The sequence below is a fragment of the Helicoverpa zea genome, chromosome 20 (genome assembly GCF_022581195.2).
Source record: "Helicoverpa zea isolate HzStark_Cry1AcR chromosome 20, ilHelZeax1.1, whole genome shotgun sequence".
Lineage (NCBI taxonomy): Eukaryota > Metazoa > Arthropoda > Insecta > Lepidoptera > Noctuidae > Helicoverpa > Helicoverpa zea.
In genome coordinates, this window is record NC_061471.1 from 3,644,862 (window position 1) to 3,888,654 (window position 243,793).

General features: G+C 36.4%; 1 protein-coding gene across 5 annotated transcripts; it reads right to left on the bottom strand.

Moving 5' to 3' along the window:
* Positions 1–89,066: 89,066 nt before the first annotated feature.
* LOC124640017 lies at positions 89,067–243,470 on the bottom strand. Of its 5 annotated transcripts, none has more exons than XM_047177593.1 (26): positions 243,322–243,470; positions 151,726–152,086; positions 98,710–98,909; positions 97,949–98,050; positions 96,903–96,985; positions 96,398–96,475; positions 96,212–96,285; positions 96,071–96,135; positions 95,649–95,826; positions 94,897–95,033; positions 94,286–94,490; positions 94,040–94,204; positions 93,742–93,935; positions 93,287–93,632; positions 92,924–93,201; positions 92,670–92,818; positions 92,429–92,583; positions 92,152–92,352; positions 91,930–92,071; positions 91,702–91,856; positions 91,419–91,601; positions 91,219–91,345; positions 91,034–91,139; positions 90,833–90,948; positions 90,504–90,631; positions 89,067–90,422 (listed from the first exon to the last, which is right to left on the bottom strand). In XM_047177593.1, coding segments are annotated over exons 1-26 (4,257 nt in total). In that variant the 5' UTR covers positions 243,324–243,470; the 3' UTR covers positions 89,067–90,095. The 5 variants fall into 5 exon arrangements, 4 of the variants coding, with proteins under 4 accessions (XP_047033549.1, XP_047033548.1, XP_047033547.1 ...); XM_047177592.1 differs by lacking the exon at positions 243,322–243,470 and adding an exon at positions 193,738–193,798 and having other exon boundaries at positions 92,670–92,803; XM_047177591.1 differs by lacking the exon at positions 243,322–243,470 and adding an exon at positions 193,738–193,798 and having other exon boundaries at positions 92,670–92,815.
* Positions 243,471–243,793: the final 323 nt, after the last annotated feature.

Below are 243,793 nucleotides of genomic sequence, written 5' to 3' on the forward strand. Positions count from 1 at the left end.
CAGCCTGACTACCAGGTTACCAACTGCCGCAACCTATACTTTACTACGACATAAGTAGGGCTATGATTTTGGTGTCCGTCTATGTATGTTTTTACATAGGTAGGTACACACTTCTTTGGCCTCTCAGCATTTTTAACAATTAATGTTTTATATAAAGCATCTGCACACATTTAAACTGTTACTAAGTTAAGAACTCGCAGAAACTTTACCAATCCTTACTAACTACCTAATTAATGGATGTCTACAATCTAGTTATGAGTCGGAAGCAAATTAAATACTCCTTCCACCGAGCATTTTCTACAATTAATTGTTATTCTGTCGTTTACAATCAATCAAGTTACTTTAAAAAGTATTTCAATATAACTGAAACTTTCACATATTCCTTGGGGTGGTGTTTAGAAACACTTTTCTAAAAATCTTTTCACATTCAACAATAGGTATATAGCTCGTATTTTATGAAGGTAAAATATCCATTCTTCGCGACAACATGGGACCTTTGATAAATATACGTGACAGTTTATCACACGAAGTCATTTACAACTACTGAACATTATTTACAAGCAGCTGTTATTGGATAACAGTAACAGAACTGCTTCCATGGACAGGGGGACCTTTTTGTGAGCTTGTAAGCTGATCCCTGGAGTTCACGAACATTACAGCCCGCACTTGCATAAATAACCTGTCTTTTCTTTTCTGTCTTTAGAATTTCGAAATTAACAGACTGAGATTGACAACTAGGTATACTGTGATTCCTAAGATGTGTACAATTGCTCTGGATGACATCACCTACATACTGCTGGTATTGAGTATCGTCTCCGCAACATTGGCGTCTTGCCAAACACGGAAACTAGTCATTAAGAGTACCTACTGTTATTTTTTTACTACATCCTCTGTAAAACTAATCGTTTGAAAGGTTCTATGATACGATATAATCTCAGACGATGGTACTGCAATTTAATTTGTAAATGGACGATCGAGTTCATCAAAAGAGAAGAATATAATTGTAAAAACGAGCAACAAAAGACATGATACGGATTAAAAAGAATATACCTAAACGTAATTCGACAAAAACGAAGGCAAAATATTTTGCACGAAATCTTCATTTCATAGATTTAATGGGTTTATTATGCAATCCAACGGTCGTGGAAAGTCTGTTGCATATTTTGTTTTAAGATAAAGAATCCAAATTGTTTCTCAGTGTTTATGTGGGTCGGATGGACCCTCGCAGAACACATAAAGTTTACGAGTGTTGTAGTGAGTGCACGAGACTGCGTCTGTTGCCAAAGCAATGTTTTGCTCCTCATCAAACTGTCCGAGTCATGCAAAGATACACTGGGGCACAGAGCAAGTTTTTACTTGCACAAAAATACACTTTTGAGGTTTTTATTAGATTAAATAAAATTATGTTTAAATGTGTTAGGAACAGTACCTAAGGGCACAAACAACAAAAACGTCAGTTTTCTTAAAACAACTGTTTATCAATACCTAAACGATCATTTTTAGAATTTTATAAATAAATAAAAAGGAAACATCCCTTCAAGTGGCTTTAAAAAATTACGTGATGTCCTCATAATGTGAGTTAGAGTCCCATTAAGCCTCGTATACACGGAGAATGCGATAGAAAAACTTTTTGCAAAAGATGTAATAACATCGCACTCAACAGTACTTTACCTTTATTACAAGTACGTTAATATTGGATTTATGTAAACTTTTAGTTCAGACACAGTGATAAAAAGGTGTTGATAAAAATATTTAGTTGATATACAATCAAAAAGTGAAACCTGTAGACATACTCGAGCGCAGCACGCGTAGCAATGACGTCACTGCGTAGCCGCTACGCCGCTGGGGAGAGCTACATAACGCATACAAACAAAGACAGGAGATTTTTATTAATTGCAACTAAGACACAGGGCCCTCCAAAAACCACGTGATCGAAAATAATGAGATGTTCGCGGTGTTCCGGGAAATCTGTCGCAGTCGGAGCCTGTCTCCTGTCTGATATTAATGTACCGCAGAGACGTCGACAACCACGAGATAATAAAAAGAGCTTCGTGAATGACTACGTTAAACATTGTTTCGCTCAATTTTGCTTAATTTTTTGTTACATTTTGTGCTTTTATTATTAGTTGTGCTTTACATTGAAAATTGAGAAATCAAAAAGCTAAACAAATAGACAGCTATCAAATTAAGGAAACAGTTTCCCCTTCAAAAGAAATTGAAAGAAAAAGAAACCATTTCAGAAAATTTGCCATTTCCTCACACAGACTGCTATCAATTTGGATTTCCCATGGATTTATTCCCAGTTGGCGAAATAGCGAGAGCGTCCGATGTTAAAGAGGTCCTTTTTCAAAGTCGCCATGACATGACAGACGACAGTAACAACACATACTCTGGGCTTAACCAACTATTCAATTGTCTGTGTTTGTAACAAACGAGAAAATGTAGACGTGTTTTGATTCAAACTAATTACCTATATTAGGTAGGTTTTATGGAACAGAGAATGATGTCAAATATTCAAAGTTTGTATATAATTTGATAAGTCAATCTTATTGAAATAAAGAGCACAGCTGTGAGGAACTGAATACGTGATGTCTGGTATCTGTTCACTCGGCTGAGTAGGTACTCAAGTGTTACGGAGGCCTCACGTGAACGTGCTGTGTTTAGCAAGTCAATGAAACGCGAACTATAATATTTCAAGCCTAAAATAACACGTGAAGTAGGTTAATTTAACAACCCATAGGTTAAGGTTGAAAGGCTAACCAAGTATGGAATATAACATTTCAAAGTTCTTCATATCTTTCAGCTCGCAAAATTGATGCTAAGCGACGGTTATTAATGAAACGTCAACTGCGGTCATAAGTACAAAGAATGCAAATGGTTCTGGTTAGTTGTGTGTCGGCAGCCGCGCGCCGCCATGTTGAGGGAAATGGCGGGAAATTGGAAACTCGCGCCAACACTCAGCTCTAATTCTCCATGTACATTGAATGAGGACAGTTCCTGAGGTCGCATTCAACTTGATTTCAATATTAAGCAGTATTTGATTTAAAATCTGTTAAAGCATACTGCTGGGGTATATTTTGTTTTTCTGTTACATACATGTATGCGCAATATCAACTTTAATAGCACTTGATTATAACTGGAAGCTGCATCTCGGTGCATATGTTTACTGATAGTATTCCTAACGTGGCGGGAACATTATATTGTGACGACATATTGGAGCCTCAACCCGTCAAACAAGATGGTAACCCATCTACGGAGAGACCACGCCGAGCACATAACTTTATGATGGATCCGCACGGCTAAAATAAATAATTTTGGAGTTAAAAATACTTTTTTTTATTTCAGAAATATATGACAAAAAATAAATTAAAATAGTAAAAACAAAAATTTCTTACAATTTAATAACAATATCACACCTCGTCACAATAAACTATTATTGTTAAATTTGTTAGTAAAAAATTAAGCTAAATATTTAAAATTTATTATTTTTTATGCCAAAAATATTTCTTTAAATAAAAATTAAAATTAAAATTATTTTTTGTAAATATAATTCTTCAAAAAATATTTATTTCAAATAACACTTAAAATACAGAAACATTTTATGGAAAATATATTTTGTATTTGGGATTCAAAATAGATTTGCACTTTTATTAATGTAGATTCGAGATATCAACTGTTTGTAAGTTGCCGACTGCTTCAATATTTTTTATTTTCAAAAAGTGTTTCAATAAATAGCAAATGACTTTGTAAGAACAAACACTGTGTTTGTTGTTTTGAATAACTTTGAACTTCAGAACGGATTTATATGCGATTTTCTACAATAGATATACTGATTTGTAAAGAAAGGTTTATATTATTTCTACATCGGCGTCAAAATCAGTTTAGCTAAACGCAAGATATTTTGTGGTGTTAATTTTAATTCGTACCTAGTACCTAGTGTTATAACAGCCTTATTAAAATTATCTACTATTTTGTAGTGGAACAGACCGCACTAGCGGACGTCATTAATTGAAACAGTTCACGTAACTGCACTACGGCAGCGCGCGTCATTAGGTGACCTCTTCATTTCGCTATACGAGTTTCCTGTCTGCCGAACTATAACACTCTTATAATCATTTAAATATGTATATTAGAAACAATAAATCAAGACAATAAATTAGAACGCAGGTAAATGAACAAAAAATTTAACCCTTAGGAACTAGTATAAAATTCATTGATAAACTTCACCCACACTTCACAATTTATATGATTGTGCTCTTGGTAGGTACTTAAACTTTTCAATTACGCGTTGTTTACTATAACTCAAAACTAAAACATATAAAAATATTGATATAAGTACTAAGATAAGATGCACTGTTCTGTTCACTCAACGATTGAAATGTTGCGCTGAAAATACAATAAAAAACAATAATGAAAGGTCAATGTATATAGACTAGACTGGTCAAGTCATATAGGTACATACAAGCTGTTGATTTGCATCCGTGCCATATTCAAGGAGGTAATTATGCTAATGATTCTCGACCCAAATCAATAAAAAAATTGGTACGTATTTTTTTTTTCATTAATTTTTTTTCGGAATTCCGTAAATGTCATCTAGCCTTATTTAAACTTGGCGCGAACGTTACTGGCGTTAAAACCGTGCTGCACCCTCACACAAACGCAAACACAAAGCATACGCAACGATCACTCATAAATTTCATTCATAAAATTGGATTACTTTGGAAATACCACGACATTACAATGACAAAAAACGCAGTGCATATTAGTTATTTCGCATCTTCTGTAATTCCAATCGATTATTTACGTATTGTATTTTCTCCTCCTGAACTATGGCACAAATGCAAATCAACACCTTGTATAAGTTTGAACAGGATAATATTAACGATTATAAAGGATGATAACATTTTAGATAGGCACTGTGAATTCTGTACAAAAGAAAAAGCAAACAAGATAATGTACATACATTTCATAAATTGGACGTAGTTATGCAGAAACGTTCCAACCCACAAGTCACCCGAAATCGAGTTATTGTGATTGAACAGCCTAAAATTTAGCATATGGTTATCTAAACTCAATATACTCGTACTCTGTACTCGTACTTGTGACCTACTTAGATTATTTTATGCAGAAAACCCGTGTCAAGGTTTTGTATATTTGTATTATTTTGAAATTGTAAAAAAGCATTTTGAGAATTCCTAATCATGAAACGTAATCACAATACATTATATTCAACCAAAAATAACTCCAACGATAGGCAGGCATGTAGGTGTAGGCCGGGGTAGTTGTTACGTCCGGACCTTTATACCACAGGGTTTATAAATGACTTTCCAAAAAACTTTTCCATTTAACTTTTACCGAAAATGGCATTTTGGATACTGAATATTCCAAACCACTGCAACCGCTAAGTACCGCACATTGTCCGCAGCTCTGCACAAAGAATGAGGGTGTTGTCGAACAATTGTTTTAAATTCCTTTTTAATAAAGAGAATATGAAATTATCTCCGTTTCCACATGTGTCGCGTATCGCGCACAATTGCTAAATTTAATAGAGCAGGATCGACTCATATTTGAATAATTTCTATTAGCTAAGGTTCAGTTTAATGTCCACGTGATTTACATAATATACAGTTCTGTGTGTTTACTGACATAGTGCGTACACATTAGACCAAAACCACATGTTTATCTTGAATAAAAAGTATACTAAATGAAACACGGACACATCTACAATAACTGTGCTTTGCTTTGTTTACTTTTCACTGTAACACTACACAGGATTTAACTAATTAAGTGTACACAGTGTCGTAATGAGGTTTAGTTACATAATATATTAATACCAAATTTCTGTTGTGGTGAACAAACAGTTCGCTACAACTAGTGTAGTCGCGACAACTGAACCCAGCTGACACAGCTGTACAGACAGAACTACGTAGAAACAGAACAAAACATGTTGTACCTAGACTAACTATAGAACCGATACATAAATGATGTACGGTTTAGGTTTTCTTAGAAGTGAGGATCTATGTTGATGATATAAATGTGGGGATCAGGGTTCGTGGAATACTTGCGTAATTCAATAATAACCGTTGAATTTCAATCTAAACTATTTATTTCTAAAAATCGTTAGGTACATCATCTAAGCTCTTAACTCCTCCATCTTTAAATACAATTTTTCAAACCAATCTCTCACTCTCATTCATTCATTCCCTCTTACTCCCACTCATTCGTTTAGAAACGTCCATCATCTTACACACATCTCAATTGTTCAGAAACATTCAATCCCACATTCGGTCATCCTGACGGAGTGTCTGTCCTCAGACACTTCACCAAATAAACATCATTGAGTTTACATCGTAAGGCTTAAATTAAACAAAAAATCTTTTTAAAACTAAACAAAGGATCTTCTTAGAATTTAACAAAATATCTTAGGTATTAAACATGACTAACAACTTTTTTGACAAACAGTTAAACTTATTTTTAAACAATACTTAAACTAAATAAAATCAACTGGCATACATCTCTTTTTCACTAGAAAATAAAATGAAGTTTGTTACATCAGAAATAGAATAGAATATTACCTTTATTCTCCTATAATCGGCCATTTCTTCATATTGTCTACAGAGGTAGAAGTTCTGTTAGGTCCGTCTCCTTCTCCATTGTATACCTTTTCTACATCATAACAGTCTTTCATTTTAACTTTCCTAAATTTGTAGGGACCTCGGACCTTTGGCTTCAATTTCCTATGATAAACACATTTTCTCACAGATCTATCCTTTTTCCAAACGAGTACTAAGGGACTAGCATATTCAGATTCAGAGTGACTTACCCGAACGATGCCTTTATCTAACCATTCTTTAACTTGTGTTTCTACCTCTTGTTGTTCTTTCAATGAAATCCTTCGGGGACGTTGTGCTACAGGGACATCATCCTTGACAATAATCTTCATTTGTATGGGAGATTCTTTACCTTGCTGAGGTTTGTAACTTTTAACTAACTGTTGAACTTTGTTTCGCACCTTGTTATCTTTAATATGATCTGTGGAAGGAAAATCAGAGCACACATAAGCCTCACTCAACATGCAGCTCAACCACTCGTCATCTTTACTACCAAACCACACAGAATTACCACTCATACACATTGTCACTCTTTGTAAAAAATCATTGCCTAATATGATACAAAAAGGCATTTCACGTTTCGAGATAACATAAAACTTAACGTTTTCGTATTTCTTATTGTCTATAACAATGTCCACTGTGCACGAACCACTCGTTTTTATCACTGATAAACCTAAACCACTGACCGAAACACTATCACCGTTAACACTCATTCCTAGTTGACGACGACACTCATCCGTAATAAGATTGATATCGCTGCCCGAATCCACCAGCGCATCTGTTGTTTTACCGCATATTTCCACCGTTTTCAGCGGTTTCTGGCGCGATTTCGATGTAAACAGTGCTATGTTGTTGTTATTATTGACATCTTGATCTTGATCGATAACGTCACTTGATGAGCTGTCACTGTCATACGTTGCGTTTCGTTCATCATGAATCGTGGCGCACTTCATACCCGTGTTGACAACATGAACATCGTGCACGACGTCGTCGATCTCATCGCGATCGCTCTCGTTCTCAATCTCACTCGTGAAGTAGGTCTGTTTCGGCGGAAGTCGCGTAGCTGCGTCCGGTGTCGGACGACTCCGTGGATATTCGTGCCGTTCAGTTGTTCGGGTTGTTCGTTCACCGCCGCCGCCATCTTTTCTTGATTGCATGAATGTTTTTGAAGGCGTTGCATGCTTCTTATTCGGACATTCTACCGAAATATGCCCAAAATCGTTACAATGGAAACATTTCTTGCCTTTACTGCTATTCGGGCACTGGTCTGACATGTGGCTTCGATCGCCGCAGCTGTAACATCTTGGTTGAAATGGCTTATGATAATCATTGTGACTCACCGCTTGAGGCTTACTGCGCACACTCAATGTTCTCGCCTTCATTTTTTCTTTCACCATCTCATAAATTTTAAACTTATCTTTTAGGTCTGGATATGTTGTAACACCGTAAAGCATGATCTTGTTACTCTCTAGGTCAGGTATCCCGTCTACAATGTAGCGGATAGCGATATAGTCCGGCATTTTACCACGTTTTCCTAATTCCTTCATTGTGTATAGGTACTCTAATAGGGACTCACTGGGTTTTTTTCTACGCGCACTCATTAATTCATGCACTGTTTTTTGATCCAACGTGTCAGGAAATTCCTTTGAGATGGCCGTTTTCAACTCGTCCCATGTCTTGAAGGTTTTTTCGGCTCGGAACCAGAGCGCGGCCGTACCAGTAAGCGAGCGCCTGGCGACGATGAGCTGTTGTATTGGTGACCACTGGAATATGTCTTTATTATCCTCGATATCTTGAATCCATTTTGAGACGGGGTACGTCTTGTCCTGCCCGCTGAACGATGGAACGGCGTCCTTGGTGTACCAGAGCTGCTCGTGGTCTGGTGAACCACCGGCATCAGTATCCTTCGACATCCTCTTGAAATCGTCGTAGTCGTAGCGTCGTAGTTTTCGTTAGTCGTCGTCGTCGTCGTAATAATTTTCGAAGGAAACCGGTGCGGCGTGCAGAGGCGTAATGGCGTTCCACGTGGCGTCTTTGTTCGTCGGTACGAATCGTATCCACAGCACTGATCCCGGACGAGCCCCCAAAACTGTGGGGATCAGGGTTCGTGGAATACTTGCGTAATTCAATAATAACCGTTGAATTTCAATCTAAACTATTTATTTCTAAAAATCGTTAGGTACATCATCTAAGCTCTTAACTCCTCCATCTTTAAATACAATTTTTCAAACCAATCTCTCACTCTCATTCATTCATTCCCTCTTACTCCCACTCATTCGTTTAGAAACGTCCATCATCTTACACACATCTCAATTGTTCAGAAACATTCAATCCCACATAAAAATAAACGACTATAATTAGCCAAGATTGTATCATTCATAAAGCTTTTTTTTACCTAATAATATCAACAGTATATACCTACAGGTATCTTCTTAGTAATCTCCTCAAATGGTCAGTTAGGAAAGGTCTAATTCATTAAAGATTCATCGGTCAGTATGTCTATGTACAGACATCCGCAGTAGGTATTCATAAAGGTACGCGCGGTCAAGCTTGTGTGTAATCTCCGGTTCGGCTAATTGTCTACAAGTTGCGGGAACTCGTCAAATACGGGAGTGATTCATGGAGCGTCACATTTTGGGGTAGTTTCAGTTTAATCTCAGACATGTTGACTAGGTAGTTTTTATTGATTAAATCCGGAAGTTTAGTATCGTAAAAGCCAATTCCTGAGCTTAGATGACGAAATTATGTATATCACACTGTTTCCTTTGTTCCCGATGATTGTGATGAAATCAATGCCATCAATTCAGCTGGTCGGTATATCTCGCTTCACATGTAAAGCCGAATTGATCGCCGTTTTACCAATATTTTGAGCTCGCTGTTGATTTATTTTAGGCCCGCGTTGACTGCCCCCATGAAAATAAGGTAAGTATACTGAAAATACGAATTTATTAATTTTCCAAAAGTTAAAAGTAAGAGACTACCTACTGCGATCTTTTAAAGCACCTAGTTATACACATACATAGGTAGGTAACGCAATATTATTTACTTTGGTGGATCAATTACCTAGTTTTGAAAATTGTAATAGATATATGTATATGTACCTAAATCGTGGTTCTGAGTTATGAATGGGATCATAATTCACAGTCACAATTTGAACATAACAACATACATACCTATAGTAAATGTAATTGGAAAACGTAGAATCAATTTAATGGGTTTGAGAAATGTTTCAATTACCTTCTCCAAGACGTCTTGTCATGATTAGGTACCTATATCAAACTCTTAGTATACAAGAAATAATATTCCAACATAAACCACTGCAAGCATAATTTCCTTTAGCGAATGTGACTCATTTCCATACTTTACATAAACCTCTTTGTCTCAGAAGCAACATTATCTCAAGTCACAATACAAACAGAGGTCTGTATGTCGCAACTCGTGAGAGCTGATGCTACCTCCTCTAGTCTCCTCACAGTGTGTGAGACACGGGGCGTGTGACGTCACACAGCAATATTCCACATTGCTGTAGTCACGCGTGGCAATAACAACTCTGTGCAGTCGGTTAGTGCGGGGGAAAGTTTCAGTACACGAGAGCTACGTACACTGGAGATGTGTTGATAACTTGCTAAAACGTTGAAGTTTAATATGTTTAGTAATGAATTCTATTACAACCATTTTGTACTTAGCTCTTGTTGCGAGTGTTACAGTATAGGTAAAAATTTTGTACGTCATTATTACAAGGTGCTTTGTTAAAAAAAGTGTAAAGCTTTTCACCTTTTAAAACTATCTGAACAACACAAGGCCTACCTACTTAATGTTCAAAATACCAAATATTCTTAGCTCTAATAATATTACAAAATTTGTAGGACCTAATATCGGTTCGTATCTAAAAGTCGGGATCTTGTTATCCCGGCGGGAAATCAGTGTAACCGATAACATCAGACAACGTTTAAGTCTTTCCCAAGATAATCAAATTGCTAAGATTCTGAAGAAGAGTGGAACTGAATCAATTGAGAAAGTCTTACATGTAGGCAATTGCTGAAAGATTAGGACAGATTAGGAGCTAACTTTTTACGAGCATATTGGGACAAGTGGTAGGTAGGCGTTTGTCCTATTTGCCCGATGCGGGAACTGTTGTTGAGATTACACAAGTGACTCAACCATACAATACTCAGCTACCTAAGTATATCTTAAGCTACTGCTTTAAACAATGTCCTGTAAAATTCGCATAAAAAGAACCTTACAATTCTGAAGTTAGCCATTAAGCCATTTGGTGCCTTGCGCAATTGTTTTTAAAGATATGTGTTGGCAAGAAGTTCTACTTGAGCAAAGTTAGCAATCAAGTGGAATCAAGATAGAAGTACTTAACTTGCAGCGCATTGCTTATTGTTTGCTGAGGCGCTTCAAGCGATGTTATGTTAACTTAATGCTTTGTGGCGTTGCATGCATGATTTCATTAGTGCATACAAAGCTAACATCTGCATTGTGCATACAATAGTAATAAATAGTACTTTGTATAACAGACATTTGCCACAATTACCTACTTACCTACTGCAAACTGTAGGTACACAAATAAGTAACCTGTAAATAGTGATAAGCTGTAGGTAATGCATTCATTAAATCGCCGTAACAATAGTAGCCGCACTGTCATAATTGAATATTAAATATGATCAGAGTGCACTCCATTGTACCTAGCTATAATGTTTCAAATCGCCATTGTCATTACGAGCTACACATACACCTTTGCCCATGGAAATTTCTTCCGACACCTAAATAAAAAGTTGCCCTCGCTCATGTCCATTCTCAGGCTTTAGATAAGATCATAAATTCATGAGTAGGTAAGCTAACCACTATTTGATGCTTTCCGTGTAGACTGTTAGTATAATGGCAGATTCATTGTATCGGAATTCGTGTTAAGATATATAAAAATAATTAAGGGACACTTCTAGTGATAATTAGGTATAAACTAAATAAATAAACTTAAATGAAAATCTTGCACAATAGCAAATTAGTGTTTACTGCCAATTTCATTGAAGCCATGGGACTCAACAACGTCGGTTCAGCAATTTTAAAGGTACATTTTGGAAGTGACCTGATAAATGCAAGTGCCGACCGCACGTGCAGGTACAGCATTCAATCGGTCGATATGTGAGGGAGCAAGAGAGACTGCAAGTTCTGCTGCTGCTTCGATCTCAAACGATCCCATGTTTATTGTGTTTCGAAAATAAATAAAAACCAGTATACGCGCTACTTCGGTAAGCGAGGTCCACAGTTGCAGTCAGTAGCTCGCTTCGAAAACGTACCTTTAGAAAACTCAAACGAACATTCGAAATTCAAATTCTGCAAAAAATAGCAAGACACCACGCTGCCTATTCTTCATAATTTGAATAAATAATTTTAAAATTCAAAACAAATGACACGTCAATGACGTCACGCACGAAATGAAGGAGATAGATATATGTTACTGTGACAGCCTTTTTATCGTCCCACTGCACAGTGATTCACGCTCCATACAAAGGCGGCCATAAATACGAAACTCACAAATACTTTTAATTAATTTATTTTACACGTTGAAATATGTTAAGAGAAGTGTAAATTATTAAAATTATAACATATCCACATTCATTAAAAAATATATCATTACTATTTAGGTGTAAAAATGTCTCGCAGTAATTTTGTTTTAGACGATAAACCTAGAACATGTCATACTGCGACTTTTAATGAAAAATCTATATAAATAATGGTTATTTATATTAAAAACAACCATAAAGGAATAAAATAAAACAACAAAAATACACGAACAACCTTTTTTGCAAATACACACAAAACACAAAATATACCAGAATACATTCAAGCTCAAAAGTATTTACTACAAACAGATAACAAATCTAGTACAATTTTTGATAGTACACCTTTTGTTTTTGACAGGGAACTTTCGTAAACCTGTTAGGAAGGGATCTGAATGAAGAAGTTGATGGTTCAACTTTGTCAGACTTCTGAGATACATGTAACTCAATTCGCTCTACATCAATATTTTCAACTACATTCAGCCAATCTGAATATTTCTCTATAAACTTAGACCTACTACGATTTGATATTGCTCAATAATGAGAAATTCGTTTACATACATTCATAATTTTATTACTTAAAGTCTCTAGTTTGATATTTTCGATGTCATCCGAAAGGCACGATGTTTCTGTAAAAGTATTCAGGACATGTTGCATTTTTCATTTGGACTACCCTCTTTAGAGTGCCAAATGTCAAAAATAGTCGTCCTCGAAACAGAACATTTGAAAACTTTACCTAAAACAACATGAAAGCTGAACTTAAAATATAAAGTTTTTTTCTTTACTATGGACATGCATACTTTGACACTCCTTTAACCCAAGAAGGGGCAGAAAGATGCAGATGAAACTTATATGGTTTTATAAGAACATCCTCTTTATTCGAAAAACATTTGCCTCAAGTGCAGCACTGAGCAGCAAAAAGTTATAGGTCCAAATGAAATCAAAGTATACCAAACAAATCTACAAAAACGCTACCTTCAATAAAAAAATAAAATAAAATATTAAACGCATTAAAAAAAATAAAAAAGTAGTTGATAATAGAAGTACATACCTTGGTCTTGGACCTCCATACTATCAACATACGTAAACACTTGATTTGGAATAGTGACACTCAAAAACAAAGTGTTAAGTTTTGATGACTCACACGTTGCGATAATTAGACTCGAGATGCGCTAACTTCCGATGCACAAAAGTGAATAATAAGTTGACCTTATGACACTGGTATTTAGAGTTTTCGGAAGCTTCTTAACTTGTTAATCACTTAGTAAGTAGATCTAATGGGGATAAGCCGATGACATTTTTCGATTTATGGCCTTAGAGTGAATCACTGTGCACTGCTGGGCTGCGGCCTCCTCTCACACGGAGAAGGATTGAGCGTTAATCACCACGCTTGCTCAATGCGGGTTGCTGATTTCAGACCATATAGTCCAGGTTTCCTCAAGATGTTTTCCTTCACCTTTGTATCAGATATATGTTAAGAATAAAGAAAGAGAAAAGTATGAAGCACATTTTAGGCATGACATAAGTCCAGCTGCTTGGGGTACAAAATGTACTTAAAAAACAAAATGTACTTGTAAACTGTAAATCTAAGCACATAAGGTTGATATTTCTTTGAAAGTTTTAAAAATGTGCAAGAGGCGGCACTAGTTTGGGCACCTACTATAAACTTGTGCTGCCTCTGCTATAGTATGACAAGTAATTGCTTAGGGTGCTTACATAAAGAAACAGGTTTCCGGTACAGACAAACCTGTACGGGTAGGTACCGATCAGTGCTGGTATAATATTTCAATACAATCCTATTCCCTCACTTATAAAGAAAAAGGTTAGTTGAAACAGGTAAACAACCTGTTTCTTTATGTAAGCACCCTTAGAAAAGAAAACTTGAATCGCGCGCTCGGTGCGCAGACATTGTAGTATTCTCGAAACTAATCAGTTTTTCAGAAGACTGAGACATTACCTACCTAATTACAAGCTTTCTGCATAAATGTAGTTAATTAATTTCTAAATCATAACTTTATCCAGACGCCAAGGTAACTCAGTTTTTATTATAGACAACTGTGTCGCTTTTACTACAAGTCATTCACTCTTGTTGTTCGTCTGAAATTATTATAAACTATTAACTAAGTAGATTTCACCAGTGCGGTTCCACTCGAGTCCCGTGAGACTGAGAACAAGTCCGCGTATCCGGATAAAAGCTTTTCAGCTTTAGGTATCTACAATATTTGTATTTGTATAGATTTAAATACCTATGTGTTATATGGACTGCAATCAAAACTTGAATCTGATGGGAACAGTTTTCACGGGGCGCTGGCGAAACCTACGCTAATAAGTAAGCTACGTAAATATATTTATAATTACTCAACAGTATCTATGGGTGAAATCTTCGTGTTGTCTGCCGAACAGTACCTACCTACATAGGAACCATACGTGCGCAGTAGAAATATTTTTTTTTCTTTTTTAACTTTTCTGAAAACAATAGTGGCCACGTCACACGCAAGATACTCGACAATATCTGCACGAAAGAAATGAAAGGAAAAACAGATATGCAAAGTTATTTGTGCGATCTATAGATAAACTTCATTTGAAAGTAAAGTCTTTGTATTTCTCCGTAAAGACTTTTATTCAAAAAAAATCGGTAAAAAAACTTTTAAGTTAAACGGTTTTATCTTATGTGCACTGAAAACTAGAAAATAAAAAAATAGTTACTTACCTGTCAACCTACGTAGGTGGTCCCGGTCATATTAAACTAAAATAAAAACGTGGGGCCCATTAACTATTGCTGTAGTACTTTCTTCTAGAGGTATAATAGGTGTGGATTGCATCGACTTACTATAATCGTAACTGGAGATTTTGACAATCAATAATCAGCCGTAGCGGCTTCACCAGCGAACGCCGAGCTCATGATCTACCAAAGTATAAAGATATGCTTTGCCATAGGTAGGATTTCACAGGGGCCCCACGTTTTTATTTTAGTTTAATATGACCGGGACCACCTACGTAGGTTGACAGGTAAGTAACTATTTTTTTATTTTCTAGTTTTCAGTACACATAAGATAAAACCGTTTAACTTAAAAGTTTTTTTACCGATTTTTTATTTTCTAGTTTTTAGTATTTAATGAAAATGCGTACCGAATATTCCTCATTCTATCTAATTCATTTAGTGTATCATTATTACACGGTCTCTTACCTGACAATTTATTACAATCTAATTCCTCAATACATAGCCCTTCCAGATACTTTTTTTTTTAACAACCCCAAAAATCATCACATGACCTCTCCTGCTGTGGGTCAGCAGCGGTGAGGGAGTGTCAGACTCTTGACTAGAAACCGTTTTGTTCCGTCGTAGGCCTTTTATGTACCAGGGCCGCGGTAACTCTTTCGAACAATCTCGCAGCCCAGGCAGGCCTTGGCCCTGTTGGGCCCCGCTGGAGTTACTGACAGTTTTCTACTTGTGAAGCCCTTTCATTTGATACCCGTATTGGTGGGATTGATAAAAAAATTGTTATCAGCCATTTGGTAGCGGCGGCCATCTTAGATTTCAATTTTGCATAGTAAATTGTATTCTACTTGTTGAGACCTTTCATTTGATACCCATGTTGATGAGATTGATAAAACCTACGTTATCCGCCATTTTATAGCGGCCGCCATCTTGGATTTAATTTTTTATAGTATATTGTATTCTGTTTGTTGAGCCCTTTCATTTGATACCCATATTGATGGGATTGATAAAACCTACGTTATCCGCCATCTTAGATTTCAATTTTGCATAGTAAATTGTATTCTACTTGTTGAGACCTTTCATTTGATACCCATGTTGATGGGATTTATAAAACTTAAGTTATCCGCCATTTTGTAGAGGCCGCCATCTTGGATTTTAATTTTATATAGTACATTGTATTCTACTGGTTGAGAACTTTCATTTGATACCCATATTGATGGGATTGATAAAACCTACGTTATCCGCCATTTTGTAGCGGCCGCCATCTTGGATTTCATTTTTTATAGTAAATTGTATTCTACTTGTTGAGTCCTTTCATTTGATACCCATGTTGATGGGATTTATAAAACCTAAGTTATCCGCCATTTTGTAGAGGCCGCCATCTTGGATTTTAATTTTATATAGTACATTGTATTCTACTGGTTGAGAACTTTCATTTGATACCATATTGATGGGATTGATAAAACCTACGTTATCCGCCATTTTGTAGCGGCCGCCATCTTGGATTTCAATTTTTTATAGTATATTGTATTCTGCTTGTTGAGCCCTTTCATTTGATACCCATATTGATGGGATTGATAAAATCTACGTTATCCGCCATTTTGTGCCGGCGGCCATATTGGATTTACAATGTTATTGATATTACTATATTGTATTGTCATCGGAATTAAAGGTGTATACAAAATTTCAGATTAATCGGTTGACAGGAAGAGGGTGAAATTTGAATTACTAAATTTGACCCAAGAATGAATAAATAAAACAAACGGGGTAAGCTAAATAAAACCGTTTAAAAACTAAGAAAGCTGAGAGTACTTTGAACACATCATGCGTTTGAGATAAAAAGAGGGCCTAAATCACAGTTTGGAAATCAATTTAGTTTACATAGTAGCCAGCAAAGTTGAAAGTTTGATGAGACGCCCGAGGGAAAGCACTCACCTAGCGATAACATCTAAGATTCATGAACTCTTTGTAACTCTAGAAATCAGAGTTCAGGACCGAGGTTTTATTGTCTGTTGACCTTTTCGTGGTCAGACGTTGATTCGGCTTATGTGAAAGTTGATGATCTCCTGCCGTATCAGCTGTCTGTCAACATTTAGCGCAAATTACATGTTTAATATACGAGTAGGCATTGTCATATTAATTCACTTGATTTACATAATCATCGGGTAACTGATGCTCAACCAGTGGCGGCCCTAGGGGTGTGCGAAATGTGCCTTCGCACAGGGCCTCGCGCTTGGTGGGGCCTCGCGCTACAACCCACACTAATATAAAAAAAATATAATTAAAAAAATACATATATATCTGGTCCAAGAAAAAAAATATTTTTCATTATTTATTTCTTATTCATGCTGCGTTTACTTTTTGAGTTCTCAATTTAACAAAAAAATTGGAACACCAACGTAACAAAAACAACTGGCTCTCGATCCAGTCACGGATTCTTTTTATTTGTGCTTAATTCCGAGTTTAATTTGAGAGTCCTTAAACAAACAATTTAAAAAAAAAATCCCAAAACTCAAAAATTTTCGCGCTCGCTACGCTCGCGGCTGTTCGCTTGTCACTACCGTTCATTCTAACATGATTAGAGTACTTTTATGTCCCAAAACTTAAAAATTTTCGCGCTCGCTGCGCTTGCGACTTCACCTTGCACCGTTCTTTAATATACAAGTTTAGGTGCTTTAGTGACCCAAAGCTCAAAAATTTTTGCGCTCGCTACGCTCGCGGGTGCTTTATTTTCCACTTCTTTTATTTTTTTCATCCTTTTTTAGGCGAATCTAGAAGGTAGTGCCGCTTGTAAGTCCTTTTATTAACAAGAAAATAACTCCTAGCTCACAGCAGACTTTTCACGTAGGACAAAGTTTAAGGGCCTTGCATAGACCTGCCGCACGTAGCCTCGCAATGGCTAGGGCCGCCGCTGTGCTCAACTGTTGATTGTCATTAACCATGATGTAATGTATCATTGTATTACATTAGCGTAAGTACCATTAAAATCAATTCAACTTTATTTGTTAACTAGCTGTTTCTCTCGGTTTCACACACGCCCCTAAAGGACTACTGCCCTTCCTGGACTAGATATACCTAGCGTTTGTAATTCGGGGACAGTTCAACTTCCCATAAAAGAAAGAATATTTTAAATCTGTCCACTAGTTTCAAAGCTTTATAGGTGCAAACATACAAACAAAAAAAGGCCCTTTATTAGGTGTATTATATAGTAGATATAGAAATATGTACCTGGGTATGTTTTTACAGAATTAGAGAATAATGCCATTACAAGTTTTTAGTCTACCTACTCTGCTCCTTGCATTCCCCGAATATTCTAACTTACCTACTATTTGCAATATTCACGTAAATCCTTCAGCTGACAGAGTATTAAAACTTAAGAAACTTCATTTGAATCCCAACATTACTCAGCAGGTTGAACAAATGAACGTCTGGCGTGGCGCTTAAGTTTCTGATACATACTTACTGGCTTTACATCTTAGATAACTGTTTAATTATTTACTCATATCCTTAATTTAAATTGTTTTATATTCTAACTAGATATATTTCTAAAAATGTTAATTATCATAATTATTCTTTCTAAAGTGCAACAGTGCTTTCACACTAGGTAGGCTTTCCGCTCGGTTTTCCAGTACAGGCGACAGCAAAAATATTACAACGAACGGTTCAAACGATGACATGTAAAACCGCGTGACAAGTTTTTGTTGCTCAGACTGTTACACGCGTAAACCGACTACTATAAACCAACAACACGATTTGACAAGTAATTTATGAAGGTTCTCTCTCTACCTGAATATCGTCAGTATCTAGATATAAATTCCGTGTACATATTACTGCACATTACTAGCGGGCGTCCTCGTGTACAATATATTCAGTGTTCGTCGAGATAGCCGACACAACGCTAAGAGAGCGCGTGTGGTGAGCGCCGACCACTATGTAAGTACATTATATTATGTACAGTATACGTTATCATAAGGAATACTAAGTACAAGGGAACTAGTATTCATGCAGCGTAGTTATCAAATTTAGCCACACTGTTGAGAATTTCGAGATAAACGTTTCAGAAATTGAGGGAAGTTACTTTGGCTGGCTTAGCTAGTTTTAGATGTCAGCCTGGAAAGCATCATTATAGTAGTTAACATTGGTATCTCACAATTTGAGAAACTTGCTATGGGAAATTATAATTTAATTAGTTGGTTATAGAAACTATTTTATAAGTAATCACATCTAAGAGACATATCATAGAGAGGCGTCGCGTGTGACGGATATCGCACTTCCCCGCACACATACCTACGTTACACTAATTACTGCTTATTGCATTCAAGTTAGACTGCAGCGTGACTGTGGCGTCTTGTCATTTACCTTATTGCCAATAGCAACTTCAAGAATTGGACGTTGTTGTACATATATTGTTGTCTCTATTTAAACCTTTCTCACAATACAATTCACTGAAGTTATAAAGTCAAATGATGAATAGGCTGAGTCCGTCAAGCTTCTTACTACAGCTCTTTATGAAAAAGTAGGTAACAATATTTTGAAGCGGTTTTTCTTCATTATGAAGGAAAACCGCCGCTGCGCAGATTTTTCTTCTGTGTGACGCAGAAAGGATCGACGCAGTCACCTGCAGGCGGATGCTCATTGTGACGCATCCTGTAGAGAATATTCTTAGTTTAAATCGAAAAACTATTGAACAATAAAATTTTTCTTGATTTATTTTCTACAAATAGGAAAACCGTAGGAATGTAAGTGAGAATTTCATCGTATCTTAGAATTCAGTTAGCTGGTAACAAAGGCTACCGTTGTGGACGAGTTAAATCAATCCGACGCGCGCCCTGCAATGTTATATTGAAATTCTCTTCGGGGTTGTACAACAAGGTTACTCATAATATCTTACAATTTTGATTTGCATTGAAAATGTTTTACATAAAATAAGTACCTACCTAATCAATTGAGTGACACATTTCAACAAGCTGAAGTTTTTGATTTTTTTGCAATAAATAGCGGAGTATGTTGTTTAATTTGCATGTATATAAAAGTGTTGCAGTAGGTACCTACAAATATTTCTGATGAAATTCTCTAGAGAAGTAAGTCGAGCGGATTATTTTATAGGTCAGAGGTAACGCGAGACGTCAACACAGAGCTAAGCTGATTGTGTTATTGTAACTGCTTCAACAATAGACTACTGCTAGAGTTATGTAGTAAGCGTGTTACTGCTTACAACTGATCTTTAATACTTTCAGCGATTCCTTTGTATCCTTCTTCGCACTTCTCACTAAGTATGTATCTAATAGAGTAGGTACCGTCCACACGTTTTGTGTTCACAAACAAATGTTCACGTTCGGTAACTGATGACGGATTGTTGGAGCTCACAAACGTTCGTCAGTCCCTCGAGACTGGCCTTTAGCAGTCCTTTGTTGACACGCGATGAGGGAACAAAGCTCTCGAAATCAAACATTACAATAAAATTGAATTTTCTGTATTTTCATGGCCTTTTTACCGAATTATGAAAGTAGGGTCATAAAAATTTGCATACTAAATTATTCCTTCCATGATAATAAAAAATCCAGAGAGAAATGATTTATTCTATTGATCGTTCATTTGTTTCATTTACTTTTCATTTGCATTTATTGGAATCATAAAAAAATCTCTGGTTTTCGATACAATGACGTCGTGAAAATGGGCAGAGTATGTATTTGTACTTTGTATTATCTTTACAAAATAACAATTCAGTTTCAAAAATAAAAAGTTTCTAATAAGTAATGGTTTGTTTTTAGAAGGAAACTTATACTGTAGGACTACCTACAGTCAATGAAAATGAATTAACCACAGTTGTATCGCTGAATGAACTTCACGCTGGATTAAAATGATTACTCACAAAAACCATATGAATCAATTGAATCATCCTGTTGATAGATAACGCTTTTATAAATTCAATGTTATCAAGTTCCTTTTAAAACAGTAGAATACCTTACTCGTTTCCCGCTGTTTCGTCACGTCTTATTGAACAGCTGAGCGACGCGCGTCACTCACGGGTGACATGGTGATATCATAGCGATATTTACCTACATGATATTGAGAAGGCTTCCACGGTACGAATACTAATATTAGGTTTCTTGTGCCGCTGTGCCAGGTAGGTACTCGAATTTTATGCTCGTTGTTACCATACATTTTAATATAATAAGACACCCACTTCATATTGGTAGATACTAGATAACTTAGAGACAATTAAATTTTAAAACGATAGCAATGTACCTAATTTACTTTCCATACGTATGAACATCCAGCGGGTCCCCCATCCATCCGTTTTCTCACATTTGTTTGCAAGTTTCATGAAGACACGTTATTTATTGCGCGCCGTCACGACATTCTGCGGCAAACCTTTATCTTCTCACTTCAGCCACAATTTAGGAGGATTTGAATCCACCAAGTCCTAGTTATTCATACTCGACTATTTATAGTAAGGTAAGTACTGTTAAATATGATTTATACAATTTGCTTAAAATTTTTCTGTGTGTACCTAGGTAACACTTGTATCAGTCCAACAGAATAATAATAGGTAGGTAATCAACCAAGAATCAACAGATGTGATAATAAGGTTTAAAATGTAATTTATCAGAGTTTTATACCTTTGTACCTATATTGTGTGAATCAGAAAAAGGTTAACTTAATGTAAGCACACTATTAATAGTACGGAAACTATAAATAAGTGGAGATAAAGCACAAGATTTGTTTTTCGGATTGCCAATGAGCTCAGAATATCAATGAAATCAAACTTCAACAGTGGTTCCTAGGCGAGGCAGTGGAATACATAACATATCTACTTTCCTACTGAGTATGTTCGTCACGCATTGAATAACACTGGAATTCCTGTTGCACTGCATTGCTTCGTAGATACTAGAAACTGATACAAATTCCTTCCAACTGTCATACTAGTTGAGAATATTTGAGGCAGCGCCGGAGTCAACGCAGCGCTGCTATATATCACAGACGTGTTTCAGCCGCGTTTTTATACCTCTTCCGCACATACGTACTCGGTTTCATTCGTACGTATTGTTCAGAAATAGGACACTGGAAACTGTAGCTAAGTGGATTTTGTTGCGCTTTTGGCAAAGACAAATTGGGTTTTGATATGTCTTTTATACGTACTTGTAATATTGTTTCAAAAATGTAACATGAAGAAACAATAGAATGTCAACAATTTACGAAATGGAACCAAATCTTCCAAATACTTGAAGCATAAAACTTATGAAACTTTCAGACAATCTAATATCCCGCCGTAAACTTCGTCACGTTATCAAATTAATATTATCTTAATTTTTTACATTGGTGTCTCACAAGTGTAGAAGGTATATAGTGTAGATACATAGTTTCTGAAACGTAATCTTAGATTTATGTTGAGATAAACTTTGTGTTGAGATAAAATCTTGTCAAGAAATCAAGAGAGCGGTAAGGAAAATACTGTTTTGTAAATAGGAACGAAATAATAGAAAAATACAATAGGATTTTTTTAGAAAAATGTAGGGGTAGGGAACGATAGAAGTATAAATTGTACATATTATAGAAGTGCCTACATACCTGGGTACTCAGGAATGATAAATAGAAAATATGTAAGTTAATCAACAATGTTAGTTGTTCCAATGTTTGCTGGATCTGACGTTACATTAATATTTGTTCAGCAGGTTGTTACGTTGCGGAAACAAGTTTTCATAAAAGCTTTCGTTTACTTGGAATCGAATAACGTTATGCGAATGTTATATATGTTTTTCTAGCTACGGGCTATGAAAACATGTTTCATGTTACAATTTTGCTAAAACAAGCCTTTAGCACTTGTTACGTAAAAGTGCACTATTGGAAACATTATATGAATAAAAAACGATGTTGTTATAAATAAAAACTTTATTTATTAGTAATATTGTACGTGTATACTAGGTATACATAGGTATATAAGAATAGTAAGTAAGTAATTCTTTTTTCCGAGTGCGTGAATAGAAGCTCGCTCAGGGGAAAGAGAGCGCTGGCCAAAGCTGGTTAATTTGTATTTATCCCTCTCGTAACAATACGCCAGTCACTGCTAGTTTGCAACAAAGCCGGAGTTATGGGTTAGTTTATCACAAGTTTCTCAGCAATATTATCGTTATAAGTGATACGAACAATAGCCGCGTTACGGATCAGTTCCTTCTTTTATGTAACTACGAATATGTAGGCAGGACTTTCTTTTACTTAAGTTGAGGAAATCCAGTCTTTGTGTGACAAAGTCCATTATTATTTTATTCATATATACTGCTGTAATACTATATGACATCTTTGTTACCTACTTGACTTAATGGTATATAAAAAAATAATATTAAATGGAAGGAAGCACAAGTAATACAAGTTTGCTTGCAATAGGATTTTGTTATTTGAAATAAAAATTTCGTTAGTGAAAACATATTTTATATTAATAAAGAATATCCATATTAAAATACAAAAGGTGCTCAATGAAACACCAAAGTAAAGCAGAAGTACATCGGTGCAGCTGATGTCGAGCGCGCGACTAATTGCTTGCGCGAGTTTGTTGTGACTTCACCTACTGTTGTCACTACTTGTCATACAACTTACTCTGTGCTCTACAGCGATAAATTAACCTCATTGTATTCACAAAGCTAATAGTTTCGTCAGTTCAGTTTAGGTAATGTTTAGTTTTTAGTAGTTGCCAAATTATTCTGACATAGGTACTTAGATTTTTAAGTGCGAATTGGCCCCTACATTCACCGCGTTGGGCATGCGTTTTGCTGAGTATGAGCAAAATGGGTATTCATTTGTTTTAAATGAACACAGAGATAACACGTATCCGGGTTCAGTAAGAATCAGAGTTCCCTTCTCTATAAAGAACTAATGGAGCGAGAAAATGGCTCATTGTACCCAGCACATACGCTCTTTTGAAATTGCTTAGAGCACTTTCAATCTAGTGGATTATCCGCTTGGTTTTTTAGATTCAGATTAAACAATTGACTACTACCGGTTCGAAAGGTAAAAATGTAAAATATGTACGCGCGACAGATTTTCATGGAGCGCGTTGGTCAAACCTAACAAATCCGCTAACGTGAAAGCGCTCTCACCAATTTCGAAAAATCATACTACTCGTTTTATTACAGTGTTGCAGTTTGCCTCTAAATGATTAATTTACAGGGAAAATACTGCAAATTGCAATAAAAGTGGTGGTAGTCTATTTTGGTTACTGATGTGTTCATATACCTAGGTACATGCAGTGAGTCCCTACGTCACTACACATCAGTTCGGAGTGCAGCGCTGAGCACTCACAACTTTGGCCGCGCAACTCCACAAACAAGAAAAGTTGTTATTGGTTGTGTTTGTGCTGAACTAAATGGGTGCTTTATTGGTGCCTAATATTGGCTTGAAACTAAGTACCTACATACTTTGCAAAACATTGTTGGTATTAAATTATCATGAAAATCCAGGAATCATGGAAATTAATGTAGTAAAAAGTATAGTAGGTACCTACCTATGTAAATAATTTTAATTTTTTCAATTGAAATAAACAACCATAAAAGACTAAAGAGGTCGTCTATGTTAGATTAATTTTATGCAATCGATCAGGTTGAGCTATTTTTTGTCATGGTATTTGACGGCTTTGATATCGGTTCGGGTTCTCGTCGCATTTGATCTTACTGCTTTGTTTAAGCAGATAACAACTGAATATTTTATTTATCACTTTTGAAGGATTTTGTGATCATATATTTTATTTTCTTTCAGTTATGAATTATATTGAGAGTGCTTTCAAACTATTATTTCGATTTAATCTACTCGGCTGTTTCACTTACGTAAACACCAGCTATCTATTACAGATTTGAAGCACAACAAACTTCTTTTAAAATAGATGTGGCCTTTTTTCTTATTTTTGGAAAATATTAAAAGCTTAATCCGTGAGGCAGCGAGCGCTTATTATTTTAACAGAAATGTTTGCAGCTCAAAAAGTTTTTTCGGAAAGTTTATAATTTTTTAGTTTATGTTTGGGAGAATATTTTTTTGATGAGGTGTTGTGAGCTTGTTAGTTTTGCATCAGTTTGTTTGTAGGGATCTTCATTAGTTTGGCTTTGGAATATTATCCTTCTAATTCTCAAGTGAATGTTTGTGGAAATGTATAAGCGTGAATGTTTGTGGGATTGGAACAATTTAATGCATGCAAAATGTGTCCTACATTTTTAAAGTAGTTAGTAGGAGTAGGTAGTTTTTCTGGGGTGAGGGTGAAAACAGGAGCGCCGAGACCAGTTACAAATACCTAAATTTTTTAACTCTATCGTTTTTCTGGGGCCTAAGTGATTTTCCAGGTCCCAAAGTTCATGTATTTGAAATCTAAAAGCAATATAAATCATCGTTTGCACTTTATTCAATCGTTCCATTTAGCTGTGTCGGACGTTACAGGACGAAATGGACAATTTGTGCGCACATAACATTTTACAGCCACACGCGTCGACTAGTTTATTAGAATATTCTGTAGCAATTCAACGGAAATGGAGTTTATTTCCACTGAAAAAAGATATGCAAGAATGAATAGACTTAAAGTTTATTTTCAAAATGGGAAGAGCTAAACTCTTTGCGGATATGAAACGTGTTTTCAAAAATATAGGTTCGGCTACATGCAGCGGCGGCCCTAGCCATTGCGAGGCTACGTGCGGCAGGTCTATGCGAGGCCCTTTGTCCTACGTGAAAAGTCTGTGTTGCGAGAGTAAGCTGGTGTTTTGATTTAGCTAAACGTCATGTTAATATAAACTGTAGTTTATATTTAAAGAATCACAAAATTAACACATATTAAAATGATCTGATGCTTGCGACTTTTCTTAAGACTAAAATCTTTAATTAAAGCAGAATAATCGAATGAATGAACAACGTCATTTTCGATCGAAAGAAAAGCAAGGGCTTAAAGTCGATCTTGTGTCATCGAATTCCCTAAGCATGTTTTAATAATATTAAGCCTCGAAAAACTGCTTTTTCGATATTATTATTTTATTATTCGAATTCTCAAGACTTCGGTATTGGGATAGAGAGATTTCGGTAGTGGGATAAATTTCAGTTAAATTATTTTCTAATATATATTTCAGCACCGAGATAATATTCAGCTCTTCGTATAACTGATTCAGGGCCGTCTCTAGCTCATGTAGCGCCCGGGTGCAATCATGACCCAAGCGCCCCTATGTATTGAAAGATTGTGACTTGATTTCTTTGGTATACCTATTCTGATTGAAATTATCAATAGTAAAAACCATTGTTTTATTATTTGCATGCCCATTGCCGGCAAAACATGGAGAACTTGTTTGCAAAATAAATTATTTGATTTGATTTGAGTAGTTCGAACGTCGTAAATAAGAAAGTTTATATGGAAACAAGGAGTTATTTTCTTGTTAATAAAAGGACTTAAAAGCGGCGCTACCTCCTACATAGGTTCGGCAAAAAAGGATGAAGAAAATAAAAGAAGCGGAAAGTAAAGCACCCGCGAGTGTAGCGAGCGCAAAAAAATTTGAGCTTTGGGTCTCAAAAGCACCTAAACTTGTATAATAAACAACAGTGCATGATGAAGTCGCGAGAGTAGCGAGCGCGAAAATTTTTGAGTTTTGGGACATAAAAGTACTCTAATCAAGTTAGAAGCTAAGTAGTGAACAGTCGCGAGCGCAGCGAGCGCGAATTTTTTAAAATTGTTTGTTTAAGGACTCTCAAATTAAACTCGGAATTAAGCACAAATGAAAAGAATCCGTGACTGAATCGAGAGCCAGTTGTTTTTGTTACTTTGGTGTTCCAACTTTTTTATATTAGTGTGGGTTGTAGTGCGAGGCCCCCCCAAGTGCGAGGCCCTGTGCGATGGCACAGTTCGCACACCCCTAGGGCCGCCACTGGCTACATGAAACGCATTGCATGGTTCACGCAGAACATTTTTTAGTGGAACTGAATACCTACAGTGTTGGAATAGTGAGCAACAAAAGTCTACTACACATGTACGAAAAAAAAACTTAGGAAATCTAACAAATCATGTTCTGGGTTTCTGTAGTATTTTTTTTCAAAATTTTGCAATTGTGTATTATATAGTATTAGGTATGTATGTACCTAGTTAACATTGACTGAGCTAACGGACCGTGACGGCGGTACATAGCTGTTGTTGATAATACAGGTGTCGTGATGGATAGTGAGAATATATTCATTGGACCGAGCGACGACGCGACGGCGAATGATGCATCACCGCTTGTGTGCTAAGTATCTTATAAAAAAATAAATATTAAGAAATATAAGGCACATCATAATGATTTAGAAAGTTAACAAGTAGTTCGTTTCACAAATTAATGTATCGCCACATACACCCAAGGTCAATTCGCAACCTCTTCTGAACTCAACAGATAAAATATTTTTCTATTAAATATTTCAAACATAAGTCGGTTAAGGTGGTATAGTTAAAAAAAAGTTGGAAATTTTGTAACCGACCTGCTATGTACACACGGCGCCCGGTGTACGAGAGAATTTGGTAACTTTATTTCCCAGTATGCGCAAATGTCTGTCTGTTTGCACTGACAACTGTTATTGTTCATTAAGTTTACCTTGAGCATCTTAATATGAAAAGTAGGTCTTATGTGTCGTTTTAATTTGGGTGATTAATTGATTAAGTGTGATTTGTTTACATTTGCTTTTTATATGTCGAAGCACAGTTGAGTTGCATACTTGATTTTGCACTATTACCGATGTACCTAGGTAATTTGGTAATTGAACACCTAGTAACGTTGAATAACATTTAATATAGGTGTACAATACCCCAATCTAAAATGTACAGACCGTCATTGACCTGATGTATGAACACTGTCAGCTCATCAATCAGTTGAATGCTCTATTCAGCTGATAGATCGCGACGTCTCGCTAGTTTGTCTAATACTCTAATTGAACAGCAAACGACTATTGACCACATTTGTATGTGTCAGTATTGAGTTTCAGTGTTCTGATATGTATAATATGTCAATTTCGATTGAGTCATGGTACTGCCCTTTAATGAATCACTTCACTTAAGTACACAGACGTGAACATTTTTAATTAGGTACCATTTATTTTTTCAAATAACATGTACTCAGGCTGGCTCATATTGACACAGTGCTCCAAATTTTCAATTGGTTTTATTATATTCGTCAAGTCCTCGATCGCTTCGGTTTCATTTCCGACGTCCCTCTGGGTGTGTTTTTATGAATTCAATTCTAATGTGCCGTTAGATCGTTAGCTTTTATTTCATTACGTTTCTCTTCATTTTCAACAACAATTTTCTTTTAGATATTATTGTGAACGGACTTAATTTTTAGTGATATTCAATGAAATTTAAGTCGAATATAATATAATAGTTATTAATTTTCAATGAAATTATGCCATTCGTTTAATAATTATATTCAGCAATGTTTAATAACTGATGAACATTGCTATTGTGGTACGAAGGTTTTACAATTATACCCCGTTTTAGAAGACTTTCACAAAGCAGCCCAGAGTCTGGAAGTTGGTGATAGATACACCCGTGCATCGGAGAGCACGTAAATGTCGGTCCTGCGCCTGATCTCTTTCCGGTCGTGTCGGATTGCCGTCCCATCAGGCTATGAGAGTGAAGGAATAGTGAGTGCACCTGTGTCTGCGCAAATGCTTGTGCACTATTATATGTCGTGTACAGTTGGCTAATCTCCTTACATGAGACCAGCCGCCGTAGCCGATAATCGGCTAGGAGGACATTATTATACTTACAATTATAAACTCAAAAATACTGAACCTGCTGAGATCAAACTACACATTACCAACTTCAAAGTAGGTAGGTACTTGAGTACATGATTCAATACCTCACAATAGCAAAGTAATCAGCTGTCGAGACAACAGACAAACAGTCCGCGGCTCGCGATCTCTAATCTGAATGTCAAAACAGAAAACAGTAATATCGAGTGATTATCTCGTTACTGCGAGAATGAACTGTAAATCGAGATGAAAGAAAATTGCGGTAAATGGTATGACAATTCGAGAATGGACAGAATTAGAACCTAAAGGTATCACTTAACCAACCGAGGTCCCAATTACTTATATTCCTTAATTTAGATTCGTTCCAAAATTAATTTATCTGGTAATAGGCGCAGACGCTATTTGAATAAAAGGGCTTTTTGCTAAATTGAAACTTGGCCAACGTTAAATACGCTTGGTTACCTCAATCTTATTTATAACAGAATTCTAACGAAAAACTCATAAAGGTATTGAAGTTAGTTATTCTTGTATCCTGTGAATTTCAAAATCGCTTGTCCTGAGTTTTATTTTGCCTTCAAACTAGAAAATTCAAGAGCAATCGCATCATTCTTATATTAGATTTGTGTGTTGTTATGTTATACATTTTATACTGGTTAAGGTAGCTTATTGTACCATATAATCGGTATCTTCTGTCGGCTCTATATCGCAGTAAACTAGTCTAGCAGCTCACATAACCTACATATCTGTGAATGACACTAGCCAACATGTTATGCGGTTTGGTCAGATTTGGCAAACGATATTTCCAAAACATTCGCTCTGCGTGATAGTTCAAATGCATGAAAAACATAATGAATTTTAGGAATAGGTTCATTAAGTAGGGATCTTTTCCTTGTACACGGTTATATTAGCTGTTTTGTTAAGTAAATATCCTCTGGAATTTTTGAGCCATTCCTCACGCCATACATGTTTTATCAGCTAACTAAGCATCTACATAGAACTGGGATTTACAAAAAGGGCTTAAAAAGTATAAGAACTTAGTCGAAGGTTTTATTTAACGAAAGTTTTGAGATGCAAATCCCCTAAATAACTTAAATGCTTTTTATTACCTGATACTAAGTACCTACATGATTCTTCCTACAAAATATTTTTCAAAACAGTGCACTGCAGTGTTAGTAAGTAACTTAACAAAACACGCAATAGCATAAACTCGTGAACAAAACAGAGATATACACCACAGCCGCGAGTTGAATAAGAATAGTTGCGTGGGAGGATACCCGCCCGGGGACTGAGATGATACCTAACTGTTTATATTCTTGTGAACGATAAAACACTTAATTTGTTCAAAGAATAGGACAAGCAACTAAGCAAAAATTAAAGCCCATAAACTTATACCATTCACGTGTTACAATTAAATATTTGGTTAACAGACACGTGTATTACTATTATACTATTTACTTACCTTGAAATTATCACATAGGGGAGACCTGTCCAAAACCGTATACCCGGGCAAAACCGTATAGCGTATGTATTTCTGTTAATAATTCAAATTTCCCGCGCCACTGCAGCTCAGCGGTGTCAACCAATCACAGCTATTTGTCAACAAACACTTGTCGCGACAGACCCGCGCGTTTTTTAAATATTTTATTTTATTGATTTTTAGTGGTTTTTATGTAATTTATGTGCAATAAGAAGTGCCAATCGTCAAATTTACGTGTACAATAGGTAAGTAACTAATAGTCATGTTAAAAGTGTGTATATTTTTATGTAATTCAGTACATTTGTACCGGTGAAATCAATTACGAATGTAGTAGTGAGTAACGTATTTATACATACAATGGTATGGGTCAAAATCGTATGGGGTAAAACCGTACATGTACGATTTTGACCCGGATGTACTTAAGTGTATTAACCTTTTATTTTTCAAGACAGATGCCACGATGCCTCGTGATTATAAAAGGACAACTAATAGACAATCGTGGGACACGGAAAACATGAAAAAAGCTGTTCAAGCCGTGTTTGATGGGACTATGGGGTACTTCAAGGCTGCTCAAATATATCAGGTGCCGAAATCCATACGGTATACGGTTTTGTCCATGCCCTGGGGCAAAACCGTAAAACGTAGAACAATTATTTTTGCTATTTTTTTTCAATTTACGCTTTAATTATCTAAGTTAAAATATTGTGATTACGTACCTTATGAGACTGGTTAAAAATAAATGTTGATTTAGTACATCTGTGTTTTAAAATTATTGATCAGCATCCACAAACCCTTAGCTATACGGCTTTGCCCCGGTCTCCCCTACCTAATTAAAATAAAAAAATATAGATATAATTATAAAATACGAGATAGGCGAGACTATGGTAAGTTCTCTTGTTGAGATAGCTTTTCAGTGGTCAGAGTGTGACCTTTCAGTACTGACACATGACGCTCTTGTGAACTACTTCACTTCACTGCGCGCCTAGTAGTCTGCGGTCTGCTCTCTGCGGTCTGTGGAGATATTCCTAAAAGCTCAGAGGTTAAGCTTGATTTATTGGATACACTTTCGTAATTAGATGCGTGGGTTTATTTATTGTTCAGAACAGCAATTTTCATTATTTGTCTAAGTGTCTTACCTACATTATTGTTCAATACTTTGGCTACTGTTCAATACTATGTAGTATGATAATGGCCAGAACTCTGGCAGTCTTATAGGGTAGTCAGGAAGCATGACAACTTGTCTTACCAAGGGGTATCGGGTGTCCCGGTAACTGGGTTGAGGTGGTCGCTCCATGTAAAACACTGCATTTAGTTAGCTGATCCCAAATTGATTAGGATGAGGCTAGTCACACATCATGTCATGTGGTAGGTATGCCAGAAAAGTAGCTAGCCACTAATATTTTATGCTTCATCACGCAATATGTGGAAAAAAATCAGGATTATTTTTGCTCGTTGACCCAAGTTAAACCACTTTGGATCTATTACCCAATTACTATGTATTGTATGTGTCTCGCGGCGTGAGTCGTGTACCCTCGTCATGGCACCACAGCCCACACTTATGTATGGTATAATTGAGTCGGACAGCTCGCCATTATATGATTACCTGATTGAATAGTGGAAATTAATGTGATTTTTTTCAATTGGCATGTAATGTGGTTGGACTTCTTTGTATTATGAAAGCAAATAAGGTCAAAGTTAGTCAACTATTTAATTTTGGAAATCATTACTTATGACCGTGTAATAGAAAGGTATTTTTCTCAAAAGAAATATGTAGGTATAAGAAGAAGTTAATTGGAAAAAATCTCTATCGTCGAATTTATTTCTCATGCCCGCCACGAGTCACGAAAATGTGTTTCATTACCTACTCTAATTAAATGATACTGTTTAAGATTTTAATATATTTTCATACAGACCGGTCTCAATAACATCACAGTAAGTATATCACATCACTAAGGCTCTAGACAGACGGACTGCATTTCAACTGCAAAATTGCAGTTCAACGGCAGTTCGAATGCAGTTGATACGACTGCAATAGAATTGCAAATCAACTTCAGAACACGACTGCACGCCGACTGCAATTGAACTGCAATTGGACTGTGCGTTTGATTTGCAGTTCTATTGCAGTCGTGTCAACTGCATTCAAACTGCCGTTGAACTGCAAATTTGCAGTTGGATTGCAGTTGAAATGCAGTCCGTCTGTCTAGAGCCTAAACTTCAGCTGTAATTAATATTAATTAAGTCACCAATATCTCTCAGTAAGTAACTTATCAAGTTGACGATAGACGTCTAAACTTTTGACATTTCAATGGTAGGTACTTCATTGTAAAGAGATGGCGACGGCTGAACAATTTTAAACAAAAATATGTTTTCAACAAAATGATTTTTGAGCAAATTATGAAACTACTTAAATGACATCGTAATTAATAAATAAACGCTGCTTTGAGAAGAAAATTCTCAGAAGTTATTGAATATTAATCAAATAAATAGCAGCGTGGGGCAGAAAAAATCCTATATTGTTTTCAATACAATTTTTTTTTTTTACAATTTACGTAGGTTGGGTGAGCGGTGAACTCGCTGTGATTTTATTGTTTTAATCTTCCTCTGCGGAGCTGTATCTCATTATGAATGCGACGTCTGATGTAGTGTGTAATTAGATTGTTCATACATACTTATCTACTTACAAAGCAGGTACGTTACTTAATAAGTCTAACCTATTATACACTTACTAGGTACTATACATTAATACGAACACACGTTACTACGAAATAAGGCTGTTATTTCATACATCAAATACTTAGTGGAAGCTAAACTACTCATGTTAAATAAATACTTTGGAAATACCTTGTTTCACACACTCGAAAACACCCATAAACAAAGTAACTTTGTTTTAGTAACCATTTCCTATGGATTGATTTTGTACTTAATGCTAAAAAAAAAAAAACAAAAAACAAAAAATGACGCATCCATATCACCGTAACTTGATGTGAAACATAATAGGCATGATGACAGTAATCAAAAATCATTAAAATAATATATTTATTAAATTAAACTTGAAGCTTGGAATATAAAACGCGCATTGTTTTCTTTATTAATAATGTGATTAATATGTATTTTTATAAAATAAAATTACGAAATAAGGCAATCCGCCATGATATCTTAAACACCAATCAGAGCTCGTGACGTCATTTCTCAAAACAACTCGCGCGAAAGCGAAATTTCGTTATTGTGAACTTCCACTGCGATCTTTGTTTTTAATTAATTAATTATTTATAACACGAGTTATGGAGCCCGGATTTATCAAGGCAAACAGCGCTAATTTGTCTAGAATTGATATCATAATGCTGGGAAAGTTTTTGGCATCAAAAAAAGATTTTTGTTCAGCTGAATTTAGAAATGTTAAAACTTCCATGTAAGTATACTAGTTTAATTAAAAAACAATGAGAGATGAAACCTAACCTCGAAATAGTTATTTACATTATAAACTATGCTAGAATCTAGAGAACTATGTAATAACTTACATCAAAGTGATCTTCACAAAAATAAAGTTGTACCCTGGGCAATATTGCTTTTGAATCTCGCCTTGCAAGTTTAAGCCACTTGTTTCGTATTTTTTTATTGTGAGGAACGTACACAAATAACTTATCAGGAGTTGTTTTGGATGTGTTCTTACACTGGGGGACCCCACAACACCTATGCCCTTTCGAATTCATATTTAATAACACAAAAAACTTAATTATTGCACGAGCGTTGTTTACTTGCGTCTTGTAATTTCAGTCGTGACGTCACAAGTGACGACATGACACTGACAAGCGTTTTCGCGCCGGATTCAAAGTGGACAGAGAAAAATGCAATTATTTGATAAAAAAACTTCGCATTTTCTTAAAATTAATAATTTTTCATATAAAATAGACGTATACCTACATCATACAAAGGAATTTAAAAATTTGTCATCATGCCTATTGAGATAAGAGCACTCCCTCTATGTAATGCCTTCTCCATTATACTCTGTATATTCGTAGTTCACATATACAGCAGAGAACAGAACATGAAAAAGAGGTGGCTTTAAGTAGCTATTAATTATACAAACTTGTTTTTTTTTTCAGGTATGTTAATCTTGTACCAGCCAGTAATAATTTTGTCGATATCGGATTTCTTCACGAGGCGAAAGTCGGGTAAGGTTGTGACCACAATAATGACTCTTGATATTATGCCTACTTATCTAAACATCGAGGCACCGTTAATTTTATAAAATAACTATAATAAGGTATTCAAAGAAACTTCTTGAAATTAAAATGTTTATTTTAAGTAAGATGTTAATTAAACCATTAATTTCAAGTAAGTTAATTGATTTTAGAAAATATTTATGATATTCTTATTATGAATATAATTTATTAGTAGGTATTCTTGAACATTGAAGCTAAATTATATAGAGAATTTATAAGTAATTTTATCAAATGAAAAAAAATTTGGTAGGTAGGTACCTACTTAGGTACCTACTCAGGTACCTACAGCTTTTGGTAGGACAATGAAAAGCCGATCATCGAGAGGTTGTGAGTTCGATCCCCACCAATTGCAATTATTTTTAAAAACATAATAAAGTGTCAGTTTTGATAAAATAATTACCATATAAATATTTCGTTACATACCGTATTTAATTTTTTCATACAATTTCTTTAAATTTTATTCAACGCTAAGAAATCGCGGCATGTAAACTAGGTTAGAACGGGAGTCACCCCCCACGCCTCACCGCGCCGCGCCGTCGCCCGCGCGGACCAGCTCGCTAGATTGTAAATAAATCTAAATTCTCAAACATGATCATACCAGAGGCAGCATTAGCTTAGACTTACACTATCCAAATTAGTGCCGCCTTTGAAGCCTTTCTAGGAAATATCGACCTTATGCACTTCAAAATTAGAATTCGTTTCGTATCAAATGGAACCGGTCTTATGTCATTCCTGAAAATGGCATTAAATATCTATTTATCTCTGTCTTATTTATCTATCTATACCGTTCATTTCGTGCATGACGTCATTGACGTGTCATTTGTTTCTTTAAACATTTGTTTACTCTTTCTTTTATAATCAAGCTATCTCTTTCATTTCGTGCGTGACGTCATTGGCGTGTGTTTTGTTTCGAATTTAAAAGTATTCGGAAAATAGCAGCAAATTATTATTTCTCCCTTCTTTCTCAGTATAGGATGTCACATTTTAAAATTGGAATGCGTCCTCGAATGTTCTAATATTCTAAATGTTCACCATGAGATCAATGACATGTTGCGAGTTTTGCATTTTTTCCCATCACAAAAAGTTTTAACTTCAAAAATACTATTTATTACTGAGACGTTATATAGTATAAAAGCACATAAACAGTAGTAGGTAATCAGTAGACATCCACCGCACTTATCCAACATGTGATGAGCGCGGGCACATCGAACGCTCACAAGCAAATACATTGTTCAACTTTGCTCTCCCAGCCCACATTCATTTTATTTAAGTTTCCTCATTTACCTACTACTTTTGAAAGGAAGGAAGTTGTAAATACTTCGAACGGTCCATGGCAGATACCTTTGTAAGTAAGTAGGTACACTTACATTGCTTTCTTTATAATTTTCTCGGGATTCCGGCACACAAAAAAAAAAAAGATTTTCGGAGCTTTTCTTAATGTGTGTACTTATTTAGTATATTTTATCAATGTGCGGCCCTATAATTTACACAGAAACTATAAAGAAAAACTCACTTGTTTTAGCAATTAGCAGAATAAAACATTCTCACGTATTAATACTTAAATAATACGTGAGCTTTCAGCGTTCACGTGGACGTTCACCGGTGGTTGTGCACAATTACCGGCTAGTCACCGGCCATATACCGACCCACCCCCGCCCGGTCACCACGAGATAAACTAAACATTTTCAGTAGAGAATTCAAACAACTAGAGACGCCATTGTGTACGTCAAGTTTATTCGTGTGTTTGATAATTTTGTAATGAGTTGAATGAGAATGTGTGAATTATATCACTATTTGTAACGTTGCTTGCCTGCTGGCTTTACATAACTTAATTGAAGGACTAAGTAGATACTGAGTTTTTATTTAAGTTCAGATACACCTTCTTCACAACCAGACTTAAACAATGTCAAAACCGCACTAATGGCAGGTGTAAAGTGTCGGATACATTGAGCGTTCAGAACGCTTTATATGTGAATCTAGTAGATTTTTTAAATCCTGATGCTCTAAACTCTAAACAAAATCCTCAGACAGCCTTGTGAAACAGCTAGTACAAAAGTAACGAACTATGTACCTAATGGAGTAGCTAGGATCTAACAAAAACATTTTCAGTCTTTATTTGGTTCCCTCATGTAATTTGTGAACGTGTATATTTGACTGCACTACAGAATATTAGGTACTGTGTGAATAAAATACAAATATAAACCACCGCGTCACCCCGGACTTGCAGCCACTCAAAGTAATAAACTACCAATGTTGCTTGTATCCAATTTTGTAGCTAGAGTTTACAGAACTTCTGTTTCGTTCAATTTGGTGTTTCACCTGTTTATGTTAATGTTATTTTAGAGCTGTACGTCGATTCTATAAAATCTCACAACTCACTTCGACATCACTCTCACTTCGCATTCGTTCTAAAGGTAGAATTCCGTGGACGCGACAATAGTCAACCTATGAAAATGTATGGCACCGTTGACGAGGCCCGTGACAGTCGCGCGCGGCCGACGAATTTCGTAAGCTGCTCGCGGCATTGTCAACTATTTAATTCTGGTTTTACTAAAATTCTATAGATGTTATTAAGCGCTAGACCATGTTGAGAAGCGTACGGCCGCGAGCGGCTCACGAAATTCGTCGGCCGCGCGCGACTGTCGCGGCCCTCGGCTGCGGTGCCATACATTTTCATAGGTTGACTATTGTCGCGCGCGGCTGCGACAATCGCGACCCACGGAATTCTACCTTAAAGTTTCGTGATTGACATTGTCAAACTACACTAGCGCGAGCGTTGACAAGTTGAACTAAATTAAATTCGAGATTTTGACAGATCTGTCAAAATCTGTCTATCTATAGGGGAGGTAGGGGAGAGATGGGCAGTTGGGAGACATGATCAAATCAGAATAAAAGGGGGGTCCTTTTATTCTGATTTGATCATAGTTTTGTTTTTTTTTTATTGGGTAGTTTACGTTACCGACTGGTAACGGTGTTCATCCATAGACTATCTGTCATTTCTGTGAGTTGTCAAGAACAAACACTCGTAAAAGTACTTAAATATTTTGTTGCGGTTTCGGATCGTTATAAAGAGAAAACTAATGAAAGGTATGTGTATTTTCTATTATTAATGATTGATTGTCAAAATCTCCAGTTACGATTATAGTAAGTCGATGCAATCCACACCTATTATACCTCTAGAAGAGGTACTACAGCAATAGTTTATGGGCCCCACGTTTTTATTAACCCCCGACGCAAAAACGACGGGGTGTTATAAGTTTGACGTGTCTGTGTGTGTGTGTGTGTGTGTGTGTGAGTGTGTGTGTATGTGGCATCGTAGCTCCCAAACGGATGATCCGATTGTAATGCGGTTTTTTTTGTTTAAAAGGTATGTCAGTCGGGAGTGTTCTTAGCTATGTTTGGTGGAAATCGGTTCAGGTCTTCAAGGTCATCAGCTCGTTTGCTAGATGTGATAGGAATGTTACACGCTCAGTTTACTTGCAAGTATATGTGGGATCTGAAATTTGAAACACTAATGTCTTTTGGAACCACTGAGCTGGTCTGCTGTTAGGGCACGAAGGTAGGAGACGTAACCCTGAACTGCCTTTTAGTAAATCCATCGAGTTTGGGCTCGTTGAATTTGTCTTGACGAGTTCTCTTCATGTTTCTGATTGACGAGAACCTGCACCATGCTGGAAATGGGATGTGACGGATGAAACCCTGAAATGCCGGAATGAAACGGATAAACCGATTTATATTTTTGCTGAAAATCTAGAATGTCCAAAGGTTAATCTTTATTGTTTCTCAATCTGTGCAATTCTCCTAGAGCCAATTTGTCATGAGGATTGTTAAGCAGGTTCCTTTGGCCGAGATCGCATATAGCGACCCATCTTAAGATAAAATAAATTAAATGAAAGAAGGAAAAATGAAGGAGCTCCTTTAAAAAGCATGAAATAAAATTAAATTATAAATTGAAAAAAACCCCCGACCCAAAAAAAGTACGCAATAATTATGACAAAAGGTTAAACACGCCAAACCCTATAAAAAGCAAAAAATAACTTTTAACACTACGTAAACTAAATTTTGACGTGTCGGGGGACCGCGCTTTTTACCTTCATAAATACTTACATAAATCAAATGATACCTACCTAATTACAACATTCGTTTAAAAAAAAAACACGTATCTAAAGTAATGAATTAGAGCGGTCCCCAGACACGACAAAATTTAGTTTACGTAGTGTTAAAAGTTATTTTTTGCTTTTTATAGGGTTTGGCGTGTTTAACCTTTTGTCATAATTATTGCGTACTTTTTTTGGGTCGGGGGTTTTTTTAGTCTAATATGACCGGGACCACCTACGTAGGTTGACAGGTAAGTAACTATTTTTTATTTTCTAGTTTTCAGTGCACATAAGATAAAACCGTTTTACTTAAAAGTTTTTTTTACCGATTTTTTTTTATAAACTAAGTCAAAAGTGTCCAATGCTCCCTATGGTAGGGAGGCTTGGACATACCATGTAATGTATAATTTGTAAATTTTTGTTCTTCTTCGTCAGTGAAAATTTGTGAGGTTATAAATCTGCGCTAAATATCCAATATAGAATCTTGTTTCAGGTACCGTTGCCAACTTGATCTAGGGACTCCATATTTATCAGCTGTTAATTTTATTTTTTAACCTTTTGATACCTCTTGTATTGCTCGTTATATTAAATCTTTAGGAATTTCCCGTCGCAAACCATTCTTTTTAACCCCCGACGCAAAAACGACGGGGTGTTATAAGTTTGACGTGTCTGTGTGTGTGTGTGTGTATGTGGCATCGTAGCTCCCAAACGGATGATCCGATTGTAATGCGGTTTTTTTTGTTTAAAAGGAATGTCATTCGGGAGTGTTCTTAGCTATGTTTGGTGGAAATCGGTTCAGGTCTTCAAGGTCATCAGCTCGTTTGTTAGGTGTGATAGGAATGTTACACGCTCAGTTTACTTGCAAGCATATGTGGGATCTAAAATTTGAAATACTAATGTCTTCTGGAACCACTGAGCTGGTCTGCTGTTAGGACACGAAGATAGGAGACGTAACCCTGAACTGCTTTTAGTAAACCCATCGAGTTTGGGCTCGTTTAATTTGTCTTGACTACTTTTCTTCATGTTTCTAATTGACGAGAACCTAATGCTGGAAATGGGATGTGGCGGATGAAACCCTAGAATGGTATATAACCCTGGATCAACAAAGGTCAATCTTTATTGTTTCTCAATCTGTGCAATTCTCCCAGAGCCAGTTTGTCATGAGGATTGTTAAACAGCTTCCTTTGGCTGAGATCGCATATAGCGAACCCATCATAAAAAGAAGGAAAAATTAAGGAGCTCCTTTAAAAAAACCATGAAATAGAATAAAATTATAAATTAAAAAAAACCCCCGACCCAAAAAAGTACGCAATTATTATGACAAAATGTTATAAACGATAAACCCTATAAAAAGCAAAAAGTAACTTTAAACACTACGTAAGTACCAACTAAAGCATGTCAGACTAAACAAAATTTTGACGTGTCGACGGTTTTATTTAAACCGTTTAAATATCTCGTAATGTTGAAACTGATTGTAATTTTTAGGATAGCTCTTTGATTTTATCTAGCCAAACATAAGAAATGGCAATAAAAGTTGATTATCTGTAAAATCTGATTTTTTATGCAATAAATGTGAAAAAGTGCCCATCCCTCCCCGAATCGAAGTGAAATGCGAGTTGTTGTTCGAATTTTATAGAATCGCAGGACTGTACTATGCCACTATTAAACACTCTTCATATTTACCTACGCACTTAACACTGAATGAATTATTCAAATCCGATTTCCTTGTACCTACCTCATCCAATTAAATGAACAAACTTTCAGTCTTGTAATAGATATAAGTTTAGAGAGGTAAACAAGAATTGTTTCTTCGTCAAACAAAAACACATCAAACGGATTTTATTCCGAAGATACAGCAAGCATTTATCATTGAGCATCGTGCGCAATAAAGGCATACCTGAGCTCATCAGCTGACACTCAGCTGTCGCATGCATCATGCCGCAGACAGGACGCGCCGATATTGCCTCATCCACTACTAGCCAGTTGTTATCATCATCTATTCTCGTTACCATTGTTTGCTTTCTGTTCTTAACAAACACATGAAAACAAACCGTACCTACTTACCTATACCTACTACATTCATCTAGTCAAATCAAATCACATCAAATCGATTAAATCATTATTAAGCAGGAGGTTTTTGTTCAATATGGATTTCTGTAAAAAGTTCAAGATACTTACCTATTTATTTGTTACCTTTAGTTTGGTGCCTACTTTAATGGAATAGCTACTGCCGAAGGTCATGAAAAATGAAATGTACGTATGTGCAAACAGAAATGTGGTATAAAGCTCTCCACATGGGCCATTAATTTCAATGATTATCTGTGTGTAACGCATGGCCGAGCTCTCCGCTTAGTCGGCGTCATTCACTCCGCGCTTATATGGTGGAAAACGAGAATAATACCAGTAAAATTAAATATGGTTTAACCATTTCATTACTATTTTACTTACCTTCAATATCCAATCAAGTTTAATTTTATGAAACTTCATAAATAGAATCACGGAAAATTAGCCAATATGTGTAGAAGTTTCGTTAAGAATATAACATTTTTTTGAACGTCATTAAGTATCCTTAGGTAGGTACTAACGTTATACTACTTCAGAAAGATTGGAACGACTATAGTTGTTGAGATAGTTTCCATCGGTTTAGTGACAGTGCTGAAGTAATTTTATTGTTTTATCAGGCGCCACTCGACATTACAGGCGTGAGTTCGTTAAGCTAAACTAAGCCACTGATGCGTTTAAGCGAACTTTAACTTGTTAAGGCCCGGTTGTTCGTACGTTACGGTAAAGTTAAAGTTAAAATTTGACCGATGTCAATTTTGACCACGGTTAATCTGACATTTTTACTATGAAATTTTAACGTTCAACAACGCTTTTTAAATTTAACCCCGGTTAATTTTACTTTAACTAGAATTTAACCCTAACCTTGACGTAACCGAGCTTCGAACAACCGGGCCTAAGTCAACAAAGTTAACGTGGATCTAATAAACTGCGGCTTCCATGGGAACTGGTAATTAAAGTCAATATGTGGTGAGTTGTATGTTCGTTCAGTTCAAACTTATCTAAGTAATTACCTACCTACTAGTTATAATGCAAAAGCGACTAGGTAGATACTTAGTTGAACTTTGTTTTGCTTTCTTATGAAACATAAGTAATGCTCCTGCACACTATTTCAGTCACTCAAGGATCCGTGATGGTAGGTAACAAAATCCAATTGGACCGATACTCACCTGATTACACATGACTGGGCAAAGTCAATTTCTGCCTCCACATAAATCAACGTTTGCGTTGACCCATAATAATGAATTCCGGGATACCGCACTTCCTATACTTGAAGTGGAATGATGTAGGTATATCCTTCTCCTACACGTGTACGAGTGTCACGTGTCGAGCTCTCAGACACTAGCAGCTGATTTCACGAAACTGAAGAATTCGTGATACCTATTGCTATAGGCACGTGTGGTGTGTTCTGATATCGACGATCACTTGCATCACGACATCTCGCTCGAGCCTCCTTCGGGCTCTTCGGGGAAATGGCCCATTTGTGATACCGGAGACGTACTTGATCGTGTATCTACTTCAAAGGTAGGTAGGTACAAATATTATACTGTAGATGTTACCTGGAATGATTCAATATCAGAAATCTTAATCTCAACGTCTTAATCTGATTACGTTTTGTTTTAAAGTCTTTTGATCTTTTGTGAACTGCTATTTGTCAAGAAGGATAACAATGATCAAGGTTTAGGTACTGCATAATGACGCAGCTTTGAGAGTGGTGACACTTCATACAACTTTGCGAAAGTTCTTGATGTCATGAATATCTTGAATCTTGTGCTCACTTGCCTGTGAACCGCCATTCTGGAATAAATTACGGTCTCATTATTTATCTCTGGAAGCAACTTTTCAAAGATCCACCCAAGAAATTACGACGGAATTTTGTTAGAAGAAAATGTTACGTTATAAATTATTTCGTCTGATTTTTCTTTATCTAAGTTTTTTTTGGTAAAAAGAAATAGAACAAAAATATTGAAATACGATGACATACTTAACTAAACTAGCAAGTAAGATATTATCTAGGTATAGCAACCTTTCCGAGACGTCGATACACACACACACAAAGGAAACTTTGGCTTCATGATTTTTGGAATCAAATCAACATTTTGGTGGTTTCGGTTCAAAGTACCAGTCACCTTATTCACACTTCATTCTTATGAAGTAAATGAAATAACGACATTAACGACAATCTATTTCTGCGAGACGTCGAAATGAATAATGTATTTTCGAATTGCCGCCTCGACGTCTCGTTTCGTTACTTCGGCTCCAACGTTTTCGTTCCGTTTCACTTTTGAGAATAATGTCACCATACAGGTATAATTTTTGCAGATTCAAATCAGATTTTTATTTATTTAACGAGTGTTTTGTTTTGAAAACTAACTTCGTAGAGTACTTCACATTAATAAGGTAGACAAATAAACTTTGTGCCGTATGTAGATACCATTACAAGCAAGCAGTCTTCCAGAAAGCAACTTCATCAGTACTTCTGCGGGATCTTAGGTTCTTCAACACTCACTAATAAAAATAAAGGCTTTCCTGTTTATCATAAAACAAACATGAAACACCGTAATTTGCTCACATCTGTGTTTTCACATTCATCATTCTTTTGTTTATGTTATGACCGTATAACGTCAGCACATTAGTAAAAATGTCATACAATATACAGGAGCATGTGGCTAAGTCTCAAACGCACGGTCGAGCGATCAAGAATTAAATCAATGCTTGGTCGATCTGCGGATGGGCCATTTTTAACATTGTCTTTATGATTTACACCTGTAACGCAAGCAGAATAACTCCATTCGCTTCACAAACTTACCTACTATAAAAAATCTCATAAATCAGCATATAAAATGCACTCCCGAAAGTAGTTCAAAGTTTAAAAGATGCAGTTATGAAAGCAATTTGGTGGCGAGCGCTGTCGCTTTGATCTCCGGCCGCCTCGAGCGACGCACTCCCGGCCTCGCTAGACATACACTACTAACTACTTAACAGATCCCCTTAAGCATGCAACACAGATTTGTTTGTTGAAATGGTACTTTGAATAACTTGTTTGCGTAATTTCTGAAATTATAGAGGAATGTGGGACAAGAAAACATGCTGCGCTGATCCCTCATGATAATTCAAAATCAAAGGTTTATATTTCAAACACTATCGACTCCAGGATTTTATGAACTTCGGAGCTGCTGCACAGTTCCAAGAGTTAATGGCGGCGACTTACTTAAAAATAATGCGATCAGAGCAGGACCATGTTGATGATGAACACGTTTCTATTTTCTCTTAGGTATAGGTACCTACCTATCGCTAGCAACATAAAAAAACATACATTGGCGAAAAATTTTTCGGCAAAACCAAAAGAATTAGGTCACAGTCAATATCTCAATTTTGTCAAATCACCGCGAAGTAATTCCCTTCGGACATTCTCTCACAACAAAAGGTTAGCTAACATGACCTTATGTAACTCTCTGTGTGGGTAATTACTGAACCTTGTCTACGGTTATTCTAAACTTATCAATATAGCAAAGGCTTTTACTCCAGTAAACCGGATGGATAGGAGTGAAGAGAAGTTTTTAAACAAACACGAATTCCCCCGGCACACTCAACAGCATCCCAGAGCGAAAAATTCTATTGGTTGTTTACTTGTCCGCTCTTCTCCGCTTTGGTGGTCTGAAATCCACATCTCGTATTTTTCATGTAATGTAATTGGTCGATCCCCACACGTCTCCTCTCCGCTCCGCTCGACTCCGCCTCAGTGGAGCCGCAGCCTAATGCTTAAAGTTCTCAAAACAAACGAATTTCCATTTCAGACTCTCACACTCTAATCACAAAATATAAATGAACTAACCCCTTTAACAATATCATTTAGCAGCTTAACTTCTCTCTTAATCTAATTTTAAACAAAGGATATTCGCCTTTGTGTACAATCAAATAGAAGTGAGATTGGTTCTCACCTTTGTAATACCAATTTTGTTGAATAACACAACGATTAGACAGAGTGTAATGAGTGTGAAGTTGCAGCGGTAACGGATACCACTTCAGTACAAGCTCTGACGCGGAGCACGTTACTGCGCAGGTACTCAACGTATTCTGTTCTGAAATTAAATGTAATTGTGTCGATATTGTGCTCCTAATGACTACGTTTAGAATATTGGTTCTGGTTGGTAATGAGCTTAACAATTTCTCATTTAACAACTCATATTTTATCCGGGTACTTGAAAAAGTTGCCATGACGTGGGTAAAACTGCAGGAAATCAGCGTGTCTATCGTAATATGATAGAAATCAGCTTATAGACTTATGCTTATACACCGCATATTATTTTATACACACCGTGCTATTATTACTAGACCAGATTAATGTTAGCAATGGTAGCAGGTTATTATTGTGAATTAATGTTACAAGTTATGTCGTTAGTTTCACACATTTGCGGCTAGTTCAAATAATAACTGTGTAGTTAGCAGATTTATACGCATTATTACAGTATTGTGAATAGCTATTGAACCACCTTTATGATACTAATGAGAGTCAGCAATGCTGGTTATTACGTTCACCAGCTGTATAATTATGATAATATAATTACTGTTACAAATTAATTAAACTTTTAACGGCCAGTTTCTTCATCAAAAGTTAAAGTTAAAGTAATGTCTAAAGTAAAAGTAACGGTCAAATTCGTTTTTTCAAGGCTAAACTGACAGCAAAATTCATAGAAAAATTGAATTTAACCGTTACTTTTACTTTAGACATTACTTTAGCCATAACTTTAACTTTTAGTTTTGATGAAGAAACTGGCCGTAAGTTGTATATATAATACGACATCGATACACGTAGTTACTGTATGCATATTGAGATTGCAAATAGTTCGTCAACTCAAGACAGTGCGGCACTCTGGCCGCCCGCCCTCAGGCGACTGAATACATTATGTATCGAGCATCAAGTACTGGTCTGTTCTCAACACTTGCAAATACTTCATGCATTCAGAGTATCTAGTGATATTTACTTATCATTATTTAAATATATTTTTATTTAGTTTCCTTAAAATGAAAGTAAACAACGCGTAATTGAAAAGTTAAAGTAAAGCACGATCATGTAAATTGTGAAGAGAAGTTACTTACTCAATGAATTTTAATTAGTTTGTAAGAGTTAAAATGTTTGTCTCGTAATTGATTGTCATTTTTTACCACGAGTCAGAGCATATGGCAAAGTACTATGTACTTACCTACCTACATAATTATAGGTGTGAGTGCTAGTCAAAATTATTATGACAACCTACTTAAATAATACCTACTTATCAGAAAATTTACCATAATAAAAAAGAAGTCGGATTTATATAGTAGATGGTAGGTCATCATCCTCCGAGCCTTTTTCCCAATCACGTTGGGGTCGGCTTCCGGTCTAACCGGATTCAGCTGAGTACCAGTGTTTTACAAGAAGCGACTGCCTATCTGACCTCCTCAACCCAGTTACCCGGGCAACCCGATACCCGTTGGTTAGACTGGTGTCAGACTTACTGGCTTCTGACTAACCGTAACGACTGCCAAGGATGTTGAATGACAGCCGGGACCTACAGTTTATCGTGCCATCCGAAACACAGTCAATACAAACTTAGAAAAGTTGCATTGGTACTTGCCTGACCTGGGATCGAACCTGCGCCCTCATACTTGAGAGGTTGGTCCTTTACCCACTAGGCCACCACGACTTCTACTATCATCTATATAGTAGATGGTAGGTAGTCAACTGAAAATTGTAAAAATATTACTTAGGTTTTATGTCTTAGGTTATTTAATTAATTTCGTATTTTTCAAGCTTAACAGTAAAATTGAAATGCAGTCCAGAGCTACATTTTAACTTCCCTTCAGCTTTTCCTTAATGAAAGATAAACTTGCTGCATTGTGCTCATTCACTTCAGCTTCAGTAACCCGGTTTCATTACAACACTAAACGTTGTTACTGAACCCTGTTTGTACAAACTCTCTGGGTTCCGACAAACAGGGATCATTAAGCTGCTAGTACTATCGCTCCGACACCATTCCAGTATTTTGCTCTTTTTTTATTTCTCTTCTTTGAAAACTTTATGCAAATCTGAGCCGAGGTGGCGGCCATTGCCAAATATTTTGGAGTTATATCGACAAAGTTTTGTATGAACAAACTTTTAATTATTGGCTTTCGAAATGTTTGTGCCAGTTTTGTAAAATGGACTTCAGAAACGTAAAATAAAGTCATTGTTTACTATTAAAGTTTGCCTTTTAGTAGAAAGGTTTTCAATAGTTTTGAAAACTGTAGTTGCTCCAATAGTTTCTGAGGGATTTTATTTGTTCGACTAAGGGTCAATCCCCACTGAAAGAGCAGCGGCCGGCAGCGGCCGGCAGCGGCCGTAAATGCAAGTGATTGAGCGCGAGCGCGGCGGGCCGCGCGGCACCGCGCCGCGCTCTTACATTGTCCGTGCTCTTACGGCCGCTGCCGGCCGCTGCTCTTTCAGTGGGAATTGACCCTAAGCGGAAATAGTTATTTTTATTGACACAACACAATTTACATTTGCTTGCATAAAATACAATTTCAATTAATGGGTAGGTACTATATACCGTCCACATTAGACCGATCAAAGGCTAAAGTTTGATTTTTAGATTTTTTCCAAACAATCATCAACAAACAGTACCTACCTATCATCAAAATTTAAATGTATGTAATAACGATATGCAAATTGATGGTCATTTGTGACAATAAATGCTCTCGCCGAGCACAGAGTGAGCAGACTGTTCGCCATTACACATAATGCCTATAAACCACCTGAGTTGTTATTTTTTCACGCCAACGAAGGTGCCAACTTCACAACACATGCGCGTTTATTTCATTGAAATACGATCTGGATATTGTCCTTTATATATTTCAATGTTTGTAATGTTATGTTTTTGGATATATAGTCAGGTATTTGCGCGGCTGGAGGCTCGTAACAGCTGAAATTAAGAGGTCACTTAATGACGCGCGCGCAAATTGCAGTAGTGCCGTTACCTGAACTGTTTCAGTTAATGACGTCCGCTAGTGCGGTTTGTACAATTTATTATGTTGGGAAAATTTCAAAGGTATTTGTTACCATACAATTTTATCTGTTAAAAAAAAATGCCCATCGTCATATTTAAAAATATCAAGTTCGGTGAATAAACAAATATCAGAAAAGCATTTAAATGGGCTACATTCTATGCCATGCATTAAAGATTGACTTAGATAGACCTTTCCGTAAAAGCCTAGTTATGGAGAAAATTAATTCATTCGGATATTTAAACGAGTAACAATCCTCCGGGAGGCGTCACTATGCTAGCTTCCGACTACATTAGTGAAGGTGTGGTGTTCACGTTGCTCTGTACAACTGTTGTACAGCTCATTATGTACTGCACGAGTTCCGTACGACGCCGGATTAGTTTAACACGCTTTGTGCTGTTTATTATACTTACTAGTAATTGACTAATTGCGTACCTACTTAGATGTCGAATTGGATAAAAATACGGGAAAACAATTAAGTATTTATTGTCCTGAATTAAACGTATTATATTACCTACTTACGGCCAGTTTCTTCATCAAAAGTTAAAGTAATGTCTAAAGTAAAAGTAACGGTCAAATACGTTTTTTCAAGGCTAAAGTGACGGCAAAACTAATAGAAAAATTGAATTTGACCGTTACTTTTACTTTAGACATTACTTTGACTTTTACTTTGGCTTTAACTTTTGATGAAGAAACTGGCTGTTACTAATGCAAAAATAACTTTGTTTCTCTGTCTGTGTCAGTCCGACTTTAACGAAAACATTACGAATACGATATACCTAAATGATATTTGGAATAAAGATAGTCTAAAGTCTGAAAAAGGACATAGGTATAGTATATCTATATACAGGACTTTTCATCCGGGTACGGGGAGTAGATCCCTTGGGCGGAACCAGAAATTAATTCTAGTACCTACGATAACAAGCTTTATGATAGCTTAAATAATTTTCTTATAACAATATTGAGACAATTTCGTAGTAAAGCCACTAAATCTTAGACCCTGTCTCTCTAGTTAATAAACGTCAAACTGAAACGTTGTCATCTTCACGTGTCAGTATTTACGTCGACTGATCTCAATAGCAAGTTAATTAATGTTCGTGACAAATTGCTTCACTAATTAATTAAGCTCGGAGACGCGACTGGTTCAAATATGTTCGTGAGATATGCTGGTGTAGTAAGCGAATTTACTAGTTATATTTATTTCATATGACTTTCAAATACTGCGAATAAATAATGCGGAAAGACAGCCAGATATAATAATATTAAGGATTTATTTTTATTTTTAAACAATAGATTGTCATTACTCCAACCAACATTTCATTTTGCAAATCATTGAACGATCGCTGTTAGTATTCAACAGTCGTAGTTGCAGCTGTTTCACGTTAATAGATACCGCCGAGCGGTTTATCGAAACCAGTTTACATTGCACTTCATTCAGTATACAAATGTACTCGTGATTGTAAATCACGTTTAAATTGATATATTATTTCCCGCAAAGCGAAATTCAACATTATTTCATGACAATTACGCGTCGACTTGCAGAATAACTTCAATATTTTTACTAGTCAAATATTCCAGTAACAAAAAAACCGGAGACATTTTCTTTTGATGACAACGAAAGCCGTTTACCGGAACAGTTGCTACAGATAAGAGCACCTCTCCCGACACTCTCGCATTTGAAGGTCGCGGGAAATATTCTCAGCCTCACAAATGTTGGCTCAGGTTTTCAATTTAAATCCCAATCTTTTGACTGGCTGCCAAATGGTAAGGACAAAACTTCGATCTTGTAGCACTTTCTCATGGGCGGATTTTTCGCTCGGTGTATTACGCGCGACTGCGAGCGACAAAATATCTGCTGCGGCCGCGTGGTAACCATGTCTGTGACATCGTCTGTGCCAGTAGTTGTTAGTGAATGATTACGATCGACGTTATTGATGTTATTACGAGGAAACCCCACGAGGAAAATCCGGTCTCAGTATGAAGGTGGGTGGAAAAAGAAGGTAAGACAAGTGAGGTTGCGCTTCTCCACATCAGTAATTTTGCATTGTTGAGTTGCGCACTCTAGAAAATTGTCTGTCCGTTTTATTTTGCATATCTCACTCATTCTTTCTGAGATGCAACAAATAAAGAAAATGTGAAGAATTTCATTTCTCTTAAGTTTAAATTCTATTCAGAGTTCTACTAAGAGTTAAATCATATAATAATATTTTTTGTCATTTACGTAATAGATCTGGTAGTGATACGGAAATCAACACGACTTCCTAAAAAACATTGGTGACAGATAATCTGTCAGTTATTTCACACATAATTATCTGTGAAACAAACGACATGATTTCTTGCCGGAACTAATGAGCAGACCTTCAAAAAATAAACTGTCAGACTGTATTTTCGTAGGTTTATTTTTACATTTTAAATAATGAATGCAGTCGATACGTAAAATTTTATCCAAATTTAATTGTTATAAAAAAACTCAAATGAATAATGCTAGTGACCCAAATTACTACGTTCTAATTATTTTCACAGGTGCACTCACCACAACAAACTGCTGCTAAGATCAATGAATCATTTGTTTATTTGGAAATAACGTCATCAACTTCTGTAGAGAACATTTCATGAGCATTTTAATTAATGTACCTAAGTATCTGCAGAGAGAATAAGATAATGCATCCCTTTTCTGTCCTCATTTCCTCGTCTCATTCACCGCATCTCTCACGATATATTCGCAGACCGCGGAAGAGGCCTCGTGAACAAATGCTTCACTAATTAAAATACTGCCAGTAAGAATGTGCACCGAGATGAGTGAGCTCCGAGTTAGAACCCAGTGCGTTACGTTATACAAAGCTATTGTAAGAGCTCAGCCATTTTATGCTTTGATTTTTAAAGATATCACGAGGCATTTTCTGAAGAATATTAGGTATATTGTACTAACCCATAACTAGTTCTGATAAATAGTGTTTGAGTTTGTGCAACCACAACTATGTAACAGAATATCAAAATATAGCCCAGCAATATGCTTTAACAGATTTCAAATCAAATACTGCTTAATATTGAAATCAATTTGAATGCGACCTCAGGAGCTGTCCTCATTCAATGTACATGGAGAATTAGAGCTGAGTGTTGGCGCGAGTTTCCAATTTCCCGCCATTTCCCTCAACATGGCGGCGCGCGGCTGCCGACACACAACTAATCAGAACCATTTGCATTCTTTGTACTTATGGATACTGTTTACGTTGCATTCTATTCCATCAATCGGCATCAATTTTGAACTTTGATTAGTTTTTGACGGTTTTACTTACAGTTAGGTACTTTTCTACACACTTTGTACCTACTTTAACGAAAGCGAGTGAGCCATACTTGTGTAGAAAAGAGCAAACCTTCATTCTGGAACATATTAATTTGCGAAACCTTGACTCGTAAACACGGGATGCCTCGTAAAAGCCTCCACATTTACGTACCGTCACGCGTTCTAGGCTCAGCCAAGTGGATAGACAGGATGAAATCACGTAAAAACGCTGAGTTTTGTACTTCATTTAAATTTTACTTAGATACTGATTTTGAGCTTCTGTCAGCGGTTTCATCTGTGTCTCATGGTACTTTTTACGCCAAGGTACTTAGTACGTTTAAGTAAACAAATTCTTCAATTATATTCAATAAAATAAATATTATAATAGCAGCTCCTGTTTTTGCTTTTTCCGAACAGAGAACGATTGTATAGTTAGTAAACCTAGTATGTGTAACCGTAATATTGTTAACGGCGTATGTGTTGTTACTGTCGTCTGTCATGTCATGGGGACTTTGAAAAAGGACCTCTTTAACATCGGACACTCTCGCTATTTCGCCAACTGGGAATAAATCCATGGGAAATCCAAATTGATGGCAGTCTGTGTGAGGAAATAGCCAATTTTCTGAAGTCGCTTTTTTCTCTTTCAATTTCTATTAAAGGGAAAACGGTTTCTCTAATGTAATAGCTTTCCGTTTGTCTCAGTTTACTTTTATTTATTTACCTTAGTTTCTAAAACTGCAGATTCGAAAGATGGTAAGGTGTATAAAAGCATTAGAAAACGTATTCCTGTCGTCTCTGCAAATGTCAGCTGTTTTTCAATATTAAACCCTTATCAAATTATGTAAGTGAGTTACCGCGTTGTCGTATGTTAATGTCGGTCACACACGTGTTCACGCACATTACCGTAGTGCACGTCTGGCATCGCTCCAGGTGACGCGACGCTGTACACAACATTACTGACCAAACTATAACAATATTCAGCCTATTCGTAATTAAAATATTGTTATATTATACTTAAGAGATGATAACCGAATGTTATTTACCAATATAGGACAGTGCTTCATTTTTTGGAAAATTGACCTTCAAAAAGTCAGCACTTTTCAGCAATTTTCAGCCTATTTTGAATACATGTCTTTTATCTTATCTTTCATTGGATCGACTGATGATTTTTAAGCCATTTTATAATTTATTAGGTTGATTTTTAAAGCTTTATTTCATAGTGTGAAAATGATTTATACTCGTGGTTTAAGCCTTTTTAGACTTTCCGCGTTCTTTTTTGTGTTGCTTTGATTCCAACTAAATTTGAGTTCTTGTTATAGCACGGAGCCACCTGTCAAAGTGTGTCAGTAAATACGAGGTTCAGTCAGTAATGAAGATAGATTTTTTTAGAAACTTTTTAAAAAGCATTCGTATCAGTTCAAATTTGTACCATCATGGATCGTTTCAAAATGGAAATGAGAGTATAGTCACAAATACTAACAATATGAAAAGATACACATCTTGCGGTGGATTACGAAAAGCGTCGCCTATCCGTGGTTTTGTTATAAGATATTGAAGTTTGACACAATTTTATGGAGCTCATGTCAACATTCAATCTCTAATCGCAAATCAACGAATAAACCGGTAATCCAACGCTAACTAAAAATCTGGTCCCTATCAACCACAGACACAGTTCGTAGTCAATCTGTAAGAGTCAGTCACGATGCTCTTTTTATTATCTAGAGTTTGTCGACGTCTCTCCGGTACATTAATTTCAGACAAAAGACAGGCTGTGACTGCGACAAATTTCCCGGAACACGGTGAACATCTCATTATTTTCGATAAAGAGACTTCATGTATTGTAATTTTTGTATACTTCAGTGGTTTGTAGAGGAGAAATTGACTGAATTTATGTTAATAACTTTGTATAGTTTTGATACATATACGTAGGTACTTTGGTACAGTCTTATTGAAAAGACTACGGCGTAGTAGCTACGCAGTGACGTCATCCGCTACGCGGGCTACGTTCTAGGCAGTGTGAAACTGTCTGATCTCTGAAATTATTTTTAAATGGATAGAGATATATGGCCTTACTGCAAAAACTTTAAACCCTATTTTACACTTGTCTAATAAAATTTTGGCTGCAAAATGAACCATATGTCAACGTCATAATTTGACATTTTTTTAGACAAGGCATAAACTGACGTTTTAAAAGTTTTTGTGGTAAGACGGTTATGGCCTTACTACAAAAACTTTTACGCCTGTTTTACACCTGTCTAAAAAAATAGTGGCTCCAAAATGAACCATATGTCAACGTCATAATTTGTCATTTTTTTAGACAAGGCTTAAACTGACGTTAAAAAGTTTTTGTGGTAAGACGGTTAACGTTTATTTGTTAACCTACTTTCACAACAGCTCAATAATAATAGATACGAACAACAATCTACCGAGTCGCAGAACTAAAAGTTAACGCAAATCCAATATTAACGTACTTGTAATAAAGGTAAAGTGCTTTGAGCGCGATGTTATTAGATCCTCAGCAAAAGTTTTTCTATCGCATCCCCCGTGTGTACGAGGCCTAATGGGACTCTAACTCACATTATGAGGACATCGCGCATTTTGTTTATAACCACTTGAAGGGATATATACGAATATTTCCTTCTTATTTTTCTCATAAAGTGCGACTTATTTTGTCATTTTCAGAAAATGTTGTTATGAAATTCATATGTTAGTTTTTTAAAACATAAATTAAATAGGACCTTAACATTTTAGTTATGGCATATCATTCAATGTAATGTTATCATTATTTACACCTTTCAACGAACGCCGAAGAACCGATAACCGTTGGGGTAAACGAGTTCTAGATTGGAGACCGCGCCTCGGCAAACGTAGTGTAGGACGTCCTCAGGCACGGTGGAGTGATGACTTGCGCAAGACGGCTGGCAGGAGCTGGATGCGAGAAGCCGAAAATCGATCTCAGTGGCGTGCACTTGGAGAGGCCTATGTCCAGCAGTGGACTGCGATAGGCTGATGATGATGATGATGACGCCTTCCAACTATTTGGTTCATTAGTGTTTGGTTAAACTGTGGAAACGTAACTGCATTAAATTAAGACCAGCATTCATTAGCAATATTGGCCTATTGCAAAATGAAATACGGCGTTTCTAAAAGTCGACAAGGCTTTTCAGATCTTTTTATCACTTAACGTTTAACCGCAGCGGGTAAAGTGCATTTTTACTGCCTTCGTTTAACGCGAAATGTAGATGAAAGCTTTTGGCAGCAACCGCAAGCTTCGTGGTTTTATTCGTGAGCGGTTTTTTAATATTTTATGCACGTGTACGGAGCACGGTTCCCTTTGACGAAGGTGTAGGTACACGTGCCACATCTATTTTTTGAGCAGAAAAAGCTTCAATCTTAAGAATACTTTATGATTTTAATCGACAATAAGGCTCATTAATTGATTCGTGATTTGAGTAGGAAGGTATTAGGAGTTCGTATTTTGTATTCCGAAAGAAGACGGTTTTAATGAAGAAATTAACTGTTTTTTCTGAGCAAAGTATTTTACCTTATCTTCGACAATCAAAACTTGGATGCATAATAGATAAATCCTCACAAGGTAAAATTTCCTCCACTGTAATGTAATTCACCAAAACAATTACTTCACTGAGCAAATCTAAGATTACACACAAAAAAATGAACACAAACAACTTTTCTCACTCAAACAAATAAAAATGAAGTTAGTTGCACTCGGATGTCAAAAACTTAACCAGAGTTGACAAGCTCACGACTCGCGCCAACGTCACACGCATGCACGGCTTTAATCTGCTATACTGAGCGACTTGTAGACTCGCGCAGCCGCGAAATCGTATACGGCACATCGCTATAAGTGCGAAGGAGACGGAGATAGTATTTGAAAGCCCGGTAAAAGCCGGTGCGAGTAAGCGAGATAGCTATATGTAGATTGATACAAATGCGCGTGTGTTTGTTGTGTCACTGTGTGGGTGGCGTGGAATAGGTAGGTACTTTGTGTTGTTTTGATGAGAATGAAGCGCGCGAACTTTTAAATTGTTCGCGTTTGATATTGATTCTTTATTGAGCATTTTAGCAAGGCATGGCCGGGCTTTTGGGCTTGTATGGTAGTACCGCCACTGTTTACAAACTCATTTTTCACTTTGTATACTTACTAAGTATGCATGTAGTATTTGCTATTTATTCTCGGGAAGTTTTGAGAAGAGCGACCATGGCTTTTGCATCAGATGCATGTCTCGTCAACCCACTCCATCACTCGTAAACTTCTCTGACCAACATAAATAATAGGTAAGGTATGATTATTTGTTTTTTTTTTTAATGTTAAAACAAAAAAGTTGGGAATTCGGATAAAACTAAACCTCTTCAATCTATGCTATGAGATTAATATTTCGTCGGAAATAAATATATTATGCCATCGTGTTTGAGGAATTACGTTAATCTTTTTTAATCCGCATCACGGCCATTGTTGCTTCGAAGTTTTCCATTATTTTTCTAATGTTTTTTTCTATTTTGCTTAGCTCGATATTCCATTTTCTGATTGAATTATAATCGGTACGTCTGAGATTATATCGTATCATAGGACCTTTCAAACGATTAGTTTTATAGAGGATGTAGTAAAAATTGTAATAGTACTCTTAGTGACTGGTTTCCGTGTTTGGCAAGTCGCCAATGTTGCGGAGACGATACTCAATACCAGCAGTATGTAGGTGACGTCATCCAGGGCAATTGTCTCGAGTGGTTGATGCTGTGACTTCAAATCCATCGTTGGTAGGTAATATACCGAAGTCACTTCGGTGGCACTTCGGTTCAGTGGCGAGGCGTCCTTATAAGCCGATTCCCATCGGCTTCCCTTTCGAATTTCAAGAAAGAAGCATAGGTATAAGTTATAATATAGGTATAATTAATATAATCATTTTAACCACACAATTTAAATATGTAGGTATAACAAAACGCCTACCACCGTAAAAAAAATTGTCTATAAATTACTTGAAACATTTTGCTCCTACTAAATAAGCCGCGGCTTCCTCCTCCATACAAAAATACGCTTGCGTGACGTCATCCACGCCGCGCCGCGCGATGTTCGCAAAATAAGGGCGAGCGGTAAGCCGGCTCACGGAGCGGCTTCCACCAATCAAAACTCGCGAGTGAACGAGAAAGAACGCGTCAAGAATAGAGTAGCTATATCTGTCTACGCGCGAGTGACAGCGCTTTCTCAAATATGTAAACAAACAAATCAGACAAATTCACTCTCATTGTTCTTATTTTGTTTTAGATAATACCATTAACAATTTGTTCTTTGTATTACTTAATTGAATTTATTAGTGTGTGTATCATTTGGAAATAACATAGTTCGTGTGTGTGTTTTAGTTACATTATGTCAACATAGATGGCGTTGTGCATTTTTATGCAAATCCTGAATCGCGGTGTTAAGATTCTCCGCGATTTAATGACCCTAGTTGGGAATTTATTTAATTTTATGAATTCACCAAGTATATAATTTTGATTAAATAGTTGGCAGTATCATTACTCCCTACTAATTCCCGCGATCGCACTGTGTGACCTGGTACTCAGTACAAGTACAGTACTACAGTGTGTGTACCCAGTGAAAATAGAGATATCTACGTTGAAATGATGTATTTTGATACGTAGACAGTTGGCATCAGGTTTCTTTTTAATGTACCTATAGCATTTATCGCATTAGACTGTTTTCCGATCCGACAGATTGTTTACTTTAGGAAGGAACTTATTTTTCAAGGTTAAGTTTTGAGAATAAAAACGTGTTATAAAACTCGGGCACGCCGCTCGGGTGAATTACCTACCAATATTACGTCTATATTAAACGTCCTGACGGATAAATACCTACGATAAATATCAATGGCTAACAGGCCGTTGTAAATTAAATACTTAAAATGTATTGTTTCTAGTGCCAAGTTTTCTCAGATTCTAGTACCTAGTTAATATACCTAACTAAAGATAATAAAGTTTTATAGATATTAATAATCTGCCGAATTCCTCGAGAAAACATGTTCAAACTATCAGTCTCTCAGTCAGTGCTAAAAGGTGGACTGAGAAATTACCTCCATTACCTCTCCCCCCCATCCCTGAGTACTCCCCCCCCCCCAGTTTTTTTTTTGCTGCGGCTTCCCTATTTCATTAAACCACCCTTCGCCACTGCCGAAGTGTAAGAAATCAATCGCTGGCTGCTAACCTCATCAATTTTCGAAATGGTAAAACTTTTTCACGTGAGTAACATAAAATGAAGAATACCGGTAGGTTTTACGTTTTTCAATGTGTATCCTCCATAGGTGAAGCTAAGAAGGTAATCATTTTGACGAATTTACTTTTATACGTTAGGTACTGTAGGTGCATAATAATGCAGATTCTTATGTTCATATATTTTTTTTTAATAAATAAAGAAGTGATTGACTAAATTCACAAAAGCCTAAGTACGTTTGTCTTCCGTTGTAAAATCGAGAAAAGTTTCATCTTATTTATGTAGGTAAGTACCTATCTGCGTAACAATTAATGCCACTTTTCGTTGATTTTTATATCTCAAGAACGGGCTCACCTAACCAAACCAAATATTTAGGCTTTTTAAAACTATTTAGTACTTAGATGGTAACTATGCGAAGTTTGTACAAAATTGGTCGAGCGGTTCTCCATTTATGACAGTTTTTGTAGCAAAATGGTGGACTGTAGGTATACGATACGGACTGGCACGTAGCGAAGCGGATACCGCTGGTCACTAGTTTTACATGTATGTACATAGACATTGACCGTCTTACCACAAAAACTTTTTAACGTCAGTTTAAGACTTGTCTAAAAAATGACAAATTATGACGTTGACATATGGTTCATTTTGGAGCCACATTTTTTTTAGACAAGTGTAAAACAGTGTTTAAAGTTTTTGTAGTAAGGTCATGAAAGTCTTCAGTTCAATATTTTTCGAAAATATTATTCTGCTTCTGCTGTAATTTGATGCCCTGTAAAAGTATGGGACTAAAGAAATGTAACGAACACATAAAAAGTTATGTTTTTTACCATCGAAATATTGAGCATTAAAATGAATTGAATTCCCTCTGTGACTTTTATATCACACAATAACAAGGACCCGTTGAATAATTTAACGGTTTGTTTGATTCGCGGCGGATTTATCAATTCTGATATTCATGGGCGTAGCCACACTGGGGCAAGCTGGGGCACTTGCCCCACCCTGGGCCCTGGCTCTGAACTATAAGGTGTCTGATCAAACAATGTTTTTTTTTACTAACTCTAACTAACAACATCAACAATCATACTATCCGTAAGTTATTGCACAAAAAAAATTGACGACTTCGAAAAGAGCGCGATCAAAATAAAATGCACGCTCGAGTTCCCGAACGTGCGCGGTGCGCGCGTCATTTGAAAGCGAGCCGTATTCCCTAAAATAATAGGTGCTATGTGGAGTAGCGAGCCGAGCCGTCCATCTAATCCAAAAAATAATGCATTGAAGGAGATGGAACTGGTAGATGTGATCAAAATTTCGGAAATGTTTTATCCAAGTGTAAAAACCGCGCTCGCTATTTTGCTTGTCCAGCCATGTACGACCTGTACAATAGAACGATCGTTTAGCACAGTGGTTCTTAACAGTTGGTCCGCGGACCACTGGTGGTCCCTAGAGGCATTCCAAGTGGTCCGCGAAGCTTAGCTGCGCGACGTTGCTATACGTTATCTAACTTTATTTTTATCGACTTATCTATGGAAGCAAGGGGGTTTTCGTATGGACCTATATGGCGTGTCGTACCTAGTCCCCCCATTCATGAAAATGTATATTTGGACGACATTTTACGTAGTTTTTGGTTTTGGGTCTTAAAAAATAATTAAAATATCGCGCTCGCTTCGCTCGCGTATTCAGAAACTGTATGCCCTTATTTTTGCATTCGTCAACAAACAAAAAGTTAAGTACGTTTGGGCTAAATTTTACGTAATATTTGGTTTAAGTCCGATAAAAATTTCGCGCTCGCTTCGCTCGCGTGTTTGGAAGCTACATAGGCAAGTTTTTCTTTCTTTGCATTTGCTTATCTAAACAACTGCTGACATGCGTTTAGCTTTGAGTAGTACTGTAACAAAAATTCAGAAATTAGTAAAGAGAATGCTGTCACAAAAATCTCATTAAATTAAAATCTGTAGCAGTTTTTTGCTAAATAATAAAAAAATGAGTGCTAATTATAAAGTATGCTTGTATTCTTTATCAAAGTACTCTCAATTTAGGTAAACCGATGAGGTGGTCCCCGGCAAGACAAACTTTTGGTAAATCTAACATGACTAAAAGGTTAAGAACCACTGGTTTAGCACATAACAGCGGGTCAAAACGTGGCTTCGCTCAACCATGAGCGAAAATCGTTTAAGCGGCCTGTGTAGGTATGCTAAGTGTGCACAGAACAAGGGTCTCAGAATCGAAAAATATTTTTTTAGAAGAAGTGCTTGACAGGTTCTGCCAGAACCCACGCCGTCTTCTCTTGAAGTAATATTACTCATACATAGGTATACTTAGATAAAACTTTAATTTATACCTATTTAATATATACCTAAAATCTGTCCTGTGTGTGTGATTGTTTATTTTCTGTACCTGAAAATATAAACCTCTCAAATTAAGAGATTAACAAGTTTGAGATTAACGGCTTAAGATACAAAAAATCGGAGGGCCCCCGCCCTCCCCCGGGGGATAGGTTGACTGCTGCCCCACCCTGAGCCCAAAGCTGGCTACGCCCATGCTGATATTTATTTCAGACAATACACGATTGTTATTCGAATGAAAAGGCTTCTGAATCGCGTCGACCGCGCAAACGCTTCTACCGATAAAATGACAAATTAGAGATGAAATCTTTTATTTTCTGACATTTCAATGATTGACTTGTGTGCATGGACGTGCCTTCTGATTATTAAAAAAATAATGAAATGTCATAAAAGGAGTTTTACTTTTAGTACGCATAATTAACGATACCGTTATTAGTAAAGTAAAGATCAAATAACGTCGATTCTACTGGAATAAGTACTTACTCAAATATGTAGTTTTAACAGATTTTGTTCAAAACCGCTCTATCTATTAGCTAAAGCTACTAAAGCAAATGTAAACTTTGAAACCATAGAACGCAGCAACAAATAAAATCGCAATTAAGGAAGGTGTTGATTTCACACTTCGCTGCAATCTGGAGCATCAGGGCTGGCAGCAATAATATGTTAGAAATAGTTATATTATAAATACCTATATAGTTCTGTATGCTTTATTGTAGAGAAATCGCCAATCTAGGACTCAGCTGCATTCACTGAGACTGGAATCTGACCCCGAAATAGTTGTTAAAAGTCTGAGCAGATGATGTGGAGCAATTAAAATAAGTATAATTTTTCATTAAAACAATATGAAATTAGTTGATAGTTACCAAACTTTCGTTTAAATCGCAAGCATTCTACCATCGTGAAGGAGCAAATACTTACCATTTCATCAACAGATATAAGAAATACCCACAACTTACGATAAAAATTATGAGTATAGGGTCCATTAGCCAACCCTAGTATGTGTGCTCTCGGTGGACTGACGTAAACGCTGTGGTGACGAGGATCGCGCTTGTCATCGCTAGTGACCCGCACACACCGTCTCAATGTTCATCAGCACTCGACATGTTGCGATGTGACTCATTACCTCAACTACTCACTAATCAACTAATGATTGGCTCTGGTTAACCCCGGCTGAATGATGTCTACAAAGAGAATATTCTTTTATTTGATCTTATGTTTTTCTTTTTTCATAAACATTTTATCGAATCGATACTTTACCTCGCACCTGGTGCCACAATATTTCTCTGTCACTTTCAAACTCACAAAAAGGTCTCCTAGTCCATCGAAGCAGTTCTGTTACTGTTATCCAATAACAGCTGCTCGTAAATAGGGCTGCCATCCGTCCGGGTTTCCCCGGATTTGTCCTCGTTTGGAGGCCGTCCGGGGGCCGTCCGGGCGGGGTTTCAAGAAGTGTCCGGGGAAAACCTGGACACTTTTCATGTAAGGAAGCACCTCATTGAATTTAAGTATATGTTAATAGTAAAGGGATTACAAATTAGGTTCGGGGGAAAAATGCGATTTACGCCAAATGTCCGGGTTTTTTAAATGTTTGTCCGGGTTTGGCGAAATTCGAGATGGCAGCCCTACTCGTAAATAATGTTCGGTAGTAGTAAATGACTTCGTGTGATAAACTGTCACGTACATTTATCAAAAGACCCATGTTGTCGCGAAAAATTGATATTTTACGTTCATAAAAATACGAGCATATGTATTGTTGAATGGTGTGTTTCTAAACCACGCCAAGGAAGAAAACATTGCTTCAAGTATGTGTAGGTAAGAGTAAGTAACTTGATTAATTGTAAAAGACTGAATAACAATTAATTGAAGAAAATGCTCGGTATAGTATTTAATTTGTTTCCGAGTCAGAACGAAACTCTAAATATCCATTAATAAGTTAGTGAGGATTGGTAAAGTCTAAGCTAGTTCTTAACCTAGTAACAGTTTAAATGTGTTCAGATGCCTTATATAAAAAAATGCCAACAGAAACGTAAAACATTAATCAATGTACGTAATTGTTAACAATGCTGATATTCCAGAGAAGTCTGTATGCAAAAACATACCTACATAGACGGACACCAATAACATAGCCCTGTCGCCCATGTCGCAGTAAGGTATACTTAACTTTTATCAGTCCTCTTTGTCTGTAATGAATCTACCTACCAAACTACCAAACTCATGTGCAGATAAACGCTGCGGGTATTGCGGGTTCCTTATCCCGGCATGTGTCCCGGGGGCGCCGTACACTAACACAAGTTGTGCCGAATACCACAACAAATAACATAAATTATTAAAAGCTCAAGATATGTATATTTGTATTTACGCAGCCATGCAGATAGTTCCCATAAAAATTAAAGAATTTTATTTCAGTTATGTCGAAAAAGGCAAACGATCGAGTTAATATTGCAAACTGTAAGGCGAACGGACCAAGTGTAAAGCGAAGTTATTAATGTATCAAAATAAAGATTGATCTTAATGTTAAAACACAAAATTATTCAGAAAACTAAGGAATCACATTATGAATTAATTTACAATTCACTAAAACTAGTGAAATTTTCGGAGTTTTGTTTTATTTTGTAACTTTATATAATTTTGAAGCTTATTATTGCTTTGACTTAGTACTTTCCAATTTGTCTAATTATACTTTTCAATGTAGGTAAGTACTGTATAGGTAAATTAAATTATTCATGATTTCTTGGAACTTGGTTTTAATACTTAATCAAATAACATTCAAAGTCAGCTTTAACGTGTGGTTTCAATAAAATTATGTAGGCTACCAAAATAGTTTGGACCTTTTATTTGAACGTTTGCTAATGAAAAAGTTTTCCAATAAAAGGTCCATTTAATTCATTATTATCGCATGGAAAGATCGCAAAGAGTGTGTTTGGTTGTTACTGCGTCTAGCACAAACGTAGCTTATGGATTACTTTTTATCCGGGAACGTTAAGTAGTCCCCTCGAGACGAGAATGATGGTTTACCTTTAAAGTAATATAATGTGCTACATCACTGGCTCACTTTGCTCGTACTTGCTTCTATGCGAAGATAAAATGAAAAGCCACTTTTCACACATCATAAAGTTTATGACCACGATGCTTACAAATGTCATGTGAGTATGCAACGTGCATGCATAAATTCAATTTAAAATAACTGAAGGAGATGGTAATCGCTGCTCAGCCGTGCTCATTAGATTACACTTTGTAAGGCGTTGCGAAGCGATGTCGCATCTGCAAATTCTTTATTCACAGGATTTTTATTGAATTGTAAAAAATACTTGCCATTCTCAAGAGTAAAACGTTCACAAATGCCACAATAAATAGAAGCAGCGTTGTTACAATATTACATTTTGTTAACAGTGAAAGCAATTACAATGACGGAGAGAGAAATTTAAAAACTGGTTGGTGGCCCCCTTGTTGATTAACGAGCTCAAAAGTATTACCAATACATGAGAGTACCTGCAGAAGATGTTCAGCTCAGTACAAACACGAGCCTCGTAAAGCAAGACGAAACGAACTTTCAAACATTCACATTTATAAATTTGTTCGATTCTGTTTAGAATCTTATAGGCTGATCTTAATGATGATTTTATATTATACTCTATATTTAACTCTAGTTTTAAGTAACACAAGTAAAGTAAATTTAAGTATTAAGTATCTATAGGTACCTACCTACTTAATTTTCTTACACCTTATAAAATTTTCTCAAGGCAGCGTGTACGCTGTAATTACCTTCGCTCGTATTTTATATTATTATAAAGATTTCCCGAACAAGGTTTTCATTTCAACAAAGCTATAAAAACTTCGTTATCCAACTCATTACGGTATACAGCGGCTGTCATAATTTTGGCAAGCAGCTCCGCGTCTCCATCATAATCAGTAGATTGTGTTCACCGACTGCTGACGACACCTCACTAGTGGGAGGGCTCGCAATACCCCTAAATAACTGAACAACACTTTAATGGCTATTTCTAGCATTTAGGCCTTCTCAATATGTATGTCGGAGACTGTCATTAGTATGGACACTAAACGTCACGCAAGCGCGCCCTCTGGTGGCGTTTCCGGTGAAACAACATTTTGGCGCGCTTGGCAGAGTAGTGGCGGTCAGCGTGGCGTCCGCATAGCTCAGTCTTGATCGAGTCTTGGTCGAGGCTTCGTCGAGTCTTCGTGGAGTTGTCGCGTTACTGCCTTTCGTTACGTATAGTGTACCTAGTGTTATTGCCTAGCGTTGTAGTACCGTTGTAGATCCATATTGTAAAGGTTATTGTAATGGTTCTTCTAACCTAACAGACAGACATGTGTTGCTGGGGAGTTTGTTCCGCCACTTCTTCTCCCCAGCCAAAACACATAGGAAGTGGCGAAGGGCGGGCGTTTTGGGGGATGTCTTTTGTTCTGACTAATTTGAATAAACGTTTGAGTTTTTGAGTTTGTTTGAGTTTTGAGTTTCTTTGAGTTATCTCTTTGCTTGATTACCCTAACTGATGTCGGACGATAGTGCCATCCTGATGACGCCTCCGACATGTATATGTTTTTGATATTACATAGGACGATTATCAGTTATCGGTTTGTGGGACCTGAAATGTGCCTTAATACTTAAGCAGTACCACGGACAAAGAAACTGGTCGAACACGTGACAACTGTTTCTACGTACCTACATTGAATTATTTTAGAAACTACTAAAAATAGCGTCCTACTCATTGTAACCAGCTCCTATCTCTCTGCCCACGATTTAAGACCATTTTCTGAAAATCACTTCAGGCACAAAGGGCTATTCAAAACATTTGATGTCAGATGCTTATCGTCGTGGAACGGAACGATGCCTTCAACTGACCCTTTTCTCAGTAATGTGAGCTAAGTAGTTCAATGGTTTCACACAAAAGCTTCCGAAAATATTGTAGGAATATAATTAAAACGAATAAACACTTTAGTGTTATCGTTGAGTTAATTTTGGTCTTTTGAATTTTCGTTGGATAATCACAGCGTGCGACAATAAAAAGACTCATTTTAGTTGACGCATAAGTTTTCAGCAATAGTTTTACATTTTTCCATCGTTCATTTGGATTACTTAATTAATTCGTTGACGTTAGTTGTTCTACCTCGTACAATGTCTCCTAGGAAGTGGCGCTAGTGTAGCGGCGCTAGTGTGTGTGGTAGTAAACAGCTTGTCTCGAAATATTACTCAGTAGCTGCTGTGATCATGATATTTGTATAGTTTTTTGTTTTCGGAACACACACATGTCATACCTAATAACATGCTTTTGGAAAATCAACAGTTTTGACATGGCGGAGTATTTGTGTTCTGTTACTAATTTAAATTTCAATGATTACATTGTCAATATAGATAACAGACTGCTGACTGATATTTATAGATAGTTGAAGCTTGCATTTGATTATTTTACAAACAAAACATCACCAATTTTTACCTTCAGTAGGTACCTACCTACTTCAAAATATTAAAATTAAACACAATTTGTTTTTTTTTTTTATTTTTAACACTATACTGCTTGAAATTAGATTGCTTGTTTAGAGGTGATTTTCTTGAAATTTTCAAATGTAGGTAATGGTAATAGGTAATGAGGTACTTTGGTTTGTAATAGACTCTTTCTTTTTCGATTAAGACTGTTATTATGCACTAGCTTCTGCCAGCGGTTTCACCCGCATCCCGTGGGAACTACTTCCCGTACTGAGATAAAAAGTAGCCTATAGCCTTCCTCGATAAATGGGCTATCTAACACTGAAATAAATTTTCAAATCGGACCAGTAGTTCCTGAGATTAGCGCGTTCAAACAAACAAACAAACTCTTCAGCTTTATAATATTAGTATAGATTTAACTTGACTAGATGCTTTAAAGTAAAGAAGTGATTTTAAGTTGTTATATTTTAACCGGTTTCCCAAAAGGAGGTTCTCAATTCGTTGGAATCTTTTGTTTTTATACCATTTACACATACCTACCTACTAATACGAGGCTCGTCACAACATATTATTAACGAGTAATTGGTTTCTTTCTGTCTGTGTCGCGTCGCGTGTGATGTCACGGCGTCGAGTGTTGCCAGTAATTAACTGCACAGCTGTAGGTAGGTACTACATGGCGCCGCTCGACACACGTCCACTCCACAGCCGCTCCACGTCAACTGCTATCCGTTGGAAAAAACGGATTTACGCTTCCAAACATTTGCAGATGGGTGATTAGATTAGATGGATTAAATTAAAATCCCGACATAAAATGAATTATTCTTAACAATGTTTGGGGAGATAAAAAATCGTTTATGTGATGATACATAAACAGCCTTTACTACATTCTACCTAAATAAGTACAAAGTTTGTATAAACTGAAGTTTGTATGAAAGTTACGAGCTTATTGCATTGACCGGTTTACGTCGCTCACTCGCCTGCACCGATATTGAGTTATCACTTCACTTGATGGTCGCTACTTGCGCACAACTTGATCTACTTCACTGTAGTAACAATATTTACATACATAGTACCTAGCTAGCCCGAGCTGCGTCTACTAATAACAAAGTTATCAAAGTCAACAGTATAGGTTTTGGTTTGGCAACGTTAAATGTTGCGGTGACTATATAAACGTACGTATAGTACAACGTGTGTGTCACAGCTCAGCGCCTGCCAACTACTGACCACCGACTAGTTTCGCAAGCTGTACCTACCTAACTCCCTCCACACTAACATCAGGTTTAGCTTGAATTTTTCAAACGTTTAGTAACACAGTGTCAGTCACTCGGGACATTGATGAACATTCCTCCTTCTATCATACAGACTCGAATCCCGCTCGTGCCGTCAGTATTATATAAAACAAGCTCCTACTTTGTCTAAGTAACATGATTCTTGAATTTTTCATGACATTTCCTTTTCCTTGGAAAGTAAATACCCAAGCTTATTTACTTCAGAGCTTCCTCAAGCAGAGTTGCTTGGACATGACTGATAGAAATTATATCATGAATACTGACTTGTTCTCCTTACACAAGATACAAAGCAGAAGTGAAAATACATAGGTACTTTCATTACATTCGAATGCAAACAAATCAGCGACCTAAATATACATCAAAATAGTTATCTACGTCAGTGGACTAGATAACAGTGTGCCATATATTGCGGTAGTTTTGTGGTAAAAAGCTAATTTACATAACTGTCAGCTTTGCAACAAATATCTATGTAATTATTGTTCAAATTTTATGTAAAAGACAATTTTACTCGTATTTTCACAGTATTTACGTTTGTTCACAAAATTAACTCAAATCGTGATGGAAATATACAAACTTTCAATATTTCTACTGAATTTGAAAACCTTTCAGTTCACAAGTACCTAAATTCGTTTACAAAACCATGTCGAAAACCATCCATTTGAAATAACGAAAAAAAAAGCGACGATTTTCCTCCGAATGATTTTCGACGTTTCGCTCGGAAAATGATGATGATGATGATTTTCGACGTTTATCTCGGTAAAACTTTGATCACTTCACATTAACTTAAAACACAACTCCATTTACAGATGATGTCGCGCTATACATCAACTTTCATTTGTTCAAGTATTTTAAAAGCCTCTGTTCCTGAAAAATTGCGCCTGAAAACAGTTTTATCTTTGTTCCGAAGTTGTGTCGTTCTCATAAATCAAGTTTGTTGAAAAAAGTATTAAGTTTTCGTTTCGGTCTAATTAGATGACAGCATTATTAGAGTCCGGTATAAAAGTTCTTGAAATGGGGACTGTAACATTCTCTTACTTTACAATATTTTCATTTTCGTTTTGCTCATGAAGAAATCTTTGATGGAAAAATCCTCTTAACTGTAGTGTTAAAAGTCATTGTCCGTGTTCGCCCAATGTTATATTTTCGGTGTGTATTTTCGGTACTCAGCAATAAAAAGAGTACGAACAAGTTAATTTCTGAGGGTTCAAAAAAGAGTGTTGTAAAAAATACTCCAACTTTAATTAAAATATTTTGCTTGAGTTAGTTTCGCACGTGCCGCAAACAAACTTATCTTTCCAAACTATACAAACAAAACAATATGAGCAAAACTAACTAAGTACCTACGCTGTGACTGTAATATCTAGTATCTAGATATTAGGTATTTTTGTTTGTGAATATATTTCGCTACATCATTACAACTTTTTTTTTTTTTTTAACGACCTCAAAAATCATCAAATGACCCCTCCCGCTGTGGGTTAGCAGCGGTGAGGGAGTGTCAGACTCTTACTGACTAAAAACCGTCGTGTTCCGTCATAGGCCTTTTGTGTACCAGGGCCGCGGTATCTCTTTCGAACAACCCGCAGCCCCGGCAGGCCTTGGCCCTGCTGGGCCCCGCTGACATCATTATAACTTCAGTTTCAAATAAATAAAGTTATATAACGTTGGTAAACTGCCAGTAGATGTAATGATGCTGACGTTAATGTTGTAAAGTTGAGATCATTATAACATTAGAGTTGGTATACTCGTAACATTGTAACACAAGTGAGGAGCTCGTCATTTGTTACAATCACTCACTGACGCACGAAGAACGTTCTAAAGGAACTCTGTGTTTAGATAAACAAATGAATTAAATTAATTTAAGAAAACTCAACGAATTTGACATAATTTAATATCAACTGTCATAAAAACCACCCTAAACAAAAATGTGAAAGGCTGCCAAGTTCGATAATATGGAAATCCTTCGCCTATAAAAGAAGTGAGATCTGAATAAGTACCAAGTTCCATACACATACCTCAGTTAAAAATAGTTACTTTTTAATGATGTTACTTGGCAAGTTTTCACACACCTTCTTATAAACCTACTAAACGCAATGAATCAAGTATTTAATTTTCTATTAAAACTTGCCAAGTAACATTATTAAAAAGTAACTATTTTTAACTGAGGTATGTGTATGGAACTTGGTACTTATTCAGATCTCACTTCTTTTATAGGCGAAGGATTTCCATATTATCGAACTTGGCAGCCTTTCACATTTTTGTTTTGGGTGGGATTTCATTTATTTTTGTAAGGTTGTTTATTTTATTTTTTTCTTATGATTAAGTTAGTTAAGGAAATGTCTCATTTATACTATCTTTCAGATTTTTGAATATGCACTATGCTTCTTACAAAGAAATGAACTAGATTAACTAAATGGACTAGATTTACCAACTGACTGACATGACATGTTATCATATATTATGTTCGTGGATCAAAGTTACACATTCGTTATTTTCGAAAGTAACTCACACTTGGCCGTTTTCAGATCTTTACTTTGACTAAATACAAACCTTTGTAACGAATTTCAGATCGGTACGACCATTGGAAGTGGTCTAGAAGATATATTATATAAATATAGATAAATTTAGTTCGTTTTAGTTCCTTAGGGGTATAAATTTACACTGGGTATTTTACACCTTCATTATTTTGAAACCGACTCACACTTGGCCATTTTCAGATTTTTCCCTTTACCTTGACATAAAGACCTACCTCCATGCCAAATTTCAAGTCAATACGACCATTGGAAGTGGTCTAGGTTTTTGATGAGTGAGTCAGTGAATCAGTGAATCAGTGAGTCAGTCAGTGAGTGTATAGTAAAAATAGCGATTTTCTGACGTCAATATCTCAAGACCTACAATAGGTATATTAATGAAATTTTGTATTTTAGATAAGTGAGGGGGTCTCAACAGATACTAGAAATTTGAAATGTGTAAATAAAATAGATTTTGAGTTATAGGGGGGTCGAATTTGGCCCGAAATGGTTCGTGTAATATAACCCACGGCCGGTGTGTCGCTTTTTTTGCTCGAACTTGGCGGACACACTGCCGTGTGTCTAGATATTGTCTCAGAACTTTAGATATTCCAGTTTGTGTTCACTGTGCCGTGTTAGACATTCGTTAAGATCGAGAAAGCAAACCCTAACTTTGAAGAACTTTTGTTATCCAAACTCCTATTGCAAAGTTCAAGCCAATTCCAGCCAATCAAAAGAATCGAGAGCTTTCGGCAGATAAAGAAGCATCCGATCCAGACCTTCTGAATAAATTTAAACTGAATTGAAGAAACTCCTATTTTCAAACAGATACAAAACACTGCTTTCAATAAACTCTCAAACTTTCACTAAAGTCTACTTACAAGAAGACGTTTTAAATAGAATGTAATCAACTGAACCCCGGAACTGTACTTAGATATACTATCTAATTACACAGTTCAGTATTAAGTTTCTTTCAACATTCTAAAAAACACTTGCCTTACAAAACAGATGCTTACTAAATAGAATCAATCGATTTTTGCGGCGAGAGTAGTTTGAAAACTATTCCGAAACGTAAAGTTAGAATTTCAATAAATTCAGTCGTGTTTGGGTTGGTCGTACGCTTTGACCTGACCGAACTAGACTGAATAGCTGAATAATGAACATAGATTAGTTCAATAATGGATCCTAAACAAATAGGATGCCTGCCGTAATCACATACTGTTGGTATTTGCGGTTCGTGCTTTGTACTATTTGACAATACTTCGATCCTATTGGACATTTCGACGAGTTTCACAAGTTCAGCTTTCAATCACATATATTGAAATATCTTGTATGGAGAGTTAGGTTCACACAATATTGTGTTTTTTCCCCTTATTTATACCTACCTATGCAATAACATTCCGACTGTAGGCACCTATGTTCGTCAAAATGTTTGTCAAAACAACGTGTAATAAGAAAAAAAAACGTCGTGTAAGAAATCAATACAATAACGTTATACAATGGATATAAAAATAGTCTGCTCACGGGGTACCTATTCCATGTGAATTTTGGCGATAGGTACATCATAACAAAACAAAACAACTTAGATGACTGATGATTGCACAACTTCTTTGAAATTGTTCCATTACGTCCTGGAAGAAAATTAAAAAAAAAAACCTTGAAAAAATCCCACACACAAGCACCTTTTTATTTACTACGCAGTACTTCTTTTAATCAGGAAAGCGAAAAATTAAACATCCTGAAAGAGTTTCGTTGGAAATGCGGGCGTAAGATTCCATTGAAATCTACCAACCTAATTAAAACGAAATATTTTATTAAAATTCCAACGACTATGAAGAGGGGAATTCTTAGAAAGAATGTAGTTTAAAATGGAATATATTACTAAAATTCATTTTGCTTCTATTCTAGAACAGTGGGGAATGCACGAATGCACGCAACTGTGTTGCATGATAAAGTGCATCTCGGATATAAACTGTGTGTGGGCGCTGACTAACGGTAACGACAGTGCTAATAAACTTTATTCACAACTCAACGTAAATAACATGACGCATAACACTTACATAAACAGATTGTTATGGCACATGAAAAGAGCATTACCCTGCTAAGTATGCGGAGTTCCAAATAATAAATAGTTGTGATGAAAAACTATACGCAACTTCATAAAACAGTCATAGGACTAATTCACACTAGTGGATTTTACCGCGAGTAGGTAAATGCTCTGTTTGACATACGTGCTTTGTTCCACGTATAAAAATGTATCGCACGAATGCGTATTCGGGTGAAATCGCTCGAACCAAATCGCTCATTCCAGCGTTTTCACACTAGTAAGCGGATTTTCGTCCCGCGCAGCAAAACCTCTATCTACTAACTAATCTGAAAGCGCTTTTACAAAAACAACTGTAAAATCCTTTTTGAAATAAACACATACTTACCTATTTGAAATTCAATACCATCTATAAATAAATATAAGGACTTACCTGTCGATAAAAACATAACACTTCATTATTATACGCTGTTATATAAAAAACATGATATTCATTTTGTAAACACAAGTTTAGGTACCAGATGACTTGTAAATAATAGTTTTTCAGATAAAAGATATTCAAGGGCTGTGGGAGGCAGGGAAAGGTTCGTTTTTAATCTAACAACGAAAGGGTGTAATGGAGTACACTCTTGGGATCTGAAACCGTGATAAATATGTATTTGCTTGTACTACGCCCAAGGTTACGAATATCGTGAAGTATTGTGTTTTCCAGGAAAACTTTTCACTATTAAGACTAACACGAAAACAAAATGGATATCTAATGGAATAAAAATATGTAGTAATAAACAAAGGCAGTTGCTTTGGGCTTATAGACTAAATTCTGACTTAAAAAATAAAACAGTCTTAAAAAATTATACAAAACTTTATAGAAAAATTATTAAGCTGACACAAAAATCACAGAACAATCATTTCATAAATACTGCAAAAAATAAGTCTAAAGCCACATGGCACATAATAAATAAATCAAAATTATGTCTACCACAAGAGCCTGTCATGTGCATAAATAGAGATAATTCATCATTTACGCATCCTCTGGATATCGCTAACCAATTTAATAATTATTTTATTGATGAGATTGAAAAAAATATTAAAACAGACATCAATTTGAACAAAATTAATATAAATTATCAGATGCCAAATTCAATGTTCATGCAACCAGTAACAACTGACGACGTAATAAAAATAATAACTAATCTAAAAAATACGAATACTGTTGGATATGACGGCATTTCTACAAAAGCAATAAAATTCACCAAAGAAACAATAGCAGGACCATTGGCTCATATAATTAACTTATGTATTGCAAATGGCACATTCCCGGAAAATCTCAAGAAAGTAATAATAAAGCCTTTACATAAAAAAGATGACAAATCGGATTTAAAAAACTACAGACCTATAGCAAAAATTCCAATATTTTTCAAAATTATTGAGAAAGTTATCTATAACTCTTTATATATTTTTTTTTGTAAATTTGATTTATTCTGCAAGGAACAAAAAGGTTTCCGCAAAAATACAACAATTAACATGGCTCTTTTTGACTTATTGGCTAATGTAATGTCACCTGTAGACAACAAAAATCCAGTCTGCGCAATCTACACCGACATGACCAAAGCGTTTGATTATGTGGACAATAACATTTTGCTACAGAAATTACAAAATTATGGTATAAAAGGTAATATATTAAAATTAATAGAATCATACTTAAGTAATAGGCTTCAATGCACAGAAATTTCAAGAATTTGCCCAAAAGACAAATCTGAAACCGTTTATGTATCAGAAGCTAGGTATATAAGATACGGCGTCCCGCAAGGTAGCGTACTAGGACCGCTACTTTTCCTAGTATACATCAACGATCTTCCAAAAATAACAAAAAACAAAATGATTCTCTTTGCAGACGACAGTACGGCTGTAGTAAAGTGTACAAACAAAATTATTTATGAGCATGACATAAATACTTGTCTGCATGAAATTATAAATTGGTTACATAATAATAATTTAGTAATTAACCTAAATAAGATCAAAGTTATGCACTTTCATCAGCGCAACAAACACCCAGACGTAAACATTGCCAGTGGCGGATTAAGAGTATCCGAGGCCCTAAGCACAGAGCCTGTGTAGACCCCCTATTACTTAAATGGAAATAGAAGGTTGAAGAAATTGACCGAGCAAAGCGAGAGTGATGCACATGTAGTTTCAAATGCGCGAGCGAAGCGAGCGCGAAATTTTTTTCGGACTCGTACGGAGGTAAAATTTATCCCAAACGTACTTAATTTTTTGTTTGTTGACAAATGCAAAAACGAAGGCACATAGTTTCTGAATACGCGAGCGACGCGAGCGCGAAATTTTAATTATTTTTATTATAAACTCAGAACCAAAATTACGTACAATGTAGCCCAAACGTACTTAACTTTTAATTTGTTGACAAATGTAAAAACGAGGACATATAGTTTTTGAAAACGCGAGCGAAGCGAGCGGGAAATCTTGATTATGTTTTAAGACTCAGAACTAAAATTTCGTAAAAGGGCTACATTTCAAACCTTCATTTCTTTCTGTTGGACAAGTAAGATGGATAACGTAAGATCGATAACAACGTCCGCGGACTTAACCGGTGGTCCGCGGACCACTTGGAATGCCTCCAGGCACCACCAGCCCACCACCACCAGGACCACTGATCTAAAGCATCCAAAATTTTCGGATATGTTTGTTATATTGCACTCGTAGTTACAGCGTGAGCTTCCCAACGACTGTACGATAGCGACTTCGGAACGCTATCGTTGCCTATTAATTCTTTGCCCAACGATGAGTAGAAGCCGAAAAAAAATTGTATAACAACTGCACAATTGAAAAAAAAAATCACTGCGATCGTACAACAATCTACAGCACTGCGACCAATCAAGTTTAGAGGCGGGGGTGTATGAAGGGTCACTCCCGAACTGCTCGCGCCTTGTGATTTCGGATATATTGTGGATGAATCTCGATAAAATGTAGGTATAAAATGAAACGCCAGCAGAGGATGGAGGCCCCTGGAGAACAGGGGCCCCAAGCACGTGCTTGTTGTGCTTATAGGGTTAATCCGCCACTGAACATTGCCCACCAAGGTTCCTCTATTGAAGAGGCTAATACAGCTAAGTTCTTGGGTATATTAATTGATAATAAACTCTCATGGAAACCTCACATTGAAGAACTATGTAAGAGACTTAGTAAGTCCGCATATGCACTTTTTCAACTATCCAAAAAAGTGAACAGGCAGGCTTTATTAACGGCGTACTATGGTTTGGTTGACTCTGTTTTACGGTATGGTATTATTTTCTGGGGGCAGTCTACTGATAGGGAGCTGGTATTTAGAATGCAAAAAAGGTGTATAAGGTCGATGTGTGGTATTAAGACAACAGATAGCTGTCTTCCCTATTTTAAATCATTACAAATTTTAACATTTCCATCTTTGTATATTTTAGAAACAGCTTTATTTGTTAAAAATAATCCAAACTTATTTCAGAAATTGTCAGAAACTAGAAAAAATCCAACACGATCTCAGTATGTCGATAAATTATGTCAACCGAAATGTAAAACTGCACTAATGAAAAAAAGCTTTTTTGGAATTGCCCCACGCATTTATAATAAAATACCTAATGCTATAAAACAATTACCTGTATTAAAATTTAAAAAGATGTTAAAAAATATTCTGCTTGAAAAATGTTACTATATACACAATTGACTTCCTGAATGATAAATCATTGACTAATTAACGTTACCTATATATTGACATTTAATTCCATTTGACATTATAATTTGTAATTATTTCTCTTTTTATTATTATTTCTGCATTATGTTGTCAATTATTTATCACTAGGTATATTAATTTTTATTATTACTTTATTTGAATGATATGTTTCTATTTTTTTTTTCCTATTAATTCTGAAACTGTTTTATATAATTTGCATGCCCATGTGACGGTAGATAGAATATGGAGAACTTTAAAAAACCTAACACCTGTACCTGTACCCATGTTTGCAAATAATAAATGACTTTGACTTTGTATTTCCGTTCCTTAGAATGTATTTAGTTTGGCTCCAGAATCACCAGAAAACCGACTGCAAATAGATGACTAATTTACAATGTTTACATCTGAAGCCGAAAATAGATCTCAGTGGCGTGCACTTGGAGAGGCCTATGTCCAGCAGTGGACTGCGATAGGCTGATGATGATGATGATGATGACATCTGAAATGTTTATTAAATAAACTTTACCATAAACAAGCAACCAATTTACTATCTTGCGTCATATGAACTATTACTTGCGCCATGAATAAATCTAATGCAAGCAAATACATGCTCATCAACCCTAAGTACACATTCGGTGAACATGGGTGTCTAAAATCACGTCATATTCTTAAATCGATACTTATCACAGGAGCGAAAAGCTAAAAATATCTTCAAAATACCTTTGAGTATTAAGTAATTCGATCTTATTTAACAACGCCAATTGCGACGTAAATACTTTTACAAGCAAAATAAAGTTATCTGATAAAATGATTCCAAAAAAATACGACATTTACTTTCTACTTGACAAAATAAACGCCACGACAACTTCGTGAAGCAAAATAATAAATTGGATTTGCAAATTAGTGCGTGAGCTCCGTGCCACCCTTCTTGAAGATATTTTTAACATCGAGAAATTTACCTTGAAAATGTTATTTCACAAGTATTTTACGGTTCTGTATTTATTTTCAGACACTTATTTGATAATCTATCCTGTTTTTCAATATATATTACCAAGTTTCCTTTAACGAGCTGCCTTGACCATTTCTTATGTAGGAAAACATAAAATGACCTCTCCCATTGTACTCCCGTTACATAGTTGTGTCTCTATTTAGTCTAACGAGTCGCATTTATATCCATACGACAGTTAACGACTGCATATCATCTTTTATAGTAATCAGCATGACTGAAGCAATGTAAAACAGTTACTTTTGTGTGAGGATCATGGCATTACGCTGTAGCACGATCGCTATGTTCAGAACACTAGTTTCTATTAGCTAATGAAACACGCAATGTACGCGTGCCAACTCCGAAGGTCGGTCATATAAAGTGTTGCTAATACATTGTTGCTACTCTATAGAGGTTATTAGGTGACAAATGAATGTTCTACGGTATGGTAACTATGCCACCAAACTAATTGTCCGTAATAGGTTTGTTAGTGTCTGTTTATGCTAAGATCTGTATCAGGTATATAGGTTAAGGTGATAAGAGATACCGATAAGGCAAAAAATAAAAATGCAAATTAAGCTTTGAAAATATTTAATTAGATTGTCCATACAGAAAAGCAACCGCGTAAGTAACAATATAAAAGTAATTGTAGGTACATATGTTACAATATTTTTTCAGTTACAGGTAAGAAAAAGTTATTTATAGCCTGCCTCCATTCCATTTTTCTACAATTTGAAACGCATAACATTTTATATGCAGTTTCGTAAACTATTGATAAGAAAAGTCCTACAGGTAGGTAACCTTTCACTCACTGTTCACACATTCACTTACGCAACACGCTACGTATTCACGTTCCCGACACGACAACAAGCGACATAGCCCCGCGTCCATTCACTGCGGCTGACGCCGGGGCACTGACGCGACCAGTCTTTGAGCCTGTGAACTGGAAATCAGGGTTAGTTTTCACACCCCTACACGAACAACTTCACCTACAGAAAGTTAAGATGATCATTATCTCGCACTGTTAATAACACACTTTAATAAGACGCTCTTTCAGTTAGCGTCTACAATTCAGTTATGAGTAAGTACTGAATTGATTGCGATAAATCGCTATCAAATTATTTAAAATCAAAGTTGATGGTTAAGAATACACTTGTATATTACTTATGCAGGCATTTTATAGAAGACTAATTAAGGTAGTTAGCATACAATGAAACAATTTTTTACAGTTTTATAACCGTCAGTTCGTGTATGAGTGGTCTTCGATGTCACGTATATACGAGGTATATCTAGGTGTCATTTATACACCCTTTACAGTAATATTGTCTGATAGGTAAGGGTATCGGCCCAGGTAACTGGTAACATAATTTTGACCGAAACTTCCCTGCATAAGGAATAACTTATCAAATTCTATTGAGAATAATTGATGTCAAAGTTATCTGAGTAACAATTACTAAAATTGAATTTCATGACCGCGTCGCGTCGCTTCAATGTTTACAAAATTATTTAACAACAAAAAAAATATTTAAAAAAGCGTGGGGTGCTTTTTAAGGTCATATCGAAATGAAAATCACTCTACTCATATCTGTCAATAAAATATTTATAACTATTGACACCATGCACCCCACGCTTTTTTAAATATTTTTTTTGTATTCACACTATTATTAATTCATATTCATTGAAATTTTGAACACTATTTTCTTAATTTAAATTCATTAAAATTTATTTGCTATTTTTTAGTTCGGTTTTCTATAAAAAGCGTGTTTTTTAGTTTTTTTTTAAACTATTATTTATTTTCTACTTTTTAGTTTGGATTATTTATAATAGCTTTTTAATTTTAAACTATTGCACGACTCGTGATGCGAAGCATCAGAGAGTGCTTTACGATCGAAAAAAATTTTTCGCCTTATTTTGGCAACTATTTTTAGTATTATAGCCTTGTTAGTTAAAGGAATCAAGATATTTTGCATTTTCTGTTTTTTAGTTTGTTTTTTTTTTTAAGTAGATTTAGTTTTTTTTTAAACTATTATTTGTTTTGTAGAATTAAAATTCTCTTTAGTATACAAAAATTTGACAATATTAGAGAAAACGGCTAAAGATAATTATTGGAAATAAAAATTAACAACGAGTCCTGCCTTATCGACTGTTGTTTCCTAGCTAAGCTACTAGGTGATCTGCTGACCTACTAGTACACAAGATGGGGTGATGATAAATAAAACCTCTGTGCACTGTTCTAAGCTGGTATATTAAAGTCTTACATTTTTTTTTTTTTGAATGGCATCTCGCAGTTCAGCCTAGGAGGCTGTTTACTGCTTAACCGGTCAAATCCCTGTGGATGCCTAGAGCTTAAGGCCTCCAGCCAGGGGCAAAAAAGCTTACAATCTAAGCGACTGCGCTAAGGGCACCCCCTGTGGGGTACGAGCCTCGGCTTAGGGCGTCGCTGACTACAGCAAAGGGACAGGCTGGATCATGGTTTAAGGGGCGTTTTAACTTTAACGCTCAGCTACGCGGGCTGGCTAAGCAAGGGTCGGGGGGGGGAGTTTGACTTCCTACGCGTACGCGTACCTCGGCGGCGAGGTTTCGGAAGTTTTCGGATGTGTTTGTGTTTCCTGAGAGTGCTAGTGTCCCTACGGCTCTCTTGGAGCACTGTGATGGGGTCGTCAGGAAGGGTCAGGGTGTGTCTTGGCCGGCGGAGTTTACTCATCCGCGAAGGTTCGTATCGGACGGCCGATACGATCAATGGGTTGCGGTGCTTGACTGCACCGTCGAAGTGACGCTTGGTAAGGCGTTTGAGAAATTGCGCCACGGTAGGCACTTTAAGATCGACGTGTAACATTTCGTTACGAACGTAGAAGGGCGCACCGGTTATTCTACGGAAATACTTGTTCTGCAGGGTCTGCATTCTGTGAATGAAGCGGGGCTTTGCGTGGGCAAAGATGGCTCCCGCATACGTCATGATGGGACGAATCACACCAGTCTTACAAAAAAAACATTTTGTCTTAGAGTATCGCTTGTAACGAAACCATAGCGCGCATTTAAACGCGACAACGCCATCTATCGAGCGAGTAGGAAGCATTCAAATGTTAGTCGCAAACATACCGCTGAATGAACTATACTTAAAAACATTTGAACTACATAATTTGCACTTGTACTGTATACATTAAATTCGAACAAAATTTACACATTATGACTCATATACAATGAATATATATGTTATGGACCAAGTGATAAATTGAGCAGTATACATAATGCCCGGTCATTATGAAAAATGCCCAATATGAGAGTGCAATTTGATAATAATTATTCAAATAATCAAATTGACCGGGCACTATACATATTGCCCATGACCTTTTGGGCAAAGTAATACAAGCAACGTAATAACATATTTATATTCAATTTTTTATTGTTATTGCCATTTAATTTAAAATTAACTAAATATTAAACCACTTAAATAATCAGCCTCATGATTTGGATTAATTATGAAGGACTTCTGCCTTAAAAATCCACTAGTTTTTGCATTTAAAAGTTAAGGAAAGTCATATTTAAAGGGTGCTTATTAAACAGGCTCCTTTTTAATATAATTATTCGCCCCGAATAATGTATGTTGCCTTCTTAATTACTAAGTCAGCCACAATTAACGAGCATCTAAATAATACTATCTCAGCCACTCGTTATCTTCTAAGTAAACCACTCTAAATACAACTCCGCATGATGGTTATTTTTTAGCATCTAAATTTGTAGCATGCATTCTAACAGTAAACTTCTAAAATACTATTAAATGACATCATAAAATTTATTTATTTAGCTTCTAATTTTTTAACTCAGTACGTTTAAAATGTAAGCAAGCAACATGCAGCAAGCATGGCTTCTGTCACGGCTCCGGTGCTGCGGGGCTCCGGCGGTCCCATGCGAGCTTATCGTCGCAGATGGTTTTCACGCTCACCGCCGCAGCTTCGGCTTGCTGGCCGGCTCAGCCGGCCAGCCTCAGCCGCGTCGGCGAGCGTTAAAACTACCTGCGCCTCAGCTCGCAGGCCGCCTCGCCCCTCCACACTTACGCGGTTTTGAATTGCACTCTAGGGGTAGGACAGACAAGACTACGTGGAGTCTGTTTTGCAGCGATACGTTTTCGTCACATCATCCTCCGAGCCTTTTTCCCAAACTATGTTGGGGTCGGCTTCCAGTCTAACCGGATGTAGCTGAGTACCAGTGCTTTACAAGGAGCGACTGCCCTATCTGACCTCCTCAACCCAGTTACCCGGGCAACCGTTACGTGGGATACGTTTTCGTCACTAACTTCAATTTTTTGCTTTATTATCAAATTGCCCAACTGTCATGTAGCAATATAATAATGCCCGTGCAATGTGATAAATAATGAAGTTAAGATAGTTATTAATCACTTGGCCCGATAAAGCTAGACATTATTCATAATGCTCGGGCATTATTTATAATGCCCGAATTAATCACATGGTCCATAACATATACATAATAAATATAACAATTTGACCTTATACTAACAAAGTTTAAATATGAATAACAATATTATCTTAAAATAATTAACATAGATATGGAAAGACAATTTAACAATATTGTGATTTTGTACATTTGATCTAAAAGTAAAGTAGTAAATATTTGTTGTATACTTACTTGATTTTAAACATATGTAAAGTGTAAATTTCTTCTAAAATAACATGCGTAAAACATAAAGCTTATTCAACTACGGGTAAAATACATATTTTGGATGTTGGTCTCTTGATGGTTGAGGATTTGGTGCGTAACGTGACGACACGGGTGATATTACGAATAGTTGTCACTATCCATACAAGTGGGAAGTTCTCATCAATACAAAGAATATAAGTCCAAACGAGGTATTTTACATATTCAGTTTATTTGTTTATTTACTCAGTTGTCGAGTTCCCTCGACTTTCTCTGGTCTCCATCATCAGGTCAGCTCCAAACCTTCACTGTTGCAAAGGTCTTGTCAATACAAATAATTTAAGCCCAAACACGAGGTAGTTTACATATTCAGTTGTCGAGTTCCCTGGACCCTCTCTGGTCTCCATCATCAGGTCAGCTCCAAATTTTCACAGTTGAATAGTGCTTTTAGGGGTACACCTGAGTGTCAAGTTTTTACCCTATGTATGCCTACAACTTTCGAAGGTTGCCCTCGATTTCTCAGGGTTTCCATCATCAGATCCTGATCTGATGACTATGGGACCAACTGGCAGCTATTCCGAGTCGAACAAAAAAAGAATCACGTAGATCGGTCTATAAACCTCGGAGTAATCGATGTGTATGTGTAACCTCCTCCTTTTTGGGAAGTCGGTTAAAAATGGAATAATTTTATCAAATTAGTGTATTGTCATCGGTCCTCAATAAATCTACAAAGTTTGAACGAAATCTGGCCGTTTAAAGTGGGTCAAAATCGCGCCCAAAGAAGTCGGTTACAAACCTACAAACATACAAACATACAGGTGAAGCTAATAAAAAGCGTGTAAAAATGGAAAGCTAACAAACTGCTAACTGAGCAAACAAAAACTTGTTATAGCTTCTAGAACAGAAAAGGCTTTATATCTATACATATAATAAATCTGTAAAAAAAACTGTGTCTGTACATTGAATATATTAAAAAAATAATAATTGGGTGGGGTTTAGAAACAGTAATGGAGCACAAATCCAAAAAAAAAAATCTGTCTGTATGTCTGTATGTCTGTTTGTTTGTACACGCTAATCTTCCGAACTACTGAACGGATTTCAATGATTTTTTCTTTGTTGTATTAGTATTAAGCCTGGTCAACATATAGGCTATAATTTATCTTCGAAACTTGAAGACCTGACGCAGAACTCCAACAGACCAATAAAACTATAAGAGATACAAATATGGTGCCGTGGCAAAAATTGTTTCATTTGATGAGCATTTTCAGCTGAGATAATAAATTTTAAGATCTGGAACACCTGATGTGGAACCCCAAGAGCCCAGCTTCTCTGTACCATATACAGGTATGACGTTTTAGCAAAAGTTGTTCAATTTGATAAGCACTTTCTATTGACTTATACAAATTGAAGATCTAAAACATCTGATGTGGAACTCCAGGGGCCCAGCCAGACTATAGCATATAGAGGTATGACGTTTTAGCAAAAGTTGTTCAATCTGATAAGCACTCTCTGTTGACTTATAAAAATTAAAGATGTAAAACACCTGATGTGGAACTCCAGGAGCCCTGCTAGACTATATGAAGCATATGAAGATATGACGTTTTAGCAAAAGTGGTTCAATCTGATAAGCACTCTCTATTGACGCATTTTTCTTTTCTCTCTCACACAAACAAATAATAACGAAGATACAACAACGCTTGATTTTCGTGTTAAGTCACTGCTTAGTACAAATTTTACATACCTAGACGTGGCGTCACGAGCCCCCACTCTCTAACTTTGTTGCGTTATATCTCATTATTAATTTCTATGTCTCTTCCAGACCTCGGGACTACAGAGTTCCGAATTTTTGTGAGGCAAACGTGGGGCCGAAGCCAACACGCTGAAGTCCTTTTGAGACAACTTTAATGAAATGGTGACACAAAACCGACGATTATCCCTTTATACACTATAGAAATGAATCCAAGGACAATCGCCGGTGGACGTCGTTAAAAAAAAGACAATCCCCGGTTCTGTGCTAAACTATTGCTAACTATGGAGGAAAACTACTTGGGCTATTGTGATGGGATGTTAGTGGATGACAATGTATTAGGTACATGTAAAAACGGCAGGTGGAGACTCGCCACCTCACTTACTGGGCCCTCGGGAACCAGTCACTGAATAGCAACAAGAGGGCAACAGGGACATGAGCGGCTGAAGGGTGAGGATACCTCGGCGGACTTTAAACGCAGATTACGCGCTCCCTGTGCTTACCATGAGGCACCTACCCTCCGAACAGGGCTACTAATCCTGCTCTAGCGACTCCACTCTGGACGGCCAAGCCAAGCCAGAGGCGTGAGACCTACCCCCGTCATGGTTCACTCCGACCGGCCGGAGATGGGGGACAGTATACACTCCCTGGAGAACTCAGTATATATAGCCCCGCGGGGTCGCTACTCCCCGTCATCAGCCTCAGATGTCCTGCGGTGCCTATATCTCATTATTATTGTCGTTATTATCTCAAGAGCCTTTGTCCCAATTATGTTAGGGTCGACTTCCAGTCACGATGCAACTGAGTACCAGTGTTTTACAAGGAGCGACTGCCTATCTGACCTCCACAACCCGGTTACCCGCTCAACCCAACACCCCTTGGTAAGACTTACTGGCTTCTGACTACCCGTAACGACTGCCAAGAATGGAATGTTCAATGACAGTCGGAACCTACAGTTTAACATCCCCTCCAAATAACGGTCATTGGTATCCAAAATATACGTAGAAAGTACATACGAACTTAGAAAAGTTGCATTGGCAGGCACTTGCCAGGCCTGGAATTAAAGACGCACGCTCATACTTAAGAGATTGGTTCTCTACCCACTAAACCACCACGAATTCCACTAAGTCACCACGACTGTCATCTATTTAATGTTTTTTTACGTAATATTTTTGCCACACACAACTTAAATGCGGACTAATTAGAATCACTTCTTTTATCCCTATGTTCACGTCTATTGCGACTATTCAGATATTTGATTTTGCTGACCCCGTAGTCGCTGGCATAAGGGACAGGATCCGCGTACGAAGTCGCGGGCAGAAGCTAGTCGAACATAAAACCCACTTTTATATTCAGTCATAAAATAACCCTATGAATATTTTTACTCGTCAGTGAACAATATCTTGTGAAGGTTAACTTACCTATTACAAAAGTTGAACCAATTCGAACTTTTAAGTAACAGGTAGTAGGTACCTAAATATGTACTTACATAATATCAAACTTTGTTACGGTCAATGTCTGAACACCTTCGTCGGAGGCTGATTTGTAAGCAGCATTTTTATGAGAAAAAATGATAAACCAAAGACAAAGATTTTCTAAATCAATGATTTAGAGTCACTCAATAACGATATGTATTCATTCACAAACATTGATGTTCAACTATATATAACTGTAGATATCTGCTATAATAACAGTCTATACAATTCGCTAGATTTGCATCAATCTGTGTTACAATGCACGTTGTATGCAACACGTGAATGCATTGTTGTACAAAGTCCATTGGGCTGCCCTGGACCATCACAATGGCAACTCAATCAAAGATATAAACTACTGCTGAACTATGTCTACTGAGAATGTTATTACCACGCAGGTATAGGGACGAGGAAAACTGCCAATTCAGCTGAATTTTGGATCAGTGTTACACCGAAGTGTACCTAATTATTATTTACAAAATTACAGTATCCTCTAGTTCCTTGACCCCTTCAAGGAACAAGAGGATACCGCAATTACCACTTAACACTTCTAAATTGTAGTATTTGTATTAGAAAACTGACTGAGAAAACTGACAATATGGATTGCTTGAAATAGCAGACATGGTCTACCCTTACACTTGTTTACAAATTGTGTTCCTTATTCCTCCGCATCACATGCCTCTACCATGGCAGCTGGTATATAAACTATACGTTTATGTTTGTCTAATTTTATTTTGTCTCACACAAATTACAAAGCCTGAAGTGCCCTACAGTGTAACAGGATGACGATAAAGCTTTTCACACAAACCGGTCACGTCTGATGGCGGGGGCGTGAACGTGAAGCAATGTCGGACATTATTACCTGCTCACCTGAGACCTACCTCGTGCTCTCACGACACCCGCGCACTAATGCCACGTCAAACACCTACAAGTGTTACGACACTTTATCATAATGGGTTTATCTATCGGTTTCTAACTCTACCTATGGACGGAAACGTAGTTACTGAAGAAGTAAAAGGTATTTAATTTTGCAAAAAAAAGATTGTATAATCTTCGATAAGCGATAATGAGGTCTGGAGAATACTTGAATATTTACAACTAAGAAATCTCTCAGTCAGACCTTTGAGCTGACTCTATACATAAATTATTATTCAGGTCTTACTTTTGCGCTTAAGAAGAGAAAATGTTGTTAAAATTTTTAAGTTTATTAATATTGTATGTGTTTAAACTTAAACGTGATCCACTTAAGAATAGCGCCTTACCAAAACGTGTAGGTATATACAGAATTTCCCTTCATGACAATAGGTATATACCTTAGCAGTTAATTTCAGGATATTTTATAATTTTAACGTAGGTTTAAAAGCTCAAATCTTCCTACAACTATAAATTACATCTAAAAAGAGCAAGTAAACACAAGTGAGGATACATTAGCTTAAAGTCGTCAGCGTGAATATGAGTGAGTGTAAACGTGATGAGGCAGGCTTAGTGCTCGGTTAAGGGATTGAGCTGAGAGAGGCAGACGCTAATTGCGCGCTAAGTCGCAGCTGTCGGACTGTGGCGCCTGGCCCTACTGCTCAGAACTGGGTCATTTGAATGCAATTAAGCCGGTTTATACTCATATCAGCTGAAGGCGTTCGAGCGTTTGTAATGTTTAATTAAGACAGTTTAAACATTTCTGTGTGCTTGCAAATATTGTTTTTATTTTCTTGTACATAGCATTGTAAATGAGCAAGCTCTTTCTTTAAAGAAAAATTATTTAATTTGGTTCCGCAATGTAAGTTTACTAATAACATAAAGCTGAACAGTTTGTTAGCTTTAACGTGATAATCTTACGACCGAGGTACTTGTACGATTTGAAAAATAACTTTAAACGTTTTATAGTCTATTTATCGAACACGGGTTCAACGGCTTGCTGAAACAGAAGATAAAACTAAACCCATTTTAATGCAGTATTACTTGATTTCCAAAAATGAATTAATTACGTTAGTAAATTACCATTACACCAATAGGTAAACACTTCCCCTCCCCTGCCTACGGATCCACAGCGAGTGGTTAAAAGTTATTCATAAACTTCGCTTTGATTTATATTTCCTCTCGACTGTGAACCAAATTGAATTTGCATACTGTTCGGGAGTGCACGCGGAAAATTAAGGATTTATTTGCCTCTTACCACCGACACTTGCAAATATTATTCCGTTTAAAACTTAATGTTTTACACTCGGACTTGAACGGAGAAGTCTGGACACAATTTATATTCTTACCTACTTATGTTTTAGCAGCTGTTCTCCGCGGTTCCACCTGCGTCCCTGGTGAACTATTCCGCGCACTCAGATAAAAAGGAGGTAGACTCTCCATTCTCAAGCTGTCTCAAACTCGCTTAAATCAGTTCGGCAGTATTGGCGTGAAAGCAAGTCAGACCGATAGAAGATTACTTTTACTTACCTACTTATTTGTTACCGTTTACGAAATATGATCTTTTATGATCTATTCAGATATAACCTTTATTCCAATATGCAATTGTTGGCATATCAGAAGAAGCCTATAACCGAAGATTAAAGTCCGATAGGTCAAAATAGTTCAGCTAAAATTGTATTTCGGTGAACGGTGTCCGTAATACCTACACAAATCATGAATAACCTACGAGCTCTTACAAGTTGAAGGAAGTTCAGTCATGAGAGTATTTCAGTGGCGGCTACATCAACTATTCGAGTGAACATCAACTGAACCAAATAACATATAATACAGGTCAGCTTTAAATAGTTTCGTTTCCCGCAATGTCATAGATCAAAGAATCAAAGGATAGGTATGCTATCACTCATGTGATGGTATGTTAAACTGAGCACGTTTTATATCAAAGCATCTTTATTTTAACCTTTCTACTGACAGTTAGGTACATACTTAAGTATGAAGTTTTTCTATGTTTTTGTAAATGTACAACATGGATCTGTATGTTTTTCACTCTTTCACGTCAAACATACGTACTACACGATTTGGATGAAAACAGTCAATCATCAGTAGGTACCAGTGTAAGAGTAACCTATACCTACCTAAGTAGGGTACTTTATATCTATTTGCTGGAAATTGTTACCTCGGGGCTCAGGTGAAACCGCGAGCAGAAGGTAGTCCTGCTATAGTCTAAAGTTATTGAGATATATACGTTACTTTACATAACACATCTAGGGTGTTACCACACATAGTTACATATCAGTTTTAGCGGTTATAAAGGACAAACAGCGAAAGCTATTATTTGCGGATTCACAACACGAGCAGAGGAACATGATCTAAATATGTGCCAACTAGTTTCACCCTCTTCGTGAGGGACCTATTTCCTGCACTCAAACAATTCGTAGCCTATGTGTTATTTAAATCCAATTTCAGAAAAGAAGAAAAGTCATTCAATATTTTTGAGCGATAGAGGATCAAATATCATCAGTACATAATTTTCCTTTTTTTTTTCCTTTGATCACGTAGGTATACATATACTTACTCAGTTGACTTACCTTAGTTCTGCGCCCAGCGGTGCGCGCTGGTGTAAAGTTAAAGTTTCCACAAGAAACCACACGTGAACATTATGTTAAGTGATCACGTATCGCTCAAAGTGAACAGAAATGCCTCTTAGACTTTGAAAACGACCCCCCCCTCCCTCGCTTCACTCCTTTCAATTGGCGGCCATTGTTAGCTTTGTATTGCTACTAAAATGTAAAGAGCTGAGGTTTTAACCGTTTACTTTCCTGACTCTGGTATCAGATTTTGCTGTTGATGTTGAAACGTATTTTCTTGAATTGCAAAAGTAATCTTGTAAAAAGTTTTTTTAGTTGGTAGATGGTTATAGATTTTTCAAAAAAGTCGTGGTGGCCTAGTGGGTAAAGGACCAATCTCTCAAGTATGAGGGCGCGGGTTCGATCCCAGGTCAGGCAAGTACCAATGCAACTTCTCTAAGTCTGTATGTACTTTCTAAGTATATCTTAGACACCATTGGCTGTGTTTCGGATGGCACGTTAAACTGTAGGTCCCGGCTGTCATTGAACATCCTTGGCAGTCGTTACGGGTAGTCAGAAGCCAGTAAGTCTGACACCAGTCTAACCAAGGGGTATCGGGTTGCCCGGGTAACTGGGTTGAGGAGGTCAGATAGGCAGTCGCTTCTTGTAAAGCACTGGTACTCAGCTGAATCCGGTTAGACTGGAAGCCGACCCCAACATGATTGGGAAAAAGGCTCGGAGGATGAGATGGTTATAGATTTTTCGAATTGGAGCATTATAATAAGCGATGTTATCAAGTCATTTATTAATTTGTATTTCCTTTACGACAAATATGCATCATAATATGCTATCATCTTAGAAACTATCAATGAAACTTGTGCTCTATCGTCCCATTTTCTATTTATAGCGCTTTTTATTCAAAAGATGCTTCAAAAGATATTACTTGACCCAGCAAACATTCGACACTGACGTCAAAGGGCAGCACAGTTCAACTCTTTGTGGAAAGCGTTGAGGTCGCCGCATATCTTACAATGAGGAATTTTCTACCTAAATGTAAAGCAATTTTAGTAAGTTCATGAATGAATGCCGAATAATTTAAACATGTAATCTGTTTTATATGGTTCGTCTTCTCAATAAAAATGAATGAATATTTACTTTTGACATATTAAATTTTTTAATTAATATTTACGTATCTACCCCAAGAATGCAGGTAAAATATAAAATGAAATAATGAATACCTTTATTGATTATTCAATGAAATATTATTGAAATAATTATATCCACAACCCTTTATCGCAAGTGAATATTGTGTACCTATGTGAATTTTTTTACAAAGATGTAAAAAATAATTGTATCTTTGAAAAAAAAACATGTAGGTAAGTAATAACATGACGTCTAATTAGGCAGCCATGTGTACATACCTACATAGGGAAATGTACGACTGTAAAAACAATTCATGAAATATATTTAAATTCCGTAAACACACGAACATCATTATCGTGGAACCGTACAAAAAACGCAAATAACAAACAATATACCATTATCTCACGTTTGCACATCGTTATTTCACCACATCAAAGAAATTGAAGTATTTGTGGTGATAACATCTTATTCATAAATAATAACGACTGCGACAATGTTATTTATTTTTCTACCACATAACTAAAGGGCAGTTGGACTTTATTTTTGTTTTTTTTTAATTACTTTACCTTTGTTTTTTACTCATCAAATACCCCTTGTATTCCCAAACCTTAAAGGGTGTGTAAAGGCCGTCAATGTAATGCTAGTCTCTTATATCCAGGTATTGTAGAGAAACATTGTATTCAGTAGGTACCTAGAAACTTGTCGACAGAGGTACAGTACCTACAGTCCATATTTTTATAACTAGTGCACATTTTTTCAAATTAAAGAACATATACATGCACATACGTTAACAAAAGTTTCACATTGGATCATCATCCTCCGAGCCTTTTTCCCAACTATGTTGGGGTCGGCTTCCAGTCTAACCGGATTCAGCTGAGTACCAGTGCTTTACAAGAAACGACTGCCTATCTGAATAGTTTCACATTGGATAAAATAATATTTATCCTGTTTAGTGTACTGACCTGCTAGGCAGTTAGGTCAGAAAAAACCATTTCAAGAAGGTACAATTTGTCGGTCCTATGTCTAATGTAAGTTTGTTGAAAAGGTATCGGCCGATGAAATTTATAGTCAGTGCATGAGTGTAGAACTTGTTCACTACTTACCTTTCGCACTGTGGAGTTTGAATCTCACATTAGAAAGCAAGTTACTTGCGTTATACATTGATACCATCTAATACAAAGACATGGGTAATTCAAGAGATTTTATTACACAAATAAAACAAAACATTTCAAATATACAAAAATATATTAAAACTTAAATTAATCATTTCATCATCATCGCTACTCAAATAATTACAAAAAAACATAATACTGTCAGTTCAGCGAAATTGGTAAATAATTTGGTCTTTGTCTTTACGAAATGTGGCGTCATATAATTTATAACATTTATCAATAACATATTAATATTACTGTAATGTTTCGTGTTAGGTACTCTAGTTACGAACAAATTAAATATTTCTAGTTGTAGCAGTATAAAGGTGTACGCGCATTTATTCCAGCCAAATTTCTTTGCATGGAATCATATAAATCCTTGCTCTCTTGCCCGCTTCCAATCGCAATGACAACATAAAATTCTGTGTGTCTGACAATGCTGATAACTGGAGTAAAGGAATTAGAAATGCATATATTTTCGTTCGTACTTCATTGACTTCAATTTGTACAGCGCGTTCAGCTCGGATAAATGTGCGTACACCTTTGGACTCATTTGTCATCATACTGAAACAACATTTTTAGTCTTTTCTCAAAACATTATTATCTAACTATTTACATTAACGTATCACATAATTATCATTCGCTCCAAAATTATATCACACGTTTGTCTCGATATTTTGATCATTTATTTGTAACAAAAGTTAATTTTATTCAATTTAACTAATATTTTACAATGAACTTGTTCAGAAAAGTTTAATACTACAGACGCTGCAAATATTAGGTACCTTTTTATTTGTGCAGCAACTGGCTGCTTTCCGGTGTTTCACTCGAGTATACGCTTAAGGATTTTATTTGCTATCTACCGAAAGTTCTCTGGGGTCTTTTCTATCACCATTCAGCCATTTCAGCGAATACACTTATTCAACGAACAAACACATCCGTATTTACATTGTTATTTACGATATAATTTCAAAATATTAAAAAACATCTTACTTCTATAATTAATTTATCTATACAGTCTGTACTACTAATACAATATGTACATTTACTCCCTGTTCCCACAAGTACGTACAAGTTACCTTACAGCTATACGCGCGCGCACTACTAAGTGGGCGCCTCCTCTATGCGTTGTGCGCATGCGTCGGCGGCGCGGCTCGGCGTCCTGTTCAACAAGAAGTCCAGGTCGTGTGATATCTTGTTGAGCACTTTGTCTGTGGGTGTGTATGTGTGGGTAGTCGTAGGGGAGTGTGTGTTGACTAGCTGTGTGTGTGATTGGTTGTCGTCGTCACATTCCCGGTGGATGGACGGCAGCGAGCTGCTCCATGACAGCTGCGAGGAGCGCTTCTTGAGGCAGCTCTTGATTGGTCGAGCTGGTGCTGGTGCTGGTACCGACACATCAGGACTCGACTGTGAGCACATTGTGCAGCTTTCCTGGAGATATACACAGTGCTGTAGATGGATAAACGCAATCTAACAGGAATATTGTTTCCTAATAGAATATGTGATGATTACCTTCGGCGTGTCACTACTGTCGCTGTATGCCTGCGCACGCGGCACTGGCGGTGACGCGGGCAGTACGCGCAGTTCCACACAAACGTGTGACACGTGCGACTGTGTGGGTGCACACACACTTGCACCACCTGATGAAAGTCATTATCAATATCATTCAATATATCTTCAGATTTTCTTCTGCTGAGAAGAAGCTACATCTAATCACTGTCATTCTTTCAGTCACCCTACACAGAAAACTATCATTTGTACTATTTATACACTAACAATGTAGTGTCATACTATACTGCCTCTACAAAACCATCAACATACAAGAACACAACAGTACCGACCGGTGGGTATGAGATCGCAGAGCGCGCGCGAGTCCACGGCACGCGGCGACAGCAGCGCCTGCTTGTACTCCACGCAGCGCACTATGTCCGCCACGCACGCGCCGCTTGACTCGCGCCTGCGGGTGAACGTACTCATCAAACCTAGTCCATGTTCATTAAAAACTAATTCCAGTAGTATAATGAAGTGGCATAGTACCTAACCTGTGCATTGTGCTGGCAGCCTCCAGCGGAGGCGCTCGCCAGTATGTGTTAGCTGGTGACACGTGGGATGAAGAGCACTCCACCTCACGTCCTTGCTTTATGTACACTATAAAACAGCAGATTACCGTAAAAGAAATAAAAGTGATAATATGAGGTTTATATCTAGGGACTGTATAAATACTTACAACTAAGCGAGGTGTCTCCCTCCGGTGACTCGTGCCACTCGTTGTGGGAGGAGAGTGTGAGTAGCCGTCTCGCGGCATGCAGACACTCTTCATCACAGATCACGTAGCATATCAGCATTGCTATGCCCTGAAGGAGCAAGAATACGTTATGGATCTGCTTTCCTAATAGCGTGTCTACCTACAGATGTTGTAAGACTTACGTTGGCGAGAGCAGCAACTGACAGTGCGGTGACGTGAGGCATGGTCCTCTCGCCCGGCTGCGCGTACGCAACCCCAGCCGCCTGTGTTGCTGACGTTGTGAATAGTAACACTAATGTGTGCCGCACAACACGTGCGCGCTCCCGCACGTACGAGCGTCTATCGGGGGGTAGCTTGTGTGTCACCTGACGTGGAAAAACAAATTATAGTAGAAATCATTCGACCTGGAGAATGTATACTTAGCAAGGAACTACATGATATAGTAAATTAACAGAGCTTTAATACCGTTCGTAACGTCCTGGCAGCACAGAGAGCAAGGCAAAGGGTGAGCGCGGCCAGTAGTGCGGCGCCCGCGCCACACACGGCGTTAGCAGCTGCGCCGAGCTGCAGTGGTGCACCACCCCATAGTCGCGCTGTCAGCCAGCACAGCGTGCACACGCCTGCAATCAGATCACGTGAGTATAACAACACGCTTGGCAGTGTTGTCCAAAGTATGTATATGCCTCTACGTACCCGCCAGCAAACCGACAGAGGGCGCGCGTGTAGCCGAGGCAGCCAGTTCAGCATGCAGGAGCAGTGGCTGCGCACACAGCGCTGCACAACCCGCACACCAGCACGCTGCGCATACCCATCCCAGCGGCCCGGGACACGCCGACTAATGACAAGTAAATAGTCTGAGTTTTTATCGCACACCATCTAATTACTATTCAAATTAGCATGTTATCGCTCATATACCTGCCGCGTGTCGCACTCCAGGAGAGCCAACACAGCTGCGGAATGAGTGGCAGCAGTAGCGGCTTTGAGCAGTATGGGCAGCCTGGCCTTGCTACCAGCCACCAGACTGAGGAGCTGCAGTAATGCCGCAACAAGACACATTGCACCTCCCAGGCTCACTGTGACTTTCACTATTCCTCGAAGATCTTTTTCTGAGTCTGTCTGAGGAAGCATTATTATGTGGTCATTGAATGCCTCGTTTTGAATCCAATGGATGGTGTTTAGGCTCCGTACTCACGAGTGTCTCCCTGTCGACAGTGAAGAGTGCGATGGTGGCGAGGCCCCGGCAGCGGCACGCGACGTGCGTGTGTTCAGGCACGCGCACCTCGCACGCCTGCATGCTCCACACGCGTGGTGACGATCGCGACCGAACGCCGCATGCTAGCTGAGACGCTAACAGGGAACAGACATATTACGGCTATCACCTACGTTGAAGAACCCCTCTTGTACTATTTGAATGGGATTATGGTTTTGCTCACCAATAGCACTGTAGTTTTTGGAATGCGCGAACAGCAGTGTCACAGTATGAGGAAGCGAAGCGTCGACTCCCGCGCCACTCACTGATACTTGCACTTGTTGCGATGCTACCGTGTACTCTGTCGCTCGGCCAGACCTGGAAGAGGTGCTGCTACAACCACCGAGATGGAAGAAAATAAAAAATGTATAAAATTAAAAAAAATATAAACATAATAAAAATCAAATCAAACAATAACTGGATGAATGAAACCCTTACTTGTACTCTACGTATCTTCTCAAGGACGGTAACCTTGCTCCTAGGTTATGGTAAAGCACGGTCACTACGGAAGCGTTTCCAGAGGCTGCCGCCAGCTCAACTCCTGCTGACGTCACGACCCACTCCTCACTTCTAACTGGAGCTGGCTGCAGCTCAAAGTGTGCCGCGTTGTCGTCATGTACGGATTTAGTTTTGACTGTGAACTCTTGGTAGCGCTTGTCTAAGTCACTTCTCATGCCAGCTGTATCTACCACAGCTTTTTGGAGATCGAAGATTTTCTAAAAAAAATTCATTGCAGTGAAATTTCCTTCTCTTCTTAAATCCTGAATCTTACATTTCTAACCAAGTCAAAGAAAAACAAACCTCTTCATCCAAAAAAGCATCGGGGTGTTTGAGCAAGGTGTCGTAGATGTTGAGCAGATGTTCGGCGCTGTGGTACCGGTCGGCAGGTTGAGCTGCAGTCGACAGGAGGTACTGCAGCATGTGAGATGCATGTGTGAGGGGAGGCTGGCCCTCACCCGGGTGTGTGGGTAGAGACCGCAGCACGGAGCCATACTGCCGCGACACGTGCGATACCGCTCCCCAGGAGTACCCCAATGATATCAGGGTAAACTGTTCATAAATATCCCTCAGCGATTCAGCAACACAGCCGGAGAAGTCTGGCAGCATCCACTTAACACCCTGCTGACCCGTCTTTGGTTCACAAAACCTAAGTGAAATTTATAACAACATCAAACAAATGCAAGTACATAATTCCAAAAACGTATCTTCGAATGCCAAACCAATGGCTATCCGAGTTGATAGATATCATAGTATACCTGGTAGTCTCCCCGCTATGGCCCGGCGGACAGGAGGCAGTCGCATGTGCACCAGGAGCAGTCTTCGGCCAGCGTAGACCGTGGGAGGCGTCACTCTCACACGCTACGTCATCAGCTCCTAGGGCCCACATGGTCACACCTTTAGCGTTGGTGCCGGCCACTGATGATACTTGACATCGAAACTCGCTGGATTTCTATGCAAACAGTAAACTGTGATTTAAAAACTAAACTTTTACATATTTTGGGAGAATGGCGAGTCACAAGAAGTTCACATTTGTTTCTTAATAAGAGGACGTACTTGCACATTGTAAAGTTTGAGAACGCTTCCCGCAGGGTACAGATCCTCCCAGACCTCTTTCCCAGGTACCATCGGCAGTAGCGTCCTCTCCCTCGCCCAACTGAACCCGAGCACGCCGTGTACCCGGCCAGCTCCCGCCAGACACGTGATACTCACATTATCACCCTATGGAAATTCAAATTGGTTAAATCTCTTTGTTATATATTTTTTTAAAGAACCAACTTCCAAGAAGCCAATCTGACTCACTTTATGGACAGTTATCGTAGAAGGTACAAGTCGTATATCAGGCGGTCTCAACACCGTCAGTCTCAACGCTCTACAGCGTCTCCTGCCAGCGTCGTCTGCTGCACAGGACCACTTGCCACCGTCAAGTCGTTTTGCTTCTGATACGCCCAACACAGACATGCGACGACCTAGTGCATCTTCTGAAACTGTGCGCGTCCAAATATCTCTGAAAAAATTTCTTATACTACAGATCTTAAATTTATATTTTTTTATTCACCTACGTTTTATCTGGCTTTAACTTCCAAACAGCAATTCACTTCTTTAAACAGTTTAAAATAACTCCAGCAGAAAGCGAGAGCGTTTGAAACTTTTCGATTAATCGTTGCGGTTAAATAACAGCCCTCTGTTAATTGGACGGGTGCCTGTTAGGTGCCTTTACTACAGAAGCTCGTTAACTCGTCGAGGCTCCAGACTGTTAGTATTCGTGCAGAATTTCTGCTTGCGTTGTACGTTTAAAAAAAATACATGAAACATTTTACATTCCGACGAGGTAAAATTCAGAGAGATACATACAGTTTTATATTTCAGAATTTGTAGACGAAAAACTTAAGTAAACCGAAATTTCTACTTACCTCGTTGTGCCATTAAAATTGATCTTGACACCGTCTTTGTACCACGTGAAGGCAATGTTGGGAGATCCGTACGCCATACATGTCAGTATGAACTCTGAGCCTTCCCATAGTTCTGGTCGCTGGTTCACTACCAAAGTCTGCAAGTTATTAAAGTACAATGTACAGGCTTGCTCTTTTCCTCAGTTTCTAGTTAGTCCCTTACGCCGAACTATTAAACAGTTCAATTAAGAAAACACTACGAGGAATAGGTTCAGTGCACGTTTACCAAAACACAATATTGAAGAGTGTAATGTCACATAGGATTTATTATATTGCAGTCTACAATGGCATTAGGTCTCTAACAATGCGCGTAATACGCAGAGTGTTGAGCCAGGTTAACGAGTGCTATCTGGCGGCGTGTGTGCTGGACCCGCGCCAGATCGCGATAAACGCTGCGTTGTTTCATGTAATTAAATGAACGATAGGGGGGATTTGCCGTAACGAAGTAAAAATGTTGATTGTGTTCAAACTAACTGTCCGTCATACATAAGTCATTTTACTAACAACATTGTGTATATACAGTGTACATGCATAAGTGTGTTGGACATACATAACTTTTCTGCTCTTGCTGCCTTCATAACAAAATTGAGAGGAGAAAACCGTTTATTGTTCAATGGGCTAATTTATTCGTGTCTCATCTAATTATACCTAAGCATTCTAAGCAATATTTCCCGCTTCTCTGATGTTTTTAAGGCTGAATATGTTAAACTCACGTGCAAGCTAAGCGCGGGTTGCATTTCCACGTGGTGTGCAGTGGGCAGGATGCGCAGCGCGTGCGCACGGCTGCGCGAGGCGGCGAGGCGCGCCAGGGCCGCACGCAGGGCCCCCGCCTCGCGCCGTGCGCCCCACACACGCACCCGGGCCGTGCGCGCCCCACCCGCCGCCTCTGAACTGTGATAGAGTTACCTATATGGCACTATACATACCAATACACAATACGCAGCAATAGAAATTGAAAGGTAAATGTCTCAATATCGGCAATTTACAGTCGTGTTTTACAAGTGGATTCGAGACAAGATAGGTATGACATCTTCAAGGTCTCTGAAGGCCCATTATCAATTATATCAGTCTTTTAAGTACTTAGCGTCTCTCTAGCACAGTTAGGACAAAAATGAAATAGTAAAGTAGCTCTTACCTAATATTAAGAATTTCTATTTCATCCTCCAGCGTTATATTGGATGCTCTTAGATACGTTGTTAACTGAAAGTATAAAACATATAAAAAAATTGTTTCTTATACACGAAAAATTCTCCAGTTACATTAAAGTCTGAAATACCTCTTTAACAATTTCTTGTGATATGTTTTCAACTTGGCCCACTACCTGCAGTCCAGTTTCGAATTTAGCTGAAGCTGTGTAAAAACGTGATTAAATTATTAACGTCACTTTTTCATCGCAAACAATACAAGACAAACAACAAAATAAATGTACTTATATGAAATATGTAAAAATGTATGTACTTACCAAAGTCCGTATCTTTTGGGTTGCAGTCACATGCAGTGCCATCTTTGCAAACCTCTGCACATTCTTCTATGCCGCATTCTAGACCAACATAATTATTTTCAATGACTACTACTTAACATTAGGTATTTACTAGTTATTAGTAAAACATTAGTCATATTATCAACATATTCTATAGGTAACTAGAAACATACGAATATACGGTAATCTCAAAAATCATGCAACCATTGTTTTTATTGCGAGAATTAGGGGTTGGTAAAATATAAACTTGAAGCCGTTGTAGTGGAGAGAGCACACTATACAAATTATTTATTGGCCGATAATTTGATCGGGCCCATGAATCGGTATTTACAACAATCAATTAGTATCTGCTCGATGAATAAGCTTGACTGGATTCATGATTACTTTCAAAATAAACTTCAACCAAGTCTGCAGTGAGTTTAGGGGCTCTAATAGCTAGGAATGGTAATGCAAGTAATGATAATTGTGATAACAAAGAACATCTCACCAGGTGGCGCTAGTTGCGCCTCGCACAGATCGCCCGTGTACCCCGGCGCGCAGATACAGCTCACTGCGGCTGGACCCATCTGTCTGTAGGCAATACACTTCTGTTATTATTGACGTTTTTTTGAGAAATATTTAGTTTAAAAAAGAAGTTCAGATAGGCAATCGCTCTGTATAGGCACTGGTACCAAGCTGCACCCAGTCTAGAAGCCGATACCAACATAGTTGGGAAAACGCCAGGCAGAGAAAATTACTCTAAAATATACATATGCTTAAAGTTGATAAATTATGTTAAGTTATTATCTCAACTCGTCATCATCGACGTAGTCTTTTTTACAGAGTTTAATTAGATGAAGATTGAAATTGAGTACCAATGTTTTTTCGTGTCTTATACTGCTATTTATTTAGAACAGAACAAATGACAAGAGCTGCTTCTAAAACAGTCGCATGCCCCTGAAAGATCTCATTATATAACAAAACAACGTTAACTTTAGGCTATGGCGATGTTCTTTTGTCTTCACCCGTTTTTGCTATAAGAGAAACATCCAACGAAATACAGGATACACAAAGCAAAAAGGGGAATTGTTTCAAACGCTAAATGGGACCCTTACATGCAGATGGGACTTCGTCTCTGCGAATAAAAACCAGGACTATATACCTATAGATATTTTTCATATGATAAGATGTTAGAAATTCTCTTAGGTATGAATATTATACTACTTATATTTGTATTTACTTGTTAGTAGGTAAGTAACATTATGGCGAGATTTCACTATTTTTTTTTTGTTTACTGCTAATATAGTGAGTGTTCAAGCACAAAGGTTGCAATTTCGCGGATTGTTTTTTAAATGTTCGCTCGCAATTTCCAGCTGTTTACTTGGCCGGAACACCAGAAGAAACTTTTTTGTGCATCACAGCCAAAAATATAATTTATTTCCCAAGAAGCCACTTCGAAGTAAAAAACTACTGTCAGAAAACGATGGATAAATCCTATATGCAATAAATAACTAAACAGAAATAATATATCACACAAGTTAAATAACTCCTTACCTGCAGGTGCCGCCGTTCTTGCACAAGTTGGTGCTGGGGCAGCGCGGGCCCACGCCGCAGTCCGCGCCCGAGTAGCCCTCGAAGCACGAGCAGAAGAACTCCCTGCGAGACACAAATAATATTACGGAAGTTTACTTGTTTGTTTGTTTATTTTGCTGTCACTTTGAAAGCGGTTCAATTGAATCAGATAAAATTTGGACACACAGAGAGATCGGGTATCAGAAAAAGATCCGCGGCAAAACTTTATCGTATACATAGAAACTTAGCGTAACTCAGCCGTAAGCTACTATTCAACGCGGATGAACTCGTGCATAATCTCGTAAACAGGAATATTTTTTGTGGGAAATCCCCCGCGGACATGTTTCCCCGTAAATATCAAGTGTTCGTAAAACATGAATGACGTTCACTGTATTTTGCCAGCGAGTGTATCAAGCGAATCATCGACTATATAAAATGCGTTTTGTTTTTGCTCGCATAAATTACACGCCTTATCGGCTTCGTGAACAGAATTTCTAGTAAAAATATGCGTATTAACACACATATTTTTTCTGAGTTACATTACTGTGAAAACTGCGTGATTAGCAGAAGTATGTTTTGAAAAATGTATTGTTTAATTAAAATGCCTCATATAAAGGTACACTTTTTCAAATCGGCTCAGTAATTCTTTAAACAAAGAAACAAAAACGAATTTCCCATTTATTATAATACAGGTAAGATGAGAAGAATAAAGATTAGCATAGATAGATTAAAAAAAATCTTACTGGTAATCTTGTCGCGCGTAGCAGTGTCCGAGCAGCCTGCACTCGATGGCGCTGCATGACGTGGGTCCGGGCGGGCGCGTCGGCGCGCGCACCTCGTACGTCACGTTGAACCCGTACACCGCCAGCAGGCCCAGCGCCCGCAGCTGCGTGCCCTCCACTCGGTTCAGGTTCAGCTCCACCACCAGCACTGGACTCTGCACCTGGAAACAAGTGGACTTATAATCTACTGCTACGATTTAGTTCAGTAGGTAACAAGATTTAGCGTATCAGCTGAGTAGATTAGAAAAAAAATAGAGGCGAGCTTCTGAATTACGAACTTTTACGTCCATAAATATTATCCGATAACTTTAATGGGATCAGCTGAATTCTTATGAGCTTACAAGAATTAAATAAAGAAATTCGAATGAAATAAAGAGGAGTATTTCAAAAACGTCTGTCATTTGTCGCGACATTTTTTTAAGATCAGCCGTTTCCCAGTGACGTTTACAAGGGGAACTGGAACTACGAACTATATTTTATACGATATTGGATTTGGCAACTTTCCAGACGGGTAAAATTATATTTTTTCTCTTTTGCACTTGTAAGCATTGTCGGCGAAATAATGAGACTGGAACATCACGGGAATAATGCACAACGCAAGTTTGTAAAAGGAAAAAAAATATATATTCTTTCTCATTAATATCAGCATCTGCCTAGCCTTTTTTCAACTATATGTTGAGGTCAGGTACATAGGAATATCCATCAAAAATACATACAATAAAGTAATCATGTTAATTACTAAGCTGTATGCAAACGGATTGCAGTATAATCTGCATTCGCCTGCAGCGAGTGAGAACTGCAGGCTATAACAATAAGCGCTGAGCTGCATCAGAGGTTGAATTGCCTTGGTTGCCTAGTGCTTGATAGTGGGATTTACGTATGAGGTAATAAGATAACATGTGTGATTTACAATGAGTCCTATTTGATAGTCTTACCTACATATATGAAATTAGAGTTACATCGCTCAGTTTAAGTTTAACTTAGTTACTTATACGTTGCACGTGTTTTACTCTAATTCCTTTCTTTTCAACGTTAAGTATATACTTCTTAGTTAAAAATTATTGGAATAAACGTAAATGGGCATAATTATGAGTCTTCATAATTTTCTTAACGGCCATAACCCATTCTTTTTATCACTGCACACAATTCAAGTAATATTTCCCACGGGCTTAAATTTGCATTTAAATTGCAGAAGTTGGTGTTGAAATTTTCGCATTTTATTTGAGTGCAATAAAAGTCACTTATTGTGGAGATGAGTTTTATAAACGAGTGTGCTACAATATTCACAAGTTCTCGCAGTGAACCATTTTCACAGCTATATATTTATAAGCATTTATATTGCAAAGTTCATAGTTTTTTATTACTTGTTTTCATTTAAAAAACTACTCAACTTAAACCCGAATAAAACTTTGTTGGATAATGGGTTCATTTAGTAAAATTGTAACATCTGACCAGTGACCGACTTTCCAATTAGTGAATCTCACAGAAATAATATTTGCTTTACTATTAAAATAAATAAACATTGAATCTGCGTCAAAAACAAACCATGAACTAGGAAGAACTTCGCGTTGCTTATCTAATCCTACTCACAAACTGAAATAAAGGTAACGAGCCTTTCTGACCTCAAACGTTGTATTTATCTTAATAATCCGCGGTAATCAGCTCCATTTAACAGAAAGGAAAGGAAGTTCAAATAGTCTGCGGTGCTGTTGTGGTCAGCTTGATAAATCATACCATAATATTGGCACGAGTAAGGCAAAACCTTTGTTTGGAAAATTCCAACTCAAAATCGGCTTATCTGTGCCCGAAACCATAACGCTTCCGAGCTTCAATGAGATTACAATGATAAGATTATAAAGTTCCTTAAAACTTTTAATGATAATCTTCTATGCAAGTTTACATAACTGATTATGTAGGAAGACAGAAATAAACTGATTATAATTTTAGTGCAAGAATTAATAGTATATCGCAGTTCCTAAAACGTTGTCCTTTTATTTTTCTTTCTATATTTTCCTTCAATAAAAACAATAATTCATTATTAGAAATACATAAAGCAAACATCATTCGCTTCATTTATTACGATTCTACCTTCTTCTTATCAAGGTAATTACTTATACTTCGTTCATCACATTTCCGACGCTCTCACGTAGGTAAATAAATAAATATATTCTTTGTTTATTTGATACCAATCAATTTGGTGGCAAAATTATCTGACCTGGTTTCGCTTAGAGCATGTCACTAACAGGAACCACTGCGAGGTTAAGTCTCTACGTGAAAAGGTTCTATTTACACGGTGGGTAGCAACTCAACAAAAAGTGATATTACAACACACGCATAAACTTGCATATTGTCAAAGAAGAAAGTAAGGTAATATCGTAAGGGGGCTCCGGTTGGTTTAATTCTGTAAGGGTTTTCTCTTGTTTATTGTTTTTCTAACCGTACTTGTTTTGTGTTGATTGATTGGCTAATTTAATATAGGTTGGCTCAGTAAGTGTTATATTGGATGAGCAATATGAGCTAACGATTTTTCATGTACTACATGTATGTAACCAACTTATCTTTGTCATGTGGTATTTGTGCTTATTTAAGTGAGTATACTGAAGGCAAACACACAAGTGAGTAAGCTAGTAAAGTTTATCTGTATTCTTTATCGTGCCAGCAATAAATCCTTCTTTTACCGCTAGATACGAGTACACTCGTTCGGTTACAAATTGGCATTATTTCTGTCTGAACCGACGCTTTTTCGACTAAAAACCAAATTATTCTCTGACGAACAGCCTCAATGCAGCAATCAAAGATATGACATATCTGCAACTGTGACGTCACACAGGATAGATGGTTGACAAACAGCATCCGTTGATGTGTGTCTGCCTAGAGCATTTAGACAACCGGAGATGCTATCAAAGTACCTACGACTCCAAAGGTCATACTCGTATGTGCGTCAAATTCATGCTTCAAATTCATGCATGTGATTGTCAATTTTGTCGTGTGTGTGCATAACGGAGTAATAAAAAAAATGAATATGAGTTTTACTATTAAAAAAAAAAACATAACCATAAAATGATACAGTTTGTTTGTAATGGCGCCTCCTTTTAAGCAGATAATGCCTGTGTTAGAACTATTTGATATATTGTCCGGCATCCCACTTGTAAATTGGCAGACCTTTTGTTACACAGATTTGTGCTCATGGACAGTCCGGTAAGTCTAATGATCTAAGGTGTCCGCCAATCGCTCAGTAGAGCGACTGCACTTGATTGGACATTCAAACGTTGCGGACATATTTCAAAGTGAAATATGTTTGTCTGGTCCGTCCGTGGTCCGTCATACGAATGAGTTCGGGCTTTGAATGTCTTTAGCTTTGTAGATATGGTTGTAGTAACTTGGCGAGTGTTCAAAGCTCTAATCAGATATTGGCTCTAGCTAATATCCACTCACATCGCCTATTTTTGTTTTCTTATGTCTATTCATCATCCATGTTGTTAATTAGTACGAATAGATAAATTATCTTGTAGCCAATACAGCCTGCCATTTATTTTCTTGTAAATTAAAGCAAGACTATTGAAATAAGGCAGGTATCTATTTATGAAAAAAATAACTTTTTGGTTTGCAGATTTTAAACCTGACCTTGCTGCCTATTTACTGCACGAGGGCCAGAAGACTTAAACGTGTTACTACGCAACAGAGTTACTAACTGCGCATTATGTTGGAGAACTTAAGCAGCTTTCAGAATATTAATACCGGAATCCCGCAGCACGTTTATACACCATAATCATATCAGACCCCAGAATGTATAATCATATGCAAATTATGCTTGTCTTTGATCCATTAACTAGAAATTTAGGTTTCCAAGCACAAGTTATAAACAGATGCCTTCAATAAAAATATAAATTGTAACACTATAGCTAATTATTTTTTCTGAACCTGTTATGCGTAACATACCACGTAAGCATTAAATTACTTTTGTTCGGAGGGTACTTTCAGCAATTCCTTGGAGTGCTATATTTTTGTGACATACATAATATAATCGATTTGTATTCAGTCGGATAAATATTCAAATGTGCGCGTATCTAAGTTACGTCATGCTACAATATTACGCGCTACGCCACATATTGCTACGAAATGCTACGAGTGCTACGAGTGCTACGCACACGTCTGTAGTAAAGTCCGGAGATTATCGATTTGTATATTGGATTTCATTGAACATAAGTAATATTTTATAGCTAACTCTATTATACAAACATATTTTTTTAAAGTATCTATTGCAATATCATGGATCAAATAAAGTGCAATGAAAAAGATTACATCGTTTCAGATTATTCCTACGAAAAGTTACAGATTATTCATTGATACAATGTTTGATATTTATATACCAAATTTCAGCATCCTCGGAATTATTGGGTATTTACTAAATAAGCTTAGTATTTTACATTTAATTAATAATCTTGGTTTATATTAAAGACCACTATTATTTAACGCCACTCCAAGTTTCACTTATCTAAGGAAGTGCGCTATTCAGGAGCTCACTCACTAATAGTGTCGAGTGTTACAGACAAACAGACCGCGGCTCGCGATCTCTAATCTGAATGTCAAAACAGTAATATCGAGTGCACTACGCGAGATGAGAACAGGGATCGACTCACAAACGATTATCGACTAACAATGAAAGAAGCGCTGTAATTGGCATGTTAATTCGTTGGTCGATTTTGTGCTTGATTGAAAAAACGATCACAATTGAATTCAATTATCAAAAAAACTTCAATTAGTATACGTAATTTTAAAGTGACTCGGTAAAATACAGATAAACAAGAGAAAACTAGAATTTTCATTTACATTTATAAAAAGTCAGACTTTAAAGTATTTAAATATCTGAATTGAGTATTCTGAACTTAAACGACCGCTGTCCTAATTACTGAGCTTAATTAGAATTTTCTAAAGTTAATTTATCAGGCAGTAGGCATAGACAAATTCCTAAAATGAAAGGGCTTTCGCTAAATGGAAACTTGATGAAACTTGGAATAATATAAAGGTTAGCTAAATATTATTCGTAAGACATTGTTATTATCCAGTTCACTGAAAACTACGTGGGAAGGTCTCATGTTACAGTCATAGGATCTTTGTTGTTCATGTTATAACGAAACAGTGTCTAGAGAATGTTCTAGTACTCAAAGTACCTACTTTTCTGTACGAACCTGAAAGCTAGTATGAACAACAAAACAATGTCTGGAGAATGTTCTAATACTCAAAGTCTGTATGAAACCGAAAGCTAGTATGAACAATTATTTATAACAAGCTGTTGGCCACAGTTTCGTCTGCCCTCTGAGCGAATAATTTCACTCTCCCGGATAAAGAGAAGCCTATACATAGGTATTGTGTTATATATTATGTCGATTGTGATGTTTGTATAAGCTACTTTCTGTAATGTTTTATTAAAATATTTGCTCTTGAAAATGAAATGTTGTTCGTGAAACAAGCAAACTTTAGCAATAAAAAATCTTCTCTTTTGAATACACCTCACCTCACTTACCCAGTTTATTTCTGAATAGTTACAGAACTTCAACAACGCAAACGTCCGTAACAAAAAATAAGTACATCTGTCGAGTAGACATTCAGCAAAGCAAATTATTAGTGTGAATGAAACTGGGAGCTGACTGCGGAGCAATACGGAAATCCAATCTGTTCCTAGGTTCGGTTCGTTACTTCAGCGATAGAAATAAGATGCAGTTATATCAGGGCCGCGATATTGGATAGAGATTTTCCATAATCACAACAATATTATTTGTTAGCACAAAAATGTAATAAAAGTCGTGAAATTATTTAGATGCTCACGATATCATAAAATTCTAAATACAATTTGACTATTTACTACTTTCAGTAGTGGTCCAAGTATTGGTCAACTTGCCTTTGGTACGGAAACCTTCATTTCCGTTCATTGAACTCAATCACCCTTTGAATATAATTAAGAGTATTCCGTCTCTTTTAGTTTGAAACCATTGTTAAACATGGAATGGCATTTAAAGTGTATTTAGCCGTGAGTAAACTTGTTTAGTGGTCCACTTTGAAAACGGGTCTAAACGTTGTCATTATCCTTACAGAAACCCATTACATGGGATTTCAGTTTCGGGCGATAACGGTTCTTTTGATAACATAATGGTTATTTGGAAGTTTTCCTATAATTTTCAATTACTGCTAATGGTCTACCGTCTCAAGATTAAACTTATTCTTGCTGATAGCTTTGCTGAGAATTCCAAACATTGTTTACAAAAGTTTACTGTAAGCGGCCATTAGAGGAACAACGAAAAATTCAAATTAATTTTAGGTGTCGTTTCAAAGTTAAAACGGTTATTATGTGGATCTGTAAAGACAAATTTTGTTTAAAAATGGGTCTACCGACGGCCTCAGATCTAATTTTTTTTTACTATTAAAGAGAAATGGGAAGATATTGATAATAATCTATTTTTTAAATGTAATAAACCTTCATATTCTGGATCAGATAACTACTTGCGTGTGTCAATGAACGTGACCAAAAGTTTGCTACATTGATTAAACTTCACAATATAAATGAGATCGAGCCGCATCACATTCAGATCTCACCGATAAATAAGCAAGTCAAATAACGGACATTTCTGTGAATGACATGTAGTTTTCCTAGCTTCAATGTTATGTGGTTTGGGTCAGATCCGGGAAAAGGTTGCATCCGAAACATTCGTGCGGTTTCGGAACTGATGGTTGATTAATTAAAATGATATAATGGACTTTATATTTGAAGCAGTAAGGCTCAAGATCGGTTGATTAAAGGCCTGTATGTCGTATATCGTGATGTTTACTGCTCGCTGCCAAATAGCGTTTTACTCAAACATTGAGTGTGGCGAGAGCTCGTGCCTTATCCTCTGAATATTTATCCGGCGCTCGGAATCGTAAATTGGTAAAAATGTTTCTAACAATCTGGCGAATTTCAATGGCTTTTGAAAATCTGATTACTCATTGCACTTTGGGAGAAGGTTTTACATACTGCCGTAGACACGATACGTGAGATTATCTGAGCTTGGTTTAGAAAACGTTTATGAACTTCTAAATGTCCGTTCCAATGTGAAGTGTTTTGGTGTTTTATTTCGTGTTCTTTATTTATTTTTTGAAACAAACATCTGGTTACATTTTCTACACCATAAAACATCTAGATACTTTCATCCTAAATTCTTGTTGATAACTGTACCTACAGTTACAAAACTTGCGTTTCTCAAGTGAAAAAGAGACAAGCCATAACCTACACAGATACTCTAGAATACCAGTAACCCTAAAAAACAAATATCCTAAACAAAAACCGGTAGGTAATGCTAAGGAAAGAAAAACATGACGTAAAAGATCGTGGGTTGAATAAAAATGGCCGCTTTACCAGCTGCCGTCTGGAATGGAAACAAATGGAGAGCGCTGTGAAACATGGACGCCACAGAACTAAATCATTCGTGCTAAGTGCTGGCTCTAAGGAATCATTTTGCGAAGTTATTTTTCCGAAACCAATTTTGTTTTGGTTATTTTACGAATGGCTTGGCAGTTGGCACCGCATTACCTCGGATTAGTATAGATAATTGATAACGATTTTGCTAAAGTACACGTACGGTCATTATTTAGTTGGTTTCGTCTACTTTATAACAGTAATCGATAGTGGAGCAGTGTACTTTTGCATTGAAGACTCCCAAACGTGTGGCAGAAAACTTAAATGTAGACTGACTGTATATAGGTAAAATGATTATTTTCAAAAATAAATGACTCACGTTTATTGCTCAACACAACAATAAAATTGCTTGATTTCTTGCACATTCAACCTTGTGTTCGCAATATTTTTCCTAAAACTTACATGAAAGCACAAACCGTGGTTACACCATAAAAACTCATTCGTATTCACAAACACTCATATCGGGAGCACATTCGTAAATTCTGAACTAAACTAGTTTGTCGTTTTTGCTCGCGTATAACTCAATTACTTGCGACATTGGGTGGACCATGACATGTACCCTCGTCATGGAAACCACAGACACGGTTTATTTATGGCGGCAATTGAGCTGGACAGCTCCACATTATACGATTAGCTGATTGAATAGTGGAAATGAATGAGGTTTTCCTCATTTGATAACGATTAGCGTGCGTGGTCATATTGTTGCAGTCTGTGATCCATTTATGCAGTCGGTATCATAATAATGCCATACTACTTCGACCACATGTAGTAATAGTATTAAGCTGAAAAGTTTATTTATTTTTAGCGTGATAATTTCAGGAAATTGAAATGTATTATCAGTGTTAGATAGTTCACTTGTCACAGAAGTGAACATGTGAGAAAATTCCCTCGGAACGCGGGTGAAGCTACGCGTTTAAGCTAATTATTTAGTTAATTATTATTCATTAAGAAAATATTCGTAGTAAGATTTTTCGCATCTTTGATCTTTTCACGTTTTCTTTATCATGTAAATCAATGTGGTAATCATATTACAGAACTCAGATTCTACTTAATACTACTTTCAAATTAGCTTCAAGAATTTGTTTCCATTAATCTGATTAGAACGTAGGTCGAAAGGTCATCGTTCTGCTTCTTATCCTTGATTAAGGAATAAATTGCTTTTCCTTAAAACATAACTTAAGTAGCAACTAAAAATACTTACTTCACAAACCAGATAGGTAAAAGTAGATAAAAGTTTCTATGTGTTTTATATTTCTTATCTTACCCTTTCAACGGAATTCGATAGTTATAAATAAAATACATTCATTTTTTTATCTAGTTGAAAGAAGTAGTTTCCACAGGACAGGGTTAAACCTGATAACTCAGTCACAACAATATTTAGTAGAATAATTTATTAAGACATTTAAACTTTCCGTGGTCACATCATGACATTAATTTTTGTATTTTCAGTACTCAACATTACGTTGTGACTCGGCCGGTGTACTTTATGTCCCTAATTTATTCTAGAGGCCGGATAAGTCTCCGCTTGTTTATGGTCACAGGACAAAATGTTGCAAGCGTTTTATGGCTAAAACAGTGTTAAATAAAACGCTCTTCACCATATTAATGCGATTAAATGAAAATGAGCGCTGGGGTTTACCAAACTTGGTGTATTGTAGCCTAAATAACTTACAGCCGGTTTCTGAAGTAAGGGTTAAGTCTAAATAAATACTCGGACTGTGTTGGGAAATGTAATAACCACATACACTGGCTACCATTTTGTTTCAAACGTAAATAAAGATATAGCAGTGACTTTAAGTAATGCCAATTTAATTGCTATACAAAACTCCCAAAAAATGTTTTTTTTTTTTTTTTTGTAGAGACATGCTAATATTTATAACATGTTCCAAGTAAGTCCTAATAAATACCTACCTGCGGCATAAACAATATATGAAACCCGAGTTCAAATTCGAAGAGTTCAAATTCTTGTAAAAAAAAGAAAACTACTCATAAAAATAAAAAATAAGAATTCATTAGCTGTCTGAAAATCAAGAAAATTCTTTTCATATTTCGCTATAATGTAGGTCGAGCGGTGGATTCGCTGTGATTTTATTATTTTGATCTTCCTCTGCGGAGCTGTATCTCATTATGACCGCGGTGCCTCTAGTAATTAGATTGTTCATATTTACCGAGCTAGTTGAGGATCCTAAACTAATAGACTTAGGGTGCTGTCTGCATGTGTGTGTGAACACAAGACTCTGCACGCACTATTACACGTGTAACGGCGTATTTTTCGCACACCAATGTAGATTATTCATTTAACACAAAAATACAATACCCTTGTTACTAGCAAGCGAAGGAATAAATGAATCTGTGAAGTAATTACGTTACGAGACAATTGACAAATTGGATGGCTATAGGTACTTTGTTTTCTCAGTTAGTTTTTTCGTTCTGTTTGCTTCAACGCTAGGATATAGTTACTATCAAAGTAAAGCAGCCACCTAGCTGGTTAGTGGTTAGGTACGTAAAATGACGTTAAAAACTTTATACTTAATATTCATTTCTGCAGTTGTCGGCCGGCGGCCACACAATAATCAAACGCGAGTTTCACTTTCATTGCTCTGAAGTGGCACGTCGAGGACGCTTACACAATATATGTGAGATTTATTCAAGAGGGCGCCACTGCTGCAACTAAGTTTAGCAATTTATTGTTCGGCCGCGCGCGATACTGCTGTTTGAGTATCCGAAACAAACCATTTTCTAACCTAGGCATACATATAAAGTATTTCAGCTTCCACCAGAGTTCAGAGGGAATTACTTTTAAATATCCTATTTATTATTTGGATATATTAAATTAAACATATTGCTGACAAGTTTTGTAGAAATCCGTTTTGTAATTAATTCATAAGTAATAAAATACACATATTAAAACTTTTACGTTCATATTATTGGCGACTTAATATACAATTTAATTTAAAATTATTAAGTAAATGTCCGTTTATCGTATTAAATATGGAGTAGGTAACATAATTGGTGACAAATCTATACATATAATAAATCTATAAAAAACCTGTGTCTGTACATTGAATATATTTAAAAAATAATAATTGGGTGGGGTTTAGAAACAGTAATGGAGCACAAATCCAAAAAAAAAATTCTGTCTGTATGTCTGTATGTCTGTATGTCTGTATGTCTGTATGTCTGTTTGTTTGTACACGCTAATCTTCGGAACTACTGAACGGATTTCAATGATTTTTTCTGTGTTGTATCAGTATTAAGCCTGGTCAACATATAGGCTATAATTTATCTTCGAAACTTGAAGACCTGATGCAGAACACCAACAGACCAACAAAACTATAAGAGATACAAAAATGATGCCATGACAAAAATTGTTTCATATGATGAGCATTTTCAGCTGAGATAATAAATTTTAAGATCTGGAACACCTGATGTGGAACCCCAAGAGCCCAGCTTCTCTGTACCATATACAGGTATGACGTTTTAGCAAAAGTTGTTCAATTTGATAAGCACTTTCCATTGACTTATACAAATTGAAGATCTAAAACACCTGATGTGGAACTCCAGGAGCCCAGCTAGACAATAGCATATAAAGATATGACGTTTTAGCAAAAGTGGTTCAACCTGATAAGCACTCTCTATTGACGTATATACATCGAAGATCTGGAACACCTGATGTGGAACTTCAAGAGCAATACTACACTTGAAATGTATAGAAATGAATGTTATGAAATAGGTATGGTGAATCAAAAAAAGTAATTAGTCCGTCTTTTAGATAATCCTAAAATAATGGACACGTATTTTTTCTTTTCTCCTTCTCACAAACAAATAAAAACGAAGATATAACTTGAATTTCGTGTTAAGTCACTGCTTAGTACAAATTTTACATACCTAGACGTAGCGTCACGAGCCCCCACTCTCCGACTTTGTTGCGTTATATCTCATCATTATTTTGTATGTCTCTTCCAGACCTCGGGACTACAGAGTTCCGAATTTTTGGGAGGCAAACGTGGGGCCGAAGCCAACACTCTGAAGCCCTTTTGAGACAACTTTAATGAAATGGTGAAACAAAACCGACGATTATTCCTTTATACACTATAGAAATGAACCCGAGGACAATCCCCGGTGGACGTCGTTAAAAAAAAGTCAATCCCCGGTTCTGTGCTATACCATTGCTAACTGTTGATGAAAACTACTTGGGATATGAGCGGCTGAAGTGTGAGGATACCTCGGCGGATTTTAAACGCAGATTACGCGCTCCCTGTGGGTCACTTACCACGAGGCACCTATCCTCCAAGCAGGGCTACTTACCCTGCTCTAGCGACTCCACTCTGGACGGCCAAGCCAAGCCAGAGGCGTGAGACCTACCCCCGTCATGGTTCACTCCGACCGGCCGGAGATGGGGGTCAGTATACTCTCCCTGGAGAACTCAGTATATATAGCCCACCGGGGTCGCTACTCCCGTCATCAGCCTCAGATATCCTGCGGTGCTTATATCTCATTATTATTGTCGTTATTATCCCAAGAGCCTTTGTCCCAATTATGTTAGAGTCGACTTCCAGTCACGATGCAACTGAGTACCAGTGTTTTGCAAGGAGCGACTGCCTATCTAAGCTCCACAACCCAGTTACCCGCTCAACCCAATACCCCTTGGTAAAACTGGTCAGACTTACTGGCATCTGACTACCCATAACGACTGCCAAGAATGTTCAATGACAGCCGGAACCTACAGTTTATACGTAGAAAGTACATACGAACTTAGAAAAGTTGCATTGGCAGGTACTTGCCAGACCTGGAATCAAAGACGTACGCTCATACTTGAGAGATTGGTTCTCTAGCCACTAAACCACCACGACTTACACTAAGTCATCACGACTTTCTTATCTCAGTAACATTTAATGTTTTTTAACGTATTAATACGTGTAATATTTTTGCCACACACAACCTAAATGCGGACTAATTAGAATCACTACTTTTATTCCTATGGTCACGTCTTTTGCGGTTCAGTTCTCAGCGTTTTGTTTAGTCTGCTCTGCTTTTGTCGTTGAAGTACAAAATTTAAATATATGGAACGTTTCTAATGGCTATGCGTATTCCGTTGTTTTCAAGTCAACGGGCCCTTAAAATTCAATATCAGACGGTTCAGATCTTTGATTTTGCTGACCCCGTAGTCGCTGGCATAAGGGACTTTATCCGCGTACGAAGTCGCGGGCAGAAGCTAGTACGTAATAAATTCATAATTTTATTAATTCCCTGCATCTCAAAGGGAACAAAAGCAGAGTAAATACATAAATAAAATATATAATTTCCAATGTAGCGGTCGTGTTTATTGTTTCAGCTTTTATTATTTATTTCCCGATTCGTTTATTGTTCTCTGACATACATTTACTGGCCAGTAGGATAGCGGCGACCGTCTCAGATACATAAAGTTCTTTTTCCAAGATCAGAACGTTGATCTTAAGAAAGTTTTATTGCTAGATGTTTCATTCAATATTCAACCTTGTGACAATCACTGTAAAGTTGCTTTTGAAGTTTATCTAAATAAGGTTACTGACATATGGGAACTTGTAACTTTATATCCATCAAAGATTAGGTTTTATTGTTGGATCGCTATTATGTTTTGATGTTTACTCGTCATAATTATAATTCATTTTGTAGCAAAACGGTCGATGTTATAAACTGACAAGGAAATACCAATATTTTCCTTCAAAATATATGCCTTTAATTTTCTTTCTCATGTATGTAATGATTTAATTACTTCCGCGTTAATTTCACGCATTACACGGCTACTTAATTACTTACACATATGCTTAACGCTCCCTTTATAATTAACAGGAGATGTTACCAAAATTCCCTTATTAAAATTTGCTTTAAATATTAACATTATAAATTAAACACTTAGTGGGTTACTCAAATACTGAAAGAACATAACGTTATTAATGTGTTTTAACTTTATAACAAAGAGACTTTACACGTAAGAAAGATAATATGCTTTATACATTTTTTTATTTTAGGTACAATTAAAGTAGGTGACATAATGGGTGGTGGGTAGTCTTATTGCTAAGAGCGATCTCTTCCTGAATTAAACGGTTGGCAGTTAGGCAAGGTATACACTTGTGCCTGCAAAAATTGTACACAATCATACCTGCACGTGAAGATGTTTTATGAAACAAGCCCAATGCAAGAAAATGGATAGGTACTTAAACAAAATACCACAGAAAGAAATACCTTGTACATTGGATGTTACATATAAATTTTCATCCAGTACAGCTTATCTTTTAACGCACAAAACCCAGACTAAACTCGTTACTCACACAATGTACTGACAAAAAGATTTAAAAAAACTACATTTTAACCAACAAATTGCAAAACAACGTCAGAGCCGTAGTGTCGGCGAGTAAGTTATGACATCGTAAATTAGTCGTGTGTCAGCGTGGTCGGGACATGCCGTCAGCGTAATCCTCGCGATGCAGGGCATTTCGGCATCTGTAATTAGAGCTGGAGGCATTAGGAGGAAGCCTGATCTGTTGCCTGGACTTGAATGTCGAAACAATTGATGAGCTAGCAATGAGTCAGGCTCCAAGCGCCGTATTGTGTAAACAGTTGTTTTCGATAGATTAATCGTTCCTAGGCAAGGGTTTCTTCGTGATATTTTAAGAAAAAAAAAATTGCCGCATATTATTATTATAACAACGAAGTTTCGGAAATGAAAAACCCACCGGCTTGAATTTCTATTTTTGGAACCTGAAACCCTCAGTTCTAAAAACTGCAGCTAAAAACAAACCGTTGCCATAGTACTTCCTTAGTGAAGAGGAAAAAATATCGATACTCACACTTGATAGTTACACAGCTTTTACGGCAAACTTAAAAATATTTCACACGACAATGTCCTGTCCAGAACAATAATAAATTAGTAGATATAGCCGGAAACTTTTCACATGGCGAAAATACTGAATATACGTCGAACAATATGTGCTGTAGTAAATTGTCGCGACCACAATGCAGGCCGGTAGTGGATATCGGAAGTGAGGCTTCACTGCAGCGCTGCTGCGTGCTTTCAGCAGTAATGCAGCTCAATTTTAGACCGTATTCATAGGAGAGTTTCGGCCATTTATTTCTATGTGAACCATGCGAACTGTCAAGGGCAATCAGAGTTTTGAAGGGGATTAATTTCAAAACTAGCTTCTGCTAGTGGTGTTACCCATCCTGTGGGAACTAAGTTCTGCGCACACGCTTATGAAACTAATAGCCATTCTTAATTAACTAGGTAAAACTGAAAAAAAAAAAAACAAACAAACTCTTTTCGTTTACTTAGAATATTAACAAAAATACCTTCTTTGTGAATCAAGTTCAAAGCAATTTAGGTACTTGCGCATTAGCTCGTACCACGATAAACATTTATGTAATCCAACAGAACATTAGAATATGTTAGAACAAGAGCCGACACACACCAACAAGTACATCCGCCGCACTAATCCAACTTGTAATGAGCGCGGCCACATCGAACACAGGCAAATAAATTGTTCAACTTTCCTCTCCCAGCCCTTGAATAATTCCACATTAATTAATTCCGCGTCCGTTCTTCAGTAACTGTTTGTTTCACAAAAAGCAAAATGTGAATACCTCGACTTACCATTGTGTAATTAAATTTCTTAGAATTCCACGAAACGTTGACTATAAAGTACTTCGGAATTAGTATTCAAGAGCCCTTTATCACATTACAGTGTAATTTTTCCGGTAGGAAATAAAAACAACAGGTTCCTGAAGCCTCTGAAAACATATACTAGGTACGCCAATTAGTAAAATAATACTTTTAATTGGTTCCTAGTATTCAATTTCAGGCAAAATATACGTAGGTACATTATTCGGCACATAAAGTTTCATGAAACACAATATATAAAGTGGCGTTATAACGAAGTAATCAACAGATTAAAACCTAGTTTCATGGCTGAGCTTATGTGTGTGTGTGTTTATGTTAATATCGTACGTCCGCTGGTCGTTGTGCATAATTACCGGCTAATCACCGGCGGATATTCCGGTAAGTTCACCTTCGCCCTGTCGGCTGCTAGGTAACCTATTAAACTTAAATAGGGCAGCTATTGAACGGAGAAATCCTACCTCTGTTATTATAAACTAGCTTCTGCCCGCGACTTCGTACGCGGATCCTGTCCCTTATGCCAGCGACTACGGGATCAGCAAAATCAAAGATCTGAATCGTCTGATATTGAATTTTAAGGGCCCGTTGACTTGAAAACAACGGAATACGCATAATCATTAGAAACGTTCCATATATTTAATTTTTGTACTTACTTCAACGGCAAAAGCACAGCAGACTAAATAAAACGCTGAGAACTGAACCGCAATAGACGTGACCATAGGGACAAAAGTAGTGATTCTAATTAGTCCGTATTTACCTAAGTTGTGTGTGGCAAAAATATTACACGTATTATTACGTAAAAAAAACATTAAATATTACTGAGATGACAAAGTCGTGGTGACTTAGTGGAAGTCGTGGTGGTTTAGTGGGTAGAGAACCAATCTCTCAAGTATGAGCGTGCGTCTTTGATTCCAGGTCTGGCAATTACCTGTCAATGCAACTTTTCTAAGTTTATTTATTTATTTATTTATTTAGGCACACCAACAACTTATTTACAAATACTTTCACATATATAAGTTTGCAATTGTAATAAGTCCTGCGTAAATATGTTAATTACAGGTGCGCACAACGTTCAAATTAAAAATAACTTAAATTAAACTAAACCAAACTATGCATAACAAAAATAATAATAAAAAAAAGAAGAAGAATCGATAGAGGTAAATGACAAGGTACTATTCAAATTGGTCAATTTTGTGCAAAATTTAATTTATATGAGGCATTTACATTGCGCTTAAATTTATTATAGGAATCATGGAAAATGTCAAAATTGTCCGAGCTCCCGCACAAAGAGTTATGTTTATTTATTTATTTATTTATTTATTTATACTTTATGTACAAAATAGGTACATTGGCGGACTTAATGCCTCAAGGCATTCTCTACCAGTCAACCATCGGGTTAAAGGGAGAAAATAAATAGGTAGTACAAAAAAAAAAAAGAGAAAGTCATGAATAGATATGAATAAAAACATATTACAATACATAAATACTTAATACATAATAATAATATATATACATATATATACATAAAAATAAAATATCAAATCGATAAGAGTGACGACGACTCAATTAGGTAGAGTTTAAATAATGATGGCGAACTTTACGCTTGAAGGAATACTTACTGGGTGCCTTTTTTATGTCAAGGGGAAGAGCGTTCCAGAGTTTAATTGCTGATACAGCAAAAGAATTAGCCATAAATCCGGTGCGGTGACATGGAATTTCGAGCAACAAATTCTCAGAGGAACGCAGGTTACGGCTATGAGAACTGCCCAATAACTTAAAATAATTTAGAAGATAATCAGGAGCACAGGGATCGTTGAGAATAGAGAAGAGCATACAGAGAGATCTAAGGGATCTTCTATAACGAATAGGCAGCCATTTAAGCTGAGAACGAAAAGAGGAAACGTGATCATATTTACGAAGGCCGAAAATAAAGCGTATGCAGTTATTCACTGCAAATTCGTGCCATAGGCGAGCGTTTACCAACATTGGTTCTGTAAAATGGAATGTGGAATGGTTTGGTGATTGGGTATCGCGGTATTCTGGTGGGAACAGCAAGTTTAATGTGATGAACTAATTCGCTACAATCTGTCTTTCCATTAATGAGTTTGTGTAAGAATTGAATGTCATGAATTTTGCGACGATTATGGAGAGTATTCATTTTAAAGAAATTTAGTCTTTGATAGTATGGGACCCTATGTGAAATTCCGGACGAGATATACGCCAGATGTCTGGTAAACGCTCGTTGGATACTCTCAATCCTCTGAGATTGCACAGCATATATGGGACTCCACACTTCAGAGGCAAATTCCAGATGACTTTGTACATAATATTTATTTATAAGTTCGTATGCACCTACTTTCTACGTATATTTTGGATACCAATGACCGTTATTTGGAGGGGATGTTAAACTGTAGGTTCCGGCTGTCATTGAACATTCTTGGCAGTCGTTATGGGTAGTCAGAAGCCAGTAAGTCTTACCAAGGAGTGTTGGGTTGAGCGGGTAACCGGGTTGTGGAGGTCAGATAGGCAGTCGCTCCTTGTCAAACACTGGTACTCATTTGCATCGTGACTGGAAGTCGACCCTAACATAACTGTCACAAAGGCTCTTGAGATAATAACGACAATAATAAAATGAAATATAAGCACCGCAGGACATCTGAGGCTGATGACGGGAAGTAGCGACCCCGCGGGGCTGTATATACTGAGTTCTCCAGGGAGAGTATACTGTCCCCCATGTTGCTATTCAGTGACTGATTCCCGGGGGCCCAGTAAGTGAGCTGGCGAGTTTCCACCTGCCATTTTTACATGTATCTAATACATTGTCATCGGCAGGTGCCATAGTTCCCGTAGTTTCCCCATTCCTAGTCCATTAGCATCCCATCACAATAGCCCAAGTAGTTTTCATCCACAGTTAGCAATAGTATAGCACAGAACCGGGGATTGTCTTTTTTTTAATGACGTTCACCGGGGATTGTCCTTGGGTTCATTTCTATATTGTATAAAGGGATCGATCGTCGGTTTTGTGTCACCATTTCATTAAAGTTGTCTCAAAAGGGCTTCAGCGTTTTGGTTTCAGCCCTACGTTTGCCTCCCAAAAATTCGGAACTCTGTAGTCCCGAGGTCCGGAAGAGACATAAGTAAAAAATAATAATGAGATAAAACACAACAAATTCGGAGAGTGGGGGCTCGTGACGCCACATCTAGGTATGTAAAATTTGTACTAAGCAGTGATTTAACACAAAATTCAAGCGTGTTATATCTTCGTTATTATTTGTTTGTGAGAAGGAGAAAAGAAAAAATACGTGTCCATTATTTTAGGGTTATCTAAAAGAGGAACCAATTACTTTTTTTGATTCACCATACTTATTTCATAACATTCATTTCTATACATTTCAAGTGTAGTATTGCTCTTGAAGTTCCACATCAGGTGTTCCAGATCTTCGATTTTTATACGCCAACAGAGAGTGCTTATCAGATTGATCAACTTTTGCTAAAAAGTCATACCTCTATATGCTATAGTCTAGCTGGGCCCCTGGAGTTCCACATCAGGTGTTTTAGATCTTCAATTTGTATAAGTCAATAGAAAGTGCTTATGAAATTGAATAACTTTTGCTAAAACGTCATACCTGTATATGGTACAGAGAAGCTGGGCTCTTGGGGTTTCACATCAGGTGCTCCAGATCTTCAAATTTATTATTTCAGCAGAAAATGCTCAGCACAAGAAACAATTTTTGCCATGGCACCATTTTTGTATCTCTTATAGTTTTGTTGGTCTGTTGGAGTTCTGCATCAGGTCTTCAAGTTTCGAAGATAAATTATAGCCTATATGTTGACCAGGCTTAATACTGATACAACAAAGAAAAAATTATTGAAATCCGTTCAGTAGTTCGGAAGATTAGCGTGTACAAACAAACAGACATACAGACATACAGACATACAGACATACAGACAAACAGACAGAATTTTTTTTTTGGATTTGTGCTCCACTACTGTTTCTAAACCCCACCCAATTATTATTTTTTTAATATACTCAATGTACAGACACAGTTTTTTTACAGATTTATTATATGTATAGATGAACGTTTGTATAGGTAGGTATATCATTCCTCTTTCATGCTAAAATACGTAACCGGATGATTTATATAAAACTTTGCACTAACATAGCTTATACATCAGAATGACTTATAGGCTACGTTTTTATTATATGGCAAGTAATTTTATATGAAAATGTGGGTGGAAGCTTATTTTTCCGTTTATTTTAATTATTCCGTTTATTTTTCATACTAAATTGAAATTACTCGAGATACAGTTATTTATATTTCTTTTTAGATAATATTAATTCGAAACACTGTATTAAAATAAAAGAATAGCCTAGCCAATTATGATATTCGTAATAAATATTAAAGTTAAGAATTATTATTTTCTGAATAAACAAAAATATATCCTGACATTCTAGACATAATATTATTAAATTCTACCGTCGCTTGATTTTCTCTAGTCACAATACTACTCTGCCTCGTAAAGTGTTCATGTCGCGTCAGAGAAATACAATTTCCAGTGTCACAACCATCTTACTCCACATTTGCAACGAAAGAAGCTTAGCGTGTTGCCGCCGAAATAAATAGCAGCACAAAGCAATTGTATGTGCTTAAATAAGAAAAGCCTGTTATGTCGAAATAAATAAGAGGGTAAGTGGAGCGTTTCACGTTACTCGCGTGACGTTATATGACTTATGATTTTAGCACTTAGAGAATTTAACCAACTGGAAACGTCGTTGAAGCGCCTTCCCTTTGGCAAGAACGCTCGTACTCGTATAAACACATGTGCGTCAAGTTTATGGTTGTGATTGTTATTAATGTCGTATGTAGGTGAAACGATGTTATCGAAAATGCATAAGTGCCTAGGTGCGTGCGTTGACTGACGACATGACGCTTCTGTTAGGTTCAATGCTCTAAGATGAAGCACAATTGTTGGTACCATGCTGCTTATAACGCTCCATTTACTTTGAAATAGAGACCTTTTCCAATAAATTGGAAAATAGTTTTTGCTCTTTCCCGCTGCAAAATAATTCATATAAAAGAACCACTTCCACGAACATTAAAATATGTTTTCATTTATTTCTAAGTATAATTCACGTTGAGGTCTAAATGTGCCAGTTCCACTGGTTCTGTTTGTTCATTTGGTCTTTTTTATTATGATTTACTGCAAATAGTGTAGTTACGATGCAATTCATTTGAATTGTATTTCCTTTTCCTGCGACGTTTATTATAAGGACTTACTTCTGCCTCGAGTTTTTTCACACGTTCTTGTAAGTATAGGAATAAAATAAATTGAGGAATACATTTTCATAACTTTATGTGTAAACGGGAAATGTGTCTGATTTATAACTCATTTCCTGGTGGAAATGGACTGGGTTTCCCGTCAGAACGATGCACATGCGTCATTGCGGGATGACAATTCGTACTCCACAATATTATTAGGTCATCCATTATGTCCGGTATATTATTATTTATTGCATGTTAGGGTAGTTGCTCGTTGATCAGAGAAAACGCTCGAAAAACTTCACTAAGAAAATTATCACTTTTCCCAAAAAGGAGGAGGTTCTCAATTCATCGGGATTCTTTTTATCCTCAATTTTTTTATTGTGCATCCACGTAAAAATGGTTGGAACAACTTGGATGAAACTTAGCACAGAAAAAGATAGTCCCTCGGAGGCACAGTACGACTGCTTTTATCTATGTATTGGATGAAGATGAAAATGTGCATAAAGTACGTCGCAGATTAAATCCAGTTGCAAATAAAAACTTTACCCCAATTTTTGATGACTAAGTAGCGAGCAAGTTAATCCTAACTAACGAAGTTTCTTCACTAACCTGTCCCATGTGCACTCAGCTAATTTAAAACTGCCTGACGTGCAACAGTTTCATATTTCACAGACGCTCGGGTTTTAATCATTCTCCAGTCGAATGGAATGTCCGCCGGGTATTGAGTGAAACATTGACGTTTCGGACAACGACGACGTCGCAGCCGGGAAAGGTATACTTAATGGGAATAATTAAGACTGACATTGAGATGAACGAAAATATTTGCTACGTGAACATAATTCTGTAAGAGACTTTTCACATTGGCGGATTTTCTGTTCGGCTAACCTCAGTTTGTATGGGTGTTCTCATGCATACCTATACCTACCATGCATAACTACCGATACAGGCTTGTATTATTATTATAACTGTTCCCAATCGATAACCATTATTATTACATAAGTACTACACCTCAACACAAACGATGACACTTGAAGTTTTCTCGAATACGTTAGCAAATCCGATAGTGTGAAAGCGTTGTAAGGTAAAAGCGTAAAAAGCTTGTGGAAGCAGTATTTTCTCGGAGCATCCTCCGTCAAAAGTTGACTAAGTGGCTTCCAAGTTAGAGCCACTAATGGCTAAGTTGAAGAAATCATATTTTTTATTGTAAGTAAGTGCCTTCACCAGCTGCATCATATACTTCCAGCGTTTTACGTAAAAGTAGCGTAACAATGTTACTATGGATAAAGGAGAAAACTTCTTAATTTTTAACGAAAAATGTTACTTATTTTCAGCTTTAGCTATTTGATACAGAGACAAATAACGTTCTTGTTCAGTGAGGAGACAAGCGCACTTACTATACACATTTACATGTCAAAAGGTTGTCTTTATATCAAAGGACGTGTGACTGCGTTTAAAAGCTTTTGTATTCTACTTATAAAAATAATATCTTACACTCTTCTAGGATATAAAAGTCTGTGTTGTATTATTTACGTTTTGTTAGGAATTTTATTTATTTTTCTGTTTATGTTATCCTCTTATGAAAGCAGTTCTGACAAATATTCTTACTAATATTATAAACATGACAATTAATAAAACTTGGCAGTAATACTATTATGTGTTACACAGGTAGTTTCCTCGGGACGCAGTTGAAACCGGAGTGGAAGCTAGTACACTATAATGATGTTGTAGTATCAATTGCTTATGAAATTCAAATAAACATGCTAAAAAGAGAGTACTCAATCAATCTAATGATAAAAGGGGAGAAGAAACAAACAATTTGACGTATTTTTCTTAAATATTTTCCTGTTTGTCTTTTTGCACAAGCGCGGTGAATGTCATAACGATAAAATTTACTCAAGTATCGTTATTTCCAGACCTGACAGTTGGTGTATTAATATGTGATATAATACTTAAATAGTAACTAATTAATATCTAATTAATTCGGTTTATGCTTAGACAATCATTGTTGATTTATTCAGTGCATGATATTCTAAGCCCTAATAATTTGCAATTCCAGGAATGTGCCTAATTACAAAACTAGGCTACGTCTGCGTTTATGGAAACTTTGTGTTAAAACTAGATGCGGTAAAACTTAGGGTCATGGCACATTATAACGGCACCGCAACAGCAACGCTCCACACCAGCATTTAACTTGTCATTCAATTTAGAGCATTAAATTGTGTATATTATAATATATTTCGTAATGTCAATATGAAAAAGCCAACGGCGGGCAGTCAGCGCGCTTGCCGCTACCACACAACTCGACTCGCAGCCCGCGTGCTGCAAGCGAGCGGACCTTACGCCTCTGCCTCGAATTTTGCGGGCAGCGGGGCGGCGGCGGCGGCGGCGCGGGAGCGGCAGGATCTTACGTGTATAATCAAATGGAACGGCCCTCGAATACAGCGGCGCGGCGGCGGGCAACGAGCGGTGCGCTCCAGTCAAGCGGTGACCGCCCGCGTTGGGCGTCTGCATTGTAGGCATAATGTTATACATTTTTTTTGTGACGTATCAAAATGTCTTCGGACGTGCAAGAGCTAATTATTTCGGAAGAAGAGTTAATTATTCCAAACACAACAGAACACAACACTACACTGCTATAGCGCCGAGCGATCTGCCCGCTAGTTTCGAGAACAGGTATGCGTTGCGCACCCCGCTCCCGCGCCGCCGCCGCTGCCGCCCCGCTGCCCGCAAAATTCGAGGCAGAGGCCTGATGCGTACAGCGCGCCGACGGCATGCGCATTACGCGCCGACTCCGAGTCGGCACCGAAACAACGTCATTGTGTCGTGTTCAATCATAACTGTCTTAAAATAATATTGAGTTTGCGGTGATAGCAAGCTTACACCTCGCGGCCGGCGCGCGGGCGGCGCGCGGACTGCGAGCTTGCACCTTGCGGACAACGCGTAGTTAGCGCGCTGGCAGCTAGCCGTAGTCTAAATTCGAGGCGACGCCGTGCTGCAGCTGTGCTGTTGCGGTGCCGGTATAATGTGACCCTAACCATGACCCTAATACGCGGTGGTTTCAGTAAACCGTAATAGCCAATTTAACTAGTGTAGTTAATGTATATGTTACTAGTCTCCGCCAGCGGTTTCATCCGCGTCCCGAACTACTTCGCGCAAGCCTCTACCTAAGTATATACTTCCTCGCTGAAAGAACTACTAAAACTGAACGAATTTTCCGTTTCGATCAAGTAGTGTGTTCAACGAACAAACTCTTCAGTTTTTGTAGCTTAGATGATGCAGTAGTAATACTAAGTTATAACGTAACGTAACACTAGTAACCTCTTAGTTTACTTCACTCATTCTCACTTCTAAGAAATGAAGCAACTTACTTGAAGTTAGTTAACAACTTGTAGTCTGTTTTACCTTTATGCAAACTAATGCAACGGTTTCGTCCAGGTTCACAACTCGCACAAACTCAAACTCAAAAACGTTTATTCAAATTAGGCTGATAAATCTGCACTTGTTCGTACGTCAAAAACAAAAGACAGCACCAAAAACGCCCACCCTTAGGTTCACACAAGCGTTGACATGCTCTTAATTGTGAGCCGCTATAACTCACAGTCAGTAATTTGAACTAAAACTGTTTTTAAACGTTGACATTAACAATAGCATGAGAATCAATGTTCACATATAAAAAGAGCATCTTAAATTACACGCCAAATAAAATAACAGTTTCGATAAAATAAAATTCCCGATGAGGTTAAAATACTACCTCTTCATAAGTTTAAGAAAACATTAAAAAAAATCGAATTGAGAAATGTTTCTATACGGTTGATGAGTTCTTAAACGACTAATTTAGATATTTAATTCTAGTTTTAATTGTAAAAATTTATTATTTTAATTCTAGTAAGTAGTTTAAACCATATTTGTACGTCTCACCATAGACAAAACATAGCGCACTATTTTAACTTTAAGATCTTCATTTTATTTTACACCTATGTTTTACAAATAATAAATACTTTGACTTTGACTTTGATATTCAATAGTAGTAAATGCTTGAATCATTACATTATTCTAGTTAACATAGCAGTTGTACAATCAATGTAGCTCTGAATCATTTGAACGTTAACTCCGACACGAACTGAATCGACGAGCTGCGGCTAACCGATCGCGAATTATGCAAAATTATCCTTCAGGGTTGTCAAATATGAAGATTTATGAAGACTGTTAATCATTGTATGATTTTACAATGGATAGCAATACCTAACTAATTTAGTATACCTACAGAAAAACTTAAGATGGCAAACAAATTGCCGTCAATCGGAAACGAAACCATTCAAGGATCTGTGGCTCCTCAAATGGTATATTGGGAAGCAATGAGCAGTATTTCTGTTAATTTCTCTTAATCGATCTACAAAAAGTCTTTGTTCTACCCTGCTGAATTACTACCACATGGTAAGCGGTAGCGTTTGCGGGCACTAAATTAAGAGCTACCGAGCATATCTAAATAATTTAGCAAAAAATTCTGTAATCTTTTAATTTTTTCCTCCATGTATTCTTTGTATGTTCGCATTGCAATGAGTTTCCCTGTTTTCATATAAGGAAAATCCTTCCCATTCCTATCGTGGTCTTATTCGGACATTTTGTATGCTTGTGTAGCCTATTCTTCGTCCCTCGGGACATTTTCGGCGCATGGCAGCCGAGGATTGTACTCTAAATAAAAACATGGGTTTAACGTATTTTATAGTGAATTCTAGCTGAACATAGCTGTGTGTTGAATTCCAAATACACTGACCAACACAAAATTGTCCACATATTTAAATAGCGAGCGAAATAAAAACCCGCTTTGCGTTCGAATTAATACTGACCCAGTTAGTGACAACAAAGAATATGGAATACAATTTAAAATAGTTTTTGGCTGTAAACAGCTAAAATATTATTTTTAATTCCCGTGATTGTTGCTACTTTCCACCTTGTTTGTTGATGGCATCATATTTTTAATTTATTTAACTGCAACTGCTTTCATCTTGCATTATTTTTCAGATGCATTTTTTTACGTTAAGTTAAATGCTTGTTTGTTTAGTCTTTGTGGTAGAAACCTGAATGCAAATACAGCAAAACATAAACGAAATGGACACTAAAAATATGTCTTTCGTTAAAATTTGTTTTATCATAAATATTGCTTTAGCTTAAATCAATACTTAATTCCCAAACAATAAACGGTAAAATTGCTTAAGTTAAATCTTAATCGTAAACCTGAACTACGCAATCAGTACCTTCATACTTTACAGTTCTAACAATAAAATACTAACCCTATTCTGAACCGTGTTCGATATCTTCATCTCGCTAACTCGACGTCTCCGATATTACAAGTCACGAGACTGATAAAGCCGTTTATTATCGACATTTCTGAACCAAATGACATTGCAGATGTCCAAGTTTCAGACACAAAATTTATGGAATTGCTCTTCACTCGGATATAGCCAATTCTATTGGACCACTCAAGATTTATCGCCCCCATTCCAATTTGGTTGATCAACAAGACCCTGGACTATTAAATACATGACCAGCTTAACTAGTTCTCTGTTCCCTTTAGCCAAACTTCGTAGGAGGGTTCTCGTTAGTATTTTAATGGGATTATTCCATCGTTTCTCGATTTAAATTAGTGGCCATTCGGTTGTTCTTCGAGATAGGATTAGCTGCAAAAAATTACCGCTAATGGTCGTAACCTTTTACTGCTAATAAAAGTTTATGTTATTGTATTAATTTGTATAGCATCCAAATAAAAATAACCTCCAATCTAATACGAAGCCAAAAATTGGTTATTCGCATAAATAAAATCCGAGCACTACTGCTGACAACATTCATCAATGGTGCACCACTGAAAAGCCTACCCTCAATAGATGTCATCGCGGCTTTCAATTGTGCATTTATCCAACTAGTTTAAGCAACATTCAATATTGAGCTTTATTCTCAAAATTTAAAGCATAATTCAACTTGCAGTATTGGCACTAGCAATCGCTTCAGAGATCTTATTCATCACAGTAGTGACCAGCAGATTACAGTACTTTTGTGTTTAAACGTTTATCGGCAAGACAACATCTAATTTCTGTTAATATAGTATTTTCCTTTCCTCGCGGTTTAGCAAAGAATTGGATAAAATAAATGTTTTTGTTACAAAAAAACTAAAGCTAAGCTTCTGTTCTTAAATGGCATTGAGCAGCACTAAGAATTTTTCTTAATAGTTTGCAATACAAGACATTAAGAGAGAACTTTTATCATCAACAAAGAGAGTAACTGGGTTGAGGAGGTCAGATAGGCAGTCGCTTCTTGTAAAGCACTGGTACTCAGCTGAATCCGGTTAGACTGGAAGCCGACCCCAACATGATTGGGAAAAAGGCTCGGAGGATGATGAAAGACCCTCCAAATGTGCGCACAATCTAACTAACAAGACAGCGTCTAGACTACATTTCGGTCACGGCTGGTTTTCACGCTGTATTTTTTTTTAGTTTAGAAAATCTAAATCCATAAAACGGTAGTTTACTTACCTAAATTCAGACACCGCGTCGGACATAGCCATTTTTTACCTATACCTACATACAAATATCCGTAGTATTGACCCGTATAACGTATTCCGGGATGGCTCGCTTCCTACTTTGAATGTGAGTTATGTACTACCCACAGTTGATTCCAAAAAACCGTGTGAAATATTCACGATATTGCAATATGTCTGGAACGTGTATTGATATAGAGGAAAATCACTACACAACTGTAACTTGCTTCTTTTAAATGAGTCCTTTAAAGAAATAATCTACATGAGAATTTGAGTTACGAAGTTGTTATGATTACAAATCTGTGCTTAACTTACCTTAAGAAAATAATCCTTAGTAATATAATAAATATGAAAGTAGGTAACTCTGTGTGTCCCTCTATCGCGCTTTCACTACAAAACTGCAAAAGTTAGATATTTAAATGGAATACCTACATACAAAGATTTGTTCTAGAATCTAGAGCCTGACAATGGGCATGGGCTAGATTTTACCTGTCACGAGAATCAGTTCCTGCGGAACACGGGTTGAGCCGCGGGAAACAGCTAGGGATCTTATATGATTCAATATTGGTCCCGTTATTTGAATTGACAGTAATTATTCCCGGAATACCTCATAATATTTCACGTACTCGTCAGTAACACATGTTTCTATTTATGTATCAGGAACAGGATATCATATTATCGCGACCTCCTTCTATCTTTTTTTTACCGAAATGAAATAAAAGCTCAATAAAAAATATCTTGTTCTATTTTCAGAACCAATTTAACTCATTGACAATCAAATTGGAAATATTTGATCTTGTTTTATCTTCTTTACTGATGTTGCTATATTTAATTTCAGTTTTATATTCAAAAGACACGAAAAAACTCAACATTTATATTGTTTTATTATTGTACGAGTTCAATAAATTAGGTACGTAAATTAAATATTATAATTAAGTACTTATTATGTAAGTTAAACTAACATGCATATTTATTATAACAGATACGTAGTGCATAAAAACTAGCATGATAAATGTATAAATAATTAGCCGGCACGTGTGCCGTAAAGAAATCATGAACCATAAATAAAACTAAATACAACGGATTTTATCTTCATTAAGACATGTTTCGTAACTTAAATAATTATTCTTACAACATACAGCGTATTAAAATGAGTAATTTACACCCGCAAGAGCGCTGATCTCATAAGAAATTAAAATAATTCCATCTCTTTGTTTTAATCGCAGATAACTCATCTCGCGTAATACATTTAAATGAAAATGAAATATTTCAAGAAAACTTCGCAATTAAAACAAGCAGAAAACTGAAATCGCATTTTGCTCGAGATACAAAAATAATTTCAAGATATAATTTATGTTTCGCTGAAATGAAACTGCAGCGCGCAGTTATCAATGTCTGCAGTGTTTTTAAAACTACTTAAAATTCATAAACGACCATTGTCAAAATAATTGTTTAAGAACTTTTTGTTTCTGGGAGTTAAGCGTCCCGAGGAAACACCCTTTGGACAGAGTTACTTCCGCATCTTATTAGTTAGGATATATGTACGAGTATGTAGCCTACATTTATTTAACACGTTTAAAAGTAAGTCTGATTAGTGAAACCTGATAGTAATCATTATTCTAATAACAGCATAGGTATTTAATCAAACGTGATGTGATAGATTCTCAAAGCTCAGTTAAAGTTAAATGTAATATTACGCCTATTTGCACTCAAAGCGAGCACCCTCAACTATAACTGTCTCGTGGCTCGCCGCGAGTTACAACTTATTCAAGAAACTGCTTATGAAAATTGTGACGTGGAGTTTAGCCACAATGTCGCAGAAATATGAAAGAAATACATTTATTAAGATAACCCACATTCTTGTGATGAGATAAGATGAGTAGTATATGACGCACTGCAGTAAAAGATTTTTTAGGTATCTAAATGTAAATTGGGTGTACTAAAATGAGAGCGTTGCAAAATTTCATCAAAATGAACAGAAAACAGAATGGCTATTTTTTTTTTCATGGAAGAGGAACAAACATCCGTACATATGTGCACACACAAAAAACCTTTTTAGACATAAGAAATGCGTACCTACCTGCAGTATTTTTTTTTTAACTCAAAGTTGAACATTTTTCCTCAAGAAAAATTAAATCAACAATTTGTGGCTTCGTGTCCAAATTACCAGTCACCTGTTCGTTATATTATTTCATTTACTGTTTCACAAAACGCCGAGAGACGTTTAAATGAATAATGTATATTATTTGGCACCTCCACGTCTCTTCTCGTTATTTTGTCTGAAATATTTTTATTCCTTTATTTTCTGCTTCCATTTTATTAAATCATATTCTTAAATGATGCTAACTTGTAAGTTAAAATGTAACGTCATCTGATATGATTAGGTGTTTTGTGGTTGCTTTATTACTTTTATTCTATCATTAGTATTTTATTTTGTTTATTATTTCAAACCTTTTTAGTGATTAGTTATTGTTGTATTTATGTGTGAATGTATGGCTCTGTTTTTAGGCCGTTTCTGGTAGTTTGAATTGCGTGAATGTTGATTTGTGTTTGGAAATTATAACAGCAGATATAAGATATATGTATTATGTTTTACTAGCCAAATGGACTGTTTGTGGTACGAAATAAATGAAGTTTATTGTAGCATTAATTAGATAAATACGTAAAATATCCCATTAGTGATATTAAATAATGAGTAGCTACAAACTCTACACAGTAGTACACGGAATATTTCATTGTATGGTAATTATGAAGTTTCATGGAGCACGCCCTCGTCTCACCATGTATACCATTAGCAATGTTGTCAACTTAATTAATCCATTACCGCGTGAGCCTTCTTGTTTGTGGTGGTATATCAGGGGACTCTAATATTTTTTGGCTTATTTGTGTAATGGAGCCTCTCTTTAGAGCCATAGTATTGAAAGAATAACCATTCAAAGAAAACAAAACCTACTCAAAATACCAATATTTTGACCTAAACTACAAACTTATTAGTATATCAAGGTTGATTATAAGTGCAATCCTGTGTTTGTTGTTTTTTGTGTCACTTTGTGTCCAAATAAATAAAGATTTTTTTAGTCTTTACAAAAGAAAACTCTGCCTATAGACAAATCGCTGAAATCCTTTGGTTTTTGTGAGAGGAAATTGCTCATGAAAATGAGTTGAGTAACAAAGTATTCTGTCTATTTTATTTTAAAAATCTTTATGATTGAGAGTTGAATAATAAATTGACCAAAGCAATTTAGCTTCAGTCAATTTCAACTTTTCATCATAAAGTGGACGGCTTCTAGTTTGGTTTTTACAACTTATTTAAAAAAAATTTGAACTCTAATGGCGAGATTCCACCGAAATTGTTTCTTTGCTCGCAAATAAAAAATATGTATGTTTCGCTGCGAGTCCTCTGTTAGAGTTTTCGCATTGTACAATTACACATTTTGCAATTTTGTGGACATTTTGTGAATACCTACATCAGAAAAATAGTTGGTGAGTCACAGTGCCCCACGCCAGTGAAATCTCCCCTTAAAAAGTAATATTTCTGCAGCCTGTACATTAGTATAAGTTTTTCATATCCTCTTTTATAAGAACTTCCTTCTCCGCCTCCGGGGAGTGCAGAAGTTGCATTTTTAGCGGAAAACTTAAATACAGGATGTTGAACTTTTAAACAATAAGTAATGGATTTTATTTTGCTTTCTGTACGCTTGTTGACCCGCAGTGTTTGTTCGTTTGTTTCACGTTGGAAACTTTTGTTTGTAGTACTTATACTTCAAACTTGGATAGCTGTATCTATTTTAATGAATTACCGTTTTACCTACATATCAGGGCAAAAAACAAAACAGGCATATAATTTATGTATGTTCGCTTTATGAATAGATAATTCATTCTTTATGAATAGATACATAAATTCATAATATTTTGAACATCTTACTCAGCATGCATAAATCGTGACGCCTAAAATATGTCAGTACATTAGGTATGTTAATTTTGTCCAAATCTATTATTCAAATAATTATGCAGACGTAACCTTTGTTTTCTATGTTTACACAGACTGTATATTTTTTGTGTTATTTAATACGGCTTATTTATTGTTTAATGATGCTCGTAAAAGCAAACCGCACGGCTGATAAATAATTTTCAATTAACTAATTCATATCAAAGATTGTTAAACATAATTTAAACTAATGTTTGTTTTGTAAACATTAATATTTAGCTGTCATTATTACATTACATTTGAAATAAACATAATACTGATTAATAGTGGCAGCCTTTGTATTTGTAAAAGTTATATTTTTTGGCATAATCGCTTGCCTCGTTAATTAAACACATTTTTTTATTTAATACTAGCGACCCGTTCCGGCTTCGCACGGGATAACAGTTTTTCCCTAATATTTAATGTATGATATTATGGATATAAACCTCCCTCTTTATTCATTCTATCTATTAAAAAAAACCGCATGAAAATCGGTTGGGTAGTTTTAAAAATTTAAGCGTACGAAAAAGCGCCTTTTTTATACTATGTAGTGATTTATGTAAAAAAAATAACAGGATTTTATACATAAGTATATTTAAAACCTTTATATTTTCGTTTATTTAAAAATGAGATGGAGGATAAAATGAAAATGCATTGTATATTTGAAAAGTTACACAACTCGCTGGTCTTAGCTTCGTATAGTAGTTCCTTATAGCGCGAATTGAGATAAATTATATTGACTGTAACGTGCACGCTACAACATACTCCGTAAACCTTCATTAGAACTAGTTCAAGGATTCCGCTTGTCTTACTTCGTTAAAAATTGTAAGTTTTATCTTAAAACTCTACGTTAAACGCCGTTTTGTTTTACGTAAAACATAAAAGTTGCAAACTTTTACTATGACGATAGTATATCGGTGATCATAAATCAAGAGATGAATGATAAGTCGACAACGTACGGCCTGTATCAGACTATCGCCTAAAAAGTTTGATTGGAGTCACGATTACCTACAAAATAAGCTCTCAACCAACCACCGAGCCAAATATCGGCCGAAATTTTAGTCTTTGGAGACTCTAGGATCCAGATGTTACACCCTTAAGCCTCGCAAACTCAAAAAAAATACCTCTTTATAATACTCATCTATACTAATATTATAAAGAGGAAAACTTTGTTTGTTTGTTTGGTTGTAATGGATAAACTCAAAAACTACGGAACCGATTTTAAATATTCTTTCACCATTAGAAAGCTATATTATCTGCGAGTAACATAGGCTATATTTTATCCCGGTGCGGGCAGTAGTTCCCACGGGACGCGGGTGAAACCGCGGGAAAACGACTAGTCATTAATAAACATAAAAAAACATCGTTTTGTTCCATCTCGAGCAGTTCGCAGAAGATAATTCTGTTCGTTGGTTCAAACATAAATTGTTTGTAGGAAAACATAAATTAACGGAAACGAGTCGCCCCCGCCCCCCTCGCTTGTAACTTTCACTTCCTCGCGACGGTATTTTGTTTTTCACTTTATAAAATGTCAACACAGTGGTGTAGCTAGAGTTATTCATATTTTGAAAAAGTTTGACGAAGAATTTTATTTTATTAAAAACTTGCGATATTTTGTAAATGTAATGTATTGTAACTGAGTGTACAATAAAGGTTTTTAAACTTTCGAGACTTTTACACATACCTATTGTATCGACACGAAACGTCATAATAAATATACGTTGAGTAAAGAAAAAGGTAGGTATTGTATTTTATTCGTCCTGATTGCTAATCAAAAATTGTTCTTTTCGATAACGGAAGAACATTATCTTCTTCAATCGATACATAATATTAGCGTGATACCACCGTTAAGTCATATTTACGTATTTTTACAAACTGTCAAACAATTTTGAACTTCATGTTTATTGATGGCCGTTTGAAAATAAAAGTTTAGAAAGTACCATCAAACATGTTTATGTGCGCAACAAAAGTAATTTTTCACCTTGTTTTATAATTTTTTTGCGTAATCTATGAAAACACCGTTAATTTTGATTTTGTTATTTATGATGAAACAAATTGTGAATACTTCACAATGCCCTTTATGATGTATTGTTTTAACCTCGTTTCAGAGTTTGTTTTAATTTCAATTCGATTTATTATACTAAATACAACTGTATATTGTGTTCGTTCAATGAATACAAACATGCAGAGCTTACAAAGTGCAATATAATGATTGAAAATCTCGATAAAATTCATTCGGGAAAGAGGTGTAAAATTTCTTGTTAAAAATCGCTTAGAAATGAAATTAGTTTCACCCGATAAAACGTTTTGTAGCAACGAGCCTTCAAAAGGTTTTAAAAAGAAGAGGTTCATGTAATTTCTATAAGAAGAGTTTACTCAATGCACCACAATGTTGTTTCCATTGAAAATTTTCTTTTGAAACACTGTGTTAAAGACATATATTTTGGTCATAAAAACAGCTCTTTGTAAAGAAAGAAAATACGAAATTATTATTTTATGAACATGAATTATTGAAACAAAAGAAAGACAAACAAGTATGTAAACAGAAGTTCGATAAATAGCGTAAATGAAGCAAATAAGAAGTATTTTTTGTTAAAACAAGCTTGTTTCATAATATATGCTTTGAGACTTGAGTTTTATCCGGATTTTCAAACGGCTAGTGCTTTGGGAACCATCAAAAGACTTAGCTCTCGAGCGGGCGACGAAAGAGGAAAATGTTTGTAAGCTTTTCACGAAGTAGTCTAGCATTAAATGGATAAAATCTTTTTTCCTGTTCTATAAATACTAATTTGAACGTAAAGCATATAAGTTTCCTAACAAAACAAAACTACTGGTGATAAAAAAATCTGCTACGACATTGTAGCTGCTACGAAAGCGTAGCACTCGTAGCGTCGTAGTCTCATTATGCGACGTAGTGTACCGACGTATTATTACATAATGTGATGTTAACGTAAACACTACATGAGCCCATTAAGTCGTCAGGCGTACCCGTCGGCTCTTTACTTAATGTTTCAAATGCTCAGCCTTTAATTATGTAGATAGTCCTGTTTGTACTCTCTAGAAGACACCTCTGTTATGTTGTTTTGAAATACATATTTAATTAGGGTTTGCTTAATCTATCATCTTACATCAGCGTAACTGCTGGCTTAGATGATATGCGAAAGGTAATTATAAAGTGATCTATAAGCTTAGTCAAGCACGTGGACTAGATCGCATAGTTATTTAAAGCTAGCGGAGTATGAAAAATCATGTTATAAAACCCATTTCGTGGTGAGCGCAGTCACTTTGATCTCGCGCCGCCTCGAGCGATGCACTGCCTCGGACTACATCACTAACTACTCCCGGTGTTTGACATACGAGAGTTCATAAAAGCTTGTATCATTTAAATGACTTGGCAAAAAAAATACCTAAGCGAAATATTTTCGCTGTTATGAACTGACATTAGAGCCAAAATGGGTAATAATTTCTACAAAAATACCTAAACATCTCTGCTTCATTGATTATTAAAAAGTTCAGATCTAAGATTAGCTAGAATCTTGCTTTTGACTACATTATTTTCTAAGCATTTCTTAATCCTCTGCTTCAAACATTAACAAAGTCTTTCCTTTTCAAATGAACTGACGAAGCCAGAGTACCTCTCTAAAATATTGTTTCATTTAGATCCAGCGAAACTCAAGGTTGTCTACATTTAAAACCAACGTACCTTACTTTACCTACACTTTACCTCTGTTGATTTTCTTTCGCTAGTATTGATAAATAGTTATTTTGTTTCTTTTCTTCCTTTCTTTCTTCAACTAGTAAAATAGGAATCGCCTCTAATGTGGACGGCTCAACGTGACCACGACCGCTCTGCCAAGAGCGAATCGACAGAGAAGAAGAAAATAGGAATATTCGCTAGTGATGTTCAGACAAACTTCAGAATTTCTGAGAATTTCAATGTGATGTACAGACAACGAAGCAGAATTTTAATTGTTATGATAATTCTGCAACAACAACTTTCAATTCAAAGTGTCTGTGCCGTGAAAATACTTAATTAACAAGTTGTTTTCTGTTCTGTTCCTGAATAGTGAATTATTTATGATTTGAGAACAAAGAGGCATTATGGACGTTGGCACAAAATTTAGACATAAATAACTATTTAAACTAAAAGTTATTACGCATCAAATCTTATCTCTAATTTGTGTAGTAGAAATAAAAAAATCTTGAAAAATAGAGGCTGAACATAATCGAGCAAGTCACCATCTAAAAAATAATTTATTAAGATAAATTAAAACTATGTAAAACTTGTTCCAAAATTGAGATATGCACATATACACCATAAGCTTTTTTATGTTTTACTGCAAAACTTTCCATTATAGCCAGAGAATATAAATAGTTTTCTCCGTTAATTGCACTTGAACAACGCATAATACCGTTCTAGCTTAAGGGTAACATCATAAATCATTATTGGCTTACATTATAAGAACATGTAAGCCGTTTATTACTTCTTATCGACTTTTTCTCGCAGCAACAAAAGGATTCCCGCAATGCGGCATAGTTGCTTATTAATTATTCTGCTAGAACACAATTAATCACAATATTATCTATTACCTACATTAAATGTATCAAAGATAAACATACAGCTACATAGTGTAATGGGGCAAATAAATAGTTCCTTCTATGTGTAAGGGACAATAATGAAATAGGACGACAATTGTGGTTCAGATGCGAGTTTCTTCAACTTATTAGGTTTGTAAAATATCTAGATTGATGTTGTATCAATTGGCAATTTGAAGATAACCTATTGTTGGTACTTGAGATTTATTGAAATCTTTATAGGTACTATCATACAAAATATCACGGTAATAAACAGACATCAAAGTATTCATGAAATAACATTGGTTTTGACTTTTATGAACGAAATTTGTCCGGGAATATCTCAAGGAAATGTATCATAAAAATGTAGATTGACAGTTTTCATACAAGCACCACACGAAAAGGTTTTCTCGGTATGCGGCGATATTTCCGGAGATATAAGACGCGCTTTCGTCTCTTCGCGGCACCGACAGATTTATACGGAGGTAGAAAGTCGCTGCCATAATGAAATTCAACTTCTTAGTACTTATACGATTGAAAGTTTCATTAAAATGTTCTAACTTTGGGGATGGCATTCGTCACTTTGCATCCAAATAGGGAACGTGTGCGATTTAAATATTTTTAGCAGGTACCCCTAGATAAGAAAATCTGTAACACAACATTTTTCCTGTTAAGTACGACTTTCAACTTCATTCCAAACACCTATTCAACAAACTACTAAGATTATCTGTCCCCTTTTCAACCCAAACCCAAAAGCAAACATTTTGAAATTTGAAACACTCCAATCGTTAAATCTCCAAACTTCTGAATAAAACAATCGCAGTGTCCATTCCGCGTGACACTTCCGACACGAAGTTTATCCAGCGTTCAGGCAGCTGAGATGCAGCATGCATTATTCACTGGCACTAGGACCCATCTGTAGCCGCTTATACTCATCTGAACCCTCTTAAACCTCGTGTACAAAGTAGGAACGCGTACATTTCTTATTCGTCCTCTTCGAACGCTATTTACTTGCGCAGTCGGTCCGACTTCACAATCGAATCGGATTTACATGTTTTGTCTCTTGTCTTTTATAAGGCAGGGTGAATACCAACACTTGGACATAAAGCTGTGGATTTATACCTTCACTAAACATTTTTCAAACCGGACTGATGGTTGTTTGCACCTAAAATTGAATTTTAACATAGGTATTTGCGTTGTGACATATGAACATCACTTTAAAAGGGAGAAGTGACCCGCAAGCCTTTGCAATAAGTTTTGCCACCAATTTCCTGCCAAGCCAGACTCCGGCGAAACTGTTTGGATATTTTACAAAAAATACAAAATTATATAGGTGGAATTCAAGTTAAAGTTTCTGGTTCGATCCTCGATATAAGGCAGTATATTTGGCGGTCTGCCAACTGGCGACACACATTTAACTTGCATACCGCCGCTGGCTTCTCTTCGCGCCCATATAAATAACGATGGCAGTTACTGTTATATTCTTACAATACAACCCGCAGTGTCTAAATTATGTTTTAAGTGATTTTTACGCGGAATAACTAAAGCGAACAATGATAATGACTGCTTTAATACGGCATTTTCGACACGGTTCTAAATGGGAACTCTCTTATAGCGAAGCCTGAGATTATAACTCTCCTTAGCGGAACCAATAGAAGAAATTCCATAAAAAATTGACAGAAGCTTTACGTAATTGTTCTATTTTCTATTCTATTTTAATTTAGGGCATACATAAATTGTCACGTCTGCCTCCAGCGTTTTTTTTTCTTTGTTGTGGTCGACTTTCAGTCCATTCGGATGCAGCTGAGTATCAAATGTAAAAAAAAAGATATTCTGCTAGTCCTATTCTTCATCCAGGTTGGTCGTATCGTCTACGTGTTGTACTAGCAGGATATTAAAAAAGTTCACGACACTGCGACGTTAGTCAAAGAATCAATAGCAAGTCGGGACAACTTCCCAGTCGCACTTCCTATTTTACTTTTGTTGCATCAGGTCAAAGAAAATGTTCACAATGTTGCATCCTTTACGCTACAGACCATGTTTTAGATCAGTATCATTTAACATAAAATTCTGTTACAGTGGTTTTATTTTAGGAAAGCGGGTGAGCCATACCTACCTGTGTGTAAATGTCAGATGCAAGTGGTTACTGCCGAGTGCTCCTTATTAACCAATGTATTAAGTAGGACCTAAGGACTATTTGAAGCCCGTCTTGTTTTCAGCACGAGTCGGTATTCGCAAATTAATACATTGAACATTTGTCAAGATACCTGATCTCATAATAAACAGATAAATGGAGATTCCCATTCCAAGCTTCCCCGGAATTAATCTAATAAGATTCGGGTCACCTTTAATGTAATTAAATACCTTCAAAGCCCTTGACTGTAATTATCTATTTGTAATGTAATTATGAAAGGCAGCGTCAATGTTGTCTGCTCTCGCTTGTTGTGGAAGTTCTTCATTATGTGAAATACCTACTAATTATGTTGTGTTTGGACAGAATTTTCCGCAACATTTGACTTTCGCAAGGCATATTTCTAATGATAGTAGAACCTTACTTAGTTAAATTAATCTTTTAAATAATAATTATCGTAAATTTCAATCATTGAAAGTCAGATATAAAACTACAAATTAAACGTACAAAAACGAACACATATATACTATAGGTACACAGAATCATCACAAATAATAAAACTAGCAATACATTAATTCTTCGCTCATCTAATTCTTTCGAACAAAACCGCTTATTGGAAAGCCATTCGATTATCTTGAACAATAGAGAGTGATGAATATTTCCTGATATATTCACAACGCGAGCGTTAGTTCAGCGCTGACGTGAAATATGGCACCATTTGCCGCACCGTACTTAGTTTTATTATGCATTATACTTATACAAATAGCTTGTTATACTAAGTTAATAACATCATGAATGGCCGGTAACAAATTAGAGTAGTTGAGTTGTAGTTACTTGTCGGCGTGACGTGGTGTGCACTCAGCGCCGGCACTGAGCTTATCTGTAATGGCTACTGAGAGGATTGTCTGTGTCGGTAATCTTGTGTCCCATCTCGTAACACCGAGTTGTAGTTGCGATCATTATGTATCTACACTTACAAATGGTTTTACACGTTGCTAGTGTACTGTCTTAAGTTCACATCAACTACCTCATTATGCAAATTCAGTGTGAAATATTTAACACATTTAAACTAAGTAAATGCACAAACTAAAGCACAAGATAGAGGCAATTGGAATTGAAATGGCCACTTACTGCTTAACGCTTAAAAGATATAGTTTTTTCGTTCAAAAACATTACGTTAACTGTGATACTATATAAAACCTAAAACTTTTAGGGTTCCAATGCTTCATGAATACTAATTTTTAGGAACGTGTTGGTAACTACAGGTCTATGTATAATTTTATTATAAAGCTAGAGTTTTCTGTTTGTTTGTATTAACTCGCTAATCTTAGGTACCTTTTATTGAATTCGAATATTGTTTCAGTGTTCGATAGCCCGTTCATTGAGTAGTTATTTTCTCACGGGACGCGGGTGAAATCGCTGGCGGAAGCAAATAGTGTATAAAAAATATAATCCAATATTAAAAAGGAGAAGCAAATAACACAAAAATAGATTAAGGTATATCGAATTACTGAAGTAATTATCCTCTTGATAAGGACAAACGTTTATTCCTACATTCTATTTCGAGAAAGTACGAAGAAATCCTTGTTATTTTTATTGAAGCCTATTTCTGTACGTGAGAAAAGTGAACGACACTTAGAGGTAACAGCCAATACGGATTTCTATATTATTTAAGTGGCAACTACTTTCTGAGGAAACTTGAGCAAATAAGCGAGGAAACGCTGAACAACTAAACTCCCTAGACACAGGTTATCTCGAAATAGCACGTTCAAAATTCACACTAGGTAGAAGTTTTCATGAAACTGTTTATAAAAAGCCATTTTCTTTCAACCAAGATTACAGTTTCAGTGTCTGCATTATAAAATCGGATTCTGTTAACCTGAGGTGTTTGTTCTGTATACATTTACTATATTTGATTCAAAACAATAAAGATTTCATACGACCTAACATGCCTAAGTAAGTAAATGTAAGTTAACCTGAAAATGGGTGCTATAGTTTAGTTTTATCATTCATAGTGAACAGGCAAACATAACTGGCAGTGTACCTAGTTATTGAGTAGGTACTTAGTGATAAGGTAAATTTCAAATTCTCTTAACCACCTTCAAAAATACCATCATGACAAATACTTCCTTACAACTTTATCCCCGGTCTATTAAAGTCCCAACACTGCTACATTTTATCGAAGTAAACAATAATAAGAACATAAACAACAAAAGGAAAATAAAACAAAGCTGTAAATAAGTGAGTCGATAAATCCGATAGCAATGTGCTCTGTCAGCGTTTCCCGTGAACAAACGTAACGTTTGAACATTTATTTGGGTATGGCGTGAGTTTAGCACCGTCACTGTACCCTACTTAAAGAATATTCAGTGCATCACGCGATTCTAACCCTTAAGACATACGCCAGGATGATCTATACAGATATTATGAAGCTAAAGAGTTTCTTTAGCTGAACGTTTATCTCAGAAAGTCCTAATATTATTTAAATCTTTCATTGTTAGGTAGGCCATTTATTGCCATTGGTTAGTTTTTATCCAGTTGCACAATATAGATCCCGCAGGACGAAACCACGAGCGAAGCTTGTCCTTATACCTTAATACGTACTTAGTTCTGTATTTTCATAACATTGCGTTGAAATACGTTGTTCTTATTTCACCACCTGGTACATTATACCGTATCATTTATATGACTTTACAATATGCTTACAGTATCATAAAACATATTCAACTTATGTACAAGATCTGATCAGCATTCGTTCACGCAGACGTAATCTGTTTTATCGGGAAATGTCTGAATATAAACATTTTGTAACTCGATCGCGGGTACGATCGAGTCTCGAAACGTTGTGTTATGATGCTTTTAAACAAAATCTCAACACACTTCTACACTATTATTACAAGTGACAAAGAATTTGTGAGTACCTAGGCTCGCAACTACCCAAAAGTACCTAAATTGATTAATACATTATGGTACCACTGTATCCTATGGAAACGAAACCCCGTAGTCGTATAGAAATTAGCTTTCTTCGATAAATGTGCTACACTATCTAACACTGAAAGAATTGTAAATCGGTCAAGTCGATATTGAGATGTTCAAATAATATTTGCATAAATTAAATTCATCATCCCAAGAAAGCCCTTTTTGTTTTCAAAGCAAGCATTTAACGTAGATTGTCGGCATGTATTAGTTTAGAGGTGCTACCGACAGTTACATGTAGTGTATCGGCACGTCTGAAAGCGCTGCCGTGTTCGGCTCAGGATCGCATTTCCATATTGCTTAGCTATTCACAGTTTGCCAGCTCATCGTCTAGCATTCCTGAAGATACCGCACTATAACCTATTTCCTTGGTAATGCATAAAGTGCAGGTGCTCAGCAAGGTTGTGAAATTAATATTAAACAAATAGGTTTTGGAAGAAAATTTTTGTGAGGTTAAATATAATAGGAACTCCGGAAAAATTACAGTTTTGCACTCACACACGTCATTTGGTAAGTAGTTTTTAAAAATAAGTGAAGGTGAAACATAGACATATACGCACCTATGCGTAAAAGCATAGTATACAAGTTTTTAGTAAAAGCAAAACTTAGCCTCGTAAGATTTGTATTTACAAAGGAACGGCTAGTCCTTTTTATGAGACCCTTTGTTCTGAACTCGTGTGTAACAAATAAAGCAAATACGGCTGAAAATTAGCCGGCATTCTCTTCTAGGTACCTTTTATTTGTACAACCGGGAATAACAGTATTTAATAGATTTTGCTAGTGGGTTGTGCTTTAAGCTCTATCTACATAAGCTTATTCATAGTAAAATAGTAGATATAGATGAGAAGCGATATGGTGCGATATCGATGTCGACTATAGAGTGAATTGATGGAAGACAATGAAAGCTGCCCTTCCTACTAAGTGGGTTGTATAGAAGACAAAAGAAAGGACGCATTCTTCTCTGTACATGTAAAACAGTGGGTAGAAAAAGATGTACAGACACGAGCAATAATAATGTTCCTAAGCAATATCCAAAAGCGATTTTCTTTTGCTGGCATAATATTTGGGTCGTGTTTACTCGCCTAAGGTAAAAACCAATATTTCACAAGAAATCGCCTTTTTGTCAAATGCGTAGGTACATATAATTGCATGTGGCCGTACGTATACAACCAGTTTGGTGACCATGTGTACTAGTTGCGGCGAGCCCCCGGGCGCGCAGTATCACCGCAGCTTTATATCATGGCTTAGAGGCATTCAGCCCCAACTGCCCAACTGCAGCAGAATAGAATTCATCGAATTGACCAAATATGTACCAGATTAATATTCTTTTTAACAAATATATAATTCAAACAGTTATTTGATTAAAATCTAAAAACCCACATGAGTACAACGTTTCACCACTAACCAATTGCCTAGCAGTCCATCTCGGCCACTTAAAGTCCACTACATTAAGTACGTGTTTGCTCACACCACACAACTGAATATTGTATGCGCTGAGTGGCGAGCGAATTATTCCTCGTTTACTAACCTCGGTATAAGGTCAATGTGTACCTTTGTAACTGTAAACAAGACTAATTTGAAGCAGGTAGTTTCTTGCTCAATGAATTCTTAACCGACTGGGTTAACCGCCATCAAATATTAACCAGGGTACTCCAGGTGAGTTCTTTACTCTCCTACATAATGAGAATCCGATTTAGCGCTATACTCAAGTAGATTAGGTCATACTGTATAATAAATGAAGTTACCCAACAGTTATTTTAATTAATAGTGTCATGAATTCAATGCGGCAAAAAGTTTAGCGTAAAGCTAATGAACTGCATCGATAAATTATGCATTTGGATCTTCTGGTCCGATGCGGATCGTGACTGTTTTATAAAAGTGTATCCTTATTTAAAGAACTGCCAATTGGGAAAAAGTTTTCCTATATTTTGATCAATTTTCAATTTCTCTGATTATGTAAAATCATGTCTCATCATCATCTAATCAGTCAATTTGTTTCCGCTTCGCCATTCTTCATGCAACTTGCATCCCACATGCAATTTAATTGCGTAGTAGAATCGCACCTTAAGCCCAATCTACTTGAAATACGTAGGTATTTCAAGTGTGTAAAAGTTTATCCCTATGAATGCGGCAAGTTTTTATAAAGTATTTTTTTCTAGCCAAGTTTATAATACCATCGCTTTAGCGCTTCGAGCTAACGACTATCGTGAATAAGCGCCTATCTAACTCTCCCACATTTTTCCTTTTATTTTACATACGATTCTTCAACCACATAAACTAGAGATGCTATAAAGAATAATGAATATAAATTTTGTGGCGCTTTTTTCACAAAAAACCTCTTATAACGTAATACAAAATGTCGTAAGATAGATGATCCAAGTTGAGAAGGCTGGCGTCGGCCACATCTGTCTGCGCACGTGGCACACACAGCTGACAACTGACAGTTCTGTTAACAACGTGACAACGTAGAGTGACAAGTGACGAACTTATACCCTTATACCCTACATGCGAATTGAAGTTTGCGATTGTCAGTGATAGGCACAAAAATATATCAACAAATGGTTATGATAATTTCAGGAATGAAAATTTTATTTAACTGTTTTTGCTTTGTAAATAAATTTTAAAATAGAATTGTTTACCAAAATAACTGCGAACAAATATGCAAATTAACAAACAAACATACACATTAATTTCGAGGAATATTTCCCTTTTTTTCTGAAAACTGAAACCTTCATTCACGAAGCTTCACAAAAAAATATTTTACGTATGTACCTAAACGACAAACATAGTTGGCTGAAAATATTTAAATTTTGCAGCGAGCAATTTTCACGCAAACTAATATGAGATCAAACGCACCGCCACGTGTATATAATACTGCTCAGTCATGAGTGCCGGCTGTGGTGTGGAGGGGGGGAATCCTATATTGGTACCGCAGGTGGGTAACACTTGAATATATATCTGAATGCAATGGTTCGGATTTAACTGAAATGATCAAAACTACCGATGTATTTTCCTGTCTGGTTTGGAAGATAATATTTAATTTAAATACATATCTGTAACAGCCTACAATTTATGCCTATTTAGTCAATGTTATCACAATTTCTCAGATGATTACGTGTTTTAAGTAATTACCTACTATTAAATTAGGGCAAATACCTATAAAATGCTGAGATAATTTATCGTAGGGTTTGGGAAAGTTACTGGGCAAATTTAATGTAGGTCTGAATGTTGCAAACATTGAACGACATTCGTGAACTAAACTTCAATGAGTTTCGGTCGTACAACGCATACGATTTACATATACATACATATATGTGTTAAATGTACTTCTCTACGGAGTTAGCAACTTAAACTGCTTACTAACTTTGAACCGATAATATTGATAGCTTTTGCAAGCTATACCTACAACTTTGTAGGACTTTGTTCACGCTTAAGTTATTGACAGCTGTTTATGAATTTACTATTAAAAGGAAAACTATGATATTATTTGACCTTTACAAAAGTATTATAAGAAATATAGAAAAGAAAAGAATTCTTCAAGAGTTTACAACTACTGACAGATGTTTCAAAGGACGATACATTTTTATTTCAAAATGTCAAACGCTAAGACAAATATTTATATCGTAGGACCCTCGTCATCTGTGTCCCTCAGTGGAGACAGAACAAAATGTCAACGATAGTCTTTATATAAGTAGACGCAATACTTACATCACAAACAAACTACAATATAACGCCGACCTGTTCGTACTTTGAATTATAGTTCGGCCATTCAGAGAATGCGTTCCTGACACGTCGCGATTGAACTGACGACGTAACTACATTCATTGATTATTGATATAATAATGTTGTTTTAATGCTCCTCAATTGTTAAAACGGTAAACAACCAGCAAAAATATTTTTATCGTAACTGCAACGCCATTGCAAAGTTACGTCGTCAGTTCAATCGCGACGTGTCAGGAACGCATTCTCTGAATGGCCGAACTATAATGTTTTTATAACTTACATTCAAATCCTGTAAGTCTATTTAAAAGAACAGTTTCCTTTGACGGTAATCTGTTTCGTATAAAAATATATAGTTTTCACTTGACACGCAAAGCACTTAACTCTTTTCTGAAGGGAAAGGTTTACCATATTGACAGGCTTTAGCGCACCCTTTCAGAGATCGACTTTATTAAGTTTCTATTGGAAGTAGGTTTTGTACTTACCGCCAAAAGCTTCCAGTGTTATATTCAAATATCGATACAAAAGTGTTCCAAATATAGAATTGAATAGAAGTTAAATGATACAAATATAGATATCACATTTATATTTGCATTTTTAAGGCTTCAAAAACTAGGAAGTGATCTTCTCACAAACGCCATAACTATATCTATCCATACACAAACATGATATCAGTCACAAACCTCCATATTGGGAATAACATTAATATACACAGTATAGTAGTAGGAAATAATCAAAAATCTGAGCAACAAATTCATCATACAGGATTCATCCCAGAAGGGTTGACCTTCACAGTCATTTCTTACCCCCTGAGAATAATGTTCATTGAATATACGTAAAAGGGAGCAGTTATCATAACATAGAGTAACTTAATATACGAAATGTTGTAGAAACATGAGACCCGCGTTTTGTATTTTTAACGTTAAAACATTAATTTGGAAAGACATTACCGTACGAAACACGAGAATTACGTGAGTTCTACTTATATGAGTAATTGTACCTTTGAGTATGGTGAGTGTTGATGTAAATGAAATTGAATTCATGTAAATAGAACGTATAAATGTAGAAGCATTGTATTTGTGTTACAGCTACTACGTCGTAACCACGGAGGAAGGCTGTCTTCTTTAAGGTAATCTGCCAGCTGGGCAGGATATAAACCAGACCTGTGCTCTCCAATATACGGGTATGTCATCACCAACTTTCAGACTCCGAGCTGCTTTAAAAGTTCCTTAAAAGTCCACTAAGTGGCTGTCGACCCAGGCTCGAACCTGAGACCCCGTGGACAGCGGTCGCTCTTTGTGACCCATATACCAACAGTGCAGTAAGTAAATCTATTTAATATAACATAACATGTATATGTAAAACTGCCTCTGTATTTGTGTTACAAATATTGATTACCTAAGCCTGATAGAGAGTATCATTCATCTTATAAAATTAATTAATTTATGATCACTGGCTTTTAACATACATCATGATAATTATGAATGATGTGCAAGTGTTCGGATAGTTTCCATTAATATTAATCTAACGCGGGTGTTACGCATCGTTCGTTACCACAAGCGGAACAAAAACTTTAGCTGAATATTACGTTGGATATCAATATGATACTGGGTCAGATACAAAAATTCTAACAGTTAGGTTAGAAATCAAGGCAGTTGATAATAAAAAAAAAAAACAAATATTATTTCAGAAAACAACCATTTCTTTAGGTGAAAACGTATCTACTCTTCAGGCACATTAGCAAGTTTTTCAATTTATCTGGATTCCTTGCTGTCACTAAGATACATTAAAACGCTAAGATTGGGCTAAGATCGATATAGACTGAGATTCAAGATAGGTAAAAACTTAAGCATTAAATCTAAATGAACAGATTTAACCCCTGCCTCAATATTTAATGTATGGAACATAAGCACACACGAGTACTGAGGATTACACAGCATTATCTCAGTACAGCTACTTTATTATGAACCGGAGCGCCCTTTTTAAGCGATGTGGTAATTAAAATTTTCGGCTCACCTAAAATGATAAGCTAATCAGAAGACCCCACTTACGTACGAAATATGGAGGTCAACGTTGGGAACCTATACTAAATTTTATAAGTAGATACTTGTATTTTAAATTAGAATGTTATTTTCAAATGATTTCAAAGAGAGACGGACAAGACGAGTAAAAAGATGAAATTGATGGCAACTAAGTTTTCTTATTTCCTCATCTGAATGTCATTAATATACTAGCCTTAGGTACCACAGCTTGGTTAAGAACCAGCGCCTTGATTTTTTGTATTTATACAGTCTGGCCAAAATAACCCTGACTGCTTCAACCGTGTAAACACTTAAAGAACAGATAGATAGATAGATTATGCTTTATTGTACACCAAGAAAAAAGAAAATTTACAACACAGGACATCACAATACACAAAGAAGAGTACAAATGGCGGTCTTATCGCTAATCAGCAATTTCTTCCAGACAACCTTTGGATGGAGTTTATCTGGAGAATAGTTTGAAAAAGGGTAGTTTAGGGTGTACATATAAATGATAAATATACAATAAATACTAAAGATATAGAAAAAAAAAAAAACACACACACACACAAGAACAGTGTTTACTGACTTGTTGTTGACATCTCCTCACCTCTGACGCACTTCGTTTGACAGAAGTGTTCGTCAAGTGACGGAAACACGCGTATTGCTTTATTTGTCAGTCACTTTGTCACTCTTTATTCACCCTAATAGCGTCAAATAACATTCATGAGTGACATACTGACAAATATATTGTAGACATTCAGCTTAGGAATATAATTGACTTCGATTTATTTATAGTCAGTACTTATTTACATAAAAAAATATAAACAAAATGTAATGTCGCTATATAGGTACTACCAAACTATGTTTACAACTATCAAAATATGTCAGGGTTGTCACATAAAAGCTTTCTGGTCCAATGATTTTGTTATCGTTCACCACAATTCAATATTTCACCATAGTATAAAACCTCATACGCCTACAAATATCCAAAATATAGCCTGTGCTTATATACAGCAAAATAATAAAGTAAATCCGATCGGATGCCCGTCTTAATCAATTTATAATTATAAATAAATCTTCCATGAGTAATTCCAGTGTTATTAATGTGAAGTATTGTCATTCCGCCGCAGTGTATCGGAGCGTAGCTGTGAGCTGCCGCGCGATTCATTGGACATACAATTGTCAGATTCATCGACTGACAGCAGGATTAAAATTTTCCTCATAAGTACATTTAAATTAACAGCCACAGGTTTGATACAAAACGATTTCTATTCACATAGATTGATCCAGTTGGTTACAACAAACATCCAAAAGGATGTACAACCCGTGCCGATAAAGAATGGGATTAGAAATCGCGACAGCTGTATTCAACTCTCGCTCATGTACTATAGTGTATGAGCGAGAGGTAAATACAGCTGTCGCGATTTCTAATCCCATTCTTTATTGGCACGGGTAGTATGTATAACTGACAGTGACAAGCTCCATTTAAATGTTGCAAGAATTAATTTTCTTTGATTTTGTGATTGTTCGGTACTCTACCTCTCTCTATATTGAAAAAATCCTTAGTTAAAGCTTACTGGCAGTTACTAAGAAGTGAAGTAGCACGAATTTCTTGTTTTGGCGCATATTGATATAAAAAAACAGTTAATGTTTAAATCCACTTCCCTACACTGTATGGTTCGATTTTTCCAGAATATCTTTTCAATAGAAATAAAATCCACATTCGCTTTGGAAGCACGATAGAATATTCTAGTAAAATTGTCGACGAGTGTGGCTGTAAAATGTTATGTGCGCACAAATTGTCCATTTCGTCCTGTAACGTCCGACACAGCTAAATGGAACGATTGAATAAAATACAATCGATGATTTATACTAGGGACTGCATACTGGTTTAAACATTCTTTATTCTGATCATTATAGGCTTATTACAATTTAATCTTTTCTCTTGATCGCAAAGTGTTAAATTTATGTCATTTTGATTTTAAAATACTGAAAAATAACATACCTATTGAAGTTTAGTAAACATTTTGTTTTATATAAAAAGCACTAGGTACAGTTGAGTGGTTAAAGGGTCAAAGTCCCCGCAAGTGAAAAGGGTCAAAATTCTTATTATTAAGATTTTGCATTAAATCTCGAAGAAGCTAATTGAAACCTGATTAATATCTATCAAAATTTCGAAAGTCACCACAACTTTATCTTTAAGTTTTCTGAAACATCTCGCACGCACTCAATGACATTTTGTGCCAAGTGACGAAGGTCGCAGCCGCTTGACCCCTGTCAAAATCACGTAACATTCTTGAAAAAACGGTAAAGGAAAAATAAAAGAAATCAACTCTTTCCAGCAAATATCGTAAGAAAAATCTTTAGGAAAATTGTTTTTCAGGGTTGATTTAATTTGTTACAGACTGGAATACTTTGTTATAACGTTCAATTATTTGAGGCAAAAAGAAAAGAAAGCGCCTCAGAGAACGTGTAATTGGGTTTCAGGAATGTAGTTGTCTTTTCTGAATTAAGTCTGTATACATTTGGTTTATGTAATATTTTTTTCATATTTTTTTATAGCCGTTAGTGTACGCTAGCTATAGCTAACACATGGGCCTGAAATTAATAGCAAGGGTAAAGGAATAGCTATTCATTGTTGTCAGGCGGAGATGCCAAAGCAAATTATATGTGCGACCAGATTTCAATCCAGTATCAACAATTATTTGGTAAATAAGTGCAGATGCAATTAAAAATACTCGCTCAACTGTTCTCTCCGATATTAGCAATAATACAACGAATCCCTGCAAAAGTCGGCGATAAATAAAGTATTCAGTTGTTCGTGCATAAACAAAGCAGTAAGATCAAGTGCGACGCGAACAGAAGCCGATATCCAAAGCCGTGAAATAACAGAACAAAAAGCAGCTAAACCTGCTCAATTGTGTTCCGCGCCCGGGTTTACTTTCCTGGTTTTGTTCTCAAACACTTTTAGTCCGACCTGTGATTTAGATCTGTTTATAATTTACTGTAGGATATTGTAGCTTTCGTTTCTTTCATAGCTCTGCGCGTTCTGAAAAACTGGCTGAAGTATTTATAACGGACTTCATGTAAAATGTTATACGACATTTAAATCAAATATTTTCTCACCTCAAATCAAGACCTTAAGTGGGTTATTTCAGAGGGCAAAGTTAGCCACCGAGTAGGGTTTTGTTCATTTTAACTATGGTGAAATCACTAGAAAACTGCTGCAATATTTCTTCTGTAAGGTAATTAGTATCGGACACGAAAACAGGTAAACCAACTCCTGTGCGGCTCATCCATTTTCGTGAGAAAATATCTCCCCTAAGTAGAACAGACGAGGACACAGCGTACACAGCACACAGCTGTCCGGCGTGCTATTACCCGACCTAATTGAATGCCAATCGCAGCCCAGCGCCCATCAGTCGTCAGCCTCGTCATTCAGACACACTATGTGACACGAATTACCTGAAAGCCCACATAAGCTCTAAATTCACCAGTATGCTCCATATAAAATTGCATGGGATGTGTAAATAATTTGCTTTAAAGCGAAACGTGTGAGTAGCTTAATTGAATTTCGAATAATTAATTCTGTTTTGTTTATTACCAAGTCTTTGCGTAAATATTAGGGAGGAATCAAATTTATATTGATATAGGTACGATACGAAACATATTACCAACATTTCTAGGAAACTATAATAGACCGCTATCGGGTACAGAGTTAGTGAGATTGATTGCCTTCGTTTAGAGCTACTTAGGTACTTGCGCACCCGAATACAAATTCATGACAACAAGATTTCCAATATCTATGCCGATGATTTAATGTATTTCACTACATTACGTCCACCACTTCAACCTTGTCCTGAGTAGGTAAACTTGCACCTGACAAAAAGTAAATTATCCGTCTTCAAAGTGCAATCTTTCTACATTCCGAATTAATGTCAATTGGTTAAACAGTTTTATCGTGAAAGTGTAATAAACGGTCTTATTTATCCTTAAAATGTTTATGAACCACAAAGTAATTTATATTACAAAATTATGCAACAAGAGCACAATACGTACAAAATGATTCGCGTCAATGAAGACGCAGCCTGCGGAGACATAAACATTCTCGTCACGTCTGAGATTCCGAGCTCGTTCTCGTAAGAGGAACCGAGCTGAATATGCTAATGGACTGCATAACTCATCCTCTGTACAGTCGGTATGGAGGAAGTTTTCTCACAATGCCGATGTAATCATTATTTTCATCGTAAGAACAGTTTTCCTCCAACTCGGTAAAATTTTATAGATTTCGATGTTAGAATCGACTACAAATAGTTGCAAACGTTCGACTATCCATCACACAGATTGATTCACAAGGCTACTCAAATCAATCGCTCCAATCAATCAATTTATTCATGAGTGACACTCGTTATACCGACACTCGTTAAAACTTTATAAAAGTGTGTTAAAAGGTTTTGGGTTAGATATATCGGTTTCGTGCCAGCATGCGATACACCTAGACATTCCCACAGTCAATATTTGATTTGGTTTCAACCCGCGTCACGCGTCCATGTTTTTCAATAGCGTGACGTCACAGCTCGGTGCTCGCAGCCTATTTCAGCTGCAGCTGATACGGAGCGGATTTCAGCTTCGTTTGTGGAAACCGAAAACCCCGCTCTAATAAATTATTTGTTGCTTAGGTAAGGTCAAGCTGTCCGCTTTATTTTTTAAACGGGTAACGAATTCAAATAGAATATTCTGATTCTTAGTTATCTGTATATTTTTTTTCGTTTACTATTTAATATGGCAATTAAAACTTTTTGTTATTTATCAGAAAAAGTTGGCAAACTGTTAATTAATGCATTCTTTGATACACAATATTTTTAAAGTCTTAAAAATAAAGTTAAATCATTAAAGTGGCAAATTATCAAAAACAAATTACATAAGTTTAAGTTTTCCTTTTCAACTTTCAAGTTAGGAAACTCATTTGAAAAATAAATTGTTTCGTGAAAATATTTACCAAGTACAAATCTAAGTTTATTTTGTGTTAAGGCTCCGAACTAACGAGACAGACTATATTTTATGCGGGTCCGGAAAGAAGTTCCTTCGGGATACGGCTGAAACTGCGGGAAACAGCTAGTAATTTACAAAATGAAAAAATAAATTAAGACGAGAACAATATAATATGTTCTCCAAAACTCATTTTAAGTATTAGTAAAAAGAGAAAAACTTTTACAATAAGAGTCCTCGTATATAGGATCAGAATTAAAGCAGGGTCGGTCCGTGGCCGCGGGCTCACATCCGACATTCCTGCCTTTGTGCTCCGTCTCAGTCAGCTGGTGTTTACCAGGAAATTACTATTGCCTGCATCTCACAATTATATTACGTTATGGCTCCTCTTTCCTGGAACTAGACGGAACTGGTGATACATTGGACTATTTTTCTTTGAGACTTTATTGTTTGAAGATTTTATTAAAGTTGGTTTTGTATTTTTAATTGTTCGTGTCGTAATAAAAATCGGATTCCGTGTGCTTCATAGTCCTTTATGTTGTCAGGAAACGGAATGTCATAGTTTAAAATGAGAGTTATAACAAAATGTTTTTAAATAAGAGACCATGATTTAGTTTTACGGATAATCCGTAAAACTAAATGAAAAATGAATGAAATAAAGGAAGTAGTTGAAAGTAGTTGTATTGAAATAACAAGATACGCTTATATAACAGAGCTACAGTCAACGTTAAATAAAACATTCTAATTAATGGAATGCGTGCAGCTTACATTTCGTTTGCGGTTTCGTGTATGTGACGCGCAGCGCGGAGTGATTTGTGTCGCGCTCAACACACAGTTGACACTCGACCCATGTGTAGCTAACCTTATTGTAATCAAATTCGGGATTTCTAATAATAAATTAACAACGTTAAATTGAGGTGTCCGAATTGTTGTGTTCTACATGTGCATGTACATTTTGTTTAGGTGTGTGCTAGTTTTAACTATCGTGAAATTACTAGGACCCAACCTTAGGGTGGTGGGCATAGTTGTTTGACTATGACATTATTAATATAGATTATATTAATACAGATTATGACAATATGTGGATTATGACATAACCAAATTAACAAAAAAAAATGCAGGCCTTTCTAGCTTATTTGCTCAGCTTAACGAAAAAGATGAATCTAGTGAAAATAGTGTCCCGCAATGACAAAATATGTATAAGTATTTTGTGTAGTATTTTAAATAAGAACTGTTTAGTAGTCAACAGCATTATTTCCTCGTTACAGCCGCGGTACAGTCGACGACAACCTCGTTACGTTGAATAATTACAGTAAATAATATACATTATTAACTCGCTTCTCACAGTGAGCCACTCGGCGCGGCAGCAACGTGTACAATTTTCTCGTCATAACATAAATCCAGGACTATTTGTCGGTCGGTCCTGCACTTGCTTTCAGCGATGATATAATTAGTATTTATTTACCTATTATGTTTTTTTTTATGGTTTTGAATGAAGCATCAATCAAAATTTTAGGATTGGTAGCAGAAGATACCGAGTAGGTACAGTGTTATGTAGTTATTTTAAATGGTGTGTCATGGTTAAATCACTGCTACATTTTTGAAGATTATCAGAAATATACTATCTTTTTATGGTAAAATAAATTTGCTGAAAATACACACACATTTTACCTTACATATTTAAATAGCACATACCTGCAGCCACTTGATCCTGGTGATGTTCTCCTCAGTGACAGTGAGCGCTCTCCTCTCTCCCAACTTGTACGTCTCGTCATAGTACATGTACTCCGTGAAGGTCAGCCCACTGGTGGTGTACTGCTGAGTGAAGTATATCGATATCGTCCCGTTCACTATGTCGTGTTCGATGATCCACTTGCACTTTATGGGCACGGGGAAGGGATTGGGGAAGTTTGGTGTGGTGATGGTGCCTACTGCGGCCTTGAGATGGCCTCCACAGGGCTGCGGGCCTTGGTGCTCACTGTCGCGTTCCTGCGCACGCACATGCTCCGCTGCGAGGCTGAGCAGTGTGAGGCTGAGGAGGCGGCGCATGCTGAGCCTGGAACAATGAACAATGAACAAACATATGAATCAAATGTAAAGAACAATGTCAGGTTTCGGCCCACCCAATCAACTTTTAAAACTAAATTCTCACGGACACAAAGTTCTTTACTACATCAATTTAAATATAAAATACTAACTTCTTATAAAATATTTAATTGTTATCTAGAACTTTTCCAAAAAGAAATATCATTAAATAAGTAATTATTTTGTTTATCGACTTCAGGTTTTTCGTTTTAATAATTTGGAATAATTTGGTTTTGAGAAGTTCAATGCAAAAGTGGAAAACATAGAAAAGCTTCTGACATTAAACTACTCAAAAAACTGTAAGAATTTTCACTGTACATGAAATATTTTTATTGAGCCTAAGTTACTATGGACGTCTGACATTGTTCTTTGAATTTGTGGACACAGTAGTTTTTAAAGGTCGTTCACACAAATATTACTTCCATCAAATTAGACACAACTTTAGTGAATGAACATCGCGTGGCCCTCACTAATCGTCTAGTGAGATGGGTAATGACAGGGCAATAGGGCATATGTCTCAAACGAATGGAATTACAGTCTACTGAACGTTTCTAATAAAAAAGCTATCATTACTTATGTGGAAAAAAGTAAATGGGATGAGGACAGAGACTAAAATGAAGTCATTTATTAGATGTCCCTCCGTTACTTTAACTGTCCACTCGGTGATTAATGTGTACCTCATCTGTCTTTATAACAGCCGTTAATCCAAGTGATTGACCCTCCTCAACACTTTTTAAGACTTAACTTAATGGTTACAGCTTAATAAAGACCTTCAATATTTGAAGAAAATTAAACGTCTTTGGTGCGGTATTATTCCTTTTCTCACAGTACCTAAGTCGTATGTTTATCACGAATTTTCTATGCGTACAAAAATGTTATTATATCCCTTAAATTGTTAATTTACGTAAGATTTTTTTCCCAATGAAATGTTACAACGTACATTGATGATACTTCACCGCTATTGAGAAGAGTACAGATTTTGTAAGTGCTCCTCTTGTTTTTTATATCAAATTAATTTGGAGCGTGACGAAGTTCAGCCCTCCACGGAGCGATATTAGTTTGAAAACGTTACAACACAAGTTCCGACAGACTTTTTCCTTACCTTCATAACTTTATTATTTCTTGGACAATATTGTGTTAGGGGCGCGTGCTAAAAGTCGTTTCCTTTTCAAACTCGTTTTCTCGCTTGCTATAAAATATAATAAAAGTATGATTTGCTAAATAAAAATACACTACAGTTCTACCAATCCAACCACTGAGGATTAGGCATAATATATCCTGGACAGCCCCCCATGTGTCTAGATAACTCCACTTAGCTACAGTTTGCAGTGTCCTATTTCTCAACAATACCTATGAATGAAACCGAGTACGTATGTGCGGAAGAGATATAAAAACGCGGCTGAAACACGTCCGTGATATATTGCAGCGCTGCGTTGACTCCGGCGCTGCGGTCTTCGTGAAATATTTCCAACCACTATGACAGCAGAGGAATCTGATTTCAGAATCTAAAATCTACGACGTTATGCACCGACATGCTTCAGGAATTTAGATTACATCTGTGTGTGTTTTATTATCATGCCAAGCAGGTGCAGGCAGACTGTAAAATATTATGTTTATTTTTTTAAGTTGTTTAAGTACTTACTCTTGTCCGAGGTTCTTAAACTACCCTTACGTTACGTGTATACGTACGAGTATATTGAATATCCAGTACCAAAATCCAGAGAGCCTAGTGGTTATTCGTGTAACTAACTTTGAGGTAGCAAAGTAAGTTAGTAACTAACATCAGTTTCGTATGTTCTGAAGGCTTGATTCCATTGAGATAGAATGTTACAAGCTTGCTGTAGACTCTGCTCAATTATTTTGTTAGTAGTACAGTGCAAATTTAAATCAAAGTTGCAAATATTTTTTTTTGCTTTAAAAATAAATAAATTGGCGAATGGTATTTTAGGGCTTTAGGTAATAACAGTACTAAGAAAATAAAACCGATGTTTATTTATTCCATACAATATGGACATCATATTTACATGGATATTCTAACTTAGATTCTATAAAAACAAAAACATTTCCAGTATCATTTCTCGAAGAATTTATTAATTGTTTGCTTTGGCAAAAGTTCCCGACAAGCTAGCATTGTTTATGAACAATAAAACAAGTAACACAACGGGGGTTTATTTAAATGACGTTACTGTTATAATAAAAGAAGAGCTATTAACTTCGGAAGTAGTCGGATACAGAAGTTTATGAAACTTTCTTTGGATACAAAGAAAAAGGGGAAGGTGAAAAATAAATCTACTGACTTGAGCAAGTTATAAGAAAGTTGACTAGAACCACCGAAAATAAAAATCTTAATCTTATTATCCTAATCCTCACAAACAACTGAAGAACTCTTCACGTACAAGACATTGTAGGTAGAAATTTTCCAATGGTTGCAAACAACAGAACAAATCTAGGAATTCAATCGGATGTAACTTTCATTCTGGTATTTGATTGGAAAAGCTTTGTTTTGTCAATTTTTTATAAAGGGTGGCTAAAAGGCTCGTTTCGAGGACACTCAAGTTTGGGAACACAGAAACCTATGTGGCCAAAGCTTATTCTATGACGAGAGAATACGTCATACACAGATATTCAGGCGGGAAACTTTCATCTAAAAAGTCCATTAATATTAGGACTTTAGTTAATATCAAAACATTTTTTTTAGGTGAAAAAGACGTGTTTTTTTTCAATTACCTGCAAAAAGTAATGTCTCGTACAATCAGAAATAAGAAGAACAAATAAGGGAAATGAAAAGCTGCTTCTGTTGTATTCATATCAATAAGCAAGAAAATGAATCGTTAGCAGAATAAGTAAAGCCTTTCGAACAATTTCAATTATTATGCTTACTATTACTTACATTATTGTCAATTTCGTCCAATTCACAGACAAACAAAATTGATTGCGGAACCATTTTTCCTTAACCAATAAAAATATACGACTTTCCTGATTTCAGCTTGAACATAAATTGGGGTGATGAGCAAACAAATTTAAAAAGTTATTTATTTCGGAACTCAATCCTTGATTTCAAGATAAAGTCAATAGGTATGTTAAATATGTGTATCATCAGCCAAAGTAGGTACATACAGACAATAATAGAAATCTATTTTCAGAATCGTTTCAGTAAGTACTTTCAGGGCGTAGAGAATACAATCAAACAAATGTTTCCTATTTATTATATTAGTACAGATATATTAGTTTCGAACATAAAGTTCGGCTCCCTTAGTTCAACGAACAGCTTTACCGGATGCGGGAGATATGTTTCAGGACAATCAATTGTGAAGGCTTACTGTCACAACTTTAGCAGACACAATACATTTCGTTTTGTTTGAAGTTTGCCGCTGCTACTCTCCACGGATCTTATTTTTCTGAAGCTACACACACAATGGCGATGGTGAGATATATTTCGGCACACTGTTCAATTTGGTGCGGAATCAAAATTTTGAGGAATTATAAAGTGAATCAACGAGATGATAAATACTTTTAATTCAGTCAATTACACTAGCTTAACAGAGGGCTGTGATATATTATGCAAGGACTTTCGCTAACGTCAAGTAATGGACTAAAATAAAATATGCAGAAGAAAATGAATTTATTATTTAATCATTTAGTACGAGCTCTTTCTCTCCTATAGGTAAATGGCTTGCTTTATTCGACTGAAACAGTTTGGCAAAACCAAAACAATAAACTCTACTCTTGTTAAAACACAATGTATTTGAACAAAACTCATTCTGTTACTCGTACATACATTACAGGTAACTCAATCACCTTTCCTCTGTGTTCGCGTCACACAGCATCCCCTGAGACGAGAAGTAATCCATACTACTTCCATCTGAGCATCTCTGGAGGACCTGATATAGATGTTTTCTTTCAACGTTATGCATATTATAGTGTGGATTAAAAACAAAGCAATCTACTAGTGCTGTTTGAAGTGTAAACAGCTATTTATCTTTTAAGAAAGGTTTAATTTTAATTTTATAGCTGCAAGCTTTATTGTAAAGCCTATCTAAATCAAATCATCTTATCATATTATGTCTATTCTTTTACCTTGGGGTCAAAGGTTAACTACCTTGGAGTCGGCAGCTGGTTGGTAGGACTGGTATTCAGACTTTCTAGCTTCTGACTACCTGCAAAGACTGCCAAAGATGTTCAAATGATAGCCGGGTCCATCTAGATACCTAAAGATCGGGGACCGGGTATATAAGTAATGAATTTATTTAATGCTCTCCACTATATGTTTACGACAACATAAAAAAATGAAATATAAGTAAAAAGATATCTTGTACGTATAATAGCGTGGCAGATGAGAACGACAACGCTCAACGTTGGCCACAATGGGCATCCGCTTTCGGGGTACTCCATAGGATATTTTTACGCCACACAAAGGATTAACCTGCTTTCAGAAAAAGCCTGAGCTCGGTTTTTATACGTTATAAATATTATGTTGCATTTCATACGGTTTTCATTGATGTTCCAAGCTCTCAAAGCAGTATTGTCCTGGGATTTCCGCGTTGCTCAAGGACTTATTTGAAAAAATTATACATGAATTCTTCACAATCAAAAAATACAGCTTTCTGCTGAATATTGAGTAGGTATCAAGACGCCTCGTAAATCTCTTTTACTGGCAGTTACGCTCGCTCGCAGCACAAATCGTCGATAGGCACTTCGAGCTTCAATTTGCGTATTAATACTTAATCCCCTTTTATTGACTTTTTCGCACACTTTTCCCTTTAAGTTATTTTGGCAGCGAGGCATCAATCTAAATATTTTTCAAGCATTTCTGATGCGTTAAAGTACCAGCTGAGAAAGGCAAAATTGATAATTTAGCTTCTAACCTTTCTGTACTACTTAGGAAAGTGTGTTTGCTAACTCGTATTAAATACCTAGTTAAAGTAGGATTAGCTTGTTTAAGAGATTATATTTATTGAAATCTCACAGCTAATTAAAAACATTTCGACAAGACTTCTGAACTGTAGTTTACATAGAAGGGGCCTATGCCTTTTACGTTTTTGTGTAAGTAGGTATTAATTTTCTTAACTTCTAAATTCGCCACTAATATATTTTAATATCAACTTTTAATATCATTGTATTAACCTAACCCACGGCTATCATGAGCAATAACGTTATAATTTATATCGTTCAGTCGGAGCCGGCGGCGTCGTGTCGAAATCTTATTTGAATGCAATATGCAGTAATTGGTGTTGCATATTAATGTCCACAGAGACCTGCAATATTCGCTACATGTGGCTCAGTTATAAGTAGTCTAATATAAAGCTCATTAGTTTGTTTTGTAACCAATAGAAGTTTGATAATAACGACGTAGATTTATTATTTAACACACAAATATTATAGACTGTAGACTACTACGGCTTAAGAAGGTACTATCGAATTTAAACACACTCGAAGGCTGAAAGGTTCTCATTAAATATTTATCGTTAATTACCAATTACGGAGAACAGCGTGACCAAAAGATTAATTAATGTATAGAAGCAACCTTCAGTAAGAAGCTTTATTTTCTATTCTGAAATAGTATTTTCAATTACATACAATTAATTGCTTAGTCAATAAAGTTATCATAAACATAATTACGACTTTCTCATCGAGGAATATGAAGTGTCGAGTTATTTTCCAGTAAATTCCAATACAATTATGAAAATAACTTTCTATTACAGATTGTTATAAGATATTATAAATTAACGATATTTGCGCTACATGCTAAGATGCCTGGAAAAGATTAAAAAAAATCTTTTGGAAACTTATATTACTCTATTATCAACAAAAATCCTAAAATTTCCTCTGAAGTTTTGTCTTGTTTATAATATGTTGTAATTTTGTAATTCTTAAATAAATATACTTTCGTACATCGCATTTATCATAAGTAGAGAGTATTTAACGATTTCAGTATAATAAGATGAAGCATTAAGCAAGTTTTACATGCATTTGCTTAACCTGCTGAGCAAACTTAACATTCAAATGGAGTTTCTAAAGTTTTAATGCAATGTCAAGCTGCAGGATTGTGTGAATATTACGGAGAAATGTTCCCCGCGTCTCGAGGTAACCTACTTCCCGCACTCGGATAAACAGCTGTCTGTGTCCTTTCCCAGGCTCTAGATTTTCTGTGAGTAAGTAAGTAGGCACCTACACAAACTTTTTGAGTGCAGGAATTGCAAAATTAATCTGGGCATAAGTAAAATTGGTGTCATTGTACCTGCATCTTGAACAGTCAGATCCCAGACTGTCCGACAACTAGTCTTACCAAGGGGTATCGTTTTGCCCAAGTAACTAGTTTGATGAGGTTAGATAGGCAGTCGTTTCATGCTCAACACTGGCAATCGATTCTAACAATAGTATGGAAAACTATAGATTACTTAATTTTAATATCACTGCTCTCTGTTGTGAAAATAATAAAAGAAAAAACATATAGAGGCAACGTATTATTATAAATACCTTGTGCAAAGCATTTCCACTTTGCCGGGCAACTTTTTAAATGAAAAAGTTGTAAAAAACATAACGCACGTGCTCAAAGGGACGGTTTTATATTATTTACGAGAAAAACACGCTCGTTTAAATTGAAATTTATGATTTTTTTATCAACTATATTGTAGACAGGAATAAGTTAAATTAGAAATATATTATTATATATTTCTCCTGACTGCTAGTTGTAGAGAACAACAAAAAATAAATATCAGAATCAGGTAAAATAGGGGGTGATTTTTATGTAGGTAGGTACCTACATAATTTGGTATAAAGATTGTCATGTTGTTAGTAAAAACTACTTGATAATCATTTAATTGTAATCGTCACGTATCTGTTCTCTATATAATTGTAAATGCGTAATTAGCAAACACCTATAATTCTATCAGCCTCTGTAATTAATATTGACTCAACTATTACATCAAAGTGTATCATGTTGTTTAAATGGGACGTTTATGTTAACTTATTCCATCACATCGATATATATGTACTACGTACTAGATAGAACGTTCCGAACAAAAAGCTTACCACACTGAACTGCACTGCAGACTATGCAGTGCCCAAAATGGCAAATCAGAGCGATTTTGACACCTGCGTCAGATGGATGTCTATGAAACTACAATTATAAAATAGAAAATACATATCAAGGTATAAACTTACACATATAAACTATTCGAGAGTCAAGTTAGTAAAATTACACGCTGTTCATGCTATTACAACGCTTGTATATCATACTTTTCATTTACAATTCAATTTTACAAATATGCATTAATTTGTTCCCGCCCGCCATCTTGAATTATGGATTAAGAAAATCGTGCAGAAACAGATGTGCCATAAAACTAGCAGTAGGTAAAATATCAATGAAAACAGACTTCACTTTGTCATGGTATGTTCTTACTTTCAAGAAAAAATAATTAAATTCGCGAAAATTTGTGATAGCCCTCTTAAGAAAAAAAACATCGTAATTAATATTAAAAACCCTAAAAATAAGTTCCTGGTTTTAATATATTACATGATTTTGCATTCAATTAGATATAAATAAACTTTTTGATATATTACATGATTTTGAATTCACTTAGATATAAACTTTTTGAGTAATGAAAAATGTAGGCAAAATACGAGCGACACTTCTGCAATTATAGTTCGGCCATTCAGAGAATGCGTTCCTGACACGTCGCGATTGAACTGACGACGTAACTTTGCAATGGCGTTGCAGTTACGATAAAAATATTTTTGCTGGTTGTTTACCGTTTTAACAATTGAGGAGCATTAAAACAACATTATTATATCAATAATCAATGAATGTTATAATTTTGTGCCAAACTGAGTGTCAAATAACTTGGTAAACAATATTTTTCTAAATCTATACTGCGCTATTACAAGGTTATGTCAGCGGTTTATATTTTGTAGTGCTGTGCTAAAAATAACAGGCAAGTATCGTAATCTGTTCTTATACAGTTATAATATAAAATAATACGTTTTGATTGTCTTTTTAAGAATTGGAAAATAATGGACTATAAGACTTAATTATAACTTTTATGAAATATAAAAATAAAACTATGACCAAACCGCATTTTTATACTTAGATTAAAAATGGTAACCCCAAATGGCGTTATGGGCCGCCATTTTGTGACGCTAAAACAGTCGTCCGTTGTCGTTTCGTGCGCATAGACCACGTTTTTCAAGTGTTTTCGATCTGTTTTTATTTGATTACCCGGCTTTTGTTAGACCGAGATATCAGGATTGATTCTGTTATTGATAATAATATAATTATACATGTAGGCGAAGATGATGATGAAGACACCACCTCCTCAAGCAAATCGGAGTCTGATTAATATTCTGTTCGCACATTCAATTCAATGTACTTGTAACAAAGAATAAATAAAACAATTTTATTATATGAATATTACCTTTTTTTGGTTTCCACTTAAATAACTAAAATATAAAACAAATGATTCCGCCAATTTAAAACGAAAATAATCTTAAAATAATGCGGCGGTTCATTTTGAAGGAACGGTAACGAACTCAGTGTTATGTTGTGCCCATCACTAGTCGTGACTAACTGATAGGTGTCAGGAACGCATTCTCTGAACGGCCGAAGTATAACATCAATGAGGATGACTACATGTCACAATACGTCAACGAAATGTCAACAGACGACATATCATCCTCCGAGCCTTTTTCCCAATCATGTTGGGGTCGGCTTCCAGTCTAACCGGATTCAGCTGAGTACCAGTGCTTTACAAGAAGCGACTGCCTATCTGACCTCCTCAACCCAGTTACCCGGGCAACCCGATACCCCTTGGTTAGACTGGTGTCAGACTTACTGGCTTCTGACTACCCGTAACGACTGCCAAGGATGTTCAATGACAGCCGGGACCTACAGTTTAACGTGCCATCCGAAACACAGCCAATGGTGTCTAAGATATACTTAGAAAGTACATACAGACTTAGAGAAGTTGCATTGGTACTTGCCTGACCTGGGATCGAACCCGCGCCCTCATACTTGAGAGATTGGTCCTTTACCCACTAGGCCACCACGACTTTTTTTTTTTGTCAACAGACGACATAGCGGGTAAATTATTTGTATGGATGTTCTTGTCTATCGCTAGAATATATGTCAATGTTCCATCAATCACGTCAACATCACATTACTGTCACTGTCAATTGCCATTACATGCGTGTCTGTCAACCTTAGTTAATTTGAAGACTAAATAATTAAATGGGTTTAAAAATATATTTTCTGGAATAAGACAACATAGTATTTACACTTTAACTAATTAATTATCTACTAAAGTTATATCACCTAACTGGCGAAAACTGAGCTAATGCACCCCATGAGAATAAACGTCCCGTAACCTATTGGTTTCCACCAACACTGTTTTGTTTTTTAAAATCAGGCACGGTTCCTGGTCATTAGTATTCAATCAAACCTACAAACAAAGTCTTCAGCTTTATAATACTACATAAAGTATGTATATAAAAGTTCATATACTTAATTCGATTTCCTATGTTCACAATCAGTCGCGATCCGTCTTATGCGTGTTCGGCTACAGCCAGCTAGCAATGCATCACGGTTTATAGCTGCACCGACTGCAACTTCGCAACTTACTGCAAGAAGTCGGTTAAAGAGTTTATGTTGTGTTGCTTATTTGTACTACAATTGAGAAATATGTTTTCTGTTCAGTCTAACCTAATTTAAAGTAGAATAAAACTGAGCGCAATTTCACGGCTGGTTATGGTTTGGTTATCGTTATATGTAGTTAAATAGTACACCCACCCTTGGTTATTAAAATACGCATCTCTCATTTTACCAAGTGTGCGTCTGTTAAATTAAGTTAGTCTTTATTCCAACCAATACTTTTAGAATAACATAAAGTTTCCCCCAAAGAGAGCAATGTTAGTAAATTATGCTAAAATAAGGAACCACAATTTGTGGCAGATAGCAAGTTTTGTTTAACTATCGTAACTGCGCGAGACGCGGAGGACGTACTTACATAAGTAAACGACTAACTAGTCTGTTTGTTTTAAACTTTGCTATACTTAATAACCTTCATCATCATCATCAGCCTATCGCAGTCCACTGCTGGACATAGGCCTCTCCAAGTGCACGCCACTGAGATCGATAATAACTAATAACCTTATTTACATTTAGATGTTTAATTTTTAGAGAAAATTCTTTTGATGAATTTGTACTTGTGATTTCTTAGTTTTGGAATAACATTCAGAAAGTAGCAATTATTCATGGAAGTTTCAGTCAAAATGAAGAGCTCAAATAAAATGGAAATCGTACTTAAATATTCATGGACTGCTTAGCTGCTAACAAAATGACCTATTTTCTTTTAGCAAAACTAAATATAAGAGCTAAGGTAACATAGGTACACCCACAGTGTACCTCAAACAGCATATAGGTACTTATGTCCAGTCGCGAACAGCGGCGTTCCCAAACAATGGCGATCTATCAGCGCGCGGCGCGGCAGCGAGGCGAAGCCAATGCGAAGATAAATGCTCTTACACTCGTTAACAATGACCCTATGGTACTTAACTTTGTTAAAAATAATAATGTTACTTAACTTCATCTGCTTTCTCAATTAAGGACACGTTGAAGTAAGTACCTACGTGTGATGAAAACGTATTTTCTCCGAATTACATCCGACTATTTACCCAATTCTGGGAAACAAAACGTGACAAATCGATTGTTGCTGAGTAAACAAAGTATGCGCGACTTCATTTGGTATGTGTTTTTAAAAATAAGTAATGTATTTAGTACTAAAATATACCTTTTTAAGAGTTTTGAGACTCATGTTCTTAACTATTTCGGCTTCGAATGTTATTGAAATAAATATCACAATTCTCGAAGGTGCATACGGGCAGACTAAAAGTTATATTTGCATTTGCGTCGCCTGCATTCATACAAGTGTCTGGCAACGCATCTGTTGTGATAAGGAGTCGCTTTGTTCTGCGCAGAAAGACATCTGTAAGAACTGTGCGTGATGATAGGTAAGTATAGGACACAATTACGTGCATGGATGTAGGCACCTATGGGCTTTTCGTCGTCCTTGTTTCGCTTTTATCTCTGCATGTTCTAAATCTTCGAGAATTCAACTAACTGGAAACGCCATTGCCATATTGTTCTATCAAAGTTAGTTGAGCTCGACTCATCTCCATAAATACGTCAAGGGAGCTGTCAATATTTGTGTTCCCCCCAGCGCGTATTGTGCGCGTGATATGTGCTCATGGTGACTCCAGTTGGTTAAGCGCTCTAGGTTCAAAATGGATGATGAAAATAGCATGAAGCATAAATGCACTGTTAGCTGATGTGCTGTTCTGTTTACTAATACGAATGCACATAATTATAAACTATTTGTACATAATTATGTGCAAACATCGCAGAATGTTCACGCTCCGATTGAACCGCGTTTGAATTCACATTGATTCAACAGTTTCCAGTGATTATTAATTTACGTTTCTCGTTCGTTACATTGAATTTTCGTATTTACTTCATAAATGAGCTTTGTAAAGATTAATAAGTTATGTTTGATTGTTTAGGCTACATGCAAATGTAATAAATGTGATAGCCTGGAATCAGCCTAATGGACATTTTATACGGGACCTAAGTGCCTCACTTTAATAGTAGGTTCTGATTATCTGCTGTGATACGAGTAAATACTTGTAGGTACTTAGTAGGAAAATACTACTGAGTCCTCTGTAAGTAGGTAATTCAGCACTAGACTTATTTATGTTTAGACTTAGTGTTGTACCTAATTAAAATCCCAGAAACGACTATCTGTTTAATTGATTTCCCAAAAAGAAGAGGTTCTCAATTCGTCGGATTATTTAGTTCTTTTTATTATGTACTAGCTGGTGCCCGCGACTTCGTCTGCGCAGGTTTAGTATTTCGAGCAATATGTTTACAAATTGTAGCCTATGTGTTATTCTGATGTATAAGCTATATTATTGTAAAGTTTCATTAAAATCCATTCAGTAGTTTTTGCGTGAAAGAGTAACAAACATCCATACATCCATACATACAAACTTTCGCGTTTATAATATTAGTAGGATGTTAAAGTTGTAGGCAAATGTTCGGTAACAACATAACCTAGTGAAGGTTTAAAGCTGACTTGGCGGTGAAGACCTTTTTTTGCCAATTCGTTTTTTTTAGAAATCGGTGCTTTTTTATAAGCACAATTTTGTTTTTTGGAGCTTTAACACACATTTCAGCTATGATTAAAAACTTCATTTCTTAAAAATGACACAATATTACAATATTTGATTTTGTCAGTAGGTACACAAATTAACAAAGTAACAGTCAAAAAAATTATTTAGGTGTTGTAAGTAATTTAAATTATGAATCCACAAGACATGTCATTGACCTCAAGCTGAATATTTAGAATAGCACATTCGAGCATGCATTCCAATTTTAAAACTTACCCTTTAATTCGCAACGTTGCACCGATGCAACTATCCAAACAAAAAAATGTATTGCAAGAACCATCATTATTTTTTCTTATTTGCATACATTTTAATAATGGATATACTGCTGCTATCTATGAAAAAAAATATTGAACCAACTCACGCGCATCATTACGTAGTTGTGACCAAAATGACGTCGCGATGACATTGCGCTCGTGGACGACCGGTGAGTTTTAATAAATATAAATAGTTTTTATGCATTTATTGACAACTATTATTTGAAATATTATTGTTTATGAGTGTTTACAATTGTGTCATATAACGCCAATGTCAAATTCATATTCTACTATGAAATATAAGCACGTATTTACCGACGTTGCACATTTGCGACACTGCGAAGCTTTAGCATAAGTACTTTTAATTTCGTACGTTGCACGGGTGCCACGTCGCGCTTTTACTAACACTGAATAATTATTATTTTCTTTGTATGGGTTTTGTGTTTTTTTACATTTATGGGAGTTGACGGTATTATGTTTTTATATTGACTGTTCTGAAAGTTTGCTAATGTACGACTAAGCTAGATTACTAAATAATGAATGAATATCGCTATTACTAATATGCTCGTTTTTTACTAAAACTTATGTTAACTTATGTATGGTGTTGGTGATTGCTGCATGTTTGTTTTTTTTTTTGCTTATTACAGGGAGGCTTAAAATGGCAGAGAGCAAATATTTGGTTCCACCAGAAGCGGCCTCGTCTACCGATAGCTCTTCGTCTGAAGACAAAGTTATTATTCAAAACATCACCGAACGTCAAGACGATGTATCTTCTGACTTCAGCTCAGAACCAAGGTTCCTTCGTTCGTCTTTAGAAAACTTGAATCTTATTCATGATAGTCCAATGCAAGAACCTTTACGACATTATCTGATGAAGATACGGTTCCACTGACTCCAGTAATATGTAGTATTTTTCCTTCGGACACACCACCCAATCCGCTCCCAAATTTAAATTCAGTTTCGTCAATTTTATCACCACTTAATACTCCATTAAGCCAAAGAGTTCGCTCAAAAAGAAGTGCTAACTGTGAACCAAGAGTTGTAGCTAAAGGAGTAAAAAGTACAAGAGACCTCTTCTTAGTTTCAAGTGGCAGCGTGGGAAATTCAAATATCCAGGAGAGTTTGATATGCCTGATCTTAGCACTAGTAGTACCGCAACAGAATCTCCGTTAGACTATTTTCTTAATTAACTCTTACTTCTCTTACTTACGGAGCAAACCAATTTATATTCTGTGCAAAGCAAAGAAGGTAAATCTATAAACGTTACCAGAGATGATGTGCGTGATTTTCTAGCTATCACAATTATGATGGGTATTGTAAGAATGCCGTCATATTGAGACTACTGGAGTAATGATTTCAGATACCCTCCTGTCGCTGATGTGATGAGTCTAAAAAAGTATGAGCTAATGAGAAAATATTTGCATTTCGTGGATAATTTGGATCTGAATAACGATCGTTATTTTATGGTTCGGCCGATATTAAAACAAATTAGTGCGCCTTCTGTGTCTAGACCTACAGATGCTGTAAGATTTGATAAAATTGGGCATTTTCCAGTTTTGTACAGCGAGGTAGGTGCAAATACTGCAAAACTGGGTATTCAAATATCCACTGTTCAAAATGTGAACAACGTTTGTGTTTAGTTCCCGAAAGAAACTGTTTCTTTAACTTTCATAATGTATGATAAATATGTTTTTTTAATATATTTTGCTTTTCATTTATATCTACATTTTATTCTGTAACGTGGGCACTGTTGTAAATATACAACACTGATATCAAACTGTACATGTTCTTGTGTCTCGCAATGTAGCACATTTACAACATACTATATTTGGATATATATGTATACCAGATTTTTATTTTCAATTTTTTTGAGCACTTGTAAGATCTAAATAAACAATAAATGACAAAATAATAATAAATAAATTCAATATTTTTTTGAGCTTTAAAGGGTTAAAAGGCCCTACTAGCTTGACGCTAACTTACTGAATAATAAAAAGTATTTATTAAATAAGAAAGAAAATTAAAATCGAAACAAAACACACGCCAATGACGTCACGCACGAAATGAAAGGGATAGATTGATTATGAAAGAAAGAGTAAACAAATGTTTAATGAAACAAATGACACGTCAGTGACGTCATGCACGAAATGAACGGGATAGATATATAAATAAGACAGAGATAAATAGATATTTAAAGCAATTTTTAGGAAAGTCATAAGTCCAGTTTTTTTATAGGAAACTAATTCTAATTTTGAAGTGCATAAGATCTATATTTCCTAGACTGGCTGTTAAAGGCGGCACTAGTCTGGATAGTGTAAGTCTTAGCTAATGCTGCCTCTGGTATGATCATGGTTTAGGATTTAGATTCATTTAGATATAGCTTAGCAAGCTGCGGGCCGCGGGGGACTAACCCCCTTCATACGTGTGCTATAAGCGCTGTTGAATTTATCATCCCGCGTTTTTTTACATTGAATAAACAACGCACAGTATGCTTACGTTATGTAACGTAATTTATTTGATCATTTATCAATATCTACGGTAACTTTATGACATTCTCAAAAATATTTGTTCGAACTTACAACTCTCGGTACCAAAACCATCATCATCAGCCTCTTCACGATTGAATTCTTTGGTGTCTAAGATATAGGTAAGTACTTGAGAAGTACATAGGTAAGTACCTACAACAAGAAAAGTTACATCGTTACTTGTCTGACCTGGAATTGAACGCACACTCGTTGGTACTTAGTCTTTCCATAGCCCTGAAAGTAATGGACCGGTCTAATACCGTGAATGTTTTCCTCGCTCATATCTTCATAACCAACACAGTTGAGTAACTCCTCGCCCGGGCGACAATTAGATTAGCTGAGTGACGTGACTGAAGCACGGACGTGCAGCCGGTCAGCACAGGCATCAGTAATTGAGGAAAATCTACGGACGACGAGGAAAACAAGCGCCACTGCCAATTAATTAATGAGGAGACCGAATGTTGAATCATAAGCGTGATTCGTAGATAGCAATTAAGTGGAACCTCCCTGGAGATATCTGTTTATTAATAAGAATAATCAACCTGGTCAAGAAGAAAAATGTTAGGTATTTGATTTCTTATATTGAAAATACGATTTCACAGGCAATCTTAATTTTTATCTAAGAAATAAGTATTAGGTATTTAAGTAGGTATATACCTAAATATTATTGATAGCTTTAACTACATTAGAAGTTACAGTAAACACTATGGCGACATTTTTTAAATGTTCGCGATTTGCTGGAGCGAATAACCAGAAGAATTATTTGTGCTTTTCAGAACAGCGCCTCTACAAGCCGTTAATGCTAAAAATAAAAAAAACCTAAAATAAAAGTAAGTAAGTATATAAGTAACATAAGCAGTACCTTTGTACTATTTTATGTATTACTTATTTTATTGTTACTTCCTCTTCTTTCGTGTGTCTTTACTGTGTACATAAATGGTTAAATAAGTAAGTCCCTCATAGCTCTTACATACAATTTTATTTAATGAAAGCTGTTCAAACAGGGTGTTGAAATAAAATATCTACCTATGCATATATTGAAAGAACTACGCAATCACAAATTTCAACCATTTACCTATGCACAAAGCTGAGCTTTTGGCATCCGGCCAGTTTTACCTGTTTTCGGAATATTTTTTACTCCGAATAGTAAATGTAAAGTCATATATTTGAATAGTTTATTTTATTAAATATCACTTTATTGGTCCAGTTTTTTGGTGTCATGTGGTGCATAGAAACTAAAATTCCGACAAGGGTTCAGTCCCACTAGGTCGTTCATAACTGAAATGTTCAAGACACTCCTTATCAAGGGCTGGGTGTTTGAAAATTTTATATGTAGCAAAGTACAGAGAATATATATACATTTACTATGCCAAGATTTTTCAATCCCACGCAGTGTACAATGAGGTTAGACATCTTTGTAGATAAATTTGTATTACAACAACTGCAGATTTTTATATAACCTATCCTAGTTATAAAAGAGGAAAGTTTTTGAATATCATTCTACAAAAACCAATCTGATATCTCAAAATAGTTAAAATATAATACCAGCATAATTAAAACTGGAGTGCAACCGAGCATTAATAACGGAATACCTATTAACGTCACAAGATTAGCATATCAAAAACCGCATCGCTCGCTCTGGACAAAGCGGAAGAGCGGAGAAAAATCCGTGACGTCACAGCTTTAGCTCAAGCATTCCTTTGTAGGCGGGATGAGAAGTCGCTTAGCACAATTGCGGCCGCCGCGACGACATCTCAATGTCTTAGCGCAGTGTTCAAGCAAGTTAACGTCTTACTGAGATCTTTTGTCTCTCTGCCAGTGTGATTTAGTTGTGTGACTTTATTAGCTGCAGATTTACCAACATTATTGTGTTTATTTTTTTTGTGTGAATCGCTTTTCAACTCAATGTATCAACGTGTTTGTTGCTACGTGGGTCAGTTTAGAAGTGGGCGAGGTATTTGTAATTGGGAGTACTAGGTATAAGATTATTTCATCTAAGTACCTAAAATTGGGAATTTGTAACAAAAAAAACTAAACCTACTAATTTGTCTGGCTATTATTTATCCATTATCCTTAACCACGATTTCCTTCAAACCATTGATTGAAATAAACGTAGCTATAACTATAAACTTTTGTTCTTATTTCAAAATTGAAATGTCTTTAACAATCCATCTGGAAGGTTTTGTTAATTGTTTTTGCGTTCAAATCTTCTTATTATTACAGCGGAACTAATTATCTTAATTAAGAAGCAATTAAACGCCAGTGGTAAGTGCTGCTCCTTTGAAAGTTTTCATCAAGTACTTTCTTAATCAGTTACGACCCGAAGCGACTTAAATTGACTTCGTGTTTGAGTTTCCACGCCGGATAATTAATGACTGAGGACAACATACACAGATCTAACAAACTAGATATTTATTGCTGAACAATTTTGATATACAACTTTCAATTGCAACGCTTTTTCATTGTTTAGGAGCTGGTTATAGGTTCGTGTACTTCTTTTTTTTTTAGCGACTTTAAAAATCATCAAATGACCCCTCCCGCTGTGGGTTAGCAGCGGTGAGGGACTGTCAAACTCTTACTGACTAAAAACCGTCGTGTTCCGTCGTGGGCCTTTTATGTATCAGGGCCGCGGTATCTCTTTCGAACAACCCGCAGCCCCGGCAGGCCTTGGCCCTACTGGGCCCCGCTGGGGTTGCTGACATCTCTTTGAGGAGCGTGTGGAACAACGCGCGCCGTCGACACGGGTCTGTCGTCTAAGAAGACAGAGGGACGATGAGCCAAACTCACCGCCCACAGACCCACGCCTACGGTGGCCGGGAGTCATCACGCGACACCCGGCGCCCGTGGTGTCTACCTGGTCCAGCGCGGCGGCCGGGATGAGAGGTGCGAACTCTCTGGCGTTCCGCCTCCTCCTTCTCGAGCATGACTGCTTCGCAGAAGGAGGCGACGGCATCCCATTCCCTCTCGCCCCGGACCATGGCCTGGATCAGGGCTGGACGCGAGAGGTCGCCACCGCCTAAAGCCTCGACGAGGACCCGGCGGTGCCCTTCCCATGCGGGGCACACTTGGACTGTGTGGTCCACCGTGTCCTCGGGGCTGTCCGCACAATGGTGACACCCGGGCGCCTCCTCACGACCGATTCAGTGCAGGTACCTCCCGAAACAACCGTGTCCGGTGAGGACCTGCGTCATGCGGTACGTGAGGGCGCCGTGACTCCTCCCGAGCCACTCCTCAAAGAGGGGACTTACTGCCACGATGGTGGCGTGCACTGCACTGGGTTGCGACAGTCGCTCCCTCCAGGCCACCATGAGATCGCGCCGGAGCTCCGCCCGCTGCGCGACAACTTGCCGCGGCAGCGGATAGGTTCGTGTACTTAACGTCTAGTTTACATTAGTTACAATTACCCATATTATGAACTTAATAATGTAAAATATAAATCTGCAAGTTATGTTCAAAGTAAAACAAAACCAGAACTTAAAGGAGTCATCAGTACCCTTCCAAGCAAGTAACGTCTCACAATATGAAGCTCGCGTAAGATTCAGACATCTCTTACTTAAAACAAAGGAGGATTAATATCTCCAACTTATCCAATGATAAGTGCTCTCCATTTTATACAGGGAGAGATTATAAACAGAACAACTTAATAAACTTGCTTGATAAGATTAATAAAGCTTACTCATAATTACGGTCATAAATTATAATTTATATTGAAGTAAGTGACTATCAAAATGTTATCAAGACGAGAATATAATTTTATTTCAGTTATACAGCTTTTTAACCGACTTCCCAAAAAGGAGGAGGTTCTCAATTCGTCGGGATCTTTTTTTTTTTTTTTTTTATTTTTTATGTATGTTCACCGATTACTCAGAGACGCTTCGACCGATTTGCAAATTTTTTTTTTTTGTTTGATAGGGTTTACCTCCCAGGTGGTCCCATAGTCACCAGGTCAGGATCTTATGATGGAAACCCTGAGAAATCGAGGGCAACTTTCGAAAATCGTAGGCATACGTAGGGTAAAAACTTGACACTAAGGCGCATGTCTGATAACACTATGCAATGGTGAAGGCTTGGAGCTGACCTGATGATGAAGACCAGAGAAGGTCGAGGGAACTTGAACAATGAATGTGTAAAAAACTACCTCGTGTTTGGGCTTATTTTGTTCGTATTGACGAGACCTTTGCAACAGTGAAGGTTTGAAGCTGACCTGATGATGGAGACCAGCGAAGGTCGAGGGAACTCGACAATTGAATATGTAAACTACCTCGTGCTTGGGCTTATATTGTTCGTATTGATGAGAACTTTCCACTGCGGATATGACATGCGGATAGTGACAACTATGCTTGTCACTGAAAAGCTAAAAATAAAAAACTTTTTACAAAAAAATAAAACCGACTCCCAAAAACACTGAAAAGCAAAAAAAAACTATTCTTAGGTGCATCGGCCTAGAAGTCGGTGGCGTTATAAACTTAGTTACATCCATTAGACACCGACTTCTAGGCCGATGCACCTAAGAATAGTTTTTTTTTGCTTTTCAGTGTTTTTGGGAGTCGGTTTTATTTTTTTGTAAAAAGTTTTAGTAGGTAATTTTTATCAAATAAATGCTATTAAATTGATGCATTACAAATGCAAACCATTTAAAAATCAATTATGTCCAACGCGGAATCCAACATGAAACGCTTCCAATAAGATTATCGCTAATTAGCGCTCGCTGTAACAAGATTTCGATTTTAAATGAATTCAGTCATTTACACTTAAATGGTTTCATTACAACGATAAAAAAAAAACAAAAAACTTTTGCTTATTATTAGTAATTGAAAACGACTTTCCTATGCACGGATTTTCTCATATAATAATAATAACAGCTCCAAATGTATTCTGCTGCAAGCAAATTGTTGAAAATTAGTTAATTTTAACAAATGGGCTAACCGATAGCTCATACGTGTGTGCTAATGACATTATGGCAACTGCGATTACGGACCATTCCACAAAGCATTGAATTATCACAATCAGCGGCTGCAGCGCTGCGTAACATCGCTTGAAGCGCCTCAGCAAACAATACGCAATGCGCTGCACGTTACTGCTATCTTGATGCCACATTCACACTCGGAGCAGGTGCGACGCTTCTCGTGGTGACACTAACTTGAAAATGTTCCAGCATACGTCGACGAGACAGTTATAGGAATGCAATTATAGGAGATCAGACCACAAGATACAATACTGCATTGACATGACATCATTTGCGGCTGCACTCTGCTTCTGTTGGACATAACCAAGCAATGTGGCGACTGTTTTAAAAAGTTTATAATGACATCAACTTGTATTACAAGTTAATGTGCTTTGAAACTTTGCCGACGCTATAATTATGTAAGTGTCTCGAATTTTAATATTATCAGTAAAAAATTGTGAATTTATTTTGTGAAGGTGTGTTTCTTATTGACATCGAATTTTGTACTTCATATTTAAACTCTTGGGAGATCGTTATAATGAAGGATGACAAAGGTCTTGGTAGAAATTCAAACTTTCTGTCTGGCACACATAAACACAATGAATAGCTTTTTTATTACGATTGGACGGTTAAGTATTTGTGGGTTATATAAGTGAACTAGCAATGTTGATGAAAGGAATTTAAAGACATAAAACATTTTATGATTACACCGATGGTATAACATTACACTAGCTGCGCATAAAGTGGATCGCGATAGAATATACGGGCTTAATTAACAGCTCGGTTATCTAATTTTAAATGTACATATTATTAGGTTCACAATGCGTATCTAGCATAAATTCAATTTAATTTCCTACTCACTGATAAAACTAAGTATAACCAAGGAACTTACTGTTATTGATATAGGTATCATTTAGATACAATACATAATAGGTTAATTTTAATCTGAGCGAACATGGTATACCTACTGCATAGACATAATATAGTAAACAGGACTGCGCACTTTTAACCAAAAAACGAGCCGAGTGAAACAGTTAGTACGGAGGCCGTCTGTCCCTTTCTAATAGGGTGACTATGAGATTAAGCTATGTGAGACCAATCCGAGTTTGCTAAGATTATTAAACACAGATTGGTATTGAAGTTCTCTTACGCAGTTTGTGACCTTAAAATACTAATATAGGCTTTTAATAATTAACGGGCATTAGCAGTAATAAAAACAGGAAGATTCGAAGTGCAGACTGATTTTTTTGTATTTTTGCTTCACATATATTATAGACTGCTGAGCCATTAATATCGCCTTTCTATATTTTTTTGGGAAGCTATAACAATAGTACAACAGTTTTAAAATCCATCACCCATATTTTGACTCATTACAAGAATTCATGGGCACCCTAGTTGTTTGATTTACGAAAATGTTATTATTAGCTTATCTGTGGAACGATATATTGCAACCACCATAGGATTCACTTTCACAAGTATAAAAGCAACACTTTTTCACCGTTTTAATAATTTAAATTGATTTAATACAAAAAAAATATAAACAACATTTTAAATGCTGATTACGCGCCAAGAATGTTCAGGGTTACCGCTAGAAAATAAAAAAAAGCAAAATAAAAATTTGTGTTGTTTATGTTTTAATAATAAATACGAATAAATTAATGCGATTGTTATTAATTTGTTGACTTACAATTGTTAAAATAAGATAAAAATATAAGTGATTCAATTGTTTTTTTTTTGGAACACAAAACTGTTGATCATAACATTTTTTTATGCTGGCAAGGTGTTAGAAAGAGACAAACGGCCTCCGTTCTAACTATCCCTCTCGGCTCGGATTTGCCTCTGTGTATTATGCAACCAATTTAGTACCTTATTGCATTGGAATAGAGTTCATTTTCGTAAATATATATTTTGAGAGTGCGCAATCTTGTTTAGTATAGGTATTACATCTATGACCTACTGTGAACAATATTTTCCACTAACTTCTCAACCTTCTCAGCGTAACTATGTACCTGCATTCGGCTGTGGTTTTCATCTACGCTTGGGCACCAAAAGATCATCGACCGACTAGTGTATCGACCACAAATCCCTGTCGGCCATGAATCACTCCCGTATTTTACGTGTTCCCGCAACTTGTAGACAATTAGCCGAACCGGAGATTACACACAAGCTTGACCGCGCGGACCCTTATGAACCTACTGCGGATGTCTGTACATAGACAAACTGACCGATGAATCTTTAATGAATTAGACCTTGCCTAACTGACCATTTTATTATATGATATGATTATTCAAAGAGTTTCTAAGAAGTTTACGAGATAAAGCAATGTCATTAGTTGAAATCCATTTCTTCTTAGTTATTACCTAGTTGGTACCTACTCTACTTACTTGGAATATAAAGGTTTATTTTGGCTACTGAAACCTTATTTTTGGATTATGTTACCTTAATGTAATTGTATTGAAGAAGCCTGTTTTACGCCCATTTTAATACCTACAACCAATTAATAAAGTGCAAAATGAGAGCTTCTTAGAATTTCAGCCCACAATTAATGATGCTACTAGCATGAAACTGATAATATAATAAATATCTCATGTAGGTACTGTCAGCAACAAAAGTCATTTAACACAAAATACCGAACACTAGAATCTCACATAGGCAATTGTTATGTCACGACTACAGAACAAAATAACCTTTTACATTAGAGAATTACAAGAGTCACCGAACACAGCTTGCGCTTTTAAGAGTTTAGTGTTTTTATTTAATTAATAAAAAGGTAGATATGGGTACCTATGCTCTTTTATTAGTTTAATCTTGAAAGCATCTCTTGATCTGTTCCAGACAACGTTTGACGCTTGTTGTCGACTGTACTACCTACTTAACGTTTACTGAAGCAATGTACACGTGATTCTGTAGATATTGCGCGAAGTTCTCGTGAACGGTAAACAATTGTAAGCAATAATAAACATGATTCTTTTATATTGGCTTGTACGTAGGTACATACATATGTTGCTAATCCGAGAATAATTACGACAATTAACGTTTGAGCTACTTAATGTTATCCTTTGAAGTACTTCACGTGAATTATATAGTCGAATCGCCATTGATATTAGTTATATTTGTACCTATATATGTATGGATATTCAATTCTCTTTCAGGCTAACTTATAATGGATTTTGATGAAACTTGACAGTGACATATTTATGTAGTTGTATAAAAATCTTCATAGAAAGAAAATTTCGACACTGTAGCCGCAGAGCCGTACGCGAATTGCATAGACTTTAAACCTAACATCCGCTAATAGGAATTATTCAAATAAGGGTCCTCTCGACTATTAAAGTGCTTAAATGTCGGGAAATTGGATGTGACGGACTGCATGTGTGTCTACTTATTACACGCATGAACATATTACACTGGCAACACTGGCAAGTTAATGAACCTCATTTATTTTAAAAAGAGAATAATAGAGTCTCGTTCGGACTCTCCTAACATTATTTAAAATGCCGCAAATATTGTAGGAACCTCGTACAGGCGATGGTTAACAAGAATACATTAAATAGATGTGTGTACCTAAAAAAGGGCTTTTTTGATTGCTTAAGGGGAAAGTTTACATATTCATATCCATACGGACCCAGTGGGGTATATAAACGAACAGATTTTTGTAGGATATTATTTCCTTTATTTTGACTTTAGTGACTTCTTGTACCTGAAAAAATAACTGTTTTATTAAAGACTAGCTCCCACACACGGTTTCTTCCAAGGGAACTGCTGCTAACTCCCGTTTAAGAAGTATAAGTACTGTGAGTTTATTAAATCGCATTCAATGTATATGGTAAAAGGTGATTGAGGATCAAACATTGGTAGGAAGAGATGAGATAGAATTGGGACTAAAATATTTCATCTGACAACATAGATCATCTTTATCTAACATTGTTAGTATGCAAATACTGTGATAGATGTTATTTCAACTTTTGCAGTGGTGTACCAACAGATATATTTTCATGTTTTCCGCGAACTTAAGTAATTACGAAACTTTTTCTATCAGAGCCTGCGAGATAAGTTTCAATGTAAAACTTACGCAAAACATTCAATCCTGTGCAAAGTAAACGATGTACTTTTCTGAAAAATACAAGACTATATAATGAGTTTACTTAGGTATACCTATTATTTTAATATTCACCTAATGATTTTATTTCATACTAGCTTCTGCCCGCGACTTCGTACGCGGATCCTGTCCCTTATGCCAGCGACTACGGGGTCAGCAAAATCACTTGAACTTGAAAAATTGACTTGAAAACAACGGAATACGCATAGCCATTAGAAATGTTCCATATAATTTTTGTACTTTAACGGTAAAAGCACAGCAGACTAAACAAAACGCTGAGAACTGAACCGCAATGGACGTGACCATAGGGATAAAAGTAGTGATTCTTATTAGTCCGCATTTAAGTTATGTGTGGCAAAAATATTACACGTATTATTACGTAAAAAAACATTAAATGTTACTGAGATGACAAAGTCGTGATGACTTAGTGGAAGTCGTGGTGGTTTAGTGGGTAGAGAACCAATCTCTCAAGTATGAGCGTGCGTCTTTGATTCCAGGTCTGGCAAGTACCTGCCAATGCAACTTTTCTAAGTTCGTATGTACTTTTTACGTATATTTTGGATACCAATAACCGTTATTTGGAGGGGATGTTAAACTGTAGGTTCCGGCTGTCATTGAACATTCTTGGCAGTCGTTATGGGTAGTCAGAAGCCAGTAAGTCTGACCAGTTTTACTGAGGGGTGTTGGGTTGAGCGGTTAACCGGGTTGTGGAGGTCAAATAGGCAGTCGCTCCTTTTAAAACACTGGTACTCAGTTGCATCGTGACTGGAAGTCGACCCTAACATAATTGGGACAAAGGCTCTTGAGATAATAACGACAATAATAATGAGATATAAGCATCGCAGGACATCTGAGGCTGATGACGGGGAGTAGCGACCCCGCGGGGCATATATACTGAGTTCTCCAGGGAGAGTATACTGTCCCCCATCTCCGGCCGGTCGGAGTGAACCATGACGGGGGTAGGTCTCACGCCTCTGGCTTGGCTTGACCATCCAGAGTGGAGTCGCTTGAGCAGGGTTAGTAGCCCTGCTCGGAGGATAGGTGCCTCGTGGTAAGTGACCCACAGGGAGCGCGTAATCTGCGTTTAAAATCCGCCGAGGTATCCTCACACTTCAGCCGCTCATTCCTTGTTGCCCTTTTGTTGCTATTCAGTTACAGATTCCCGGGGGCCCAGTAAGTGAACTGGCGAGTCTCCACCTGCCATTTTTACATGTATCTAATACATTGTCATCGGCAGGTGCCATAGTTCCCGTAGTTTCCCCATTCCTAGTCCATTAGCATCCCATCACAATAGCCCAAGTAGTATTCATCCACAGTTAGCAATGGTACAGCACAGATTATCTTTTTTTTAACGACGTTCACCGGGTATTGTCCTTGGGTTCATTTCTATAGTGTATAAAGTGATAATTGTCAGTTTTGTGTCACCATTTCATTAAAGTTGTCTCAAAAGGGCTTCAGCGTGTTGGCTTTGGCCTCACGTTTGCCTTCCAAAAATTCGGAAATCTGTAGTCCCGAGGTCTGGAAGAGACATACAAAATAATAATGAGATATATATAACGCAAAAAATTCGGAGAGTGGGGGCTCGTGACGCCACGTCTAGGTATGTAAAATTTGTACTAAGCAGTGACTTAACACAAAATTCAAGCGTGTTATATCTTCGTTATTATTTGTTTGTGAGAAGGAGAAAAGAAAAAATACGTGTCCATTATTTTAGGGTTATCTAAAAGACGGACTAAGTACTTTTTTTTTATTCACCATACCTATTTCATAACATTCATTTCTATACATTTCAAGTGTAGTATTGCTCTTGAAGTTCCACATCAGGTGTTCCAGATCTTCCATGTTTATACGTCAAAATAGAGAGTGCTTATCAGATTGAACCGCTTTTGCTAAAACGTCATATAACGTCATAAGCTATAGTCTAGCTGGGCTCCTGGGTTTCCACATCAGGTGTTTTACATCTTCAATTTTTATAAGTCAACAGAGAGTGCTTATCAGATTGAACAACTTTTGCTAAAACGTCATACCTCTATATGCTATAGTCTAGCTGGGCCCCTGGAGTTCCACATCAGGTGTTTTAGATCTTCAATTTGTATAAGTCAATAGAAAGTGCTTATCAAATTGAACAACTTTTGCTAAAACGGCATACCTGTATATGGTACATAGAAGCTGGGCTCTTGGGGTTCCACATCAGGTGTTCCAGATCTTCAAATTTATTATCTCAGCTGAAAATGCTCATCACATGAAACAATTTTTGCCATGGCACCATTTTTGTATCTCTTATAGTTTTGTTGGTCTGTTGGTGTTCTGCATCAGGTCTTCAAGTTTCGAAGATAAATTATAGCCTATATGTTGACCAGGCTTAATACTGACACAACAAAGAAAAAATCATTGAAATCTGTTCAGTAGTTCGGAAGATTAGCGTGTACAAACAAACAGACATACAGACATACAGACATACAGACAGAATTTTTTTTTGGATTTGTGCTCCATTACTGTTTCTAATCCCCACAAAATTATTATTTTTTTAATATATTTAATGTACAGACACAGTTTTTTTACAGATTTATTATATGTATAGATTATAGTTTCCTGATAATCAACTTATCTATTACTCATAGTACTTATCTATTTCTCAACTTATATATTTTAGCTCAAACAAATATTTATATTAATTGGTATTTATATTAGTTGGTGAACATCTTTTAACCAACAAAAGGAAATCAGTCTACAGCAAATTAATTCGATGAATATTTCACGTAGCTAGCTAATAAATCAGTAGCAAGTGTTTGCGCCAACATTGGTTTTAATTAAGCCACCTTTGGGAGAATGGCTGTCAAGAGTCACCTTGACTTTGCTTTATTTCTTGTAAATTATTGTTACCGTAATTAGGGCTTTGACAACGGTTCCTTCAAGGCTATGTTGTTTTTATGTGTATCTGTCATATGATTGTTATGTAAAGAATCTTCTTTTAATTGAATAACTTTCAGTATGCAAACTCTGTCTACTACTACTCTGTCCTAAGACAGCTTCCAACTAATTCAAGGTTGGATAATTGTAAATGAACTATTGTTATCAGTCAACCGTTACGTGTTAAGTTAAGAAGTTGGTCTAGATACTCAAACTACAGTCAAAGTGGCAATCGATAAACTGAACATTGCGATTGTTGATAGGTATATACTGTTTTACACACTTTGTCAACTTCCACATAATGTCGATAAAACACAAAGTCCTAAATCAAAGACCAGTCTGAAGCCTACGAAAGAGGTCAACTTAAATGTCAAAAAACTTTAATTCAGCTTACAACAATAGCAGTGATTTTAAGTATTGAGCACAAAAACTCTTGGCTTGAGTTCAATAAACTGTACAAGCCGCCTTTTTAGTTTTTGCTAACATTGCTAAAAGGTCAGGTTCCAATATTATAAAGATCGGTTACATAAATTGTTTAGCTGCGCTATTATGAACTGCGTTAATATTTCTGCATGAACATATTTTCTCAGCGCTTTAATTACTTCAAAACTACTTAGAGCAAATATTATCCTAGTTCACATAGCTTGGAGTAGTTCCAACGGTTTGCAGAACTACAGCAGCGTGTCACCAATTATTTGTCTAACCCTAAAACGTTGCCAGCTATATGACCTGCACTACTACACTGCAGACAACTTTGAGGACGAGGTGAATAGGAGAATTCAGTTGGGTTGGGCTGCATTTGGGAAGCTACGTCGAGTCCTAACATCGTCGATCCCACAGTGTCTAAAGACAAAAGTCTTCAATCAGTGCGTCCTACTTGTCATGACTTACGGAGCCGAAACGTGGACACTGTCGGTACGGCTGGTTCGCAAGTTTAAAGTCGCTCAGCGGGCTATGGAAAGGGCTACGCTCGGCATTCCTCTGAGGGATCGCATCAGAAATGAGGTAATCCGTCAGAGAACCAAGGTCATCGACATAGCCCACCGAATCAGCAAGCTGAAGTTTCAGTGAGCTGGCCATATTAGCCGAAGAACCGATAACCGTTGGGGTAAACGAGTTCTAGAGTGGAGACCACGCCTCGGCAAACGTAGTGTAGGACGTCCTCAGGCACGGTGGAGTGATGACTTGCGCAAGACGCCTGGCAGGAGCTGGATGCGAGAAGCTGAAAATCGATCTCAGTGGCGTGCACTTGGAGAGGCCTATGTCCAGCAGTGGACTGCGATAGGCTGATGATGATGATGATACTGCAGAGCTCTAGAAATCCAAGTCATGTTATCTTTGTGATGAAAATCTTCAATATGGATTGACTACGATCCATATTGCTGGAATCAGCTTGATTCCTAGATTTACGTTTTAGTATATTATTCCTCGCTTTCAATAATGCTCAAAAACGAACTCGCACTTAAAGTCAATTAATCAATACACTTTTCCCGTGAATATTTTTCCGCGTTATTCTTCTTCCAAACAACTAATCAGAGTCCAATAAAAGGAGACATGACAAGTCAAAGCAGAATAGCTTTCTAAGTAATTGAGGCAATCAAGCTGAGACTTTATTTTGAAGTCTCTAATTAGATCGCAGGGATAGCGCCGCGCCATTAGATTCTATTTAGAATGCTTCTTTACAAATTAATGACAGGCCAGCCTCGTGGCCATGGTGCCTATTGAGGGTGCAATGTATTGTATCTTTTGAAAAGATCTTCAGTTCGTCCAAATTTTCCTGCTTCGTGATTGATTAACGATACCTTTTAAAACTATAGTCTGTCCCTACTTTAAGGGAAAAAATATTTTTTAATTAATAAGCTCTTTGAAGTAAATCAAGCTTCCCTGATAAGTAATTGACTTATCATTAAATGCCAAATTTTAATTACATTCATACCCAAATGGGATTAAACTAAAATTGGAAGTTTCAATAAAATTACTTCAAAAGCTGGGTCTCGTAGCCAAGTTTATAATCTAGCGCTAGACACAAAGCGAGAGAGCACTTTAGTTAAATATTTGTTGACACTGAAACATTCTGTGTATATTAATATCGTTTAAACCTCATCTAAATTGTATAGGTAGTGGTAATTAAGCTGCTGTTACTTTAGAAAACGTTTGCCATATTGTACAAAATAACGAAGACTAGCATTCAAAAAAGTTATCCTGAGCAACTCCGTCGGAAGCAGCTCTCAAATAAATAAAGATGTCTCCCCAAAGTCACGGAAATCTCGTGAAAAATTCAGAAATTACGCTGCTTGGACAAATTGTGGACGGATTTTCTTAAAATACTTACTCACGAAAGGTCAGAAGTGAATTTTAAGTAAAGGAATGTTTATCAGGCCTCTTGTCACTTGAAGGCAAATGTTCCGTGTGACGATCGCTGGTTTACGGTACATTCCGAAAATGTGAGCCAAAAGCTGGGCTTTGTTCAGGAATTTATAGCTCTGAAGCTGGTTTGTGGTCTGCTTGCAGTGTGCCGATCTAGAACTGTGTAATACTCAAACTTTGCCATCAAATGTCAATGCATTCGGCTAAAGTTCCAAAGTGTGTATAGACAATTAAGGTTAATACACACACATTACTTTAAAAACTATTCAGGAAAGTATTTTAAAGAATGAATCTCAACAGTATCGATATTGCTAAAAATAATGTTAAATACTTGAAATTACGGCAGGTAGAACAGTAAGCTTCGTGTGTTTCCAGTGTTGATAATTTATTTTGTGACGTACACTAAAGAATACCTAATCTAACCTAATCTATGCGAAAAACGTTACGCCGCCGACCCCAAATAAAATTCAAATTACGGCAGGAAGAAGATAATAAACTATCAAACGATCAAGTGACAAAGCATCGAGTGTACAAAAGGCGTGTTTAAATCTCTAAACAGCAGTGATAGCGTACACACAAGCATTTTGCGCACGAGTTACGATAATCAAGTGAAGTGATAGGTCAACATCGCTCGTGCTCGAGTGAGGCGACGCAAGCGCCCGATGTCATAAGCGAGAACTGCAGCCTGCAACGATGTTTGCAAACTGAATATGCAGGCCAGTTCCATAGCAATTTATTAAAAATACATATGCTTTAAAGCCATTTTAATTCAGAAATTGTTCTTAAAATTCACTAAATTCACTGCACTTCAGTCTTCAACCAAAATTTTTCAACGTAAGTTCAGTCTCAATGTCTAGTTTTCTAAATAATACAAATACAATTCGACTCTTATCAAAACAAATAAGGCTTAAGCATGAGCTGTTCAGTGACTCGAGCCTTCAAGCATAAATAATTTAAAGTATCTTTACGTGAGTGCTTCAGAGGAATAACCTTTGTGAATAACCATTTAATTTTGATTATAATGTACCTAATATAATATTCCCTCACGAATTCACACGTCTTCTAGTCCTAAACTAAGCAGAATTCGTACTATTATTTTATAAATACTTAGGTACACGTAATATTACTTTCACAGCTTAAATCAAACATCCATGTTCCTGCACGTAAATATTTGACTCATGTGGGAATCAAACCCGTGACATTCACCGTGGCGGGCAGAAACTCGAACTAACTACTGGCCATCATCATTATAACACGGTCATTATTCACTTGTTTTGTTGTTATTCATGTGTTCAGCGCGCACTAATCGCCTGTCCTTTAGGACTAGATAAGCTCTAAGGAGTTGTATGGTGAGAATAAGATGAATAGGCCGCTAGTTACGTAGCTCTCAGTGAGGCCTGATTGATATATTACGTATTGTCTATTACATAACAAGGATTCCAGCCTTCTCATACATAGGCAAACCCCTCCATATTAAACCTACCTAAGTACTACAAACATTAACTACACAAGTTTGGCACTCGTTACGGGTAGTCAGAAGCCAGAAATTCTGACAGTCATACCAAGGAGTATTGGGTTACCCCAGTTGTAAAAGTCAGATAGACAGTCGCTCCATGTAATACAAATGGTTGGGAAAAGGTCAGGCCATAAAAATACAAACATGAAGAAGTTCATCACTGACTTTATAATTGCTTCGCAGAATATGAAATCGCATCAGATGTAGGTACTAAGCGGACGTCTGCTGATCTAACAAGATGTTATAAAGCTGTGCAATTAATTACTGGCAACACTCGACGCGGATAAACGTCACGCGCACTAACGAGAAAGAAACTGGTTAACTGTTCATAACTTGCTGTAAACCCCAATTATTAAGACCATTATTAAGTAAATAATAGTATTTTATTGTCCAATATCCTTAAGACCTTAAGACAAACACGGTATTAAAAAGTAATCTAGCCACGCTCTTAAAATTAATATCCAGTGATTTTTATGTAAACGGTAATAAAATTCTGAGATCGAAAAATAATGAAGCCATTACCGAACAAAGTACCCCATTACAGTTCATTTATATATTCTGAGCCACATAGTGTAAGGCATTACGAATGGGATCTAAAAATGTATGTGCTTTTATACCCAGTCTAGCAGAAACGCAGCAAACTACCGAAAACCGGGAACCAGCGAGTGTTTTCGTAAATCATACAAACGAGGTCATTATAACAAGCTATTGTTTTATTCGCTTCATTTATTTGAAACTGATAACAACAACGCAGTAGTAATTTATTTGATTTGCTTGTTTATATAATTTAATGGACAGAAAAAACCAGTTTCCCTGAGCCCACGCACACGGCAAACTTTTAGTAAGCTGATAGCTTGATACGACTCATAAATCAGTATGAAGAAGAATGATAGTATGGTAAAGCATGAGGCCAGTATTATACCAACTAAAAGTATGATTGAATTCACTATTTTCCTAAAAATAACCATCGGTCAAATTATCAGCCGAGAACTACCTAAGTGTGTAATGTGCGGGGCTTTTTCTATACATATGTAGGTACAGCAAATAAAACTTAGAAAAACTAAAATCAGTTAAATTCTTTTAGGAGTGAAGGCTTACATAATGGTCAAACATTTGCCTATCAAACAATGTGTAGGTAACAGCCTTTCTGACTGTTAACAGCGCAAGTAATCGAAATTCAAATCAGTAACAAAAGACAAACACGCCGCCATGTTGGAAACTATTCCTGTAACCGTGTACTCGTGTTCAACCAGCCTCTGATTATTTCATTATGAACTACAGAACACAAAGAATAATTAACTAATAGAAAAACACTGAAGTACAAAGGAATTTCTCTCGACACTTGTTAAGGGAAAATTTATTGGTTTCTTTTGTTACATTGTGTGGAAATCAAGGAAATATGATTTAACAGCTGCGGATTTATTGATCACCATCGTCACGTGGGTATTGTTTTACGCTACCGGATAAATATCGTATATCCTCCCTCGATAAATGCGAGAATCTAACACTGAAAGAACTTTGCAAATCGAACTAGAAGTTCCTGACATTGATGTGTCCAAACAAACAAACTTGTATAGATTTTTGAGATTTTACAACGCGCTTTTTAGAAAGCTATATCAAGGATTTGTGACATACGTATTTGATATCGTATAAAGTTACGTGATGAAAATGTTTGACTTCTGTTTCGGACACAGTTTTGGGTCAAATGTAATTCGTTCGGAGCTTTAGAGTTAATGCCGTAAGTTTTTTGTGTTTGCTCGTAAAGTTCATCTTGATAGAAGTTTGTCGACGTGAGTCAATACTGATAACGGTTGTTTACTAACAAGATTGCTTAAAACCGATTTGTGATTTTCGTGTTACCATACTAAATCTAGCGTATAGGGAATAATAATCTTGGTTTAGTAAAAGCATAACAACGTTACTTGAATCACCGTGCTGTGTACAATGGAATTGAATATCTATAGATTTTCGAAATAATCAAACGTTACTATTTACTGTATTCTACTTAAAAGCATTTCTGTTGCAGATACCTAAGTGTGACAGATAAATTGATGTTTGAATCTTTATAATCTTAGAATCAATTAGTGTGAAGTGGTAGGCACTCATCTATTATAATGTTAATTTATTTTATTCCGTGACTAACCCAAAACAAAATGATTGCAAACCATTACTTAATCAAGTTGAAACTTTATAACTTCCAACTGTCCGTGGGTTACGAATTTACTTCACAATTGTTTGTTTGAGGACTGAACGGAAGACCACATTAAAACTTTAACGTAGTTATGTTCCTACTGTTTGATTGATTTTATAGAGCATTTATCCTAATGATACTGAATATTTCAATTTAATCAAAGCAACTAGATTCGTTCTGGTACATCCTGAGCTAAGTATATTCAGCGCCAAAATTAACCCAAAGATACAACAAAACTGTTTTGAATTTGTTGCGAACTTGTTCCTACAGTATTTTCCCAACGGTATTTTAAAGAGCCACGCCCTATTTATATAACAAAGAAACTTCAAATTTAAATAACAACGCCACGATGATAAACCTGAAGCGTGAAATCCTGTGAGTTTTATGTAGTTTGTCATGAAAACAATGGCAAGAATCGTAATCATACTTTTTGAACTCGCAATTATTCTCACCGTTATTTTCCTTCGTGGTTACCCTAAAGCAAATTCCTAGCTGACCCTTTTGGCATATAAAACAAAAACAATGCTTGAGCACGCCGCAGGGTTGCCCTCAAGTTCTAAAATGTGCAGAAATTCCTAACTATCAGAGTTATTTAGGAATATTGCGAGCGTCCTTCCCATTAATGAGGTCACGTTAGCCGCCCGTAAACAAAATCATCAGATTATTTAAGGAAACTTCTATCTACGGCGAAATTATGGCAGACGTTGAAATCCTTAATGAGTTGCAAGATAACGAGATTTCAAGCTTCGTTGAAATGAAAACTTGTTAGGTGGGTTTTTCATGAATAAAGGGTGAAAAAGTTGAAAAATGTAGGCAGTGCGCAAAACCTAAAAGAATATAAAAGCTTTATAATTTCACTTATTCTAGTGGTTTTACCGTCGCCTCGTAGGAACTTCTTACTTCAAAAATCTGTATGAAAGTAGCCCCTTCCCTCGATTAATGAGCATACTAACACAGTATTAAGCAAATCGAATCAGTGGTTCCTGGATGACCGTGGCAAAACAAATAAACTTTTTGGCTTTGTAATATAGATCTGTGTTACACTGAAGGAAACTAAGTGGGTTTAAACACTATAAACAAAAGCAAAATCATTTATTTACCCTTCCTGTCAATCGACGATGCACATATATTATGGATGTTTTTTTATTTGTTTTCCCTAAACTTCGTCGTATCAGAAGATCCCTTACATTTATCACGATTTCGGCTACATCCGTTAACGATTCGTGTGTGCTGAATATTTTTTGAAAACATTTTGGAATGTCTTTTCATTGAATCTTATTTATGTTTACTTTGCAACCGTGAATGCATAATTTGCGCTTCCTTGAAAATCTTTTGGAGAGTCTCGAAAGCTTTAGTATCTTTTCATTTCGAATGTACACTTATTTACATATTTAATTTATTTTATGTACAAACATACGTAAAAAGAGAAAATATAAAAGGAATAAAAGTAGAGAAGCAATAATTTTCCGAAGCCATAAAACGCGGCATTGTTTTGACAGATGGCAGTACTAGCTTAACATTTACATAAAAATGTTCAATTCATCACACGCTTAGCAGATATTGCGCGTATTTCTCGGAAATCGACGTAAACGCTATAAATAGAGAAATTCTATGCAGATGTGCCTCGCTTCCTGCGCAGCGCCTCTCACAGTGTAACCTCACTTGTACATGTGTGGGTGGAGACTGTTCCATACTATTGCATAGCTAAAGACTTTGTTTGTATGTTTATTTGTTTGCTTAAATGCGGTAATTGCAGGCACTACTGGTCCGATTTGAAAAATTCTTTCAGTGTTAGGTATAAATCATGGAAGAAGACTTAGGATAATTTTATATCAGGGTAAAACCGCTGGCTGAAGCTGTAGTTCTATAAATAAACAGTATGGTGTGGCTTCCCGGCTGTCGTGTAGATGGGTTACATTTGAAAGCGTTGCGGTCATAAAGTTTATTATCTACAACAGCAGGGTTCACTTCAATCTTAAGATGAAAGTAGATCATTATGTTGTCGCTCGGTAATGGAGAACACTCGTGATGTTTTAAAATAGAGTTTATGCTGTCCTTGCATCGCATGCATACCCGCGTACAGACTCACTCATAACATAGTTAGATTTTTGTTCGTAACTCGTTATAATTAACACAACATAAAATAAAATAAAACATAAAATAATATAAAATAAAATAAAATAAAATAAAATAACATGTTTATGTAAGGGGACTTATGATTAGTTTTACCTCGGGGCATACAGTTTTCCTAAGTAAGATATGGACAGAAAAAGTGAGTGAGCATAAGAATTTTTTGTAAATCAGAAAAGTTATTCGATTAAATATCAAATGAAAGTTTAGTAAGTTTCAAAGAACTGTAGTTTAACATTTAATACATTTATTCATGATGGACAAGGGCAGCGTATCTTTTAACAAAAACTTGACCTTTTCGCAACACGGATAAAATAGATGATCGGTGTTTGTGCAGAAGTAAAGATAAAATTTAATAAAACACTTTACTTCGAGTAGGTTCAGACTGAAACAATTCCAAACATCTGGTATCTCAATGAACGAACTTCGCGATCTGTTTACTTATAAAATTCCAAAATTGTAAACGAAATAAATATATCCGACATTACAGTCTTTTAAAAAATTGAAAGGTCCTTAAAAATAAAGCCTTTGGAGAATATACAAGACAGAATGAAACTAGAATTTTCTAATACTTTAGTTCGTTGCTGTTATACTCGTATGTAATGCTATGAGGCCTCGGGGAGACATTGTCGGATAAGGAAAACCCTCACCTATCGCTTATCTGCTTATCCTCCTCACATTTATGTTTTTTACTTACGTTAGAGACATTGTGCGATGAAATACGATAACTTTTTATAAATTTCTGCAAAATATTTCGTGAATAGCGATGTTATTTTTGTTTTGTAAGAAGTTATTTTCATACGAACGTTATATTGGTGTTATAAACATAATTTGGAAAATATGAAAATGGAAAAGGTTATGTTTGAATGTGCCGTTGATATCTTATGTAGATAAATTATGTCCATTTTGATTAGGTACCTAAATTATCCTAACCATCTAACTACCATTATCAAAGTCGAAATTAGTTTTTTTCTTCACGTTCTAACAAGAAAATCTGATACCAATATTCTTTTAAAAGAGTATTTTAAAACTTCGAACCAAGAAAGGAATATAAAGCGAACGGCTCGGCCACAGTTTTACATAGAATTACCATAATCTGAGCAATTAAGCGTGTTTAAAGGCCCAGGGGAGGAGGGTTTCTCGAAAACAAAGATGTTTGATGAGCCATTTTTATAAAACCATAAAATTAATTGATAGAAAAACAGAAAGCTTTTTGCTAATAAGTTTGGTATTTTTTATGGCTTTCAGCATTTCAGTATTTGATAATTAATTGGAACCAATCTGGAATATTCATGTAGCAATAAATATCAAAGTATCTACTATTTTTAATAAAAGTTTTTTTTTTTTTTAAAGCAGTAGGTTCTTTCTCCGTCTTCAAAGCATGAAGAGCTTTATGCTACACTTGGCCTCCAGCAGTGGTTGATGAACACCATGCTTCATATGGCAAAATAGAGCCGCCCCTTAAAAACATAATCCAATATACAGCATATCTACATCTCGTAACGATGCTGCGAGCAATCTCTGAGGAGCAGCGAGTGTGCGCTAATTCCTGGTTAACATGCGTAGGTACCAGCTCGTACATTATTCTCGCCACGTCGCCAAAACTTAACCTATATCAGAGTTTTTAGCACTCGCCGCCGAAATAAGTCGATGACTTTATGTGCCTACATGTTCCATATAAATTACTCCAATAAAATTCGTAGAAAGTTCCACAAACTTGAAAATGTTTGACGTAATTTTACGCTCGTGTAAATACTTCATTTTACTATTAGGTACTTCATCAAGATAATACTGTTGAACTAAGAGTAAAAACATAATTTGAAAAGTGCTTTTTGAACAATTTTTTCCTCAATTTAATTTAGGTAATCGACATGTTATTTCATTGGATCTCGTTTTTCATTGCACCTGAAATTTTATTTCAATTAAGTGATTGATTGAAAGTAGAAACCTTTAATCGGCACAAAAAAGAACTTGGAAAACCATTTCGAAATTAATAATATTTGAATGTTACAAATAAATTAGTTTTATTCTACATCTGAATAGTATTTTCTTAAACAGCTCTTACAATGCGGAAGGTACGGGTATAAAGCGTTCTATTCGTGTATAAAGTTCACATTTTTATGAGCACGTAAAGTATCCTCCCTGCAAACCTGAGACACTTGACAAATGTACCTACGTGACACTTTATCACACGCACTCATTTACAACTACTGAATATTATTTAAGAGCTCCTGTTATTAAATGAGACGAACATGAATGGTTGCCTCGTCAAGATCTTATGATTTATGTTAGTGAAAGACGAAATGATTTATAACAGCTTTGGTTACTTGATTACCTATGATTTTTTGTGATAAAAATGCATTTGAAAGTGGAGCAAACTTAACTTACATATGAGTAACCTAGTCTCTCTTGTCTAAAAAGCGCCTGGGTTGTAGCTGTAAACTACAGTTGCCGGCAAGTCCACCTTAGCTGTGGTAAATTACAGTTTATACACTTCCACATAAATCGCAATAATCAACATTTACTAGAGCTTATTTCTCAACTAATAAGCTACATGGTTAACCTAATGAATCGAACCGGAATAAAGCGTAGGTATATCGTCGAAAATTCCATTTAGACGATTTTCACGGATCACTAGAGATGAAAGCGATCCCCACAATCCATATAACCATCAGCCGATACACCAACTAGGGTTACCAATGAATATCTTATCGCTGTCCGATCAAAGGCTGTAGCACTTATACAACATAATATATAGCCATTAACATTGAATGCCGTAAATCGAACCGCGAAACTTCTCCGAGCAATGGTTATTTCTTGATAAATTAAGCTTGGTTTTCAAGTCATGTAAACGAGGATGTCAATTCACTAGCAACATTAAATAACTGTCGCGTAACATAGCAATAAGTCCGACCTATGTATACTTACTTAATATTGGTTTTTTATGCTTTTATGCCAAAATTAAATGAAATAAATTCGTTTTTGTGCAAAAATGGATACCGATCTGTAAGTGGTAAGTAAGTGAAGCTAGACTATCCTTTTCAGAAGTAATTTCATTATGATACACATACATCATAATTAATCAGAATCATGACAAAATAACTATTCCTCGGGAAGGAAAGTCGCAGGTAAAATTTTATGCACACCTCATAATTATTGAGCAACAAGTGAAACTCTATTACATAATGAGTTTTCAATTTCCCGCGTCACGTTGTCAACCCTGCGGCCTTGTACTGCAGCAGCATGGGAGAATGATACATTTTTAAACGGTTTTATTTAGCTCACCCCGTTTGTTTTATTATTTATTCATTCTTTCTTGGGTCAAATTTAGAAATTGAAATTTCAGTGCCTTCCTGTTGTCAGATTGATCTGAAATTTGGTACACACCTTTAATTCCGATGACAATACAATATAGTAATATCAATAACATTGTAAATCCAAGATGGCCGCCGGTACAAAATGGCGGATTACATATTTTTCCACAACCCCCTCAATATGGGTATCAAATGAAAGGGCTACTCAAGTAGAATACTGTCAGCAACCCCAACGGGGCCCAACAGGGCCAAGGCCTGCCTGGGCTGCGGGATTGTCCTAAAGAGTTACCGTGGTCGTGGTACATAAAAGGCCTACGACGAAAAAGAACGGTTTTTAGTCAGTAAGAGTCTGGCACTCCCTCACCGCTGCTGACCCATGTATAGAATGAAGAATATTCGGTAGGCATTTTCATTAAATACTAAAAACTAGATAATAAAAAATCGGTAAAAAAACTTTTAAGTTAAACGGTTTTATATCTTATGTGCACTGAAAAATAAAAAATAAAAAAACAGTTACTTACCTATAAACCTACGTAGGTGGTCCCGGTCATATTAGACTAAAATAAAAACGTGGGGCCCTCTGAAATCCTACTTATGGCAAAGCATATCTTTATACTTTGGTAGATCGTGAGCTCGGCGTTCGCTGATGAAGCCGCTACGGCTGATTATTGATTGTCAAAATCTCCAGTTATGATTATAGTAAGTCGATGCAATCCACACCTATTATACCTCTAGCTAGAAGAAAGTATTACAGCAATAGTTACGGAATGGGCCCCACGTTTTTATTTTAGTCTAATATGACCGGGACCACCTACGTAGGTTTATAGGTAAGTAACTGTTTTTTTATTTTTTATTTTTCAGTGCACATAAGATATAAAACCGTTTAACTTAAAAGTTTTTTTACCGATTTTTTTATGACTTTGTTTTAAATTTAGTCACGTAGGTATCTGGATTTATTGCGACGCGCACATTACTGAACGAAATCCGCGTAAAAGTATTGTACCTACATATAATGGTTAATTGTAGTAACTGTTTTATAAAGGAGTAGAATTTTAAAAGACATTGTGAAAAATCTTGGATATTCTTTTAAAAGTCATCATCATCTCAGCCGTAGGTGTTGCTCTGCTGAACATAGACGTCCCATATTTACCAAAAGACCGCTTGTAAGCTAAAGTATACCTATATAACTGAGCCTAAAATTTTTGTTAATGAAGAAATAATAAATGTGTGTCAACTACGACTCACATCACAACAAGTGAACCATTAATTAACGTGACCACGGAGCTGTGTAAAGTTTCAATAATGGAATCATGGAGTTCAGTACGCATCATTATTTTGTATCATTTTATATGATCCGATATAAAACGTGACACTTCGTTAATGAACGTCACAATCAGGATTGCCTGCCTCTCACTTTTAAATGAAAAATAAAACTTGATCATTCCGTTTTCCATAATCTATTATTCAATGAATTTAAATGACAGAAAGAAAATATTAAATATTCATCTCTAATTTGGAATTATCACCCGAAGCGTTCAGGCGGCTGACGTGGTTCCACGAAGCCTTTTCATTCAAATATTAATCTTGTATTGTCCAAAATACCAGAATCAACCAAACCCATTGTTGGAATAAAAAAAGTTGTAAAATTATTCAACGCCTTTGTAAATATTAAAGTCACAAAAGGAATATCGTTCTATTCGTTTTATATGAATCATACTTTTGTTTTTTTCACTTTGTGTTTGAATTCATTTGTGAATTAAACACTTGGTACTTGGCATGGTAATTACATGTTAGAACTCAGGAAGAGTAATAATGTAATTTAACGACTACTTTTATATCCAAACATTTTCAAGTTTAAGGTACAGGGGTAGGTAAAGGTACAAATTGTTAATTTCATTTAAAGACAAACTTTACAGCTCCTACTTTCGAGTTAAACAAATTACGCCGTCTGAATTTTAAACAGTTTCATTATTCGTATCCAATAAAACTTCGATACCTAGTAGTAGGGTTTTATTACCTCTGTCCCATCGACACACTGACACGTATTGTAAACTTATCTTAACTTTAATTTTATTTTTAACTTCAATATTTATCTTTCCCTCCAATAATGAAGCTGTAACTTTTCTGAAAAGTAAAATAGTGCCAAGCTACTCAAGACGATTGGTTTTGATATCGACACTTACACCCGTCTGACCGACTATTGTCCACGACTTTGGACACGCGCCAAACAAGAAACCTAGTCTCCGAAACCGCCATATTTTTTTATTGGCCGTCATAAAACTAATCGCCTGAAAACTTGTCTACAGATACAGAATAACTTTCATTAGTTTGAAAATAAGGATAATATATTAATTTGAGGGAGGCAACGGATAAAACTTACTAAATTAAGTAAGAATCCTTGAAGTTAAAGCTTTTGGAAGAGGCAGCATGTGTCACTAGCGCCATCTAGATTTGAACGGGGGACATTAATAAGGATTCTTATATACCAATTGTTAACCCGTGGTTTTACCCACGACCCAAGAGAGCCATTTATCGCAACTGGATAAAACGTAGTATAATATACATGACAAGCCAAACTTGCAAATAAACAAACTTTTAAAATACATGTATTGTTTCTGTTGGTTTATGTACGAATTTCAGCCAGTTCCCTTACTTACACTATCCTTTGCTACTTATATGAGTTAGATGGGGTCACGTAACATATAAAGTTTACGATTGTTGGAGTGGGTCCAAGAAATTCACGTTGTATGCCTCAACCAGCATGTTTCGATCTCCATAAAACTGTTAGGACGGAGAAAAAATGATTGAGTGTAAGGCGTAGTGTGAGTTACAAAGTGGTTACAATAGAATTACACAAACACACGAGAGCAAAATACAACAAATTCTCTCAATCAGTGCATTTTAAGAGCATCAAATAGTTTGTTATTTCATTGTCCTAAATCTTCAGTATTACATTTTAGGCCTGAAACTGCGTTAAGTAGGCACGGGTGGAGTGTATGTGTGTATAATTGTATGAATACAATGTGCTGATTGATGCTTGATTGTGCGATTCAGGCATCAAACCCAGGATTCGGGAGAAAACTTTGGTAATGACATAATGCAAATAAGAAGTCACATCCTATCATGACAGCTTATACCCTGTGTAAACCTACCTGAAGTTGAAATAGCTGTACAGTTCCCCAAACATTTTGATGTTTCAAACTATGTTCTTACCTGAAACAAAAATATTAGAGTTGATTAAAGATCAAAATTATATTTCTACGTTCAGCAGTGGTCAGATTTTTTGGTTGTGGGTTTTGTTTCGTATAAGTATTTATCTCATTGTCCGAGTATTAAAAATCACCTGTTTACTGGTCATTTAATAATAAACCTCTACCATCTTATTATAAAACCTGGTCTTTAAAAGTAGGGTAAACTCACCAGTAACTGGCCACTTAAGGACAGCGAGTTGTTCATTTAAGTGCCATGGCGAAATGTGTCAAGAAATTAATATTCTTGTATCAACTTTAGTTAAAGCAAGTATCCATTTATCGTTATTAGTGAGTAAAATATGAAACTACATAGAATTATGTAGTAATATTTTAATAGAATGAAAAAGTAGTATTTTTTAGTAATAACTGGCCATTTAAAATTAGATATTAGCCACCTTAATACCAATAACTGGCCATGCAAAAATAATATTTAAAATCAATTAAAATATATAGAATAAAGCAACTATATTAGTAATTATAAACTTAAAAAACATAATAAAACAAATTCTAACAAGGTGGTTCTTAATTCGTAAAAAAAAACTATAACTTAGCTTAATTTAATGAGATCAGTATACCACAGTTCGTTTGCACTTAAATCATAGTATGGTAACGAGGAACTTGTCATTTGTATTTATTGACGTGTTTAAATAAATTAATTACATCATCATCATCATCATCAGATGTAGAGTAATCTTTGTAACAATTATGGCACAAAAAAGAATCACATTCATCATCAGGAATATGAATCCTGTGAGATAATGGTATGCAATTCTCATGAAATTGTTTGTTACAGAGCCTACATAGGATCACCCTTCTTGTTATTAGATTCAAACAATAGTCACAATAGACACTTCGGTTTTTCTTATTTTCTAACAGTTTCTTAGACTCATCTTGACTATTTATAATTTTACTAGTAGCAGTCTTTTTTGTTTTATTTTTTTATTTTTTATTTGGTACATCATTCTCTTTTTGACTTTTTTCTCTTCTCGTAACCTCTTCCTTTCTTCTTTTGCGGCATCTTCTTCTTGCTTTTTAAATTGTTTTTCTCTTATCTTGTCAACATATTGATTGGATGTTAACGCAAATGTAGTTCGCTCAATTTGGCGCTTTCGTTGTCGTTTGGGAAAATCGGGCAACTTTTGTTTCAGGTATTCAGGTATTTTGTTTCAGGTAGGGGAAAATTTACAAGAGTATGGTCAGACCTGCTGTCTTGTATGGATCAGAGTGCCCACAAAAGCGACGAATGAAAGACAATTGCATGCGGCAGAGACGAGAATGTTAAGAGGTATGTGTGGAGTTACGCGAATGGATAGAGTGAGGAATGAGTATATAAGAGGAAGTTTGAAAGTAGCGCAGGTATCAGAAAAACTGCGTGGAAACCGGCTGTCGTGGTATGGGCATGTGATGCGATGATGTGAGGAATGAGAATCATGTTGTGAGGAAGTTGATGAGTATGAATGTGGACGGATATAGTGGAAGAGGAAGACCAAAGAAACGATGGATGGATTGTGTGAAAGTAGATATGGTAAGAAAGAATGTTACTTGTTAGATGACGGCAGATAGAAGAGTTTGGAAGGAGAAAGCACGCTGTGCCGACCCCAAATAAAATTGGGATAAGGGCAGGAGGATGATGATTTTGTTTCAGGTATTCCGAGAAAGGTATATTCGAGAGAATAGAAATTGTTTTATTTGGATTGGATACCTTCATTGTTTTCAATAAATTTGATAGCATTTTCTATTGCCTCTTTAGAGTATTGGCGTTTTTTTAAAGACATTTCAGAAAATCTGTCCAACAAAAAAAAATTCCGTCAGTAACTGGCCATATAACTATCAGTAATTGGCCACCCATGCCAGTTACTGATAAACGTGTATATTTTTATCTGGATTTTTTTACACGATAGTGTGCCATATATTCATTCTAAATATGTTTATTTTTTCGTAAAATTCGGACATTAGCGTATAATTCAGTAACTGGCATGAGTGGCCAATAAATGAAAATATACAAAAATGAAAATCAATAACTGGCCACCCAACTAATCTCGCTTTATTATAAATACTGACAGAATAAAACTTTAAAAAGCGATCGTTTACCATCTATACAATACCACAAACACAATCAACTCACGTTTACTACACGAAGTATTACTAAATTCACTTTTAATTTCAATCATTACCTTAAAATTTTTTTAAGGATTTACCGTTCACGTCGGGACTCGTACTCGTGCTGTCACAAAATGGCCGATATTTTTGGCGCTAGTATTCATAGAGGAAAAAACTGTCACTATAATGAAAGCTAGTTGAGTAGGTAATAGGTACTAACAATTAATAATAGGTGGCGTTCTATGAGAATAGTTCTTAATTTATGCAGTCAAAGTGAATAGTGGCTAATAATTGAAAGTGGCCAGTTATACCTCGGTTTACCCTACTTCATCGCCATCCACAAACCATACAAAAATCTCCTAAAAGTTACTTCATTATAGTGACAGTATTGTTGAATCTACAAATAAATGCTACAATTTTTATAATGGAGAATAAAAAAAGATAGGTTTGTTACATTTCCTTAATGCAATAGTGATCCCATTAGGCCTAGCGTTACACGTAACATACAACAGGCAAACATCTATGAAGGTTCAATGACAAGACGTTCAAGAACACTTACATTTTACTGGAGACCACTTAGAAAAAGAAAATAACATTACAATACAATAGATTGTCATGTATCCCCATATAGATTCATGTTTCCTTTCTCTTTATCGGTTCTGGAAATGTGTGTAAGTACTCTGTAATTCTAATAATATTATTACGAATACAATATTTTCTTTTGGATTGTTAACTCAGCGGTATTTTTGTAAATGAATTTAGAAAATGGCGTTGTGGCCTAGTTTCTTAGAATGTTATCAAATAGTTTACGTAATTTTATTACATTTTTTGTTATTTAATAGTGGGTTCTGCCAGCGGATTCAGCTGTGTCCCATGGGAACTAATTTACATACCCGGATATAGTTTAACCTGCAGCCTCACTCGGCAAGTGGGCTATAACGCCCTTCTACTAGATGAGACAGACAGCTTAATATTAGTGTTGGTAACAAGTCTAATCCTAAAGAATTAAGCTTTCTAAAATCGAGTTTTTTTTAATATTCCTTTACATGTATTTTTTATCGAACCCGCGCATACTGGGCACGTAAAATCTCAACGAGATGTAGGAATATAAAATATTGAATACTGAATAAAACATACTTGTGTGTATAACTCTCACGTACCGCTATATAGACCAGTGAAACGGATACAGGAATACATTAATTATAAAAACCTCAATCGTATGTTCACCTTCTCGGTATATGTATTAAAGCGTATTTTATATGATAACTGTATTGAGTTTTTGATATTTAGTTTTAATTTATACATGACTAGCTTGAACCCGCAGTTTCAGCACTTTCAGCCACACTCCACTATAAAGTTGGAGCACATACATATTTTAAGTTATACACCAATCTAAATGTGTGACAAATTTTAGTTTATTCCGAAGCGTGATTGAAAAACCATCATCTCCACAATATCCACATTTATAAAATCTATTAATAGGAGAATACAGAAACAACCACACCCAAACATACTAATTCTTACAAGGTTAATAAGTCAACATTGTAGCTATCGTAGCTTTACAAAGTTGGCTACGATAAAATCTTAACCAATTGTGAATGAAAAGAGGTAGCACCAAAAATTCCAATTGATTTCATCCTTCTCATTGCTATAATAAACTCACAAAAGGTTAGTGCGTCAAAGGACCGAAGCTAAGTTAAAGTATTGTAAGCTCACAAGTTAGAAGTAGGTACTACTTATTTACTTAAGCGGTTTGAACAAGTACTCTTTTATTAAATGGAAGCGTAAATCATAAGAATATTTTAAAGAGAATTTGTGTGTTAAACGGTTATAGGACTTTATGTGGCATTTTTCTAGAATTATTTATAGTTTATTTTTCCAGATTCCTGTTGTCGCCCAGGGATCGACGATTTGACCAAAGTGGCGAGTAGTGGATGGCTGCGGGCTACCTCAGGCAGGGTTGCCTGGCCTACATTCAGCAGTGTATGGGGATGGATTTTCCATTCCATAACCACCAAGCTAGGCAGGCGTGTTGGTTTCCGCAGTTTTGTAAAGATTTGACAAATGTTGCTGTTACCGGTCTCGCTTTTATCGTTCCAGTGGTGATTTATAAACTATGCAAATTATATTTATTGACATGAAAAATAATAAGATGTGTTAATAATTAAAACTATATTTGCATTAGAAATACAGAAGTGAAATCTAACAATGTTTCCTTTTTAAACCTCTTTCACAACCTCTTTAACTCGAGCCCCTTAATAAAGTAGCAAACACGTGTAAACTTTATTACTATCTCTGATTCCAAGAACATAACCATATCGATATCACAGCCAAAATAATGGAATAAAAGCGTGAAATTAATATTAATAAATGCCGTTAAAATAGAACCTAGGAGGAAAAAACAGCAGCACATTAACAAATAATTTCTATTGAAACCATTTGAGCAAGAAATAAGAAAGAGTTTTTATAGTTAGTGAACAAAAGCTGGTGTGGCTGTGACTAATGAACGTGAAGCCGGAGGTAGGTACGCACGCGTGTCCCTCGTCACGACCTACATACTTTATACAGAACCTTTCAGTCACACGCAGCCAGAGCATTTCCATATCATTTAATTTTTTCCTTAAAGACCCAGTAGGTACTTATTCTGCTTTATGATCTAACCCGGGTCTGGGGAAGGTGATTGTCTGCCTACTTATTTTCTAATTTGGTTTATCGGCATTCAACCTATATGTACATCCAACGAAAAACTCTTATTCAAATTGAAAATGCCTACAAGCTAGGGTTTGTTTGATATCACCGTACAATGTTATGCGGGTCTCAAACATGTACCTATGTTATACTACGATATTTTACTAAATTACTAAAATACCAAAGGCGGCTCGCAGAGTGCTCGTGAGGACCGTGGACGAGCCGTACTCACTTGCAGGTTGATACCGTATCTGATACGTTACGTGCTACACTTCTAAGTGAGTACCCAGCTTAACGTAAATGTAGGTCCTTTAATTTGAATAAATTATACGAAGACTACCGTATTTAAGATTATTCGAAGTACAACGTTTAACTTAAGTATCAGGATCATAAAATTGGAAGGCATTATGCTCGTCTGACTTTCCTCGTCATTTGTCTAATTTATACTGATGGCTGAACCTTCAAACAGTTTCTGGAGTAAGGAAGGTAATATCTATATTTCTTTTAGTAAGGAATCTAGAAGATTTTTGTTGAAAACTTCTGTTACAATTTAAAGTCGTTATAATTGTCGTTAATCAAAACAGACACATTTTTGTAAAAAAATAATAATTTGTCCTGTCACCTTTGTTTTGCTGTATAATTATTACACTTTCGTTATTCAGATATAAAACTATATTTATGTTCACGCAGAAAATTTACGTATCTTTATGATCTGTTTCATCGTCGTTATCAAAATTATATCTGGCATGTGTAACGATTTAATGCTTCCCATCGGTAATAAAAAGTTGTTGTTTACATTCTGACTAGAAAGTTAATCAAGGGATTTGATTAGGTGCGTTAAATACTGCACCTCGCGCGACTTTTTTTCTTTCTCTGTGAAGAAAATACAAAAGAAGTAAAATGCGCATTTCCGCTGAAAATAATGTTCCTACTCGGCCGCAATCAAGCAGGTAAAAACCCTGTCTGTTCCGTTATTAATGGACTGACTGCAGAGAAGTAGCTACTGAATCAATTTATATAATACAAAGAACATTGTGAGTGACTCCTCTCACGATTGCCTCACTAAAAATGAATGGTTTGTGTCTGTTGATGACAGGAGTCAACTGTTTTGCCCGTTTTGGCGTATTGCCCTTGATATGGATCCAAAAAAGGGGCGCAGTATAGTTGTGCACAAACTGGGGCAGTTTTGCCGCTTTTGTTCCTTTTTGGTGTCATGTTTATATAGGAATGTGTTGGAACAGTTTTTATTTGTAGAAATTCGTTAATTCCAGTTTATTAGTAAATCATTACAGTGTGTCATCGCGATGCATGACAGCTATGACAATCAAATGTCTCCACTTACGACGAAGTAATAATTATAATTATTATATCAAATACCTGATGCGTGGACAGCGTCATTTCCAATTACCATTGCACCGTTACAGAACACAAAAAAAATATATTATGAAACACTTTAACAAAGAGAGAGAGAGTTGCAAAAAACGTCGCGATACAAAAAACGCGATTGTTGAAATTAATTATTCAGAAGTCTGCCAATTATTTTTAACTAAGTGGTGTTATGAAATATTCACGTGAGAACACAATTTGTGTCGTACTGAGTTCAGTAACAGTGCGTCATACATGCGTGGCTTTATTAATTGGCATCGCGCTTACAACGTCATTCCATAATTATACAAAGGAGGGATTAAAAAATGCTTTTGACGTTTTTGAAAGCTTTGATAGGGTAGTATGCCGAAGGCTGGGAACATTTCTTTTCAGCAGAAGCAGTGTGTCACACTTTGTACCCTTTTTGCAGTGGTTGACGTGAAAACAGTTGCTTTCATTACCTGCTCTATGCTACCTGAATTTTTCTTTTCACACTTTTGCGGTCCCGTTTAGAAAGTACCTATTTTTAGAGTTTTGTAGATAAAGCAGTTATGATAAAGTGACAAAATTCATCATGGATACTTAATTTTATCTTCATATTTTACCTTAACCTTAGATGAATGATACAGTATAATAAATCAATATTTATTTTCAATGTCTTTTAAATATTTGTTATTTTAATAAAACATAATTTAAACACCGTCTTTGAATAGTTTGTAGGACTTTTGGTAACTTTGAAATAATTCACGGAGGTCCTTGAAACTATTCACCCAGGGGAAATACAAACAAATCTGTTCTAGCTTTTACTAGATTTAGAAAAAAAAAATAAGTAAAATAAAATAAAACCTAATTTTCTCAAAAATAACAGAGCCTTAAGAATACAAATATTTTATTGCTATATTGTTTTACGTATCACAAATTTTTACTATACTTTCAGATTATACTTTACTTATACACCGCTATTTTTTAATTAGTGCACAAACTTAAAGGGCTCATTTAAAAAGTTCTTAGTATTATCTATGCAAAGTTTCAAAAACTAATATTCATAATCAGCAAAGTTATTAGCGATAAGTTATATCCAAAAATTTCACTCAATTCATGGAAACATTGTACAAGTTATTCCAGGTCATTCATAGTAGTATTCATTAATAATATTCTGTCGCTCTCGCATTCGCGTGCTCTCGCTCGAACTTGCCCCGCGTCCAACAGCTGATAACGAATGTAGGTAACTAAAACGCATAGATGCGTTACGATTAAAAACTAAGAAAAAGTAAAATAAAAGGTGTACGGAAAATAAACTTTTATTCAATTCAAACTTTTCCTTCATACTTTATTTGGGCTTAGGACCAACAAAATTACCAACTTTTTCAAAATGAATTATTAAGAAATTAGGTGACTAAATTAAAAGATTACGTGGTAAAAAGAAATCAAATAAGTAAAGTTGTAAAACTTGTGAAAAAAAGTAATTTTGGCGTATTTAAAAAGTTTGAATCAGCTGATATTTACAATAATTGTTATGTCACCTTAGAATTTACGTACCTACTTATTTACAAAAAAACTTACAGATATTTTAGCTGTCCTTCAAAATGTCCACCACCATTTTCAATACAAACACGAGCACGTTTAATTAAATTGTTTTTTAATGATAAAAGTATGTCTCGTTTACTTTTTACTTCGTCAAACGCGTCCAGTATGCGCTGTTTTAATTGTTCTACACTTGTAGGCTCACTAACGTACACTCGTCGTTTAATTTCACTCCACAAAAAAAAGTCCAATGGCGTGAGATCAGGAGATCGTGGCGGCCATGCCACGGGGCCGCCTCGACCGATCCACCGACTCCCGAACTGAGTGCTTAGTGCGAGTTTTCGTGAATTTTTTTACGGACTCACATGAGAGCGCGTATACTAAGATTTGTATGGAACAAAAACAGCTCCACCTAGTGTCAAAAATTGGAACCTGTTTTTGTTCCATACAAACAGTGTTGCCAACAGTTGTAGAAGCTTACCACCAGAGTCAACTTTTAAAACCACCAGAAAACCACTAACAAAAATTTATCCCACACTTAAAATCACCAAATTCACCACTAAAAAAATATTGTTTATATTTTATTGTAACCTAAAACAATTTAATCATCCAAAGATGTAACTCGGCAACGATAGAAAATTAAAACAGACAAAGCATTACATCTGTTTAGCAATTCATCCGACCCGATCCGAATCCTTCACAAATTATAATCGGCGTAGTAGTTTCACAAATTGTTTAGTTACGCATTTGACCAATGAATGAGTACTTAATATAATTATATAGTAGTCGTTCACCTTTTTGTTTTGTAGATGCTTTTTTGACATTCCGTGAGACTTCAAATCTCCATAGTAACTCCTTAAAGTTGTACCACAAAACTTACATTTCGCTACTTGACCCGCAGTACTTTCAACATTTCGCCACTAAATAGGGGACTTAAACCACCAGTATTAGTGGAAAATCCACTAAGTTGGCAACACTGCATACAAATCTTAGTATACGCGCTCTCATGTGAGTCCGTAAAAAAATTCACGAAAACTCGCACTAAGCACTCTGCTCGTTTAAGTACTCACGCACTGCGCTGTGGTAGTGCGGAGGCGCGCCGTCTTGCTGGAACCAGACATCTCTTAAATTGGCTAATGGAATTTCTTCCAGCATTTCAGACACCATATTCCGCAGCAAAGCTAAATAAGATTCGCCAGTAAGGCGCCCTTCTATGAAATACGGGCCAACAATGTTGTCGTTGAGAATTCCTGCCCAGACGTTAATGGAAAACCTGTGTTGGAAAGAGTTCTCCCTTGTTAACATTGGATTGCGTATTGACCACCAGTGTTCATTGTGTTGATTGAACAATCCGACACGCGTAAACATGCACTCGTCTGAGAAGAGGATATTTGCTTCTGTGTTGTCGAGTATCCATCTGCACAATGTCATCCTTTGTTCGTAATCCACAGTGGTCAATTCTTGACCTTTTCTGTAGTGGTATGGATGATATCCATACGAACTAATTATTTTCCATGCACAGGACTGGCTGATGTTAAAATGACGAGCTGCGTCATTTGTACTTCGCCGGGGATCTTCTTCGAAGTAGTCCACGACATCGTCGTACAGATCCTGCGAATACGCCGGTCTTCCACGTCCTTGGCTATGAGCCGGTGCTCGGTATGATCCGTGGTCGAGTAAACGCTGGTAGGCATTTACCACAGTCCGAACGTTCGGCTGGCGAGCATTTGGGTACAATTCTCTGTACATACGTACTGCGGCTCTCGCGTTCTCACCACACAAAAAGTATGCTCGTATCATCGCCGTATACTCCCGAGATGTAAATTGATAAGACATCGCGACAGTAAAAACGTAAACAATTGTAAAAAATAAAAACGCGCGCACCCTTCCGCTAATAAATTAGCACTGTCTGTTTCTCACTCGCTTGAAAGGGATCGCTGGCGCAGAAGGGGGCGTGGCTTGACCTTAGACGCGAGTTTGCTGGGATCTATGAATGGCATTCAAAACGAGATAGCACTGCGCGTAGTATTTTCTAGTAGCAATTGTTATGAATGATTGATTCAATTATGAATTTACCAAATATGTCGAATTTTCCTGGACAATTTTGGGATTTCGTTTTTTTTAGTTTTGATTACACAAATATGATCAGTAACGGGTACAGATAGAGCCCTATTTTTTTGTGTACTAATTAAAAAATATTCGTGTATACCACCAATTTTTTTTCTGAGTTTCAATGTGAACTGAACACTTTTAAAGCGAATTACAAACTGAAAAACCAATGTGACCAAAAAAACTTTTATCCGCAAGTATCCGAGTCACGCGAGGTTTCCAAAAAATCGACAATATTTTGTTCCGCGGAAATTGAAAATTTTCCCGTGCGTCATACTTTATAGCCCATTTATTTGGATTTCTCGGATTTGTGCCTCGACTGTGCTAAATCCATCCGATAATAAAAAAAGTTCACTTTAACCGGCAACACGCATTGCCGTTGTTCCACGTGCATCAATATTGATGTATTTTATTTTTCATTTTCTTTATATTTTGTAAAAAAAAAACATCTAATGACCTAGTTGTCAGTTTTCTTGAGAGTATTTTTTAGCAATACTTAGAGCGTTCTGCCCGAGGATGGGTGACCATGTAAGTCAGCGGTTCTTAAGTCAGAAGCCAGAATGTCCGACAACTAGTCTTACCGCAGGGTAAGTATAGCGTTGTCTATATAATTGGGGTTAGGAAGTCAGATAGATAGCAGTAGCAGTTGCTCCATGTAGGTTTACTACTTGCGGTTAGACTGGAAGCCGATAACAAAATAGTTAGAAAAAAGATAGGCAGTTATACCTCTCTATGATTCGCAAGTACTGTATACTGAAATACATGCTGAAATCTGAGTGCAGTCAGTGAATTCAAATTTATTGAATCCATATTTTTTTATTGTAGTTTTATTTTATTTTTTGAGAAACGAAAATGCATTAAGGCAGGTTACCGTGTTACTGTGAAATCATAAAACCACAGCGAAGTTTTATCAATTCACACGAATATTTTTCCAGAAATTCCATATTCAATTCATGGTATTATTAGGTATTTAAAAAGTAGGTAGCAAAAAATATTCACATATTACTAAAATCATTTGTGGTTTTTAGGGTTCCGTACCCCAAGTCTGTTTGTCCGTCTGTCCGTCCGTCACCAAGCTGTATCTCATGAACCATGACAGTAAGAGAGTTGAACAACAGATACTGAAAACTAGAATAAAATAAATATTTTGGGGGGCGGAAAATCTATTGTCTATACGTGGAAATAAAAAAGGACACTGTGTAAGTAACTATGTACACGATGTATAAATGTACTTAATAAAAGTTCGTGTAGTGTAAACGGTAACCCTAACCAGAACTACAAAGAATGCAAATCAAAGCTTTTCCCGTTAGTTGAGTTCTGACTGCAGACCTCCGGGCGCCAATATTGAAGGAAATTACTGGAAATTGAAAAACTAGCCAACTACCAGTGCTCATTTTGCTTAACATTAATAAAGAAATCGTTTTCTAAGGCTACGCTCAAAAATCGTTTTATTTTCGCATGAAATATCATTCTAAAACGAGCATACAAATATCATTAATTGACATACATACTCCTTCATTATCACTCGTAGCTCACTCATCTCAGTCCACATTCTTAGTCCCAGAATTTTAATTAGTGAAGCATTTATTCAGTAAGGCCTCTTCCGTGGTTTCGCATATTTTATGAAAATCCTGAGAGATTCGCTAAATGAAAAGAGGGAGCGATAGCATAATAGATACTATGCATCCGTGCCGCATTCAAACTGTAGGTGCATTAATTAAAATGCTCTTAAAATGTTTGCTCTCGCAATTGAGAACGATACCGTCATTTGTAGCTAAATAGACGGGTCAATGAACTTGGCAACTGTTCACTTTAATATTGCACATGTAATGTTAAAATTAGAACTCAGCTATGTAGTTAATTACATGCTCTTTCGTTGATGGCGTAAGCAGTATTTTAATGAGAAGCTGCGCACTTCAAACGTGCAACTGATTTACAGGTAATTGGACTGCCAATAACAATTAGTTCTGCAAGACTAATGTACATGTTGATAGACTTGCATTCTTCTTACAGAGTTGCTAAACTTTAGCTTCTCTTTCCATGCAATTTATAAAACTATACGGGATAGTAATAAATCACAAGACGTCTAAGTTTGCAAACAGTTTTCATAGTATTATTTTAGATTGTATACTCAGTGACGACAGTCTACATTATCAATTTCTCCAGCATGTTTGTTCATTGGTTTAATTTTCTCTGAAATGTGTGAAATACCTACTGGAGATGACAAGAGCTGTTAAAATAATGTATTTATTTCGCTACAAACGCTCCTCCACATTTAATAAACTCGCATTGTCATTTGTATGGAAACATACATATTTAATACATATTCAGATAATTTCACATACTTATTATTTTGCCCTTGAATGCCACCATGCAACACAATGATCATTACACTTGAATGTATTATTAACAGACCTTTAATAACGTAGCTACAGGCAAATTATAAATATGAATGAGCAGCATGTATAAATAATACGTAGTATAAACGTACTATTAACCTTATTAAATAAACTAGCTTCTGCCCGCGACTTCGTACGCGGATCCTGTCCCTTATGCCAGCGACTACGGGGTCAGCAAAATCAAAGATCTGAATAGTCTGATATTGAATTTTAAGGGCCCGTTGACTTGAAAACAGCGGAATACGCATAACCATTAGAAACGTTCCATATATTTAATTTTTGTACTTTAACGGCAAAAGCACAGCAGACTAAACAAAACGCTGAGAACTGAACCGCAATAGACGTGACCATAGGGATAAAAGTAGTGATTCTAATTAGTCCGCGTAAAAAAACATTAAATAGATGACAAAGTCGTGGTGGTTTAGTGGGTAGAGAACCAATCTCTCAAGTATGAGCGTGCGTCTTTGATTCCAGGTCTGGCAAGTGCCTGCCAATGCAACTTTTCTAAGTTCGTATGTACTTTCTACGTATATTTTGGATACCAATGACCGTTATTTGGAGGGGATGTTAAACTGTAGGTTCCGGCTGTCATTGAACATTCTTGGCAGTCGTTATGGGTAGTCAGAAGCCAGTAAGTCTTACCAAGGGGTGTTGGGTTGAGCGGGTAACCGGTTTGTGGACGTCAGATAGGCAGTCGCTCCTTGTAAATACTGGTACTCAGTTGCATCGTGACTGGAAGTCGACCCTAACATAATTGGGACAAAGGCTCTTGAGATAATAACGACAATAATAATGAGATATAGGCACTGCAGGACATCTGAGGCTGATGACGGGGAGTAGCGACCCCGCGGGGCTATATATACTGAGTTCTCCAGGGAGAGTATACTGTCCCCCATCTCCGGCCGGTCGGAGTGAACTATGACGGGGGTAGGTCTCACGTCTCTGGCTTGGCTTGGCCGTCCAGAGTGGAGTCGCTAGAGCAGGATTAGTAGCCCTGCTCGGAGGGTAGGTGCCTCATGGTAAGCACAGGGAGCGCGTAATCTGCGTTTAAAGTCCGCCGAGGTGTCCTCACCATTCAGCCGCTCATGTCCCTGTTGCCCTCTTGTTGCTATTCAGTGACTGGTTCCCGGGGGCCCAGTAAGTGAGGTGGCGAGTCTCCACCTGCCATTTTTACATGTACCTAATACATTGTCATCCACTAATATCCCATCACAATAGCCCAAGTAGTTTTCCTCCATAGTTAGCAATAGTTTAGCACAGTACCGGGGATTGTCTTTTTTTTAAGGACGTCCACCGGGGATTGTCCTTGGGTTCATTTTTATAGTGTTTAAAGGGATAATCGTCGGTTTTGTCATTTGTGTCACCATTTCATTAAAGTTGTCTCAAAAGGGCTTCAGCGTGTTGGCTTCGGCCCCACGTTTGCCTCCCAAAAATTCGGAACTTTGTAGTCCCGAGGTCTGGAAGAGACATACAAAATAATAATGAGATATAATAATGTTGTTGTAACTTCGTTATTATTTGTTTGTGAGAGAGAGAAAAAAAATACGTGTCCATTATTTTAGGGTTATCTTAAAGACGGACTTATTACTTTTTTTGATTCACCATACCTATTTCATAACATTAATTTCTATACATTTCAAGTGTAGTATTGCTCTTGAAGTTCCACATCAGGTGTTCCAGATCTTCGATGTTTATATGTACGTCAATAGAGAGTGCTTATCAGATTGAACCACTTTTGCTAAAACGTCATATCTTCATATGCTATAGTCTTGCTGGGCCCCTGGAGTTCCACATCAGGTGTTTTAGATCTTCAATTTATTTAGTCAATAGAAAGTGCTTATCAAATTGAACAACTTTTGCTAAAACGTCATACCTGTATATGGTACAGAGAAGCTGGGCTCTTGGGGTTCCACATCAGGTGTTCCAGATCTTAAAATTTATTATCTCAACTGAAAATGCTCATCACATGAAACAATTTTTGCCATGGCACCATTTTTGTATCTCTTATAGTTTTGTTGGTCTGTTGGTGTTCTGCATCAGGTCTTCAAGTTTCGAAGATAAATTATAGCCTATATGTTGACCAGGCTTAATACTGATACAACAAAGAAAAAATCATTGAAATCCGTCCAGTAGTTCCGAAGATTAGCGTGTACAAACAAACAGACATACAGACATACAGACATACAGACATACAGACATACAGACATACAGACATACAGACAGAATTTTTTTTTTGGATTTGTGCTCCATCACTGTTTCTAAACCCCACTCAATTATTATTTTTTAAATATATTCAATGTACAGACACAGTTTTTTTACAGATTTATTATATGTATAGATAGATAATTTATCAATGTTAAAAATAGGTCAGTGCACTGCAATTTAGCAGATCATTTTTCATTATCATGAAAAGCTATAAAAGCGAAATACTTTTATATTTCTTCTTCTTATAAGCTATGAGTGATGAATGACGATAGTCTATAATAATGTTATATTTTTTTTCTATTATAATTTAAGTAATTTGTTACCTTTTTATAAATTTTGATTTGTTTGTATGTGTACCTAATAAAACTTTATTTTTCTTTTGCATGCCGTAAAGTAGAATGTGTTGGAACTATGCATAAATTTAACATCTCATTTTGAAAAATAAACGATTTGATTTGATTTGCTTTTTGGGTTTAAGAAAGAATATTTCATATTTGATACGTCAGTTAAAACAGCAAAGTTTAATCCTTACCCTCCCAAATGAGGACTTGGCAAAAAATCAGGGTCGATATGGGCAAACGTCTTCGAGACAGTGTGAAATCACCTTTTCCTGCCCTTGATAGCCAAGATCGCGGTTACGTAACCAACCATTTGGCACCCTTTCAAAGATTTTATTTTAGACTTCAAATTCAGTCGAGTATTTTAAAAAAATATGATTTGAACATTTTGAAAAGTAAAGAAACAATAAGTCACTTCATTTTTTGTCACGCTGAATGAATGGAAGTAAAAACTAAAGTGGGTAAAAAGCTGTTCACAAGCAAACAGAAACAGGCTCGTATGTTACTTGGAGGCAAAACACCATTTTAGGAAAACGTCACACCCTTGTTAAGCCTTCCGCTCCCTCGCCATGTATTTTAGTTTATTTGCCAAAACTATTTACGTAGATAATACGAGTGTTCTGCTTATATGTTACACTTGTAAAGAGAAAACATGTATATAATATGCATGTATATGTTACCGGCCGAACCCGATTTTAGGACAAACCAGTTTTGCCTAGGCTCAACTAGTTCTTCCTATAGGCGTTAGGATTAACTAGTATAGCCTAGTCCAAACTAATTTGTCCTAAGCCCGATAGGACGGACCAGTTTAGGCTAGGCAAAACTAGTTGATCCTGATATCAATACGCACACTCTAGGATAAACTGGTATGGCCTAGTCTAAACAACATGTTCATGCGGGAATGCTCCGAACGTCCCACGCCGCTCGCTCCCCGTTCGTCATTTGTCGCGTGGTTTTAAACGCATTTAGCGTCTAGTTGCTAGCCGTGCATAACGTACACGCCCCGAGCGCCTCGCGCCTAATAACGTATTTAGTTAATTTAAAAAAATACTTACCTATTATTTGTTACTTTGCTACATATATGTAGTATGATTGTTCGTATTATCAATTTATCCATAACGACGAATCATTATAGTTTCATAAAGATGATTATTTTTCTAAACACGGAGTAGTTTATTTAGTTCATCTATTTATTTACACTTTTAGATATGTATATGTTTTGACTAGGCTATACCAGTTTATCCTAGAGTGTGCGTACTTATATCAGGATCAACTAGTTTTGCCTAGCCTAAACTGGTCCGTCCTATCGGGCTTAGGACAAATTAGTTTGGACTAGGCTCTACTAGTTAATCCTAACGCCTATAGGAAGAACTAGTTGAGCCTAGGCAAAACTGGTTTGTCCTAAAATCGGGTTCGGCCGGTAACATATACATGCATAAAACAATATCAGGCATAAAGGCTAAGTATATATTTTGCGCATGAAAATTTAATGCACTGAAATTCTTAGAAGAATCTACTTAGATTCCAAAAGACTTATACATTAAAACGAAAACATTTATTGACCAAACAAAAGGTAATTTATTCATTCCATTTAAATAGTACCTATCCGAGAATATTTTGATTAAATAAATATATTGTTGCAGAAGCCACCGAAGGATAAAAATGAATTCATTCCAGTTTATATTTAAGAAAGTCTAATCTGAATATAATTATAATTATGTTCAAGTAAAAAAACTTGGACTGATTTAATTTGAAACCAGCGAGGTCCAATTCTCGCTGAACAAATTTAAATTCGGCGAACGGCTATTTAACCCTTCTACAGGGTTATCAGGCCGGGAAAATACTGCATAATAAAATTATACATTTACAAAAATCCGTCGCCATTGGAATACCTACTTCAGAGGACGGAATTTTATTTCACGTTAGCAAAACTTGGCGTGCTTCTTTTTTAGCATTTTTATTTCATAAAATATACATAGAAAAGAGAAAGACTTTTGGTTCGTGAAAAGAAAAGTACCGACACAATTATTTTAATGAACAAATGGCACTGGATTAAACTTTGCTGAAATGTTCGCTTGCCTCCAGGGTGCAATACCGTTTAGTTCCGGACACGGAATTGTACTTTCAATTTATTCTACTGTACTTTTTAAGTGGTATTTATTCACAATCAATACGAAGCGATTCTTTGAACACTTTTAATTTGCTACGAGATTTAGTTTGCGACTTCGGCCGCATTCCCAAGAGAACTGCTTTAAGTAACCATTTAAAAAGTCATCTCCAGGGTACTCTCAGCTTGATAGGCTCAGCCATTTCATCATGAAAGCGTAAGAAGTAAAGACATCATCATCCTCCGAGCCTTTTCCCAATCATGTTGGGGTCGGCTTCCAGTCTAACCGGATTCAGCTGAGTACCAGTGCTTTACAAGAAGCGACTGCCTATCTTACTGGCTTCTGACTACCCGTAAAGACTGCCAAGGATGTTCAATGACAGCCGGGACCTACAGTTTAACGTGCCATCCGAAACACAGTCAATGGTGTCGAAGATATACTTGAGTAAGGTAAGAAGTAAATGACAATACCTACAATATTGAGTAAGCACAATCGTGCTATTAAAAAAAAAAACTGAAATTGCCAATTCTATCACCACATTTCTAACACACGATAGATCGTCACCTAAATAATAAGCAATTACATCAATGCCAATAAAAATGTCTTAATCTAAGTCAACGTTAATTACTACATATAACATGAATACAAGGTTAAATTCATTTATTCATTAGCAGTACGATTATCTAGACGACGTGGCTTGCGGCGTCGGCGTCGCGACGCTACGAACGCCTGCCTCAATTTTGATCCAGGAAAATTAGCTGGCTCAAAAGCATTAAGTAGATTACATCACATTTTTTGGGCTCATGATATTTAAAGAAAATTATGTTTGCGTATTTCTTTTAATATAATAAAATTGTTGACTGTGTAAAATTTTAAGCCTTACGGTTATGGTTATCAAAAATATACATTGCTCTTGCTTTAAATCTAAAGACAATCTAAATTACAGTTCCAGTCGCATTCTAAAGAAATTATTTTATAAACTTGTTACGACTAAGCTATTTAAATATTATTAATGGACTTGGATAATCAAGAGAACAGAAAAACACAGACAGACTTACTTTCATGATCATTTATTGTTATCTGACAAATGGTAAGTCTCTCACACTTCTAAAAGATGAGGAAAAATTTTATAAGAATAAGAATATTAAGATGACCCTCTTGTCATCACTCCCGTAACTAATACTTTCGTCCTTCACCCACTTCGTCTACTTTTGTAGGAGTTCCCTTCATTTTTAATGAAGACCTATTTCTGTCAAACCTTTTTTATTAAAACAAAAGAACACTGGAATTTAGGAGCAGTGAGATGAGAACTAGTTTGAACGTCTCGGCGACGATTCAAAAGGCAAGGATTGATCGGTAGGATCCATTTACATCTGACAAGCTAGTCCTTATCTACTTGATTGATGTGCCTGGTAGTTCCTACGATAGATTCGTCGAAGTAAATGACCGCATCTTCGAAGAATATCAAGAAATCTTTATAAACGTCAGCGATAAGAATCAATGAGGAAAATGATCGATATGCACTAGATTTACAATGTAAAACTGCAGTCAACTATTTACTAACGGTACAAAGCGAACTAAACTTGTTTAGAGGTGCGCCAAACTGCGCGCTGTAGTGGAGTTGAACAGAACAAATAACTCTTTGCACACCTTGAGTAATTTAGCGGGAACTGTCGACACGCTTCCTAGTTGCGGTTCACTAAAATAGAGCGGCCACGCGTGACGAAATTCAAACGATTTTACCAACGGAATTGATTTAGCATTTAGTGGGCATGACTTCACAAAATGATAAAGTACGTTTGTAAAGGAAATTATAATCGCTGTTCTTCTCATCGGTAAGTTTTTTGGAGTAAGCATCTAAGGCGAGTGTAAAGTTTTTAAATTAATGTTTTGGAAGGCATGCTCAATTGGTGAAGCTGAGCTGAAGCTCAAGCTCAATCTGAGGCCAACATAATTTGGCAAAACACTAGGCAGATGTTGAAAACAGTTAAGTAAACCAATATATAAATAGACATCTAAACATAGTCAAGTCTTCTATATTTTAAACAGATTCCTGTAATTTGATATTAATTGGCTGTAGTCATAATGTACAAAGCCAATGAATGTAATATGAAACTAATTACATGTTAATAGACTAGATACAAGAACAGAGGGATTAAATTACTTGTACCTTCTTTTAAGAACGTAAATATCCCGTAACAATTAACAACAGAAACACACAGCTAAAAAATTTCAAATGAACTTAAAGAATCAATGTTACGCAATGAAATCACAATAAAGTTACCATCAATTTTATTTTACAAGAAAAATCACGTTTGGTATGAATAAAAAATGAAGGCAAGCGAGGAAATAATTGCTAACATTAGCAGAACCTTTTCAAATGTTGCTCAAATATCCAATAAATGACTCTCATTTTTCTTGGCACGTTGTTAAAGATTCAGAGTGATAGATGAGACGTGCTTATATTGAATTCACGCAAACTTTGATTTTGCTCGTGTAGGCCTTATTAAATTACGATTGACTGTGATATTTTAGGTACTTTTTTATTCACAGATATAAATGGAGTTTTATTTTGTTAACTTTGGTTACTGTGCTGTTGATTTAATGAATAATTTAAGAATTATACTAGGTATAGGTATATGAAATGTAAAATTTTTTGACAAAGTTTAGTAAGGATATGATGACAAAAATAAAATTGTTATAAGGAAAGCGATTGTTATTAGAATCAGATTGACAATCTTTCTGTGACATAATCACGATCTCATGAAATCGGAGCTATCGTATCACTTACATTTCCAACTCATATTTCAGAAGGTTTACACGTGGTCGTGAAAAAGTAAACCCCGGTGGACACTGCACGAGTTTCATTTATGGCAACCGTTTCCCAGTAACATGCCATAAACAGTGTGCATTCGGCTTACACAGCATTCGTGCCCCGTAATGGTCATGTGAACGCCAAACAAATTTGCATATCGTTAAAAACCCTCACATTTGAATTTTATTGATACCGGGCAATGGGGTCGTGTGTCATGTCACCGTAGATGGCTATTGTGGTGTGAAAATGTTTATGCGCATTGTTTAAGCAGCATACATTTGTTTAAAAATGTGATGAAACCAAACGATATTGTTGCCCGCGGCGCTCTGGCTTGCGAAAATTGTATTACTTTAAAAAAATCTCCACAGATTAATAATCCGCGGCAGATAGCTCCAAGCAGTACCTAATAATGCTTAAAACAGAAAGGTACATTTTACGCAAAAAACGAAAGCCCGCGGTTTGACTGATGGCATCCAACCATATTGCCGAAAAGCGTAAAGTTTCAAATTACTAATTTCAAGTTGAAAACTCAGATTGAACCAAAATGATTACATTTTCTTTTTCTCTATCCACTCTTCTCAATTCGTGGTCATAGTTAGCATGTTTTCGCATTCGTAATCCGTGATTACCTGATAAATACTATAAATCATCTCACATATGAAGCCATTTTGCAAATAATTTTACAGTTCCATAATATTCTAAACCGTAAATAAAAACAAGAGAACGTGTAGTATCGCTATAAATATTATGCGCTTGGCGTGCGTCCAATCTCAGATAGGTAGGACGTCACAGCAATTGTGACCGCGATGAGACGCCATGACGACCATTGTGCGCGAAATGCTCTGTTTACATTTAAATGAAAAACTTAATTGAAACTAACCGTTGTTTGAGCAAGTCTTTACAAATAAGCTTGTTGAACCAATGTTTTGTTGCCCATTCATTAAAGTTTTAAAATGGTAAAATGTTTGGGTAAAATACGCGTTTAAAACATGTACCCACCTCACCGTTAATAAATTATTAGTTAGCGTTTTGCAGCCGCGCGTGTTTTAATTACGGCCGGGAATCATACAGTAGTGGTTGTTTTACCTGTATTTGATTGTTTGTGTTTTACATTTTAAATTAAATGTGAGAAGTAAGACTTTAATATGTACCAAAGCATTAATAAAACGTAAATTAGTATCAGTTCTAAAACCTTACCTAACAAAAGTAATTTAAATTACTTTTTACTTTTAATTGGAGATATTGCTTTTCGTTTTATTTGGGTTCTTCAGCAGTCGTTAAAACTACTTTTGGTTTTATAAAGCTTCTACATATATCATAAACAAAGCTCTTCTACTACTAACATCAACTACACTACAGCTACCAGGCCATCCATACAAAAATTCCAATATTCTACGTGACCTGAGAGCAAATCTAGTGTAACTAGCACAAAACTATTTTGAAAATCGATAATTAAAAGTTTTATGGCATACAAAACTTTGTCTAGTTTATAGTATATTTTGCAATGGCCGGCACCTCGCCGTAGATTTGCATAAAGTTCTTGAAGGGAGACTAGAAAGAGGCGAAAAAGTTGGAATTATTTCCTGCAGCGGCGGGCAGCCTAATTGAGGGAGTTTGCGCAAACAGCCTCTAGGAACAACGTTTAGGAGTGTTGTTCTCACGGCTGCATAATAGAGAAACGACTCCTTTGCTCAAGTTCTACTGAATGAGCACAAAGTAGCCGTTGTTCAACTTTATCGTTCATTAAGAAAACGCTGAGGACACATTAAGTTGCACTAAGGTGTTTTAATTGTTAATAGCAACAACTTTGTTGGAAAATAAAAGTAAATTTTATTTTGTTAAAATTTTCAACGTGAATGTAACGTTGCGGTGACATCACAATTCCAAAATAACCTGAGTTATTTCAAACTGGAAAATGATATATCTGCGAGCTTTACAAATTGGAAAAGATAAATATTCATTGGGTTCAACAGAACAAACATTGAAATGGGTGCCTGTTATCTTACTGAAGGGAATTCAAAACCGATATTTTTCAGGACTATTTTTAGATGAAGATAATCGCTAGATGCGTCTACTTACTGCAATTTGGAATCTAAACGTTTTTACATACTGTCCATTTTAGTAAGTCAAGCATGACAAAGGCTGGTATTTAGCCGGATTGAGCCGGAAATTTATGGTCCCTTAATTTGGATCATGTAATTAACTAGCACAGGTTAATCTTTGTGGGTCTGTGTGAATACATAAAGCATTATTTCGTAAGAGGGCAGCCGGGTGCATGGCCCGTCAACCGTCGTCATAAACCGTAGGGTTACGTGGAGAAGAACGTGGGCGTAATGAGCTTGCGTTATTAATTATTCGACTATATTATGCAAAAAATATACCGACATCATTCCTCTATATACACATATAGACTAGGGCATGCAATTTCGGTAAAACAAAAATTACCGGTAAAAATTCGGTAATAAAAATATTTTTACCGGTAAACCGGTAAAACGGTAATTTTTGTATTTTTTTAATGTGATATTATAACAATAAGATTGGGTAGTCTTAAAGCAAAAACTAAATAAATATGCAAAGTATAAGGTGGTAAACGTTTTTTGTGTCGTGGGCCGTAACAAAAAACATGTCATTACCATCCGTACGCGATGTCGCCGACAAAATGCAAGAGAAACGGCTGCGATGGTATGGACATGTAAAAAGGAGTGACACCTGAGGACATCGGCAGTGTGAATGTGATACTCAATCTCAATAGACCCGGACAAAGGCGCAAAGGCAGGCCAAAACCGTGGTGGTTGAGTGTCGTAATGAATGACATGAAAATCTGCGAACTCGAAGAGGAAGATGTCTATTCAGGAGGATAGAGCGAAGTGGAAGAAGGAAGATACAGAAAGCCGACCCCGTCACAAGACGGGATAAACGCTAAGAATTACCGTAAAAATATATTTTTCATTGAAGTGAAAGCCCTTTTTTATGGTAAATCATCAAATGACAGACTCTTTCTGTCTAAAACCCATGTTTTTTAGTAGGCGTTTTATGGACCAGGGTCGCGGTAACTCTTTCGAACAATCCCGCGGCCCCGGCAGGCCTTGGCCCTGCTGGGCCCCACTGGGTTTGTTGACATCTCCTTGAGGAGCCCGTGGAACAACGCGCGCCGCTGACACGGGTCTGTTGTCTATGCAGACGGTGGAACGATGAGCCACCCGAACTCACCGCCCACAGACCGACGCCTACGGTGGCCGGGAGTCGTCTCCCGACCCTTGGCGCCCGTGGTATCTTCCTGGTCCACTACAGCGGCTGGGATGAGAGGTGCTACTCGCAGTCGCTCCGCCGTCTCCTTCTCGAGCATGACTGCTTCGTAGAAGGAGGCGACGGCTTCCCATTCCCTCTAGCTCCGGACCATGGCTTGAACCAGGGAAGGACGCGAAAGGTCGCCGCTGCCTATTGCCTCGACGACAACACGGCGGTACCCTTCCCAGGCAGTGCACACCTGGACTGTGTGCTCCACCGTATCCTCAGAGCTGTCCGCATGGTGGTGAAGTAAAAGCCCTTGCTCAGTAAGGTCATAGAGTAGGTAAAATAAGCATTAGCTACATTTGTACCTAGTATGAGCTGACAGCTTTGAGGAAAAACAGAATAACCGAATGAATACAATTTGTTTAGATTTTATAAATTAAGATGAGAAAGAAGATTTGTATCTAACCTAGAGACAGTTAAGGACACACAAGTTTACTTTACTAAAAAACAGCATCTGTAACACTCTTACAATACGTAATGTATGCAACATTACATTATATTCAGGCTACATAACAAAGATTTGACGTTAAATGAACAATTGCTATATTTTATCAGAAAAACGTAAAAACCGGTAAATTACCGGTTTCATATTATTTTTACCGGTAATTTAAAACTCGCAAAAATGGGCAATTTACCGGTAAAAACGAAACCGGTTAACCGGTATTGCATGCCCTAATATAGACTCTAGGTAACTTTTAACCGAACTAGCCAGAAAACATTCGTGTTGAAACACTGAAATATGAAAACTGTCGGCACACGGAAAAAGTTTAACGAATTCATTTTGAATATTTTACCTGACTCGTGTTAACGTGGCAAAAAAATACATTACTTCAACGTTGTCGTTGTCGAAATTGAGGGTATTTTGCTAGCGGACATATTCGTCCCAGTAGGTATTATTCGGCGCTATCTCTGCGACTGTGCTGCGGGTTGATATGCTAATGACATGTGTTCGTATGTTCCGATGTTGAGTACCTATAGTTCGGCCATTCAGAGAATGCGTTCCTGACACGTCGCGATTGAACTGACGACGTAATAACATTCATTGATTATTGATATAATAATGTTGTTTTAATGCTCCTCAATTGTTAAAACGGTAAACAACCAGCAAAAATATTTTTATCGTAACTGCAACGCCATTGCAAAGTTACGTCGTCAGTTCAATCGCGACGTGTCAGGAACGCATTCTCTGAATGGCCGAACTATACCTAATGGAACTTTGTATGAGTATGTCAGCAGTCAGATACAGGCCGTTCGATGTCTCTATTGTTTCTGTTTTGTTTTTTTTTTTATTTACCTATACTTCTTCTTGTGAATGTAATGGCAGACAGACATAGAACCTAGTAGCTTTCCGTTTAATTTGTAGGTATTTCATTTTTGGAATGAACCTTATTAAAGCTCTTTAAATCTATGATTACCTCATTCCATTTTCTTAACGTACCTACTTGAAAAATAATCTAGGTTTTAATAACAACTTGAAATATTAAATGTAAATTCACTTCAGATCCCAGACATGGTGAAAATAGAATGTTCTTACTTTCTTAGATTTCAATTACTTACGCGTTGTTTATTTTAACTCGAAGGAACCAAGATAACATGATGAGAATTTCAGTCTTTCTTTGTACAGAAATCTATAAGTGAAAATAACAGTTAGAAAATCCTCGCTCACTGCATTTAAATCAATCCGGTATTTTTATAGAGCTCATAAATAGTAGTGCGCACTTTACAACGACCAGTTATTAAATCAACAAAAAAGTTTCAGTTAGATTCACGATTCAAAATAAACTGTCAGCGAACCATCAAGCCAACTATCGACCGACACGCAAGTCTGCAGTATCTGCCAAAACACAGAGACCCAATTCTCCAAGTTACAAACCGTTCAACAAAATGTATTTCTTGGCTGTAAGACAACATACATAAATATTCTTGCCTAATATTTATTTCAGAGAAGACAATAATTAACACTTGACCTTTCTCAGCGTAGGTGCCTACTCTTCGCAACCCAAATAACGTTTACAAGTTCCCTCGTGAGGAGAACTTGATGCTCAATACATAATTTATTCCGTCGCCCCAAGGCTCCGGGCTCCAGCGCCCCAATCTCGTGTTGGAGAACCACTTTACATTACATTAATCGGAATCAGGATCTTGTGTACATGATATTTGAGATTCTAAGATTTCAAGAATGATTTACTCGTGGTTAGTTACAAATACAACTCATTTGTTATTTAAATTAAATCGTACCTAGTAAACTATACTATAACATTTAAATAAACAACTTAATCTTTATAGCAATAATGACATTACAAAGATAAATGAACTGAAATGTAATGTGCGTAATAAATAAATCTAACCTGAACTATAATATCACGTTATGAGCCGTAACTGCCCTAACTAGTTGGGCATGCGTCAGATTAACGACGCAACTTATCACCCTAACTATGGTTAACTTTAATCTCAACTACACAATAACAGATGTTAGATGATAGCACTGTTTCCAAGGAAGCAGTTAGTATTGTTTTGTTGCGGTTACACCCGTGGGTTAGACTGAGAGCCCCCGCACACTGCCGATTAAACTGTCGGCCGATAGTTAGTCCGATGGTTGGCTACCAGTTTATTTTGAAGGTAGGTAATGAGGTGAATTGAAGGTGGATCCAGCAAACTTTTTATTCGGTCTGATACCGGCTGGATTCCTGATATATCATACAATGTGAATACTAAGGTTCAACTCCATAGGTACTGATTTATGAGCCCGATGAAACTATCAGCTGACTCAAAGTTTCCAGTGTATGGCGGCTCTAAGTCGTGGTTAATACTAAGTCTGCGATCCGCTTTGGGGCAGTACAGTTCAGTATGAGCTGTTCTGAGTACCATCCCAAAGGGGTTGTGTTCATAGAATGTCTAGTTTTCACAAATTAACTACAGCTACGTATGCTGAAGTTTCGCTTGTGGTTAGCGTTATTGTCAAAAACATTTCCCTTTGTACATAAATGGACATGCATTATGTATAATGCAGGTAAGCTCAGTATGAAGCCCATTTCATGGAATTACGTTAAATTTATAGCAGATTACGGGCTCATACGTTTGTTCCTACAAATTGTTTGTTCAAACAAATAAAGTGCACGAACAACGTTTAATTGCATGTGTTCTGTTTTGGTATCATAGAATTTCCATTATGAACGCTGTGTAATTAGAAACAAGATACACAAAATACTTAATAGCTTATAATGGTGTTTTTCTCGTACCTATTCTATACAGTATTCTATTTATGAGGAAAATCTTCGACAATCCTGCCCAGATTGAATGACTGACCAGTTATTTAAACGTCTTTATTTTCAGTAGTTTTGTATAGCACTGGGTCAAAATCATATTATAAACGAGAGACGCGTGGCCAAAGCACGCATGTAATCTACATAAGTAATTAATAATTATACAAGTAGGTATATAAACTTATACTTATATATATATACTATACTTATATATACTTATATACATATATATAAGTATAGGATACTTACGTATATAAGTATACTTATATAAATGTTTATATACTTATATAAACTAGGCCCTCTGTGTGCCGCACAAAAAAAAACCTTGCCAAAGGAATAGATGTACCTATATTTATCTAAGATTCTCCTTTATATGAAAACATCGCTAATGTGTTTACTCCGACTTGTCTCATTACAATAATGTCACACAAACTACTTAACAACTAATTCCCTTCACATCATTTACATAACACCGTTACGTAATCACCATAGGCTGTGGATTTAGGCCCTAAATACATAATTTTCTGCCTAAATAAACAGGCTAGATAGAGGCAAAGTTCATTCAATATGTATTTGAATATTAGCATCAAAAATATTATAAAATCAATATCAATGTGGGTGAGTTATCAAAACCAAAGTTCACCAACCACATGGACGTCCATTTTTACCCGACTGCCAAAGAAGGAGGGTAATGTTTTTCGAGTGTATGTAAGTATGTATGTATGTCTGTTCCTTTGTGACCTCCTGTAGCCTAAACGGCTTGATGGATTTTGATGTATGAGGTATCGTTAGATTTGTTTTGATTACGGGAGTGTCATAGGATACATTTTATCCTCAAAGTCCCACGGGATATTTTTTCTAAATTTCCCTTTAAAAAAATATGTATGCGGTATCATTAGATTCATTTCAATCACGGGAGTAATTATTAATATAGGATACGTTTTTTCTCAAAATTCCCACGGGAACATGTTAATTCTGCGTCAACGCAAAGCAACTCATGCGTTAGCAAGCAAAAAGATAGGGCGTGGCCTGGCATGCGGCGCGCGGCGCGGTGCGGAGGGGGATATGCTCGAGTATACAGCCCGAATGCGGGCACACGCATAAGGGCACACGTCGTTGACGGTCTTCAGCAGTAATGACTCACCTAATTCTTTTTCTTCTTCACTACCAACAGTCCAGATTGGCGGTAAATTTATGTTGCGGAGTAACATCACTCGTAATCTAAAGCCAAATGTCGTCGAAATAATTTAAAATGGTACTTACATATACATAGTCTTCTACATCTACAACATTTTCGTTAAATAAAAACAGCTAAAAAGTTATAAATAAAAGAATTATTATTAAAAAAACAAAATACCCGACTGCACACTAAAAAAAGAGTAAAACAAGCCCCACAATAATATTTAATTTATAAATATTGATGGAAAGCATCGCAGGCGGGGACCACCTTGACCGCCACCAACGAAAATTCTGCTAAATGGTGCACAACCGAAATGACTATAAATAAGCCTCTGTTGGTCCCCGCCTGCGATGCTTTCCATCAATATTTATAAATTAAATATTATTGTGGGGCTTGTTTTACTCTTTTTTTAGTGTGCAGTCGGGTATTTTGTTTTTTTAATAATAATTCTTTTATTTCTTTAAACAACTATTTATTTACTTTGAAAATTGAACGTGATAATTCGTAGTAAGCGGTTGCTTCAGGGAAAATTGGCGTTTATGTTATAGTGAACTTGGGCCTTAGTGTTTATTTATCGCTTAGTTATATAAACTGCGGTTATATACTGGTACCGTATATATTGTTATTTACTAACGGGAGTACGGTACGTAATAGAACACTACAACTATTGTCTCGTAATCTCTGAGGCCGGGGTTACCGATCCATTAACCTATATTGTGGTAATCGAAATACAATCGGGAGAGACACTATTTTAGACCCATTTAGAAATAGGCTGCGTCTTATATACTCATGGCTTAGTTCAGAGAGGGTAGTATTTAAACGCAAATCAAAAAATATCCTTTTTCCATGCAATAAGATTCTGAATTCCCATCAAAATTACTGATTGCACAGCAAAATATTCAACTCAAAATATCACTAAACACACTACAATTTATTTTCGCAACGTACAGCGATTTTTTCCTTAAGCAAAAGCTTTTTCATCAATGCACAGCTAATAATCTTAATGCACATTATACATGTTAACTCTTTTTCTTTTAAATATAGCTTCTATTTTTATATTACTTACAGCAGTTTTTCTGAATAAAACAGCATTTTATTAGTTACAGTCATCTTATTATTTATTAATTACCACATAATGAGATCAGCAAAAAAATATAAAATTAAATACAAAATTGTCATTTATTGAATTATTAATAAGCATCCACGCTTCCTTGTTTGCCAATAGGCACTTTTTAGTCATTGTCAGTACTTCCTTTTGGCATACATTTCATATAAGTAGTCATTAAAAGGCAGAACTATCATATTTCGGAATGTTTATAGTCAGAATCATCTTTTGGCATAGTTTTGGAATTTTTATTTTCCTGTAAGAAGCATGCAAACAAGCCTGAAGTATGCATGCAGGCATGCAACATGGAACTAAGCATGCAACATGGAACTAAGCATGCAACATGCAGCAAGCATGGCTTCTGTCACGGCTCCGGCGCTTCGTGGCTCCGGCGGTCCCATGCGAGCTTATCGTCGCAGATGGTTTTCACGCTTTAATTTGCACTCTAGGGGTAGGGCAAACAAGACTACGTGGAGTCGGTTTTGCAGCGATTCGTTTTCGTTACTAGCTTCAATTTTTCAGTTAATTTAATCTGCTTTTAGAAATAATGCAATGTGACAGGATTTTTTTGTTATAATAATCATTAAATTTGCCGAGCATGGCTTCTTGAAAATTAAGACAAATATGATGAACAGGTTTTGTTGTACTTACTGGTTAATATGCGACTGAGATAGTTATTTTGCTATGAAATATGGAAAATTTGCTGTGCAGTCAGTATTTAATGCTTGCATGTAGTATTTTTGTACAAGAATAAATTTAACTGTATTGCATTATAAGAAAAAAGTAATGTCATATTGATGTATAATTTCGAATTATCTGCAGTTTGAGTTTTGTTAAACATTTAGTTTATTTGTAGTGAAGTAAGATATTTGATGTAAAAAAGAATATAAATGATGAGTATTTATTGATAGGCGATTATTTATTTGATATGCAATTTATAATATCCCGTTCAGAGAGACCTTGCTTATGTATATTATAGTCATGATATTAAAATTACATAACCTTGTCATTAGGAAATTGTTTTGTTGCTACATTGTAGCTTTGGATCATAATCATCAGCCTTTTTTATTGACCTACTGCAGGGCACAGGCATCTTCTTCTACCTACACCTACCTTTTACCTTCCGATACCAGAAGAACGTTTGCTCCTTGACATGTTTTCCTTTCCCTTAGTAGATACTACTACCTACTATTGTTATATGCAGGTACTATTTATAAAATACATATAATATTGAAAACGATAACTTCTACCATCGTAGCTTGTAGTACTCCAACTTTATTTGCAAAGTACTGGTTCGAAAAAAGGTTTTCTACTGCGCAAAACAAATGTTTTGCTCACGTGCATAGTATAACAAAGCATGAAAAAATGTGAAGCACAGCACATAGAATATTTTACAAAAAAATATGTTATTCTTTGAACCCTATGCCTACAATAACAAACGGTCTTTTTTTTTTTTTTTTTTTTTTATCGACGTAAAATCATCAAATGACCCCTCCCGCTGTGGGTTAGCAGCGGTGAGGGAGTGTCAGACTCTTACTGACTAAAATCGTCGTGTTCCGTCATAGGCCTTTTATGTACCAGGGCCGCGGTATCTCTTTCGAACAACCCGCAGCCCCGGCAGGCCTTGGCCCTGCTGGGCCCCGCTGGGGTTGCTGACGTCTCTTTGAGGAGCGCGTGGAACAACGCGCGCCGTCGACACGGGTCTGTCGTCTAGGAAGACAGAGGGACGATGAGCCACCCGAACTCACCGCCCACAGACCCACGCCTACGGTGGCCGGGAGTCATCTCGCGACACCCGGCGCCCATGGTGTCTACCTGGTCCAGCGCGGCGGCCGGGATGAGAGGTGCGAACTCTCTGGCGTTCCGCCTCCTCCTTCTCGAGCATGACCGCTTCGCAGAAGGAGGCGACGGCATCCCATTCCCTCTCGCCCCGGACCATGGCCTGAACCAGGGCCGGACGCGAGAGGTCGCCGCCGCCCAAAGCCTCGACGAGGACCCGGCGGTGCCCCTCCCATGCGGGGCACACCTGGACTGTGTGGTCCACCGTGTCCTCGGGGCTGTCCGCACAATGGTGACACCCGGGCGCCTCCTCACGACCGATGCGGTGCAGGTACCTCCCGAAACAACCGTGTCCGGTGAGGACCTGCGTCATGCGGTACGTGAGGGCGCCGTGACTCCTCCCGAGCCACTCCTCAAAGAGGGGACTTACCGCCACGATGGTGGCGTGCCCTGCACTGGGTTGCGATAGTCGCTCCCTCCAGGCCACCATGAGATCGCGCCGGAGCTCCGCCCGCTGCGCGACAACTTGCCGCGGCAACGGGGTTTCTCCCCGGCGCTGAGCCTCCTCGCGCCAGTCGTACAGGCGCAAGAAGACCCTCGCCTCCAGATCCCACGGTGGCAGTCCAGCGAGTAGGCCAGCTGCTTCGCGGGAGATCGTGCGGTACCCCCGGATTAGCCTAATGGCTATCACCCTTTGGGGCACGTTCAGGTAGTGCACAGCCCGCGGCCGTGCCGAACGTGCCCATACCGGGGCCCCGTAAAGGGCCATGGACCGCATGACCCCCGCGTAGAGTTTACGGCAGGGGGCGTTTGGGCCTCCCAGGTTGGGCAGGAGCCGCTTGAATGCAGCACCTGCCTTCTCCAGTTTGGGGCCCAAACGTCGGAAGTGCTCGACGAAGCTCCACCGGCCGTCGAGGACGAGTCCCAGGTACTTCATCGCCCTCTCGACGCCGATGGTAGCCCCCCCCACCGTGACTTGGGAGCCTGAAGGTGGCGCGTTCCGAAGCCCATGAAAGCACATGGCCTCGGATTTGTGCAAGGCCACCTCCAGTCCCAGCAGCTGGATCCTCTCGATGACTATCGCAACCCCGCGCGTCATTATGTCGGCCGCCTCCTGGTGCGACCTCCCTTGTGCCAGAACCAGCGTGTCGTCAGCGTAGCAGACCACGCTGACGCATAACAAACGGTCTCATGTAGTATTCCTCAATTTAAATACAATAAAAATTTACATTCAATTGTTTTTTGGAATCCCACGCCTAAATTAAACATACACCATAGTTTTTGTCATTATTTCTTAACAATTTAACTCTGTGTAAAGAATTGTATGATTAACAAGTAATTCGTGTAACAACATAAGTAGGGGTTTCCTCTCACTCACAATTACAATGTAATATAGGTGTACATAGTTTTGGATGTTTTTACATCAGCTACTGGCTCTAATTAAAATTATTATCGATGGTAAATGATTCGTAATAATTGCTCATTATCTAATTATACAACAATGAGGGAAATTATTCGCAGACTTCAAGTAGACAATCGTTTGGTTGATTGTCACGCGCGAGTGACTACAACGATTAACTAAACAAGTTAAACATTGTGTTTGCTGAAGTCGGGGAAATACAGACGGTTTTTAAGCGAGCGCACCATTTTTCCTCGAAAAGTACTTTAAGCACATGTATTCTAAAACCTAATGTTATGTACAAAAACAGTACAAATTACACTCGGTGTAATTGTGTGGAATGCCACCCTTGGCAGCGCTCTGAGAGGAAGCGCTAAACTAGGCAACAAAGTTTCCTCGCCAGCACGAACTGGTGTAACGAGGGAGACAGTACAACAAAGATAAAGTAATTGTTGTAGTTTTACTTTACAAACGTTGATGAGTTCGCGAGTTTCGCTATTACCTGCGTTTTAGAGAGATCGAAAAAGTTTTTTGTAATATCTATTTATGAGTAAGGAAAGAAGCATTATTGGATTTTTTCGAGCATCTAATCAGCTTTACTTTTTCACGCCTTAAATTTTCAACACGCCGTGCCCCTTGTTTATTTGTTCTGCTAAACATATTCTAATACATTAGATGAGCTATACCGCTTCCTTCCCCTTCGCTGGTCTGACGTTTGACTGACAGAGATAAGAGACATCCTATTTTTTGTCAGTCTTGCACCGACCGGATCAATGAATTGTGCGCGCTGTTATTTGTAGTTCATCTTCATACCATCTATGATACCGATCAAACTATCGGCCGACTAAAAGTTGCCCGACTGCTCTCAATGAAGGTGAAGGAGACGTTTCAGCTTATCAACAGTCTTGAAACACGTGTAGTGCAATAAACCCGGTGCAGTGACCGCACTCGTTACACTCTGAAGGGCCTTGGAAATAGTACGAACATAAAACAACAATAATATTACGCAATCACATGCTATGTTTGTAGGGCTGACAACTAGATTGCAGTTTATTTTCATCTTGGTCAGATGATATTCCTCGCACACGAGAAGACGTTTGGTAGAAGAGAGTTATAAGCGAAAATCTACGATTCTTTGGACGGTGAAATAGTAAAAGAGACTGAAGCTTCACCAGTATAAACTTAGCCAAAAATAACAGAAAACTCAACAATTATATTTTACAGTATTTTAGTATCAAAATATACCCTCGCAATCTTGCCCAACTAATAAAACTTGCGAAGAACTTACAGAGGCCTGGGTATATGTCTGCTGAGTTTCATGTCCTAGTCGAGTATCTAACTTGTCGACAGGTGATATAGTTTACGACGACACGAAAGCATGAAAATAAAATAAGACTAGGATATTTCCTCGTAGAACACATGCCGACCCTGTAGGTATACATAATTTACAACACAAACATATTTTACTATGTGAATTGTTTGGTTTGTTTTAGTCATATCCTTGATACCATGAGCTACACGTGGAAACTGTTATTGCATATGCATATTGAAGAGATAACAAACATTTATTCATAGCTACTACTAGGTTACTAGGTACAGTACATGTTTCTAATATAATATTTCTGAAGCGAGTTTGTTTTTATGTGAAAAGAATAAACCGGCCAAGTGCGAGTCGGACTCGCGCACCGAGGGTTCCGTACAAATGCTGTATAGATAAAAAGTGAGTTTCGCGCCAACCGTTCAGTTTAGAACAATCATAGTTATGGTAATTTCGTGAGAGTCAAAATAGTTAATATTTTTTATTTTATAATATAACTAAAATAGTAGGCCAGTACCTTGTAAAAGTTATTTTATTGAAGTTATTTATATACAACATTTTATAGTCATCATTCAGAAATCTGATTGAAAATAACTAATTAACTTAAAGGTCATGGGGCATATCTGACCCGCTTGGTAAAAAGTGGCGGACATGAATCAAAGTAGTTTTAAATCGTGGAGAATGGTATGACGTTTCTTTGAATATAAATATTTTATTAAAATTCCATGGAGACGAATGTCTAGGATCGTTTGAAAAATATAAAAGACAAGCAGTTTCAGAGGATTGTACAGGTTGCAATGCTAGTTTTTATTGTTAAAGACATTTCATAAAGAAGGAAGGTGCCAATCCGGATGACCAGGATCTGATGAGGATCTGGAAACCCTGAGAATTCGAGGGCAACTCTTGAATATTGTAGGCACGCATCGAGTCATAACCAGACATGTGAGTGTATTTTTGAGGGTACTGGTAAACAGGTTTGGACAACATGGTTTGGAGCTGATTTGATTATGGAGACTACAGAGAGTCAAGGGAACTCCCGAACGATATGTTGCAACTACCACGTGTTTGGGCTTATTTTATTCGTATTGGCGAAGACTTTCCACAAAGATAGGTTCGACTGCCATTGTGGGATCGACAGCAAATATCAGATATAGTTATGGGAACTCCTTTACAATTTATAACGTAACCTTGTGTTGGAGCTTATTTTATTTTAGGTGATGAGAATTCACTACTAACTTGGGTTAAAGCAGCCATTGCAGGAATGGGATCTTTTATTTTTGAGGGATTAATCACCTAAAGAGCCCCAGTTTCAGGTTTTTTTCGAAACCGCCTGACGACTTGTAGCTGTCGAATTGTAACAACGACTTCTAGAGAGTAGGATTCGGGGCTGCTGGCTTTACGTTTCTAGAGCCTTGACAAAAGTGTAATTCTGTCCCTTTCTTTGTTTTATAAAGTCGGCATTATTTTATTTTGTAGCATTTTACAAACAAATCCAACTTCAAACATATAAAAAAGCAACAAGAAAACAAAAGCAAGAAAGAAATTAAAAAGATGTTAGGTGCATCGGTCTAGAAGTCGGTGTCTAGAGGATGCATCTATATTTATTTAACCACCGAGATCTAGACCGATGCATATAAACAGTTTTCTTGTTGTTTTAGAAGTTGTTTTTTTTTTGTAAAAAGTTTTTATTTTTAACTTTTGTGAAAAGTTCTCGTCAATACGAATAATGTAAGCCCAAACACGACGTAACTAAAACATACCGAGTTCTCTCGACTTTCTCACGTCTCCATAATCAGATAAGCTCTAAACCTTCACTGTTTGATAGTATCACCAGACATACATCTGAGAATCTAGTTTTAATCCTATGCATGCCTACAATTTCTGATAGTTGCCCTCGATTTCTCAGGATTTCCATCATCAGATCCTGACCTGATGACAATGGAAATAAACGGCGAGTATACTCTTTCACTACAAAGAAATGATTTCTCAAATCCGTCAAACTTGGTCGTTTAAATTCCCCATTGAAATGAGGAAAATATTTGATGTTTACACCTGATTTTCTCTAGATTCCCATGGTTCACATTGATGCGACTAATGCCATAGTAAATCAGAGCCTTTATCATTATACTGTGCTATATTTCGTTCGTATCCGCCGTGGGTATGGTTTTCATACTAAGGTGCCCAATGACCTTTGAATGATTTAAAATTTTTCACAGTTTAGAGGCCATTATATTTAAGAAGTGTTTGATATGAATTTCACTTTTTATTCAAAACTTTAATATCTCTACGCGTTCATGTGAAAAAGGGTAGGTAGTAAGTTTATAATTATTAAAAAAATATTTTATGTCATGTAAGCAAAAATAATATTTTAATGTTTTATGTAACTTCAAATTTATCACTTTCGCAATTTTTCCTTTATCTGTACTATATAACGTTGCTTCGTGCCGAATTTTAAGATTCTGAGTTTACGGGAAGTACCTTGTAGGTTTTGATTCCCTAGCGTGTGACGGAAATTCGTCTAAGGTGTCGGTAAAACTGCTGTATCTTTTGATCGCGTTAACTTAGAAGTTTGATTTTTTCATTGCTTAAAGGGACAATAGACCTAGGTATTTGGTATAAATTTCAATTTGGTACCTTTATTCGTTCGTGAGAAATAAGGTAGTAAGTTTCATTTTATTAAAATATTTTTATTATATTATATAACAAAAAAATGAGATTTTCGCAATTTTTCCTATATTTGCATTTTATAACAATGCTTCATGCCAAATTTCAAGATTCTGAGTTTACGGGAAGTACCCTGTAGGTTTTGATTCCTTTGCGAGTGTCGAGAATTTGTTGAAAATATCGACATAATCGGTTGTATCTGTTGATTGGCTTGGCTTAGAAGCTTGATATTTTCACAGCCTAAAGGGACAATAGACCCGAGTATTTCATGTGAATTTCAGCTTGATACGTCCACGCGTTCTTAAGATAAAGGGTCTTGACAGACAGACAGACAGACAGACAGACAGACGGACAACAAAGTGATCCTATAAGGGTTCCGTTTTTTCCTTTCGAGGTACGGAACCCTAAAAATCGATATCGGATCATCCGTTCAAGAGCTATAGGTATGCCACAGACAGACACGTTGGGCGTTAATAACAACCAGTTTTTTTTACAATGGGGGAATCATTCATAGACATAAAAATAAATATTTATATTCTCCAATTTTCTAAATGCATTGTGCAGCTTACAATTGGAATGGTGTCATATTAGAACTATCCTTAGTGAAAAGGTTTTCTTTTCTTTAACTTCACTTCAACCCAGAAACTTAAAGAAATAATTTTAAAAGCACTACTTAAATCCAACTCATGAAAGAAATACTCAGAGTCATGATATGTGACTTAAAAAGTTCATGAAATTGCACTTCGTAATGGTGCAGTAAAACTTTCTGACGTTTACGACTGTAATGCACTGCGCAGGGCTGCTCTATTCTTATAATAGATAATAATATTACCTTTTTAATGAACTCCATAAAAAGGAGATTATACTTTATTTTTAAACCAACCTCATTAAATCATAATTACTTACCACCATAATAAAATCGTGATTTAATTATTTATAACGTGAAGTAGGAATTAATTTTCCAATAAAGTTTTCCTCGATTAAACTAATATTTAAGTAAGAAGTTCGAACCCAACATATTGTTATTGGTACTTCAAAACCAATAATCTTTTCACGAATTTTCCTATCGGTGGGTCTGAAGTTCAAAAGATCTGATTTCCAAGAAAACCCGAGCATCGATATGGCAGTTATGCCACGTAAGTCTGTCTAGACCGTCGTTAACCTTTGTGTTGTCAAAGAAAATGTCCAAAGGAAATTAGTTCGTGGTGACTCGAGAAAATAGGGTTATTCCAACTTCTTTTATACATCGCAACGTCCAATGTTTGGTAACCTAGGAGATTTCGTAATACGGGAAAAGGAAAATGTATGGGAGATAATTTTCTTGTGTTACGTAATTGAATTGAGATTTAATAAATGCTTTGGAATTGAAACAGATTTATTCTGTTCGTAATATTTGTTTTATTTCTGTTCGTGCAATATAAACATATTTAACATTAAATGGAACATAAGTTAGCATCATACCATCTTATCCAATGATAAGAATAAGTAGTGAAAGGACATGCATCAATCATATTTATTTACCTAAACGTGTCCAGAAAGTATCTGCGCAAATGAGCCAGAATACATTTCTAATCAGGATTAAATGCGGACAGCAAAAAAGTATAATTCAATTTAACGCAACCTAGCCTTTAATCTCTGGATTTAGATGCTATAATACCTTAATTAGCAATTCATTAGTTTCATATTCCGAGAACTGGGCACTACTCACACACATAGACGTAACCACGAATATTCAAATCTAATTATCTGCAGTGGAACTCGTGTATAAATGATGTGGCCATTCTCTGTCGGAGATTAATCAGTCGAATTGATTGTAGCTGATCATTTCATCTACATTGAATTGGTAATGCATTATACGAAGATCTCTGATAAACCATCAATTAGATATTTCCTGGTAAAGTCAATTCAAAACCAATCTCGTCAACCCGGTTACCTGTATAACAAAGTAGGTAGGTAGATACTGTTTCAAGTTAAAAAGCAAGTTGGTAAAGTCAAATACGAATAGTCGTATTTGTATTTAAAAACTTTGTTAACAAAAAGGGATGTCAAAATAACAATAAATGTCGGATATAGAAGCTACCACCAAGAATTTAATTTCAAACTAAATTCACGATAACAGAACTTTACCCGTAAAGCTTTTAGTCCTCAATAAAGGACAGCAACCCTCTCGTATCGAATTTAACGGTTTAATAACAAGTTATATTTCTTATTATTTCTGTTCAAGTCGTGATTAATTATGTCTTGATCAAACAAAAGGACCTAACAAGCTAATCTCTTGCCGAGCCCATAGATATAATATTACTAAACAAGATTGCGCACGCTCAAAATATATATTTACGAAAATGAACTCTATTCTAACGCAATAATGTACTAAATTGGTTGCATAATACACAGAGGCAAATCCGAGCCGAGAGGGATAGTTCGAACGGAGGCTGTTTGTCTCTTTCTAACACCTTGCCAGCATAAAAAAATGTTGTGATCAAAAGTTTTGTCTTCCCAAAAACAATTGAATCACTTATATTTTTATCTTATTTTAACAATTGTAAGTCAACAAATTAATAACAATCGCATTAATTTATTCGTATTTATTATTAAAACATAAACAACATAAATTTTTATTTTGCTTTTTTTTATTTTCTAGCGGTAACCCTGAACATTCTTGGCGCGTAATCAGCATTTAAAATTTTGTTTATATTTTTTTGTATTAAATCAATTTAAACTATTAAAATGGTGAAAAAGTGTTGCGTTTCTACTTGCAAAAGTGAATCCTATGGTTGTTGCAATATATCGTTCCACAGGTTAGCTAATAATAACATTTTCGTAAACCAAACAACTAGGGTGCCCATGAATTCTTGTAACGAGTCAAAATATGGGTGATGGATTTTAAAACTGTTGTACTATTGTTATAGCTTCCCAAAAAATGAAGAAAGGCGACATAAATGGCTCAGCAGTCTATATATGAAGTAGAAATACAAAAAAAACAGTCTTCACTTCGAATCTTCCTGCTTTTATACTGCTAATTTCCGCTAATTATTAAAAGCCTTTATTAGTATCTTAAGGTCACAAACTGCGTAAGTTAAAACTTCAATACTAATCTGTGTTTAATAATCTTAGCAAATTCGGATTTGTCTCACATAGCTTAATCTCATAGTCACCCTATTAGAAAGAGACAGACAGCCTCCGTACTAACTGTTTCACTCGGCTCGTTTTATGGGTTTATATGCGCAGTCCTGTTTACTAATATTATGTCTATGGCCGAGCCTCACCCCCCCCACCCCACCCCCTCTCTTCTCCCTCCCTCCCGCAGTGGGGGGTGACAGGAGATAACACGATAAGGTGACAACTTCAGAACAAGCGAAGCTGATTATTAGCTTGAGGTAACGGAAATCGAGTTTGAAGATTTAACTAAGTGGATCATCAGAATTATATCGTTACGGTTTTTTGATGAAAATTACTTCATATTGTCACAGTGATTTTGTAAGAATTAAAAAAAACTGTTATGTGTTATTTAATTGTGAGTACCTACGTATCTTTTCAAATAAGTAAGAACCCTTATTAGTTTGTCTAACAGATGTTTCTATTCCTCCATTATTATCTTTGTTCAGGAGAAAACACATAACATTAGGAAAGAAACTTACACGACCGGTAACTACCGAACTTGTCTCATTACTGAGAGATAAACGAAATACCAATGCCATGTGATCGAAACATTACTACATATGATGTTACAAAACTTGTACACTATAATAGGAAAGTATTTATAAATTGTGTAAAAAAATGTTTATAGAGTAAAAGGGTGCTTTTATAGCTTTATTAATAGCTAGCTTCTATACATGGCGTCGTCGTGTTTTTAAACTCATAAAAATAAGCTTTGGTAATATAGAAGAAGCTGTATTATAGTTATAGTATAAAATATGTGTAAATATATAAATGTAATGTTATAATATTTGTGTACATACAGTATTTTCTATATGCCTGAATCAAATAAATAAATAAAATATTTTTTGATCTCGGTCCTGAAGCACTCTTCAATAAGAATCATATAATTTCTCTATCTTCTTGTAAGGAGATTACATATAATTTTGACGAATTTAATAGGTACCTACTCAAAAAGGTAAAATGATCGCACAATAAACAAGGGCGAAAAACAATAATTTGTGCAGAATAAAATAAACATTATTCCAAAATCAAATCAAACTGAAATATGAGTGAAACAATTTGTAACGACTGTATAATCAATTAAATAATAATAATATCCTCAATTTCCAGCAGTAATATATCACGAGCAATAACTGTAATTACAGGCAAGTCCAAGTTTCCGAGCAAATAGTTGGGAACATTCAATTTAATGTCCATAATGAAGAAGTTATATTTTATGGGCTCGATGTTATCTCTGAAGGGGCGAGTCGAAGTATTATAGCGGCGTTTGATGTTGTTAATTCCGCCTGTTATATTGCAACACTGCAAGATATCATAACACTATACCTATTTGTACTCGTTTACGACTTTCATTGAGCGTGAATGCCTATAAAGGGCAATATATTGCGCATATAATAATTTATAGCAAAATTAGTTAGAAACTTTATAATCAAAACTGAAGAATCTAAAATAATTCATGACAAGATCAGTCTTGAACTCGTTTATCACAAATTATTGCTGGCAAAACCCCCAAATAACTACCCTAAAACTAATTAACATTTTTTCTAATTAGGCAAGCACGAAAACAGGGTTAACCAACGGAGAAATTCGGTCAAACGGCTTCCGTAACTTTTCTTTGCAGTTAAAAAGGAAAGAGTAATTCAATTCTTTAAGAAACATCGTTGAAACTAAATAATTCTTTAAAAAGTGTTTTCCTGTAGCATGTTTACCGGTAAAAAAAATACAAACTACGCACAGTATACGATTTGACTAATCTAGGGGGACAAAACTCGGGAACCTAACTATTATATTATTATTACATTTGTTGTGAATGTTGTAGTAAATAAAAGGCAAAACTGAACGTATAACATTTTTTTTAATCTTTTAATAAGATTCTTATATCTATATCACGCTTAGATATTTTTTTTTGATGAAGTTTTCTTAATAATGTTATATAGGGATCTGAAGATGTTAACAAATGTTTAATTAAATCATAATTACTTCTGTGTCTTGATGTTTTCAATGTATGCCCCAATCTGGCTTTTCTAATTTCTTTATTTTTGGCCTCGGAAGCCTCTTCGGACATTTGTCCTATCGGTATCACCGAATTTTTTATTATATTTGCTCCATGTACCAAAATTTTATGCACTGTTGCCGGCATATTATACCATGGGTATAAACTTAAATACATCTCCCTGGTCGCCACACAGTAGTCATTAAATTTTTCTGTGTCGATTTCATAGCCTGAAGCTATGGCTGCAAGAATTGTCCCAAAACGATGAATGAGGTTTTCATTGAGACCAGTAATCCGCGCTGTTGTGGCATAATTATAAAAAAATGCTCGTGCGGTATTTCCGTCATTGCTTGTACCGAATCCTGGTTTAACTTTGTCGATTATTAGACCAATTTCTTTAAACTTTGCCTTTATTTCTTCTTTAGTTTTTTTGAATGTCTCTTTATTTTTGTCTCCTCTGATTTGCCACTCACAAATGTTCATGCGATAACTAATATTTAAGAGACATTCCATTGTACGAATGTACGCATGTAAACTAGAGATTCCAAATTGGTACATATTCTCATCAGGCTCTCTAACCATTGATGCCGAATTCATTTCCTTTGATGTTGCCTTGCAGATAAAACATCTTTGAGTCGATTTATTTTCAGCTAAAACGTTACAAACTTTACCATCAATCATTGAAAGAATCATCTTGTGCGTGATTGAGATGGTTACGCCTCTGATTTCCAATAGAGTTGGCATTAACGCCCGTATTTGATTTTCCATACCTTGGCATTCTTCTTTGATCAATGCTTCGCACTCTTTCTTATATATGAATTTGATAACTCTGCAGAATCTTGGTGAGGATGGCCGAGGATTTTCCCATATGACCTTCTGTGCATTGTTTACAAGTCTTATTGGAACTAAAGACATGATAAACATATATTCGTCTGTGCTACCGGTATCTTCAAATGGTTGCTTGTATAAGCTATGACCCGAAGACCCATCGCATCCCCATTTGTATATCAAAGTGTAATTTAACACACTTGTATCTAATATTTCTCCAAGAATATTTTTACATATTCTCAATGCAGTATGGTTCAAAAGAGAATCCAGTCTTACTTCAGCCGATATATCGGTTACTGTTATATTTTCAACTGGAGGATAGCACTGCTTTTTAACCTGTGCCACGTGATCATAGCAAGGGTATATATTGAATCCCCTTTCTTTGGCTTCTTGTTGAACATTTTTGTATGTCTGGACAGTGAAATTATTTGATATGAACAACGCCAAAGCTTCGTCAGGAGTATAAGGCCTTTGTTCTTTTCCAGTATTAATAATTCTTCGAGCTTTCTTATATGTGGTGGCTCGTTTTGGCGAGGCTGTAGATAATTCTTCAATCAATGTAGCAGCATCACGTTTGCCACTAGCTCTAACACTTAATTGCGCGGCGAAAATCAATTCATCTTTACTGTAGTCATTTAATAAGTGCTGAACTTTCCTCTTCTTCGTTTTTTTTGAACTTTCCACAAAACTTTTCTGCGGCCTGCCACCACTAGTACTTGGTATTGAAACATTTTCTGATACCACAAGCATGGCGAAAGTTAAATCTTCGCTGAGCCACTGTTCATAGTCTTTTAAAAACAAGTCTAATCGTCTTTGCTTGCGATCCCATTTCACACGTATTTTTTCGCATTCTTTTTTCAAAAATGCTTTTAACTGTTCGTCTTGGTGTTCGGTAACAACCAAATTACCAAAGCTCACTTTCACAAAGTCGATTACTTTATTTAATCGACCTTTGGGCGGAATAGAACGCCAAAAATCAAATATTGATTTTCGCTGCATTCTGGCATCTATAAAGAAAAAACGAAAAAAAAATATAATCGCAAAAAATCGCAAAATACAATTATTATAGCTTCAAAGTATATAACACAGAGATTTTTTTAAGACTACACTTACAGCTTGACTACATTTGACTACATGGTAGATCTCCAAACAAAAATTAATTTAAAATAGAAATACATTTTTATTGATGTGTTTTTTCAGTGAGTGTTACAGTTCGAAAGCATACAATTTGGTTTTATTTAAGGACTTTAATATATGGATAATTACCTCTATTTGATGACTCCATCACAAAAAAACACTTACAAGCACTCAATACACCAAAGAACATGTATACACGTTAGCGTTAACGGTCACACTGAGCGGTCGAGCGACTACCTGAATAGGGTCAAGTAACTTCGCCCATTGTTAAAACCAGTTTTGCGTGACAAGAGATTATTTGCCTTGTGTTATCAGCTAAAAGATGTATTCGACAGCGTAACAAGATTAAAAAAAATGTAGTTTTAAACATTTCATTTAAATACCTATTGTCTCCCTAGATTAGTCAAATCGTATACTGTGCTACGTGCAGAAATTACAATTACATATTGCTAAAAATACGCGATGCGTTTGGTTATTTCTGAAGTTCTGGTTGATCAACAAAGATATCATCAACAATGTGGTCGCGTGACACACTGTTACAGACTACTGAGTGTACGTGGGCAACATATCATGCATGAATGTAAATACTGCTGGTAATCAAACCCAAACGTAAACAAACTGACTCACTATAAAGACGTAGTAGCGAATTAAGAAGCAAAAATGCAGAAGGACCAGTTCTAACAACACAAATTATTATCTTTAAATGGATGATAAATGTAAAGAATAAACTCAAAAAGTGTTGAAATTATTTTTAAAAATCTGTCAACATTAGATTGCTACATTACTTATGCCTGATGATTATATTTTATCCGGATGCGGGAAGTAGTTACCTACTTCGGAACTCTGGTGAAACTGCTAGGAACAGGTACTAGAGTGAAAGGCATCGTTATCTTTATGGGCAGTCTCTGGTGATTAATGAATACAAAAGCATAAAAGACAGCATAATCGGTGAGATGGGAGTCACTCGAGCGAACTGACAGCAGGAAGACGTCAATTATTCGGGTACTTTTTTTGTTACAACCATGGCAAGTAACTAATGATAATAATAAGCTTTTGTTATGGTCTTTTGTTATGGTATATTTATATTTAATTTGTGTGTGAAACTAATGTCACAGTCACAATATTCGTGAAATAGTCATGAATCAGTTTTAATGATAGCTCCGCAATGAACCTTCTTACTTAGCTGTAATATGACGATACTTGTACGCGGCAGTTACGAGAGGGTCTCATATCACTGATACGGTTAAACTTATCAATCAAGCGCACTCTACTCGTGTTACATGCTAACTACTCAGGAATTGAGCTTAAGCTTGAACAAGGCAATCGGAACATTGAGCTAGCTAGACGACCCTACCCGTGCGTCAACACCTGGCTATGCGAAGGACTGGTTCCACATATATGGTTCCTAATATATGGCACTTGTATCAAGAACGACAATCTCGATCTAGATATAAACAGGCTTATAAACACGTAGGACCTTGTTCATATTATGTCCCTTATTATAATGATATGATAGCTGTCAGACGCGTTGTTTACATTTTATCACATCTGCAAATTAAAAATGTATGAAAAAACTTCCGTGAGTCACCCTTTATGTTGAGCTTCTTATTTCCTACTGCAAAAAGTTGTATGTACTTATACACAAATACCGCAAAAACTGATGGATCTCATGATGAGCTGTGATTACACTATTATTAACTTTGTGCCTGGATGGAAATTGCGCAGTTTATTTTTACACTCAGTATTACAAAATAAGTTCACTGCTCCTGCTCCGATTCAAATTAGGTATATTTTTTGCGTAGCTTGGTCATACATCTTCCATACATATGGATGCCTCACGCGGAGTGACGCGTTAGGACAGTTCATAGTACTTTGTTACCGTTAATGGAAGCCCGTAACCACTACACGTTGAGGTTTGAACTTTAACCTCTCGCCTACTACTGTTACCTACCTATGTTTCCTACCATTGTAGGGTCAAGCCTTACATATTGTAAGAAATATATGATGAAAATTCTCCCAAAGCTTCAACTTCAGTTTCTGGAAACATAATACCTAAATGTGTTTTCGTAGGAGCCCAAGCTTCTACAGTGGATTTTACATTTTGTTTGCCATTTTCTCAAGCTTGATTGGAACAAACACTTGGGACAAACCTGTTTACCAGGTCGATGGTAACATATACAATGTAAATGACGTTGAATAAACAGTTTGCTTTGCATGCGAACATTTCTTGCGCTATAACAATAACAAGTCATATGCACAAACAAACAGACAAAGAACCAATTGTTCACACGTGTGTCTGCGTCAAGCAAACATTTGCAGAGCCTGCACAATATCAGGTATTTTGTAAAACCAAAGCCTTCAATATACATAATAGGCTGAACAACGGTAAGAGGGGCTCAACAAGGTAAAGACCTTACCGATATCAATTTACGAGCTACAGGAAGGATACTTATTGAATGTTAAAATCATTCTTAGAAATTGATGAAATAATTTAAAATAAACGAAACGATATTTGTTCGTGAAGAAATAAAGCGAAAGATATTTCAGAATAATACGTGTATTTCGCAAACTACAATAAAAATACAAGCAGAATATAATGTACATATAGGTATAAACAATAAAAGCATACGTCAATTTGACTCCGGCACAACCTCAAAGTAAAAGAAAATTTTCTGATTCTATTCGGCACTAATTGTTAGAGTAGACATTTCACGACGCACGAATTTTCTCCCAAATGGAATTATTTTGTAAAATAACGGGACAATTTGCCGTCTAAGGGCTCCATGTCCGCCAAGACTTTCTCGACGCACAATATTAAATTGGGTTTGCAAATTAGCGCCGGAGCTTACTTCGCACCCTTCTTTAAAGAGATTTTCAACATTGATACGTTATCTTGGCAAGCGTGTTATTTCACGAGCTCGGCTCTTTATGATTCTAAAAAGAGATTTACTTATCTTTGTACTTCGCGAACTTTTCGTGGAATCATGTATGTTTAATTCATTTCCCGGTTGTGCCATTTGTAAAATAAATGGGTAGATGTGATAAGGAAAGTGTCGCGGCCAGTTTCATAGCTTTGCATACATTAGCATGTTGCCATTGTCCACTTGACTGAATCGTTGAGCCTGCGTTAGCATAAGTCGAAGTCTTAGTACTATAGTTCGGCCATTCAGAGAATGCGTTCCTGACACGTCGCGATTGAACTGACGACGTAACTACATTCATTGATTATTGATATAATAATGTTGTTTTAATGCTCCTCAATTGTTAAAACGGTAAACAACCAGCAAAAATATTTTTATCGTAACTGCAACGCCATTGCAAAGTTACGTCGTCAGTTCAATCGCGACGTGTCAGGAACGCATTCTCTGAATGGCCGAACTATAGTACTTCCTACTTATTAAATGTGAAAGTTTCTTTGTTTGGACCTTTAATCAGTTAGCCGGGACCTCGTCGAGGTGGAGACTAGTGGGTTTAGGACGAGGTCACAAGCGCCATTGTTTCAAATGTTTATCCTACCTATGCAGTCGCAATCCATTTGTAAAACGGCATTGAAAAGCACACCCGTACTGCAAAACGGCCCTTTATCCGTCTTTATCTAGCCAACCTTGTTTAATTAACCATTATTACAAGTGTCACTTAACTGCGTTAATAGTAAATATGAGTAACGCAAGCTACGTAACCTATAAACAGTATAAAACACTCGATGACTCGGCATCGCGGAAACCAGTAGATTTATGCGGACAATCCACTTACAAACCTACTTGCCTAGCTAGCAAGGCCACCGTGCAACTGTACAAATCAATATCAGTCGGCACCAATGATCAATCAGCTGATCAATCTAAACAATTTAAACGATAGCATAACATTGTATCTATAGCTTGAGTACTTTGAAGGGAATAGCAACATAAACTAGCCAACGAAACCGGCATTGTACTTGTGCCAACTAATATACAATGTATTGTGACCGAAGCCGCTAATACATTTTACACTGTCAAGGTTCGCAGACTATTATTATCTAGTGTCTGTTCATTGTAAACATAGTCCGCAGTTGATGTATGTTTGTAGCGATCTTATCTCAGAAACAGAAATGCATATATTTCATGAGTATCAAGTTTAGAATTGGTTATGCAATGTGGTTTGGCCGTGAATTGGTAGAAACTGCACCTGCACGTTGTTTTGTGGTTACCATTGCTCATCCAGTTATGTTTCAATTTAAACATTTAGTACTCTTTTATACCAATATAATAAACAAAGAATTTGTTATTGTATCTAGGTTTATGCGAAAATATCTCATGTTTGGCTGAACCGATTTCGTATTATTTTTCAAACTTAAGATAAGGTTTTATTTTGTTGCTTGAACGCAGTTATCTCTGAGGACCTAACACATCGATTTGAAAAGTCCCTTCAGTGTTAAATTATAGCCAATTTATCGAAGAAGGATGGGTACTTAGGCTACAACTTTCATACGAGAGCACGGAGAAGTAGACCTAGTTGTTTGATATTATGTTTTATGGCTGAATGTACCTACATGATGTTTTTCTAGTGAAACAGGTGATTTGCAATTCCTATATATTCACTAAACTCCGCATTATGCCCACTTTAGCGTCAACACAGCGTTTGTCTGCCACCTTCACTATTGAGTACCCTTCGCATTTATCTCAAGTACTCGCTCAATATGGGCACAACCGGTGACCTATAACGTTACTAGGTCTTTCGTAACCAAAGTATACTTACGGTTGATTTCTATAACCGATCTACAGCCGCTGATTTGCGATTAGATAAAGAATTTTGACAAATGGATCCATATAAATGACTATCTGTTTCCCCGCGGTTCCACCCACGTCCCGGAGGAACTTCTTCCCGAAGCCAAAGTAAATATAGCCTATGATACTCGAGAAAGGTTCTAAAACACTGAAATATTTTTTCAAATCGGCTCTGTAGTTTCGAAGCCTTTAGGGTACAAACAAACAAAAAAATCCTCTTTATTATACAAGTATAAGTATACTAGTAGTACCTACCTATAAGCATATAGATGTCAAAAGTGCGGATGGATCGGTTAGCACTCCGTGGTTAGACATGAAACATGAAGTAAGCAATATCTGAAAATCTTTAATTCATTGTATCTGCGTAACGGTTTGCAACTTTGTGATCGTATCGCGCATAATATCGTTTATCTATAAAAGATCATAAAAACTGTTGTGAGACTATTCGCGTTAGCTTTTTTCACACCTTGCGTGGTTGTTGAATAAATACATACTTATGTCCACGTCTTGTTAAGTGTTGACTTTACACGCACGAACATTGATGTTTAAGAGCATGCAATGGTTTTTATGAGTCTGTGGATATTTGAGAAGGTAAAAAGCAAACATTAAGCAAGATTTTTACAATATTTTTTCTTGCACTCTCTGATCTGACTAGTTTTTCAATGTATCACCCGCATCCTGTGGAAACTGCTCAGTGTACCCGTATACAAAGTAACATTTTGCCTTCCTCGATAAACTATCTCTATCTGACACTGAAATTATTTTCTCAAATCGGTTCAGTAATTCCTAAGATTAGCGCGTTCAAACAAACAAATTCTTCAGCTTTATAATATCTATTAAGTACAGAAATATATTTTTTTTCGTCGTTAATCGATTCCTCAAGTTTTCGATATAAACTAAATAATATGGGAGGAATCCATACGCTACATTGGATCATACGAAAATACACAAATACACACTTTAACATTCACATTGTTTTAAAAACTCACTATTTTTTAACGAAATTCCAACGAATTCAATAACAAGCTTTCCACTTGCTACTCTTTTAGAGTGAATTCCCGTTTTTCACAAGCTAACTGGTATTCTGGGAAACAAATAGTGCTCATCTATTTTCTGTTTGGTTACTTTTTTCTGTGAAATAGAAACATTCTTTAGTCTATGTGTATAGGTAATATGCCTATTCACTAAAGCTGTAAGAATCCATGAGTTGTATCCCAAGGTATCATTAGATAGCTATTGTTTGAGGTACCACTTAGATGTTTTATACCTGCCTACTTATATTTCGATCTACGTGTCGATACACAAAAGTTGAATCAATGGAATGCGGGATCTTCCGATCAAGCCGCGTTGAATTGGTTATGGTTGTTATAAGTTTTTTCGTAACTGGTCTAGGCTTATTTGAAATATTTTAAAAAAAATTGATCGCAGTTATGGCAGTTATTAAAGACTGAGTAAAAAAATGGTCATTAGCAGTATCATTCATCGATAAATTATATTACGTAGTTTTGTTAATGGAAATTGAGATTTTGCTTGGTTATACATATACCTTTCACGTAGGTATATTATGTAAAGATATACCTTTATAGAATAATACGCCTATCTTTTATCGGTAGAAAAACGTATAAAAAAGCGAACGAACCAGTTACATTATGAAATTGCAAAATCATGTTTTTTTTTTATACACGGAACAAAAAATGACGCCTACCTACCATTAGGTGTAAAGAAAAAATGATCGTCCTAATTAATGACTGTTGTTTCATTTAAAATGTATTAATATCGACTTGTAAGTGCAATAAAGTCTCACAATGTAAGTCTCACGGACTTTGTTGGAGTTAAATTAATCTAGACTTTTAATCAAGACCACAAGTCGGTGGCTTAATGAGTACTAGGCATTAGAACACTTCAGCTATTAGTTCTAATGGGTGTATTTATTAATATTGAAAGGTACTTACATTTTAATCGCCTTTGACGTAGAAAGTCCTGGTGAACAAAGAACATTCCACTGTAACACTCACAACACGCACTTATATTCACTCATAACACGTCGAGCGTTCGCGGAACAACTGGCACAGACACGACGTGCACTCGCTGCGGCAGAGGCCGAGATACTGAAGCTTAAGCTTTGATGCTGGAAAGTGGAAATCAGGGTGGGTTTTCCCACCCTATGCGTAGGTACCGGCACTTAGCGCCCACAACTTAACGCACTGACACTTCTAGTGATCATTGTTCGATATAAAGCGCTTCTATGATGTTATTAACATAATTTTATGCGTTATAAAAATGCACTGTCTTTATGCAGGCGCAAAGTCATCGCACGAAAATTAATACGCATTATTCATTCGTTTATTACAAATCATTATTTCATATTAACCTTACATTTTTATTGTGATATATGAGGTTGTGATATTCAATTTGCTATTTCTA

Excerpts from the sequence above, each read along its gene's own strand:
- LOC124640017 (XM_047177590.1), bottom strand. The coding sequence starts at position 193,772 with ATGTTTGGGGAACTGTACAGCTATTTCAACTTCAG. Across the intron at positions 92,819-92,923 it reads AGAAGATACGTAGAGTACAA|CAGCACCTCTTCCAGGTCTG; the intron begins GTAAGGGTTTCA and ends CGGTGGTTGTAG. Across the intron at positions 90,949-91,033 it reads GCTGCCAGCACAATGCACAG|GCGCGAGTCAAGCGGCGCGT; the intron begins GTTAGGTACTAT and ends GTTCACCCGCAG.